Genomic DNA, 280,018 nt, shown 5'->3' with positions numbered 1-280,018 from the left:
CAGGGCCAAACTTCGGAGCAGCCACATGGGCCTAGGCACTGAGGTAGCCAGAAATCAAACTTGATGCTGGCCATCACGATCTCTTGGCAGCCCTTTCTCACCCCACCAACACCGGCGCTCTGTGTCTGTTCTCCTGCCTAACCTCACCTTAGCCCTGACCCACATCAGGGCCAAACTTCGGAGCAGCCACATGGGCCTGGGCACTGAGGTAGCCAGGAATCAAGGCTGATGCTGGCCATCACGATCTCTTGGCAGCCCCTTCTCAGCCCCACCAACATCGGGGCTCTGTGTCTAATCTTCCATCTAACCGCGGCCTATCGCTTACCCGCTTCAGAGCCAAGCTCCAGAGGCCGCCCTCCACATGCAGCTTGGCACTGAGCTAGACAGGAATCAAGCTTGATGCTGGTCTTCACGTTCCCTTGACTTCTCCTTACAGCCCCACCAACACTGGGAATCTGTGTCTCTGCTCGCACCTCACCTCAACCTATCCCTTACACTCCTCAGAGCCAAGCATCGCAGCGGCCCTCCACCTCATGGGGATTGGCACGGAGGTAGCCAGGAATTTAAGGCTGATGCTGGCCCTCACCTTCCCTTCTCAGCCCCACCAACACCGGGGCTCTGTGTCTGTTCTCCCACCTAACCTCAACCTAGTCCTGACCCTCATCAGGGGAAAGCCCCGAAGCGGCCAACCTCCATGTGGGCCTTGTCACGGAGGTAGCCAGGAATCAAAGTTGATGCTGGCCTTCACGTTCCCTTGTCATATCCTTACAGCCCCACCAACACCGGAAATCTGTGTCTCTGCTCGCACCTAACCTCAACCTATCCCTTACCCTCCTCAGAGACAAGCACTGCAGCGGCCCCCCACCTCATGGGGCTTGGCACGAAAGTAGCCAAGAATCAAGGCTGATGCTGGCCCTCACCTTCCCTTGGCAGCCCCACCAACACCGGGGCTCTCTATCTGTTCTCCCACCCTACCTCAGCCTAGCCCTGACTGTCATCCGAGCCAAGCTCCGAAGCGGTCACCCTCCACATGGGGCTTGGCCCTGAGGTAGACAGGAATCAAGGTTGATGTTGGTCCTCACCTTCGTTTGGCAGCCCCACCAACACTTGGGCTCTGTGTCTCTACTCACACCTAACAGTAACCCTCACCCTCATCGGAGCCAAGCTCCGAAGCGGCCACACTCCACATGGGCCTAGGCACTGAGGTAGCCAGGAATCAAAGTTGATGCTGGCCCTCACGATCTCTTGGCAGCCCTTTCTCAGCCCCACCAACACCGGGGCTCTGTGTCTGTTCTCCTGCCTAACCTCACCTTAGCCCTGACCCTCATCAGGGCCAAACTTCGGAGCAGCCACATGGGCCTGGGCACTGAGGTAGCCAGGAATCAAGGCTGATGCTGGCCATCACGATCTCTTGGCAGCCCCTTCTCAGCCCCACCAACATCGGGGCTCTGTGTCTAATCTTCCATCTAACCGCGGCCTATCGCTTACCCGCTTCAGAGCCAAGCTCCAGCGGCCGCCCTCCACATGCAGCTTGGCACTGAGCTAGACAGGAATCAAGCTTGATGCTGGTCTTCACGTTCCCTTGACTTCTCCTTACAGCCCCACCAACACTGGGAATCTGTGTCTCTGCTCGCACCTCACCTCAACCTATCCCTTACACTCCTCAGAGCCAAGCATCGCAGCGGCCCTCCACCTCATGGGGATTGGCACGGAGGTAGCCAGGAATTTAAGGCTGATGCTGGCCCTCACCTTCCCTTCTCAGCCCCACCAACACCGGGGCTCTGTGTCTGTTCTCCCACCTAACCTCAACCTAGTCCTGACCCTCATCAGGGGAAAGCCCCGAAGCGGCCAACCTCCATGTGGGCCTTGTCACGGAGGTAGCCAGGAATCAAAGTTGATGCTGGCCTTCACGTTCCCTTGTCATATCCTTACAGCCCCACCAACACCGGAAATCTGTGTCTCTGCTCGCACCTAACCTCAACCTATCCCTTACCCTCCTCAGAGACAAGCACTGCAGCGGCCCCCCACCTCATGGGGCTTGGCACGAAAGTAGCCAAGAATCAAGGCTGATGCTGGCCCTCACCTTCCCTTGGCAGCCCCACCAACACCGGGGCTCTGTATCTGTTCTCCCACCCTACCTCAGCCTAGCCCTGACTGTCATCCGAGCAAAGCTCCGAAGGGGTCACCTTCCATATAGAGCTTGGCACTGAGGTAGCCAGGAATAAACGTTGAGGCTGGCCGTTACCTTCCTTTCGGAACCCCACCAACACAGTGGCTCTGTGTCTCTGCTCGCATCTAACCGCAACCTATCCCTTACCCTCCTCAGAGCCAAGCTCCGAAGCGGCCAACCTCCACGTGGGCCTTGGCACTGAGGTAGCCAGAAATCAAAGTTGATGCTGGCCATCACGATCTCTTGGCAGCCCCTTCTCACCCCACCAACACCGGGGCTCTGTGTCTGTTCTCCTGCCTAACCTCACCTTAGCCCTGACCCTCATCAGGGCCAAACTTCGGAGCAGCCACTCGCCACATGGGCCTGGGCACTGATGTAGCCAGGAATCAAGGCTGATGCTAGCCCTCACCTTCCCTTGGCAGCCCCTTACAGCCCCACTAACACCAGGGACCTGTCTCTGTTCTCCCACCTAACCCAGCCTATCTCTCACCCTCTTCAGAGCCAAGCTCGGAAGCGGCGAACCTCCACGTGGGCCTTGGCACAGAGGTAGCCAGGAGTCAAAGTTGATGCTGGCCTTCACGATCCCTTGACATCTCCTTACAGTCCCACGAACACCGGGAATCTGTGTCTGTTCTCCCACCTAACCTCACCTTAGTCCTGAACCTCATCAGGGCCAAACTTCGGAGCAGCCACATGGGCCTGGGCACTGAGGTAGCCAGGAATCAAGGCTGATGCTGGCCCTCACGATCTCTTGGCAGCCCCTTCTCAGCCCCACCAACATCGGGGCTCTGAGTCTAATCTTCCACCTAACCTCGGCCTATCACTTACCCGCTTCAGAGCCAAGCTCCTGCGACCACCCTCCACATGGGCCTAGGCACTGAGGAAGCCAGGAATCAAGGCTGATGCTGGCCCTCACCTTCCCATGGCAGCCCCACCGCCACCGGGGCTCTGTGTCTGTTCTCCCACCCTTCCTCAGCCTAGCCCTGACTGTCATCCGAGCCAAGCTCCGAAGCGGTCACCCTCCACATGGGGCTTGGCCCTGAGGTAGACAGGAATCAAGGTTGATGTTGGTCCTCACCTTCGTTTGGCAGCCCCACCAACACTTGGGCTCTGTGTCTCTACTTGCACCTAACAGTATCCCTCACCCTCATCGGAGTCAAGCTCCGAAGCGGCCACACTCCACATGGGCCTAGGCACTGAGGTAGCCAGGAATCAAAGTTGATGCTGGCCCTCACGATCTTTTGGCAGCCCCTTCTCAGCCCCAAGAACACTGGGGCTCTATGTCTGTTCTCCTGCCTAACCTCACCTTAGCCCTGACCCTCATCAGGGCCAAACTTCGGAGCAGCCACTCGCCACATGGGCCTAGGCACTGAGGTAGCCACGAATCAAGGTTGATGCTGGCCATCACCTTCCCTTGGCAGCCCCACCAACACCGAGCCTCTGTGTATGTTCTCCCATCTAACCTCAACCTCGATTACTTATCCTCATCAGGGCCAAACTTCGGAGCAGCCACATGGGCCTAGGCACTGACGTAGCCAAGAATCAAGGTTGATGCTGGCCCTCACCTTCCCTTCTCAGCCCCACCAACATCGGAGCTCTGTGTCTAATCTTCCACCTAACCTCGGCCTATCACTTACCCGCCTCAGAGCCAAGCTCCAGCGGTCACCCTGCACATTGGACTTGGCCCTGAGGTACCCAGGAATCAAGGTTGATGCTGGCCCTCAACTTCCTTGGCAGCTCCACCAACACCGGCGCTCTGTTTCTGTTCTCCCATCTAACCTCAACCTAGCCCTGACCCTCATCAGGGGAAAGCTCTGAAGCAGCCACCTTCCACATGGCGCTTGGCACGGAGGTAGCCAGGAATCAAGGATGATGCTAGCCCACTCTTCCCTTGGCAGCCACACCAATACCTTGGCTCTGTGTCTGTTCTCCCACTCTACCTCAGCCTAGCCCTGACTGTCATCCGAGCAAAGCTCCGAAGGGGTCACCCTCCATATAGAGCTTGGCACTGAGGTAGCCAGGAATAAACGTTGAGGCTGGCCGTTACCTTCCTTTCGGAACCCCACCAACACAGTGGCTCTGTGTCTCTGCTCGCATCTAACCGCAACCTATCCCTTACCCTCCTCAGAGCCAAGCTCCGAAGCGGCCAACCTCCACGTGGGCCTTGGCACTGAGGTAGCCAGGAATCAATGTTGATGGGGGCCATCACGATCTCTTGGCAGCCCCTTCTCACCCCACCAACATCCGGGCTGTGTGTCTAATCTTCCATCTAACCGCGGCCTATCGCTTACCCGCTTCAGAGCCAAGCTCCAGCGGCCGCCCTCCACATGCAGCTTGGCACTGAGCTAGACAGGAATCAAGCTTGATGCTGGTCTTCACGTTCCCTTGACTTCTCCTTACAAGCCCCACCAACACTAGGAATCTGTGTCTCTGCTCGCACCTAACCTCAACCTATCCCTTACCCTCCTCAGAGCCAAGCATCGCAGCGGCCCTCCAACTCATGGGGATTGGCACGGAGGTAGCCAGGAATTTAAGGCTGATGCTGGCCCTCACCTTCCCTTCTCAGCCCCACCAACACCGGGGCTCTGTGTCTGTTCTCCCACCTAACCTCAACCTAGTCCTGACCCTCATCAGGGGAAAGCCCCGAAGCGGCCAACCTCCATGTGGGCCTTGTCACGGAGGTAGCCAGGAATCAAAGTTGATGCTGGCCTTCACGTTCCCTTGTCATATCCTTACAGCCCCACCAACACCGGAAATCTGTGTCTCTGCTCGCACCTAACCTCAACCTATCCCTTACCCTCCTCAGAGACAAGCACTGCAGCGGCCCTCCACCTCATGGGGCTTGGCACGAAAGTAGCCACGAATCAAGGCTGATGCTGGCCCTCACCTTCCCTTGGCAGCCCCACCAACACCGGGCCGCTGTGTATGTTCTCCCATCTAACCTCGACCTCGATTACTTACCCTCCTCAGAGCCAAACTTCGAAGCATCAACCCACCTCATGGGGCTCAGGCACAGAAGTTGGCAGGACTCGGGATTGATGGTGGCCTACACGATATCTTGGCAGCCCTTTCTTAGCCTCACCAACATTGGGGCTCTGTGTCTCTTCTCCCACCTAACATCAACCTATGCCTTACCCGCCTCAGAGCCAAGCTCCGAACCGGCCAACCTCCACATGGGCTTGGCTAGGAGGTAACCAGGAATCAAGGTTGATGCTAGCCCTCACCTTCCCTTGGCAGCCCCAGCACCACCAGGGCTCTGTGGCTGTTCTTCCACCTAACCTCAACCTAGCCCTGACGCTCATCAGAGCTCAGCTCCGAAGCGGCCACCCTCCACATGGGGCTCAGGCACAGAGGTGGACAGGAATGAAACGTGATGCTGGACCGCACCTTCCCTTGGCAGCCTCTCCTCAGCCCCACCAACACCTGCCCCCTTCTCTTTGGTCTCCCACCTAAACATCAACCTACATCTTACCTTCATCACAGCCAAGCCCCCAAACGTCTACCCACCAGATGGCGCTCCAACACAGAAGGAACCAGATTGACTGCTGTTCGTTGCACTCGCCTGCCCTGGTAGCCCTTTGAGGTCCCCACCAACACCGGGGCTATGCGCTTGCTGTAGCCCTCAACCGTCAACCTCGCCGGAGCCCAACTGCAAAGCAGTCAAGCGCCCCGTCGAGCAGGTCTGGGTGGTGGATGCTGGCTACAGGCAGTGCTGGTCATTGGGGGTACTGGGTTCTAGGCACTGGGCGTGCGGGGTGCTGGTCATCTCTGGGTGCTGAGCATGTCCAAGTGATGGGTCCGGGGCACTGGGACTGCTGGGCAGTGGGGGTGCTGGGGACTATGCATATCAGGGTGCTGGGCATGTCCTCGTCCTTAGCCTGAATTTTGCTGGGCACCAGGGGTGCTGGCTGCTGGGAGCTAGGGGTGCTGGCTGTGGGCATTTCAGTTGCTGGACATGACCAGGTGCTGGGCGTGTCCAGGTGCTGGGCATGTGCGGATGCTGTGTGCTCGGCGCTTGGGGTTCTGGGTGGTGGGCAGTGAGGGTGCTGGCCGCTGGGGATGCTGGCTGTTGTGGTGCTGGGTGCTGGGCACTGGGGCTGCTGAGTGGTGGCCATGTCCAGGTGCTGTCTGTTGGCAGTTGGGGTGCTGGGTTGTGCGCCTGTCTGGGTTTAGTGCTGGGCCCTGAGGGTGCCGGGTGCTGTGTATGTTCGAGTGCTGGGCATGTCTGGATGCTGGGTAAAGGGGTTCTTGGGCTGTGGGGGTGTTGGGTATGCTGGTTTCTGGGCACCGGGGGGGTGCTGGCTGCGAGACCTGTATGGTGGTGGGTGTTTGGTGTACTGGGTGCAGGGCACTGGGGGTGCTGGCTGCTGAGCACTGCGGGTGCTGGGCATGTCCGGGTGCTATGTGCTGATCACTGGGGATGTTGGGGGCTGGTTTGCGGTGTTCTGGTGTGTAGAGTGCTGGGCATGTCCAGGTGCTGGGTACTGGGGGCTGGTCCCTGGGGGTGCTGTGTGCTGGGCATGTCTGGGGGGTGGGTGTTGGGCAGTGCGTTGCTGGGGGCTGGGCCCTGAGGTTGCTGGGCACTCGGGTTGCTGGGTGCTGGCCGGTGCGGTTGCTGGTTGCTAGGCCCTGGGAATGCTGGGTACTATGCATAAGCAGGTGCAGGGTATGTCTTGCTCCGGGGTGCTAGGGTTACTCGGAGCTGGGCGTGTTGGGTGCTGGGCATGTCCAGGTGCTTGGCATGACCGTGTGCTGGGCACTGGGGGTGCTGGCTGCTGAGAACTAGGGTTACTGGCTGTGGGCATTTCAGTTGCTGGTCATGACGGCGTGCTGGGTTTTGTGGCTGCTGGGCATGTCCAGATGCTGGGCATGTGTGGATGCTGTGTGCTTGGCACTTGGGGTTCTGGGTGGTGGGCAGTGAGGGTGCTTGTTTCTTGGCATGTGCGTGTGCTGTGTGCTGGGCCCTGGTTGGGCTGGGTATGTGTGGGTGCTGGGTGTTGGGCAGTATGGGTGCTGAGTGGTGGGCGCTGGGCATGTCCGGGTGCTGTGTGAGGGGCACTGGAGGTCCTGGGCGATGGGGAGCAGGGAAGCTGCCTGCTAGGAATGTCTGAGTGCTGGGCATGTCCGGGTGCTAGGCAATGGGGTGCTGGGTGCTTGGCGCTGGGGGAGATGGTCTTTGGGTTTGCTGGGTGCTGGGCATGTCCCTGTGCTCGGTGGTGGGGGTGCTGGGCATGTGCGGGTGTTGGTTGCTGGGCCCTGGGTGTACTGGGTGCTGGACGCTGCAGTGGTTGGTTTCTGGGTGCTGGGGGTGCTGGGTTCTGTGCCCCTGTGTTGCTGGGTGCTGAGCATGTCCAGGTGCTGGCCATGTCTAAGTGCGGCGTGCTGGGCACTGGGTGCTGGGGGTGGGGGTGCTGGGGGGTGCGGGTGCTGGATGCTGGGTGTTGGGTATGCTGGTTTCCGGACACCGGACATGCTGGGTGTGAGACCTGTGGGGGTGCTGGATGGTGGGTGTTTGGGTTGCTGAGCGCTGCGGGTGCTGGGCACGTCCAGGTGCTATGTGCTGATCACTCGGGTTATTGGGGGCTGGTTTGCTGCGTTCCTGTGTGTTGGGCGCTGGGCATGTTTGGGTGCTGGGCATGTCTGGGTGCCGGGCATGTCTGGGTGCTGGGTACTGAGAAATGGCAGTGTGGGGCAGTGCAGGTGCTGTGTGCTGGGCATGTCTGGGTGCTGGGTACTGGGCAGTGGGAGTGCTGGGTGCTAGGGACTGGGGCTGCTGGACCCTGGCATTGCTGGGTAATATGCATAACTGAGTGCAGGGTATGTCTTGGTGGTGGAGGTACCGGGTGCTGGGCATATCCAGTGCTGGGAATATCCGGTGCTGGGTGGCTGTGCTGGGGTTGCTGGGTGCTGTGCTGTGAGGGTGCTGGATTCCCGGCATGTGCGTGTGCTGGGCCCTGGTTGTGGTGGGTATGTGTTGGTGCTGGGTGTTGGGCAGTGTTGGTGCTGCGTGGTGGGCACTGGGCATGTCCGGGTGCTGGGCGGTTGGGATGCTGGGTGGTGGGCAGCAGGGAATCTGCCTGCTGGGCACGTCTGGGTGCTGGGCATGTCTGGGTGCTGGGTGCTGGGCATGTCTGGGTGCTGGGTACTGGGCACTGGGGATGGTGGGCGGGGGTGGTGCTAGGTGCTGGGCATGTCCGGGTGCTGAGCAATGGCGGTGCTGGGTGCTTGGCGCTGGGGGTGGTGGTCCCTGGGGCTGCTGCGTGCTGGGCATGTCGGGGTGCTGGGTTTTGGGCGGTGGGGGTGCTGGGCGTGTGTGTGTGTTGATTGCTGCGCCCTGGGGTGCTGGGCGCTGGGGGTATTGGTTACTGGGTGCTGGGGGTGCTAGGTTCAATGCAGCATATGCAGGACCTGGGCGGTGGGGGTGCTGGATGCTGGGTGTTGGGTATGCTGGTTCCTGCCACTGCGGGTGCTGGGTGTGAGACTTGTGGGCGTGCTGGATGGTGGGTGTTTGGTGTGCACCCTCACTGCCCACTACCCAGAACCTCAAGTGCCGAGCACACAGCATCCTGACGTGCCCAGAACCTGGACACACCCAGCACCCACAAGACCCAGCACTCAGCACCAGGTCATGACCAGCAACTGGAAATGCCCACAGCCAGCACCTCTAGCTCCCCACACCCAGCACTCCCAGGGCCCAGCACCAATTCCCGGACATGCGCACAACCCAGCACACCCACCGCCAACACACAGCATCGAGACATGCTCAGCACCCAGCAGCCCCAGTGCCCAGCACCCAATACCCCCGGCACCCAGCATCCCCAGCACCCAGCATCCAGCAGCAAGACATACCCTGCACCCCATTATGCATGGTACCCAGCACTCCCAGGGCCTAGCAACCAGCACCCCCAGTACCTAAGCGCGCTTCTGTAATTCTAAACGATCAAGACTTATGGCTTAGAAGTTAGGTAACTAGCAGGTGTGGTGTTTGCAGGTGTGTAGAATTGTAACCAGTCTAAATCGTGTCTCCTGGAAGCATTGTTAGACTCTAGTGAAGAGTAACCTTGGAAACGAGAACCATAAACAAACCTGGTCCAGATGTGGCTTGGAGACAAACCTCGACAGACAGAAACAGGTTCATGAAGAGTTCACTCCCCTGCCGACCACCCGAGACCCTAAAGGCTTTAGTGCGCATGTGACTAGGATGATGTAATATTAGAATTAGTTCCCGGAAATTTAAGGAATATGTAAAAGAGAAACTGAAAATATGTATGAGAAGCATGGATATAAACGGAAAGGTGATTAGACCTGGTGTGCTTCATTTGTGGCAAGTCCACCGAGCACCCAGGCCTGAATAAAACAATCTCTCTCCTGAGTGTGTGGAATTGGTTAACTGCACGCCGGGCACGAATCCGCTTTTCGGACTACAGTTTTTGGCGATCCAGGTGGGAGTGCTGTGAAGCCTTGCCCGCATCGACTTGCCGCCTCTCGGTGGGGGGACACTGCTCTCCGGACTCCAGCGCGCAGCGACCTTTTGATCGGGGACTCTGTGAGTATTCTTCCCGACCAGAGCAGGTGAGCGACTCAACAGTGCAACGCTAAGGTAAAAGAGATATTGTCCTGGGGTATAAAATTGTGCATGCATTTGGTAAGGAATTGTGGCCAAAGGTAAAAAGGGTATATTGATACGCGGTTGACAGTGACGACTGGAGTATATGAAATCATGGTTAAGAACGTGCTTTTTGGGTAAAAATATGGGAACTCAATAGTCTAAAGTAACACCTTGCTCTCCCCTTGGATGCATCATAAAATATTGGGGAAAATTTGGAGGAGATCCTTTGAGAAAGGAGAAATTAATTGAGTCTCGTACTAAATGTATAAATTAGAAGATGAGGAAAAACAGCCAGAATTGGCAACTCTGCAATATACTACTACCTTGCAACTGATGTTATTTTGTAGACAACAGGGCAAATGGGATGAGGTCCCTTCTGTGGACTTGTTCTTTCCCTTGAGAAATGATCATGAAATTCGGAAGAAATGTAAACTTTTAGACTCAGATTCTAATGTGATGATGATGACGACAGAGGACAAGGAACCAAAACCACATTGTTCTTCTGCTTGTAGTCTAGGAAAACGGTGTTTAAAACTAGGAGAAGAGGAAGAAGATACACAGGTGTTGGTGGCACCGAGTAAAAATGAAAGTTTTGAAACTGAAGCAAGGGGAAGTAATCCATTTAGTCCAATAGCTGGCAGAACTAGGACCCAACAGGGGTCTGTTTTATTAGCACCCCTTCCTCAGGCCGTGGGCCTAAGGGAGGGACCAGTGTTTGTGAAAATACCTTTTACTACTTCTGATTTAATGAATTGGAAAGAATTGGCAGGATCATACAGGGAAAATCCTGAAAAGGTGTATAGATCTTTAAAGAGAATGATTAAAAATCATAATCCCGATTGGCAAGATATTCCAATCCTTTTAAATAATTTGTTAACTCCTGAAGAAAGAGGGTCGTATTGGAAAAATCTAATATGGAAAATGAAAGGAAAAAAGGGGAAACAGAACGCTGCAACTCTTGCGGCTGCTTTTGTGAATGCCCAAGGATCTGCTGGAGGTAGGGGCAGAGGATACTGGAGAGGTAAAAGCAAAGGGTACTTAAGGGGTAGAGGTAGAGGATGTGGAAATATATATTTGAACAGTCTACTCCGTTGGGGATCAATCAATGTGCTGTATGTAAGAAGCAAGGACACTGGAAAAATGAGTGTGCAGAGAATAAGAAAGTTGCTGTGATTCGGCCACAGCAAATTCCACCTGAAGCTGATCTCTTATGATGGGAGAGGATTCTGAAGGATGGGGACTGGGGGCAGAAAATTATATTCTCCCAGCTGAGCCCCTGGTTCCAGTAAAGCTGGGAAATAAAAGAGTTGATTTTTTAGTGGACACTGGTGCAAAATACTCTGTTATAAATACTTGTAAAGGACCAATGAGTAAATTTAATGTATCTATTGTTGGGGTCAGGAGAAAGAAAGAGGTAAGGTCTTTTTTGAAAACTTTAAACTGTAAAATCGGCGGAAAAACTTTGATGCATGAATTTTTATATATACCGGAGTGCACCATGCCTCTCTTAGGACGGGCATATTGAATAAATTGGGAGCACAAATTAACTTGGAAAAAGGAAAAATCCATTTTTCTTGGATCCAAACAAAAGGAAAAGTTCATTTTCCTGAAGCTAATGCCTGGCAAGCCCAAGTTTGTTTATTACAGACAAACACAGCAGAATCTGAAGAAATCAGTTTACCCTTCTGTTTGGGCGACAGACAAACCAGGAAGAGCAAAAAATGTGGAACCGGTAAAAGTTGAATTGAAAACAGGAGTTCGACCGCTCTGGAAGAAAACAGTCAAAAGATTTTTGCCTTTGAATGGGAAGATCCGTCGACTGGGAGAACTCAGCTCTGCTGGACTGTGCTGCCACGAGGGTTTAAAAATAGCCCAACCATCTTTGGAGCAGCCTTGACCAAGGAACTGGAACACTGGTCCGGTAAGGAAGATCTAATCACCCTCCTTCAGTGTGTTGATGACATCCTATTGGAAGCAGACACTGTCGAGATCTGCAAAGAAAAGACTGTTAGCCTCCTAAACTTTTGGGGAATGGCTGGGTACAGGCTGTCAGAAAAGAAAGCACCAATTGCAAAACAAACTGTAATTTAGTTGGGATTTGGGACTTCCCAAGGACAACGAAGATTGGGAAATGATAGGAAAAAAAGGCCATTTGCAAGATGGCACCCCCTCAATCTACAATATCAAGCTCCGTTAGTGGAACAAGATGGCATCAGTTTGAAGTAAGTGCCATTTTAAATCCTGCTTCTTCAATGCCAAGTGAAAAAGAGAGTGATCCTAACCATGATTGTTTACAAGTTATCAAACAGGTATATGCCAGCAGGCCAGACCTGAGAGATGTCCCTCTGCAGACTCCGGATGAAGAATTATTTACTGATGGAAGCAGCTTTGTTGTGAAACGAGAAAGGAGGGCTGGCTATGCCGCGGTAACTTTAACTGAAGACCAAGAAGTAAAAGCATTACCTCCAAATACATCTGCCCAGAAGGCAAAGATAATAACTTTGACAAGAGCTTTAGATCTGGCTAAAGGTAAGAGAGTTAGTATTTAGACAGACTCTAAATAGGCTTTGGGAGTTGTTCACGCCCATGGAGCGATACGGAAAGAGCGAGAACTTTTGTCTGCCAGTGGCTCACCTATAAAGTATGGAACAGAGATTTAAAATTTATTGGAAGCAGTACAAAAAACAAAACAAAACAAAAAACCCAAAGAAGTTGCTGTGCATCAAAAGAAATTCAAATAGAATCCCCAAATTATAACGAAAAAGAAAATAAGTTGGCTAAGCTATTACAGTGCAAAAAGAATGATCAAGGATGATGGATTACTTCACATGGACAATGTATAGTAACTCCCGAAATCATGAAGAAATTGATGGTCACAACCCATGCTGAGACACATATGGGAGCAGAAGCAATGGTCGAGTCGGTAAAACGATATGCAATAGGGACTAAAATGTAATTGATTGCCAAAAGTGTGCGTGAGTGTGCTAAATGTGAGATTTGTCTTAGGAACAATTTGAAAATACAAATCCGACCCCCTCCTGGAGAGGTAAGGAAAGGCATAACTCCCGGTGAGTATTGGCAAATAGATTTTTCAGAGTTACCAAGGTGCAACTAATCCCGATATTTATTGGTATTGGTAAATACCTTCTCTGGATGGCCAAAAGCTTTCCCGTGGCAAACCAGCAAGGCAAAAGAGGTAACAAAACACTTCTTAAAAGAAATTATTTCAAGATTTGGAGTCCCTTTAGAGACGTCTTCTGCTAGAGGCCCACATTTTGTAGCGGAGGTTATCAAGAATGCGAGTAAGACACTAAGAGGACCACAATTTAGCAGACAAGTAGAGAGAATGAACCAAATATTCAAGAGACAAATTTCTAAAATATGTCAGGAAGCTCAGTTGAAATGGATTGAAGCTTTACCACTTGCCTTGTTAAGAACGAGGGTAACCCCAAGAGCTAAAGAAAAAGTAAGTCCATTTGAAATTCTGTATGGCAAACCTTATAATGTCGATCTAACAGGAAGGTTTGAACAAATGCACATAATAGGAGAAAAAGTGTTAACTGAATCTCTCTTGTCCTTGAGTAAAATGGCGAGTTCTTTACACAAATATGTTCTTTTGAGGACACTTTTACCCCTTGAATTTCTGGTACATTCATTCAGTCCAGGAGACCAAGTCTAGCTGCAAAGGTGGAAGGACGACCCCTTTGGAGAAAAGTGGAAAGGCCCCTTCCAAGTGTTACTAACAACAACCACTGCTGTAAAATTAGAAGAAATAGACTCTTGGACTCATTACACCAGAATAAACAAAATACCTCCTAGACCGTGGACATCTACACCTAAGGAACCATTGCAATTAATTTGAAGGCGTACTTGATGGCTTACCAGAGATGTTGCTGAATTATTTGTGATATTGTGATATTGTGATATCTGGTCCAGACGTGGCTCGGAGACAAACCTCGACCTTATAAGGAAAGAAAAGAACAGGTTCATGAAGAGTTCACTCCCCTGCCGACCACCAGAGGCCACCCGAGACCCTCGAGGAGACCCTAAAGGCTTTAGTGCTCATGTGTCTAGGATATTTAAGGAATATGTAAAAGAGAAACTGAAAATATGTATGAGAAGCACGGATATAAACAGAAAGGTGATTAGACCCAGTGTGCTTCATTTGTGGCAAGTCCGCCGAGCACCCAGGCCTGAATAAAACAATCTCTCTCCTGAGCGGGTGGAATTGGTTAACTGCACGCTAGGCACGAATCTGCTTTTCGGACGCCACCTAGCCCCCCGCACCCGCACCAGCAGCACCCAGCCAGCCTAGTGCCCAGCACGCATCAACTTCAGGGCCCAGCACCCAGCCATGCCCACCACCTGGACATGCCCAGCACCCAGCAACCCCAGTGCACAGCACCCAGAAACCAACACACGCACACACCCAGCACGCCCACCGCCCAAAATCCAACACCCCAGCACACAGCAGCCGCCGGGACAACCACCTCCAGCGCCAAGCACCCAGCACAACCATTGCTCAGCACCCAGACATAGCCAGCACTCAGACATGCCCAGTAGGCAGCTTCTCTGCTGTCCACCACCCAGCTTCCTGACTGCCCAGCATCCGGACATGCCCAGCGCCCGCCACACAGCACTAACACTGCCCAACACCCAGCACCCACACATACCCAGCACAGCCAGGGCCCAACACACAGCACACGCACATGCCAAGAATCAAACACCCTCACAGCACAGCACCCTGCAACTCCAGAGCACGCACCCAGCACCGGATATGCCCAGCACCGGCTATGCCCAACACCCAGCACCCAGCACCTCCAGCACCCAGCATGCAGCACCAAGACGTACCTTGCACTCAGTTATGCATAGTACACAGCAATACCAGGGCCCACCACCCCCAGTACCTAGAACCCAACACTCCCACCACCCAACGCCCACTACCCCGACATGCCCAGCACACAGCACCCCCACCGCACCACACCACCAGCGCCCAGCACCCAGCACCCAGAAATGCTCAGCACCCAAACATGCCCAGCGCCCAACACACCAGAACGCAACAAACCGGCAACCAACATCCCCACTGATCAGCACATAGCCCCCACAATGCCCAGCACCCGCATGGCCCTGCACCCACCACACCAAATACCCACCATCTAGCACCCCTAGACATCTCACACCCAGCAACCCAGTGCCCAGAAACCAGCATACCTAACACCCACCATCCATCACCCCCGCTGCCTAGCACCCTGTACCCAGACATACCCAGCACCCGGACATACGCAGCACACAGCACCCCAAGGACCCAGCAACCAACCAAGGTACCCGCACACGTCCAGCACCCAGCACTCCCACCACCTAACACTCAACACCCGGACATGCCCAGCAACCAGAGCACCCAGCACCCCCAGGGCCCAGCAGCCAGCACCGCAGCAACCAGCATCCCCAGCGCCCAGCATCGCCAGCGCCCAGCACCCAGCAGCCGGTCATGCCAAGCACCTGGACATGCCCAGCACCAAGCACGCCAGTGCCCAGCACACAATATCCCCGGCACCCAGTAGCCCCAGCACCCAACATCCAGCAGCAAGAGATACCCTGCACCAGCTTATGCATAGTACCCAGCACTCCCAGGGCACAGCAACCAGCACCCCTAGTGCTTAGCGCCCAGCACCCACACCAGCCAGCACCCAGCAAGGCCGGTGCCCAGCACCCAGCAACCTCAGGGCCCAGAACCCAGCAGCCAGCCATTGCCCAGCACCCAGACATGCCCAGCACCAAGCAACCCCAGTGCACAGAACCCAGAAGCCCCAGCGCCCAGAAATCAACAGCCCCAGCGCCCAGCACCCCCAGGGCTCAGCAACCAACACCGCATGCACTCAACACTCCAACCACCCAACACCCGGACATGCCCAGCACGCAGCACCCCCACCACCCACCACCCCCACTGCCCAGCACTCAACATACCTAGCACCCAGATATGCCAAGCAGGCAGCTTCCCTGCTGCCCACCACCCAGCATCCCGACCGCCCAGCACCCGGACATGCCCAGCGCCCACCACGCAGCACCCATACTGCCCAAAAACCAGCACCCACACATACCCAGCACAACCAGGGCCCAGCAAACAGCACATGCACATGCCAAGAATCCAGCACCCCCACAGCACAGCACCCAGCAACCCCAGAGCACGCAGCCAGCACCAGATATGCCCCAGTGCCCAGCACCGGATATGGCCAGCACCCAGCATCCCCAGCACCCAGCATCCAGCAGCAAGACATACCCTGCACACCATTATGCATGGTACCCAGCACTCCCAGGACACAGCAACCAGCACCCCCACTACCTGTGCTCGCTTCTGTAATTCTAAACAACGAAGACCTGTGGCTTAGAAGATAGGTAACTAGCAGGTGTGGTGTTTGCAGGTGTGTAGAATTGTAGTCTAAATCGTGTCTCCTGGAAGCATTGTTAGACTCTAGTGAAGAGTAACCTTGGAAACGAGAACCACAAACAAACCTGGTCCGGACGTGGCTCGGAGACAAACCTCGACCTTATAAGGAAAGAAAGGAACAGGTTCATGAAGAGTTCACTCCCCTGCCGACCACCCGAGACCCTAAAGGCTTTAGTGCACATGTGACTAGGATGATGTAATATTAGAATTAGTTCCCGGAAATTTAAGGAATATGTAAAGGAGAAACTGAAAATATGTATGAGAAGCATGGATATAAACAGAAAGGTGATTAGACCCGGTGTGCTTCATTTGTGGCAAGTCCAGCGAGCACCCAGGCCTGAATAAAACAATCTCTCTCCTGAGCGGGTGGAATTGGTTACTTGCACGCCTGGCACGAATCTGCCTGTTGGACACCACCTAGCCCCCAGCACCCGCACCAGCAGCACCCAGCAAGCCCAGTGCCCGGCACGCAGCAACCCCAGCGCACAGCACCCAGCCATGCCCACCACCCGGACATGCCCAGCACCCAGCAACCCCAGCACACAGCACCCAGAAACCAACACACACCCCCAGCACCCAGCATGCCCACCGCCCAAAACCCAGCACCGGACATGCCCAGCACCCCCAGTGCTCTGCACCCAGCACACCAAACACCCACCATCCAGCACGTCCACACGTCTCACACCCAGCACGCCCAGGGCCCAGCATCCAGCACCGAGCATCCCCAGCAACCGGTCATGCCAAGCACCTGGACATGCCCAGCACCAAGCACGCCAGTGCCCAGCACACAATACCCCCAGCACCCAACATCCAGCAGCAAGAGATACCCTGCACCAACTTATGCATACTACCCAGCACTCCCAGGGCCCAGCAACCAGCACCCCCAGTACTTAGCCCCCAGCACCCGTACCCGCCAGCATCCAGCACCAAGACATACCCTGCACTCACTTATGCATACTACCCAGCAATGCCAGGGCCCAGCACCCCCAGTACTGGGCAGCCAGCACCCCCACCGCCCAACACTCATCACCCGGATATGCCCAGCACAGAGCACCGCCCCACACCACCATTGCCCAGCACCCAGCACCACCAGTGCACAATACCCAGCACCCAGATATGCCCAGCACTCAGACATTCCTAGAAGGCAGCTTCCCTGCTCCCCGTCGCCCAGGACCTCCAGTGCCCCTCACCCAGCACCCAGACATGCCCAGCGCCCACACTGCCCAACAACCAGCACCCACACATACCCAGCACAACCAGGGCCCAGCACACAGCACACGCACATGCCAAAAATCCAGCAGCCCCACAGCACAGCACTCAGCAAACCCAGAGCACGCAGTCAGCACCGGATATGCCCAGCACCAACACATACCCTCCACTCAGTTATGCATAGTACCGAGCAATGCCAGGGCTCAGTACCTAGCACCCAGTACTCCCACCGCCCAACACCCACCACCCGGACATGTCCAGCACCCTCACTGCCCGTGCCCAGCACCCACACACGCCCAGCACCCAGACGTGCCCAGCGCCCAACACACCAGAACGCAGCAAACCAGCCCCCAACACCCCCAGTGATCAGCACATAGCACCCGCACATGCCTAGCACCCAGCACTCGCAGCGCTCAGCACCCACCACCCCCAGTGCCCAGAAACCAGCATACCCAACACCCAGCATAGAGTACCACCACCACCCAGCACCCCAACTGCCCAGTACCCGCACTCGGACATGCCCAGCACCCGGACATACACAGTACCCCTAGGACCCAGCACTCAGACGGCCAGTGTGCTGCACTGTCCTGCTTCCGGCTGGGACAGAGTTACCTTTCTTCCCAGTAGCTTGGGGGGTGTGCTGTCTTTTGGGTTTGGTGTGAGAGGAGCCTTGATGGCCCGTTGATGGCCCACTAATGCTTTGGCCGTTGCTGGGCGGTGCTTGCAGCGGGGAGACTTTTGTTTTCTCCTGTCGGCCTCCCCTGCCCTGCCACGTGCAGGGGAAGCTCGGGCTCGGGTGGGGAGCACAGCCGTGGTGGTTGACCCAGCTGGCCATTGGGGTATTCTATAGCATGTGACATCATGCTCAGTATAAAAAAACAGGGGGGGACCTCCCCCCCAGCTCGTGACACGCGGTCTGCAGCGGTGAGCGGTTGCATTGTGCATTGCCTACTTTGTATAGTCTGTTGTTGTTCTCATTGTTCTTATTAATGTTCTACTTCGGTTTATTTCAATCATTAAACTGTTTTGAGCTCAACCCGGGAGTTTTCCTACTTGTGCCCTCCCGATTCTCTCCCCCATCCCACGGGGTGGGGTGGGGGGAGTGAGTGAGTGGCTGCATGGGGTTTATTTGCTGGCTGGGGTTAAACCACGACGTGCACCCATCATACCCTCCACCCAGCACCCCCATGGCCCAGCACTGATTCCCGGCCATGCACACAACCCAGCACACCCACCGCCAACACACAGCCCCTGGACATGCCCAGCACCCAGAAGCCCCAGTGCCCAGCACCGCATCACCCCGCATCCCCAGCGCCCAGCACCCAACACCCTCACTGCCCACCACCCAGAACAACAAGTGCCGAGCACACAGCATCCGGACATGCCCAGCACCGGGACACACCCAGCACCCACAAGACCCAGCACCCGGTCATGACCAGCAACTGGAAATGCCCACAGCCAGTACCTCTAGCTCCCAGCAGCCACCAACCCCAGTGCCCAGCACTTAGCACCCAGTCGTGCCAAGCACTCGGACTTGCCCAGCACCCAACACCCCTCTGCCCAGCACCTGGTCGTGTCCAGGGCCCACCACACAGCACCCACACTGCCCAACAACCAGCACCCACACATACCCAGCACAACCAGGGCCCAGCACACAGCACATGCACAGGCCAAGAATCCAGCACCCTCACAGCACAGCACCCTGCAACCCCAGAGCACGCACCCAGCACCGGCTATGCCCAGCACCGGCTATGCCCAACACCCAGCACCCAGTACCTCCAGCACCCAGCATGCAGCACCAAGACGTACCCTGCACTCAGTTATGCATAGTACACAGCAATACCAGGGCCCACCACCCCCAGTACCTAGCACCCAACACTCCCACTGCCCAACACCCACCACCCGGACGTGCCCAGCACACAGCACCCCCACCGCACCACACCACCAGCGCCCAGCACCCAGAAATGCTCAGCACCCAAACATGCCCAGCGCCCCACACACCAGAACGCAGCAAACTGGCAACCAACATCCCCACTGATCAGCACATAGCACCCGGAATGCCCAGCACCCGCAGGGCCCTGCACCCACCACACCAAATACCCACCATCTAGCACGCCCACACATCTCACACCCAGCACCCCCAGTGCCCAGAAACCAGCAGACCCAACACCCACCATCCATCACCCCACCGCCTAGCACCCTGTACCCAGACATGCCCAGCACCCAGACATACACAGCACACAGCACCCCAAGGACCCAGCAACCAACACCCGCACATGCCCAGTACCCCCAGGGCCCAGCAGCCAGCACCGCAGCAACCAGCATCCCCAGTGCCCAGCAACCGGTCATGCCAAGCACCCAGCACACAATATCCCCAGCACCCAGTAGCCCCAGCACCCAACATCCAGCAGCAAGAGATACCCTGCACCCGCTTATGCATAGTACCCAGCACTCCCAGGGCCCAGCAACCAGCACCCCCAGTGCTTAGTGCCCAGCACCCACACCAGCCAGCACCCAGCAAGGCCGGTACCCAGCAACCTCAGGGCCCAGAACCCAGAAGCTCCAGCGCCCAGAAATCAACAGCCCCAGCGCCCAGCACCCCCAGGGCTCAGCCACCAACACTCACATGCACCCAAGTCTCCAACCACCCACCACCCGGACATGACCAGCACCCCCACTGCCCGTGCCCAGCACCCACACATGCCCAGCACCACGACGTGCCCAGCAGGCAGCTTCCCTGCTGCCCACCACCCAGCACCCCAAACGACCAGCACCCAGACATGCCCAGCACCCACACTGCCCAAAAACCAGTACCACACATATCCAGAACAACCAGAGCCCAGCACAGAGCACACGCACATGCCACGAATCCAGCACCCCCACAGAACAGCACCCAGCAACCCCAGAGCATGCAGCCAGCACCGGCTATGCCCAGCACCGGATATGGCCAGCACCCACCACCAAGACATACCCTGCACTCAGTTATGCATAGTACCCAGCAATGCCAGGGCCCAGCACCCCCAGTCCCTAGCACCCAGCACTCCACTGCCAAGTACCCAGCACCCAGACGTGCCAAGCAGGCAGCTTCCCTGCTGCCCACCACCCAGCATCGTGACCGCCCAGCACCCGGACATGCCCAGCGCCGACCACGCAGCACCCATACTGCCCAACAACCAGCACCAACACACACCCAGCACAACCAAGTACCCAGCACTCCCAGGACACAGCAACCAGCACCCCCACTACCTGTGCTCGCTTCTGTAATTCTAAACAACGAAGACCTGTGGCTTAGAAGATAGGTAACTAGCAGATGTGGTGTTTGCAGGTTTGTAGAATTGTAGTCTAAATCGTGTCTCCTGGAAGCATTGTTAGACTCTAGTGAAGAGTAACCTTGGAAACGAGAACCACAAACAAACCTGGTCCGGACGTGGCTCGGAGACAAACCTCGACCTTATAAGGAAAGAAAGGAACAGGTTCATGAAGAGTTCACTCCCCTGCCGACCACCCGAGACCCTAAAGGCTTTAGTACGCATGTGACTAGGATGATGTAATATTAGAATTAGTTCCCGGAAATTTAAGGAATATGTAAAGGAGAAACTGAAAATATGTATGAGAAGCACGGATATAAACAGAAAGGTGATTAGACCCGGTGTGCTTCATTTGTGGCAAGTCCAGCGAGCACCCAGGCCTGAATAAAACAATCTCTCTCCTGAGCGTGTGGAATTGGTTACTTGCACGCCTGGCACGAATCCGCCTGTTGGACACCACCTAGCACCCGCACCAGCAGCACCCAGCAAGCCCAGTGCCCGGCACGCAGCAACCCCAGCGCACAGCACCCAGCCATGCCCACCACCCGGACATGCCCAGCACCCAGCAACCCCAGCACACAGCACCCAGAAACCAACACACGCACCCAGCATGCCCACCGCCCAAAACCCAGCACCGGACATGCCCAGCACCCCCAGTGCTCTGCACCCAGCACACCAAACACCCACCATCCAGCACGTCCACACGTCTCACACCCAGCACGCCCAGGGCCCAGCATCCAGCACCGAGCATCCCCAGCAACCGGTCATGCCAAGCACCTGGACATGCCCAGCACCAAGCACGCCAGTGCCCAGCACACAATACCCCCAGCACCCAACATCCAGCAGCAAGAGATACCCTGCACCAACTTATGCATACTACCCAGCACTCCCAGGGCCCAGCAACCAGCACCCCCAGTACTTAGCCCCCAGCACCCGTACCCGCCAGCATCCAGCACCAAGACATACCCTGCACTCACTTATGCATACTACCCAGCAATGCCAGGGCCCAGCACCCCCAGTACTGGGCAGCCAGCACCCCCACCGCCCAACACTCATCACCCGGATATGCCCAGCACAGAGCACCGCCCCACACCACCATTGCCCAGCACCCAGCACCACCAGTGCACAATACCCAGCACCCAGATATGCCCAGCACTCAGACATTCCTAGAAGGCAGCTTCCCTGCTCCCCGTCGCCCAGGACCTCCAGTGCCCCTCACCCAGCACCCAGACATGCCCAGCGCCCACACTGCCCAACAACCAGCACCCACACATACCCAGCACAACCAGGGCCCAGCACACAGCACACGCACATGCCAAAAATCCAGCAGCCCCACAGCACAGCACTCAGCAAACCCAGAGCACGCAGTCAGCACCGGATATGCCCAGCACCAACACATACCCTCCACTCAGTTATGCATAGTACCGAGCAATGCCAGGGCTCAGTACCTAGCACCCAGTACTCCCACCGCCCAACACCCACCACCCGGACATGTCCAGCACCCTCACTGCCCGTGCCCAGCACCCACACACGCCCAGCACCCAGACGTGCCCAGCGCCCAACACACCAGAACGCAGCAAACCAGCCCCCAACACCCCCAGTGATCAGCACATAGCACCCGCACATGCCTAGCACCCAGCACTCGCAGCGCTCAGCACCCACCACCCCCAGTGCCCAGAAACCAGCATACCCAACACCCAGCATAGAGTACCACCACCACCCAGCACCCCAACTGCCCAGTACCCGCACTCGGACATGCCCAGCACCCGGACATACACAGTACCCCTAGGACCCAGCACTCAGACGGCCAGTGTGCTGCACTGTCCTGCTTCCGGCTGGGACAGAGTTACCTTTCTTCCCAGTAGCTTGGGGGGTGTGCTGTCTTTTGGGTTTGGTGTGAGAGGAGCCTTGATGGCCCGTTGATGGCCCACTAATGCTTTGGCCGTTGCTGGGCGGTGCTTGCAGCGGGGAGACTTTTGTTTTCTCCTGTCGGCCTCCCCTGCCCTGCCACGTGCAGGGGAAGCTCGGGCTCGGGTGGGGAGCACAGCCGTGGTGGTTGACCCAGCTGGCCATTGGGGTATTCTATAGCATGTGACATCATGCTCAGTATAAAAAAACAGGGGGGGACCTCCCCCCCAGCTCGTGACACGCGGTCTGCAGCGGTGAGCGGTTGCATTGTGCATTGCCTACTTTGTATAGTCTGTTGTTGTTCTCATTGTTCTTATTAATGTTCTACTTCGGTTTATTTCAATCATTAAACTGTTTTGAGCTCAACCCGGGAGTTTTCCTACTTGTGCCCTCCCGATTCTCTCCCCCATCCCACGGGGTGGGGTGGGGGGAGTGAGTGAGTGGCTGCATGGGGTTTATTTGCTGGCTGGGGTTAAACCACGACGTGCACCCATCATACCCTCCACCCAGCACCCCCATGGCCCAGCACTGATTCCCGGCCATGCACACAACCCAGCACACCCACCGCCAACACACAGCCCCTGGACATGCCCAGCACCCAGAAGCCCCAGTGCCCAGCACCGCATCACCCCGCATCCCCAGCGCCCAGCACCCAACACCCTCACTGCCCACCACCCAGAACAACAAGTGCCGAGCACACAGCATCCGGACATGCCCAGCACCGGGACACACCCAGCACCCACAAGACCCAGCACCCGGTCATGACCAGCAACTGGAAATGCCCACAGCCAGTACCTCTAGCTCCCAGCAGCCACCAACCCCAGTGCCCAGCACTTAGCACCCAGTCGTGCCAAGCACTCGGACTTGCCCAGCACCCAACACCCCTCTGCCCAGCACCTGGTCGTGTCCAGGGCCCACCACACAGCACCCACACTGCCCAACAACCAGCACCCACACATACCCAGCACAACCAGGGCCCAGCACACAGCACATGCACAGGCCAAGAATCCAGCACCCTCACAGCACAGCACCCTGCAACCCCAGAGCACGCACCCAGCACCGGCTATGCCCAGCACCGGCTATGCCCAACACCCAGCACCCAGTACCTCCAGCACCCAGCATGCAGCACCAAGACGTACCCTGCACTCAGTTATGCATAGTACACAGCAATACCAGGGCCCACCACCCCCAGTACCTAGCACCCAACACTCCCACTGCCCAACACCCACCACCCGGACGTGCCCAGCACACAGCACCCCCACCGCACCACACCACCAGCGCCCAGCACCCAGAAATGCTCAGCACCCAAACATGCCCAGCGCCCCACACACCAGAACGCAGCAAACTGGCAACCAACATCCCCACTGATCAGCACATAGCACCCGGAATGCCCAGCACCCGCAGGGCCCTGCACCCACCACACCAAATACCCACCATCTAGCACGCCCACACATCTCACACCCAGCACCCCCAGTGCCCAGAAACCAGCAGACCCAACACCCACCATCCATCACCCCACCGCCTAGCACCCTGTACCCAGACATGCCCAGCACCCAGACATACACAGCACACAGCACCCCAAGGACCCAGCAACCAACACCCGCACATGCCCAGTACCCCCAGGGCCCAGCAGCCAGCACCGCAGCAACCAGCATCCCCAGTGCCCAGCAACCGGTCATGCCAAGCACCCAGCACACAATATCCCCAGCACCCAGTAGCCCCAGCACCCAACATCCAGCAGCAAGAGATACCCTGCACCCGCTTATGCATAGTACCCAGCACTCCCAGGGCCCAGCAACCAGCACCCCCAGTGCTTAGTGCCCAGCACCCACACCAGCCAGCACCCAGCAAGGCCGGTACCCAGCAACCTCAGGGCCCAGAACCCAGAAGCTCCAGCGCCCAGAAATCAACAGCCCCAGCGCCCAGCACCCCCAGGGCTCAGCCACCAACACTCACATGCACCCAAGTCTCCAACCACCCACCACCCGGACATGACCAGCACCCCCACTGCCCGTGCCCAGCACCCACACATGCCCAGCACCACGACGTGCCCAGCAGGCAGCTTCCCTGCTGCCCACCACCCAGCACCCCAAACGACCAGCACCCAGACATGCCCAGCACCCACACTGCCCAAAAACCAGTACCACACATATCCAGAACAACCAGAGCCCAGCACAGAGCACACGCACATGCCACGAATCCAGCACCCCCACAGAACAGCACCCAGCAACCCCAGAGCATGCAGCCAGCACCGGCTATGCCCAGCACCGGATATGGCCAGCACCCACCACCAAGACATACCCTGCACTCAGTTATGCATAGTACCCAGCAATGCCAGGGCCCAGCACCCCCAGTCCCTAGCACCCAGCACTCCACTGCCAAGTACCCAGCACCCAGACGTGCCAAGCAGGCAGCTTCCCTGCTGCCCACCACCCAGCATCGTGACCGCCCAGCACCCGGACATGCCCAGCGCCGACCACGCAGCACCCATACTGCCCAACAACCAGCACCAACACACACCCAGCACAACCAAGTACCCAGCACTCCCAGGACACAGCAACCAGCACCCCCACTACCTGTGCTCGCTTCTGTAATTCTAAACAACGAAGACCTGTGGCTTAGAAGATAGGTAACTAGCAGATGTGGTGTTTGCAGGTTTGTAGAATTGTAGTCTAAATCGTGTCTCCTGGAAGCATTGTTAGACTCTAGTGAAGAGTAACCTTGGAAACGAGAACCACAAACAAACCTGGTCCGGACGTGGCTCGGAGACAAACCTCGACCTTATAAGGAAAGAAAGGAACAGGTTCATGAAGAGTTCACTCCCCTGCCGACCACCCGAGACCCTAAAGGCTTTAGTACGCATGTGACTAGGATGATGTAATATTAGAATTAGTTCCCGGAAATTTAAGGAATATGTAAAGGAGAAACTGAAAATATGTATGAGAAGCACGGATATAAACAGAAAGGTGATTAGACCCGGTGTGCTTCATTTGTGGCAAGTCCAGCGAGCACCCAGGCCTGAATAAAACAATCTCTCTCCTGAGCGTGTGGAATTGGTTACTTGCACGCCTGGCACGAATCCGCCTGTTGGACACCACCTAGCACCCGCACCAGCAGCACCCAGCAAGCCCAGTGCCCGGCACGCAGCAACCCCAGCGCACAGCACCCAGCCATGCCCACCACCCGGACATGCCCAGCACCCAGCAACCCCAGCACACAGCACCCAGAAACCAACACACGCACCCAGCATGCCCACCGCCCAAAACCCAGCACCGGACATGCCCAGCACCCCCAGTGCTCTGCACCCAGCACACCAAACACCCACCATCCAGCACGTCCACACGTCTCACACCCAGCACGCCCAGGGCCCAGCATCCAGCACCGAGCATCCCCAGCAACCGGTCATGCCAAGCACCTGGACATGCCCAGCACCAAGCACGCCAGTGCCCAGCACACAATACCCCCAGCACCCAACATCCAGCAGCAAGAGATACCCTGCACCAACTTATGCATACTACCCAGCACTCCCAGGGCCCAGCAACCAGCACCCCCAGTACTTAGCCCCCAGCACCCGTACCCGCCAGCATCCAGCACCAAGACATACCCTGCACTCACTTATGCATACTACCCAGCAATGCCAGGGCCCAGCACCCCCAGTACTGGGCAGCCAGCACCCCCACCGCCCAACACTCATCACCCGGATATGCCCAGCACAGAGCACCGCCCCACACCACCATTGCCCAGCACCCAGCACCACCAGTGCACAATACCCAGCACCCAGATATGCCCAGCACTCAGACATTCCTAGAAGGCAGCTTCCCTGCTCCCCGTCGCCCAGGACCTCCAGTGCCCCTCACCCAGCACCCAGACATGCCCAGCGCCCACACTGCCCAACAACCAGCACCCACACATACCCAGCACAACCAGGGCCCAGCACACAGCACACGCACATGCCAAAAATCCAGCAGCCCCACAGCACAGCACTCAGCAAACCCAGAGCACGCAGTCAGCACCGGATATGCCCAGCACCAACACATACCCTCCACTCAGTTATGCATAGTACCGAGCAATGCCAGGGCTCAGTACCTAGCACCCAGTACTCCCACCGCCCAACACCCACCACCCGGACATGTCCAGCACCCTCACTGCCCGTGCCCAGCACCCACACACGCCCAGCACCCAGACGTGCCCAGCGCCCAACACACCAGAACGCAGCAAACCAGCCCCCAACACCCCCAGTGATCAGCACATAGCACCCGCACATGCCTAGCACCCAGCACTCGCAGCGCTCAGCACCCACCACCCCCAGTGCCCAGAAACCAGCATACCCAACACCCAGCATAGAGTACCACCACCACCCAGCACCCCAACTGCCCAGTACCCGCACTCGGACATGCCCAGCACCCGGACATACACAGTACCCCTAGGACCCAGCACTCAGACGGCCAGTGTGCTGCACTGTCCTGCTTCCGGCTGGGACAGAGTTACCTTTCTTCCCAGTAGCTTGGGGGGTGTGCTGTCTTTTGGGTTTGGTGTGAGAGGAGCCTTGATGGCCCGTTGATGGCCCACTAATGCTTTGGCCGTTGCTGGGCGGTGCTTGCAGCGGGGAGACTTTTGTTTTCTCCTGTCGGCCTCCCCTGCCCTGCCACGTGCAGGGGAAGCTCGGGCTCGGGTGGGGAGCACAGCCGTGGTGGTTGACCCAGCTGGCCATTGGGGTATTCTATAGCATGTGACATCATGCTCAGTATAAAAAAACAGGGGGGGACCTCCCCCCCAGCTCGTGACACGCGGTCTGCAGCGGTGAGCGGTTGCATTGTGCATTGCCTACTTTGTATAGTCTGTTGTTGTTCTCATTGTTCTTATTAATGTTCTACTTCGGTTTATTTCAATCATTAAACTGTTTTGAGCTCAACCCGGGAGTTTTCCTACTTGTGCCCTCCCGATTCTCTCCCCCATCCCACGGGGTGGGGTGGGGGGAGTGAGTGAGTGGCTGCATGGGGTTTATTTGCTGGCTGGGGTTAAACCACGACGTGCACCCATCATACCCTCCACCCAGCACCCCCATGGCCCAGCACTGATTCCCGGCCATGCACACAACCCAGCACACCCACCGCCAACACACAGCCCCTGGACATGCCCAGCACCCAGAAGCCCCAGTGCCCAGCACCGCATCACCCCGCATCCCCAGCGCCCAGCACCCAACACCCTCACTGCCCACCACCCAGAACAACAAGTGCCGAGCACACAGCATCCGGACATGCCCAGCACCGGGACACACCCAGCACCCACAAGACCCAGCACCCGGTCATGACCAGCAACTGGAAATGCCCACAGCCAGTACCTCTAGCTCCCAGCAGCCACCAACCCCAGTGCCCAGCACTTAGCACCCAGTCGTGCCAAGCACTCGGACTTGCCCAGCACCCAACACCCCTCTGCCCAGCACCTGGTCGTGTCCAGGGCCCACCACACAGCACCCACACTGCCCAACAACCAGCACCCACACATACCCAGCACAACCAGGGCCCAGCACACAGCACATGCACAGGCCAAGAATCCAGCACCCTCACAGCACAGCACCCTGCAACCCCAGAGCACGCACCCAGCACCGGCTATGCCCAGCACCGGCTATGCCCAACACCCAGCACCCAGTACCTCCAGCACCCAGCATGCAGCACCAAGACGTACCCTGCACTCAGTTATGCATAGTACACAGCAATACCAGGGCCCACCACCCCCAGTACCTAGCACCCAACACTCCCACTGCCCAACACCCACCACCCGGACGTGCCCAGCACACAGCACCCCCACCGCACCACACCACCAGCGCCCAGCACCCAGAAATGCTCAGCACCCAAACATGCCCAGCGCCCCACACACCAGAACGCAGCAAACTGGCAACCAACATCCCCACTGATCAGCACATAGCACCCGGAATGCCCAGCACCCGCAGGGCCCTGCACCCACCACACCAAATACCCACCATCTAGCACGCCCACACATCTCACACCCAGCACCCCCAGTGCCCAGAAACCAGCAGACCCAACACCCACCATCCATCACCCCACCGCCTAGCACCCTGTACCCAGACATGCCCAGCACCCAGACATACACAGCACACAGCACCCCAAGGACCCAGCAACCAACACCCGCACATGCCCAGTACCCCCAGGGCCCAGCAGCCAGCACCGCAGCAACCAGCATCCCCAGTGCCCAGCAACCGGTCATGCCAAGCACCCAGCACACAATATCCCCAGCACCCAGTAGCCCCAGCACCCAACATCCAGCAGCAAGAGATACCCTGCACCCGCTTATGCATAGTACCCAGCACTCCCAGGGCCCAGCAACCAGCACCCCCAGTGCTTAGTGCCCAGCACCCACACCAGCCAGCACCCAGCAAGGCCGGTACCCAGCAACCTCAGGGCCCAGAACCCAGAAGCTCCAGCGCCCAGAAATCAACAGCCCCAGCGCCCAGCACCCCCAGGGCTCAGCCACCAACACTCACATGCACCCAAGTCTCCAACCACCCACCACCCGGACATGACCAGCACCCCCACTGCCCGTGCCCAGCACCCACACATGCCCAGCACCACGACGTGCCCAGCAGGCAGCTTCCCTGCTGCCCACCACCCAGCACCCCAAACGACCAGCACCCAGACATGCCCAGCACCCACACTGCCCAAAAACCAGTACCACACATATCCAGAACAACCAGAGCCCAGCACAGAGCACACGCACATGCCACGAATCCAGCACCCCCACAGAACAGCACCCAGCAACCCCAGAGCATGCAGCCAGCACCGGCTATGCCCAGCACCGGATATGGCCAGCACCCACCACCAAGACATACCCTGCACTCAGTTATGCATAGTACCCAGCAATGCCAGGGCCCAGCACCCCCAGTCCCTAGCACCCAGCACTCCACTGCCAAGTACCCAGCACCCAGACGTGCCAAGCAGGCAGCTTCCCTGCTGCCCACCACCCAGCATCGTGACCGCCCAGCACCCGGACATGCCCAGCGCCGACCACGCAGCACCCATACTGCCCAACAACCAGCACCAACACACACCCAGCACAACCAAGTACCCAGCACTCCCAGGACACAGCAACCAGCACCCCCACTACCTGTGCTCGCTTCTGTAATTCTAAACAACGAAGACCTGTGGCTTAGAAGATAGGTAACTAGCAGATGTGGTGTTTGCAGGTTTGTAGAATTGTAGTCTAAATCGTGTCTCCTGGAAGCATTGTTAGACTCTAGTGAAGAGTAACCTTGGAAACGAGAACCACAAACAAACCTGGTCCGGACGTGGCTCGGAGACAAACCTCGACCTTATAAGGAAAGAAAGGAACAGGTTCATGAAGAGTTCACTCCCCTGCCGACCACCCGAGACCCTAAAGGCTTTAGTACGCATGTGACTAGGATGATGTAATATTAGAATTAGTTCCCGGAAATTTAAGGAATATGTAAAGGAGAAACTGAAAATATGTATGAGAAGCACGGATATAAACAGAAAGGTGATTAGACCCGGTGTGCTTCATTTGTGGCAAGTCCAGCGAGCACCCAGGCCTGAATAAAACAATCTCTCTCCTGAGCGTGTGGAATTGGTTACTTGCACGCCTGGCACGAATCCGCCTGTTGGACACCACCTAGCACCCGCACCAGCAGCACCCAGCAAGCCCAGTGCCCGGCACGCAGCAACCCCAGCGCACAGCACCCAGCCATGCCCACCACCCGGACATGCCCAGCACCCAGCAACCCCAGCACACAGCACCCAGAAACCAACACACGCACCCAGCATGCCCACCGCCCAAAACCCAGCACCGGACATGCCCAGCACCCCCAGTGCTCTGCACCCAGCACACCAAACACCCACCATCCAGCACGTCCACACGTCTCACACCCAGCACGCCCAGGGCCCAGCATCCAGCACCGAGCATCCCCAGCAACCGGTCATGCCAAGCACCTGGACATGCCCAGCACCAAGCACGCCAGTGCCCAGCACACAATACCCCCAGCACCCAACATCCAGCAGCAAGAGATACCCTGCACCAACTTATGCATACTACCCAGCACTCCCAGGGCCCAGCAACCAGCACCCCCAGTACTTAGCCCCCAGCACCCGTACCCGCCAGCATCCAGCACCAAGACATACCCTGCACTCACTTATGCATACTACCCAGCAATGCCAGGGCCCAGCACCCCCAGTACTGGGCAGCCAGCACCCCCACCGCCCAACACTCATCACCCGGATATGCCCAGCACAGAGCACCGCCCCACACCACCATTGCCCAGCACCCAGCACCACCAGTGCACAATACCCAGCACCCAGATATGCCCAGCACTCAGACATTCCTAGAAGGCAGCTTCCCTGCTCCCCGTCGCCCAGGACCTCCAGTGCCCCTCACCCAGCACCCAGACATGCCCAGCGCCCACACTGCCCAACAACCAGCACCCACACATACCCAGCACAACCAGGGCCCAGCACACAGCACACGCACATGCCAAAAATCCAGCAGCCCCACAGCACAGCACTCAGCAAACCCAGAGCACGCAGTCAGCACCGGATATGCCCAGCACCAACACATACCCTCCACTCAGTTATGCATAGTACCGAGCAATGCCAGGGCTCAGTACCTAGCACCCAGTACTCCCACCGCCCAACACCCACCACCCGGACATGTCCAGCACCCTCACTGCCCGTGCCCAGCACCCACACACGCCCAGCACCCAGACGTGCCCAGCGCCCAACACACCAGAACGCAGCAAACCAGCCCCCAACACCCCCAGTGATCAGCACATAGCACCCGCACATGCCTAGCACCCAGCACTCGCAGCGCTCAGCACCCACCACCCCCAGTGCCCAGAAACCAGCATACCCAACACCCAGCATAGAGTACCACCACCACCCAGCACCCCAACTGCCCAGTACCCGCACTCGGACATGCCCAGCACCCGGACATACACAGTACCCCTAGGACCCAGCACTCAGACGGCCAGTGTGCTGCACTGTCCTGCTTCCGGCTGGGACAGAGTTACCTTTCTTCCCAGTAGCTTGGGGGGTGTGCTGTCTTTTGGGTTTGGTGTGAGAGGAGCCTTGATGGCCCGTTGATGGCCCACTAATGCTTTGGCCGTTGCTGGGCGGTGCTTGCAGCGGGGAGACTTTTGTTTTCTCCTGTCGGCCTCCCCTGCCCTGCCACGTGCAGGGGAAGCTCGGGCTCGGGTGGGGAGCACAGCCGTGGTGGTTGACCCAGCTGGCCATTGGGGTATTCTATAGCATGTGACATCATGCTCAGTATAAAAAAACAGGGGGGGACCTCCCCCCCAGCTCGTGACACGCGGTCTGCAGCGGTGAGCGGTTGCATTGTGCATTGCCTACTTTGTATAGTCTGTTGTTGTTCTCATTGTTCTTATTAATGTTCTACTTCGGTTTATTTCAATCATTAAACTGTTTTGAGCTCAACCCGGGAGTTTTCCTACTTGTGCCCTCCCGATTCTCTCCCCCATCCCACGGGGTGGGGTGGGGGGAGTGAGTGAGTGGCTGCATGGGGTTTATTTGCTGGCTGGGGTTAAACCACGACGTGCACCCATCATACCCTCCACCCAGCACCCCCATGGCCCAGCACTGATTCCCGGCCATGCACACAACCCAGCACACCCACCGCCAACACACAGCCCCTGGACATGCCCAGCACCCAGAAGCCCCAGTGCCCAGCACCGCATCACCCCGCATCCCCAGCGCCCAGCACCCAACACCCTCACTGCCCACCACCCAGAACAACAAGTGCCGAGCACACAGCATCCGGACATGCCCAGCACCGGGACACACCCAGCACCCACAAGACCCAGCACCCGGTCATGACCAGCAACTGGAAATGCCCACAGCCAGTACCTCTAGCTCCCAGCAGCCACCAACCCCAGTGCCCAGCACTTAGCACCCAGTCGTGCCAAGCACTCGGACTTGCCCAGCACCCAACACCCCTCTGCCCAGCACCTGGTCGTGTCCAGGGCCCACCACACAGCACCCACACTGCCCAACAACCAGCACCCACACATACCCAGCACAACCAGGGCCCAGCACACAGCACATGCACAGGCCAAGAATCCAGCACCCTCACAGCACAGCACCCTGCAACCCCAGAGCACGCACCCAGCACCGGCTATGCCCAGCACCGGCTATGCCCAACACCCAGCACCCAGTACCTCCAGCACCCAGCATGCAGCACCAAGACGTACCCTGCACTCAGTTATGCATAGTACACAGCAATACCAGGGCCCACCACCCCCAGTACCTAGCACCCAACACTCCCACTGCCCAACACCCACCACCCGGACGTGCCCAGCACACAGCACCCCCACCGCACCACACCACCAGCGCCCAGCACCCAGAAATGCTCAGCACCCAAACATGCCCAGCGCCCCACACACCAGAACGCAGCAAACTGGCAACCAACATCCCCACTGATCAGCACATAGCACCCGGAATGCCCAGCACCCGCAGGGCCCTGCACCCACCACACCAAATACCCACCATCTAGCACGCCCACACATCTCACACCCAGCACCCCCAGTGCCCAGAAACCAGCAGACCCAACACCCACCATCCATCACCCCACCGCCTAGCACCCTGTACCCAGACATGCCCAGCACCCAGACATACACAGCACACAGCACCCCAAGGACCCAGCAACCAACACCCGCACATGCCCAGTACCCCCAGGGCCCAGCAGCCAGCACCGCAGCAACCAGCATCCCCAGTGCCCAGCAACCGGTCATGCCAAGCACCCAGCACACAATATCCCCAGCACCCAGTAGCCCCAGCACCCAACATCCAGCAGCAAGAGATACCCTGCACCCGCTTATGCATAGTACCCAGCACTCCCAGGGCCCAGCAACCAGCACCCCCAGTGCTTAGTGCCCAGCACCCACACCAGCCAGCACCCAGCAAGGCCGGTACCCAGCAACCTCAGGGCCCAGAACCCAGAAGCTCCAGCGCCCAGAAATCAACAGCCCCAGCGCCCAGCACCCCCAGGGCTCAGCCACCAACACTCACATGCACCCAAGTCTCCAACCACCCACCACCCGGACATGACCAGCACCCCCACTGCCCGTGCCCAGCACCCACACATGCCCAGCACCACGACGTGCCCAGCAGGCAGCTTCCCTGCTGCCCACCACCCAGCACCCCAAACGACCAGCACCCAGACATGCCCAGCACCCACACTGCCCAAAAACCAGTACCACACATATCCAGAACAACCAGAGCCCAGCACAGAGCACACGCACATGCCACGAATCCAGCACCCCCACAGAACAGCACCCAGCAACCCCAGAGCATGCAGCCAGCACCGGCTATGCCCAGCACCGGATATGGCCAGCACCCACCACCAAGACATACCCTGCACTCAGTTATGCATAGTACCCAGCAATGCCAGGGCCCAGCACCCCCAGTCCCTAGCACCCAGCACTCCACTGCCAAGTACCCAGCACCCAGACGTGCCAAGCAGGCAGCTTCCCTGCTGCCCACCACCCAGCATCGTGACCGCCCAGCACCCGGACATGCCCAGCGCCGACCACGCAGCACCCATACTGCCCAACAACCAGCACCAACACACACCCAGCACAACCAAGTACCCAGCACTCCCAGGACACAGCAACCAGCACCCCCACTACCTGTGCTCGCTTCTGTAATTCTAAACAACGAAGACCTGTGGCTTAGAAGATAGGTAACTAGCAGATGTGGTGTTTGCAGGTTTGTAGAATTGTAGTCTAAATCGTGTCTCCTGGAAGCATTGTTAGACTCTAGTGAAGAGTAACCTTGGAAACGAGAACCACAAACAAACCTGGTCCGGACGTGGCTCGGAGACAAACCTCGACCTTATAAGGAAAGAAAGGAACAGGTTCATGAAGAGTTCACTCCCCTGCCGACCACCCGAGACCCTAAAGGCTTTAGTACGCATGTGACTAGGATGATGTAATATTAGAATTAGTTCCCGGAAATTTAAGGAATATGTAAAGGAGAAACTGAAAATATGTATGAGAAGCACGGATATAAACAGAAAGGTGATTAGACCCGGTGTGCTTCATTTGTGGCAAGTCCAGCGAGCACCCAGGCCTGAATAAAACAATCTCTCTCCTGAGCGTGTGGAATTGGTTACTTGCACGCCTGGCACGAATCCGCCTGTTGGACACCACCTAGCACCCGCACCAGCAGCACCCAGCAAGCCCAGTGCCCGGCACGCAGCAACCCCAGCGCACAGCACCCAGCCATGCCCACCACCCGGACATGCCCAGCACCCAGCAACCCCAGCACACAGCACCCAGAAACCAACACACGCACCCAGCATGCCCACCGCCCAAAACCCAGCACCGGACATGCCCAGCACCCCCAGTGCTCTGCACCCAGCACACCAAACACCCACCATCCAGCACGTCCACACGTCTCACACCCAGCACGCCCAGGGCCCAGCATCCAGCACCGAGCATCCCCAGCAACCGGTCATGCCAAGCACCTGGACATGCCCAGCACCAAGCACGCCAGTGCCCAGCACACAATACCCCCAGCACCCAACATCCAGCAGCAAGAGATACCCTGCACCAACTTATGCATACTACCCAGCACTCCCAGGGCCCAGCAACCAGCACCCCCAGTACTTAGCCCCCAGCACCCGTACCCGCCAGCATCCAGCACCAAGACATACCCTGCACTCACTTATGCATACTACCCAGCAATGCCAGGGCCCAGCACCCCCAGTACTGGGCAGCCAGCACCCCCACCGCCCAACACTCATCACCCGGATATGCCCAGCACAGAGCACCGCCCCACACCACCATTGCCCAGCACCCAGCACCACCAGTGCACAATACCCAGCACCCAGATATGCCCAGCACTCAGACATTCCTAGAAGGCAGCTTCCCTGCTCCCCGTCGCCCAGGACCTCCAGTGCCCCTCACCCAGCACCCAGACATGCCCAGCGCCCACACTGCCCAACAACCAGCACCCACACATACCCAGCACAACCAGGGCCCAGCACACAGCACACGCACATGCCAAAAATCCAGCAGCCCCACAGCACAGCACTCAGCAAACCCAGAGCACGCAGTCAGCACCGGATATGCCCAGCACCAACACATACCCTCCACTCAGTTATGCATAGTACCGAGCAATGCCAGGGCTCAGTACCTAGCACCCAGTACTCCCACCGCCCAACACCCACCACCCGGACATGTCCAGCACCCTCACTGCCCGTGCCCAGCACCCACACACGCCCAGCACCCAGACGTGCCCAGCGCCCAACACACCAGAACGCAGCAAACCAGCCCCCAACACCCCCAGTGATCAGCACATAGCACCCGCACATGCCTAGCACCCAGCACTCGCAGCGCTCAGCACCCACCACCCCCAGTGCCCAGAAACCAGCATACCCAACACCCAGCATAGAGTACCACCACCACCCAGCACCCCAACTGCCCAGTACCCGCACTCGGACATGCCCAGCACCCGGACATACACAGTACCCCTAGGACCCAGCACTCAGACGGCCAGTGTGCTGCACTGTCCTGCTTCCGGCTGGGACAGAGTTACCTTTCTTCCCAGTAGCTTGGGGGGTGTGCTGTCTTTTGGGTTTGGTGTGAGAGGAGCCTTGATGGCCCGTTGATGGCCCACTAATGCTTTGGCCGTTGCTGGGCGGTGCTTGCAGCGGGGAGACTTTTGTTTTCTCCTGTCGGCCTCCCCTGCCCTGCCACGTGCAGGGGAAGCTCGGGCTCGGGTGGGGAGCACAGCCGTGGTGGTTGACCCAGCTGGCCATTGGGGTATTCTATAGCATGTGACATCATGCTCAGTATAAAAAAACAGGGGGGGACCTCCCCCCCAGCTCGTGACACGCGGTCTGCAGCGGTGAGCGGTTGCATTGTGCATTGCCTACTTTGTATAGTCTGTTGTTGTTCTCATTGTTCTTATTAATGTTCTACTTCGGTTTATTTCAATCATTAAACTGTTTTGAGCTCAACCCGGGAGTTTTCCTACTTGTGCCCTCCCGATTCTCTCCCCCATCCCACGGGGTGGGGTGGGGGGAGTGAGTGAGTGGCTGCATGGGGTTTATTTGCTGGCTGGGGTTAAACCACGACGTGCACCCATCATACCCTCCACCCAGCACCCCCATGGCCCAGCACTGATTCCCGGCCATGCACACAACCCAGCACACCCACCGCCAACACACAGCCCCTGGACATGCCCAGCACCCAGAAGCCCAGCACGCCGCAAACATCTTTCAGCCTGTGTGTATATGGGAGCCCGAAGTGGTGCTTGACTGCTTTGCAGTTAGGCTGTGGCAAGGTTGTTGGCTGGGTGAAAGAGCAAGAGCAGCTCCCTCTGAAAGGGCTGCCACGAAAGGCAAGAGCAAGAAACAGCTTTCAATCCTGGTTTCTTCTGTGTTGCAGCGCCATCTGGTGGGAAGCCTTTTAGGAAAAGGGCTCTGGTGATGGAAAGGCAAAAGTTGGTATTTAGGTTTGCGAATAAGGGAGGGCCGATGTTACGGGAAGAGGGAAGAGGCTATTCTTCTTTTGGAGCTCCATGTGGTGGGTGGCGTTATTTAATGCAGAAGGGTCTCGTTATCTACGCAGAACCTCAAACTATCCCTTACCATCATCAGACCCAAGCTCCGAAAGGGCCACCCACCTCATCCGGCTCACACAGAAATAGCGAGGACTCAAGGATGATGCTGGCCCTCACCTTGCCTTGGCAGCCCCTTCTCAGCCCCACCAACACCGGGGCTCTGTGTCTGTTCTCCCACCTAACCTCAACCTAGTCCTGACCCTCATCAGGGGAAAGCCCCAAAGCGGCCAACCTCCATGTGGGCCTTGTCACGGAGGTAGCCAGGAATCAAAGTTGATGCTGGCCCTCTCGATCTCTTGGCAGCCCCTTCTCAGCCCCACCAACACTGGGGCTCTATGTCTGTTCTCCCACCTAACCTCAACCTAGTCCTGACCCTCATCAGGGGAAAGCCCCAAAGCGGCCAACCTCCATGTGGGCCTTGTCACGGAGGTAGCCAGGAATCAAAGTTGATGCTGGCCTTCACGTTCCCTTGTCATATCCTTACAGCCCCACCAACACCGGAAATCTGTGTCTCTGCTCGCACCTAACCTCAACCTATCCCTTACCCTCCTCAGAGCCAAGCTTTGCAGTGGCCCTCCACCTCATGGGGCTTGGCACGAAAGTAGCCACGAATCAAGGTTGATGCTGGCCCTCACCTTCCCTTGGCAGCCCTACCAACACCGAGCCTCTGTGTATGTTCTCCCATCTAACCTCGACCTCGATTACTTATCCTCATCAGGGCCAAACTTCGGAGCAGCCACATGGGCCTAGGCACTGAGGTAGCCAGGAATCAACGTTGATGCTGGCCCTCACCTTCCCTTCTCAGCCCCACCAACACCGGGGCTCTGTGTCTAATCTTCCACCTAACCTCGGCCTATCACTTACCCGCCTCAGAGCCAGGCTCTAGCGGTCACCCTCCACATTGGACTTGGCCCTGAGGTACCCAGGAATCAAGGTTGATGCTGGCCCTCAACTTCCTTGGCAGCTCCACCAACACCGGCGCTCTGTTTCTGTTCTCCCATCTAACCTCAACCTAGCCCTGACCCTCATCAGGGGAAAGCTCTGAAGCAGCCGCCTTCCACATGGCGCTTGGCACAGAGGTAGCCAGGAATCAAGGATGATGCTAGCCCACTCTTCCCTTGGCAGCCACACCAATACCTTGGCTCTGTGTCTGTTCTCCCACTCTACCTCAGCCTAGCCCTGACTGTCATCCGAGCAAAGCTCCGAAGGGGTCACCCTCCATATAGAGCTTGGCACTGAGGTAGCCAGGAATAAACGTTGAGGCTGGCCGTTACCTTCCTTTCGGAACCCCACCAACACAGTGGCTCTGTGTCTCTGCTCGCATCTAACCGCAACCTATCCCTTACCCTCCTCAGAGCCAAGCTCCGAAGCGGCCAACCTCCACGTGGGCCTTGGCACAGAGGTAGCCAGAAATCAAAGTTCATGCTGGCTATCACGATCTCTTGGCAGCCCCTTCTCACCCCACCAGCACCGGGGCTCTGTGTCTGTTCTCCTGCCTAACCTCACCTTAGCCCTGAACCTCATCAGGGCCAAACTTCGGAGCAGCCACTCGCCACATGGGCCTAGGCACTGAGGTAGCCACGAATCAAGGTTGATGCTGGCCCTCACCTTCCCTTGGCAGCCCTACCAACACCGAGCCTCTGTGTATGTTCTCCCATCTAACCTCGACCTCGATTACTTATCCTCATCAGGGCCAAACTTCGGAGCAGCCACATGGGCCTAGGCACTGAGGTAGCCAGGAATCAACGTTGATGCTGCCCTCACCTTCCCTTCTCAGCCCCACCAACACCGGGGCTCTGTGTCTAATCTTCCACCTAACCTCAGCCTATCACTTACCCGCATCAGAGCCAGGCTCTAGCGGTCACCCTCCACATTGGACTTGGCCCTGAGGTACCCAGGAATCAAGGTTGATGCTGGCCCTCAACTTCCTTGGCAGCTCCACCAACACCGGCGCTCTGTTTCTGTTCTCCCATCTAACCTCAACCTAGCCCTGACCCTCATCAGGGGAAAGCTCTGAAGCAGCCGCCTTCCACATGGCGCTTGGCACAGAGGTAGCCAGGAATCAAGGATGATGCTAGCCCACTCTTCCCTTGGCAGCCACACCAATACCTTGGCTCTGTGTCTGTTCTCCCACTCTACCTCAGCCTAGCCCTGACTGTCATCCGAGCAAAGCTCCGAAGGGGTCACCCTCCATATAGAGCTTGGCACTGAGGTAGCCAGGAATAAACGTTGAGGCTGGCCGTTACCTTCCTTTCGGAATCCCACCAACACAGTGGCTCTGTGTCTCTGCTCGCATCTAACCGCAACCTATCCCTTACCCTCCTCAGAGCCAAGCTCCGAAGCGGCCAACCTCCACGTGGGCCTTGGCACTGAGGTAGCCAGAAATCAAAGTTGATGCTGGCCATCACGATCTCTTGCCAGCCCCTTCTCACCCCACCAACACCGGGGCTCTGTGTCTGTTCTCCTGCCTAACCTCACCTTAGCCCTGACCCTCATCAGGGCCAAACTTCGGAGCAGCCACTCGCCACATGGGCCTAGGCACTGAGGTAGCCAGGAATCAAGGCTGATGCTGGCCATCACGATCTCTTGGCAGCCCCTTCTCAGCGCCAATAACACTGGGGCTCTGTGGCTGTTCTCCCGTCCAACCTCACCTTAGCCCTGACCCTCATCAGGGCCAAACTTCGGAGCAGCCACTCGCCACATGGGCCTAGGCACTGAGGTAGCCAGGAATCAAGGTTGATGCTGGCCCTCACCTTCCCTTGGCAGCCCCTTCTCAGCCCCACCAACATCGGGGCTCTGTGTCTAATCTTCCATCTAACCGCGGCCTATCGCTTACCCGCTTCAGAGCCAAGCTCCAGCGGCCGCCCTCCACATGCAGCTTGGCACTGAGCTAGACAGGAATCAAGCTTGATGCTGGTCTTCACGTTCCCTTGACTTCTCCTTACAGCCCCACCAACACTGGGAATCTGTGTCTCTGCTCGCACCTCACCTCAACCTATCCCTTACACTCCTCAGAGCCAAGCATCGCAGCGGCCCTCCACCTCATGGGGATTGGCACGGAGGTAGCCAGGAATTTAAGGCTGATGCTGGCCCTCACCTTCCCTTCTCAGCCCCACCAACACCGGGGCTCTGTGTCTGTTCTCCCACCTAACCTCAACCTAGTCCTGACCCTCATCAGGGGAAAGCCCCGAAGCGGCCAACCTCCATGTGGGCCTTGTCACGGAGGTAGCCAGGAATCAAAGTTGATGCTGGCCTTCACGTTCCCTTGTCATATCCTTACAGCCCCACCAACACCGGAAATCTGTGTCTCTGCTCGCACCTAACCTCAACCTATCCCTTACCCTCCTCAGAGACAAGCACTGCAGCGGCCCTCCAGATCATGGGGCTTGGCACGAAAGTAGCCAGGAATCAAGGCTGATGCTGGCCCTCACCTTCCCTTGGCAGCCCCACCAACACCGGGGCTCTCTATCTGTTCTCCCACCCTACCTCAGCCTAGCCCTGACTGTCATCCGAGCCAAGCTCCGAAGCGGTCACCCTCCATATGGGGCTTGGCCCTGAGGTAGACAGGAATCAAGGTTGATGTTGGTCCTCACCTTCGTTTGGCAGCCCCACCAACACTTGGGCTCTGTGTCTCTACTCGCACCTAACAGTAACCCTCACCCTCATCGGAGCCAAGCTCCGAAGCGGCCACACTCCACATGGGCCTAGGCACGGAGGTACCCAGGAATCAAGGTTGATGCTGGCCCTCAACTTCCTTGGCAGCTCCACCAACACCGGGGCTCTGTTTCTGTTCTCCCATCTAACCTCAACCTAGCCCTGACCCTCATCAGGGGAAAGCTCTTAAGCAGCCGCCTTCCACATGGCGCTTGGCACAGAGGTAGCCAGGAATCAAGGATGATGCTAGCCCACTCTTCCCTTGGCAGCCACACCAATACCTTGGCTCTGTGTCTGTTCTCCCACTCTACCTCAGCCTAGCCCTGACTGTCATCCGAGCAAAGCTCCGAAGGGGTCACCCTCCATATAGAGCTTGGCACTGAGGTAGCCAGGAATAAACGTTGAGGCTGGCCGTTACCTTCCTTTCGGAACCCCACCAACACAGTGGCTCTGTGTCTCTGCTCGCATCTAACCGCAACCTATCCCTTACCCTCCTCAGAGCCAAGCTCCGAAGCGGCCAACCTCCACGTGGGCCTTGGCACAGAGGTAGCCAGAAATCAAAGTTGATGCTGGCTATCACGATCTCTTGGCAGCCCCTTCTCACCCCACCAGCACCGGGCCTCTGTGTCTGTTCTCCTGCCTAACCTCACCTTAGCCCTGAACCTCATCAGGGCCAAACTTCGGAGCAGCCACTCGCCACATGGGCCTAGGCACTGAGGTAGCCACGAATCAAGGTTGATGCTGGCCCTCACCTTCCCTTGGCAGCCCTACCAACACCGAGCCTCTGTGTATGTTCTCCCATCTAACCTCGACCTCGATTACTTACCCTCATCAGGGCCAAACTTCGGAGCAGCCACATGGGCCTAGGCACTGAGGTAGCCAGGAATCAACGTTGATGCTGCCCTCACCTTCCCTTCTCAGCCCCACCAACACCGGGGCTCTGTGTCTAATCTTCCACCTAACCTCAGCCTATCACTTACCCGCCTCAGAGCCAGGCTCTAGCGGTCACCCTCCACATTGGACTTGGCCCTGAGGTACCCAGGAATCAAGGTTGATGCTGGCCCTCAACTTCCTTGGCAGCTCCACCAACACCGGCGCTCTGTTTCTGTTCTCCCATCTAACCTCAACCTAGCCCTGACCCTCATCAGGGGAAAGCTCTGAAGCAGCCGCCTTCCACATGGCGCTTGGCACAGAGGTAGCCAGGAATCAAGGATGATGCTAGCCCACTCTTCCCTTGGCAGCCACACCAATACCTTGGCTCTGTGTCTGTTCTCCCACTCTACCTCAGCCTAGCCCTGACTGTCATCCGAGCAAAGCTCCGAAGGGGTCACCCTCCATATAGAGCTTGGCACTGAGGTAGCCAGGAATAAACGTTGAGGCTGGCCGTTACCTTCCTTTCGGAACCCCACCAACACAGTGGCTCTGTGTCTCTGCTCGCATCTAACCGCAACCTATCCCTTACCCTCCTCAGAGCCAAGCTCCGAAGCGGCCAACCTCCACGTGGGCCTTGGCACTGAGGTAGCCAGAAATCAAAGTTGATGCTGGCCATCACGATCTCTTGGCAGCCCCTTCTCACCCCACCAACACCGGGGCTCTGTGTCTGTTCTCCTGCCTAACCTCACCTTAGCCCTGACCCTCATCAGGGCCAAACTTCGGAGCAGCCACTCGCCACATGGGCCTAGGCACTGAGGTAGCCAGGAATCAAGGCTGATGCTGGCTATCACGATCTCTTGGCAGCCCCTTCTCACCCCACCAACACCGGGGCTCTGTGTCTGTTCTCCCGTCCAACCTCACCTTAGCCCTGACCCTCATCAGGGCCAAACTTCGGAGCAGCCACTCGCCACATGGGCCTAGGCACTGAGTTAGCCACGAATCAAGGTTGATGCTGGCCCTCACCTTCCCTTGGCAGCCCCACCAACACCGAGCCTCTGTGTATGTTCTCCCATCTAACGTCGACCTCGATTACTTATCCTCATCAGGGCCAAACTTCGGAGCAGCCACATGGGCCTAGGCACTGAGGTAGCCAGGAATCAACGTTGATGCTGGCCCTCACCTTCCCTTCTCAGCCCCACCAACACCGGGGCTCTGTGTCTAATCTTCCACCTAACCTCGGCCTATCACTTACCCGCCTCAGAGCCAGGCTCTAGCGGTCACCCTCCACATTGGACTTGGCCCTGAGGTACCCAGGAATCAAGGTTGATGCTGGCCCTCAACTTCCTTGGCAGCTCCACCAACACCGGCGCTCTGTTTCTGTTCTCCCATCTAACCTCAACCTAGCCCTGACCCTCATCAGGGGAAAGCTCTGAAGCAGCCGCCTTCCACATGGCGCTTGGCACAGAGGTAGCCAGGAATCAAGGATGATGCTAGCCCACTCTTCCCTTGGCAGCCACACCAATACCTTGGCTCTGTGTCTGTTCTCCCACTCTACCTCAGCCTAGCCCTGACTGTCATCCGAGCAAAGCTCCGAAGGGGTCACCCTCCATATAGAGCTTGGCACTGAGGTAGCCAGGAATAAACGTTGAGGCTGGCCGTTACCTTCCTTTCGGAACCCCACCAACACAGTGGCTCTGTGTCTCTGCTCGCATCTAACCGCAACCTATCCCTTACCCTCCTCAGAGCCAAGCTCCGAAGCGGCCAACCTCCACGTGGGCCTTGGCACAGAGGTAGCCAGAAATCAAAGTTGATGCTGGCTATCACGATCTCTTGGCAGCCCCTTCTCACCCCACCAGCACCGGGCCTCTGTGTCTGTTCTCCTGCCTAACCTCACCTTAGCCCTGAACCTCATCAGGGCCAAACTTCGGAGCAGCCACTCGCCACATGGGCCTAGGCACTGAGGTAGCCACGAATCAAGGTTGATGCTGGCCCTCACCTTCCCTTGGCAGCCCCTTCTCAGCCCCACCAACATCGGGGCTCTGTGTCTAATCTTCCATCTAACCGCAGCCTATCGCTTACCCGCTTCAGAGCCAAGCTCCAGCGGCCGCCCTCCACATGCAGCTTGGCACTGAGCTAGACAGGAATCAAGCTTGATGCTGGTCTTCACGTTCCCTTGACTTCTCCTTACAGCCCCACCAACACTGGGAATCTGTGTCTCTGCTCGCACCTAACCTCAACCTATCCCTTACACTCCTCAGAGCCAAGCATCGCAGCGGCCCTCCACCTCATGGGGATTGGCACGGAGGTAGCCAGGAATTTAAGGCTGATGCTGGCCCTCACCTTCCCTTCTCAGCCCCACCAACACCGGGGCTCTGTGTCTGTTCTCCCACCTAACCTCAACCTAGTCCTGACCCTCATCAGGGGAAAGCCCCGAAGCGGCCAACCTCCATGTGGGCCTTGTCACGGAGGTAGCCAGGAATCAAAGTTGATGCTGGCCTTCACGTTCCCTTGTCATATCCTTACAGCCCCACCAACACCGGAAATCTGTGTCTCTGCTCGCACCTAACCTCAACCTATCCCTTACCCTCCTCAGAGACAAGCACTGCAGCGGCCCTCCAGATCATGGGGCTTGGCACGAAAGTAGCCAGGAATCAAGGCTGATGCTGGCCCTCACCTTCCCTTGGCAGCCCCACCAACACCGGGGCTCTGTGTCTGTTCTCCCACCCTACCTCAGCCTAGCCCTGACTGTCATCCGAGCCAAGCTCCGAAGCGGTCACCCTCCACATGGGGCTTGGCCCTGAGGTAGACAGGAATCAAGGTTGATGTTGGTCCTCACCTTTGTTTGGCAGCCCCACCAACACTTGGGCTCTGTGTCTCTACTCGCACCTAACAGTAACCCTCACCCTCATCGGAGCCAAGCTCCGAAGCGGCCACACTCCACATGGGCCTAGGCACTGAGGTAGCCAGGAATCAAAGTTGATGCTGGCCCTCACGATCTCTTGGCAGCCCCTTCTCAGCCCCACCAACACTGGGGCTCTGTGTCTGTTCTCCCGTCCAACCTCACCTTAGCCCTGACCCTCATCAGGGCCAAACTTCGGAGCAGCCACTCGCCACATGGGCCTAGGCACTGAGGTAGCCACGAATCAAGGTTGATGCTGGCCCTCACCTTCCCTTGGCAGCCCCTTCTCAGCCCCACCAACATCGGGGCTCTGTGTCTAATCTTCCACCTAACCTCGGCCTATCACTTACCCGCCTCAGAGCCAAGCTCCCGCGGTCACCCTCCACATTGGACTTGGCCCTGAGGTACCCAGGAATCAAGGTTGATGCTGGCCCTCAACTTCCTTGGCAGCTCCACCAACACCGGCGCTCTGTTTCTGTTCTCCCATCTAACCTCAACCTAGCCCTGACCCTCATCAGGGGAAAGCTCTGAAGCAGCCGCCTTCCACATGGCGCTTGGCACAGAGGTAGCCAGGAATCAAGGATGATGCTAGCCCACTCTTCCCTTGGCAGCCACACCAATACCTTGGCTCTGTGTCTGTTCTCCCACTCTACCTCAGCCTAGCCCTGACTGTCATCCGAGCAAAGCTCCGAAGGGGTCACCCTCCATATAGAGCTTGGCACTGAGGTAGCCAGGAATAAACGTTGAGGCTGGCCGTTACCTTCCTTTCGGAACCCCACCAACACAGTGGCTCTGTGTCTCTGCTCGCATCTAACCGCAACCTATCCCTTACCCTCCTCAGAGCCAAGCTCCGAAGCGGCCAACCTCCACGTGGGCCTTGGCACTGAGGTAGCCAGAAATCAAAGTTGATGCTGGCTATCACGATCTCTTGGCAGCCCCTTCTCACCCCACCAACACCGGGGCTCTGTGTCTGTTCTCCTGCCTAACCTCACCTTAGCCCTGACCCTCATCAGGGCCAAACTTCGGAGCAGCCACTCGCCACATGGGCCTAGGCACTGAGGTAGCCACGAATCAAGGTTGATGCTGGCCCTCACCTTCCCTTGGCAGCCCCACCAACACCGAGCCTCTGTGTATGTTCTCCCATCTAACGTCGACCTCGATTACTTATCCTCATCAGGGCCAAACTTCGGAGCAGCCACATGGGCCTAGGCACTGAGGTAGCCAGGAATCAACGTTGATGCTGGCCCTCACCTTCCCTTCTCAGCCCCACCAACATCGGGGCTCTGTGTCTAATCTTCCACCTAACCTCGGCCTATCACTTACCCGCCTCAGAGCCAAGCTCCCGCGGTCACCCTCCACATTGGACTTGGCCCTGAGGTACCCAGGAATCAAGGTTGATGCTGGCCCTCAACTTCCTTGGCAGCTCCACCAACACCGGGGCTCTGTTTCTGTTCTCCCATCTAACCTCAACCTAGCCCTGACCCTCATCAGGGGAAAGCTCTGAAGCAGCCGCCTTCCACATGGCGCTTGGCACAGAGGTAGCCAGGAATCAAGGATGATGCTAGCCCACTCTTCCCTTGGCAGCCACACCAATACCTTGGCTCTGTGTCTGTTCTCCCACTCTACCTCAGCCTAGCCCTGACTGTCATCCGAGCAAAGCTCCGAAGGGGTCACCCTCCATATAGAGCTTGGCACTGAGGTAGCCAGGAATAAACGTTGAGGCTGGCCGTTACCTTCCTTTCGGAACCCCACCAACACAGTGGCTCTGTGTCTCTGCTCGCATCTAACCGCAACCTATCCCTTACCCTCCTCAGAGCCAAGCTCCGAAGCGGCCAACCTCCATGTGGGCCTTGGCACTGAGGTAGCCAGAAATCAAAGTTGATGCTGGCCATCACGATCTCTTGGCAGCCCCTTCTCACCCCACCAACACCGGGGCTCTGTGTCTGTTCTCCTGCCTAACCTCACCTTAGCCCTGACCCTCATCAGGGCCAAACTTCGGAGCAGCCACTCGCCACATGGGCCTAGGCACTGAGGTAGCCAGGAATCAAGGCTGATGCTGGCCATCACGATCTCTTGGCAGCCCCTTCTCAGCTCCAATAACACTGGGGCTCTGTGTCTGTTCTCCCGTCCAACCTCACCTTAGCCCTGACCCTCATCAGGGCCAAACTTCGGAGCAGCCACTCGCCACATGGGCCTAGGCACTGAGGTAGCCAGGAATCAAGGTTGATGCTGGCCCTCACCTTCCCTTGGCAGCCCCTTCTCAGCCCCACCAACATCGGGGCTCTGTGTCTAATCTTCCATCTAACCGCGGCCTATCGCTTACCCGCTTCAGAGCCAAGCTCCAGCGGCCGCCCTCCACATGCAGCTTGGCACTGAGCTAGACAGGAATCAAGCTTGATGCTGGTCTTCACGTTCCCTTGACTTCTCCTTACAGCCCCACCAACACTGGGAATCTGTGTCTCTGCTCGCACCTAACCTCAACCTATCCCTTACCCTCCTCAGAGCCAAGCATCGCAGCGGCCCTCCACCTCATGGGGATTGGCACGGAGGTAGCCAGGAATTTAAGGCTGATGCTGGCCCTCACCTTCCCTTCTCAGCCCCACCAACACCGGGGCTCTGTGTCTGTTCTCCCACCTAACCTCAACCTAGTCCTGACCCTCATCAGGGGAAAGCCCCGAAGCGGCCAACCTCCATGTGGGCCTTGTCACGGAGGTAGCCAGGAATCAAAGTTGATGCTGGCCTTCACGTTCCGTTGTCATATCCTTACAGCCCCACCAACACCGGAAATCTGTGTCTCTGCTCGCACCTAACCTCAACCTATCCCTTACCCTCCTCAGAGACAAGCACTGCAGCGGCCCTCCAGATCATGGGGCTTGGCACGAAAGTAGCCAGGAATCAAGGCTGATGCTGGCCCTCACCTTCCCTTGGCAGCCCCACCAACACCGGGGCTCTGTGTCTGTTCTCCCACCCTACCTCAGCCTAGCCCTGACTGTCATCCGAGCCAAGCTCCGAAACGGTCACCCTCCACATGGGGCTTGGCCCTGAGGTAGACAGGAATCAAGGTTGATGTTGGTCCTCACCTTTGTTTGGCAGCCCCACCAACACTTGGGCTCTGTGTCTCTACTCGCACCTAACAGTAACCCTCACCCTCATCGGAGCCAAGCTCCGAAGCGGCCACACTCCACATGGGCCTAGGCACTGAGGTAGCCAGGAATCAAAGTTGATGCTGGCCCTCACGATCTCTTGGCAGCCCCTTCTCAGCCCCACCAACACTGGGGCTCTGTGTCTGTTCTCCCGTCCAACCTCACCTTAGCCCTGACCCTCATCAGGGCCAAACTTCGGAGCAGCCACTCGCCACATGGGCCTAGGCACTGAGGTAGCCACGAATCAAGGTTGATGCTGGCCCTCACCTTCCCTTGGCAGCCCCTTCTCAGCCCCACCAACATCGGGGCTCTGTGTCTAATCTTCCACCTAACCTCGGCCTATCACTTACCCGCCTCAGAGCCAAGCTCCCGCGGTCACCCTCCACATTGGACTTGGCCCTGAGGTACCCAGGAATCAAGGTTGATGCTGGCCCTCAACTTCCTTGGCAGCTCCACCAACACCGGCGCTCTGTTTCTGTTCTCCCATCTAACCTCAACCTAGCCCTGACCCTCATCAGGGGAAAGCTCTGAAGCAGCCGACTTCCACATGGCGCTTGGCACAGAGGTAGCCAGGAATCAAGGATGATGCTAGCCCACTCTTCCCTTGGCAGCCACACCAATACCTTGGCTCTGTGTCTGTTCTCCCACTCTACCTCAGCCTAGCCCTGACTGTCATCCGAGCAAAGCTCCGAAGGGGTCACCCTCCATATAGAGCTTGGCACTGAGGTAGCCAGGAATAAACGTTGAGGCTGGCCGTTACCTTCCTTTCGGAACCCCACCAACACAGTGGCTCTGTGTCTCTGCTCGCATCTAACCGCAACCTATCCCTTACCCTCCTCAGAGCCAAGCTCCGAAGCGGCCAACCTCCACGTGGGCCTTGGCACTGAGGTAGCCAGAAATCAAAGTTGATGCTGGCTATCACGATCTCTTGGCAGCCCCTTCTCACCCCACCAACACCGGGGCTCTGTGTCTGTTCTCCTGCCTAACCTCACCTTAGCCCTGACCCTCATCAGGGCCAAACTTCGGAGCAGCCACTCGCCACATGGGCCTAGGCACTGAGGTAGCCACGAATCAAGGTTGATGCTGGCCCTCACCTTCCCTTGGCAGCCCCACCAACACCGAGCCTCTGTGTATGTTCTCCCATCTAACGTCGACCTCGATTACTTATCCTCATCAGGGCCAAACTTCGGAGCAGCCACATGGGCCTAGGCACTGAGGTAGCCAGGAATCAACGTTGATGCTGGCCCTCACCTTCCCTTCTCAGCCCCACCAACATCGGGGCTCTGTGTCTAATCTTCCACCTAACCTCGGCCTATCACTTACCCGCCTCAGAGCCAAGCTCCCGCGGTCACCCTCCACATTGGACTTGGCCCTGAGGTACCCAGGAATCAAGGTTGATGCTGGCCCTCAACTTCCTTGGCAGCTCCACCAACACCGGGGCTCTGTTTCTGTTCTCCCATCTAACCTCAACCTAGCCCTGACCCTCATCAGGGGAAAGCTCTGAAGCAGCCGCCTTCCACATGGCGCTTGGCACAGAGGTAGCCAGGAATCAAGGATGATGCTAGCCCACTCTTCCCTTGGCAGCCACACCAATACCTTGGCTCTGTGTCTGTTCTCCCACTCTACCTCAGCCTAGCCCTGACTGTCATCCGAGCAAAGCTCCGAAGGGGTCACCCTCCATATAGAGCTTGGCACTGAGGTAGCCAGGAATAAACGTTGAGGCTGGCCGTTACCTTCCTTTCGGAACCCCACCAACACAGTGGCTCTGTGTCTCTGCTCGCATCTAACCGCAACCTATCCCTTACCCTCCTCAGAGCCAAGCTCCGAAGCGGCCAACCTCCATGTGGGCCTTGGCACTGAGGTAGCCAGAAATCAAAGTTGATGCTGGCCATCACGATCTCTTGGCAGCCCCTTCTCACCCCACCAACACCGGGGCTCTGTGTCTGTTCTCCTGCCTAACCTCACCTTAGCCCTGACCCTCATCAGGGCCAAACTTCGGAGCAGCCACTCGCCACATGGGCCTAGGCACTGAGGTAGCCAGGAATCAAGGCTGATGCTGGCCATCACGATCTCTTGGCAGCCCCTTCTCAGCTCCAATAACACTGGGGCTCTGTGTCTGTTCTCCCGTCCAACCTCACCTTAGCCCTGACCCTCATCAGGGCCAAACTTCGGAGCAGCCACTCGCCACATGGGCCTAGGCACTGAGGTAGCCAGGAATCAAGGTTGATGCTGGCCCTCACCTTCCCTTGGCAGCCCCTTCTCAGCCCCACCAACATCGGGGCTCTGTGTCTAATCTTCCATCTAACCGCGGCCTATCGCTTACCCGCTTCAGAGCCAAGCTCCAGCGGCCGCCCTCCACATGCAGCTTGGCACTGAGCTAGACAGGAATCAAGCTTGATGCTGGTCTTCACGTTCCCTTGACTTCTCCTTACAGCCCCACCAACACTGGGAATCTGTGTCTCTGCTCGCACCTAACCTCAACCTATCCCTTACCCTCCTCAGAGCCAAGCATCGCAGCGGCCCTCCACCTCATGGGGATTGGCACGGAGGTAGCCAGGAATTTAAGGCTGATGCTGGCCCTCACCTTCCCTTCTCAGCCCCACCAACACCGGGGCTCTGTGTCTGTTCTCCCACCTAACCTCAACCTAGTCCTGACCCTCATCAGGGGAAAGCCCCGAAGCGGCCAACCTCCATGTGGGCCTTGTCACGGAGGTAGCCAGGAATCAAAGTTGATGCTGGCCTTCACGTTCCGTTGTCATATCCTTACAGCCCCACCAACACCGGAAATCTGTGTCTCTGCTCGCACCTAACCTCAACCTATCCCTTACCCTCCTCAGAGACAAGCACTGCAGCGGCCCTCCAGATCATGGGGCTTGGCACGAAAGTAGCCAGGAATCAAGGCTGATGCTGGCCCTCACCTTCCCTTGGCAGCCCCACCAACACCGGGGCTCTGTGTCTGTTCTCCCACCCTACCTCAGCCTAGCCCTGACTGTCATCCGAGCCAAGCTCCGAAGCGGTCACCCTCCACATGGGGCTTGGCCCTGAGGTAGACAGGAATCAAGGTTGATGTTGGTCCTCACCTTTGTTTGGCAGCCCCACCAACACTTGGGCTCTGTGTCTCTACTCGCACCTAACAGTAACCCTCACCCTCATCGGAGCCAAGCTCCGAAGCGGCCACACTCCACATGGGCCTAGGCACTGAGGTAGCCAGGAATCAAAGTTGATGCTGGCCCTCACGATCTCTTGGCAGCCCCTTCTCAGCCCCACCAACACTGGGGCTCTGTGTCTGTTCTCCCGTCCAACCTCACCTTAGCCCTGACCCTCATCAGGGCCAAACTTCGGAGCAGCCACTCGCCACATGGGCCTAGGCACTGAGGTAGCCACGAATCAAGGTTGATGCTGGCCCTCACCTTCCCTTGGCAGCCCCTTCTCAGCCCCAACAACATCGGGGCTCTGTGTCTAATCTTCCACCTAACCTCGGCCTATCACTTACCCGCCTCAGAGCCAAGCTCCCGCGGTCACCCTCCACATTGGACTTGGCCCTGAGGTACCCAGGAATCAAGGTTGATGCTGGCCCTCAACTTCCTTGGCAGCTCCACCAACACCGGGGCTCTGTTTCTGTTCTCCCATCTAACCTCAACCTAGCCCTGACCCTCATCAGGGGAAAGCTCTGAAGCAGCCGCCTTCCACATGGCGCTTGGCACAGAGGTAGCCAGGAATCAAGGATGATGCTAGCCCACTCTTCCCTTGGCAGCCACACCAATACCTTGGCTCTGTGTCTGTTCTCCCACTCTACTTCAGCCTAGCCCTGACTGTCATCCGAGCAAAGCTCCGAAGGGGTCACCCTCCATATAGAGCTTGGCACTGAGGTAGCCAGGAATAAACGTTGAGGCTGGCCGTTACCTTCCTTTCGGAACCCCACCAACACAGTGGCTCTGTGTCTCTGCTCGCATCTAACCGCAACCTATCCCTTACCCTCCTCAGAGCCAAGCTCCGAAGCGGCCAACCTCCATGTGGACCTTGGCACTGAGGTAGCCAGAAATCAAAGTTGATGCTGGCCATCACGATCTCTTGGCAGCCCCTTCTCACCCCACCAACACCGGGGCTCTGTGTCTGTTCTCCTGCCTAACCTCACCTTAGCCCTGACCCTCATCAGGGCCAAACTTCGGAGCAGCCACTCGCCACATGGGCCTAGGCACTGAGGTAGCCAGGAATCAAGGCTGATGCTGGCCATCACGATCTCTTGGCAGCCCCTTCTCAGCGCCAATAACACTGGGGCTCTGTGTCTGTTCTCCCGTCCAACCTCACCTTAGCCCTGACCCTCATCAGGGCCAAACTTCGGAGCAGCCACTCGCCACATGGGCCTAGGCACTGAGGTAGCCAGGAATCAAGGTTGATGCTGGCCCTCACCTTCCCTTGGCAGCCCCTTCTCAGCCCCACCAACATCGGGGCTCTGTGTCTAATCTTCCATCTAACCGCAGCCTATCGCTTACCCGCTTCAGAGCCAAGCTCCAGCGGCCGCCCTCCACATGCAGCTTGGCACTGAGCTAGACAGGAATCAAGCTTGATGCTGGTCTTCACGTTCCCTTGACTTCTCCTTACAGCCCCACCAACACTGGGAATCTGTGTCTCTGCTCGCACCTAACCTCAACCTATCCCTTACCCTCCTCAGAGCCAAGCATCGCAGCGGCCCTCCACCTCATGGGGATTGGCACGGAGGTAGCCAGGAATTTAAGGCTGATGCTGGCCCTCACCTTCCCTTCTCAGCCCCACCAACACCGGGGCTCTGTGTCTGTTCTCCCACCTAACCTCAACCTAGTCCTGACCCTCATCAGGGGAAAGCCCCGAAGCGGCCAACCTCCATGTGGGCCTTGTCACGGAGGTAGCCAGGAATCAAAGTTGATGCTGGCCTTCACGTTCCGTTGTCATATCCTTACAGCCCCACCAACACCGGAAATCTGTGTCTCTGCTCGCACCTAACCTCAACCTATCCCTTACCCTCCTCAGAGACAAGCACTGCAGCGGCCCTCCAGATCATGGGGCTTGGCACGAAAGTAGCCAGGAATCAAGGCTGATGCTGGCCCTCACCTTCCCTTGGCAGCCCCACCAACACCGGGGCTCTGTGTCTGTTCTCCCACCCTACCTCAGCCTAGCCCTGACTGTCATCCGAGCCAAGCTCCGAAACGGTCACCCTCCACATGGGGCTTGGCCCTGAGGTAGACAGGAATCAAGGTTGATGTTGGTCCTCACCTTTGTTTGGCAGCCCCACCAACACTTGGGCTCTGTGTCTCTACTCGCACCTAACAGTAACCCTCACCCTCATCGGAGCCAAGCTCCGAAGCGGCCACACTCCACATGGGCCTAGGCACTGAGGTAGCCAGGAATCAAAGTTGATGCTGGCCCTCACGATCTCTTGGCAGCCCCTTCTCAGCCCCACCAACACTGGGGCTCTGTGTCTGTTCTCCCGTCCAACCTCACCTTAGCCCTGACCCTCATCAGGGCCAAACTTCGGAGCAGCCACTCGCCACATGGGCCTAGGCACTGAGGTAGCCACGAATCAAGGTTGATGCTGGCCCTCACCTTCCCTTGGCAGCCCCTTCTCAGCCCCACCAACATCGGGGCTCTGTGTCTAATCTTCCACCTAACCTCGGCCTATCACTTACCCGCCTCAGAGCCAAGCTCCCGCGGTCACCCTCCACATTGGACTTGGCCCTGAGGTACCCAGGAATCAAGGTTGATGCTGGCCCTCAACTTCCTTGGCAGCTCCACCAACACCGGGGCTCTGTTTCTGTTCTCCCATCTAACCTCAACCTAGCCCTGACCCTCATCAGGGGAAAGCTCTGAAGCAGCCGCCTTCCACATGGCGCTTGGCACAGAGGTAGCCAGGAATCAAGGATGATGCTAGCCCACTCTTCCCTTGGCAGCCACACCAATACCTTGGCTCTGTGTCTGTTCTCCCACTCTACCTCAGCCTAGCCCTGACTGTCATCCGAGCAAAGCTCCGAAGGGGTCACCCTCCATATAGAGCTTGGCACTGAGGTAGCCAGGAATAAACGTTGAGGCTGGCCGTTACCTTCCTTTCGGAACCCCACCAACACAGTGGCTCTGTGTCTCTGCTCGCATCTAACCGCAACCTATCCCTTACCCTCCTCAGAGCCAAGCTCCGAAGCGGCCAACCTCCACGTGGGCCTTGGCACTGAGGTAGCCAGAAATCAAAGTTGATGCTGGCTATCACGATCTCTTGGCAGCCCCTTCTCACCCCACCAACACCGGGGCTCTGTGTCTGTTCTCCTGCCTAACCTCACCTTAGCCCTGACCCTCATCAGGGCCAAACTTCGGAGCAGCCACTCGCCACATGGGCCTAGGCACTGAGGTAGCCACGAATCAAGGTTGATGCTGGCCCTCACCTTCCCTTGGCAGCCCCACCAACACCGAGCCTCTGTGTATGTTCTCCCATCTAACGTCGACCTCGATTACTTATCCTCATCAGGGCCAAACTTCGGAGCAGCCACATGGGCCTAGGCACTGAGGTAGCCAGGAATCAACGTTGATGCTGGCCCTCACCTTCCCTTCTCAGCCCCACCAACATCGGGGCTCTGTGTCTAATCTTCCACCTAACCTCGGCCTATCACTTACCCGCCTCAGAGCCAAGCTCCCGCGGTCACCCTCCACATTGGACTTGGCCCTGAGGTACCCAGGAATCAAGGTTGATGCTGGCCCTCAACTTCCTTGGCAGCTCCACCAACACCGGGGCTCTGTTTCTGTTCTCCCATCTAACCTCAACCTAGCCCTGACCCTCATCAGGGGAAAGCTCTGAAGCAGCCGCCTTCCACATGGCGCTTGGCACAGAGGTAGCCAGGAATCAAGGATGATGCTAGCCCACTCTTCCCTTGGCAGCCACACCAATACCTTGGCTCTGTGTCTGTTCTCCCACTCTACCTCAGCCTAGCCCTGACTGTCATCCGAGCAAAGCTCCGAAGGGGTCACCCTCCATATAGAGCTTGGCACTGAGGTAGCCAGGAATAAACGTTGAGGCTGGCCGTTACCTTCCTTTCGGAACCCCACCAACACAGTGGCTCTGTGTCTCTGCTCGCATCTAACCGCAACCTATCCCTTACCCTCCTCAGAGCCAAGCTCCGAAGCGGCCAACCTCCATGTGGGCCTTGGCACTGAGGTAGCCAGAAATCAAAGTTGATGCTGGCCATCACGATCTCTTGGCAGCCCCTTCTCACCCCACCAACACCGGGGCTCTGTGTCTGTTCTCCTGCCTAACCTCACCTTAGCCCTGACCCTCATCAGGGCCAAACTTCGGAGCAGCCACTCGCCACATGGGCCTAGGCACTGAGGTAGCCAGGAATCAAGGCTGATGCTGGCCATCACGATCTCTTGGCAGCCCCTTCTCAGCGCCAATAACACTGGGGCTCTGTGTCTGTTCTCCCGTCCAACCTCACCTTAGCCCTGACCCTCATCAGGGCCAAACTTCGGAGCAGCCACTCGCCACATGGGCCTAGGCACTGAGGTAGCCAGGAATCAAGGTTGATGCTGGCCCTCACCTTCCCTTCTCAGCCCCACCAACATCGGGGCTCTGTGTCTAATCTTCCATCTAACCGCAGCCTATCGCTTACCCGCTTCAGAGCCAAGCTCCAGCGGCCGCCCTCCACATGCAGCTTGGCACTGAGCTAGACAGGAATCAAGCTTGATGCTGGTCTTCACGTTCCCTTGACTTCTCCTTACAGCCCCACCAACACTGGGAATCTGTGTCTCTGCTCGCACCTAACCTCAACCTATCCCTTACCCTCCTCAGAGCCAAGCATCGCAGCGGCCCTCCACCTCATGGGGATTGGCACGGAGGTAGCCAGGAATTTAAGGCTGATGCTGGCCCTCACCTTCCCTTCTCAGCCCCACCAACACCGGGGCTCTGTGTCTGTTCTCCCACCTAACCTCAACCTAGTCCTGACCCTCATCAGGGGAAAGCCCCGAAGCGGCCAACCTCCATGTGGGCCTTGTCACGGAGGTAGCCAGGAATCAAAGTTGATGCTGGCCTTCACGTTCCCTTGTCATATCCTTACAGCCCCACCAACACCGGAAATCTGTGTCTCTGCTCGCACCTAACCTCAACCTATCCCTTACCCTCCTCAGAGACAAGCACTGCAGCGGCCCTCCAGATCATGGGGCTTGGCACGAAAGTAGCCAGGAATCAAGGCTGATGCTGGCCCTCACCTTCCCTTGGCAGCCCCACCAACACCGGGGCTCTGTGTCTGTTCTCCCACCCTACCTCAGCCTAGCCCTGACTGTCATCCGAGCCAAGCTCCGAAGCGGTCACCCTCCACATGGGGCTTGGCCCTGAGGTAGACAGGAATCAAGGTTGATGTTGGTCCTCACCTTTGTTTGGCAGCCCCACCAACACTTGGGCTCTGTGTCTCTACTCGCACCTAACAGTAACCCTCACCCTCATCGGAGCCAAGCTCCGAAGCGGCCACACTCCACATGGGCCTAGGCACTGAGGTAGCCAGGAATCAAAGTTGATGCTGGCCCTCACGATCTCTTGGCAGCCCCTTCTCAGCCCCACCAACACTGGGGCTCTGTGTCTGTTCTCCCGTCCAACCTCACCTTAGCCCTGACCCTCATCAGGGCCAAACTTCGGAGCAGCCACTCGCCACATGGGCCTAGGCACTGAGGTAGCCACGAATCAAGGTTGATGCTGGCCCTCACCTTCCCTTGGCAGCCCCACCAACACCGAGCCTCTGTGTATGTTCTCCCATCTAACGTCGACCTCGATTACTTATCCTCATCAGGGCCAAACTTCGGAGCAGCCACATGGGCCTAGGCACTGAGGTAGCCAGGAATCAACGTTGATGCTGGCCCTCACCTTCCCTTCTCAGCCCCACCAACACCGGGGCTCTGTGTCTAATCTTCCACCTAACCTCGGCCTATCACTTACCCGCCTCAGAGCCAAGCTCCCGCGGTCACCCTCCACATTGGACTTGGCCCTGAGGTACCCAGGAATCAAGGTTGATGCTGGCCCTCAACTTCCTTGGCAGCTCCACCAACACCGGGGCTCTGTTTCTGTTCTCCCATCTAACCTCAACCTAGCCCTGACCCTCATCAGGGGAAAGCTCTGAAGCAGCCGCCTTCCACATGGCGCTTGGCACAGAGGTAGCCAGGAATCAAGGATGATGCTAGCCCACTCTTCCCTTGGCAGCCACACCAATACCTTGGCTCTGTGTCTGTTCTCCCACTCTACCTCAGCCTAGCCCTGACTGTCATCCGAGCAAAGCTCCGAAGGGGTCACCTTCCATATAGAGCTTGGCACTGAGGTAGCCAGGAATAAACGTTGAGGCTGGCCGTTACCTTCCTTTCGGAACCCCACCAACACAGTGGCTCTGTGTCTCTGCTCGCATCTAACCGCAACCTATCCCTTACCCTCCTCAGAGCCAAGCTCCGAAGCGGCCAACCTCCATGTGGGCCTTGGCACTGAGGTAGCCAGAAATCAAAGTTGATGCTGGCCATCACGATCTCTTGGCAGCCCCTTCTCACCCCACCAACACCGGGGCTCTGTGTCTGTTCTCCTGCCTAACCTCACCTTAGCCCTGACCCTCATCAGGGCCAAACTTCGGAGCAGCCACTCGCCACATGGGCCTAGGCACTGAGGTAGCCAGGAATCAAGGCTGATGCTGGCCATCACGATCTCTTGGCAGCCCCTTCTCAGCGCCAATAACACTGGGGCTCTGTGTCTGTTCTCCCGTCCAACCTCACCTTAGCCCTGACCCTCATCAGGGCCAAACTTCGGAGCAGCCACTCGCCACATGGGCCTAGGCACTGAGGTAGCCAGGAATCAAGGTTGATGCTGGCCCTCACCTTCCCTTGGCAGCCCCTTCTCAGCCCCACCAACATCGGGGCTCTGTGTCTAATCTTCCATCTAACCGCAGCCTATCGCTTACCCGCTTCAGAGCCAAGCTCCAGCGGCCGCCCTCCACATGCAGCTTGGCACTGAGCTAGACAGGAATCAAGCTTGATGCTGGTCTTCACGTTCCCTTGACTTCTCCTTACAGCCCCACCAACACTGGGAATCTGTGTCTCTGCTCGCACCTAACCTCAACCTATCCCTTACCCTCCTCAGAGCCAAGCATCGCAGCGGCCCTCCACCTCATGGGGATTGGCACGGAGGTAGCCAGGAATTTAAGGCTGATGCTGGCCCTCACCTTCCCTTCTCAGCCCCACCAACACCGGGGCTCTGTGTCTGTTCTCCCACCTAACCTCAACCTAGTCCTGACCCTCATCAGGGGAAAGCCCCGAAGCGGCCAACCTCCATGTGGGCCTTGTCACGGAGGTAGCCAGGAATCAAAGTTGATGCTGGCCTTCACGTTCCCTTGTCATATCCTTACAGCCCCACCAACACCGGAAATCTGTGTCTCTGCTCGCACCTAACCTCAACCTATCCCTTACCCTCCTCAGAGACAAGCACTGCAGCGGCCCTCCAGATCATGGGGCTTGGCACGAAAGTAGCCAGGAATCAAGGCTGATGCTGGCCCTCACCTTCCCTTGGCAGCCCCACCAACACCGGGGCTCTGTGTCTGTTCTCCCACCCTACCTCAGCCTAGCCCTGACTGTCATCCGAGCCAAGCTCCGAAGCGGTCACCCTCCACATGGGGCTTGGCCCTGAGGTAGACAGGAATCAAGGTTGATGTTGGTCCTCACCTTTGTTTGGCAGCCCCACCAACACTTGGGCTCTGTGTCTCTACTCGCACCTAACAGTAACCCTCACCCTCATCGGAGCCAAGCTCCGAAGCGGCCACACTCCACATGGGCCTAGGCACTGAGGTAGCCAGGAATCAAAGTTGATGCTGGCCCTCACGATCTCTTGGCAGCCCCTTCTCAGCCCCACCAACACTGGGGCTCTGTGTCTGTTCTCCCGTCCAACCTCACCTTAGCCCTGACCCTCATCAGGGCCAAACTTCGGAGCAGCCACTCGCCACATGGGCCTAGGCACTGAGGTAGCCACGAATCAAGGTTGATGCTGGCCCTCACCTTCCCTTCTCAGCCCCTTCTCAGCCCCACCAACATCGGGGCTCTGTGTCTAATCTTCCACCTAACCTCGGCCTATCACTTACCCGCCTCAGAGCCAAGCTCCCGCGGTCACCCTCCACATTGGACTTGGCCCTGAGGTACCCAGGAATCAAGGTTGATGCTGGCCCTCAACTTCCTTGGCAGCTCCACCAACACCGGGGCTCTGTTTCTGTTCTCCCATCTAACCTCAACCTAGCCCTGACCCTCATCAGGGGAAAGCTCTGAAGCAGCCGCCTTCCACATGGCGCTTGGCACAGAGGTAGCCAGGAATCAAGGATGATGCTAGCCCACTCTTCCCTTGGCAGCCACACCAATACCTTGGCTCTGTGTCTGTTCTCCCACTCTACCTCAGCCTAGCCCTGACTGTCATCCGAGCAAAGCTCCGAAGGGGTCACCCTCCATATAGAGCTTGGCACTGAGGTAGCCAGGAATAAACGTTGAGGCTGGCCGTTACCTTCCTTTCGGAACCCCACCAACACAGTGGCTCTGTGTCTCTGCTCGCATCTAACCGCAACCTATCCCTTACCCTCCTCAGAGCCAAGCTCCGAAGCGGCCAACCTCCACGTGGGCCTTGGCACTGAGGTAGCCAGAAATCAAAGTTGATGCTGGCTATCACGATCTCTTGGCAGCCCCTTCTCACCCCACCAACACCGGGGCTCTGTGTCTGTTCTCCTGCCTAACCTCACCTTAGCCCTGACCCTCATCAGGGCCAAACTTCGGAGCAGCCACTCGCCACATGGGCCTAGGCACTGAGGTAGCCACGAATCAAGGTTGATGCTGGCCCTCACCTTCCCTTGGCAGCCCCACCAACACCGAGCCTCTGTGTATGTTCTCCCATCTAACGTCGACCTCGATTACTTATCCTCATCAGGGCCAAACTTCGGAGCAGCCACATGGGCCTAGGCACTGAGGTAGCCAGGAATCAACGTTGATGCTGGCCCTCACCTTCCCTTCTCAGCCCCACCAACACCGGGGCTCTGTGTCTAATCTTCCACCTAACCTCGGCCTATCACTTACCCGCCTCAGAGCCAAGCTCCCGCGGTCACCCTCCACATTGGACTTGGCCCTGAGGTACCCAGGAATCAAGGTTGATGCTGGCCCTCAACTTCCTTGGCAGCTCCACCAACACCGGCGCTCTGTTTCTGTTCTCCCATCTAACCTCAACCTAGCCCTGACCCTCATCAGGGGAAAGCTCTGAAGCAGCCGCCTTCCACATGGCGCTTGGCACAGAGGTAGCCAGGAATCAAGGATGATGCTAGCCCACTCTTCCCTTGGCAGCCACACCAATACCTTGGCTCTGTGTCTGTTCTCCCACTCTACTTCAGCCTAGCCCTGACTGTCATCCGAGCAAAGCTCCGAAGGGGTCACCTTCCATATAGAGCTTGGCACTGAGGTAGCCAGGAATAAACGTTGAGGCTGGCCGTCACCTTCCTTTCGGAACCCCACCAACACAGTGGCTCTGTGTCTCTGCTCGCATCTAACCGCAACCTATCCCTTACCCTCCTCAGAGCCAAGCTCCGAAGCGGCCAACCTCCATGTGGACCTTGGCACTGAGGTAGCCAGAAATCAAAGTTGATGCTGGCCATCACGATCTCTTGGCAGCCCCTTCTCACCCCACCAACACCGGGGCTCTGTGTCTGTTCTCCTGCCTAACCTCACCTTAGCCCTGACCCTCATCAGGGCCAAACTTCGGAGTAGCCACTCGCCACATGGGCCTAGGCACTGAGGTAGCCAGGAATCAAGGCTGATGCTGGCCATCACGATCTCTTGGCAGCCCCTTCTCAGCGCCAATAACACTGGGGCTCTGTGTCTGTTCTCCCGTCCAACCTCACCTTAGCCCTGACCCTCATCAGGGCCAAACTTCGGAGCAGCCACTCGCCACATGGGCCTAGGCACTGAGGTAGCCAGGAATCAAGGTTGATGCTGGCCCTCACCTTCCCTTGGCAGCCCCTTCTCAGCCCCACCAACATCGGGGCTCTGTGTCTAATCTTCCATCTAACCGCAGCCTATCGCTTACCCGCTTCAGAGCCAAGCTCCAGCGGCCGCCCTCCACATGCAGCTTGGCACTGAGCTAGACAGGAATCAAGCTTGATGCTGGTCTTCACGTTCCCTTGACTTCTCCTTACAGCCCCACCAACACTGGGAATCTGTGTCTCTGCTCGCACCTAACCTCAACCTATCCCTTACCCTCCTCAGAGCCAAGCATCGCAGCGGCCCTCCACCTCATGGGGATTGGCACGGAGGTAGCCAGGAATTTAAGGCTGATGCTGGCCCTCACCTTCCCTTCTCAGCCCCACCAACACCGGGGCTCTGTGTCTGTTCTCCCACCTAACCTCAACCTAGTCCTGACCCTCATCAGGGGAAAGCCCCGAAGCGGCCAACCTCCATGTGGGCCTTGTCACGGAGGTAGCCAGGAATCAAAGTTGATGCTGGCCTTCACGTTCCCTTGTCATATCCTTACAGCCCCACCAACACCGGAAATCTGTGTCTCTGCTCGCACCTAACCTCAACCTATCCCTTACCCTCCTCAGAGACAAGCACTGCAGCGGCCCTCCAGATCATGGGGCTTGGCACGAAAGTAGCCAGGAATCAAGGCTGATGCTGGCCCTCACCTTCCCTTGGCAGCCCCACCAACACCGGGGCTCTGTGTCTGTTCTCCCACCCTACCTCAGCCTAGCCCTGACTGTCATCCGAGCCAAGCTCCGAAGCGGTCACCCTCCACATGGGGCTTGGCCCTGAGGTAGACAGGAATCAAGGTTGATGTTGGTCCTCACCTTTGTTTGGCAGCCCCACCAACACTTGGGCTCTGTGTCTCTACTCGCACCTAACAGTAACCCTCACCCTCATCGGAGCCAAGCTCCGAAGCGGCCACACTCCACATGGGCCTAGGCACTGAGGTAGCCAGGAATCAAAGTTGATGCTGGCCCTCACGATCTCTTGGCAGCCCCTTCTCAGCCCCACCAACACTGGGGCTCTGTGTCTGTTCTCCCGTCCAACCTCACCTTAGCCCTGACCCTCATCAGGGCCAAACTTCGGAGCAGCCACTCGCCACATGGGCCTAGGCACTGAGGTAGCCACGAATCAAGGTTGATGCTGGCCCTCACCTTCCCTTGGCAGCCCCTTCTCAGCCCCACCAACATCGGGGCTCTGTGTCTAATCTTCCACCTAACCTCGGCCTATCACTTACCCGCCTCAGAGCCAAGCTCCCGCGGTCACCCTCCACATTGGACTTGGCCCTGAGGTACCCAGGAATCAAGGTTGATGCTGGCCCTCAACTTCCTTGGCAGCTCCACCAACACCGGGGCTCTGTTTCTGTTCTCCCATCTAACCTCAACCTAGCCCTGACCCTCATCAGGGGAAAGCTCTGAAGCAGCCGCCTTCCACATGGCGCTTGGCACAGAGGTAGCCAGGAATCAAGGATGATGCTAGCCCACTCTTCCCTTGGCAGCCACACCAATACCTTGGCTCTGTGTCTGTTCTCCCACTCTACCTCAGCCTAGCCCTGACTGTCATCCGAGCAAAGCTCCGAAGGGGTCACCCTCCATATAGAGCTTGGCACTGAGGTAGCCAGGAATAAACGTTGAGGCTGGCCGTTACCTTCCTTTCGGAACCCCACCAACACAGTGGCTCTGTGGCTCTGCTCGCATCTAACCGCAACCTATCCCTTACCCTCCTCAGAGCCAAGCTCCGAAGCGGCCAACCTCCACGTGGGCCTTGGCACTGAGGTAGCCAGAAATCAAAGTTGATGCTGGCTATCACGATCTCTTGGCAGCCCCTTCTCACCCCACCAACACCGGGGCTCTGTGTCTGTTCTCCTGCCTAACCTCACCTTAGCCCTGACCCTCATCAGGGCCAAACTTCGGAGCAGCCACTCGCCACATGGGCCTAGGCACTGAGGTAGCCACGAATCAAGGTTGATGCTGGCCCTCACCTTCCCTTGGCAGCCCCACCAACACCGAGCCTCTGTGTATGTTCTCCCATCTAACGTCGACCTCGATTACTTATCCTCATCAGGGCCAAACTTCGGAGCAGCCACATGGGCCTAGGCACTGAGGTAGCCAGGAATCAACGTTGATGCTGGCCCTCACCTTCCCTTCTCAGCCCCACCAACACCGGGGCTCTGTGTCTAATCTTCCACCTAACCTCGGCCTATCACTTACCCGCCTCAGAGCCAAGCTCCCGCGGTCACCCTCCACATTGGACTTGGCCCTGAGGTACCCAGGAATCAAGGTTGATGCTGGCCCTCAACTTCCTTGGCAGCTCCACCAACACCGGCGCTCTGTTTCTGTTCTCCCATCTAACCTCAACCTAGCCCTGACCCTCATCAGGGGAAAGCTCTGAAGCAGCCGCCTTCCACATGGCGCTTGGCACAGAGGTAGCCAGGAATCAAGGATGATGCTAGCCCACTCTTCCCTTGGCAGCCACACCAATACCTTGGCTCTGTGTCTGTTCTCCCACTCTACCTCAGCCTAGCCCTGACTGTCATCCGAGCAAAGCTCCGAAGGGGTCACCTTCCATATAGAGCTTGGCACTGAGGTAGCCAGGAATAAACGTTGAGGCTGGCCGTTACCTTCCTTTCGGAACCCCACCAACACAGTGGCTCTGTGTCTCTGCTCGCATCTAACCGCAACCTATCCCTTACCCTCCTCAGAGCCAAGCTCCGAAGCGGCCAACCTCCCTGTGGGCCTTGGCACTGAGGTAGCCAGAAATCAAAGTTGATGCTGGCCATCACGATCTCTTGGCAGCCCCTTCTCACCCCACCAACACCGGGGCTCTGTGTCTGTTCTCCTGCCTAACCTCACCTTAGCCCTGACCCTCATCAGGGCCAAACTTCGGAGCAGCCACTCGCCACATGGGCCTAGGCACTGAGGTAGCCAGGAATCAAGGCTGATGCTGGCCATCACGATCTCTTGGCAGCCCCTTCTCAGCGCCAATAACACTGGGGCTCTGTGTCTGTTCTCCCGTCCAACCTCACCTTAGCCCTGACCCTCATCAGGGCCAAACTTCGGAGCAGCCACTCGCCACATGGGCCTAGGCACTGAGGTAGCCAGGAATCAAGGTTGATGCTGGCCCTCACCTTCCCTTGGCAGCCCCTTCTCAGCCCCACCAACATCGGGGCTCTGTGTCTAATCTTCCATCTAACCGCAGCCTATCGCTTACCCGCTTCAGAGCCAAGCTCCAGCGGCCGCCCTCCACATGCAGCTTGGCACTGAGCTAGACAGGAATCAAGCTTGATGCTGGTCTTCACGTTCCCTTGACTTCTCCTTACAGCCCCACCAACACTGGGAATCTGTGTCTCTGCTCGCACCTAACCTCAACCTATCCCTTACCCTCCTCAGAGCCAAGCATCGCAGCGGCCCTCCACCTCATGGGGATTGGCACGGAGGTAGCCAGGAATTTAAGGCTGATGCTGGCCCTCACCTTCCCTTCTCAGCCCCACCAACACCGGGGCTCTGTGTCTGTTCTCCCACCTAACCTCAACCTAGTCCTGACCCTCATCAGGGGAAAGCCCCGAAGCGGCCAACCTCCATGTGGGCCTTGTCACGGAGGTAGCCAGGAATCAAAGTTGATGCTGGCCTTCACGTTCCCTTGTCATATCCTTACAGCCCCACCAACACCGGAAATCTGTGTCTCTGCTCGCACCTAACCTCAACCTATCCCTTACCCTCCTCAGAGACAAGCACTGCAGCGGCCCTCCAGATCATGGGGCTTGGCACGAAAGTAGCCAGGAATCAAGGCTGATGCTGGCCCTCACCTTCCCTTGGCAGCCCCACCAACACCGGGGCTCTGTGTCTGTTCTCCCACCCTACCTCAGCCTAGCCCTGACTGTCATCCGAGCCAAGCTCCGAAGCGGTCACCCTCCACATGGGGCTTGGCCCTGAGGTAGACAGGAATCAAGGTTGATGTTGGTCCTCACCTTTGTTTGGCAGCCCCACCAACACTTGGGCTCTGTGTCTCTACTCGCACCTAACAGTAACCCTCACCCTCATCGGAGCCAAGCTCCGAAGCGGCCACACTCCACATGGGCCTAGGCACTGAGGTAGCCAGGAATCAAAGTTGATGCTGGCCCTCACGATCTCTTGGCAGCCCCTTCTCAGCCCCACCAACACTGGGGCTCTGTGTCTGTTCTCCCGTCCAACCTCACCTTAGCCCTGACCCTCATCAGGGCCAAACTTCGGAGCAGCCACTCGCCACATGGGCCTAGGCACTGAGGTAGCCACGAATCAAGGTTGATGCTGGCCCTCACCTTCCCTTGGCAGCCCCTTCTCAGCCCCACCAACATCGGGGCTCTGTGTCTAATCTTCCACCTAACCTCGGCCTATCACTTACCCGCCTCAGAGCCAAGCTCCCGCGGTCACCCTCCACATTGGACTTGGCCCTGAGGTACCCAGGAATCAAGGTTGATGCTGGCCCTCAACTTCCTTGGCAGCTCCACCAACACCGGGGCTCTGTTTCTGTTCTCCCATCTAACCTCAACCTAGCCCTGACCCTCATCAGGGGAAAGCTCTGAAGCAGCCGCCTTCCACATGGCGCTTGGCACAGAGGTAGCCAGGAATCAAGGATGATGCTAGCCCACTCTTCCCTTGGCAGCCACACCAATACCTTGGCTCTGTGTCTGTTCTCCCACTCTACCTCAGCCTAGCCCTGACTGTCATCCGAGCAAAGCTCCGAAGGGGTCACCTTCCATATAGAGCTTGGCACTGAGGTAGCCAGGAATAAACGTTGAGGCTGGCCGTTACCTTCCTTTCGGAACCCCACCAACACAGTGGCTCTGTGTCTCTGCTCGCATCTAACCGCAACCTATCCCTTACCCTCCTCAGAGCCAAGCTCCGAAGCGGCCAACCTCCACGTGGGCCTTGGCACTGAGGTAGCCAGAAATCAAAGTTGATGCTGGCTATCACGATCTCTTGGCAGCCCCTTCTCACCCCACCAACACCGGGGCTCTGTGTCTGTTCTCCTGCCTAACCTCACCTTAGCCCTGACCCTCATCAGGGCCAAACTTCGGAGCAGCCACTCGCCACATGGGCCTAGGCACTGAGGTAGCCACGAATCAAGGTTGATGCTGGCCCTCACCTTCCCTTGGCAGCCCCACCAACACCGAGCCTCTGTGTATGTTCTCCCATCTAACGTCGACCTCGATTACTTATCCTCATCAGGGCCAAACTTCGGAGCAGCCACATGGGCCTAGGCACTGAGGTAGCCAGGAATCAACGTTGATGCTGGCCCTCACCTTCCCTTCTCAGCCCCACCAACATCGGGGCTCTGTGTCTAATCTTCCACCTAACCTCGGCCTATCACTTACCCGCCTCAGAGCCAAGCTCCCGCGGTCACCCTCCACATTGGACTTGGCCCTGAGGTACCCAGGAATCAAGGTTGATGCTGGCCCTCAACTTCCTTGGCAGCTCCACCAACACCGGGGCTCTGTTTCTGTTCTCCCATCTAACCTCAACCTAGCCCTGACCCTCATCAGGGGAAAGCTCTGAAGCAGCCGCCTTCCACATGGCGCTTGGCACAGAGGTAGCCAGGAATCAAGGATGATGCTAGCCCACTCTTCCCTTGGCAGCCACACCAATACCTTGGCTCTGTGTCTGTTCTCCCACTCTACCTCAGCCTAGCCCTGACTGTCATCCGAGCAAAGCTCCGAAGGGGTCACCCTCCATATAGAGCTTGGCACTGAGGTAGCCAGGAATAAACGTTGAGGCTGGCCGTTACCTTCCTTTCGGAACCCCACCAACACAGTGGCTCTGTGTCTCTGCTCGCATCTAACCGCAACCTATCCCTTACCCTCCTCAGAGCCAAGCTCCGAAGCGGCCAACCTCCATGTGGGCCTTGGCACTGAGGTAGCCAGAAATCAAAGTTCATGCTGGCCATCACGATCTCTTGGCAGCCCCTTCTCACCCCACCAACACCGGGGCTCTGTGTCTGTTCTCCTGCCTAACCTCACCTTAGCCCTGACCCTCATCAGGGCCAAACTTCGGAGCAGCCACTCGCCACATGGGCCTAGGCACTGAGGTAGCCAGGAATCAAGGCTGATGCTGGCCATCACGATCTCTTGGCAGCCCCTTCTCAGCGCCAATAACACTGGGGCTCTGTGTCTGTTCTCCCGTCCAACCTCACCTTAGCCCTGACCCTCATCAGGGCCAAACTTCGGAGCAGCCACTCGCCACATGGGCCTAGGCACTGAGGTAGCCAGGAATCAAGGTTGATGCTGGCCCTCACCTTCCCTTGGCAGCCCCTTCTCAGCCCCACCAACATCGGGGCTCTGTGTCTAATCTTCCATCTAACCGCAGCCTATCGCTTACCCGCTTCAGAGCCAAGCTCCAGCGGCCGCCCTCCACATGCAGCTTGGCACTGAGCTAGACAGGAATCAAGCTTGATGCTGGTCTTCACGTTCCCTTGACTTCTCCTTACAGCCCCACCAACACTGGGAATCTGTGTCTCTGCTCGCACCTAACCTCAACCTATCCCTTACCCTCCTCAGAGCCAAGCATCGCAGCGGCCCTCCACCTCATGGGGATTGGCACGGAGGTAGCCAGGAATTTAAGGCTGATGCTGGCCCTCACCTTCCCTTCTCAGCCCCACCAACACCGGGGCTCTGTGTCTGTTCTCCCACCTAACCTCAACCTAGTCCTGACCCTCATCAGGGGAAAGCCCCGAAGCGGCCAACCTCCATGTGGGCCTTGTCACGGAGGTAGCCAGGAATCAAAGTTGATGCTGGCCTTCACGTTCCCTTGTCATATCCTTACAGCCCCACCAACACCGGAAATCTGTGTCTCTGCTCGCACCTAACCTCAACCTATCCCTTACCCTCCTCAGAGACAAGCACTGCAGCGGCCCTCCAGATCATGGGGCTTGGCACGAAAGTAGCCAGGAATCAAGGCTGATGCTGGCCCTCACCTTCCCTTGGCAGCCCCACCAACACCGGGGCTCTGTGTCTGTTCTCCCACCCTACCTCAGCCTAGCCCTGACTGTCATCCGAGCCAAGCTTCGAAGCGGTCACCCTCCACATGGGGCTTGGCCCTGAGGTAGACAGGAATCAAGGTTGATGTTGGTCCTCACCTTTGTTTGGCAGCCCCACCAACACTTGGGCTCTGTGTCTCTACTCGCACCTAACAGTAACCCTCACCCTCATCGGAGCCAAGCTCCGAAGCGGCCACACTCCACATGGGCCTAGGCACTGAGGTAGCCAGGAATCAAAGTTGATGCTGGCCCTCACGATCTCTTGGCAGCCCCTTCTCAGCCCCACCAACACTGGGGCTCTGTGTCTGTTCTCCCGTCCAACCTCACCTTAGCCCTGACCCTCATCAGGGCCAAACTTCGGAGCAGCCACTCGCCACATGGGCCTAGGCACTGAGGTAGCCACGAATCAAGGTTGATGCTGGCCCTCACCTTCCCTTGGCAGCCCCTTCTCAGCCCCAACAACATCGGGGCTCTGTGTCTAATCTTCCACCTAACCTCGGCCTATCACTTACCCGCCTCAGAGCCAAGCTCCCGCGGTCACCCTCCACATTGGACTTGGCCCTGAGGTACCCAGGAATCAAGGTTGATGCTGGCCCTCAACTTCCTTGGCAGCTCCACCAACACCGGGGCTCTGTTTCTGTTCTCCCATCTAACCTCAACCTAGCCCTGACCCTCATCAGGGGAAAGCTCTGAAGCAGCCGCCTTCCACATGGCGCTTGGCACAGAGGTAGCCAGGAATCAAGGATGATGCTAGCCCACTCTTCCCTTGGCAGCCACACCAATACCTTGGCTCTGTGTCTGTTCTCCCACTCTACCTCAGCCTAGCCCTGACTGTCATCCGAGCAAAGCTCCGAAGGGGTCACCCTCCATATAGAGCTTGGCACTGAGGTAGCCAGGAATAAACGTTGAGGCTGGCCGTTACCTTCCTTTCGGAACCCCACCAACACAGTGGCTCTGTGTCTCTGCTCGCATCTAACCGCAACCTATCCCTTACCCTCCTCAGAGCCAAGCTCCGAAGCGGCCAACCTCCACGTGGGCCTTGGCACTGAGGTAGCCAGAAATCAAAGTTGATGCTGGCTATCACGATCTCTTGGCAGCCCCTTCTCACCCCACCAACACCGGGGCTCTGTGTCTGTTCTCCTGCCTAACCTCACCTTAGCCCTGACCCTCATCAGGGCCAAACTTCGGAGCAGCCACTCGCCACATGGGCCTAGGCACTGAGGTAGCCACGAATCAAGGTTGATGCTGGCCCTCACCTTCCCTTGGCAGCCCCACCAACACCGAGCCTCTGTGTATGTTCTCCCATCTAACGTCGACCTCGATTACTTATCCTCATCAGGGCCAAACTTCGGAGCAGCCACATGGGCCTAGGCACTGAGGTAGCCAGGAATCAACGTTGATGCTGGCCCTCACCTTCCCTTCTCAGCCCCACCAACACCGGGGCTCTGTGTCTAATCTTCCACCTAACCTCGGCCTATCACTTACCCGCCTCAGAGCCAAGCTCCCGCGGTCACCCTCCACATTGGACTTGGCCCTGAGGTACCCAGGAATCAAGGTTGATGCTGGCCCTCAACTTCCTTGGCAGCTCCACCAACACCGGCGCTCTGTTTCTGTTCTCCCATCTAACCTCAACCTAGCCCTGACCCTCATCAGGGGAAAGCTCTGAAGCAGCCGCCTTCCACATGGCGCTTGGCACAGAGGTAGCCAGGAATCAAGGATGATGCTAGCCCACTCTTCCCTTGGCAGCCACACCAATACCTTGGCTCTGTGTCTGTTCTCCCACTCTACCTCAGCCTAGCCCTGACTGTCATCCGAGCAAAGCTCCGAAGGGGTCACCTTCCATATAGAGCTTGGCACTGAGGTAGCCAGGAATAAACGTTGAGGCTGGCCGTTACCTTCCTTTCGGAACCCCACCAACACAGTGGCTCTGTGTCTCTGCTCGCATCTAACCGCAACCTATCCCTTACCCTCCTCAGAGCCAAGCTCCGAAGCGGCCAACCTCCATGTGGGCCTTGGCACTGAGGTAGCCAGAAATCAAAGTTGATGCTGGCCATCACGATCTCTTGGCAGCCCCTTCTCACCCCACCAACACCGGGGCTCTGTGTCTGTTCTCCTGCCTAACCTCACCTTAGCCCTGACCCTCATCAGGGCCAAACTTCGGAGCAGCCACTCGCCACATGGGCCTAGGCACTGAGGTAGCCAGGAATCAAGGCTGATGCTGGCCATCACGATCTCTTGGCAGCCCCTTCTCAGCGCCAATAACACTGGGGCTCTGTGTCTATTCTCCCGTCCAACCTCACCTTAGCCCTGACCCTCATCAGGGCCAAACTTCGGAGCAGCCACTCGCCACATGGGCCTAGGCACTGAGGTAGCCAGGAATCGAGGTTGATGCTGGCCCTCACCTTCCCTTGGCAGCCCCTTCTCAGCCCCACCAACATCGGGGCTCTGTGTCTAATCTTCCATCTAACCGCAGCCTATCGCTTACCCGCTTCAGAGCCAAGCTCCAGCGGCCGCCCTCCACATGCAGCTTGGCACTGAGCTAGACAGGAATCAAGCTTGATGCTGGTCTTCACGTTCCCTTGACTTCTCCTTACAGCCCCACCAACACTGGGAATCTGTGTCTCTGCTCGCACCTAACCTCAACCTATCCCTTACCCTCCTCAGAGCCAAGCATCGCAGCGGCCCTCCACCTCATGGGGATTGGCACGGAGGTAGCCAGGAATTTAAGGCTGATGCTGGCCCTCACCTTCCCTTCTCAGCCCCACCAACACCGGGGCTCTGTGTCTGTTCTCCCACCTAACCTCAACCTAGTCCTGACCCTCATCAGGGGAAAGCCCCGAAGCGGCCAACCTCCATGTGGGCCTTGTCACGGAGGTAGCCAGGAATCAAAGTTGATGCTGGCCTTCACGTTCCCTTGTCATATCCTTACAGCCCCACCAACACCGGAAATCTGTGTCTCTGCTCGCACCTAACCTCAACCTATCCCTTACCCTCCTCAGAGACAAGCACTGCAGCGGCCCTCCAGATCATGGGGCTTGGCACGAAAGTAGCCAGGAATCAAGGCTGATGCTGGCCCTCACCTTCCCTTGGCAGCCCCACCAACACCGGGGCTCTGTGTCTGTTCTCCCACCCTACCTCAGCCTAGCCCTGACTGTCATCCGAGCCAAGCTCCGAAGCGGTCACCCTCCACATGGGGCTTGGCCCTGAGGTAGACAGGAATCAAGGTTGATGTTGGTCCTCACCTTTGTTTGGCAGCCCCACCAACACTTGGGCTCTGTGTCTCTACTCGCACCTAACAGTAACCCTCACCCTCATCGGAGCCAAGCTCCGAAGCGGCCACACTCCACATGGGCCTAGGCACTGAGGTAGCCAGGAATCAAAGTTGATGCTGGCCCTCACGATCTCTTGGCAGCCCCTTCTCAGCCCCACCAACACTGGGGCTCTGTGTCTGTTCTCCCGTCCAACCTCACCTTAGCCCTGACCCTCATCAGGGCCAAACTTCGGAGCAGCCACTCGCCACATGGGCCTAGGCACTGAGGTAGCCACGAATCAAGGTTGATGCTGGCCCTCACCTTCCCTTGGCAGCCCCTTCTCAGCCCCACCAACATCGGGGCTCTGTGTCTAATCTTCCACCTAACCTCGGCCTATCACTTACCCGCCTCAGAGCCAAGCTCCCGCGGTCACCCTCCACATTGGACTTGGCCCTGAGGTACCCAGGAATCAAGGTTGATGCTGGCCCTCAACTTCCTTGGCAGCTCCACCAACACCGGGGCTCTGTTTCTGTTCTCCCATCTAACCTCAACCTAGCCCTGACCCTCATCAGGGGAAAGCTCTGAAGCAGCCGCCTTCCACATGGCGCTTGGCACAGAGGTAGCCAGGAATCAAGGATGATGCTAGCCCACTCTTCCCTTGGCAGCCACACCAATACCTTGGCTCTGTGTCTGTTCTCCCACTCTACCTCAGCCTAGCCCTGACTGTCATCCGAGCAAAGCTCCGAAGGGGTCACCCTCCATATAGAGCTTGGCACTGAGGTAGCCAGGAATAAACGTTGAGGCTGGCCGTTACCTTCCTTTCGGAACCCCACCAACACAGTGGCTCTGTGTCTCTGCTCGCATCTAACCGCAACCTATCCCTTACCCTCCTCAGAGCCAAGCTCCGAAGCGGCCAACCTCCACGTGGGCCTTGGCACTGAGGTAGCCAGAAATCAAAGTTGATGCTGGCTATCACGATCTCTTGGCAGCCCCTTCTCACCCCACCAACACCGGGGCTCTGTGTCTGTTCTCCTGCCTAACCTCACCTTAGCCCTGACCCTCATCAGGGCCAAACTTCGGAGCAGCCACTCGCCACATGGGCCTAGGCACTGAGGTAGCCACGAATCAAGGTTGATGCTGGCCCTCACCTTCCCTTGGCAGCCCCACCAACACCGAGCCTCTGTGTATGTTCTCCCATCTAACGTCGACCTCGATTACTTATCCTCATCAGGGCCAAACTTCGGAGCAGCCACATGGGCCTAGGCACTGAGGTAGCCAGGAATCAACGTTGATGCTGGCCCTCACCTTCCCTTCTCAGCCCCACCAACACCGGGGCTCTGTGTCTAATCTTCCACCTAACCTCGGCCTATCACTTACCCGCCTCAGAGCCAAGCTCCCGCGGTCACCCTCCACATTGGACTTGGCCCTGAGGTACCCAGGAATCAAGGTTGATGCTGGCCCTCAACTTCCTTGGCAGCTCCACCAACACCGGCGCTCTGTTTCTGTTCTCCCATCTAACCTCAACCTAGCCCTGACCCTCATCAGGGGAAAGCTCTGAAGCAGCCGCCTTCCACATGGCGCTTGGCACAGAGGTAGCCAGGAATCAAGGATGATGCTAGCCCACTCTTCCCTTGGCAGCCACACCAATACCTTGGCTCTGTGTCTGTTCTCCCACTCTACTTCAGCCTAGCCCTGACTGTCATCCGAGCAAAGCTCCGAAGGGGTCACCTTCCATATAGAGCTTGGCACTGAGGTAGCCAGGAATAAACGTTGAGGCTGGCCGTCACCTTCCTTTCGGAACCCCACCAACACAGTGGCTCTGTGTCTCTGCTCGCATCTAACCGCAACCTATCCCTTACCCTCCTCAGAGCCAAGCTCCGAAGCGGCCAACCTCCATGTGGACCTTGGCACTGAGGTAGCCAGAAATCAAAGTTGATGCTGGCCATCACGATCTCTTGGCAGCCCCTTCTCACCCCACCAACACCGGGGCTCTGTGTCTGTTCTCCTGCCTAACCTCACCTTAGCCCTGACCCTCATCAGGGCCAAACTTCGGAGCAGCCACTCGCCACATGGGCCTAGGCACTGAGGTAGCCAGGAATCAAGGCTGATGCTGGCCATCACGATCTCTTGGCAGCCCCTTCTCAGCCCCACCAACACTGGGGCTCTGTGTCTGTTCTCCCGTCCAACCTCACCTTAGCCCTGACCCTCATCAGGGCCAAACTTCGGAGCAGCCACTCGCCACATGGGCCTAGGCACTGAGGTAGCCAGGAATCAAGGTTGATGCTGGCCCTCACCTTCCCTTGGCAGCCCCTTCTCAGCCCCACCAACATCGGGGCTCTGTGTCTAATCTTCCATCTAACCGCAGCCTATCTCTTACCCGCTTCAGAGCCAAGCTCCAGCGGCCGCCCTCCACATGCAGCTTGGCACTGAGCTAGACAGGAATCAAGCTTGATGCTGGTCTTCACGTTCCCTTGACTTCTCCTTACAGCCCCACCAACACTGGGAATCTGTGTCTCTGCTCGCACCTAACCTCAACCTATCCCTTACCCTCCTCAGAGCCAAGCATCGCAGCGGCCCTCCACCTCATGGGGATTGGCACGGAGGTAGCCAGGAATTTAAGGCTGATGCTGGCCCTCACCTTCCCTTCTCAGCCCCACCAACACCGGGGCTCTGTGTCTGTTCTCCCACCCTACCTCAGCCTAGCCCTGACTGTCATCCGAGCCAAGCTCCGAAGCGGTCACCCTCCACATGGGGCTTGGCCCTGAGGTAGACAGGAATCAAGGTTGATGTTGGTCCTCACCTTTGTTTGGCAGCCCCACCAACACTTGGGCTCTGTGTCTCTACTCACACCTAACAGTAACCCTCACCCTCATCGGAGCCAAGCTCCGAAGCGGCCACACTCCACATGGGCCTAGGCACTGAGGTAGCCAGGAATCAAAGTTGATGCTGGCCCTCACGATCTCTTGGCAGCCCCTTCTCAGCCCCACCAACACTGGGGCTCTGTGTCTGTTCTCCCGTCCAACCTCACCTTAGCCCTGACCCTCATCAGGGCCAAACTTCGGAGCAGCCACTCGCCACATGGGCCTAGGCACTGAGGTAGCCACGAATCAAGGTTGATGCTGGCCCTCACCTTCCCTTGGCAGCCCCTTCTCAGCCCCACCAACATCGGGGCTCTGTGTCTAATCTTCCACCTAACCTCGGCCTATCACTTACCCGCCTCAGAGCCAAGCTCCCGCGGTCACCCTCCACATTGGACTTGGCCCTGAGGTACCCAGGAATCAAGGTTGATGCTGGCCCTCAACTTCCTTGGCAGCTCCACCAACACCGGGGCTCTGTTTCTGTTCTCCCATCTAACCTCAACCTAGCCCTGACCCTCATCAGGGGAAAGCTCTGAAGCAGCCGCCTTCCACATGGCGCTTGGCACAGAGGTAGCCAGGAATCAAGGATGATGCTAGCCCACTCTTCCCTTGGCAGCCACACCAATACCTTGGCTCTGTGTCTGTTCTCCCACTCTACCTCAGCCTAGCCCTGACTGTCATCCGAGCAAAGCTCCGAAGGGGTCACCCTCCATATAGAGCTTGGCACTGAGGTAGCCAGGAATAAACGTTGAGGCTGGCCGTTACCTTCCTTTCGGAACCCCACCAACACAGTGGCTCTGTGTCTCTGCTCGCATCTAACCGCAACCTATCCCTTACCCTCCTCAGAGCCAAGCTCCGAAGCGGCCAACCTCCACGTGGGCCTTGGCACTGAGGTAGCCAGAAATCAAAGTTGATGCTGGCTATCACGATCTCTTGGCAGCCCCTTCTCACCCCACCAACACCGGGGCTCTGTGTCTGTTCTCCTGCCTAACCTCACCTTAGCCCTGACCCTCATCAGGGCCAAACTTCGGAGCAGCCACTCGCCACATGGGCCTAGGCACTGAGGTAGCCACGAATCAAGGTTGATGCTGGCCCTCACCTTCCCTTGGCAGCCCCACCAACACCGAGCCTCTGTGTATGTTCTCCCATCTAACGTCGACCTCGATTACTTATCCTCATCAGGGCCAAACTTCGGAGCAGCCACATGGGCCTAGGCACTGAGGTAGCCAGGAATCAACGTTGATGCTGGCCCTCACCTTCCCTTCTCAGCCCCACCAACACCGGGGCTCTGTGTCTAATCTTCCACCTAACCTCGGCCTATCACTTACCCGCCTCAGAGCCAAGCTCCCGCGGTCACCCTCCACATTGGACTTGGCCCTGAGGTACCCAGGAATCAAGGTTGATGCTGGCCCTCAACTTCCTTGGCAGCTCCACCAACACCGGCGCTCTGTTTCTGTTCTCCCATCTAACCTCAACCTAGCCCTGACCCTCATCAGGGGAAAGCTCTGAAGCAGCCGCCTTCCACATGGCGCTTGGCACAGAGGTAGCCAGGAATCAAGGATGATGCTAGCCCACTCTTCCCTTGGCAGCCACACCAATACCTTGGCTCTGTGTCTGTTCTCCCACTCTACCTCAGCCTAGCCCTGACTGTCATCCGAGCAAAGCTCCGAAGGGGTCACCTTCCATATAGAGCTTGGCACTGAGGTAGCCAGGAATAAACGTTGAGGCTGGCCGTTACCTTCCTTTCGGAACCCCACCAACACAGTGGCTCTGTGTCTCTGCTCGCATCTAACCGCAACCTATCCCTTACCCTCCTCAGAGCCAAGCTCCGAAGCGGCCAACCTCCATGTGGGCCTTGGCACTGAGGTAGCCAGAAATCAAAGTTGATGCTGGCCATCACGATCTCTTGGCAGCCCCTTCTCACCCCACCAACACCGGGGCTCTGTGTCTGTTCTCCTGCCTAACCTCACCTTAGCCCTGACCCTCATCAGGGCCAAACTTCGGAGCAGCCACTCGCCACATGGGCCTAGGCACTGAGGTAGCCAGGAATCAAGGCTGATGCTGGCCATCACGATCTCTTGGCAGCCCCTTCTCAGCGCCAATAACACTGGGGCTCTGTGTCTGTTCTCCCGTCCAACCTCACCTTAGCCCTGACCCTCATCAGGGCCAAACTTCGGAGCAGCCACTCGCCACATGGGCCTAGGCACTGAGGTAGCCAGGAATCAAGGTTGATGCTGGCCCTCACCTTCCCTTGGCAGCCCCTTCTCAGCCCCACCAACATCGGGGCTCTGTGTCTAATCTTCCATCTAACCGCAGCCTATCGCTTACCCGCTTCAGAGCCAAGCTCCAGCGGCCGCCCTCCACATGCAGCTTGGCACTGAGCTAGACAGGAATCAAGCTTGATGCTGGTCTTCACGTTCCCTTGACTTCTCCTTACAGCCCCACCAACACTGGGAATCTGTGTCTCTGCTCGCACCTAACCTCAACCTATCCCTTACCCTCCTCAGAGCCAAGCATCGCAGCGGCCCTCCACCTCATGGGGATTGGCACGGAGGTAGCCAGGAATTTAAGGCTGATGCTGGCCCTCACCTTCCCTTCTCAGCCCCACCAACACCGGGGCTCTGTGTCTGTTCTCCCACCTAACCTCAACCTAGTCCTGACCCTCATCAGGGGAAAGCCCCGAAGCGGCCAACCTCCATGTGGGCCTTGTCACGGAGGTAGCCAGGAATCAAAGTTGATGCTGGCCTTCACGTTCCGTTGTCATATCCTTACAGCCCCACCAACACCGGAAATCTGTGTCTCTGCTCGCACCTAACCTCAACCTATCCCTTACCCTCCTCAGAGACAAGCACTGCAGCGGCCCTCCAGATCATGGGGCTTGGCACGAAAGTAGCCAGGAATCAAGGCTGATGCTGGCCCTCACCTTCCCTTGGCAGCCCCACCAACACCGGGGCTCTGTGTCTGTTCTCCCACCCTACCTCAGCCTAGCCCTGACTGTCATCCGAGCGAAGCTCCGAAGCGGTCACCCTCCACATGGGGCTTGGCCCTGAGGTAGACAGGAATCAAGGTTGATGTTGGTCCTCACCTTTGTTTGGCAGCCCCACCAACACTTGGGCTCTGTGTCTCTACTCGCACCTAACAGTAACCCTCACCCTCATCGGAGCCAAGCTCCGAAGCGGCCACACTCCACATGGGCCTAGGCACTGAGGTAGCCAGGAATCAAAGTTGATGCTGGCCCTCACGATCTCTTGGCAGCCCCTTCTCAGCCCCACCAACACTGGGGCTCTGTGTCTGTTCTCCCGTCCAACCTCACCTTAGCCCTGACCCTCATCAGGGCCAAACTTCGGAGCAGCCACTCGCCACATGGGCCTAGGCACTGAGGTAGCCACGAATCAAGGTTGATGCTGGCCCTCACCTTCCCTTCTCAGCCCCTTCTCAGCCCCACCAACATCGGGGCTCTGTGTCTAATCTTCCACCTAACCTCGGCCTATCACTTACCCGCCTCAGAGCCAAGCTCCCGCGGTCACCCTCCACATTGGACTTGGCCCTGAGGTACCCAGGAATCAAGGTTGATGCTGGCCCTCAACTTCCTTGGCAGCTCCACCAACACCGGCGCTCTGTTTCTGTTCTCCCATCTAACCTCAACCTAGCCCTGACCCTCATCAGGGGAAAGCTCTGAAGCAGCCGCCTTCCACATGGCGCTTGGCACAGAGGTAGCCAGGAATCAAGGATGATGCTAGCCCACTCTTCCCTTGGCAGCCACACCAATACCTTGGCTCTGTGTCTGTTCTCCCACTCTACCTCAGCCTAGCCCTGACTGTCATCCGAGCAAAGCTCCGAAGGGGTCACCCTCCATATAGAGCTTGGCACTGAGGTAGCCAGGAATAAACGTTGAGGCTGGCCGTTACCTTCCTTTCGGAACCCCACCAACACAGTGGCTCTGTGTCTCTGCTCGCATCTAACCGCAACCTATCCCTTACCCTCCTCAGAGCCAAGCTCCGAAGCGGCCAACCTCCACGTGGGCCTTGGCACTGAGGTAGCCAGAAATCAAAGTTGATGCTGGCTATCACGATCTCTTGGCAGCCCCTTCTCACCCCACCAACACCGGGGCTCTGTGTCTGTTCTCCTGCCTAACCTCACCTTAGCCCTGACCCTCATCAGGGCCAAACTTCGGAGCAGCCACTCGCCACATGGGCCTAGGCACTGAGGTAGCCACGAATCAAGGTTGATGCTGGCCCTCACCTTCCCTTGGCAGCCCCACCAACACCGAGCCTCTGTGTATGTTCTCCCATCTAACGTCGACCTCGATTACTTATCCTCATCAGGGCCAAACTTCGGAGCAGCCACATGGGCCTAGGCACTGAGGTAGCCAGGAATCAACGTTGATGCTGGCCCTCACCTTCCCTTCTCAGCCCCACCAACACCGGGGCTCTGTGTCTAATCTTCCACCTAACCTCGGCCTATCACTTACCCGCCTCAGAGCCAAGCTCCCGCGGTCACCCTCCACATTGGACTTGGCCCTGAGGTACCCAGGAATCAAGGTTGATGCTGGCCCTCAACTTCCTTGGCAGCTCCACCAACACCGGCGCTCTGTTTCTGTTCTCCCATCTAACCTCAACCTAGCCCTGACCCTCATCAGGGGAAAGCTCTGAAGCAGCCGCCTTCCACATGGCGCTTGGCACAGAGGTAGCCAGGAATCAAGGATGATGCTAGCCCACTCTTCCCTTGGCAGCCACACCAATACCTTGGCTCTGTGTCTGTTCTCCCACTCTACTTCAGCCTAGCCCTGACTGTCATCCGAGCAAAGCTCCGAAGGGGTCACCTTCCATATAGAGCTTGGCACTGAGGTAGCCAGGAATAAACGTTGAGGCTGGCCGTTACCTTCCTTTCGGAACCCCACCAACACAGTGGCTCTGTGTCTCTGCTCGCATCTAACCGCAACCTATCCCTTACCCTCCTCAGAGCCAAGCTCCGAAGCGGCCAACCTCCATGTGGACCTTGGCACTGAGGTAGCCAGAAATCAAAGTTGATGCTGGCCATCACGATCTCTTGGCAGCCCCTTCTCACCCCACCAACACCGGGGCTCTGTGTCTGTTCTCCTGCCTAACCTCACCTTAGCCCTGACCCTCATCAGGGCCAAACTTCGGAGTAGCCACTCGCCACATGGGCCTAGGCACTGAGGTAGCCAGGAATCAAGGCTGATGCTGGCCATCACGATCTCTTGGCAGCCCCTTCTCAGCGCCAATAACACTGGGGCTCTGTGTCTGTTCTCCCGTCCAACCTCACCTTAGCCCTGACCCTCATCAGGGCCAAACTTCGGAGCAGCCACTCGCCACATGGGCCTAGGCACTGAGGTAGCCAGGAATCAAGGTTGATGCTGGCCCTCACCTTCCCTTGGCAGCCCCTTCTCAGCCCCACCAACATCGGGGCTCTGTGTCTAATCTTCCATCTAACCGCAGCCTATCGCTTACCCGCTTCAGAGCCAAGCTCCAGCGGCCGCCCTCCACATGCAGCTTGGCACTGAGCTAGACAGGAATCAAGCTTGATGCTGGTCTTCACGTTCCCTTGACTTCTCCTTACAGCCCCACCAACACTGGGAATCTGTGTCTCTGCTCGCACCTAACCTCAACCTATCCCTTACCCTCCTCAGAGCCAAGCATCGCAGCGGCCCTCCACCTCATGGGGATTGGCACGGAGGTAGCCAGGAATTTAAGGCTGATGCTGGCCCTCACCTTCCCTTCTCAGCCCCACCAACACCGGGGCTCTGTGTCTGTTCTCCCACCTAACCTCAACCTAGTCCTGACCCTCATCAGGGGAAAGCCCCGAAGCGGCCAACCTCCATGTGGGCCTTGTCACGGAGGTAGCCAGGAATCAAAGTTGATGCTGGCCTTCACGTTCCCTTGTCATATCCTTACAGCCCCACCAACACCGGAAATCTGTGTCTCTGCTCGCACCTAACCTCAACCTATCCCTTACCCTCCTCAGAGACAAGCACTGCAGCGGCCCTCCAGATCATGGGGCTTGGCACGAAAGTAGCCAGGAATCAAGGCTGATGCTGGCCCTCACCTTCCCTTGGCAGCCCCACCAACACCGGGGCTCTGTGTCTGTTCTCCCACCCTACCTCAGCCTAGCCCTGACTGTCATCCGAGCCAAGCTCCGAAGCGGTCACCCTCCACATGGGGCTTGGCCCTGAGGTAGACAGGAATCAAGGTTGATGTTGGTCCTCACCTTTGTTTGGCAGCCCCACCAACACTTGGGCTCTGTGTCTCTACTCGCACCTAACAGTAACCCTCACCCTCATCGGAGCCAAGCTCCGAAGCGGCCACACTCCACATGGGCCTAGGCACTGAGGTAGCCAGGAATCAAAGTTGATGCTGGCCCTCACGATCTCTTGGCAGCCCCTTCTCAGCCCCACCAACACTGGGGCTCTGTGTCTGTTCTCCCGTCCAACCTCACCTTAGCCCTGACCCTCATCAGGGCCAAACTTCGGAGCAGCCACTCGCCACATGGGCCTAGGCACTGAGGTAGCCACGAATCAAGGTTGATGCTGGCCCTCACCTTCCCTTGGCAGCCCCTTCTCAGCCCCACCAACATCGGGGCTCTGTGTCTAATCTTCCACCTAACCTCGGCCTATCACTTACCCGCCTCAGAGCCAAGCTCCCGCGGTCACCCTCCACATTGGACTTGGCCCTGAGGTACCCAGGAATCAAGGTTGATGCTGGCCCTCAACTTCCTTGGCAGCTCCACCAACACCGGCGCTCTGTTTCTGTTCTCCCATCTAACCTCAACCTAGCCCTGACCCTCATCAGGGGAAAGCTCTGAAGCAGCCGCCTTCCACATGGCGCTTGGCACAGAGGTAGCCAGGAATCAAGGATGATGCTAGCCCACTCTTCCCTTGGCAGCCACACCAATACCTTGGCTCTGTGTCTGTTCTCCCACTCTACCTCAGCCTAGCCCTGACTGTCATCCGAGCAAAGCTCCGAAGGGGTCACCCTCCATATAGAGCTTGGCACTGAGGTAGCCAGGAATAAACGTTGAGGCTGGCCGTTACCTTCCTTTCGGAACCCCACCAACACAGTGGCTCTGTGTCTCTGCTCGCATCTAACCGCAACCTATCCCTTACCCTCCTCAGAGCCAAGCTCCGAAGCGGCCAACCTCCACGTGGGCCTTGGCACTGAGGTAGCCAGAAATCAAAGTTGATGCTGGCTATCACGATCTCTTGGCAGCCCCTTCTCACCCCACCAACACCGGGGCTCTGTGTCTGTTCTCCTGCCTAACCTCACCTTAGCCCTGACCCTCATCAGGGCCAAACTTCGGAGCAGCCACTCGCCACATGGGCCTAGGCACTGAGGTAGCCACGAATCAAGGTTGATGCTGGCCCTCACCTTCCCTTGGCAGCCCCACCAACACCGAGCCTCTGTGTATGTTCTCCCATCTAACGTCGACCTCGATTACTTATCCTCATCAGGGCCAAACTTCGGAGCAGCCACATGGGCCTAGGCACTGAGGTAGCCAGGAATCAACGTTGATGCTGGCCCTCACCTTCCCTTCTCAGCCCCACCAACACCGGGGCTCTGTGTCTAATCTTCCACCTAACCTCGGCCTATCACTTACCCGCCTCAGAGCCAAGCTCCCGCGGTCACCCTCCACATTGGACTTGGCCCTGAGGTACCCAGGAATCAAGGTTGATGCTGGCCCTCAACTTCCTTGGCAGCTCCACCAACACCGGGGCTCTGTTTCTGTTCTCCCATCTAACCTCAACCTAGCCCTGACCCTCATCAGGGGAAAGCTCTGAAGCAGCCGCCTTCCACATGGCGCTTGGCACAGAGGTAGCCAGGAATCAAGGATGATGCTAGCCCACTCTTCCCTTGGCAGCCACACCAATACCTTGGCTCTGTGTCTGTTCTCCCACTCTACCTCAGCCTAGCCCTGACTGTCATCCGAGCAAAGCTCCGAAGGGGTCACCCTCCATATAGAGCTTGGCACTGAGGTAGCCAGGAATAAACGTTGAGGCTGGCCGTTACCTTCCTTTCGGAACCCCACCAACACAGTGGCTCTGTGTCTCTGCTCGCATCTAACCGCAACCTATCCCTTACCCTCCTCAGAGCCAAGCTCCGAAGCGGCCAACCTCCATGTGGGCCTTGGCACTGAGGTAGCCAGAAATCAAAGTTGATGCTGGCCATCACGATCTCTTGGCAGCCCCTTCTCACCCCACCAACACCGGGGCTCTGTGTCTGTTCTCCTGCCTAACCTCACCTTAGCCCTGACCCTCATCAGGGCCAAACTTCGGAGCAGCCACTCGCCACATGGGCCTAGGCACTGAGGTAGCCAGGAATCAAGGCTGATGCTGGCCATCACGATCTCTTGGCAGCCCCTTCTCAGCGCCAATAACACTGGGGCTCTGTGTCTGTTCTCCCGTCCAACCTCACCTTAGCCCTGACCCTCATCAGGGCCAAACTTCGGAGCAGCCACTCGCCACATGGGCCTAGGCACTGAGGTAGCCAGGAATCAAGGTTGATGCTGGCCCTCACCTTCCCTTGGCAGCCCCTTCTCAGCCCCACCAACATCGGGGCTCTGTGGCTAATCTTCCATCTAACCGCAGCCTATCGCTTACCCGCTTCAGAGCCAAGCTCCAGCGGCCGCCCTCCACATGCAGCTTGGCACTGAGCTAGACAGGAATCAAGCTTGATGCTGGTCTTCACGTTCCCTTGACTTCTCCTTACAGCCCCACCAACACTGGGAATCTGTGTCTCTGCTCGCACCTAACCTCAACCTATCCCTTACCCTCCTCAGAGCCAAGCATCGCAGCGGCCCTCCACCTCATGGGGATTGGCACGGAGGTAGCCAGGAATTTAAGGCTGATGCTGGCCCTCACCTTCCCTTCTCAGCCCCACCAACACCGGGGCTCTGTGTCTGTTCTCCCACCTAACCTCAACCTAGTCCTGACCCTCATCAGGGGAAAGCCCCGAAGCGGCCAACCTCCATGTGGGCCTTGTCACGGAGGTAGCCAGGAATCAAAGTTGATGCTGGCCTTCACGTTCCCTTGTCATATCCTTACAGCCCCACCAACACCGGAAATCTGTGTCTCTGCTCGCACCTAACCTCAACCTATCCCTTACCCTCCTCAGAGACAAGCACTGCAGCGGCCCTCCAGATCATGGGGCTTGGCACGAAAGTAGCCAGGAATCAAGGCTGATGCTGGCCCTCACCTTCCCTTGGCAGCCCCACCAACACCGGGGCTCTGTGTCTGTTCTCCCACCCTACCTCAGCCTAGCCCTGACTGTCATCCGAGCCAAGCTCCGAAGCGGTCACCCTCCACATGGGGCTTGGCCCTGAGGTAGACAGGAATCAAGGTTGATGTTGGTCCTCACCTTTGTTTGGCAGCCCCACCAACACTTGGGCTCTGTGTCTCTACTCGCACCTAACAGTAACCCTCACCCTCATCGGAGCCAAGCTCCGAAGCGGCCACACTCCACATGGGCCTAGGCACTGAGGTAGCCAGGAATCAAAGTTGATGCTGGCCCTCACGATCTCTTGGCAGCCCCTTCTCAGCCCCACCAACACCGGGGCTCTGTGTCTGTTCTCCTGCCTAACCTCACCTTAGCCCTGACCCTCATCAGGGCCAAACTTCGGAGTAGCCACTCGCCACATGGGCCTAGGCACTGAGGTAGCCAGGAATCAAGGCTGATGCTGGCCATCACGATCTCTTGGCAGCCCCTTCTCAGCGCCAATAACACTGGGGCTCTGTGTCTGTTCTCCCGTCCAACCTCACCTTAGCCCTGACCCTCATCAGGGCCAAACTTCGGAGCAGCCACTCGCCACATGGGCCTAGGCACTGAGGTAGCCAGGAATCAAGGTTGATGCTGGCCCTCACCTTCCCTTGGCAGCCCCTTCTCAGCCCCACCAACATCGGGGCTCTGTGTCTAATCTTCCATCTAACCGCAGCCTATCGCTTACCCGCTTCAGAGCCAAGCTCCAGCGGCCGCCCTCCACATGCAGCTTGGCACTGAGCTAGACAGGAATCAAGCTTGATGCTGGTCTTCACGTTCCCTTGACTTCTCCTTACAGCCCCACCAACACTGGGAATCTGTGTCTCTGCTCGCACCTAACCTCAACCTATCCCTTACCCTCCTCAGAGCCAAGCATCGCAGCGGCCCTCCACCTCATGGGGATTGGCACGGAGGTAGCCAGGAATTTAAGGCTGATGCTGGCCCTCACCTTCCCTTCTCAGCCCCACCAACACCGGGGCTCTGTGTCTGTTCTCCCACCTAACCTCAACCTAGTCCTGACCCTCATCAGGGGAAAGCCCCGAAGCGGCCAACCTCCATGTGGGCCTTGTCACGGAGGTAGCCAGGAATCAAAGTTGATGCTGGCCTTCACGTTCCCTTGTCATATCCTTACAGCCCCACCAACACCGGAAATCTGTGTCTCTGCTCGCACCTAACCTCAACCTATCCCTTACCCTCCTCAGAGACAAGCACTGCAGCGGCCCTCCAGATCATGGGGCTTGGCACGAAAGTAGCCAGGAATCAAGGCTGATGCTGGCCCTCACCTTCCCTTGGCAGCCCCACCAACACCGGGGCTCTGTGTCTGTTCTCCCACCCTACCTCAGCCTAGCCCTGACTGTCATCCGAGCCAAGCTCCGAAGCGGTCACCCTCCACATGGGGCTTGGCCCTGAGGTAGACAGGAATCAAGGTTGATGTTGGTCCTCACCTTTGTTTGGCAGCCCCACCAACACTTGGGCTCTGTGTCTCTACTCGCACCTAACAGTAACCCTCACCCTCATCGGAGCCAAGCTCCGAAGCGGCCACACTCCACATGGGCCTAGGCACTGAGGTAGCCAGGAATCAAAGTTGATGCTGGCCCTCACGATCTCTTGGCAGCCCCTTCTCAGCCCCACCAACACTGGGGCTCTGTGTCTGTTCTCCCGTCCAACCTCACCTTAGCCCTGACCCTCATCAGGGCCAAACTTCGGAGCAGCCACTCGCCACATGGGCCTAGGCACTGAGGTAGCCACGAATCAAGGTTGATGCTGGCCCTCACCTTCCCTTGGCAGCCCCTTCTCAGCCCCACCAACATCGGGGCTCTGTGTCTAATCTTCCACCTAACCTCGGCCTATCACTTACCCGCCTCAGAGCCAAGCTCCCGCGGTCACCCTCCACATTGGACTTGGCCCTGAGGTACCCAGGAATCAAGGTTGATGCTGGCCCTCAACTTCCTTGGCAGCTCCACCAACACCGGCGCTCTGTTTCTGTTCTCCCATCTAACCTCAACCTAGCCCTGACCCTCATCAGGGGAAAGCTCTGAAGCAGCCGCCTTCCACATGGCGCTTGGCACAGAGGTAGCCAGGAATCAAGGATGATGCTAGCCCACTCTTCCCTTGGCAGCCACACCAATACCTTGGCTCTGTGTCTGTTCTCCCACTCTACCTCAGCCTAGCCCTGACTGTCATCCGAGCAAAGCTCCGAAGGGGTCACCCTCCATATAGAGCTTGGCACTGAGGTAGCCAGGAATAAACGTTGAGGCTGGCCGTTACCTTCCTTTCGGAACCCCACCAACACAGTGGCTCTGTGTCTCTGCTCGCATCTAACCGCAACCTATCCCTTACCCTCCTCAGAGCCAAGCTCCGAAGCGGCCAACCTCCACGTGGGCCTTGGCACTGAGGTAGCCAGAAATCAAAGTTGATGCTGGCTATCACGATCTCTTGGCAGCCCCTTCTCACCCCACCAACACCGGGGCTCTGTGTCTGTTCTCCTGCCTAACCTCACCTTAGCCCTGACCCTCATCAGGGCCAAACTTCGGAGCAGCCACTCGCCACATGGGCCTAGGCACTGAGGTAGCCACGAATCAAGGTTGATGCTGGCCCTCACCTTCCCTTGGCAGCCCCACCAACACCGAGCCTCTGTGTATGTTCTCCCATCTAACGTCGACCTCGATTACTTATCCTCATCAGGGCCAAACTTCGGAGCAGCCACATGGGCCTAGGCACTGAGGTAGCCAGGAATCAACGTTGATGCTGGCCCTCACCTTCCCTTCTCAGCCCCACCAACACCGGGGCTCTGTGTCTAATCTTCCACCTAACCTCGGCCTATCACTTACCCGCCTCAGAGCCAAGCTCCCGCGGTCACCCTCCACATTGGACTTGGCCCTGAGGTACCCAGGAATCAAGGTTGATGCTGGCCCTCAACTTCCTTGGCAGCTCCACCAACACCGGGGCTCTGTTTCTGTTCTCCCATCTAACCTCAACCTAGCCCTGACCCTCATCAGGGGAAAGCTCTGAAGCAGCCGCCTTCCACATGGCGCTTGGCACAGAGGTAGCCAGGAATCAAGGATGATGCTAGCCCACTCTTCCCTTGGCAGCCACACCAATACCTTGGCTCTGTGTCTGTTCTCCCACTCTACCTCAGCCTAGCCCTGACTGTCATCCGAGCAAAGCTCCGAAGGGGTCACCCTCCATATAGAGCTTGGCACTGAGGTAGCCAGGAATAAACGTTGAGGCTGGCCGTTACCTTCCTTTCGGAACCCCACCAACACAGTGGCTCTGTGTCTCTGCTCGCATCTAACCGCAACCTATCCCTTACCCTCCTCAGAGCCAAGCTCCGAAGCGGCCAACCTCCATGTGGGCCTTGGCACTGAGGTAGCCAGAAATCAAAGTTGATGCTGGCCATCACGATCTCTTGGCAGCCCCTTCTCACCCCACCAACACCGGGGCTCTGTGTCTGTTCTCCTGCCTAACCTCACCTTAGCCCTGACCCTCATCAGGGCCAAACTTCGGAGCAGCCACTCGCCACATGGGCCTAGGCACTGAGGTAGCCAGGAATCAAGGCTGATGCTGGCCATCACGATCTCTTGGCAGCCCCTTCTCAGCGCCAATAACACTGGGGCTCTGTGTCTGTTCTCCCGTCCAACCTCACCTTAGCCCTGACCCTCATCAGGGCCAAACTTCGGAGCAGCCACTCGCCACATGGGCCTAGGCACTGAGGTAGCCAGGAATCAAGGTTGATGCTGGCCCTCACCTTCCCTTGGCAGCCCCTTCTCAGCCCCACCAACATCGGGGCTCTGTGGCTAATCTTCCATCTAACCGCAGCCTATCGCTTACCCGCTTCAGAGCCAAGCTCCAGCGGCCGCCCTCCACATGCAGCTTGGCACTGAGCTAGACAGGAATCAAGCTTGATGCTGGTCTTCACGTTCCCTTGACTTCTCCTTACAGCCCCACCAACACTGGGAATCTGTGTCTCTGCTCGCACCTAACCTCAACCTATCCCTTACCCTCCTCAGAGCCAAGCATCGCAGCGGCCCTCCACCTCATGGGGATTGGCACGGAGGTAGCCAGGAATTTAAGGCTGATGCTGGCCCTCACCTTCCCTTCTCAGCCCCACCAACACCGGGGCTCTGTGTCTGTTCTCCCACCTAACCTCAACCTAGTCCTGACCCTCATCAGGGGAAAGCCCCGAAGCGGCCAACCTCCATGTGGGCCTTGTCACGGAGGTAGCCAGGAATCAAAGTTGATGCTGGCCTTCACGTTCCCTTGTCATATCCTTACAGCCCCACCAACACCGGAAATCTGTGTCTCTGCTCGCACCTAACCTCAACCTATCCCTTACCCTCCTCAGAGACAAGCACTGCAGCGGCCCTCCAGATCATGGGGCTTGGCACGAAAGTAGCCAGGAATCAAGGCTGATGCTGGCCCTCACCTTCCCTTGGCAGCCCCACCAACACCGGGGCTCTGTGTCTGTTCTCCCACCCTACCTCAGCCTAGCCCTGACTGTCATCCGAGCCAAGCTCCGAAGCGGTCACCCTCCACATGGGGCTTGGCCCTGAGGTAGACAGGAATCAAGGTTGATGTTGGTCCTCACCTTTGTTTGGCAGCCCCACCAACACTTGGGCTCTGTGTCTCTACTCGCACCTAACAGTAACCCTCACCCTCATCGGAGCCAAGCTCCGAAGCGGCCACACTCCACATGGGCCTAGGCACTGAGGTAGCCAGGAATCAAAGTTGATGCTGGCCCTCACGATCTCTTGGCAGCCCCTTCTCAGCCCCACCAACACTGGGGCTCTGTGTCTGTTCTCCCGTCCAACCTCACCTTAGCCCTGACCCTCATCAGGGCCAAACTTCGGAGCAGCCACTCGCCACATGGGCCTAGGCACTGAGGTAGCCACGAATCAAGGTTGATGCTGGCCCTCACCTTCCCTTCTCAGCCCCTTCTCAGCCCCACCAACATCGGGGCTCTGTGTCTAATCTTCCACCTAACCTCGGCCTATCACTTACCCGCCTCAGAGCCAAGCTCCCGCGGTCACCCTCCACATTGGACTTGGCCCTGAGGTACCCAGGAATCAAGGTTGATGCTGGCCCTCAACTTCCTTGGCAGCTCCACCAACACCGGGGCTCTGTTTCTGTTCTCCCATCTAACCTCAACCTAGCCCTGACCCTCATCAGGGGAAAGCTCTGAAGCAGCCGCCTTCCACATGGCGCTTGGCACAGAGGTAGCCAGGAATCAAGGATGATGCTAGCCCACTCTTCCCTTGGCAGCCACACCAATACCTTGGCTCTGTGTCTGTTCTCCCACTCTACCTCAGCCTAGCCCTGACTGTCATCCGAGCAAAGCTCCGAAGGGGTCACCCTCCATATAGAGCTTGGCACTGAGGTAGCCAGGAATAAACGTTGAGGCTGGCCGTTACCTTCCTTTCGGAACCCCACCAACACAGTGGCTCTGTGTCTCTGCTCGCATCTAACCGCAACCTATCCCTTACCCTCCTCAGAGCCAAGCTCCGAAGCGGCCAACCTCCACGTGGGCCTTGGCACTGAGGTAGCCAGAAATCAAAGTTGATGCTGGCTATCACGATCTCTTGGCAGCCCCTTCTCACCCCACCAACACCGGGGCTCTGTGTCTGTTCTCCTGCCTAACCTCACCTTAGCCCTGACCCTCATCAGGGCCAAACTTCGGAGCAGCCACTCGCCACATGGGCCTAGGCACTGAGGTAGCCACGAATCAAGGTTGATGCTGGCCCTCACCTTCCCTTGGCAGCCCCACCAACACCGAGCCTCTGTGTATGTTCTCCCATCTAACGTCGACCTCGATTACTTATCCTCATCAGGGCCAAACTTCGGAGCAGCCACATGGGCCTAGGCACTGAGGTAGCCAGGAATCAACGTTGATGCTGGCCCTCACCTTCCCTTCTCAGCCCCACCAACACCGGGGCTCTGTGTCTAATCTTCCACCTAACCTCGGCCTATCACTTACCCGCCTCAGAGCCAAGCTCCCGCGGTCACCCTCCACATTGGACTTGGCCCTGAGGTACCCAGGAATCAAGGTTGATGCTGGCCCTCAACTTCCTTGGCAGCTCCACCAACACCGGCGCTCTGTTTCTGTTCTCCCATCTAACCTCAACCTAGCCCTGACCCTCATCAGGGGAAAGCTCTGAAGCAGCCGCCTTCCACATGGCGCTTGGCACAGAGGTAGCCAGGAATCAAGGATGATGCTAGCCCACTCTTCCCTTGGCAGCCACACCAATACCTTGGCTCTGTGTCTGTTCTCCCACTCTACCTCAGCCTAGCCCTGACTGTCATCCGAGCAAAGCTCCGAAGGGGTCACCTTCCATATAGAGCTTGGCACTGAGGTAGCCAGGAATAAACGTTGAGGCTGGCCGTTACCTTCCTTTCGGAACCCCACCAACACAGTGGCTCTGTGTCTCTGCTCGCATCTAACCGCAACCTATCCCTTACCCTCCTCAGAGCCAAGCTCCGAAGCGGCCAACCTCCATGTGGGCCTTGGCACTGAGGTAGCCAGAAATCAAAGTTGATGCTGGCCATCACGATCTCTTGGCAGCCCCTTCTCACCCCACCAACACCGGGGCTCTGTGTCTGTTCTCCTGCCTAACCTCACCTTAGCCCTGACCCTCATCAGGGCCAAACTTCGGAGCAGCCACTCGCCACATGGGCCTAGGCACTGAGGTAGCCAGGAATCAAGGCTGATGCTGGCCATCACGATCTCTTGGCAGCCCCTTCTCAGCGCCAATAACACTGGGGCTCTGTGTCTATTCTCCCGTCCAACCTCACCTTAGCCCTGACCCTCATCAGGGCCAAACTTCGGAGCAGCCACTCGCCACATGGGCCTAGGCACTGAGGTAGCCAGGAATCGAGGTTGATGCTGGCCCTCACCTTCCCTTGGCAGCCCCTTCTCAGCCCCACCAACATCGGGGCTCTGTGTCTAATCTTCCATCTAACCGCAGCCTATCGCTTACCCGCTTCAGAGCCAAGCTCCAGCGGCCGCCCTCCACATGCAGCTTGGCACTGAGCTAGACAGGAATCAAGCTTGATGCTGGTCTTCACGTTCCCTTGACTTCTCCTTACAGCCCCACCAACACTGGGAATCTGTGTCTCTGCTCGCACCTAACCTCAACCTATCCCTTACCCTCCTCAGAGCCAAGCATCGCAGCGGCCCTCCACCTCATGGGGATTGGCACGGAGGTAGCCAGGAATTTAAGGCTGATGCTGGCCCTCACCTTCCCTTCTCAGCCCCACCAACACCGGGGCTCTGTGTCTGTTCTCCCACCTAACCTCAACCTAGTCCTGACCCTCATCAGGGGAAAGCCCCGAAGCGGCCAACCTCCATGTGGGCCTTGTCACGGAGGTAGCCAGGAATCAAAGTTGATGCTGGCCTTCACGTTCCGTTGTCATATCCTTACAGCCCCACCAACACCGGAAATCTGTGTCTCTGCTCGCACCTAACCTCAACCTATCCCTTACCCTCCTCAGAGACAAGCACTGCAGCGGCCCTCCAGATCATGGGGCTTGGCACGAAAGTAGCCAGGAATCAAGGCTGATGCTGGCCCTCACCTTCCCTTGGCAGCCCCACCAACACCGGGGCTCTGTGTCTGTTCTCCCACCCTACCTCAGCCTAGCCCTGACTGTCATCCGAGCCAAGCTCCGAAGCGGTCACCCTCCACATGGGGCTTGGCCCTGAGGTAGACAGGAATCAAGGTTGATGTTGGTCCTCACCTTTGTTTGGCAGCCCCACCAACACTTGGGCTCTGTGTCTCTACTCGCACCTAACAGTAACCCTCACCCTCATCGGAGCCAAGCTCCGAAGCGGCCACACTCCACATGGGCCTAGGCACTGAGGTAGCCAGGAATCAAAGTTGATGCTGGCCCTCACGATCTCTTGGCAGCCCCTTCTCAGCCCCACCAACACTGGGGCTCTGTGTCTGTTCTCCCGTCCAACCTCACCTTAGCCCTGACCCTCATCAGGGCCAAACTTCGGAGCAGCCACTCGCCACATGGGCCTAGGCACTGAGGTAGCCAGGAATCAAGGTTGATGCTGGCCCTCACCTTCCCTTGGCAGCCCCTTCTCAGCCCCACCAACATCGGGGCTCTGTGTCTAATCTTCCACCTAACCTCGGCCTATCACTTACCCGCCTCAGAGCCAAGCTCCCGCGGTCACCCTCCACATTGGACTTGGCCCTGAGGTACCCAGGAATCAAGGTTGATGCTGGCCCTCAACTTCCTTGGCAGCTCCACCAACACCGGGGCTCTGTTTCTGTTCTCCCATCTAACCTCAACCTAGCCCTGACCCTCATCAGGGGAAAGCTCTGAAGCAGCCGCCTTCCACATGGCGCTTGGCACAGAGGTAGCCAGGAATCAAGGATGATGCTAGCCCACTCTTCCCTTGGCAGCCACACCAATACCTTGGCTCTGTGTCTGTTCTCCCACTCTACCTCAGCCTAGCCCTGACTGTCATCCGAGCAAAGCTCCGAAGGGGTCACCCTCCATATAGAGCTTGGCACTGAGGTAGCCAGGAATAAACGTTGAGGCTGGCCGTTACCTTCCTTTCGGAACCCCACCAACACAGTGGCTCTGTGTCTCTGCTCGCATCTAACCGCAACCTATCCCTTACCCTCCTCAGAGCCAAGCTCCGAAGCGGCCAACCTCCACGTGGGCCTTGGCACTGAGGTAGCCAGAAATCAAAGTTGATGCTGGCTATCACGATCTCTTGGCAGCCCCTTCTCACCCCACCAACACCGGGGCTCTGTGTCTGTTCTCCTGCCTAACCTCACCTTAGCCCTGACCCTCATCAGGGCCAAACTTCGGAGCAGCCACTCGCCACATGGGCCTAGGCACTGAGGTAGCCACGAATCAAGGTTGACGCTGGCCCTCACCTTCCCTTGGCAGCCCCACCAACACCGAGCCTCTGTGTATGTTCTCCCATCTAACGTCGACCTCGATTACTTATCCTCATCAGGGCCAAACTTCGGAGCAGCCACATGGGCCTAGGCACTGAGGTAGCCAGGAATCAACGTTGATGCTGGCCCTCACCTTCCCTTCTCAGCCCCACCAACACCGGGGCTCTGTGTCTAATCTTCCACCTAACCTCGGCCTATCACTTACCCGCCTCAGAGCCAGGCTGCCGCGGTCACCCTCCACATTGGACTTGGCCCTGAGGTACCCAGGAATCAAGGTTGATGCTGGCCCTCAACTTCCTTGGCAGCTCCACCAACACCGGCGCTCTGTTTCTGTTCTCCCATCTAACCTCAACCTAGCCCTGACCCTCATCAGGGGAAAGCTCTGAAGCAGCCGCCTTCCACATGGCGCTTGGCACAGAGGTAGCCAGGAATCAAGGATGATGCTAGCCCACTCTTCCCTTGGCAGCCACACCAATACCTTGGCTCTGTGTCTGTTCTCCCACTCTACTTCAGCCTAGCCCTGACTGTCATCCGAGCAAAGCTCCGAAGGGGTCACCTTCCATATAGAGCTTGGCACTGAGGTAGCCAGGAATAAACGTTGAGGCTGGCCGTTACCTTCCTTTCGGAACCCCACCAACACAGTGGCTCTGTGTCTCTGCTCGCATCTAACCGCAACCTATCCCTTACCCTCCTCAGAGCCAAGCTCCGAAGCGGCCAACCTCCATGTGGACCTTGGCAATGAGGTAGCCAGAAATCAAAGTTGATGCTGGCCATCACGATCTCTTGGCAGCCCCTTCTCACCCCACCAACACCGGGGCTCTGTGTCTGTTCTCCCGTCCAACCTCACCTTAGCCCTGACCCTCATCAGGGCCAAACTTCGGAGCAGCCACTCGCCACATGGGCCTAGGCACTGAGGTAGCCAGGAATCAAGGTTGATGCTGGCCCTCACCTTCCCTTGGCAGCCCCTTCTCAGCCCCACCAACATCGGGGCTCTGTGTCTAATCTTCCATCTAACCGCGGCCTATCGCTTACCCGCTTCAGAGCCAAGCTCCAGCGGCCGCCCTCCACATGCAGCTTGGCACTGAGCTAGACAGGAATCAAGCTTGATGCTGGTCTTCACGTTCCCTTGACTTCTCCTTACAGCCCCACCAACACTGGGAATCTGTGTCTCTGCTCGCACCTCACCTCAACCTATCCCTTACACTCCTCAGAGCCAAGCATCGCAGCGGCCCTCCACCTCATGGGGATTGGCACGGAGGTAGCCAGGAATTTAAGGCTGATGCTGGCCCTCACCTTCCCTTCTCAGCCCCACCAACACCGGGGCTCTGTGTCTGTTCTCCCACCTAACCTCAACCTAGTCCTGACCCTCATCAGGGGAAAGCCCCGAAGCGGCCAACCTCCATGTGGGCCTTGTCACGGAGGTAGCCAGGAATCAAAGTTGATGCTGGCCTTCACGTTCCCTTGTCATATCCTTACAGCCCCACCAACACCGGAAATCTGTGTCTCTGCTCGCACCTAACCTCAACCTATCCCTTACCCTCCTCAGAGACAAGCACTGCAGCGGCCCTCCAGATCATGGGGCTTGGCACGAAAGTAGCCAGGAATCAAGGCTGATGCTGGCCCTCACCTTCCCTTGGCAGCCCCACCAACACCGGGGCTCTGTATCTGTTCTCCCACCCTACCTCAGCCTAGCCCTGACTGTCATCCGAGCCAAGCTCCGAAGCGGTCACCCTCCACATGGGGCTTGGCCCTGAGGTAGACAGGAATCAAGGTTGATGTTGGTCCTCACCTTTGTTTGGCAGCCCCACCAACACTTGGGCTCTGTGTCTCTACTCACACCTAACAGTAACCCTCACCCTCATCGGAGCCAAGCTCCGAAGCGGCCACACTCCACATGGGCCTAGGCACTGAGGTAGCCAGGAATCAAAGTTGATGCTGGCCCTCACGATCTCTTGGCAGCCCCTTCTCAGCCCCACCAACACTGGGGCTCTGTGTCTGTTCTCCCGTCCAACCTCACCTTAGCCCTGACCCTCATCAGGGCCAAACTTCGGAGCAGCCACTCGCCACATGGGCCTAGGCACTGAGGTAGCCACGAATCAAGGTTGATGCTGGCCCTCACCTTCCCTTGGCAGCCCCTTCTCAGCCCCACCAACATCGGGGCTCTGTGTCTAATCTTCCACCTAACCTCGGCCTATCACTTACCCGCCTCAGAGCCAAGCTCCCGCGGTCACCCTCCACATTGGACTTGGCCCTGAGGTACCCAGGAATCAAGGTTGATGCTGGCCCTCAACTTCCTTGGCAGCTCCACCAACACCGGGGCTCTGTTTCTGTTCTCCCATCTAACCTCAACCTAGCCCTGACCCTCATCAGGGGAAAGCTCTGAAGCAGCCGCCTTCCACATGGCGCTTGGCACAGAGGTAGCCAGGAATCAAGGATGATGCTAGCCCACTCTTCCCTTGGCAGCCACACCAATACCTTGGCTCTGTGTCTGTTCTCCCACTCTACCTCAGCCTAGCCCTGACTGTCATCCGAGCAAAGCTCCGAAGGGGTCACCCTCCATATAGAGCTTGGCACTGAGGTAGCCAGGAATAAACGTTGAGGCTGGCCGTTACCTTCCTTTCGGAACCCCACCAACACAGTGGCTCTGTGTCTCTGCTCGCATCTAACCGCAACCTATCCCTTACCCTCCTCAGAGCCAAGCTCCGAAGCGGCCAACCTCCACGTGGGCCTTGGCACTGAGGTAGCCAGGAATCAAAGTTGATGCTGGCTATCACGATCTCTTGGCAGCCCCTTCTCACCCCACCAACACCGGGCCTCTGTGTCTGTTCTCCTGCCTAACCTCACCTTAGCCCTGACCCTCATCAGGGCCAAACTTCGGAGCAGCCACTCGCCACATGGGCCTAGGCACTGAGGTAGCCACGAATCAAGGTTGACGCTGGCCCTCACCTTCCCTTGGCAGCCCCACCAACACCGAGCCTCTGTGTATGTTCTCCCATCTAACGTCGACCTCGATTACTTAACCTCATCAGGGCCAAACTTCGTAGCAGCCACATGGGCCTAGGCACTGAGGTAGCCAGGAATCAACGTTGATGCTGGCCCTCACCTTCCCTTCTCAGCCCCACCAACACCGGGGCTCTGTGTCTAATCTTCCACCTAACCTCGGCCTATCACTTACCCGCCTCAGAGCCAGGCTCCCGCGGTCACCCTCCACATTGGACTTGGCCCTGAGGTACCCAGGAATCAAGGTTGATGCTGGCCCTCAACTTCCTTGGCAGCTCCACCAACACCGGGGCTCTGTTTCTGTTCTCCCATCTAACCTCAACCTAGCCCTGACCCTCATCAGGGGAAAGCTCTGAAGCAGCCGCCTTCCACATGGCGCTTGGCACAGAGGTAGCCAGGAATCAAGGATGATGCTAGCCCACTCTTCCCTTGGCAGCCACACCAATACCTTGGCTCTGTGTCTGTTCTCCCACTCTACCTCAGCCTAGCCCTGACTGTCATCCGAGCAAAGCTCCGAAGGGGTCACCTTCCATATAGAGCTTGGCACTGAGGTAGCCAGGAATAAACGTTGAGGCTGGCCGTTACCTTCCTTTCGGAACCCCACCAACACAGTGGCTCTGTGTCTCTGCTCGCATCTAACCGCAACCTATCCCTTACCCTCCTCAGAGCCAAGCTCCGAAGCGGCCAACCTCCATGTGGGCCTTGGCACTGAGGTAGCCAGAAATCAAAGTTGATGCTGGCCATCACGATCTCTTGGCAGCCCCTTCTCACCCCACCAACACCGGGGCTCTGTGTCTGTTCTCCTGCCTAACCTCACCTTAGCCCTGACCCTCATCAGGGCCAAACTTCGGAGCAGCCACTCGCCACATGGGCCTAGGCACTGAGGTAGCCAGGAATCAAGGCTGATGCTGGCCATCACGATCTCTTGGCAGCCCCTTCTCAGCGCCAATAACACTGGGGCTCTGTGTCTGTTCTCCCGTCCAACCTCACCTTAGCCCTGACCCTCATCAGGGCCAAACTTCGGAGCAGCCACTCGCCACATGGGCCTAGGCACTGAGGTAGCCACGAATCAAGGTTGATGCTGGCCCTCACCTTCCCTTGGCAGCCCCTTCTCAGCCCCACCAACATCGGGGCTCTGTGTCTAATCTTCCATCTAACCGCGGCCTATCGCTTACCCGCTTCAGAGCCAAGCTCCAGCGGCCGCCCTCCACATGCAGCTTGGCACTGAGCTAGACAGGAATCAAGCTTGATGCTGGTCTTCACGTTCCCTTGACTTCTCCTTACAGCCCCACCAACACTGGGAATCTGTGTCTCTGCTCGCACCTCACCTCAACCTATCCCTTACACTCCTCAGAGCCAAGCATCGCAGCGGCCCTCCACCTCATGGGGATTGGCACGGAGGTAGCCAGGAATTTAAGGCTGATGCTGGCCCTCACCTTCCCTTCTCAGCCCCACCAACACCGGGGCTCTGTGTCTGTTCTCCCACCTAACCTCAACCTAGTCCTGACCCTCATCAGGGGAAAGCCCCGAAGCGGCCAACCTCCATGTGGGCCTTGTCACGGAGGTAGCCAGGAATCAAAGTTGATGCTGGCCTTCACGTTCCCTTGTCATATCCTTACAGCCCCACCAACACCGGAAATCTGTGTCTCTGCTCGCACCTAACCTCAACCTATCCCTTACCCTCCTCAGAGACAAGCACTGCAGCGGCCCTCCAGATCATGGGGCTTGGCACGAAAGTAGCCAGGAATCAAGGCTGATGCTGGCCCTCACCTTCCCTTGGCAGCCCCACCAACACCGGGGCTCTGTATCTGTTCTCCCACCCTACCTCAGCCTAGCCCTGACTGTCATCCGAGCCAAGCTCCGAAGCGGTCACCCTCCACATGGGGCTTGGCCCTGAGGTAGACAGGAATCAAGGTTGATGTTGGTCCTCACCTTTGTTTGGCAGCCCCACCAACACTTGGGCTCTGTGTCTCTACTCGCACCTAACAGTAACCCTCACCCTCATCGGAGCCAAGCTCCGAAGCGGCCACACTCCACATGGGCCTAGGCACTGAGGTAGCCAGGAATCAAAGTTGATGCTGGCCCTCACGATCTCTTGGCAGCCCCTTCTCAGCGCCAATAACACTGGGGCTCTGTGTCTGTTCTCCCGTCCAACCTCACCTTAGCCCTGACCCTCATCAGGGCCAAACTTCGGAGCAGCCACTCGCCACATGGGCCTAGGCACTGAGGTAGCCACGAATCAAGGTTGATGCTGGCCCTCACCTTCCCTTGGCAGCCCCTTCTCAGCCCCACCAACATCGGGGCTCTGTGTCTAATCTTCCACCTAACCTCGGCCTATCACTTACCCGCCTCAGAGCCAAGCTCCCGCGGTCACCCTCCACATTGGACTTGGCCCTGAGGTACCCAGGAATCAAGGTTGATGCTGGCCCTCAACTTCCTTGGCAGCTCCACCAACACCGGGGCTCTGTTTCTGTTCTCCCATCTAACCTCAACCTAGCCCTGACCCTCATCAGGGGAAAGCTCTGAAGCAGCCGCCTTCCACATGGCGCTTGGCACAGAGGTAGCCAGGAATCAAGGATGATGCTAGCCCACTCTTCCCTTGGCAGCCACACCAATACCTTGGCTCTGTGTCTGTTCTCCCACTCTACCTCAGCCTAGCCCTGACTGTCATCCGAGCAAAGCTCCGAAGGGGTCACCCTCCATATAGAGCTTGGCACTGAGGTAGCCAGGAATAAACGTTGAGGCTGGCCGTTACCTTCCTTTCGGAACCCCACCAACACAGTGGCTCTGTGTCTCTGCTCGCATCTAACCGCAACCTATCCCTTACCCTCCTCAGAGCCAAGCTCCGAAGCGGCCAACCTCCACGTGGGCCTTGGCACTGAGGTAGCCAGAAATCAAAGTTGATGCTGGCTATCACGATCTCTTGGCAGCCCCTTCTCACCCCACCAACACCGGGGCTCTGTGTCTGTTCTCCTGCCTAACCTCACCTTAGCCCTGACCCTCATCAGGGCCAAACTTCGGAGCAGCCACTCGCCACATGGGCCTAGGCACTGAGGTAGCCACGAATCAAGGTTGACGCTGGCCCTCACCTTCCCTTGGCAGCCCCACCAACACCGAGCCTCTGTGTATGTTCTCCCATCTAACGTCGACCTCGATTACTTATCCTCATCAGGGCCAAACTTCGGAGCAGCCACATGGGCCTAGGCACTGAGGTAGCCAGGAATCAACGTTGATGCTGGCCCTCACCTTCCCTTCTCAGCCCCACCAACACCGGGGCTCTGTGTCTAATCTTCCACCTAACCTCGGCCTATCACTTACCCGCCTCAGAGCCAGGCTCCCGCGGTCACCCTCCACATTGGACTTGGCCCTGAGGTACCCAGGAATCAAGGTTGATGCTGGCCCTCAACTTCCTTGGCAGCTCCACCAACACCGGCGCTCTGTTTCTGTTCTCCCATCTAACCTCAACCTAGCCCTGACCCTCATCAGGGGAAAGCTCTGAAGCAGCCGCCTTCCACATGGCGCTTGGCACAGAGGTAGCCAGGAATCAAGGATGATGCTAGCCCACTCTTCCCTTGGCAGCCACACCAATACCTTGGCTCTGTGTCTGTTCTCCCACTCTACTTCAGCCTAGCCCTGACTGTCATCCGAGCAAAGCTCCGAAGGGGTCACCTTCCATATAGAGCTTGGCACTGAGGTAGCCAGGAATAAACGTTGAGGCTGGCCGTTACCTTCCTTTCGGAACCCCACCAACACAGTGGCTCTGTGTCTCTGCTCGCATCTAACCGCAACCTATCCCTTACCCTCCTCAGAGCCAAGCTCCGAAGCGGCCAACCTCCACGTGGGCCTTGGCACTGAGGTAGCCAGAAATCAAAGTTGATGCTGGCCATCACGATCTCTTGGCAGCCCCTTCTCACCCCACCAACACCGGGGCTCTGTGTCTGTTCTCCTGCCTAACCTCACCTTAGCCCTGACCCTCATCAGGGCCAAACTTCGGAGCAGCCACTCGCCACATGGGCCTAGGCACTGAGGTAGCCAGGAATCAAGGCTGATGCTGGCCATCACGATCTCTTGGCAGCCCCTTCTCAGCGCCAATAACACTGGGGCTCTGTGTCTGTTCTCCCGTCCAACCTCACCTTAGCCCTGACCCTCATCAGGGCCAAACTTCGGAGCAGCCACTCGCCACATGGGCCTAGGCACTGAGGTAGCCAGGAATCAAGGTTGATGCTGGCCCTCACCTTCCCTTGGCAGCCCCTTCTCAGCCCCACCAACATCGGGGCTCTGTGTCTAATCTTCCATCTAACCGCGGCCTATCGCTTACCCGCTTCAGAGCCAAGCTCCAGCGGCCGCCCTCCACATGCAGCTTGGCACTGAGCTAGACAGGAATCAAGCTTGATGCTGGTCTTCACGTTCCCTTGACTTCTCCTTACAGCCCCACCAACACTGGGAATCTGTGTCTCTGCTCGCACCTCACCTCAACCTATCCCTTACACTCCTCAGAGCCAAGCATCGCAGCGGCCCTCCACCTCATGGGGATTGGCACGGAGGTAGCCAGGAATTTAAGGCTGATGCTGGCCCTCACCTTCCCTTCTCAGCCCCACCAACACCGGGGCTCTGTGTCTGTTCTCCCACCTAACCTCAACCTAGTCCTGACCCTCATCAGGGGAAAGCCCCGAAGCGGCCATCCATGTGGGCCTTGTCACGGAGGTAGCCAGGAATCAAAGTTGATGCTGGCCTTCACGTTCCCTTGTCATATCCTTACAGCCCCACCAACACCGGAAATCTGTGTCTCTGCTCGCACCTAACCTCAACCTATCCCTTACCCTCCTCAGAGACAAGCACTGCAGCGGCCCTCCAGATCATGGGGCTTGGCACGAAAGTAGCCAGGAATCAAGGCTGATGCTGGCCCTCACCTTCCCTTGGCAGCCCCACCAACACCGGGGCTCTGTATCTGTTCTCCCACCCTACCTCAGCCTAGCCCTGACTGTCATCCGAGCCAAGCTCCGAAGCGGTCACCCTCCACATGGGGCTTGGCCCTGAGGTAGACAGGAATCAAGGTTGATGTTGGTCCTCACCTTTGTTTGGCAGCCCCACCAACACTTGGGCTCTGTGTCTCTACTCGCACCTAACAGTAACCCTCACCCTCATCGGAGCCAAGCTCCGAAGCGGCCACACTCCACATGGGCCTAGGCACTGAGGTAGCCAGGAATCAAAGTTGATGCTGGCCCTCACGATCTCTTGGCAGCCCCTTCTCAGCGCCAATAACACTGGGGCTCTGTGTCTGTTCTCCCGTCCAACCTCACCTTAGCCCTGACCCTCATCAGGGCCAAACTTCGGAGCAGCCACTCGCCACATGGGCCTAGGCACTGAGGTAGCCACGAATCAAGGTGGATGCTGGCCCTCACCTTCCCTTGGCAGCCCCTTCTCAGCCCCACCAACATCGGGGCTCTGTGTCTAATCTTCCACCTAACCTCGGCCTATCACTTACCCGCCTCAGAGCCAAGCTCCCGCGGTCACCCTCCACATTGGACTTGGCCCTGAGGTACCCAGGAATCAAGGTTGATGCTGGCCCTCAACTTCCTTGGCAGCTCCACCAACACCGGCGCTCTGTTTCTGTTCTCCCATCTAACCTCAACCTAGCCCTGACCCTCATCAGGGGAAAGCTCTGAAGCAGCCGCCTTCCACATGGCGCTTGGCACAGAGGTAGCCAGGAATCAAGGATGATGCTAGCCCACTCTTCCCTTGGCAGCCACACCAATACCTTGGCTCTGTGTCTGTTCTCCCACTCTACCTCAGCCTAGCCCTGACTGTCATCCGAGCAAAGCTCCGAAGGGGTCACCCTCCATATAGAGCTTGGCACTGAGGTAGCCAGGAATAAACGTTGAGGCTGGCCGTTACCTTCCTTTCGGAACCCCACCAACACAGTGGCTCTGTGTCTCTGCTCGCATCTAACCGCAACCTATCCCTTACCCTCCTCAGAGCCAAGCTCCGAAGCGGCCAACCTCCACGTGGGCCTTGGCACTGAGGTAGCCAGAAATCAAAGTTGATGCTGGCTATCACGATCTCTTGGCAGCCCCTTCTCACCCCACCAACACCGGGCCTCTGTGTCTGTTCTCCTGCCTAACCTCACCTTAGCCCTGAACCTCATCAGGGCCAAACTTCGGAGCAGCCACTCGCCACATGGGCCTAGGCACTGAGGTAGCCAGGAATCAAGGCTGATGCTGGCCATCACGATCTCTTGGCAGCCCCTTCTCAGCGCCAATAACACTGGGGCTCTGTGTCTGTTCTCCCGTCCAACCTCACCTTAGCCCTGACCCTCATCAGGGCCAAACTTCGGAGCAGCCACTCGCCACATGGGCCTAGGCACTGAGGTAGCCAGGAATCAAGGTTGATGCTGGCCCTCACCTTCCCTTGGCAGCCCCTTCTCAGCCCCACCAACATCGGGGCTCTGTGTCTAATCTTCCATCTAACCGCGGCCTATCGCTTACCCGCTTCAGAGCCAAGCTCCAGCGGCCGCCCTCCACATGCAGCTTGGCACTGAGCTAGACAGGAATCAAGCTTGATGCTGGTCTTCACGTTCCCTTGACTTCTCCTTACAGCCCCACCAACACTGGGAATCTGTGTCTCTGCTCGCACCTCACCTCAACCTATCCCTTACACTCCTCAGAGCCAAGCATCGCAGCGGCCCTCCACCTCATGGGGATTGGCACGGAGGTAGCCAGGAATTTAAGGCTGATGCTGGCCCTCACCTTCCCTTCTCAGCCCCACCAACACCGGGGCTCTGTGTCTGTTCTCCCACCTAACCTCAACCTAGTCCTGACCCTCATCAGGGGAAAGCCCCGAAGCGGCCAACCTCCATGTGGGCCTTGTCACGGAGGTAGCCAGGAATCAAAGTTGATGCTGGCCTTCACGTTCCCTTGTCATATCCTTACAGCCCCACCAACACCGGAAATCTGTGTCTCTGCTCGCACCTAACCTCAACCTATCCCTTACCCTCCTCAGAGACAAGCACTGCAGCGGCCCTCCAGATCATGGGGCTTGGCACGAAAGTAGCCAGGAATCAAGGCTGATGCTGGCCCTCACCTTCCCTTGGCAGCCCCACCAACACCGGGGCTCTGTATCTGTTCTCCCACCCTACCTCAGCCTAGTCCTGACTGTCATCCGAGCCAAGCTCCGAAGCGGTCACCCTCCACATGGGGCTTGGCCCTGAGGTAGACAGGAATCAAGGTTGATGTTGGTCCTCACGATCTCTTGGCAGCCCCTTCTCAGCCCCACCAACACTGGGGCTCTGTGTCTGTTCTCCCGTCCAACCTCACCTTAGCCCTGACCCTCATCAGGGCCAAACTTCGGAGCAGCCAATCGCCACATGGGCCTAGGCACTGAGGTAGCCACGAATCAAGGTGGATGCTGGCCCTCACCTTCCCTTGGCAGCCCCTTCTCAGCCCCACCAACATCGGGGCTCTGTGTCTAATCTTCCACCTAACCTCGGCCTATCACTTACCCGCCTCAGAGCCAAGCTCCCGCGGTCACCCTCCACATTGGACTTGGCCCTGAGGTACCCAGGAATCAAGGTTGATGCTGGCCCTCAACTTCCTTGGCAGCTCCACCAACACCGGGGCTCTGTTTCTGTTCTCCCATCTAACCTCAACCTAGCCCTGACCCTCATCAGGGGAAAGCTCTGAAGCAGCCGCCTTCCACATGGCGCTTGGCACAGAGGTAGCCAGGAATCAAGGATGATGCTAGCCCACTCTTCCCTTGGCAGCCACACCAATACCTTGGCTCTGTGTCTGTTCTCCCACTATACCTCAGCCTAGCCCTGACTGTCATCCGAGCAAAGCTCCGAAGGGGTCACCCTCCATATAGAGCTTGGCACTGAGGTAGCCAGGAATAAACGTTGAGGCTGGCCGTTACCTTCCTTTCGGAACCCCACCAACACAGTGGCTCTGTGTCTCTGCTCGCATCTAACCGCAACCTATCCCTTACCCTCCTCAGAGCCAAGCTCCGAAGCGGCCAACCTCCACGTGGGCCTTGGCACTGAGGTAGCCAGAAATCAAAGTTGATGCTGGCTATCACGATCTCTTGGCAGCCCCTTCTCACCCCACCAACACCGGGGCTCTGTGTCTGTTCTCCTGCCTAACCTCACCTTAGCCCTGACCCTCATCAGGGCCAAACTTCGGAGCAGCCACTCGCCACATGGGCCTAGGCACTGAGGTAGCCACGAATCAAGGTTGACGCTGGCCCTCACCTTCCCTTGGCAGCCCCACCAACACCGAGCCTCTGTGTATGTTCTCCCATCTAACGTCGACCTCGATTACTTATCCTCATCAGGGCCAAACTTCGGAGCAGCCACATGGGCCTAGGCACTGAGGTAGCCAGGAATCAACGTTGATGCTGGCCCTCACCTTCCCTTCTCAGCCCCACCAACACCGGGGCTCTGTGTCTAATCTTCCACCTAACCTCGGCCTATCACTTACCCGCCTCAGAGCCAGGCTCCCGCGGTCACCCTCCACATTGGACTTGGCCCTGAGGTACCCAGGAATCAAGGTTGATGCTGGCCCTCAACTTCCTTGGCAGCTCCACCAACACCGGCGCTCTGTTTCTGTTCTCCCATCTAACCTCAACCTAGCCCTGACCCTCATCAGGGGAAAGCTCTGAAGCAGCCGCCTTCCACATGGCGCTTGGCACAGAGGTAGCCAGGAATCAAGGATGATGCTAGCCCATTCTTCCCTTGGCAGCCACACCAATACCTTGGCTCTGTGTCTGTTCTCCCACTCTACTTCAGCCTAGCCCTGACTGTCATCCGAGCAAAGCTCCGAAGGGGTCACCTTCCATATAGAGCTTGGCACTGAGGTAGCCAGGAATAAACGTTGAGGCTGGCCGTTACCTTCCTTTCGGAACCCCACCAACACAGTGGCTCTGTGTCTCTGCTCGCATCTAACCGCAACCTATCCCTTACCCTCCTCAGAGCCAAGCTCCGAAGCGGCCAACCTCCACGTGGGCCTTGGCACTGAGGTAGCCAGAAATCAAAGTTGATGCTGGCCATCACGATCTCTTGGCAGCCCCTTCTCACCCCACCAACACCGGGGCTCTGTGTCTGTTCTCCTGCCTAACCTCACCTTAGCCCTGACCCTCATCAGGGCCAAACTTCGGAGCAGCCACTCGCCACATGGGCCTAGGCACTGAGGTAGCCAGGAATCAAGGCTGATGCTGGCCATCACGATCTCTTGGCAGCCCCTTCTCAGCGCCAATAACACTGGGGCTCTGTGTCTGTTCTCCCGTCCAACCTCACCTTAGCCCTGACCCTCATCAGGGCCAAACTTCGGAGCAGCCACTCGCCACATGGGCCTAGGCACTGAGGTAGCCAGGAATCAAGGTTGATGCTGGCCCTCACCTTCCCTTGGCAGCCCCTTCTCAGCCCCACCAACATCGGGGCTCTGTGTCTAATCTTCCATCTAACCGCGGCCTATCGCTTACCCGCTTCAGAGCCAAGCTCCAGCGGCCGCCCTCCACATGCAGCTTGGCACTGAGCTAGACAGGAATCAAGCTTGATGCTGGTCTTCACGTTCCCTTGACTTCTCCTTACAGCCCCACCAACACTGGGAATCTGTGTCTCTGCTCGCACCTCACCTCAACCTATCCCTTACACTCCTCAGAGCCAAGCATCGCAGCGGCCCTCCACCTCATGGGGATTGGCACGGAGGTAGCCAGGAATTTAAGGCTGATGCTGGCCCTCACCTTCCCTTCTCAGCCCCACCAACACCGGGGCTCTGTGTCTGTTCTCCCACCTAACCTCAACCTAGTCCTGACCCTCATCAGGGGAAAGCCCCGAAGCGGCCAACCTCCATGTGGGCCTTGTCACGGAGGTAGCCAGGAATCAAAGTTGATGCTGGCCTTCACGTTCCCTTGTCATATCCTTACAGCCCCACCAACACCGGAAATCTGTGTCTCTGCTCGCACCTAACCTCAACCTATCCCTTACCCTCCTCAGAGACAAGCACTGCAGCGGCCCTCCAGATCATGGGGCTTGGCACGAAAGTAGCCAGGAATCAAGGCTGATGCTGGCCCTCACCTTCCCTTGGCAGCCCCACCAACACCGGGGCTCTGTATCTGTTCTCCCACCCTACCTCAGCCTAGCCCTGACTGTCATCCGAGCCAAGCTCCGAAGCGGTCACCCTCCACATGGGGCTTGGCCCTGAGGTAGACAGGAATCAAGGTTGATGTTGGTCCTCACCTTTGTTTGGCAGCCCCACCAACACTTGGGCTCTGTGTCTCTACTCGCACCTAACAGTAACCCTCACCCTCATCGGAGCCAAGCTCCGAAGCGGCCACACTCCACATGGGCCTAGGCACTGAGGTAGCCAGGAATCAAAGTTGATGCTGGCCCTCACGATCTCTTGGCAGCCCCTTCTCAGCCCCACCAACACTGGGGCTCTGTGTCTGTTCTCCCGTCCAACCTCACCTTAGCCCTGACCCTCATCAGGGCCAAACTTCGGAGCAGCCACTCGCCACATGGGCCTAGGCACTGAGGTAGCCACGAATCAAGGTTGATGCTGGCCCTCACCTTCCCTTGGCAGCCCCTTCTCAGCCCCACCAACATCGGGGCTCTGTGTCTAATCTTCCACCTAACCTCGGCCTATCACTTACCCGCCTCAGAGCCAAGCTCCCGCGGTCACCCTCCACATTGGACTTGGCCCTGAGGTACCCAGGAATCAAGGTTGATGCTGGCCCTCAACTTCCTTGGCAGCTCCACCAACACCGGGGCTCTGTTTCTGTTCTCCCATCTAACCTCAACCTAGCCCTGACCCTCATCAGGGGAAAGCTCTGAAGCAGCCGCCTTCCACATGGCGCTTGGCACAGAGGTAGCCAGGAATCAAGGATGATGCTAGCCCACTCTTCCCTTGGCAGCCACACCAATACCTTGGCTCTGTGTCTGTTCTCCCACTATACCTCAGCCTAGCCCTGACTGTCATCCGAGCAAAGCTCCGAAGGGGTCACCCTCCATATAGAGCTTGGCACTGAGGTAGCCAGGAATAAACGTTGAGGCTGGCCGTTACCTTCCTTTCGGAACCCCACCAACACAGTGGCTCTGTGTCTCTGCTCGCATCTAACCGCAACCTATCCCTTACCCTCCTCAGAGCCAAGCTCCGAAGCGGCCAACCTCCACGTGGGCCTTGGCACTGAGGTAGCCAGAAATCAAAGTTGATGCTGGCTATCACGATCTCTTGGCAGCCCCTTCTCACCCCACCAACACCGGGGCTCTGTGTCTGTTCTCCTGCCTAACCTCACCTTAGCCCTGACCCTCATCAGGGCCAAACTTCGGAGCAGCCACTCGCCACATGGGCCTAGGCACTGAGGTAGCCACGAATCAAGGTTGACGCTGGCCCTCACCTTCCCTTGGCAGCCCCACCAACACCGAGCCTCTGTGTATGTTCTCCCATCTAACGTCGACCTCGATTACTTATCCTCATCAGGGCCAAACTTCGGAGCAGCCACATGGGCCTAGGCACTGAGGTAGCCAGGAATCAACGTTGATGCTGGCCCTCACCTTCCCTTCTCAGCCCCACCAACACCGGGGCTCTGTGTCTAATCTTCCACCTAACCTCGGCCTATCACTTACCCGCCTCAGAGCCAGGCTCCCGCGGTCACCCTCCACATTGGACTTGGCCCTGAGGTACCCAGGAATCAAGGTTGATGCTGGCCCTCAACTTCCTTGGCAGCTCCACCAACACCGGCGCTCTGTTTCTGTTCTCCCATCTAACCTCAACCTAGCCCTGACCCTCATCAGGGGAAAGCTCTGAAGCAGCCGCCTTCCACATGGCGCTTGGCACAGAGGTAGCCAGGAATCAAGGATGATGCTAGCCCATTCTTCCCTTGGCAGCCACACCAATACCTTGGCTCTGTGTCTGTTCTCCCACTCTACTTCAGCCTAGCCCTGACTGTCATCCGAGCAAAGCTCCGAAGGGGTCACCTTCCATATAGAGCTTGGCACTGAGGTAGCCAGGAATAAACGTTGAGGCTGGCCGTTACCTTCCTTTCGGAACCCCACCAACACAGTGGCTCTGTGTCTCTGCTCGCATCTAACCGCAACCTATCCCTTACCCTCCTCAGAGCCAAGCTCCGAAGCGGCCAACCTCCACGTGGGCCTTGGCACTGAGGTAGCCAGAAATCAAAGTTGATGCTGGCCATCACGATCTCTTGGCAGCCCCTTCTCACCCCACCAACACCGGGGCTCTGTGTCTGTTCTCCTGCCTAACCTCACCTTAGCCCTGACCCTCATCAGGGCCAAACTTCGGAGCAGCCACTCGCCACATGGGCCTAGGCACTGAGGTAGCCAGGAATCAAGGCTGATGCTGGCCATCACGATCTCTTGGCAGCCCCTTCTCAGCGCCAATAACACTGGGGCTCTGTGTCTGTTCTCCCGTCCAACCTCACCTTAGCCCTGACCCTCATCAGGGCCAAACTTCGGAGCAGCCACTCGCCACATGGGCCTAGGCACTGAGGTAGCCAGGAATCAAGGTTGATGCTGGCCCTCACCTTCCCTTGGCAGCCCCTTCTCAGCCCCACCAACATCGGGGCTCTGTGTCTAATCTTCCATCTAACCGCGGCCTATCGCTTACCCGCTTCAGAGCCAAGCTCCAGCGGCCGCCCTCCACATGCAGCTTGGCACTGAGCTAGACAGGAATCAAGCTTGATGCTGGTCTTCACGTTCCCTTGACTTCTCCTTACAGCCCCACCAACACTGGGAATCTGTGTCTCTGCTCGCACCTCACCTCAACCTATCCCTTACACTCCTCAGAGCCAAGCATCGCAGCGGCCCTCCACCTCATGGGGATTGGCACGGAGGTAGCCAGGAATTTAAGGCTGATGCTGGCCCTCACCTTCCCTTCTCAGCCCCACCAACACCGGGGCTCTGTGTCTGTTCTCCCACCTAACCTCAACCTAGTCCTGACCCTCATCAGGGGAAAGCCCCGAAGCGGCCAACCTCCATGTGGGCCTTGTCACGGAGGTAGCCAGGAATCAAAGTTGATGCTGGCCTTCACGTTCCCTTGTCATATCCTTACAGCCCCACCAACACCGGAAATCTGTGTCTCTGCTCGCACCTAACCTCAACCTATCCCTTACCCTCCTCAGAGACAAGCACTGCAGCGGCCCTCCAGATCATGGGGCTTGGCACGAAAGTAGCCAGGAATCAAGGCTGATGCTGGCCCTCACCTTCCCTTGGCAGCCCCACCAACACCGGGGCTCTGTATCTGTTCTCCCACCCTACCTCAGCCTAGCCCTGACTGTCATCCGAGCCAAGCTCCGAAGCGGTCACCCTCCACATGGGGCTTGGCCCTGAGGTAGACAGGAATCAAGGTTGATGTTGGTCCTCACCTTTGTTTGGCAGCCCCACCAACACTTGGGCTCTGTGTCTCTACTCGCACCTAACAGTAACCCTCACCCTCATCGGAGCCAAGCTCCGAAGCGGCCACACTCCACATGGGCCTAGGCACTGAGGTAGCCAGGAATCAAAGTTGATGCTGGCCCTCACGATCTCTTGGCAGCCCCTTCTCAGCCCCACCAACACTGGGGCTCTGTGTCTGTTCTCCCGTCCAACCTCACCTTAGCCCTGACCCTCATCAGGGCCAAACTTCGGAGCAGCCACTCGCCACATGGGCCTAGGCACTGAGGTAGCCACGAATCAAGGTTGATGCTGGCCCTCACCTTCCCTTGGCAGCCCCTTCTCAGCCCCACCAACATCGGGGCTCTGTGTCTAATCTTCCACCTAACCTCGGCCTATCACTTACCCGCCTCAGAGCCAAGCTCCCGCGGTCACCCTCCACATTGGACTTGGCCCTGAGGTACCCAGGAATCAAGGTTGATGCTGGCCCTCAACTTCCTTGGCAGCTCCACCAACACCGGGGCTCTGTTTCTGTTCTCCCATCTAACCTCAACCTAGCCCTGACCCTCATCAGGGGAAAGCTCTGAAGCAGCCGCCTTCCACATGGCGCTTGGCACAGAGGTAGCCAGGAATCAAGGATGATGCTAGCCCACTCTTCCCTTGGCAGCCACACCAATACCTTGGCTCTGTGTCTGTTCTCCCACTATACCTCAGCCTAGCCCTGACTGTCATCCGAGCAAAGCTCCGAAGGGGTCACCCTCCATATAGAGCTTGGCACTGAGGTAGCCAGGAATAAACGTTGAGGCTGGCCGTTACCTTCCTTTCGGAACCCCACCAACACAGTGGCTCTGTGTCTCTGCTCGCATCTAACCGCAACCTATCCCTTACCCTCCTCAGAGCCAAGCTCCGAAGCGGCCAACCTCCACGTGGGCCTTGGCACTGAGGTAGCCAGAAATCAAAGTTGATGCTGGCTATCACGATCTCTTGGCAGCCCCTTCTCACCCCACCAACACCGGGCCTCTGTGTCTGTTCTCCTGCCTAACCTCACCTCTAGCCCTGACCCTCATCAGGGCCAAACTTCGGAGCAGCCACTCGCCACATGGGCCTAGGCACTGAGGTAGCCAGGAATCAAGGTTGATGCTGGCCCTCACCTTCCCTTGGCAGCCCCACCAACACCGAGCCTCTGTGTATGTTCTCCCATCTAACGTCGACCTCGATTACTTATCCTCATCAGGGCCAAACTTCGGAGCAGCCACATGGGCCTAGGCACTGAGGTAGCCAGGAATCAACGTTGATGCTGGCCCTCACCTTCCCTTCTCAGCCCCACCAACACCGGGGCTCTGTGTCTAATCTTCCACCTAACCTCGGCCTATCACTTACCCGCCTCAGAGCCAGGCTCTAGCGGTCACCCTCCACATTGGACTTGGCCCTGAGGTACCCAGGAATCAAGGTTGATGCTGGCCCTCAACTTCCTTGGCAGCTCCACCAACACCGGGGCTCTGTTTCTGTTCTCCCATCTAACCTCAACCTAGCCCTGACCCTCATCAGGGGAAAGCTCTGAAGCAGCCGCCTTCCACATGGCGCTTGGCACAGAGGTAGCCAGGAATCAAGGATGATGCTAGCCCACTCTTCCCTTGGCAGCCACACCAATACCTTGGCTCTGTGTCTGTTCTCCCACTCTACTTCAGCCTAGCCCTGACTGTCATCCGAGCAAAGCTCCGAAGGGGTCACCTTCCATATAGAGCTTGGCACTGAGGTAGCCAGGAATAAACGTTGAGGCTGGCCGTTACCTTCCTTTCGGAACCCCACCAACACAGTGGCTCTGTGTCTCTGCTCGCATCTAACCGCAACCTATCCCTTACCCTCCTCAGAGCCAAGCTCCGAAGCGGCCAACCTCCACGTGGGCCTTGGCACTGAGGTAGCCAGAAATCAAAGTTGATGCTGGCCATCACGATCTCTTGGCAGCCCCTTCTCACCCCACCAACACCGGGGCTCTGTGTCTGTTCTCCTGCCTAACCTCACCTTAGCCCTGACCCTCATCAGGGCCAAACTTCGGAGCAGCCACTCGCCACATGGGCCTAGGCACTGAGGTAGCCAGGAATCAAGGCTGATGCTGGCCATCACGATCTCTTGGCAGCCCCTTCTCAGCGCCAATAACACTGGGGCTCTGTGTCTGTTCTCCCGTCCAACCTCACCTTAGCCCTGACCCTCATCAGGGCCAAACTTCGGAGCAGCCACTCGCCACATGGGCCTAGGCACTGAGGTAGCCAGGAATCAAGGTTGATGCTGGCCCTCACCTTCCCTTGGCAGCCCCTTCTCAGCCCCACCAACATCGGGGCTCTGTGTCTAATCTTCCATCTAACCGCGGCCTATCGCTTACCCGCTTCAGAGCCAAGCTCCAGCGGCCGCCCTCCACATGCAGCTTGGCACTGAGCTAGACAGGAATCAAGCTTGATGCTGGTCTTCACGTTCCCTTGACTTCTCCTTACAGCCCCACCAACACTGGGAATCTGTGTCTCTGCTCGCACCTCACCTCAACCTATCCCTTACACTCCTCAGAGCCAAGCATCGCAGCGGCCCTCCACCTCATGGGGATTGGCACGGAGGTAGCCAGGAATTTAAGGCTGATGCTGGCCCTCACCTTCCCTTCTCAGCCCCACCAACACCGGGGCTCTGTGTCTGTTCTCCCACCTAACCTCAACCTAGTCCTGACCCTCATCAGGGGAAAGCCCCGAAGCGGCCAACCTCCATGTGGGCCTTGTCACGGAGGTAGCCAGGAATCAAAGTTGATGCTGGCCTTCACGTTCCCTTGTCATATCCTTACAGCCCCACCAACACCGGAAATCTGTGTCTCTGCTCGCACCTAACCTCAACCTATCCCTTACCCTCCTCAGAGACAAGCACTGCAGCGGCCCTCCAGATCATGGGGCTTGGCACGAAAGTAGCCAGGAATCAAGGCTGATGCTGGCCCTCACCTTCCCTTGGCAGCCCCACCAACACCGGGGCTCTGTATCTGTTCTCCCACCCTACCTCAGCCTAGCCCTGACTGTCATCCGAGCCAAGCTCCGAAGCGGTCACCCTCCACATGGGGCTTGGCCCTGAGGTAGACAGGAATCAAGGTTGATGTTGGTCCTCACCTTTGTTTGGCAGCCCCACCAACACTTGGGCTCTGTGTCTCTACTCGCACCTAACAGTAACCCTCACCCTCATCGGAGCCAAGCTCCGAAGCGGCCACACTCCACATGGGCCTAGGCACTGAGGTAGCCAGGAATCAAAGTTGATGCTGGCCCTCACGATCTCTTGGCAGCCCCTTCTCAGCCCCACCAACACTGGGGCTCTGTGTCTGTTCTCCCGTCCAACCTCACCTTAGCCCTGACCCTCATCAGGGCCAAACTTCGGAGCAGCCACTCGCCACATGGGCCTAGGCACTGAGGTAGCCACGAATCAAGGTGGATGCTGGCCCTCACCTTCCCTTGGCAGCCCCTTCTCAGCCCCAACAACATCGGGGCTCTGTGTCTAATCTTCCACCTAACCTCGGCCTATCACTTACCCGCCTCAGAGCCAAGCTCCAGCGGTCACCCTCCACATTGGACTTGGCCCTGAGGTACCCAGGAATCAAGGTTGATGCTGGCCCTCAACTTCCTTGGCAGCTCCACCAACACCGGCGCTCTGTTTCTGTTCTCCCATCTAACCTCAACCTAGCCCTGACCCTCATCAGGGGAAAGCTCTGAAGCAGCCGCCTTCCACATGGCGCTTGGCACAGAGGTAGCCAGGAATCAAGGATGATGCTAGCCCACTCTTCCCTTGGCAGCCACACCAATACCTTGGCTCTGTGTCTGTTCTCCCACTCTACTTCAGCCTAGCCCTGACTGTCATCCGAGCAAAGCTCCGAAGGGGTCACCTTCCATATAGAGCTTGGCACTGAGGTAGCCAGGAATAAACGTTGAGGCTGGCCGTTACCTTCCTTTCGGAACCCCACCAACACAGTGGCTCTGTGTCTCTGCTCGCATCTAACCGCAACCTATCCCTTACCCTCCTCAGAGCCAAGCTCCGAAGCGGCCAACCTCCATGTGGGCCTTGGCACTGAGGTAGCCAGAAATCAAAGTTGATGCTGGCCATCACGATCTCTTGGCAGCCCCTTCTCACCCCACCAACACCGGGGCTCTGTGTCTGTTCTCCTGCCTAACCTCACCTTAGCCCTGACCCTCATCAGGGCCAAACTTCGGAGCAGCCACTCGCCACATGGGCCTAGGCACTGAGGTAGCCAGGAATCAAGGTTGATGCTGGCCCTCACCTTCCCTTGGCAGCCCCACCAACACCGAGCCTCTGTGTATGTTCTCCCATCTAACGACCTCGATTACTTATCCTCATCAGGGCCAAACTTCGGAGCAGCCACATGGGCCTAGGCACTGAGGTAGCCAGGAATCAACGTTGATGCTGGCCCTCACCTTCCCTTCTCAGCCCCACCAACACCGGGGCTCTGTGTCTAATCTTCCACCTAACCTCGGCCTATCACTTACCCGTCTCAGAGCCAGGCTCTAGCGGTCACCCTCCACATTGGACATGGCCCTGAGGTACCCAGGAATCAAGGTTGATGCTGGCCCTCAACTTCCTTGGCAGCTCCACCAACACCGGCGCTCTGTTTCTGTTCTCCCATCTAACCTCAACCTAGCCCTGACCCTCATCAGGGGAAAGCTCTGAAGCAGCCGCCTTCCACATGGCGCTTGGCACAGAGGTAGCCAGGAATCAAGGATGATGCTAGCCCACTCTTCCCTTGGCAGCCACACCAATACCTTGGCTCTGTGTCTGTTCTCCCACTCTACCTCAGCCTAGCCCTGACTGTCATCCGAGCAAAGCTCCGAAGGGGTCACCCTCCATATAGAGCTTGGCACTGAGGTAGCCAGGAATAAACGTTGAGGCTGGCCGTTACCTTCCTTTCGGAACCCCACCAACACAGTGGCTCTGTGTCTCTGCTCGCATCTAACCGCAACCTATCCCTTACCCTCCTCAGAGCCAAGCTCCGAAGCGGCCAACCTCCACGTGGGCCTTGGCACTGAGGTAGCCAGAAATCAAAGTTGATGCTGGCTATCACGATCTCTTGGCAGCCCCTTCTCACCCCACCAACACCGGGCCTCTGTGTCTGTTCTCCTGCCTAACCTCACCTTAGCCCTGAACCTCATCAGGGCCAAACTTCGGAGCAGCCACTCGCCACATGGGCCTAGGCACTGAGGTAGCCAGGAATCAAGGCTGATGCTGGCCATCACGATCTCTTGGCAGCCCCTTCTCAGCGCCAATAACACTGGGGCTCTGTGTCTGTTCTCCCGTCCAACCTCACCTTAGCCCTGACCCTCATCAGGGCCAAACTTCGGAGCAGCCACTCGCCACATGGGCCTAGGCACTGAGGTAGCCAGGAATCAAGGTTGATGCTGGCCCTCACCTTCCCTTGGCAGCCCCTTCTCAGCCCCACCAACATCGGGGCTCTGTGTCTAATCTTCCATCTAACCGCGGCCTATCGCTTACCCGCTTCAGAGCCAAGCTCCAGCGGCCGCCCTCCACATGCAGCTTGGCACTGAGCTAGACAGGAATCAAGCTTGATGCTGGTCTTCACGTTCCCTTGACTTCTCCTTACAGCCCCACCAACACTGGGAATCTGTGTCTCTGCTCGCACCTCACCTCAACCTATCCCTTACACTCCTCAGAGCCAAGCATCGCAGCGGCCCTCCACCTCATGGGGATTGGCACGGAGGTAGCCAGGAATTTAAGGCTGATGCTGGCCCTCACCTTCCCTTCTCAGCCCCACCAACACCGGGGCTCTGTGTCTGTTCTCCCACCTAACCTCAACCTAGTCCTGACCCTCATCAGGGGAAAGCCCCGAAGCGGCCAACCTCCATGTGGGCCTTGTCACGGAGGTAGCCAGGAATCAAAGTTGATGCTGGCCTTCACGTTCCCTTGTCATATCCTTACAGCCCCACCAACACCGGAAATCTGTGTCTCTGCTCGCACCTAACCTCAACCTATCCCTTACCCTCCTCAGAGACAAGCACTGCAGCGGCCCTCCAGATCATGGGGCTTGGCACGAAAGTAGCCAGGAATCAAGGCTGATGCTGGCCCTCACCTTCCCTTGGCAGCCCCACCAACACCGGGGCTCTGTATCTGTTCTCCCACCCTACCTCAGCCTAGTCCTGACTGTCATCCGAGCCAAGCTCCGAAGCGGTCACCCTCCACATGGGGCTTGGCCCTGAGGTAGACAGGAATCAAGGTTGATGTTGGTCCTCACGATCTCTTGGCAGCCCCTTCTCAGCCCCACCAACACTGGGGCTCTGTGTCTGTTCTCCCGTCCAACCTCACCTTAGCCCTGACCCTCATCAGGGCCAAACTTCGGAGCAGCCAATCGCCACATGGGCCTAGGCACTGAGGTAGCCACGAATCAAGGTGGATGCTGGCCCTCACCTTCCCTTGGCAGCCCCTTCTCAGCCCCACCAACATCGGGGCTCTGTGTCTAATCTTCCACCTAACCTCGGCCTATCACTTACCCGCCTCAGAGCCAAGCTCCCGCGGTCACCCTCCACATTGGACTTGGCCCTGAGGTACCCAGGAATCAAGGTTGATGCTGGCCCTCAACTTCCTTGGCAGCTCCACCAACACCGGGGCTCTGTTTCTGTTCTCCCATCTAACCTCAACCTAGCCCTGACCCTCATCAGGGGAAAGCTCTGAAGCAGCCGCCTTCCACATGGCGCTTGGCACAGAGGTAGCCAGGAATCAAGGATGATGCTAGCCCACTCTTCCCTTGGCAGCCACACCAATACCTTGGCTCTGTGTCTGTTCTCCCACTATACCTCAGCCTAGCCCTGACTGTCATCCGAGCAAAGCTCCGAAGGGGTCACCCTCCATATAGAGCTTGGCACTGAGGTAGCCAGGAATAAACGTTGAGGCTGGCCGTTACCTTCCTTTCGGAACCCCACCAACACAGTGGCTCTGTGTCTCTGCTCGCATCTAACCGCAACCTATCCCTTACCCTCCTCAGAGCCAAGCTCCGAAGCGGCCAACCTCCACGTGGGCCTTGGCACTGAGGTAGCCAGAAATCAAAGTTGATGCTGGCTATCACGATCTCTTGGCAGCCCCTTCTCACCCCACCAACACCGGGGCTCTGTGTCTGTTCTCCTGCCTAACCTCACCTTAGCCCTGACCCTCATCAGGGCCAAACTTCGGAGCAGCCACTCGCCACATGGGCCTAGGCACTGAGGTAGCCACGAATCAAGGTTGACGCTGGCCCTCACCTTCCCTTGGCAGCCCCACCAACACCGAGCCTCTGTGTATGTTCTCCCATCTAACGTCGACCTCGATTACTTATCCTCATCAGGGCCAAACTTCGGAGCAGCCACATGGGCCTAGGCACTGAGGTAGCCAGGAATCAACGTTGATGCTGGCCCTCACCTTCCCTTCTCAGCCCCACCAACACCGGGGCTCTGTGTCTAATCTTCCACCTAACCTCGGCCTATCACTTACCCGCCTCAGAGCCAGGCTCCCGCGGTCACCCTCCACATTGGACTTGGCCCTGAGGTACCCAGGAATCAAGGTTGATGCTGGCCCTCAACTTCCTTGGCAGCTCCACCAACACCGGCGCTCTGTTTCTGTTCTCCCATCTAACCTCAACCTAGCCCTGACCCTCATCAGGGGAAAGCTCTGAAGCAGCCGCCTTCCACATGGCGCTTGGCACAGAGGTAGCCAGGAATCAAGGATGATGCTAGCCCATTCTTCCCTTGGCAGCCACACCAATACCTTGGCTCTGTGTCTGTTCTCCCACTCTACTTCAGCCTAGCCCTGACTGTCATCCGAGCAAAGCTCCGAAGGGGTCACCTTCCATATAGAGCTTGGCACTGAGGTAGCCAGGAATAAACGTTGAGGCTGGCCGTTACCTTCCTTTCGGAACCCCACCAACACAGTGGCTCTGTGTCTCTGCTCGCATCTAACCGCAACCTATCCCTTACCCTCCTCAGAGCCAAGCTCCGAAGCGGCCAACCTCCACGTGGGCCTTGGCACTGAGGTAGCCAGAAATCAAAGTTGATGCTGGCCATCACGATCTCTTGGCAGCCCCTTCTCACCCCACCAACACCGGGGCTCTGTGTCTGTTCTCCTGCCTAACCTCACCTTAGCCCTGACCCTCATCAGGGCCAAACTTCGGAGCAGCCACTCGCCACATGGGCCTAGGCACTGAGGTAGCCAGGAATCAAGGCTGATGCTGGCCATCACGATCTCTTGGCAGCCCCTTCTCAGCGCCAATAACACTGGGGCTCTGTGTCTGTTCTCCCGTCCAACCTCACCTTAGCCCTGACCCTCATCAGGGCCAAACTTCGGAGCAGCCACTCGCCACATGGGCCTAGGCACTGAGGTAGCCAGGAATCAAGGTTGATGCTGGCCCTCACCTTCCCTTGGCAGCCCCTTCTCAGCCCCACCAACATCGGGGCTCTGTGTCTAATCTTCCATCTAACCGCGGCCTATCGCTTACCCGCTTCAGAGCCAAGCTCCAGCGGCCGCCCTCCACATGCAGCTTGGCACTGAGCTAGACAGGAATCAAGCTTGATGCTGGTCTTCACGTTCCCTTGACTTCTCCTTACAGCCCCACCAACACTGGGAATCTGTGTCTCTGCTCGCACCTCACCTCAACCTATCCCTTACACTCCTCAGAGCCAAGCATCGCAGCGGCCCTCCACCTCATGGGGATTGGCACGGAGGTAGCCAGGAATTTAAGGCTGATGCTGGCCCTCACCTTCCCTTCTCAGCCCCACCAACACCGGGGCTCTGTGTCTGTTCTCCCACCTAACCTCAACCTAGTCCTGACCCTCATCAGGGGAAAGCCCCGAAGCGGCCAACCTCCATGTGGGCCTTGTCACGGAGGTAGCCAGGAATCAAAGTTGATGCTGGCCTTCACGTTCCCTTGTCATATCCTTACAGCCCCACCAACACCGGAAATCTGTGTCTCTGCTCGCACCTAACCTCAACCTATCCCTTACCCTCCTCAGAGACAAGCACTGCAGCGGCCCTCCAGATCATGGGGCTTGGCACGAAAGTAGCCAGGAATCAAGGCTGATGCTGGCCCTCACCTTCCCTTGGCAGCCCCACCAACACCGGGGCTCTGTATCTGTTCTCCCACCCTACCTCAGCCTAGCCCTGACTGTCATCCGAGCCAAGCTCCGAAGCGGTCACCCTCCACATGGGGCTTGGCCCTGAGGTAGACAGGAATCAAGGTTGATGTTGGTCCTCACCTTTGTTTGGCAGCCCCACCAACACTTGGGCTCTGTGTCTCTACTCGCACCTAACAGTAACCCTCACCCTCATCGGAGCCAAGCTCCGAAGCGGCCACACTCCACATGGGCCTAGGCACTGAGGTAGCCAGGAATCAAAGTTGATGCTGGCCCTCACGATCTCTTGGCAGCCCCTTCTCAGCCCCACCAACACTGGGGCTCTGTGTCTGTTCTCCCGTCCAACCTCACCTTAGCCCTGACCCTCATCAGGGCCAAACTTCGGAGCAGCCACTCGCCACATGGGCCTAGGCACTGAGGTAGCCACGAATCAAGGTTGATGCTGGCCCTCACCTTCCCTTGGCAGCCCCTTCTCAGCCCCACCAACATCGGGGCTCTGTGTCTAATCTTCCACCTAACCTCGGCCTATCACTTACCCGCCTCAGAGCCAAGCTCCCGCGGTCACCCTCCACATTGGACTTGGCCCTGAGGTACCCAGGAATCAAGGTTGATGCTGGCCCTCAACTTCCTTGGCAGCTCCACCAACACCGGGGCTCTGTTTCTGTTCTCCCATCTAACCTCAACCTAGCCCTGACCCTCATCAGGGGAAAGCTCTGAAGCAGCCGCCTTCCACATGGCGCTTGGCACAGAGGTAGCCAGGAATCAAGGATGATGCTAGCCCACTCTTCCCTTGGCAGCCACACCAATACCTTGGCTCTGTGTCTGTTCTCCCACTATACCTCAGCCTAGCCCTGACTGTCATCCGAGCAAAGCTCCGAAGGGGTCACCCTCCATATAGAGCTTGGCACTGAGGTAGCCAGGAATAAACGTTGAGGCTGGCCGTTACCTTCCTTTCGGAACCCCACCAACACAGTGGCTCTGTGTCTCTGCTCGCATCTAACCGCAACCTATCCCTTACCCTCCTCAGAGCCAAGCTCCGAAGCGGCCAACCTCCACGTGGGCCTTGGCACTGAGGTAGCCAGAAATCAAAGTTGATGCTGGCTATCACGATCTCTTGGCAGCCCCTTCTCACCCCACCAACACCGGGGCTCTGTGTCTGTTCTCCTGCCTAACCTCACCTTAGCCCTGACCCTCATCAGGGCCAAACTTCGGAGCAGCCACTCGCCACATGGGCCTAGGCACTGAGGTAGCCACGAATCAAGGTTGACGCTGGCCCTCACCTTCCCTTGGCAGCCCCACCAACACCGAGCCTCTGTGTATGTTCTCCCATCTAACGTCGACCTCGATTACTTATCCTCATCAGGGCCAAACTTCGGAGCAGCCACATGGGCCTAGGCACTGAGGTAGCCAGGAATCAACGTTGATGCTGGCCCTCACCTTCCCTTCTCAGCCCCACCAACACCGGGGCTCTGTGTCTAATCTTCCACCTAACCTCGGCCTATCACTTACCCGCCTCAGAGCCAGGCTCCCGCGGTCACCCTCCACATTGGACTTGGCCCTGAGGTACCCAGGAATCAAGGTTGATGCTGGCCCTCAACTTCCTTGGCAGCTCCACCAACACCGGCGCTCTGTTTCTGTTCTCCCATCTAACCTCAACCTAGCCCTGACCCTCATCAGGGGAAAGCTCTGAAGCAGCCGCCTTCCACATGGCGCTTGGCACAGAGGTAGCCAGGAATCAAGGATGATGCTAGCCCATTCTTCCCTTGGCAGCCACACCAATACCTTGGCTCTGTGTCTGTTCTCCCACTCTACTTCAGCCTAGCCCTGACTGTCATCCGAGCAAAGCTCCGAAGGGGTCACCTTCCATATAGAGCTTGGCACTGAGGTAGCCAGGAATAAACGTTGAGGCTGGCCGTTACCTTCCTTTCGGAACCCCACCAACACAGTGGCTCTGTGTCTCTGCTCGCATCTAACCGCAACCTATCCCTTACCCTCCTCAGAGCCAAGCTCCGAAGCGGCCAACCTCCACGTGGGCCTTGGCACTGAGGTAGCCAGAAATCAAAGTTGATGCTGGCCATCACGATCTCTTGGCAGCCCCTTCTCACCCCACCAACACCGGGGCTCTGTGTCTGTTCTCCTGCCTAACCTCACCTTAGCCCTGACCCTCATCAGGGCCAAACTTCGGAGCAGCCACTCGCCACATGGGCCTAGGCACTGAGGTAGCCAGGAATCAAGGCTGATGCTGGCCATCACGATCTCTTGGCAGCCCCTTCTCAGCGCCAATAACACTGGGGCTCTGTGTCTGTTCTCCCGTCCAACCTCACCTTAGCCCTGACCCTCATCAGGGCCAAACTTCGGAGCAGCCACTCGCCACATGGGCCTAGGCACTGAGGTAGCCAGGAATCAAGGTTGATGCTGGCCCTCACCTTCCCTTGGCAGCCCCTTCTCAGCCCCACCAACATCGGGGCTCTGTGTCTAATCTTCCATCTAACCGCGGCCTATCGCTTACCCGCTTCAGAGCCAAGCTCCAGCGGCCGCCCTCCACATGCAGCTTGGCACTGAGCTAGACAGGAATCAAGCTTGATGCTGGTCTTCACGTTCCCTTGACTTCTCCTTACAGCCCCACCAACACTGGGAATCTGTGTCTCTGCTCGCACCTCACCTCAACCTATCCCTTACACTCCTCAGAGCCAAGCATCGCAGCGGCCCTCCACCTCATGGGGATTGGCACGGAGGTAGCCAGGAATTTAAGGCTGATGCTGGCCCTCACCTTCCCTTCTCAGCCCCACCAACACCGGGGCTCTGTGTCTGTTCTCCCACCTAACCTCAACCTAGTCCTGACCCTCATCAGGGGAAAGCCCCGAAGCGGCCAACCTCCATGTGGGCCTTGTCACGGAGGTAGCCAGGAATCAAAGTTGATGCTGGCCTTCACGTTCCCTTGTCATATCCTTACAGCCCCACCAACACCGGAAATCTGTGTCTCTGCTCGCACCTAACCTCAACCTATCCCTTACCCTCCTCAGAGACAAGCACTGCAGCGGCCCTCCAGATCATGGGGCTTGGCACGAAAGTAGCCAGGAATCAAGGCTGATGCTGGCCCTCACCTTCCCTTGGCAGCCCCACCAACACCGGGGCTCTGTATCTGTTCTCCCACCCTACCTCAGCCTAGCCCTGACTGTCATCCGAGCCAAGCTCCGAAGCGGTCACCCTCCACATGGGGCTTGGCCCTGAGGTAGACAGGAATCAAGGTTGATGTTGGTCCTCACCTTTGTTTGGCAGCCCCACCAACACTTGGGCTCTGTGTCTCTACTCGCACCTAACAGTAACCCTCACCCTCATCGGAGCCAAGCTCCGAAGCGGCCACACTCCACATGGGCCTAGGCACTGAGGTAGCCAGGAATCAAAGTTGATGCTGGCCCTCACGATCTCTTGGCAGCCCCTTCTCAGCCCCACCAACACTGGGGCTCTGTGTCTGTTCTCCCGTCCAACCTCACCTTAGCCCTGACCCTCATCAGGGCCAAACTTCGGAGCAGCCACTCGCCACATGGGCCTAGGCACTGAGGTAGCCACGAATCAAGGTTGATGCTGGCCCTCACCTTCCCTTGGCAGCCCCTTCTCAGCCCCACCAACATCGGGGCTCTGTGTCTAATCTTCCACCTAACCTCGGCCTATCACTTACCCGCCTCAGAGCCAAGCTCCCGCGGTCACCCTCCACATTGGACTTGGCCCTGAGGTACCCAGGAATCAAGGTTGATGCTGGCCCTCAACTTCCTTGGCAGCTCCACCAACACCGGGGCTCTGTTTCTGTTCTCCCATCTAACCTCAACCTAGCCCTGACCCTCATCAGGGGAAAGCTCTGAAGCAGCCGCCTTCCACATGGCGCTTGGCACAGAGGTAGCCAGGAATCAAGGATGATGCTAGCCCACTCTTCCCTTGGCAGCCACACCAATACCTTGGCTCTGTGTCTGTTCTCCCACTATACCTCAGCCTAGCCCTGACTGTCATCCGAGCAAAGCTCCGAAGGGGTCACCCTCCATATAGAGCTTGGCACTGAGGTAGCCAGGAATAAACGTTGAGGCTGGCCGTTACCTTCCTTTCGGAACCCCACCAACACAGTGGCTCTGTGTCTCTGCTCGCATCTAACCGCAACCTATCCCTTACCCTCCTCAGAGCCAAGCTCCGAAGCGGCCAACCTCCACGTGGGCCTTGGCACTGAGGTAGCCAGAAATCAAAGTTGATGCTGGCTATCACGATCTCTTGGCAGCCCCTTCTCACCCCACCAACACCGGGCCTCTGTGTCTGTTCTCCTGCCTAACCTCACCTCTAGCCCTGACCCTCATCAGGGCCAAACTTCGGAGCAGCCACTCGCCACATGGGCCTAGGCACTGAGGTAGCCAGGAATCAAGGTTGATGCTGGCCCTCACCTTCCCTTGGCAGCCCCACCAACACCGAGCCTCTGTGTATGTTCTCCCATCTAACGTCGACCTCGATTACTTATCCTCATCAGGGCCAAACTTCGGAGCAGCCACATGGGCCTAGGCACTGAGGTAGCCAGGAATCAACGTTGATGCTGGCCCTCACCTTCCCTTCTCAGCCCCACCAACACCGGGGCTCTGTGTCTAATCTTCCACCTAACCTCGGCCTATCACTTACCCGCCTCAGAGCCAGGCTCTAGCGGTCACCCTCCACATTGGACTTGGCCCTGAGGTACCCAGGAATCAAGGTTGATGCTGGCCCTCAACTTCCTTGGCAGCTCCACCAACACCGGGGCTCTGTTTCTGTTCTCCCATCTAACCTCAACCTAGCCCTGACCCTCATCAGGGGAAAGCTCTGAAGCAGCCGCCTTCCACATGGCGCTTGGCACAGAGGTAGCCAGGAATCAAGGATGATGCTAGCCCACTCTTCCCTTGGCAGCCACACCAATACCTTGGCTCTGTGTCTGTTCTCCCACTCTACTTCAGCCTAGCCCTGACTGTCATCCGAGCAAAGCTCCGAAGGGGTCACCTTCCATATAGAGCTTGGCACTGAGGTAGCCAGGAATAAACGTTGAGGCTGGCCGTTACCTTCCTTTCGGAACCCCACCAACACAGTGGCTCTGTGTCTCTGCTCGCATCTAACCGCAACCTATCCCTTACCCTCCTCAGAGCCAAGCTCCGAAGCGGCCAACCTCCACGTGGGCCTTGGCACTGAGGTAGCCAGAAATCAAAGTTGATGCTGGCCATCACGATCTCTTGGCAGCCCCTTCTCACCCCACCAACACCGGGGCTCTGTGTCTGTTCTCCTGCCTAACCTCACCTTAGCCCTGACCCTCATCAGGGCCAAACTTCGGAGCAGCCACTCGCCACATGGGCCTAGGCACTGAGGTAGCCAGGAATCAAGGCTGATGCTGGCCATCACGATCTCTTGGCAGCCCCTTCTCAGCGCCAATAACACTGGGGCTCTGTGTCTGTTCTCCCGTCCAACCTCACCTTAGCCCTGACCCTCATCAGGGCCAAACTTCGGAGCAGCCACTCGCCACATGGGCCTAGGCACTGAGGTAGCCAGGAATCAAGGTTGATGCTGGCCCTCACCTTCCCTTGGCAGCCCCTTCTCAGCCCCACCAACATCGGGGCTCTGTGTCTAATCTTCCATCTAACCGCGGCCTATCGCTTACCCGCTTCAGAGCCAAGCTCCAGCGGCCGCCCTCCACATGCAGCTTGGCACTGAGCTAGACAGGAATCAAGCTTGATGCTGGTCTTCACGTTCCCTTGACTTCTCCTTACAGCCCCACCAACACTGGGAATCTGTGTCTCTGCTCGCACCTCACCTCAACCTATCCCTTACACTCCTCAGAGCCAAGCATCGCAGCGGCCCTCCACCTCATGGGGATTGGCACGGAGGTAGCCAGGAATTTAAGGCTGATGCTGGCCCTCACCTTCCCTTCTCAGCCCCACCAACACCGGGGCTCTGTGTCTGTTCTCCCACCTAACCTCAACCTAGTCCTGACCCTCATCAGGGGAAAGCCCCGAAGCGGCCAACCTCCATGTGGGCCTTGTCACGGAGGTAGCCAGGAATCAAAGTTGATGCTGGCCTTCACGTTCCCTTGTCATATCCTTACAGCCCCACCAACACCGGAAATCTGTGTCTCTGCTCGCACCTAACCTCAACCTATCCCTTACCCTCCTCAGAGACAAGCACTGCAGCGGCCCTCCAGATCATGGGGCTTGGCACGAAAGTAGCCAGGAATCAAGGCTGATGCTGGCCCTCACCTTCCCTTGGCAGCCCCACCAACACCGGGGCTCTGTATCTGTTCTCCCACCCTACCTCAGCCTAGCCCTGACTGTCATCCGAGCCAAGCTCCGAAGCGGTCACCCTCCACATGGGGCTTGGCCCTGAGGTAGACAGGAATCAAGGTTGATGTTGGTCCTCACCTTTGTTTGGCAGCCCCACCAACACTTGGGCTCTGTGTCTCTACTCGCACCTAACAGTAACCCTCACCCTCATCGGAGCCAAGCTCCGAAGCGGCCACACTCCACATGGGCCTAGGCACTGAGGTAGCCAGGAATCAAAGTTGATGCTGGCCCTCACGATCTCTTGGCAGCCCCTTCTCAGCCCCACCAACACTGGGGCTCTGTGTCTGTTCTCCCGTCCAACCTCACCTTAGCCCTGACCCTCATCAGGGCCAAACTTCGGAGCAGCCACTCGCCACATGGGCCTAGGCACTGAGGTAGCCACGAATCAAGGTGGATGCTGGCCCTCACCTTCCCTTGGCAGCCCCTTCTCAGCCCCAACAACATCGGGGCTCTGTGTCTAATCTTCCACCTAACCTCGGCCTATCACTTACCCGCCTCAGAGCCAAGCTCCAGCGGTCACCCTCCACATTGGACTTGGCCCTGAGGTACCCAGGAATCAAGGTTGATGCTGGCCCTCAACTTCCTTGGCAGCTCCACCAACACCGGCGCTCTGTTTCTGTTCTCCCATCTAACCTCAACCTAGCCCTGACCCTCATCAGGGGAAAGCTCTGAAGCAGCCGCCTTCCACATGGCGCTTGGCACAGAGGTAGCCAGGAATCAAGGATGATGCTAGCCCACTCTTCCCTTGGCAGCCACACCAATACCTTGGCTCTGTGTCTGTTCTCCCACTCTACTTCAGCCTAGCCCTGACTGTCATCCGAGCAAAGCTCCGAAGGGGTCACCTTCCATATAGAGCTTGGCACTGAGGTAGCCAGGAATAAACGTTGAGGCTGGCCGTTACCTTCCTTTCGGAACCCCACCAACACAGTGGCTCTGTGTCTCTGCTCGCATCTAACCGCAACCTATCCCTTACCCTCCTCAGAGCCAAGCTCCGAAGCGGCCAACCTCCATGTGGGCCTTGGCACTGAGGTAGCCAGAAATCAAAGTTGATGCTGGCCATCACGATCTCTTGGCAGCCCCTTCTCACCCCACCAACACCGGGGCTCTGTGTCTGTTCTCCTGCCTAACCTCACCTTAGCCCTGACCCTCATCAGGGCCAAACTTCGGAGCAGCCACTCGCCACATGGGCCTAGGCACTGAGGTAGCCAGGAATCAAGGTTGATGCTGGCCCTCACCTTCCCTTGGCAGCCCCACCAACACCGAGCCTCTGTGTATGTTCTCCCATCTAACGACCTCGATTACTTATCCTCATCAGGGCCAAACTTCGGAGCAGCCACATGGGCCTAGGCACTGAGGTAGCCAGGAATCAACGTTGATGCTGGCCCTCACCTTCCCTTCTCAGCCCCACCAACACCGGGGCTCTGTGTCTAATCTTCCACCTAACCTCGGCCTATCACTTACCCGTCTCAGAGCCAGGCTCTAGCGGTCACCCTCCACATTGGACATGGCCCTGAGGTACCCAGGAATCAAGGTTGATGCTGGCCCTCAACTTCCTTGGCAGCTCCACCAACACCGGCGCTCTGTTTCTGTTCTCCCATCTAACCTCAACCTAGCCCTGACCCTCATCAGGGGAAAGCTCTGAAGCAGCCGCCTTCCACATGGCGCTTGGCACAGAGGTAGCCAGGAATCAAGGATGATGCTAGCCCACTCTTCCCTTGGCAGCCACACCAATACCTTGGCTCTGTGTCTGTTCTCCCACTCTACTTCAGCCTAGCCCTGACTGTCATCCGAGCAAAGCTCCGAAGGGGTCACCTTCCATATAGAGCTTGGCACTGAGGTAGCCAGGAATAAACGTTGAGGCTGGCCGTTACCTTCCTTTCGGAACCCCACCAACACAGTGGCTCTGTGTCTCTGCTCGCATCTAACCGCAACCTATCCCTTACCCTCCTCAGAGCCAAGCTCCGAAGCGGCCAACCTCCATGTGGGCCTTGGCACTGAGGTAGCCAGAAATCAAAGTTGATGCTGGCCATCACGATCTCTTGGCAGCCCCTTCTCACCCCACCAACACCGGGGCTCTGTGTCTGTTCTCCTGCCTATCCTCACCTTAGCCCTGACCCCCATCAGGGCCAAACTTCGGAGCAGCCACTCGCCACATGGGCCTAGGCACTGAGGTAGCCAGGAATCAAGGTTGATGCTGGCCCTCACCTTCCCTTGGCAGCCCCACCAACACCGAGCCTCTGTGTATGTTCTCCCATCTAACGTCGACCTCGATTACTTATCCTCATCAGGGCCAAACTTCGGAGCAGCCACATGGGCCTAGGCACTGAGGTAGCCAGGAATCAACGTTGATGCTGGCCCTCACCTTCCCTTCTCAGCCCCACCAACACCGGGGCTCTGTGTCTAATCTTCCACCTAACCTCGGCCTATCACTTACCCGCCTCAGAGCCAGGCTCTAGCGGTCACCCTCCACATTGGACTTGGCCCTGAGGTACCCAGGAATCAAGGTTGATGCTGGCCCTCAACTTCCTTGGCAGCTCCACCAACACCGGCGCTCTGTTTCTGTTCTCCCATCTAACCTCAACCTAGCCCTGACCCTCATCAGGGGAAAGCTCTGAAGCAGCCGCCTTCCACATGGCGCTTGGCACGGAGGTAGCCAGGAATCAAGGCTGATGCTGGCCATCACGATGTCTTGGCAGCCCCTTCTCAGCCCCACCAACATCGGGGCTCTGTGTCTAATCTTCCATCTAACCTCGGCCTATCGCTTACCCGCTTCAGAGCCAAACTCCAGCGGCCGCCCTCCACATGCAGCTTGGCACTGAGCTAGACAGGAATCAAGCTTGATGCTGGTCTTCACGTTCCCTTGACTTCTCCTTACAGCCCCACCAACACTGGGAATCTGTGTCTCTGCTCACACCTAACCTCAACCTATCCCTTACACTCCTCAGAGCCAAGCATCGCAGCGGCCCTCCACCTCATGGGGATTGGCACGGAGGTAGCCAGGAATTTAAGGCTGATGCTGGCCCTCACCTTCCCTTCTCAGCCCCACCAACACCGGGGCTCTGTGTCTGTTCTCCCACCTAACCTCAACCTAGTCCTTACCCTCATCAGGGGAAAGCCCCGAAGCGGCCAACCTCCATGTGGGCCTTGTCACGGAGGTAGCCAGGAATCAAAGTTGATGCTGGCCTTCACGTTCCCTTGTCATATCCTTACAGCCCCACCAACACCGGAAATCTGTGTCTCTGCTCGCACCTAACCTCAACCTATTCCTTACCCTCCTCAGAGACAAGCACTGCAGCGGCCCTCCAGATCATGGGGCTTGGCACGAAAGTAGCCAGGAATCAAGGCTGATGCTGGCCCTCACCTTCCCTTGGCAGCTCCACCAACACCGGGGCTCTGTGTCTGTTCTCCCACCCTACCTCAGCCTAGCCCTGACTGTCATCCGAGCCAAGCTCCGAAGCGGTCACCCTCTTCATGGGGCTTGGTCCTGAGGTAGACAGGAATCAAGGTTGATATCGGTCCTCACCTTCGTTTGGCAGCCCCACCAACACTTGGGCTCTGTGTCTGTTCTCCTGCCTAACCTCACCTTAGCCCTGACCCTCATCAGGGCCAAACTTCGGAGCAGCCACTCGCCACATGGGCCTGGGCACTGAGGTAGCCACGAATCAAGGTTGATGCTGGCCCTCACCTTCCCTTGGCAGCCCCACCAACACCGAGCCTCTGTGTATGTTCTCCCATCTAACCTCGACCTCGATTACTTATCCTCATCAGGGCCAAACTTCGGAGCAGCCACATAGGCCTAGGCACTGAGGTAGCCAGGAATCAAGGTTGATGCTGGCCCTCACCTTCCCTTCTCAGCCCCACCAACACCGGGGCTCTGTGTCTAATCTTCCACCTAACCTCGGCCTATCACTTACCCGCCTCAGAGCCAAGCTCCAGCGGTCACCCTCCACATTGGACTTGGCCCTGAGGTACCCAGGAATCAAGGTTGATGCTGGCCCTCAACTTCCTTGGCAGCTCCACCAACACCGGCGCTCTGTTTCTGTTCTCCCATCTAACCTCAACCTAGCCCTGACCCTCATCAGGGGAAAGCTCTGAAGCAGCCGCATTCCACATGGCACTTGGCACGGAGGTAGCCAGGAATCAAGGATGATGCTAGCCCACTCTTCCCTTGGCAGCCACACCAATACCTTGGCTCTGTGTCTGTTCTCCCACCCTACCTCAGCCTAGCCCTGACTGTCATCCGAGCAAAGCTCCGAAGGGGTCAACCTCCATATAGAGCTTGGCACTGAGGTAGGCAGGAATAAACGTTGAGGCTGGCCGTTACCTTCCTTTCGGAACCCCACCAACACAGTGGCTCTGTGTCTCTGCTCGCATCTAACCGCAACCTATCCCTTACCCTCCTCAGAGCCAAGCTCCGAAGCGGCCAACCTCCATGTGGGCCTTGGCACTGAGGTAGCCAGAAATCAAAGTTGATGCTGGCCATCACGATCTCTTGCCAGCCCCTTCTCACCCGACCAACACTGGGGCTCTGTGTCTGTTCTCTCGCCTAACCTCACCTTAGCCCTGACCCTCATCAGGGCCAAACTTCGGAGCAGCCACTCGCCACATGGGCCTAGGCACTGAGGTAGCCAGGAATCAAGGTTGATGCTGGTCATCACGATCTCTTGGCAGCCCCTTCTCAGCGCCTATAACACTGGGGCTCTGTGTCTGTTCTCCCGTCCAACCTCACCTTAGCCCTGACCCTCATCAGGGCCAAACTTCGGAGCAGCCACTCGCCACATGGGCCTGGGCACTGAGGTAGCCAGGAATCAAGGCTGATGCTGGCCATCACGATGTCTTGGCAGCCCCTTCTCAGCCCCACCAACATCGGGGCTCTATGTCTAATCTTCCATCTAACCGCGGCCTATCGCTTACCCGCTTCAGAGCCAAGCTCCAGCGGCCGCCCTCCACATGCAGCTTGGCACTGAGCTAGACAGGAATCAAGCTTGATGCTGGTCTTCACGTTCCCTTGACTTCTCCTTACAGCCCCACCAACACTGGGAATCTGTGTCTCTGCTCGCACCTCACCTCAACCTATCCCTTACACTCCTCAGAGCCAAGCATCGCAGCGGCCCTCCACCTCATGGGGATTGGCACGGAGGTAGCCAGGAATTTAAGGCTGATGCTGGCCCTCACCTTCCCTTCTCAGCCCCACCAACACCGGGGCTCTGTGTCTGTTCTCCCACCTAACCTCAACCTAGTCCTGACCCTCATCAGGGGAAAGCCCCGAAGCGGCCAACCTCCATGTGGGCCTTGTCACGGAGGTAGCCAGGAATCAAAGTTGATGCTGGCCTTCACGTTCCCTTGTCATATCCTTACAGCCCCACCAACACCGGAAATCTGTGTCTCTGCTCGCACCTAACCTCAACCTATCCCTTACCCTCCTCAGAGACAAGCACTGCAGCGGCCCTCCACCTCATGGGGCTTGGCACGAAAGTAGCCACGAATCAAGGCTGATGCTGGCCCTCACCTTCCCTTGGCAGCCCCACCAACACCGGGCCGCTGTGTATGTTCTCCCATCTAACCTCGACCTCGATTACTTACCCTCCTCAGAGCCAAACTTCGAAGCATCAACCCACCTCATGGGGCTCAGGCACAGAAGTTGGCAGGACTCGGGATTGATGGTGGCCTACACGATATCTTGGCAGCCCTTTCTCAGCCTCACCAACACTGGGGCTCTGTGTCTCTTCTCCCAACTAACATCAACCTATGCCTTACCCGCCTCAGAGCCAAGCTCCGAACCGGCCAACCTCCACATGGGCTTGGCTAGGAGGTAACCAGGAATCAAGGTTGATGCTAGCCCTCACCTTCCCTTGGCAGCCCCAGCACCACCAGGGCTCTGTGGCTGTTCTTCCACCTAACCTCAACCTAGCCCTGACGCTCATCAGAGCTCAGCTCCGAAGCGGCCACCCTCCACATGGGGCTCAGGCACAGAGGTGGACAGGAATGAAACGTGATGCTGGACCGCACCTTCCCTTGGCAGCCTCTCCTCAGCCCCACCAACACCTGCCCCCTTCTTTTTGGTCTCCCACCTAAACATCAACCTACATCTTCCCTTCATCACAGCCAAGCCCCCAAACGTCTACCCACCAGATGGCGCTCCAACACAGAAGGAACCAGATTGACTGCTGTTCGTTGTACACGCCTTCCCTGGCAGCCCTTTGAGGTCCCCACCAACACCGGGGCTATGCGCTTGCTGTAGCACTCAACCGTCAACCTCGCCGGAGCCCAACTGCAAAGCAGTCAAGCGCCCCGTCGAGCAGGTCTGGGTGGTGGATGCTGGCTACAGGCAGTGCTGGTCATTGGGGGTACTGGGTTCTAGGCACTGGGCGTGCGGGGTGCTGGTCATCTCTGGGTGCTGAGCATGTCCAAGTGATGGGTCCGGGGCACTGGGATTGCTGGGCAGTGGGGGTGCTGGCGACTATGCATATCAGGGTGCTGGGCATGCCTGTGTACTGAGTGCTTGGTGCTGGATGCTAGCTGGTGGATATTGTCTGTGTGCTGGTTATCGGGCACTGGCAGTGGTAGGCATGGGAGTGCTTGTTGCTGGGCATTTCCTGATCCTGGTTGTTGGGTAGGGGGGTTGCGGAGCACTGGGCATGTCTGGGTGCTGGGTGCTGGATGGAGGGCGCTTGGGGTGCTGGGCACTAGGGGTGCTGGCTGGTGAGAATGTCCGTGTGCTAGGCATGTCCATATGCCGGGTGCTGTGCGCTGGGAGTGCTGGGCAATGGGGTTACTGGGTGCTGTGCACTGGGGTTACTGGGTGCTGGGCGGTGCTGGTGCTGGGGGCTAAGTCCTGTGGGTGCTGGTTGCTGGGCCTGGGAGTGCTGGGTACCATGGATAAGCGGGTGCAGGGTACATCTTGCTGCTGGGTGCTGGGGGTGCTGGGGGTATTGGGTGCTGGGCATGTCCTCGTCCTTAGCCTGAATTTTGCTGGGCACCGGGGGTGCTGGCTGCTGGGAGCTAGGGGTGCTGGCTGTGGGCATTTCAGTTGCTGGACATGACCAGGCGCTGGGCGTGTCCAGGTGCTGGGCATGTGCGGATGCTGTGTGCTCAGCGCTTGGGGTTCTGGGTGGTGGGCAGTGAGGGTGCTGGCCGCTGGGGATGCTGGCTGTTGTGGTGCTGGGTGCTGGGCACTGGGGCTGCTGAGTGGTGGCCATGTCCAGGTGCTGTCTGTTGGCAGTTGGGGTGCTGGGTTGTGCGCCTGTCTGGGTTTAGTGCTGGGCCCTGAGGGTGCCGGGTGCTGTGTATGTTCGAGTGCTGGGCATGTCTGGATGCTGGGTAAAGGGGTTCTTGGGCTGTGGGGGTGTTGGGTATGCTGGTTTCTGGGCACCGGGGGGGTGCTGGCTGCGAGACCTGTATGGTGGTGGGTGTTTGGTGTACTGGGTGCAGGGCACTGGGGGTGCTGGCTGCTGAGCACTGCGGGTGCTGGGCATGTCCGGGTGCTATGTGCTGATCACTGGGGATGTTGGGGGCTGGTTTGCGGTGTTCTGGTGTGTAGAGTGCTGGGCATGTCCAGGTGCTGGGTACTGGGGGCTGGTCCCTGGGGGTGCTGTGTGCTGGGCATGTCTGGGGGGTGGGTGTTGGGCAGTGCGTTGCTGGGGGCTGGGCCCTGAGGTTGCTGGGCACTCGGGTTGCTGGGTGCTGGCCGGTGCGGTTGCTGGTTGCTAGGCCCTGGGAATGCTGGGTACTATGCATAAGCAGGTGCAGGGTATGTCTTGCTCCGGGGTGCTAGGGTTACTCGGAGCTGGGCGTGTTGGGTGCTGGGCATGTCCAGGTGCTTGGCATGACCGTGTGCTGGGCACTGGGGGTGCTGGCTGCTGAGAACTAGGGTTACTGGCTGTGGGCATTTCAGTTGCTGGTCATGACGGCGTGCTGGGTTTTGTGGCTGCTGGGCATGTCCAGATGCTGGGCATGTGTGGATGCTGTGTGCTTGGCACTTGGGGTTCTGGGTGGTGGGCAGTGAGGGTGCTTGTTTCTTGGCATGTGCGTGTGCTGTGTGCTGGGCCCTGGTTGGGCTGGGTATGTGTGGGTGCTGGGTGTTGGGCAGTATGGGTGCTGAGTGGTGGGCGCTGGGCATGTCCGGGTGCTGTGTGAGGGGCACTGGAGGTCCTGGGCGATGGGGAGCAGGGAAGCTGCCTGCTAGGAATGTCTGAGTGCTGGGCATGTCCGGGTGCTAGGCAATGGCGGTGCTGGGTGCTTGGCGCTGGGGGAGATGGTCTTTGGGTGTGCTGGGTGCTGGGCATGTCCCTGTGCTCGGTGGTGGGGGTGCTGGGCATGTGCGGGTGTTGGTTGCTGGGCCCTGGGTGTACTGGGTGGTGGAGGCTGGGGTGGTTGGTTTCTGGGTGCTGGGGGTGCTGGATTCTGTGCCCCTGTGTTGCTGGATGCTGAGCATGTCCAGGTGCTGGCCATGTCTAAGTGTGGCATGCTGGGCACTGGGTGCTGGGGGGTGGGGGTGCTGGACGCTGGGTGTTGGGTATGCTGGTTTCCGGGCACTGGGCATGCTGGGTGTGAGACCTGTGGGGTGCTGGATGGTGGGTGTTTGGGGTGCTGATCACTGGGGATATTGGGGGCTGGTTTGCTGTGTGGGTGCTGGGTACTGGGCACTGGCAGTGTGGGGCGGTGGGGGTGTTGTGTGCTGCTCATGTCCAGGTGATGAGTGTTGGGCAGTGGGGGTGCTGGGTGCTAGGTACTGGGTCTGCTGGGCCCTGGCATTGCTGGGTACTATGCATAACTGAGTGCATGGTATGTCTTGGTGCTGGTGCTGGGGGCTAAGTAGTGGGGGTGCTGGTTGCTGTGCTCTGGGAGTGCTGGGTACCATGCGTAAGCAGGTGCAGGGTATCTCTTGCTGAAGATGTTGGCTGCTGGGGCTACTGGGTGTATTGTGTGCTGGGCACTGGCATGCGTGGTGCTGGGCATGTCCAGGTGCTTGGCATGACCGGGTGCTGGGCGCTGGGGATGCTGGTTGCTGCGGTGCCGGCTGCTGGGCCCTGGGCATGCTGGGTGCTGTGCGCTGTGGGTGCTGGGCATGTCCGGGTGCTATGTGCTGATCACTGGGGATGTTGGGGGCTGGTTTGCTGTGTTCTGGTGTGTTGGGCGCTGGGCATGTTGGGTGCTGGGGCTGCTGAGTGCTGGTGCAGGGCATGTCCGGGTGCTGAGTGTTAGGTGGTGGGAGTGCTGGGTACTGGGCGTGTACGGGTGTTGGTTGCTGGGTCCTTGGGGTGCTGCGTATGTCCAGGTGCTGGGCATGTGTGGGTATAGGGTGCTAGGCAGTGGGGCTGATGGATGGTGGGTGTTGGGTATGCTGGTTTCTAGGCGCTGGGGGTGCTGGGTGTGAGATGTGTGGGGGTGCTGGATGGTGGGTGTTTGGTGTGCTGGGTGTAGGGCACTGGGGGTGCTGGGTGCTGAGTGCCACGGGTGCTGGGCATTCCGGGTGCTATGTGCTGATCACACTGGGGATGTTGGGGGCCGGTTTGCTGCTATCTGGTTTGTTGGGCGCTGGGCATGTTTGGGTGCTGAGCATTTCTGGGTGCTGTGTACTGGGGGTGCTGGGCCCTGGTATGGCTGGGTACTATGCATAACTGAGTGCAGGATATATCTTGGTGCTGGATGCTTGGTGGTGGAGGTACTAGGTATTGGGTACTGGGGGTGCTGGGCCCTGGTATGGCTGGGTACTATGCATAACTGAGTGCAGGGTATATCTTGGTGCTGGATGCTTGGTGGTGGAGGTACTAGGTGCTGGGTGTTGGGCATATGCGGTTCTGGGTGCTGGGTACTGGGGGTGCTGGGCCCTGGTATAGCTGGGTACTATGCATAACTGAGTGCAGGGTATGTCTTGGTGCTGGGTGCTTGGTGGTGGAGGTAGTGGGTGCTGGGTGTTGGGCATATGCGGTTCTGGGTGCTGGGCATATCCGGTGCTGGGTGGCTGTGCTGGGGTTGCTGGGTGCTTTGCTCTGGGGGTGCTGGATTCCTGGCATGTGTGTGTGCTGGGCCCTGGTTGTGCTGGGTACTGACCACAGGCAGGATCTCTCCCAGTGCATATGTCAGGTGGGTGTAAGTCTCCTCAGACAGCACATGCAACAGCAGGCGGTAGAAGAGCTCGGGGTCGTACCAGGAGGCGTAGAGCACCGCAGCAGCCAGAGCGAAGCCGACGGCCATCTGCAGGCCCACCAAGAGCAGGCAGAGTGTCCTGTGGGACAGAAGAGGGATGGGAGACAGGGCAGGGTGGATGCACCCCTGACCCCATCTTGCCTTTGGGATGGAGGAGGTCGTTCTGGGAGCCCCACGGGCTGCCTCCGCAGATGTTTCTCATTGCTCCCTTGGACAGGGTGAGACATGAGAGTCCACAAGCCTGGGAAAACACCCCGGCCCAGGGAAAACCGCCATTGAGTGCTTCTAAGCTGCAAAGCCCACAGCCGGCCAGTGGCTCCCCAGCAGCCTGGACCTGTGAGCTTTGCTGGCTGGAGCAGGTGTCCGGCCCATTCCACCTGCCGTGCGGGAGCAGGGCGCAGGAGACCCAGTGGGGACACTCACTGCAGCCAGTAAATGAAGTCGCGTCTCCTCGCCAGCATGTCTCTCTCCTGCAGGTCAACACAGAGCAAGGACACTTGTCAAGAACTGCCGCAGGGTCGGGACAGCTGGAGTTGCACAGTGCCCCTGGCCTCCGCCTTGCATAGGAGTATAGCCCATGCGTGACTGTGACCTCCTGCATATACATAATACGCCTATACATATGCATAACCTATCCCCGCTTTGTATTAAAATAAGCTTCAAGATGTTATTTTCATGAGCCCCTCCTATCTATGCTTGCGCATTGCCTCCTGGTGGTGGTCGTCGGGAGTCGTGGGGATGAAGGTTAGTGGTTCCTCTTCGTCACCGCTATAACCCCCGTCTTTGCACAGACTCAGTTGTTCCTTGGCCTTTACCCAAATCACAGGGTTGGTTTCAACTGGCTTCGAACAAACTCCTGGTTCTTATCAGGAACTGTTGTTGCGATTCCTCCGCTGAGCCTTACAAAAATGTTGCAACTAATGTACTAAGTCATTTCGCCCATAGTTTCAATTCTTTAATCACTCATCCCTTCTTGTTCACCCTTTCATTCCCCCCTTTTCTGAAGAGTTAGTAAATTCTTTTACTATGTTCGGTTTAACATAATGTTTCTTTATCTAGTGTCTTTTCGAAATATTTATTGGACTCAAGTCTACGTCGCAGTTGATTTTTCTTCCATTCACTGTAAGAGTCTCCTGTGTTTTTGAAACACCATAGACTACATCGAACCGTAATACAGAGAGCTCTAAACATAACAATAATAATTATTATTATAATAAACAGTTGTCTAAGCCATGTTAAATTCGGTAACCAGGAGGTAAGTTTCTCCCATAGTTCCTGAAGGCCCCAAGATGTATCATCTCTAGTTACTTCATGGAAAAGTTTAGCTTGCTTCCAAATTTGAGATAGGTCCTTTTCCACTTGTCGCTCATGATTGATATATGTACGATATCGCTCTCCTATAACCGTACACAACCCTCCTTGCTGAGCGAACAACATATCCAAACCCAACCTATTTTGGAGAGTTACCTTACTCAGGGAGGAAACCTCTTCCTGGAGGGCTTTGATAGCTTCAGCGGTGCTATTACTTAAAATTTCTAGAGCGGCCAACATATTTACTAAAGCCTTCTCTAATTCACTTACTCCTAACCAGGGGAGAAACCACCTAGCAAAACTATGGAATCCAGTATTTCTTTCTATTAATGGATTAGCATTCCGTTTTCCTCTAAATTGTTTCATATAGGTTCGTAACAGTCCATTTGATCCCACCCAATCTGTAAGGTGTCGTTTAGTTTCAATATCTGGTATTATAGTTCCCATAGTACATTTACCTGCCCATCCCAGAGGCAATACTTTATATCCCTTGGATCCACAAATCCAATACCACCCTCGTCCAACTGGGGTGGGCCAGCCTTTGGGAGTAGTATTATTTCTTCGTCTAGTTTGTTTGCTAGTCCACATATTTGCACTTCCATAACTAATATACGAGGTGCAATTGGGATAATCTCCTACAAATTTCAAATTTTCACACCCTTTACTCGTGAGATTTCCCCCTATATTGCTCTCCATTCCTCTAATATTCTCTATTCGGCACCTCTGAACACAAGGCACTCCTTGGGTATCGTTCCACAATGAGCTTAAATCAATCATCCAATTTAGATTCTCTTGTCCAACATCTATGTATTCTTTAAGGGACATGTTCTGAAATGCCTTGGTTATTCTAGAATCATTTGAGAAAATTGTGGCAATTACGGGATGACCACTACCTAGACTCTTTGGCAGGTGTGAACACATCCAGCAATTAGTCCAATTCATAACTCCAGCGATTTTATTATGGAGCTGTAAAAAGGTATTACTTTCCCACGTATACACTGTTCTTGCCCATAGTCCTATTATACCTACGATGAATACCCATGAATACCCATTTTTCGTTGAAAGCGTAATTTTAGGGGCCCAGTTGGCGTTGATTTCCATAGTGACCGAGGGACCTTTTTCACTCTGGTATGATGGATCCAGGCGCTCTGTTGTTGCTTTCGTAAGGCGTGGTGACCTGGTTCAGGAACAGCACGGCGACCCCCCTCCCCCGGGGCGCTCGGGCCATCGGCTCACAGACACCAATGTGGTGGACGGCAAATGGCGTTTATTGGTAGGTAACACAGCATTATATACCTTGGGTTTACGACGTCACTTCCGTCTGCTTACTTCACAACCTAAATGCTACTGGCTATCAGGGGAGGGGTCCTATCTTTCCGTACAGCGCGATATCTTCCGGCCACCTGATCCTAACTACCCACATTTCCCCCCTCCCTATGCATAATGAAACTAGCTAAATGTAAAAATCTTAAAAAGATATATATCATAATCTTGGGTAAAAAACATTAAAATATATACTATAAACTTGAATAGAAAATATAAGGCACGCTAATGCAAGAGATAGGGTGTAACAGAGAGTAACAGGGTAACAGGGTAGAACTAGAGGTAGGTAAAAAATTCTAAGCAAGAACATTCTTAGAGCAATTGTCGACGTTCTATCATCATGATGTTAACTTGTTCTAGCTGGCTCTTGGCAAACGACACGAGCTTATTCAATATACAGGGTCCAAAGATCAATGCTATTACGATTGTTACAATTGGCCCTATCAGGGTAGATATCAGGGTGGCAAGCCACGGTGAATGGTTAAACCATGATGCAAACCAATTTTGCTGCGCCTCTCGCTCCCTTTTTCGTTTTTCTAGTCCTTCTCGCAATTTGGCCATGGTGTCTCTCACTATTCCAGTGTGGTCGGCATATACACAGCATTCTTCTCTCAGTGCAGTGCATACCCCTCCTTGTTGTAGGAACACTAGGTCCAACCCTTTTCGATTTTGTAGCATTACTTCTGATAGTGATCTAAGTGAACTTTCTAATGCACTTATGGATTGTTCAATTCTAGCTAAGTCCTCATCTACTGCCATTCTCAAGGCACTAAATTCTTTATTTTGTCGCACTAAGGATGCTACTCCTGTAACCACTCCTGTCCCTGCTATGATCATTAGAGTGGCTACTGTTAGTGCTGTAAAGAGTTCCCGTTTTGACAGATGGTGTTCTGGGGTAATCTGTGAGTCATAGACAAAGTCTTCGGAATGGTAAAAGATTTTAGGGATTATAGCTACTTGGACACAATATTCTAAGGCTTCATTAAATTTGTCCAACGACAAACAAGGTGTAACTCCCATAATAGAACAAACCCACTTGGTATTGTTGGCCGGTATTAACCACTTTGCAGGGGTTTTATCCTGTGTCTCATTAACACATAGTTGTTTATTATGGTTTGGGACTTTACCCACGCACACGCCGCTTCCTACAACTTCTGCTAATGTAATCCCTTGTTTTTCTATGTCCCATGTGCACTGGGCCGGATTTGAACCATTTACTCGCATGGGCTTGTTATCTACTCCTACAGCCTCGTAAAAGGGCGGCCGTATTCCGTAACACAACCAACAATGCTCCGTAAGATTTGGGTTAGTTTTGTTCAGCAGTTGATAGCTAGCTTGCATCATTTTCCAGAGAGAATTTTGGTCAGAAATTTTGGCGGTGTGTGCAATAACTGTGGTATTATTTACAATACTATACGGTAATGGTGTAGGTGTCGTTGGGTCAGGTGGCTTTTGGTGAAGAACCGGGGTAGGCCCAATTACTCGGTTGGGGCCTGCTAGCAGTGGATCTTTCAGAACAATCTCCTTCTTTATGAGGATAAAACCACCTCTGTCTGACCCTGATTCTAGGTACCTTACTCCTCACATTTTCCCAAGAAGCCAAGCGTCTTCTCGGGGGTTGGTAACATTTAAAAAGAGGAATGAGCAAGGTTGGTGATGCGCTCATTTTGGCCCTTGTGCCGGGGCACTTCCCCGGCGAGCGATCTGCCATTTTGGACGGTTTGCCTCTGCTAGCTGTTTGGAACACTTATACGGACCCCACCAGACTTTTAGGTGTTTATCCTTACCGTCACCCGGTATCCAAGTAGGGGCTATGGTCTCACATCCCCAATAACCGCAAAAATATTGATCAGGGTAGTTACAATAACCTTTCCCAGGATTAGAGCTGGGGCACATATAAAATTCTGAGTATTCCCAGCATGGGTTTATCGGGACAAGCTGACACGGAGTGGCAGTGAAGCTCGGCGCACCTGATGTAATCCGAGTAGCGATAACGTGCTGATCTTCAACTCGAATGAGGGACCATTTAAATGGATGATGGGGATGGTGTTCTGATACTGCTTGTCCCATAGCAACGAGCTCTAAAATGAAGATTACACATTGTGGGTGTAAACATTGTAGCCTCTGCTTATGGGGGTTGTGTCGCCGTTGTCCGGATTCTGCTGGTGCGGAACTCTCAGGTGTGGGCAGGATGTTTGCTGACTTGTCGTCTTCTCTTGCTACCGGAGCATACGGATTACGAGGGCGTCCGATAATCCGGTTCTGTGGAGAAAAACTCACAATTTTTATTAGTTTTATTCTGGAGGTCTGGTTTGATGGACTTAAGCGGACACCACTTAACTGTTCCATCTCTTTTGACCGCAGCATACCCTCGCCCTGTAAGGACTAGCCTCCACCCTTGTTCCCATTCTCCTAGCTCACTTCTGATTATGACCAACGGGCCTTCTTCTAGTGCCCGAGTGGCCCAATGTTTTTGGGTGGGGCTATTTCTCTCTTCCCCCCTGGGAAATTGGTTTAGTGCTAAAAGAGCGGTTGCTAACAGACGTGCTTGGTCTCCCGGGGGAATGGCGCTGGTGAAACCTTCTGTTTTTGCCAGCACCTCTAATTTAGATTTTAGAGTTTGATTCGCTCGTTCGACTATGGCTTGTCCTGTGCTATTATACGGAATGCCGTGTGTCAGGGTAATACCCCATTTCAGAGCAAATGCCTGAACTGATTTGGAGACAAAATTCGGACCGTTGTCTGTTTTGATCTGATTAGGAATGCCAAGCCACGCCATAACCGTTAACCAATGTTGGATGGTTGCTTTGGAGTTGGTTTTAAGGTGTTGTGTGGCTACGATCACTCCGCTATATGTATCTACAGTTACTGCTAGCCACGCTTGGGGTTTTAGCAACTGACAGAGCGTAAAGTCTGTTTGCCACACTTCGGAGGCTTTAAGACCTCTGGGGTTGACTCCACTGGACCACAGTGGTGTTTTCTGACAGTGGGGACATGTGGCTACTACGTGCTTTGCGTCAGTGACCGAGATTCCGCATTTCTTCGCTAGCGCTTTAGCTCCGACGTGGAGAGACTCGTGTAGCTGACGGGCATCCCTTAGCGTCCACAACCTTTTCGCTGCGGCGTCTGCTTTGTCGTTACCGGTTTGGAAAAACCCTTTGATTGGGTTGTGACTGTTAACGTGGATGACCGATATGGTGCCCTTTCGAGAAAAAAGTGCTTCTTCCAGCATCAGGGCTGTTGTGGATGTTGACACGCCGGGCCCCGCCATGGCCAAGCAAAGCTTGGCCACGAACATCGAATCGGTCACGATATTGAGATGTTCCTCTGGGAACAGTCCGCACGCCAGTACTACGGCCATCGCTTCTAGCTGCTGGACTGAAAGCGCACAGTCGGTCATTTTAATGCAGTGCCATTTTTCTCCAGATTGCCATACTGCCGCCGTGGTTGAGGTCGTTGAGGATGCGTCTGTAAAGGCTGTTGGTCCCTGTTGGGGCCGGTCCATGATCTTCTGTGGGAGGTCGATGTCGACAATGGTCAGCATTTGAGTCCAGGGGGGCTTTGTAGCATACTGGACTTCTCCGCCAAACCCAGCAAGAGCTATAGCTAGATACTCCGACATCGTCACTGATTGCTTTGGGAGCTGCTTGCGGAAGGGTAGGTATATCTTGGCGGGTTCGATGCCTAGGTGTCTTAGGGCAAGTTTTCTGCCTTTCATGATGAGATTACCAAGGCACTCGACTCCTGGAGAGAATGCACGTGATGGTTTTCCCAGGACTATCCATTGTATTGGTTGAGCTTTTTCAGGGGGCCCCTGGGCTAGTGCCCTACTCCCCCGCCTTCCGTGAAATGTACATACAGATCAAGCGGTACACCAGGGTTCCACCTGGCGAGCGTGCTCGACGATACCTGTTGCTCGATAAAGTCAAGAGAGTTCAATGCTTCCGTCATCAGAGTTTTTTGTTCCCAGGGGCTCTTTCCTTTCAGAAGATCGTATAGGGGGGCCATGATTTCGGGAGGGATCAGGACAATGTTACGGAGCCATTGCAAGGATCCCACTAATTGTTGCATATCATGGAGTGTTTTGATGTTCCGACGGATTTTTATTTGGGGGGGGGGTTACATAAGAACTGGTGATCCCCACCCCCAGGAAAGTTACACATGATCCCCTTTTAACTTTCGTGCCCGCGATTTCGAACCCGTTTGTTGTTAAAGTTTCCGAAACCGCTGATACTAGCTGGTTCACCTGATTTTCTGTCGGCGCGGCGATTAGAATATTGTCCATGTATTGAATGATAGTCGCAGTCGGATCAGCGCGCCAAACCGGTGCTACCGTGCGATCCACTATAATTTGGCAGATAGTAGGCGAGTTAATCATTCCTTGAGGCAGCACTTTCCACTGGAAACGTAGGTTGGGGCGTGAGCTGTTTGGGAACACTACAGAAAAAGCAAACCGCTCTTTGTCCTCCTCATGCAGTGATATTGAAAAGAAACAGTCTTTAATATCAAGGACAGCACACGGTTGTCCTTCTGGTATCATAGAGTTCATGGGCAGCAGCGTTTGGACGGGACCCATTGGTTGAATTTTCTTATTTACTTCGCGCAGGTCATGGAGGGTATTACAAAAACTGGGGTGTTCCATGGGCTAGTGGAAGGCTCTATATGACCTCGTTGTAACTCGCGGTCGACTAGCTTAAGAAGAGCGTCCATTCAAGGCTTTGACAGGGGCCACTGCTCGACCCACACTGGGTCGGACGATTTCCATGTCAGTCTAATAGGTGGAAGTGGGTGTGCGGCAGTGGTCCTCACAATAAATTTGTCACCCTGGCTTTCAAAAGGGCTAGAGCGTCCCTTCCCAGCAGGGGTGGGACTCCTGACATAACATATGGGAAGAAGGTAATGGTTTTCTCTGGCCCTTTTTCAGTGTGAAGCGTGATTGCTGCTAATTGAGCACTTTTCCGAGCCCGGGTTAATCCCCCGACTCCACCCACCATGGGGGCGTTTTCTAATTTCCAATGCGGGGGCCAGTTTGTCTCAGGAATAACTGTAACATCTGCTCCGGTGTCAATCAAAAAGGGGACACTAATGGTGGTGTCATCTAGGGTATTATAGAGGGAACAGATTCCCCACACCACTGGCGGGCTATCGCATTTTACTGTCAGGGCCACCCTGGGGTCTCGCCCCCAGGAGATGGTTGTTGCTGCCCTTGAGGTGGGGACTGGTTCGGATGGATCGTCGGTTGAGCCATAAAGTTGGTCATTTCTCGAGGGGGCAGCGGGTTCGGGAGTGTTGTGCCCCATCCGGGGTTGGCATAACTGGGCCGCCTTATGTCCCAAGTGGGAGAGGGCTGTGCGCGGCCCGAGTGCCCTCTCCCCTTCCCGTTTCCCTGGTTTTTAGATCTGCATTCTTTGGCGAAATGTCCTTTCTTTCCACAGGCCCAACACGGTCCTCTCGGTCGATTTTGGCACGGGGGGAGCACTATGGGCGGGTCCCCCAACCGAGGGCAGTTTGCCACCACGTGGCCCGCCTGACCACATTTAAAACATGCCATCATATTAGCTATTGCAGTGCGAACAGCTACCTGAATTGGGGCTAGATGCTCTTCCTTTGCGACATGCTTGATCATGTCTGCGATACTTGACCCCGCTGGCAGTGATCATAGGATCTCTTTGGTTGCCGAATTACACTGCTGACGTAAGCAATCTGCAACAACCGGGCCTTTCGCTTCCGCGGGCAGGGTCGAGGAGTCGACCGCTGCCTGAAGGCGATCCACAAACTGCGTAAAGCTCTCACTTTCATTTTGCTTAATTGTGGACCATGGCGACGGCTTGGCAATAACTCTAGAAGCGGTGCGAATAGCTTCTCTAGCCGTGCGGGTAGTTGTCATAATTTCATGGGCCCGCAGGCCCTGGGCCTGTGCCTGGGGGGTAATCATGGTGGGGTCTGTACCCATCAGGCGCTGCAGGCTGGAACCATGCAGCGGGTGATCCGCCCCGGCCACTTGGGCTAATTGTCTCGCACAGTTGTCCGCCCATTCTTGCTTAAAAACGATCATCCCTGCCCCACCAAAAATCAATCTACAAGTTTGTTTTATATCGAACGGGAGCATATCGTCTCCCCCAAAGACACCATCTATGAGGGTGGAGACCACGGCAGAATTAAGGCCTTTATCTGCAATCGACTTAACGATCGCTTGTATATCTTTAGGGTTTACTGGCGAGTAAACCCTCTGTCCCCCGTCTGTCACCCGGACCTGGAACGCTAGCTTGGCCGATGGGACCCAATCGGCACACGCAGTCTTTATTTTCCTCCAGTCGGTGAGGGGGATTTTTTCTCTTCGCGGTCCCTTTTTATTTTGGGTGGGAATGTTTTGGCTTTTGACTGTATCTACTCCTGTTTCCTCCTCCTCTGAGCTCGGATCAGTTATGAGCCACTCGTCCCAGCTAGTGTCTGATCCGGAGCCGGAACTCGACTGATTGGTTACTTCCGGTTTCTGATACCTTTTTACCGGGCTCTGGCCCCGCCCACTTCTCCTGCGGGCGGGCCAGTCCCTCCCTCTTGACCCGCCCCTCCTTTCTGATTCGCCCCGCCCTTTGCTCGGCGGGGTGTCTGCCCTTTGAGGGCATTTTTTCAGCTGGCCACTCTGATTGGCTTTCCGCCTTTCACTCATGCTCCCCTCCTCCTCCCGGCCGCCCCCACCACCTTTCTTCTTCTCGTTCTCCTCCCCCTCCCGTTCGTGTGCGCTTGTTAATGTGAGCGCTTCCTCCCTGTTCCCGCCACGGGCATCTTCGGCCCGCCCTTCCCCTTTCTGCTCGGCGCCACCTTGGGGTGCGTAGGGCGGTGGTTTAGCCCAGGCTTCCTCAGACTCTAGTTCCTCCGTAACACCCCTGGCCTCCTCCGCTAACCCACCCCAGAGGGATTTAGCTCGTTCCTGTCCCTCTGTAAGCGGGTCAGGGTTCGGGAATTGAGGGGACATGTCGCCCTCTTGCAGATCTTTAGGCTTGGCAGAATCATCATCATCCGGGGGGTGCAAAGTCTGCGTGGCCGCCCCGACTCCCAATTTCGGGGTGGCCAACAAACAGTTCTTTGCCGCACTCCAGGTCTCCTGTTCTTGTGCTGCCTTCCGCAGGGCCTGTACGACTTTCCCCCACGACTTAAGGTTTTTCCCGCAGCCCGAGGACATCGTCTCCTCGGCCAACACTTTGGTACATTTATCCCACACTTCAGGGTGGAGAACGTCCACTGGCTGATCAATGACCCCAATTTGCAAAAGCCTCGCAACGGCGAGAGTAAAATCTTTGGGTTTGCAATCGATACCCCACTGCTTATGTAATTGCGATACGACCTTCACAAGGGCTTCCATCTTCCTTGTTGGTCTGGGAGCGTCCTCCCTGCCGGGCTGGTCCTGCCGCTCCGGCTGCTGTTCACCCGATTCCAGGTGGGCTCTCCCGGGTTTCGGCACCACTTGTTGCCTTCGTAAGGCGTGGCGACCTGGTTCAGGAACAGCACGGTGACCCCCCTCCCCTGGGGCGCTCGGGCCATCGGCTCACAGACACCAATGTGGTGGACGGCAAATGGCGTTTATTGGTAGGTAACACAGCATTATATACCTTGGGTTTACGACGTCACTTCCATCTGCTTACTTCACAACCTAAATGCTACTGGCTATCGGGGGAGGGGTCCTATCTTTCCGTACAGCGCGATATCTTCCGGCTGCCTGATCCTAACTACCCACACTCTGTTCTTCAATCTTGATTGCTGTGAAGGAGGTAAGGAGTACCTGGAATGGTCCTTCCCACTGCGGCTCCAAAGTCTTTTCTGTAAGAGACTTTATATACACATAGTCTCCAGGTTGTATGTTATATACAGGCCCATCCAAACCCCTACTTCGAGTCCCAACCACATGCTTCTCAATTTTGCTGAGTTGTTTGCCTAATGCCACAATATAGGAGGTCATGATTTCATCCCCAACTTGTGTTGACATCCCTTTCTGTATTCTATAGGGTCGCCCATACAAGATTTCAAAAGGGCTCAGTCCTTCTCTTGCTCTTGGCCTAGTTCGTATGCGCAAAAGAGCCAAAGGAAGAGACTGAGGCCAGGCCAGGTTAGTTTCCTGTCCCAATTTCACGATCTGCTGTTTGATTAAGTGGTTCATTTTTTCTACTTGGCCACTTGACTGAGGGCGATATGGGGTATGAAGCTGCCAATCTATGCCCAAATAACGGCTAATTTGTTTTACTACTTTTGAGATGAAATGTGGTCCTCTGTCAGAAGATATGGTTACTGGAACCCCAAAATGTGGTATTATTTCTTGTATTAATGTTCTAGTTACCTCCCGAGCCTTGGCTGTTCTGGTAGGGAATGCCTCTGGCCAACCTGAAAAGGTATCAGTCAACACCAATAAATATCGATACCCCCCTTTTCTTGGGAATTCTGAAAAGTCGATCTGCCATTGTTGTCCAGGCCCGTTGCTTTTCCCAATTTGGCCCATTTCTGGTTTGGGGGTATTCTTGGGATTAATCTGGAGGCAAAGATCGCACTGTTGAGTTACTTGTCTCACAGTGGTGTATAGATTTCTGGCTACGATCTCTCTAATTAGGTGTTTATATCAGGCTTCTGCCCCCCAATGTCTCTTCTTATGTTCCTCCCTTATCAGAGACCATGTTAGATAGGAGGGAATGATTAGTTTCCCTTGTGGGGTGAGAGCCCACCCCTCTTTATTATATGTAGTTTTTCTATATCTGCTGATCTATTTGGGTCCCTATTTGGGTCCCATTTTGGATCCTGGAGGGGGAAAAATTCCTTTACATCCTCTCTTGTGATTTTGTAGTGATCCTCAGCCAAATCTCCTGCTGTTTTTAAAATCAACTGCTTCTCTGTTTCCGTCATATATTCTAATAGCAGTTGTATGTCCCTCCAATCAGGGTTGTGCTGTTTTATTATAAACTGAAAATGCTTGGTTACCCCTATCGGATCACTCCTATAATCCTTTGCAACTTTTTTCCATTCCCCTAAGTCAGTAGTGGAAAAAGGTACCTTGATTAGCATTGACCCACCCTCGGGTCCTACTGCTTCTCGCAGGGGTGCCTGCAAGGCTGTCGGGACAGATTTCTTTCTGGTGCGGGAAGATACTGGGCTATCCGGGGGAGTGGAAGTTTCGTCCGAGTCCGCACCCCGTTCCTGTGGTCGAGGGGGAGGCTTAAACAGGTCAGTTAAGTCTGGCTCCGGTGCCTGATGGATTTTGTTTACTTTAATACACCGATGCCCAATACTGCATGCCGAACAGCATCGTCTCAATTTACTTTCAGATTTTTTGTTATTTTCTCGCTCAAGTGCAAGTACCATAGGGTCCTGCGGCAGCACCATCCCGCAGTCCCTTTGCCACTCCGGATGATTTCAGAGGGTGAAAAACATATCTGTGTATGAAACTTCATCCCACTTCCCTTCCCTTCTTAAAAACAGCATCAATTGTAAGAGAGTATTGTAATCTATAGATCCATTGAATGGCCATTTAGTCTCACTTTCCAATTTATACAACGGCCACCATTGGTTACAATACTTAATGAGAGTCTTTTTACTTTCTGTCCCTCCAGTTCCAACAATATCCTTCCAATGGGCAAGCACACAGCCTAAGGGGCTTTTCTTCAAGATTTCCCTTTGAGTGTTACCCATTTCGTAACTCCCTCTATTATTGAGCTTTATTTTTGCCTTTCTTGAGTTTCCACCCAAATCGCCTCTTACAGTTTTTTACGGTTTTCTCCCAGTCCCTTTCCGATACTTCCCAGATTTCCGGATTTCCCTTTCCCACACAAATTTCACTATTTCAGGCTCTTGCTGGACTTCTTCCCTATCACGAAATTGTGAAGTCTTGAGACGGCACTTGGGACACTCCGCTCTCCGTTTACTGGAAATACAATACCATCTTTCCCTACAGAATTTACACCTTAACAAAACCCAAGCCTGGTGCCAAATGTCGTATTGTTTACGAACAAGTCCGCATACAAAGCAGGGAATCACTCCGCTCAGTCCACCAACACAAGGGTTCCTAAAAATGTCTACAGGCTGTTCCCAATCTAGGGTTACTGTTTTTCCCGCAGGAGTTACATATACTCCTCCCAGATACAATCGCTCATTCCCCCTCCTTATCCAATTCCCTCCTTCGTTTAAATATTCCCAGGGTTCGAGCCAAAACCACCGAAGAAGCGATCCCCTCCGTCTTGCTCCTTCATTAACATATAGAGACATTTACAATCTTTCAATCTTTCCATACATTACGCACACATAAAGACAAAGACATAATTGCCAGCCGCTCTCCTCGCGAAGATCACAAAACAAAACTCTGCACTCACTCCGCAGCTGCGCTGTGTCCCAAACACACAAATGGTTCTAACATAAAATACCCGGGCGTTTCATAGATAAAGTATACAATTCATATTCTGGCTGTTACCCCTCCAGCAGCTGCAAATATAAAAATAGCCCAACCGCAATTGTGGGGAGGTCCGCTTACCCTTCTCCTGCTTCTTATATACCAGTCATTAGCAGGTCCGTCCTGGTTCCCAACACTGGGATGCAGCGAAAACCTCGGATCCACTCGATCTACTCCCAAGATCGCTAGCAGCCGCTCTATCGGTCAGCGGATCCCCCTATTACCGTGCAGGGTACCCTCCTACCATACGGGGACTATGCTGCACGCCAGACGTCTCTGCGCGATTTACCAGCAGCCCCGGCCACGCGTACGACTTACAGGCCCCTCTCCTAAAACATACCTTTTCCTTTCCGCGGGCTCAGGAGGTTCTTATCTACTCCCAGGGTGAGCGGCTGGTAGTGGAGTCCCCTCCGAGGAAAGTGCTCGGGGCGCGCCCAGGGGCGTCCGCTCCTCAGCCGATCCTGCAGTGAAGCAAAGAAATCTCCTGGCTGGCTCGCCAAAACTGACTTGCGGAAAACAGACTCCACAATCTGTGAGATTGTAAAGTAGGTATGTTTATTCAGCGCTGGGCGGCACGGGGGGTAACCCCACCAAAGTCGTGCGCGCCTCAACACGGTACTTGCCAGAAATATATACAGCAAAATGTTGCATATACATAATACGCCTATACATATGCATGACCTATCCCCGCTTTGTATTAAAATAAGCTTCAAGACGTTATTTCCATGAGTCCCTCCTATCTATGCTTGCGCATTGCCTCCTGGTGGTGGTCGTCGGGGGTCGTGGGGATGAAGGTTAGTGGTTCCTCTTCGTCACCGCTAATAACCCCCGTCTTTGCACAGACTCAGTTGTTCCTTGGCCTTTACCCAAATCACAGGGTTGGTTTCAACTGGCTTCGAACAAACTCCTGGTTCTTATCAGGAACTGTTGTTGCGATTCCTCCGCTGAGCCTTACAAAAATGTTGCAACTAATGTACTAAGTTATTTCGCCCATAGTTTCAATTCTTTAATCACTCATACCTTCTCGCTCACCCTTTCAGTCTGTGTGCTCAAATGCTGCAGATGGGAGCGTGGGGGAGGGCAGCCAGGAGAGGGCGAGGCCGGTGTGACTGCCGCCATTTCGGGGTCAGGGAGCACTCCCGATGGGGCGGGGCCGCCTGTGAGGAGCCATAATGTGTCGGGCGAGCAGGCACGTAGCCCGGGGAGCTCCCACCGGGCCCCACCCCCTTGCAACAGAAACGGCTTGCTCATTGGTAGAGCAGAAGGGCAGGGCCCCTTGATTGGTTGCTGCACTGCATATGGGTTCGTTGAGTGGCTGGGGGTTGGTGGTGCTGGTTGGAGGTGTTGGGTGGAGAGTGTGTGCAGAGTTGGGCCGTGTGCAGAGTTGGGCCATGTGCAGAGTTGGGCGTGGGGGGCCCTCTGCCTCCCTCTGGTGCCTGCAGGGCTGGGTAAGAGGGGGGAGGTGAGGGCAAAGGCAGTGCCTGAGGGGGGCCGGGAGGGGATAATGTGGAGGGGAGTGTGCTCATGGGAGCGCCCGGGTGCCTTGGTGGCTGCTCCTCCTCCCCTCCTGTCCCACAGGTGCACTTTCAGATGACCGAAAGGGAGGCAGGGGTGTTACTGGGGTGGGAGGGGCAGGGCAGGGGGAGGAGGGGAGCACATAACATTTACCCAGGGGTCTGGGTCCACAATGGAGGGATTGGGCCATTGCAGAAGCATTTGGTGGTGGCTGTGCTGCAGAAGGGTCCCTGATGTGAGTCTGCAGGCACAGTAGTATGGCTTTGGTGAAGGGGGCAGGATGAATGACCCTCACTTGTGTGTCAGGGCATGCGGTGTGTAACAGGAAGCCAGGCGTGGGCTGGAGGGGGGGTGCTGGGTAGTCTGGGATTGCAGCCTGGCCAGTGTGAATGAGGGTCCTCCTCCCCACCCTGCCCCTCTCGGAGACGTTCCTGTTCCCTCTTCTCTGCCAGGCAGACCTCTTTCAGGGAAAGGCAGAGGGAGGTAGAGCAGTGCGGGAGCAGATCGAAGTCTGCGACCCGCATCCAGAAATCCCTCGGGGAGTGGCCAGAGCTGCCGGGCAATGGCACTAGCCCCAGGACACCTGGGTGCCTGTCGCCCTGGCCGTGGCCTTTCCTCCCCGTGCCCTGGGGACTGACTGGGGATGCCCTTTCCCACCATGGCTCCCTGCAATTTGTCCCGCTTGCTTTGAGCAGCAGCAGTGGTCAGAGCTGGCAGAAGCTGTTCAGGAGCAGGTTGAGGTCAAGAAGGTGGAAGGGGGACAGGAGGGACGGGGGCTCAACATGTTTGTGGGGGCAAGCCCCCTCAGAGCAGGCATGGCATGGACTTTTGGCTGGGCCTGCTTCTCTCCCAGGCAGACCTCTTTCAGGGCAATACAGAGGGAGGCGCAGCAGTGTCCTGTGCTGGAGAGCGCCTGGGTGCCCCTCTGCTTGGGAGCGCAAGGCAGCGCGTGACTGTGCCTGCGGGTCTACGGCTGTTCCTGTGTCAGCAGCTGTGGTGCTGGACACAGCTGCAGGTGAGCAGGGTGGCATGCCTGTGCACAGACGTGCGGGGGGTGCATTCCCCTGAGCACGTCGGTGTGCGATTGTGTGCGAGGATAGGGCAGCATCCCCGTGACCGTCCGTGCCTGACAGAGCCTGTGGCTGTGCCCCTCACACCCTGCTGGCTCCTGACGCACAGGCGCAGCCATGCAAACAGAAGCGGTGAAGCAAGACCTCTACATGCTCCAGGAGCGCCTGGCTCAGTGTTCAAGTCACAAAGGCACAAGGAGCTGCTGCGGTGTCTGGTAGGCGTGGAGTGTTCCCCTTGTCCCCGGGAGCTGGGGCTGCGAGACCTGAGCCCCTGACCCCTCGTTTCCCCACGCAGGGGAAGAAGCCGCAGGAGCTGCAGAAAACCATGGAGCAGCGCAGCATGGAGGTCAGTGCCCCTCCTCTGCCAATGTCCCCCAGTTGCGGCGCCTGGGGCTCTGTCAGGGGCTTAGTGCCTGTGTGCGGCTCCTCTTCCCAGAACTGTGTCGTGGCGTGGTGTTTGGAAAAGAACCATCAGGAGCTCCAGCAGCTGGAGGGGCTGGTGGCCCACACCAAGGTGAGTTCACAGAATCACAGGCTGGTTGAGGTTGGAAGGGACCTCTGGAGATCATCTTGTCTTGTCCAGTGCCTCTGCTCAAGCAGGGTCACCGAGAGCCAGTTGCTCAGGACCATGTCCAGATGCGGACCGCGTCCAGAGTTGGGCCTGGGGGTCCCTCTACCTACCTGCAGGGCTGGGAAGGAGAGGGGACAAATGGGCAAAGGCAGTGCCCGAGGGAAGCTGAGAGGGGATAATGCCGAGAGGAGTGCACTCGTGGGAGTGTGCTGGTGCCTGATGGCTGCCCCTCTTCCCCTTGTCTCCCGCAGGAGCGCTAGCAGGTGGCAAGTAGGGAGGCAGCCGCGACCCTGGAGGAGGCACAGAAGGTTCAGTGGAGGAGGCCTGTCCTGACAGGGTCAGGGAGGGGGGTGCCAGTGCTGGGTCCATGCACCCCAGCAGCCGCAGGCAGTGGTGTGGCAGGGGAGGACACCTACTCTGGGATATGGCATCCGTGATGGAGGGATTGGGCCCCTGGAGATCCCCCAGGCTGTTGGCTGTGCTGCAGAGGGGACCCTGATGTGAGTCTGCAGGCACAGCAATATGGCTTTGGGGAAGGGGGCAGGATGAATGACCCTTACTGGTGTGTCAGGGGATGCAGTGTGTAACAGGAAGCCAGGCGTGGGCTGGAGGGGGGGTGCTGGGTGGTCTGGGATTGCAGCCTGGCCAGTGTGAATGAGGGTCCTCCTCCCCACCCTGCCCCTCTCGGAGACGTTCCTGTTCCCTCTTCTCTGCCAGGCAGACCTCTTTCAGGGAAAGGCAGAGGGAGGCACAGCAGTGCGGGAGCAGGTCGAAGTCTGCGACCCGCATCCAGAAATCCCTCGGGGAGTGGCCAGAGCTGCCGGGCAATGGCACTAGCCCCAGGACACCTGGGTGCCTGTCGCCCTGGCCGTGGCCTTTCCTCCCCGTGCCCTGGGGACTGACTGGGGATGCCCTTTCCCACCATGGCTCCCTGCAATTTGTCCCGCTTGCTTTGAGCAGCAGCAGTGGTCAGAGCTGGCAGAAGCTGTTCAGGAGCAGGTTGAGGTCAAGAAGGTAGAAGGGGGACAGGAGGGACGGGGGCTCAACATGTTTGTGGGGGCAAGCCCCCTCAGAGCAGGCATGGCGTGGACTCTTGACTGGGCCCTCTGCTTGTCCAGCTGCTCAGGAACAAGCTCCAGTGCCTCCTGGAGAGACGGGAACGCCTCCGAGAGTCAACAGCTTTGTGAGTGGTGATGGAACCTGATTGGAACCTGGGGCAGAGGAGTGGGGAAGTGATGAGCAGCTTTGGGCAGACCTCTGCCACTCATAGACATTTTCTGGCTCCTGCCAGCTTCTCCAGCCTGCTCTGGAGAGCCCTTTGCCTTCTCTTAAGCAGCTCAAAAGACCTCTGAACAACTCGGGACTTCTGGAAGCAGCTCTGCACAACTCTGAGCAGCTCTCAGGCTCTCCTCCATGCCCCCCTCAGGCCTGGGGTAGGTCTGTGCAGTGCTGGGATGCTGGAGGTGCCTGGTGCCAACCCCAGCAGAGGCTGGGCAGCACCCTGGCTCCCTGTTGGCCACCCGGGGGGTCGCCATGCCGGCCGAGGTCTCTTCTCACAGCCTAGAATCCCATGGTGTCCGTAGCACGGAGAAGGTGGTGCCGGCAGACGAGACAGAGAAGTCACTGGTGCAGGAGATGGTGGCTGTGCGGCTGGTAGGACAGACAAACCGCGCTGTGGGCCTTGGGGAGGGAAGGGTCTGCACTGTGCCCGGGGGACATGGGGGCACTGATCTCAGCAGGGACAGGGGAGGGGGTCTGAGCCCCATACCTCGGCTTCCTCGCACACCCCAACACGTGTCCCTGCAGTGCCTTGGCCTGCAGGAGGAGGAGCTGGCGTCAAGGAGGCGTAAGAGCACTTCTTGGCTGAGGTGAGTTGCCCCGGGGGCTCGGGGTGCTGGGGCTGTGCCAGTGGTCCAAGGGCATTAGGCAGCTTTGGACTTCTCTGGGATGAAACGTTTCAGTATTTCTTTTCTTCCTAGCTTGGTGGGGTGCGTAGCGGGGGATTTTGGGGCCCACTGGGGAGACCTACAGTAGAGCTGAAAGAGATGCCTGGGCCCCTCACTCCAGTTCTGAGCGGGGAGTGTTGTACCCAGCACGGTGCAAGGTGCCACGGTGGCGTTCAAAGAGGGTGGCTGGAAAGAGCTGAGACAAACGTGCCCCCTGCTCTGCCTGACCCCACTTCTGTGCCCGATAAGATCATGGAGCACATCCTCCTGGAAGACATGTCAAAACATATTGAAGACAGGAAGGTGATTACAGACAGCCAACACGGCTTCACAAGGGCAAATTGGACATGACCCAAAATGAATTGAGAGCGGCCCTGCAGAGAAGGACTTGGGGATCCTGGTAGACGAAAAATGAGACATGAGCCGGCCGTGTGCGCTCGCAGCCCAGAAAGCCAACTGTGTGCTGGGCTGCATCCAAAGAAGCGTGGCCAGCAGGTGAAGAGAGGGGATTTTCCCGTTCTGCTCTGCTCTGGTGGGACCCCACGTGGAGTAGTGCATGCAGCTCTGGGGTCCTCGGCACAGGAAAGACAGGGACCCATTGGAGCGGGTCCAGAGGAGGGCCACAAAAATGATCTGAGGGCTGGAACACCTCTGCTATGAAGAAAGGCTGAGAGAGTTGGGGTTGTTCAACCTGGAGAAGAGAAGGGTCTGGGTAGATCTTCCTGGGGCCTTTCAATATATAAAGAGGACTTAGAAGAAAGAGGGAGGGAGACTTTTTACCAGGTTAGGTTGGATGGGTCTTTGAGCAACTTCTCTAGTGAAAGACGTCCCTATCCATGGCAAGGGGGGTGGACCAGATGATCTTTAAAAGCTCCCTTCCAACCCAAACCATTCTATGATTCTATGACCTGGAGCAGCCCCCACCCAGCTGCTCGCCAGGAGCAGCACATTCCCTCAGCGCCCAGATGGCCGTGGGCTGAGGAACATCCCTGGGCTCGCCGGGGAGTGCTGTGGGTGCTTGCAGCAGCTCTTCCTGGCCGGGGGACAGCGGCTGGCCCCAGCACAGGGAGGAGGGAGGCAGGGAGGCAGGGAGGGAGGCCAGGACAGCAGCACAACTCAAGAGAGAGAGACAGCCTCGCTGCTGAGCATTTCCACAATGCGCAGAGTCATCGCTGTTAGCACCGTGTGAAAACGCACAGGCCTGAGCAGCCCTGGGTGTATGTAGAGGTGGGAGACTGCATCGGGTGGTCCTCCAGCCTGAAGGGACCTGCACACCAGGCTGCTTGATCCCAGCCCTGGGAGCCTGGGCAGCAGTGGGGTGCCCGCTCCCCTAGGTGAGTCCCACAGGGGTCTGTGCAGTACCCACATGCCCAGCTCCTTGATAGTCGCCCCGGGGGGCTGTGCCCAGCACTCTCACAGCTCAATACTGCAGGCTGCCGCACGCCCGGGAGGTGGCTGAGGAGCCTGATGAGGGGCCGAGGGACAAGCCCGGGTCTCGGGGCTTGTCCACAGCACCTGCACACGGGGTTTCAGTGGGGAGCGCTTAAACCGACACTGCGTCTGGACTAACCCACGTGGAACTACAGCCTGTTCTGAAGCACCGCAGTTCACTGCCATCAGCAGCTGGCAATGCCTGAGTGCAAAAAAGCAATTCCCTGATCTAATTCAGTGCTAAAACTCTCCAAATTCTCACAAAACTACCCTCCTGCCCACAGCCCAGGGCATGCCACTGCCTGGCACAGGAGGAGGTGTGTAACGGCACAGCAGCTTGCTGGGGCAGCTGAAGGAGACGCTGCTCTCTGTGCTCCCAGGTGCTTCTGGGCCCCTTGTCTCTCAGAGCTGCAGGTGTGGGCAGGGGCTAAGACACAGGGTTTCTCCCTCACAGGTGGCACAGCAACCCCCTCGTGGGTAGCCCCTCTGAAGTCATCATGGGCATCACCAGTCGGCTCTTGTGAGGTCATAACCTGCTGCCCTCCATAAAACTCCATGCTGGAGAGGTGTGCGGCAGTGCGAAGCAGAGCGCTTTCAGCAGCTAGCGGATGCTTAGAGAAGAGGTGCTTGGGTCTCGAGAGGAGAGCAGGCTTTTCCCTCCGCCTGGCCAGGGTGCTGGGGTTGTGGAGATGCCAGCCAGGTTGGGCAGGTGGGTGCAAGAGGGCCCAGAAAGCCAGGAGGGATCAGCCCAGAAGCCGTGTGTGCTGTCTGCCTTCCCTCCCAGCAGGAGCAGGCAGCCCCAGAGCATGGGGGCTGTCTGCACTACTGCACTCCAGCCGGGGGCACGGCCCTGGCCTTTCTCTGGGGAGAGCCGAGCGGGGCCAGGATGCTGCCCCTGTGTCAGGCCAGAGGTCTTTGTGTCCCAGGGCTGGTGTGCAATGGGCCAGACCTTCCCAAAGGCCCCTGGGCCCTCGGGCTTGCAGGTGTGCTGAGCACAGGAACCTGGTAGCAAGCAAGCTCCTAAACGGATCCCTGGCAAATATGTGTCCCAACCTTGGGCTTTGGTAACAACAGTGTTCCCTCTCTTTTAGACGACGCAACACCCACCAGAAGGGCAGGAGCATCCTGAGGCTCCTTTTCCTGCTGCTTCCCGTCCTGTCGGGTGAGTATCCCTGACCAAAAATGGTCTTCTCAGAGGGGGACCAGCTCCTGAGAAAAATAACCATCTCTTGACAATGTGACCCACAGCTGTTGTCTACTGCTCGGGCTCAACGATCGGGGGAAAGGGAGCATTACGGGTAAGTGTCTCTTGCTGTGGGAAAGCCAATGCCTGCAAAGGCCGTGGCTCTGCCCTCCTGCCTCTCCTGGGAACATGGGGTGCCTGGTCAAAAATGCCCACCACCGCTGAGGCAGAGGTTGGGCGGGGCACTTCTGTTCATCCTTCAATCTCCTTCGCGCCTGGGTGGGGTTCAACACAGAAACGGGTCTTCCCAAGTGACCTCTGCAGGGTGGCAGGCTGAAGAGTGGAGCACTTTGGCAGAAGGTGCTTTTGCTGCCTGCATACCTCTCGGAGAGCCTGGGGGGGGTCAGGTGGAGACCCGAAAGATGCTCTGCTGGACGTGGCTGGTTAAAGAGTCCAACCTTCGGGTCGGGGTCTCTCCAAAGTGACTCGAAGCAGCTGGAAATTCTGCCAGCTCTGCCTAGGGGAGTGTCCTTTGGGAAGCCCTGGCAGTGCTCCTCATGCTTGCTCCAGTGGAGTGTCTCTCCAAAGCGTCAATTTTGGCAGTAAACAAGCTACTTAAGGAGTCCATCCCGCACCCTCTTTATCTTGCAGGAGGCATCACAGCTTCCTGAAGCAGAGCCGCAGTCTCTGGGGTAAGAGCGCTTTCTTGCCAAGGAACGAACTCTGTGGAGCCATCTCAGCTGGCTTCGTGCTACCTGCACTCGCTCACCTCGCGAACAGGGCCCCTGACCTTCCCCGTCTGCCACCCGCAGTAGTGGAAGGGAGCCATTTGTAAACCAGAGGAAGGAAAGGGGCCAGGGGCCGGGGGGTGACACAAGCCCACGGGGACCCTTCTCTGCACAGCGTTGGGAGCCTGCCTGCAGGGGCTGGGCAGCTGCTGGACAAGACCTGCTTTCTCTCTGCCTCCAGGAACTCACAGGCTTGGCTGGAGCAGAAGAAGCGGGAGCTCAAGGAGACGGTGGCTCAGGTGTCTGCTGCGAGGGGAAACATACTTCAGGCAGTGAGAGAGGTCCTCGAAGCCCACGGTGTCCAAGAGGAGAAGAGAGAGGTAAGGGTGCTGGGGGTAGACCAGAGACCTCGCTGCCTTTCCGGGCACCCTCCTGCTGCTTCCTCTTGGCACTCTCAAAGTCGGCACCTTTTCCGACAGGTCTTGCCTTGGGTTTTCTGACACAGAGGCGCTCCTTGGCTCTGTGCTAGGACTCGGTGTTCATGCAGAATGGCCCATGCATGTGTTTGTGTTCACTGCCATCTCTCCATCCCCAATTTTTTCCCAGGAAGTTCTGCGGTTGACAGAGGCAGCAGTTCAGAAGGTGCTTGAAAACTACCTTCAGATGCCTGACTGGGCTCTGGAAGCCATAGGTATGCAGACGGGAAGTCTCGCCCTTGGTTTGTGTATGGCACTCCCCCAAAGCCTGCCAAGCTCTGCTTGAAGCCTGAGAAATACATCCTAATGCACTGCTTCAACTCCTAATCTCTGGCCACCTTCATGTCAGGTGCCGCCATTGATGAGGAGAGGACATCCAAGAGTTACGGTGGGCAAGGCAAGATGACCTGGTGGCCTTCTCCATTCGGCTTCTCTTCTGCAAATCCTCCAGAGACAATCTTGCAGGTATCACAAGGGAACTCCTGACTTGTGAGTCACCTCCTTGCTTTCGGGTTGGCAGACCAAGTGCGCAGCACTTCCCTTCAGCCCGGTCGTATCGCTCAGCCCTGCAGTCTGCATTGCATTCCTGATCCCTGCGACCCCTGACAGCACTGCCCTCCCATCAGGAGGGGGACCGAGCTGCCCCCAGCTGCTGTGAACTTTGGCTGTCTTGCCACTGATGGTTATGGCTTTCTGGTTTCAGCCACGTATTGCCCCTGGCAACTGCTGGGCTTTCCAAGGATCTCGGGGTCACGTGGTCATCCGGCTGCCTGAGCAAATCTGGCCAAGGGCTTTCACCATTTGGCATATCTCCGAGGCAGTCTCTCCTTCTGGGGAAGTCAGCAGCGCCCCCAAAGACTTTGCTGTCTCCGTAAGTCTTTGCCTTGCGCTTATCGGGTGGGGCCCAGCCCCAGGGAAAAGCTGTACCAGAGACGTGCTTCTCACGGCGGCTTCTCTCAGACATCTGTCTGGGGCTGGCTGCTGCAGAGCACCTCATCCCCTGGGGGGCCACTGGGGGCATGTGGGGTTCTGTGCCTCTGGGGGCTGCTTGTCTGCTTCACGGCCAAGGATCCTGGAGCACGTGCTCGAAGCACCCTGACCCAGAGCCTCCCTAACCTGTGCTAGACTACCGCTAGAGCTGAGGGAGGCGGGGAAGGGTTCCCGGGTTCGGCCTTGGCGTGCCCTTTTTCTGACACCCTGCTGGAGCCTGACCTGCTCCCTTTGTCTCTCGTCTTTCAGGGAGTGGATGAGGCAACGGCAGAAACTCTCCTGGGGACATTCACCTACGAGGTGCACAAGGAGATTGCTCAGACTTTCCATGTGCAGGTACTGCAAGAGCTGTGGCAGGATGCCCGGGAAGAAGGCAGGGTTGTCTGCAAGTCCTTGGAGAAAAGAGTGTGGAGGATCATCCCAGACACCCTCTGCTCTCCCACGCTCTGTGCTCCTGCGGGGAAGACGGCAAGAGGAGAGCAAACGGGGCTTTGCTCTGCTGGCCGAGGCAGCTGCCCCACCTTTGCAAGGGCTTTCCTTTTCCTTCGGGTAGCGCAGAGAAAGCAGCAGTGGGAAGGGGTCCAGGAAGGGAAACGGTCCCCCTCAGGGGAGACGGCGGGAGGGAGGACGGCAGACATCTTCCCCCCTCAGCGGGACTCTCCCTGCAACCCGCGTCAGCCCGGGCAGCAAAGCGCCTCCGGTTTCCACAGCTCCCCTCAGCAAGGCTCTGAGGCCAGGCCTTTGCCTTCTAGGCACAGAGGGCTCCTCTGTGGCCCTGGCAAAGGAGGGTCTGGTCGCCCTGGCTTCCTCCTTCGTCAGGGCTGCTGCTTGGTCCTCAGCAGAGGGAATGCGGGCAGAGGGGACTCTGGCGATATGCCGTGGCTCTTGCCACCTGCGTAATGATGGCTCCCCCCATTTCTTTACAGAAGGAGCTTCCCAGGACATTTCGCTACATCAAATTCCAGGTGCAGAGCAACTGGGGAAACCCAGAGTACACCTGTATGTACCGAGTACAGGTTCACGGGAAGGCGGCAAGCCACAACGACCACCCGCAAGCCCAAGAGCTCCTTTAGGAAGCATAATAAACCAAAGAAGATGTGTGGCAGCTCGACTTGTGTATGCCGCGTGCCCCCACCCCTTCCTCCTGGTGTCCCCCCACGTGCCGACAGCCCCAGCTCTCTGAGCAAGTGAGAGTGTCTGCCCAGGCTAGAGCAGAGGACTAGTCTTTATTTTTCCCCTTCCCGGGCTGTAGTTCGGGGGCTAGATGCTGGATCCAGACGGGGGCTGGATGCTTGAGGCCTGTGCTGGAGCCCACGCAGTGTGTCTGTCCGTGCACGTGCGCACAGCCGTGGTGCACGTGTGTGTGTGTGAGTGTTTTGAAACAAAGAAGTTCCTAACAAATTCTCTAAGACTCAATTTGGAGTTTTAGAAAGCAGGTATTCTTTATTGCAGCGCTGGACGCACAGAGTGCCAAATCACTTACCCATAGGGGCTCCCTTCCCCACTAGTTCCCTTTCCCTTTCCCAGTTCCCTTTCTAGGTTCTTTTCCTGTGCTACCACTCCCTTTTTTTGGGGGGAAAATACCACCCCCATGGCCCTCCTGCATTTTTTCTGGGGGGGAGGAGGGGGAAATAATTCCCCCCAGTATCCTCCTGTATTATTTTTGGGGGGGAACTCAGCCCCATGCCATGGCCCTCCTCTATTTTGGGGTGAGAAATAACTCATGTTCATCTTATTTTCCAGCACAAAATGTCCTCGGCTGCTCCCAGCGTAGCCCGGCCCTTGGCCATCGTGTTGCGTGGGGCTGTTGGGGTTATGATCCACAGGAAACACAAAGACAGGTGCAAAATCCCACTCCAGGGGTTGATTTGTCTCTGTGTTGCAATTTTTTTTAAAAATTTGAATAGCAAAATTTGATAAAAGAATATTAAACCTCAAACATGTTTGTGCCAGATGGGTTTCGTGGATGTGCTGATCTCTTCTGGATGCACAACCCTCCCCACCACGTAATGAAGCCCACATGACTCAGACGGGGCAATACTGCCACCTTCCCGACAATGTCAAACCAAAATCATTTCAGGATTTTTCTCCTGGCAATTCTTCCAGTCCAAGAATTCCTGTAGGGACACCCCCTGCCCACAGGCTGTAGTATGGCCTTTCTGTAAAGAGGGTGATTGCTGGGGAGGAGCAGGGCAGCAGCAGGGCCCCGGCTTGTGCATCTCCCATCAGCCAGATCCCTCAGCCCTCGCGGGTGCGTCCCATCTGTGCCCGTATACTTCTGTACGGCCAGTTTCCTTAAGTATTCCCTGACCTGATTCTCTTCCACCAAGGGTACGTCTGCCTTGCTCCAGCCTTTTCCCAGGCCTCTGTGACCTGGGATTCCTGAAGGCAGGTCGGGCTGGTAGAGACGGCAAAGGCAGCTTTCAGTGCCTCAGCCTTTCCCACCGCCTGTGTGACCAGCTCCTCCACCTCATTCAGCAGCAGGACCCCATTTCTCCTCGCCGTCCTTCTATCATCTGTGTACCTATAGGCAGCGTTGGGGCTGTGATGGGGTTGTTTGGAGGAGTTGTATGCATGATTAAAAATGCATGTAAAACCCTGCGGTCAGGGCCCTGATGGTGCCCTACAGTCCTAAGGGAATGCTGACATGAACACACTTCAAGCCAGGTCCTTTAGTAGCGTTAATCCAGGTATGGGGGGGACACAGAAACCTCCCGGGCGGGAATGGGGGATGAGAAGGGTGCCTCCACCCCCCCACGCGCAGAAGGGGCAGAGCCAGGATATATATAAGCAGGGGCTGGTACCTGGTGGGGGGGAAAGGGATTCGCAGGGGATTGTGGGGCCCAGGGTGGGGCAGGGATGCCTGGGGGAGGGTTTTATGGTGCTGTCATGGCACCTTTGCGGGGATGCGGCACTGCAGGGGCACCTGTGGGGTGAGGAGCCATTTCCCTGCCAGGCTGCCAGGCCCTTGATCCCCTCTGTTACCCCCTCAGTGACCCCAATCCCCTCAGTTAGCCCCAGAAACCTCAGCCCCAAAGATGCCTCTGCTTCCTCCCAGACAGCCCTGATACCCTGCTACCCTTCCAGGCATCCCAGATCTCCCACTCAGATGTCTTCTCAATCTTCTCAAACGCCTCCTCAATACCACTGATCCCCTCACTTCCAACCAGAAGTCCCCGATCCCCTCAGTTCCCCCGTTCAGACACCCCCAATCCTTTGAGTTCCTCTCAGACTCCCTCCATCTCCTCAGTTCCCCCCTGCACACTCTTCATTGCCTTCACTTCTCCCCAGACACCCCCATCACCTCCAGTTCTCTCCAGACACCCCCAACCCCCTTGACCCTCCTGATCCCATCAGTTCCCCCCAGACATCCCTCTCCTTTCAGGTACCCCAGGCATCTGCTCCTCCCAAGGTCCTTCCCCCCTCCACAGTCTGGGAGGAGGATGGCCATGGCAGGGAGCTATTTCCCCCCAAAAAGGGGGAGGCTGAGGGTGGGAGTTGGTTCCTTCCCAAAAGGGTGAGGTGACACAGAAGAAGAACATAGAAAGGGAACTGGGGATGATTCACAGGGAAAACTAAATCCAGTCAGTGGCACCGAACACAGGAAACCCTCCCAGGAAGAGTTTGCCCACTTCCTTTCTTTCTCTGGCTTGCTCTTTCCAGTGGTGCCTGCTGGAGATTTTTCCCAGTTCCGGCACAATATTGGTGCTGTAGCAGAGGTTCGTTCTCATGGGAGGGCACAAAGCCAGAAGCGAGTGCAGGAGAGTCTGTGTGCTCAAATGCTGCAGATGGGAGCGTGGGGGAGGGCAGCCAGGAGAGGGCGAGGCCGGTGTGACTGCCGCCATTTCGGGGGCAGGGAGCACTCGCGACGGGGCGGGGCCGCCTGTGAGGAGCCATAATGTGTTGGACGAGCAGGCACGTAGCCCGGGGAGCTCCCACCGGGCCCCACCCCCTTGCACCAGAAACGGCTTGCTCATTGGTAGAGCAGAAGGGCAGGGCCCCCTGATTGGTTGCTGCACTACATATGGGTTCGTTGAGTGGCTGGGGGTTGGTGGTGCTGGTTGGAGGTGTTGGGTGGAGAGTGTGTGCAGAGTTGGGCCGTGTGCAGAGTTGGGCCGTGTGCAGAGTTGGGCCATGTGCAGAGTTGGGCGTGGGGGTCCCTTTGCCTGCCACCGGTGCCTGCAGGGCTGGGTAAGAGGGGGGAGGTGAGGGCAAAGGCAGTGCCTGAGGGGGGCCGGGAGGGGATAATGTGGAGGGGAGTGTGCTCATGGGAGCGCCCGGGTGCCCTGGTGGCTGCTCCTCCTCCCCTCCTGTCCCACAGGTGCACTTTCAGATGACCGAAAGGGAGGCAGGGGTGTTACTGGGGTGGGAGGGGCAGGGCAGGGGGAGGAGGGGAGCACATAACATTTACCCAGGGGTCTGGGTCCACAATGGAGGGATTGGGCCATTGCAGATTGCAGAAGCATTTGGTGGTGGCTGTGCTGCAGAAGGGTCCCTGATGTGAGTCTGCAGGCACAGTAGTATGGCTTTGGTGAAGGGGGTGGGATGAGTGACCCTCACTTGTGTGTCAGGGCATGCGGTGTGTAACAGGAAGCCAGGCGTGGGCTGGAGGGGGGGTGCTGGGTAGTCTGGGATTGCAGCCTGGCCAGTGTGAATGAGGGTCCTCCTCCCCACCCTGCCCCTCTCGGAGACGTTCCTGTTCCCTCTTCTCTGCCAGGCAGACCTCTTTCAGGGAAAGGCAGAGGGAGGTAGAGCAGTGCGGGAGCAGATCGAAGTCTGCGACCCGCATCCAGAAATCCCTCGGGGAGTGGCCAGAGCTGCCGGGCAATGGCACTAGCCCCAGGACACCTGGGTGCCTGTCGCCCTGGCCGTGGCCTTTCCTCCCCGTGCCCTGGGGACTGACTGGGGATGCCCTTTCCCACCATGGCTCCCTGCAATTTGTCCCGCTTGCTTTGAGCAGCAGCAGTGGTCAGAGCTGGCAGAAGCTGTTCAGGAGCAGGTTGAGGTCAAGAAGGTGGAAGGGGGACAGGAGGGACGGGGGCTCAACATGTTTGTGGGGGCAAGCCCCCTCAGAGCAGGCATGGCGTGGACTTTTGGCTGGGCCTGCTTCTCTCCCAGGCAGACCTCTTTCAGGGCAATACAGAGGGAGGCGCAGCAGTGTCCTGTGCTGGAGAGCGCCTGGGTGCCCCTCTGCTTGGGAGCGCAAGGCAGCGCGTGGCTGTGCCTGCGGGTCTACGGCTGTTCCTGTGTCAGCAGCTGTGGTGCTGGACACAGCTGCAGGTGAGCAGGGTGGCATGCCTGTGCACAGATGTGCGGGGGGTGCATTCCCCTGAGCACGTCGGTGTGCGATTGTGTGCGAGGATAGGGCAGCATCCCCGTGACCGTCCGTGCCTGACAGAGCCTGTGGCTGTGCCCCTCACACCCTGCTGGCTCCTGACGCACAGGTGCAGCCATGCAAACAGAAGCGGTGAAGCAAGACCTCCACATGCTCCAGGAGCGCCTGGCTCAGTGTTCAAGTCACAAAGGCACAAGGAGCTGCTGCGGTGTCTGGTAGGCGTGGAGTGTTCCCCTTGTCCCCGGGAGCTGGGGCTGCGAGACCTGAGCCCCTGACCCCTCGTTTCCCCACGCAGGGGAAGAAGCCACAGGAGCTGCAGAAAACCATGGAGCAGCGCAGCATGGAGATCAGTGCCCCTCCTCTGCCAATGTCCCCCAGTTGCGGCGCCTGGGGCTCTGTCAGGGGCTTAGTGCCTGTGTGCGGCTCCTCTTCCCAGAACTGTGTCGTCGTGCGGTGTTTGGAAAAGAACCGCCACGAGCTCCAGCAGCTGGAGGGGCTGGTGGCCCACACCAAGGTGAGTTCACAGAATCACAGGCTGGTTGAGGTTGGAAGGGACCTCTGGAGATCATCTTGTCTTGTCCAATGCCTCTGCTCAAGCAGGGTCACCGAGAGCCAGTTGCTCAGGACCATGTCCAGATGCGGACCGCGTCCAGAGTTGGGCCTGGGGGTCCCTCTACCTACCTGCAGGGCTGGGAAGGAGAGGGGACAAGTGGGCAAAGGCAGTGCCCGAGGGAAGCTGAGAGGGGATAATGCCGAGAGGAGTGCACTCGTGGGAGTGTGCCGGTGCCTGATGGCTGCCCCTCTTCCCCTTGTCTCCCGCAGGAGCGCTAGCAGGTGGCAAGTAGGGAGGCAGCCGCGACCCTGGAGGAGGCACAGAAGGTTCAGTGGAGGAGGCCTGTCCTGACAGGGTCAGGGAGGGGGGTGCCAGTGCTGGGTCCATGCACCCAAGCAGCCGCAGGCAGTGGTGTGGCAGGGGAGGACACCTACTCTGGGATATGGCATCCGTGATGGAGGGATTGGGCCCCTGGAGATCCCCCAGGCTGTTGGCTGTGCTGCAGAGGGGACCCTGATGTGAGTCTGCAGGCACAGTAGTATGGCTTTGGTGAAGGGGGCAGGATGAATGACCCTCACTTGTGTGTCAGGGGATGCAGTGTGTAACAGGAAGCCAGGCGTGGGCTGGAGGGTGGGTGCTGGGTGGTCTGGGATTGCAGCCTGGCCAGTGTGAATGAGGGTCCTCCTCCCCACCCTGCCCCTCTCGGAGACGTTCCTGTTCCCTCTTCTCTGCCAGGCAGACCTCTTTCAGGGAAAGGCAGAGGGAGGTAGAGCAGCGCGGGAGCAGGTCGAAGTCTGCGACCCGCATCCAGAAATCCCTCGGGGAGTGGCCAGAGCTGCCGGGCAATGGCACTAGCCCCAGGACACCTGGGTGCCTGTCGCCCTGGCCGTGGCCTTTCCTCCCCGTGCCCTGGGGACTGACTGGGGATGCCCTTTCCCACCATGGCTCCCTGCAATTTGTCCCGCTTGCTTTGAGCAGCAGCAGTGGTCAGAGCTGGCAGAAGCTGTTCAGGAGCAGGTTGAGGTCAAGAAGGTGGAAGGGGGACAGGAGGGACGGGGGCTCAACATGTTTGTGGGGGCAAGCCCCCTCAGAGCAGGCATGGCGTGGACTCTTGACTGGGCCCTCTGCTTGTCCAGCTACTCAGGAACAAGCTCCAGTGCCTCCTGGAGAGACGGGAACGCCTCCGAGAGTCAACAGCTTTGTGAGTGGTGATGGAACCTGATTGGAACCTGGGGCAGAGGGGTGGGGAAGTGATGAGCAGCTTTGGGCAGACCTCTGCAGCTCATAGACATTTTCTGGCTCCTGTCAGCTCCTCCAGCCTGCTCTGGAAAGCCCTTTGCCTTCTCTTAAGCAGCTCAAAAGACCTCTGAACAACTCGGGACTTCTGGAAGCAGCTCTGCACAACTCTGAGCAGCTCTCAGGCTCTCCTCCATGCCCCCCTCAGGCCTGGGGTAGGTCTGTGCAGTGCTGGGATGCTGGAGGTGCCTGGTGCCAACCCCAGCAGAGGCTGGGCAGCACCCTGGCTCCCTGTTGGCCACCCGGGGGATCGCCATGCCGGCCGAGGTCTCTTCTCACAGCCTAGAATCCCATGGTGTCCATAGCACGGAGAAGGTGGTGCCGGCAGATGAGACAGAGAAGTCACTGGTGCAGGAGATGGTGGCTGTGCGGCTGGTAGGACAGACAAACCGCGCTGTGGGCCTTGGGGAGGGAAGGGTCTGCACTGTGCCCGGGGGACATGGGGGCACTGATCTCAGCAGGGACAGGGGAGGGGGTCTGAGCCCCATACCTCGGCTTCCTCGCACACCCCAACACGTGTCCCTGCAGTGCCTTGGCCTGCAGGAGGAGGAGCTGGCGTCAAGGAGGCGTAAGAGCACTTCTTGGCTGAGGTGAGTTGCCCTGGGGGCTCGGGGTGCCGGGGCTGTGCAAGTGGTCCAAGGGCATTAGGCAGCTTTGGACTTCTCTGGGATGAAACGTTTCAGTATTTCTTTTCTTCCTAGCTTGGTGGGGTGCGTAGCGGGGGATTTTGGGGCCCACTGGGGAGACCTACAGTAGAGCTGAAAGAGATGCCTGGGCCCCTCACTCCAGTTCTGAGCGGGGAGTGTTGTACTCAGCACGGTGCAAGGTGCCACGGTGGCGTTCGAAGAGGGTGGCTGGAAAGAGCTGAGACAAACGTGCCCCCTGCTCTGCCTGACCCCACTTCTGTGCCCGATAAGATCATGGAGCACATCCTCCTGGAAGACATGTCAAAACATATTGAAGACAGGAAGGTGATTACAGACAGCCAACATGGCTTCACAAGGGCAAATTGGACATGACCCAAAATGAATTGAGAGCGGCCCTGCAGAGAAGGACTTGGGGATCCTGGTAGACGAAAAATGAGACATGAGCCGGCCGTGTGCGCTCGCAGCCCAGAAAGCCAACTGTGTGCTGGGCTGCATCCAAAGAAGCGTGGCCAGCAGGTGAAGAGAGGGGATTCTCCCATTCTGCTCTGCTCTGGTGGGACCCCACGTGGAGTAGTGCATGCAGCTCTGGGGTCCTCGGCACAGGAAAGACAGGGACCCATTGGAGCAGGTCCAGAGGAGGGCCACAAAAATGATCTGAGGGCTGGAACACCTCTGCTATGAAGAAAGGCTGAGAGAGTTGGGGTTGTTCAACCTGGAGAAGAGAAGGGTCTGGGTAGATCTTCCTAGGGCCTTTCAATATATAAAGAGGGCTTAGAAGAAAGAGGGAGGGAGACTTTTTACCAGGTTAGGTTGGATGGGTCTTTGAGCAACTTCTCTAGTGAAAGACGTCCCTATCCATGGCAAGGGGGGTGGACCAGATGATCTTTAAAGGTCCCTTCCAACCCAAACCATTCTATGATTCTATGACCTGGAGCAGCCCCCACCCAGCTGCTCGCCAGTAACAGCACATTCCCTCAGCGCCCAGATGGCCGTGGGCTGAGGAACATCCCTGGGCTTGCCGGGGAGTGCTGTGGGTGCTTGCAGCAGCTCTTCCTGGCCGGGGGACAGCGGCTGGCCCCAGCACAGGGAGGAGGGAGGCAGGGAGGCAGGGAGGGAGGCCAGGACAGCAGCACAACTCAAGAGAGAGAGACAGCCTCGCTGCTGAGCATTTCCACAATGCGCAGAGTCATCACTGTTAGCACCGTGTGAAAACGCACAGGCCTGAGCAGCCCTGGGTGTATGTAGAGGTGGGAGACTGCATCGGGTGGTCCTCCAGCCTGAAGGGACCTGCACACCAGGCTGCTTGATCCCAGCCCTGGGAGCCTGAGCAGCAGTGGGGTGCCCGCTCCCCTAGGTGAGTCCCACAGGGGTCTGTGCAGTACCCACATGCCCAGCTCCTTGATAGTCGCCCCGGGGGGCTGTGCCCAGCACTCTCACAGCTCAATCCTGCAGGCTGCCGCACGCCCGGGAGGTGGCTGAGGAGCCTGATGAGGGGCCGAGGGACAAGCCCGGGTCTCGGGGCTTGTCCACAGCACCTGCACACGGGGTTTCAGTGGGGAGCGCTTAAACCGACACTGCGTCTGGACTAACCCACGTGGAACTACAGCCTGTTCTGAAGCACCGCAGTTCACTGCCATCAGCAGCTGGCAATGCCTGAGTGCAAAAAAGCAATTCCCTGATCTAATTCAGTGCTAAAACTCTCCAAATTCTCACAAAACTACCCTCCTGCCCACAGCCCAGGGCATGCCACTGCCTGGCACAGGAGGAGGTGTGTAACGGCACAGCAGCTTGCTGGGGCAGCTGAAGGAGACGCTGCTCTCTGTGCTCCCAGGTGCTTCTGGGCCCCTTGTCTCTCGGAGCTGCAGGTGTGGGCAGGGGCTAAGACACAGGGTTTCTCCCTCACAGGTGGCACAGCAACCCCCCTCGTGGGTAGCCCCTCTGAAGTCATCATGGGCATCACCAGTCGGCTCTTGTGAGGTCATAACCTGCTGCCCTCCATAAAACTCCATGCTGGAGAGGTGTGCGGCAGCGCGAAGCAGAGCGCTTTCAGCAGCTAGCGGATGCTTAGAGAAGAGGTGCTTGGGTCTCGAGAGGAGAGCAGGCTTTTCCCTCCGCCTGGCCAGGGTGCTGGGGTTGTGGAGATGCCAGCCAGGTTGGGCAGGTGGGTGCAAGAGGGCCCAGAAAGCCAGGAGGGATCAGCCCAGAAGCCGTGTGTGCTGTCTGCCTTCCCTCCCAGCAGGAGCAGGCAGCCCCAGAGCATGGGGGCTGTCTGCACTACTGCACTCCAGCCGGGGGCACGGCCCTGGCCTTTCTCTGGGGAGAGCCGAGCGGGGCCAGGATGCTGCCCCTGTGTCAGGCCAGAGGTCTTTGTGTCCCAGGGCTGGTGTGCAATGGGCCAGACCTTCCCAAAGGCCCCTGGGCCCTCGGGCTTGCAGGTGTGCTGAGCACAGGAACCTGGTAGCAAGCAAGCTCCTAAACGGATCCCTGGCAAATATGTGTCCCAACCTTGGGCTTTGGTAACAACAGTGTTCCCTCTCTTTTAGACGACGCAACACCCACCAGAAGGGCAGGAGCATCCTGAGGCTCCTTTTCCTGCTGCTTCCCGTCCTGTCGGGTGAGTATCCCTGACCAAAAATGGTCCTCTCAGTCCTGCGGAGGGGGACCAGCTCCTGAGGAAAATAACCATCTCTTGACAATGTGACCCACAGCTGTTGTCTACTGCTCGGGCTCAACGATCTGGGGAAAGGGAGCATTACGGGTAAGTGTCTCTTGCTGTGGGAAAGCCAATGCCTGCAAAGGCCGTGGCTCTGCCCTCCTGCCTCTCCTGGGAACATGGGGTGCCTGGTCAAAAATGCCCACCACCGCTGAGGCAGAGGTTGGGCGGGGCACTTCTGTTCATCCTTCAATCTCCTTCGCGCCTGGGTGGGGTTCAACACAGAAACGGGTCTTCCCAAGTGACCTCTGCAGGGTGGCAGGCTGAAGAGTGGAGCACTTTGGCAGAAGGTGCTTTTGCTGCCTGCATACCTCTCGGAGAGCCTGGGGGGGGTCAGGTGGAGACCCGAAAGATGCTCTGCTGGACGTGGCTGGTTAAAGAGTCCAACCTTCGGGTCGGGGTCTCTCCAAAGTGACTCGAAGCAGCTGGAAATTCTGCCAGCTCTGCCTAGGGGAGTGTCCTTTGGGAAGCCCTGGCAGTGCTCCTCATGCTTGCTCCAGTGGAGTGTCTCTCCAAAGCGTCAATTTTGGCAGTAAACAAGCTACTTAAGGAGTCCATCCCGCACCCTCTTTATCTTGCAGGAGGCATCACAGCTTCCTGAAGCAGAGCCGCAGTCTCTGGGGTAAGAGCGCTTTCTTGCCAAGGAACGAACTCTGTGGAGCCATCTCAGCTGGCTTCGTGCTACCTGCACTCGCTCACCTCGCGAACAGGGCCCCTGACCTTCCCCGTCTGCCACCCGCGGTAGTGGAAGGGAGCCATTTGTAAACCAGAGGAAGGAAAGGGGCCAGGGGCCGGGGGGTGACACAAGCCCACGGGGACCCTTCTCTGCACAGCGTTGGGAGCCTGCCTGCAGGGGCTGGGCAGCTGCTGGACAAGACCTGCTTTCTCTCTGCCTCCAGGAACTCACAGGCTTGGCTGGAGCAGAAGAAGCGGGAGCTCAAGGAGACGGTGGCTCAGGTGTCTGCTGCGAGGGGAAACATACTTCAGGCAGTGAGAGAGGTCCTCGAAGCCCACGGTGTCCAAGAGGAGAAGAGAGAGGTAAGGGTGCTGGGGGTAGACCAGAGACCTCGCTGCCTTTCCGGGCACCCTCCTGCTGCTTCCTCTTGGCACTCTCAAAGTGGGCACCTTTTCCGACAGGTCTTGCCTTGGGTTTTCTGACACAGAGGCGCTCCTTGGCTCTGTGCTAGGACTCGGTGTTCATGCAGAATGGCCCATGCATGTGTTTGTGTTCACTGCCATCTCTCCATCCCCAATTTTTTCCCAGGAAGTTCTGCGGTTGACAGAGGCAGCAGTTCAGAAGGTGCTTGAAAACTACCTTCAGATGCCTGACTGGGCTCTGGAAGCCATAGGTATGCAGACGGGAAGTCTCGCCCTTGGTTTGTGTATGGCACTCCCCCAAAGCCTGCCAAGCTCTGCTTGAAGCCTGAGAAATACATCCTAATGCACTGCTTCAACTCCTAATCTCTGGCCACCTTCATGTCAGGTGCCGCCATTGATGAGGAGAGGACATCCAAGAGTTACGGTGGGCAAGGCAAGATGACCTGGTGGCCTTCTCCATTCGGCTTCTCTTCTGCAAATCCTCCAGAGACAATCTTGCAGGTATCACAAGGGAACTCCTGACTTGTGAGTCACCTCCTTGCTTTCGGGTTGGCAGACCAAGTGCGCAGCACTTCCCTTCAGCCCGGTCGTATCGCTCAGCCCTGCAGTCTGCATTGCATTCCTGATCCCTGCGACCCCTGACAGCACTGCCCTCCCATCAGGAGGGGGACCGAGCTGCCCCCAGCTGCTGTGAACTTTGGCTGTCTTGCCACTGATGGTTATGGCTTTCTGGTTTCAGCCGCGTATTGCCCCTGGCAACTGCTGGGCTTTCCAAGGATCTCGGGGTCACGTGGTCATCCGGCTGCCTGAGCAAATCTGGCCAAGGGCTTTCACCATTTGGCATATCTCCGAGGCAGTCTCTCCTTCTGGGGAAGTCAGCAGCGCCCCCAAAGACTTTGCTGTCTCCGTAAGTCTTTGCCTTGCGCTTATCGGGTGGGGCCCAGCCCCAGGGAAAAGCTGTACCAGAGACGTGCTTCTCGCGGCGGCTTCTCTCAGACATCTGTCTGGGGCTGGCTGCTGCAGAGCACCTCATCCCCTGGGGGGCCACTGGGGGCATGTGGGGTTCTGTGCCTCTGGGGGCTGCTTGTCTGCTTCACGGCCAAGGATCCTGGAGCACGTGCTCGAAGCACCCTGACCCAGAGCCTCCCTAACCTGTGCTAGACTACCGCTAGAGCTGAGGGAGGCGGGGAAGGGTTCCCGGGTTCGGCCTTGGCGTGCCCTTTTTCTGACACCCTGCTGGAGCCTGACCTGCTCCCTTTGTCTCTCGTCTTTCAGGGAGTGGATGAGTGCCGCGATGGAGAGACGGAGACCCAGCCAGGTGGAAATCAGATCTCACTTTATTGCTCTACACGAACTTCTTATATACGGTTTCAGAACGACCATGTACAAAACTCATTGGCTACATCTTAATTACCTAATGCATATTGCAAAACCTGAGCTCTCTATTCGCTGCTCCTCCTCACGCTGTTCCCAAGGGTCGCAAGTTCTGCTTTTGTATCTTTCTGCTGCACACCCCAGCCCCGCACCTGCTGACAGCGTCGGTCACAGCCGGGTCCACACCCTGCCATCGTGTAACCACAGATCCCAAGGTCGCAATGCCCTTGTGGCCTAAGCCTCCACTAATCGTATCATATTATGTTCTTTCTTCTGCGGCCCATTCTTCATGCGCTCCCACAGATCTCTTTCAATTATCTTATCTTCACTGGAGTTTCCCCCAGGATTGGACAAACTATTCCCCTCATCTCCCCCTTCTTGTTGCACCATAAGCACTCGCTTTACAGAGTTAGTTATCAGTCTTTGTAAACATTGCATAACACATGGCAAAAGCAAAATCAACAACAATACTACTATAATTATAACAACTATTTTTTCTAAAATTGTAGTCCACCATCCGGACAACCCTAATGAAGATAACCAATCTGTAAAAGGATCACTACTTTCTCGAAGCTTTCTCATGTTATCCCTCAAAATTGAAAGTTGCTTATGTATTGACTGGGAATGATCAGAGATGTTCATACAGCACATCCCCTCAAATTCTTCACACCCATGCCCTTGTGCTAAAAGCAAAAAATCAATCGCGGCACGATTCTGTAACATGGCATGTCTTATCCCTTGAACGTCACTGGCTAATTCCGACAAGACATTTGTTGTCACATTAATTTGTTTTCCAGTCCAGCACGCCAACTTTCTTAATTGTGTTAACGCTTGTGCCGTAGCTATCCCAGGGGCAAATATGCTGGCTATAATGACTTCAGGAGGATTCCAAAGTGTTACCTCATCTTTACAATCATCGCCTAATTCTGCAAGAGCTCTTTTACGGCGACGGGATTTAGTATGGTTAGCTTGAAAGATGTTAGTGACACTTGGCGTAAATAGCGTTAAATGACCGACATAACACGGTCCTCCTTTAGCACTTCGAGGGATTCCTTGCCAAGCCCGATCACCACAGATTAAAAACATTCCCTCTGGCAATCGCCCTGCCTTAGAAGTAATTGCCGTAATTTCAGTGGTATTTTGACAATATGCTGTCTTGTTATATGGTCTATACGACGTAACATTAATGGAATCATCCTGATCCGCATGTGATGAAAACTGAAAACATAAATCAGAAGGGGCAGAACCTAAAAGGTTAAATTCTTGTATTTCTCTATCTGAGGTACACATAGAGCTATTACATTTCATAAAGGGAGAAGAAGCGTTAAAGGTGATATTGTTTTTATCACACTGTGACTGAGAACGCATAGAACCACATGTTATCACAGTGGGTTCAAGGATCAAGGTGGAATTGTTTACCAGGCTCATATTAATAGGGACTCCCAATAGACACGTCCTAAAAGGGTCAGAAGGGGTGGCCATCGAAAGACAGAAGCTACTCTGATTGATTTTCTCGGCCCAAGTGACCCATAGGTTTTTTCTATTTTCTATGTGTTTAAGAGTTTCCCAAGATTCTGTGCCGCTGACCAGGATGGAAATAGTAATTCCTGTCACTAGGCACTTTACGCCAAGGTTGCCTTTAGTTACTTTCATTTTTTCGGCAGCCTGCTTTTCTTTTCCCAAGCGAACCATTTTTCACACTCTCGTTTTGTGCGTTCCCGGTCCTTTCCCAAGACCGTCCAGATAGCAGGTATTAGATTAGTTTTGCTGCATTCCAAGCCACAAATCTGTATAATTTTAGCTCTCTCAATTACCCCTCTTTTTCAATCAGCACAGCAATCAAAAAGACGGCTGCTTCCTAGGGACTCATGCCCTGTTATGAGTAAAAGTCTTACTGTGACGAATTCTTTCCTCAGACAAAGATTACACCAATGCTCAGAACGCGTCCAGCGACACCTACGCATATAGCGATTATTCATTTAAGATACTTGAGTCTTCAGGCTCTGTTTCTTTTGCGAAAGGCTCTTCCGACCGCTGTTCGGGATCTTCGAGCGAGGTTTGGGGCAAGGGTTCACGGAACGGTCGCACATTCTTCGCTGGGATCCATCGGGGGCCTTTTTCTGTAGAGACACAAGCATAACCTCTGCCCCATGTGACAAGGGGGTAGGGCCCCATTATCTTACCTGTTTCTGGGTCACGAACCAGCACAGGAGCTTTGATTCGCATCTCAAATGAAGTATTTATGTTAAAATGTCGGATTATTGGGGGGTTACTGTCTAATAGAGAACAATTCAAAAAGTTAAAAACATATAAGGCTTTCTGTAATCGTTCCTCAGGAGTAACGGCTCCTATTCCCCCTTTTTGTTGTTGTAGCAGGCGTTTGAGCGACTGATGGGAACGTTCAATGAGAGATTGACCTGTAGGAGAATGAGGAATGCCAGTGATGTGAGTTATACCCCAAGAGTCAAAAAATGTTTTCATTGCTTTAGAGACATAGGCAGAACCGTTATCTGTCTTAATTTGTGCAGGTGTGCCCAATGTAGCAAAAGCTCGCATAAGATGCTTACGAACATCACGCGCCTTTTCCCCAGTATGACAAGAAGCAAATAAAGCACCTGAAAAGGTGTCAATAGAAGAGTGAATATATCTCAAATTGCCAAACTCTGAATAGTGGGTGACATCCGTTTGCCATAGTTGCAGACTTTGCAATCCTCGAGGGTTGACTCCACCTGCAATTGATGGAAAGGAATGCCTCTGGCAGTCAGGGCATGTAGCAATGATACTAGATGCTTGCTGAGAGGTAAGGCCGAATTGTCTTTTAAGGCCTCCAGCATTTTGGTGGAAAAAAGAATGGCTGAGTCTAGCTTGGGCTAGACGATCCGGCAGCACGTGTACTGGTAAGGTTAATAAATCAGCCCGTCGATTTCCTTCTGCAATAAAACCAGGTAAGAAAGTGTGAGACCTAACATGCATGACAAAATAGGGGTGAGGGCGAGAGTCTAAAAGAAAGACGAGTTCCTGTAATAAGGCAAATAAGTCAAAATGTAAAATACTACGTAATACAGACGCTTCAGCTCGTTCCACAATCCCTGTAACATAAGCGGAATCAGTGATGATATTGACCGGCGTTGGCCATTTCCGAAAAACTCGAACCACTGCAGCTAACTCGACTATCTGGGGAGAACCAGGGACTGTTTCTATGTCTGAGTTCCAACGTTCACGTTGGTTGTCCCACCATAATATGACTGATTTGTGCGACTTTCCAGATCCATCTGTGAACACAGTAAGGGCTTGCAGCGGTTGGTCGCTCCGTTTTGGTTTAGATGTTATGCTAAAATTCGCATTAAGCAGTTTATGCGAAGGCGGGTGAGATGTAAGCTGGCCCACATAACCCGCTAGTGCCAGTATAAAAGTGTCTGATTGCTGATAAAGCCACTGCAGATATATGGCTGTTACAGGTAAGCAAATAGAAGTGAAATCAGTTCCTGATAACGTCAGCAGTCGCTGTCTAGCTTTAATTATCAGGTGGGCAAACATTTCATATTGTGTTGAAATAGTTTTTGCAGACTGATTGGGTAAAAAAACCCACTCAATGATCAACAACGGGTCTGATTTTTGTGGATCCCATTGGAATATTAATGCATGGGGTTGTCGAGCCGGGTTTAAGATGATTAGATGAAAAGAGAGATCAGGATCACATCGGTGTGCTTGCCTGAGAGTAATGGCCGTAGCCACCTTTTGCAGCGAGGCAACAGCCTCAGGACTAAGACAGCGTTGAGAACGCAAATCTGGGTCTCCCTTGAGCAACTCAAACAGCGGGCTCAAGTCTGAATTGGAAATCCCCAACAGAGGTCGGACCCAATTAATGGTTCCTAACAATTTTTGTGCATCATGCAGGTTTTTTATATCAGTCTGAATCTGCAAAGGCTGAGGAACTACAGTTTGAGCTCTTATGCGCCAGCCCAAATATTTCCATGGAGGTGTTTTTTGAATTTTTTCCGGCGCAATACAGAGGCCCGCCGAATTTACGGCAGCCGTGACAAGGGCTACAGCTTTCTCCATGACCGCGTGATGTTGTGCAGCCACCAGGATATCATCCATGTAGTGGTACACTAAGACATTAGACATTGTAGTACGGACAGGACTAAGTACTTTGGCTACATACCATTGGCATATCGTCGGGCTATTTTTCATTCCTTGTGGCAGCACAACCCACTGATATCTTTGCAATGGAGCTTGCATATTGACGCTAGGAACTGAAAAGGCGAATTTAGGAGCATCATCCGGATGCAAGGGAATATTGAAAAAGCAATCTTTAAGATCAATAACAGTTAAATACCAATCTCGAGGAATCATCGTAGGGGATGGGAGCCCAGGTTGCAAGGCCCCCATAGTTTCCATGGCGTCATTAATTTTTCTGAGGTCATGGAGCAAGCGCCATTTGCCAGTTTGTTTTCTGATAACAAAAACAGGAGAATTCCATGGGCTAAGAGAAGGCACGATGTGTCCCTTTTGGAGTTGCTCTGTGATCAGTTCTTGAAGAGCGCGAAGCTTTTCTAAAGGTAGGGGCCATTGATCTACCCAAATAGGAACATCAGTTTTCCAGGTCAATTTTAGGGTGTCGCGCGTTTCAATGGCCCCACCTAAAAAGGAGTACGAATTGTCATTCCCCACTGTGACAGCACATCCCGCCCCCATAAAACCATAGGAATAGGCAATACAAAAGGTTTAACAGAGGCAATGTGCCCTTCGGGACCTTGAACTTGGATAAGTTCCAGGCTCTGGTGACTCTTACCAGTCCCGCCAATCCCAGCTAGCGCCTGGGAAACATTGGCTAGCGGCCACAGTGGCGGCCATTTAGCTTGAGATATTACTGTGACATCAGCTCCAGTATCAATAATCCCATTCAAGACCACTTTTTGTTCTCCACGAATTAGGGTACATTGGCACATAGGTCGTTTTTGAGAAAGAGATTGTACCCATAAGATTTGTGGGCTCCTTGTTGAACCAAATCCACCCTGTCTTTGTTGGAGCTGATCCAAATTTGGACAATTTGTGCCTATGGGCATAAATATTAATTGCGCTATGCGGCTGCCTTCCGGCACCGTACAAGGAGGAAACGGAGTCCATGCCATGATCTTAATACTTTCGGTACTATCAGGGTCAATAACACCCGGTAATACAAAGAGTCCGGATAATGTCGTGGAGGACCTTCCTATTAGTAAGGCTTGTGTTTTAGAGGGTAAAGGTCCCGAGACATCTGTTAACAATAAGTGAACCGAGGAATCAAGCAACGTTACTGTGTGGGCGGTTGCCAGGTCCAGTCCGGCGCTGCCTGTTGTTGCTGGGCGAAGACTTGAGGCACTGCTGCCCCTCTCTGGGGATTTTTGAAAGGTGACGGCGTCATTTGTGTCCGCACGCGTCGCTGTCCCGCGCTCCGAGATCGGTTTCCCTGGATCGGTTGTCCCTGTAAATCATACTTGGATCGACATTGATTAGCGTAATGGCGACCCTTCTTACACCTAGGACAGATTCCCGGAGCTCGGGGTCCATTATTACTACTAGAAAGTAGACAATTCTTTTTCAAATGGCCAGGTTTACCACATCCATAGCAGACGCCTGGTGCTAAGGGACCGCGCATGGCTGCGAAAGCAGCAGCCATGACTTCATATTTATACTCTGTAGTACCGAATCTATTACATGCCTCAATCATTTCGACCAAAGTAGGGTTCTGATTCGGGAGAGATTTTAAAAGCTTCCTGCAATCTGCATTAGCGTTTTCTACAGCCAATTTCAACAGCAGGATCTCTCGCGCCTCCGCATTGTCTACTTGACGCTCCAGAGCTTGCTTTAATTTATCAATAAATTGCATATAAGGCTCTCGAGAGTCTTGTGTAATGGTGGTAAAAGCCTTTTGCGGTTTTTGAGAATCAGGAACCTTAAAGAAGGCCTTTTTTGCTTCTTCGCGGGTCGCCTCAAGGGCTTCTCGTGGAATTCGGGCTTGATCTACCAGGTTAGTATGGCGACCCGTGCCCGTGAGGTGTTCTATGGTCAATGCAGCAATTGCATTGTTATTATGACCTGCGTAAGTCGAGAGGAGCGCTTGAAGCCCCCCCTTCCAGTGGGATTCCCACAAAGTATACTGAGTCGGTGTCAGGAGTAATCGCGCTAAAGATTTCAAATCATGCGGAGTCATAACAAATGTATCGAGGACAGAGGATAACAGGCTCGCAAAATATGGTGAAGAAAGTCCATGTTCAGTAACAGTACGGCGCAGCTCCTTAACCACCGGAAAAGATAGAGCTTCCCACTGGGCTCCTCCGCTTCTCTGATAGACTACAGGAGCCACTATCATTCTAGCAATCTCTAGTTCCCCCTCCTTTAACGCTTGGCGCCTAATGTTGGCCCACACATCGTGTGGGTCGGGGGGGTAGAGATCTGGCTCCTTTTCAGGGTCCACGGGTCCCGGATCGAAGGGATCCTCCTCAGGGGGATACCCTGCGGTACATATCGTCAATGGAGCCGAGGGCTTCTTTACCTCCGATAACAATGCAGACACCGGGGGAGTGTCTTTCTTTTTATCTGGGTCATCTTTATTACTTTCCTCCTGGGCCTTTAAAACTTCAAAGATATTTCTCCACCACGGGAGCATACGCTGCGCTTCAACACTTCCCGTAGTCGCTGCATCCCATAACTTTACTCCCACATCGTCCCAAAGTTCCCGTGTGAAAATAGTGGATGCAGTTACAGCCGGTAATTTAACCTGCACCCATTTAAGAATTGTCTTAAGATCATGGCCAGAGATATTCTTCCCATGTTTTTTAAGAAGAGCTTTCATAAGCTCATACACGTCTCTCTCAGGGGACGACGCTTGATTCCCCATGTTTCCCACAGCTCACCTCTCTAATCCGGAGGGATTGGTTGCCGGCCGGCTCCTGCTTCCTTTCAGCAGCTCATTCAATGTTCTGTGGGACTCGCAGCCTGCCACGCAGTTAGGTGGTTCACGACCCCAAATCACGTCGGGGTCACCAATTTGCCGCGATGGAGAGACGGAGACCCAGCCAGGTGGAAATCAGATCTCACTTTATTGCTCTACACGAACTTCTTATATACGGTTTCAGAACGACCATGTACAAAACTCATTGGCTACATCTTAATTACCTAATGCATATTGCAAAACCTGAGCTCTCTATTCGCTGCTCCTCCTCACGCTGTTCCCAAGGGTCGCAAGTTCTGCTTTTGTATCTTTCTGCTGCACACCCCAGCCCCGCACCTGCTGACAGCGTCGGTCACAGCCGGGTCCACACCCTGCCATCGTGTAACCACAGATCCCAAGGTCGCAATGCCCTTGTGGCCTAAGCCTCCACTAATCGTATCATATTATGTTCTTTCTTCTGCGGCCCATTCTTCATGCGCTCCCACAGATCTCTTTCAATTATCTTATCTTCACTGGAGTTTCCCCCAGGATTGGACAAACTATTCCCCTCAGATGAGGCAACGGCAGAAACTCTCCTGGGGACATTCACCTACGAGGTGCACAAGGAGATTGCTCAGACTTTCCATGTGCAGGTACTGCAAGAGCTGTGGCAGGATGCCCGGGAAGAAGGCAGGGTTGTCTGCAAGTCCTTGGAGAAAAGAGTGTGGAGGATCATCCCAGACACCCTCTGCTCTCCCACGCTCTGTGCTCCTGCGGGGAAGACGGCAAGAGGAGAGCAAACGGGGCTTTGCTCTGCTGGCCGAGGCAGCTGCCCCACCTTTGCAAGGGCTTTCCTTTTCCTTCGGGTAGCGCAGAGAAAGCAGCAGTGGGAAGGGGTCCAGGAAGGGAAACGGTCCCCCTCAGGGGAGACGGCGGGAGGGAGGACGGCAGACATCTTCCCCCCTCAGCGGGACTCTCCCTGCAACCCGCGTCAGCCCGGGCAGCAAAGCGCCTCCGGTTTCCACAGCTCCCCTCAGCAAGGCTCTGAGGCCAGGCCTTTGCCTTCTAGGCACAGAGGGCTCCTCTGTGGCCCTGGCAAAGGAGGGTCTGGTCGCCCTGGCTTCCTCCTTCGTCAGGGCTGCTGCTTGGTCCTCAGCAGAGGGAATGCGGGCAGAGGGGACTCTGGCGATATGCCGTGGCTCTTGCCACCTGCGTAATGATGGCTCCCCCCATTTCTTTACAGAAGGAGCTTCCCAGGACATTTCGCTACATCAAATTCCAGGTGCAGAGCAACTGGGGAAACCCAGAGTACACCTGTATGTACCGAGTACAGGTTCACGGGAAGGCGGCAAGCCACAACGACCACCCGCAAGCCCAAGAGCTCCTTTAGGAAGCATAATAAACCAAAGAAGATGTGTGGCAGCTCGACTTGTGTATGCCGCGTGCCCCCACCCCTTCCTCCTGGTGTCCCCCCACGTGCCGACAGCCCCAGCTCTCTGAGCAAGTGAGAGTGTCTGCCCAGGCTAGAGCAGAGGACTAGTCTTTATTTTTCCCCTTCCCGGGCTGTAGTTCGGGGGCTAGATGCTGGATCCAGACGGGGGCTGGATGCTTGAGGCCTGTGCTGGAGCCCACGCAGTGTGTCTGTCCGTGCACGTGCGCACAGCCGTGGTGCACGTGTGTGTGTGTGAGTGTTTTGAAACAAAGAAGTTCCTAACAAATTCTCTAAGACTCAATTTGGAGTTTTAGAAAGCAGGTATTCTTTATTGCAGCGCTGGACGCACAGAGTGCCAAATCACTTACCCATAGGGGCTCCCTTCCCCACTAGTTCCCTTTCCCTTTCCCAGTTCCCTTTCTAGGTTCTTTTCCTGTGCTACCACTCCCTTTTTTTGGGGGGAAAATACCACCCCCATGGCCCTCCTGCATTTTTTCTGGGGGGGAGGAGGGGGAAATAATTCCCCCCAGTATCCTCCTGTATTATTTTTGGGGGGGAACTCAGCCCCATGCCATGGCCCTCCTCTATTTTGGGGTGAGAAATAACTCATGTTCATCTTATTTTCCAGCACAAAATGTCCTCGGCTGCTCCCAGCGTAGCCCGGCCCTTGGCCATCGTGTTGCGTGGGGCTGTTGGGGTTATGATCCACAGGAAACACAAAGACAGGTGCAAAATCCCACTCCAGGGGTTGATTTGTCTCTGTGTTGCAATTTTTTTTAAAAATTTGAATAGCAAAATTTGATAAAAGAATATTAAACCTCAAACATGTTTGTGCCAGATGGGTTTCGTGGATGTGCTGATCTCTTCTGGATGCACAACCCTCCCCACCACGTAATGAAGCCCACATGACTCAGACGGGGCAATACTGCCACCTTCCCGACAATGTCAAACCAAAATCATTTCAGGATTTTTCTCCTGGCAATTCTTCCAGTCCAAGAATTCCTGTAGGGACACGCCCTGCCCACAGGCTGTAGTATGGCCTTTCTGTAAAGAGGGTGATTGCTGGGGAGGAGCAGGGCAGCAGCAGGGCCCCGGCTTGTGCATCTCCCATCAGCCAGATCCCTCAGCTCTCGCGGGTGCGTCCCATCTGTGCCCGTATACTTCTGTACGGCCAGTTTCCTTAAGTATTCCCTGACCTGATTCTCTTCCACCAAGGGTATGTCTGCCTTGCTCCAGCCTTTTCCCAGGCCTCTGTGACCTGGGATTCCTGAAGGCAGGTCGGGCTGGTAGAGACGGCAAAGGCAGCTTTCAGTGCCTCAGCCTTTCCCACCGCCTGTGTGACCAGCTCCTCCACCTCATTCAGCAGCAGGACCCCATTTCTCCTCGCCGTCCTTCTATCATCTGTGTACCTATAGGCAGCGTTGGGGCTGTGATGGGGTTGTTTGGAGGAGTTGTATGCATGATTAAAAATGCATGTAAAACCCTGCGGTCAGGGCCCTGATGGTGCCCTACAGTCCTAAGGGAATGCTGACATGAACACACTTCAAGCCAGGTCCTTTAGTAGCGTTAATCCAGGTATGGGGGGGACACAGAAACCTCCCGGGCGGGAATGGGGGATGAGAAGGGTGCCTCCACCCCCCCACGCGCAGAAGGGGCAGAGCCAGGATATATATAAGCAGGGGCTGGTACCTGGTGGGGGGGAAAGGGATTCGCAGGGGATTGTGGGGCCCAGGGTGGGGCAGGGATGCCTGGGGGAGGGTTTTATGGTGCTGTCATGGCACCTTTGCGGGGATGCGGCACTGCAGGGGCACCTGTGGGGTGAGGAGCCATTTCCCTGCCAGGCTGCCAGGCCCTTGATCCCCTCTGTTACCCCCTCAGTGACCCCAATCCCCTCAGTTAGCCCCAGAAACCTCAGCCCCAAAGATGCCTCTGCTTCCTCCCAGACAGCCCTGATACCCTGTTACCCTTCCAGGCATCCCAGATCTCCCACTCAGATGTCTTCTCAATCTTCTCAAACGCCTCCTCAATACCACTGATCCCCTCACTTCCAACCAGAAGTCCCCGATCCCCTCAGTTCCCCCGTTCAGACACCCCCAATCCTTTGAGTTCCTCTCAGACTCCCTCCATCTCCTCAGTTCCCCCCTGCACACTCTTCATTGCCTTCACTTCTCCCCAGACACCCCCATCACCTCCAGTTCTCTCCAGACACCCCCAACCCCCTTGACCCTCCTGATCCCATCAGTTCCCCCCAGACATCCCTCTCCTTTCAGGTACCCCAGGCATCTGCTCCTCCCAAGGTCCTTCCCCCCTCCACAGTCTGGGAGGAGGATGGCCATGGCAGGGAGCTATTTCCTCCCAAAAAGGGGGAGGCTGAGGGTGGGAGTTGGTTCCTTCCCAAAAGGGTGAGGTGGCACAGAAGAAGAACATAGAAAGGGAACTGGGGATGATTCACAGGGAAAACTAAATCCAGTCAGTGGCACCGAACACAGGAAACCCTCCCAGGAAGAGTTTGCCCACTTCCTTTCTTTCTCTGGCTTGCTCTTTCCAGTGGTGCCTGCTGGAGATTTTTCCCAGTTCCGGCACAATATTGGTGCTGTAGCAGAGGTTCGTTCTCATGGGAGGGCACAAAGCCAGAAGCGAGTGCAGGAGAGTCTGTGTGCTCAAATGCTGCAGATGGGAGCGTGGGGGAGGGCAGCCAGGAGAGGGCGAGGCCGGTGTGACTGCCGCCATTTCGGGGGCAGGGAGCACTCGCGACGGGGCGGGGCCGCCTGTGAGGAGCCATAATGTGTCGGACGAGCAGGCACGTAGCCCGGGGAGCTCCCACCGGGCCCCACCCCCTTGCAACAGAAACGGCTTGCTCATTGGTAGAGCAGAAGGGCAGGGCCCCCTGATTGGTTGCTGCACTGCATATGGGTTCGTTGAGTGGCTGGGGGTTGGTGGTGCTGGTTGGAGGTGTTGGGTGGAGAGTGTGTGCAGAGTTGGGCCGTGTGCAGAGTTGGGCCATGTGCAGAGTTGGGCGTGGGGGTCCCTCTGCCTGCCACCGGTGCCTGCAGGGCTGGGTAAGAGGGGGGAGGTGAGGGCAAAGGCAGTGCCTGAGGGGGGCCGGGAGGGGATAATGTGGAGGGGAGTGTGCTCATGGGAGCGCCCGGGTGCCCTGGTGGCTGCTCCTCCTCCCCTCCTGTCCCACAGGTGCACTTTCAGATGACCGAAAGGGAGGCAGGGGTGTTACTGGGGTGGGAGGGGCAGGGCAGGGGGAGGAGGGGAGCACATAACATTTACCCAGGGGTCTGGGTCCACAATGGAGGGATTGGGCCATTGCAGAAGCATTTGGTGGTGGCTGTGCTGCAGAAGGGTCCCTGATGTGAGTCTGCAGGCACAGTAGTATGGCTTTGGGGAAGGGGGCAGGATGAATGACCCTTACTGGTGTGTCAGGGGATGCAGTGTGTAACAGGAAGCCAGGCGTGGGCTGGAGGGTGGGTTCTGGGTGGTCTGGGATTGCAGCCTGGCCAGTGTGAATGAGGGTCCTCCTCCCCACCCTGCCCCTCTCGGAGACGTTCCTGTTCCCTCTTCTCTGCCAGGCAGACCTCTTTCAGGGAAAGGCAGAGGGAGGTAGAGCAGTGCGGGAGCAGATCGAAGTCTGCGACCCGCATCCAGAAATCCCTCGGGGAGTGGCCAGAGCTGCCGGGCAATGCCACTAGCTCCAGGACACCTGGGTGCCTGTCGCCCTGGCCGTGGCCTTTCCTCCCCGTGCCCTGGGGACTGACTGGGGATGCCCTTTCCCACCATGGCTCCCTGCAATTTGTCCCACTTGCTTTGAGCAGCAGCAGTGGTCAGAGCTGGCAGAAGCTGTTCAGGAGCAGGTTGAGGTCAAGAAGGTGGAAGGGGGACAGGAGGGACGGGGGCTCAACATGTTTGTGGGGGCAAGCCCCCTCAGAGCAGGCATGGCATGGACTTTTGGCTGGGCCTGCTTCTCTCCAAGGCAGACCTCTTTCAGGGCAATACAGAGGGAGGCGCAGCAGTGTCCTGTGCTGGAGAGCGCCTGGGTGCCCCTCTGCTTGGGAGCGCAAGGCAGCGCGTGGCTGTGCCTGCGGGTCTACGGCTGTTCCTGTGTCAGCAGCTGTGGTGCTGGACACAGCTGCAGGTGAGCAGGGTGGCATGCCTGTGCACAGACGTGCGGGGGGTGCATTCCCCTGAGCACGTCGGTGTGCGATTGTGTGCGAGGATAGGGCAGCATCCCCGTGACCGTCCGTGCCTGACAGAGCCTGTGGCTGTGCCCCTCACACCCTGCTGGCTCCTGACGCACAGGTGCAGCCATGCAAACAGAAGCGGTGAAGCAAGACCTCCACATGCTCCAGGAGCGCCTGGCTCAGTGTTCAAGTCACAAAGGCACAAGGAGCTGCTGCGGTGTCTGGTAGGCGTGGAGTGTTCCCCTTGTCCCCGGGAGCTGGGGCTGCGAGACCTGAGCCCCTGACCCCTCGTTTCCCCACGCAGGGGAAGAAGCCGCAGGAGCTGCAGAAAACCATGGAGCAGCGCAGCATGGAGGTCAGTGCCCCTCCTCTGCCAATGTCCCCCAGTTGCGGCGCCTGGGGCTCTGTCAGGGGCTTAGTGCCTGTGTGCGGCTCCTCTTCCCAGAACTGTGTCGTGGCGTGGTGTTTGGAAAAGAACCATCAGGAGCTCCAGCAGCTGGAGGGGCTGGTGGCCCACACCAAGGTGAGTTCACAGAATCACAGGCTGGTTGAGGTTGGAAGGGACCTCTGGAGATCATCTTGTCTTGTCCAGTGCCTCTGCTCAAGCAGGGTCACCGAGAGCCAGTTGCTCAGGACCATGTCCAGATGCGGACCGCGTCCAGAGTTGGGCCTGGGGGTCCCTCTACCTACCTGCAGGGCTGGGAAGGCGAGGGGACAAATGGGCAAAAGCAGTGCCGGAGGGAAGCTGAGAGGGGATAATGCCGAGAGGAGTGCACTCGTGGGAGTGTGCCGGTGCCTGATGGCTGCCCCTCTTCCCCTTGTCTCCCGCAGGAGCGCTTGCAGGTGGCAAGTAGGGTGGCAGCCGCGACCCTGGAGGAGGCACAGAAGGTTCAGTGGAGGAGGCCTGTCCTGACAGGGTCAGGGAGGGGGGTGCCAGTGCTGGGTCCATGCACCCCAGCAGCTGCAGGCAGTGGTGTGGCAGGGGAGGACACCTACTCTGGGATATGGCATCCGTGATGGAGGGATTGGGCCCCTGGAGATCCCCCAGGCTGTTGGCTGTGCTGCAGAGGGGACCCTGATGTGAGTCTGCAGGCACAGTAGTATGGCTTTGGTGAAGGGGGCAGGATGAATGACCCTTACTGGTGTGTCAGGGGATGCAGTGTGTAACAGGAAGCCAGGCGTGGGCTGGAGGGGGGGTTCTGGGTGGTCTGGGATTGCAGCCTGGCCAGTGTGAATGAGGGTCCTCCTCCCCACCCTGCCCCTCTCGGAGACGTTCCTGTTCCCTCTTCTCTGCCAGGCAGACCTCTTTCAGGGAAAGGCAGAGGGAGGTAGAGCAGTGCGGGAGCAGATCGAAGTCTGCGACCCGCATCCAGAAATCCCTCGGGGAGTGGCCAGAGCTGCCGGGCAATGGCACTAGCCCCAGGACACCTGGGTGCCTGTCGCCCTGGCCGTGGCCTTTCCTCCCCGTGCCCTGGGGACTGACTGGGGATGCCCTTTCCCACCATGGCTCCCTGCAATTTGTCCCACTTGCTTTGAGCAGCAGCAGTGGTCAGAGCTGGCAGAAGCTGTTCAGGAGCAGGTTGAGGTCAAGAAGGTGGAAGGGGGACAGGAGGGACGGGGGCTCAACATGTTTGTGGGGGCAAGCCCCCTCAGAGCAGGCATGGCATGGACTTTTGGCTGGGCCTGCTTCTCTCCAAGGCAGACCTCTTTCAGGGCAATACAGAGGGAGGCGCAGCAGTGTCCTGTGCTGGAGAGCGCCTGGGTGCCCCTCTGCTTGGGAGCGCAAGGCAGCGCGTGGCTGTGCCTGCGGGTCTACGGCTGTTCCTGTGTCAGCAGCTGTGGTGCTGGACACAGCTGCAGGTGAGCAGGGTGGCATGCCTGTGCACAGACGTGCGAGGGGTGCATTCCCCTGAGCACGTCGGTGTGCGATTGTGTGCGAGGATAGGGCAGCATCCCCGTGACCGTCCGTGCCTGACAGAGCCTGTGGCTGTGCCCCTCACACCCTGCTGGCTCCTGACGCACAGGTGCAGCCATGCAAACAGAAGCGGTGAAGCAAGACCTCCACATGCTCCAGGAGCGCCTGGCTCAGTGTTCAAGTCACAAAGGCACAAGGAGCTGCTGCGGTGTCTGGTAGGCGTGGAGTGTTCCCCTTGTCCCCGGGAGCTGGGGCTGCGAGACCTGAGCCCCTGACCCCTCGTTTCCCCACGCAGGGGAAGAAGCCGCAGGAGCTGCAGAAAACCATGGAGCAGCGCAGCATGGAGGTCAGTGCCCCTCCTCTGCCAATGTCCCCCAGTTGCGGCGCCTGGGGCTCTGTCAGGGGCTTAGTGCCTGTGTGCGGCTCCTCTTCCCAGAACTGTGTCGTGGCGTGGTGTTTGGAAAAGAACCATCAGGAGCTCCAGCAGCTGGAGGGGCTGGTGGCCCACACCAAGGTGAGTTCACAGAATCACAGGCTGGTTGAGGTTGGAAGGGACCTCTGGAGATCATCTTGTCTTGTCCAGTGCCTCTGCTCAAGCAGGGTCACCGAGAGCCAGTTGCTCAGGACCATGTCCAGATGCGGACCGCGTCCAGAGTTGGGCCTGGGGGTCCCTCTACCTACCTGCAGGGCTGGGAAGGCGAGGGGACAAATGGGCAAAAGCAGTGCCGGAGGGAAGCTGAGAGGGGATAATGCCGAGAGGAGTGCACTCGTGGGAGTGTGCCGGTGCCTGATGGCTGCCCCTCTTCCCCTTGTCTCCCGCAGGAGCGCTTGCAGGTGGCAAGTAGGGAGGCAGCCGCGACCCTGGAGGAGGCACAGAAGGTTCAGTGGAGGAGGCCTGTCCTGACAGGGTCAGGGAGGGGGGTGCCAGTGCTGGGTCCATGCACCCCAGCAGCTGCAGGCAGTGGTGTGGCAGGGGAGGACACCTACTCTGGGATATGGCATCCGTGATGGAGGGATTGGGCCCCTGGAGATCCCCCAGGCTGTTGGCTGTGCTGCAGAGGGGACCCTGATGTGAGTCTGCAGGCACAGTAGTATGGCTTTGGTGAAGGGGGCAGGATGAATGACCCTTACTGGTGTGTCAGGGGATGCAGTGTGTAACAGGAAGCCAGGCGTGGGCTGGAGGGGGGGTGCTGGGTGGTCTGGGATTGCAGCCTGGCCAGTGTGAATGAGGGTCCTCCTCCCCACCCTGCCCCTCTCGGAGACGTTCCTGTTCCCTCTTCTCTGCCAGGCAGACCTCTTTCAGGGAAAGGCAGAGGGAGGTAGAGCAGTGCGGGAGCAGGTCGAAGTCTGCGACCCGCATCCAGAAATCCCTCGGGGAGTGGCCAGAGCTGCCGGGCAATGGCACTAGCCCCAGGACACCTGGGTGCCTGTCGCCCTGGCCGTGGCCTTTCCTCCCCGTGCCCTGGGGACTGACTGGGGATGCCCTTTCCCACCATGGCTCCCTGCAATTTGTCCCGCTTGCTTTGAGCAGCAGCAGTGGTCAGAGCTGGCAGAAGCTGTTCAGGAGCAGGTTGAGGTCAAGAAGGTGGAAGGGGGACAGGAGGGACGGGGGCTCAACATGTTTGTGGGGGCAAGCCCCCTCAGAGCAGGCATGGCGTGGACTCTTGACTGGGCCCTCTGCTTGTCCAGCTACTCAGGAACAAGCTCCAGTGCCTCCTGGAGAGACGGGAACGCCTCCGAGAGTCAACAGCTTTGTGAGTGGTGATGGAACCTGATTGGAACCTGGGGCAGAGGGGTGGGGAAGTGATGAGCAGCTTTGGGCAGACCTCTGCAGCTCATAGACATTTTCTGGCTCCTGTCAGCTCCTCCAGCCTGCTCTGGAAAGCCCTTTGCCTTCTCTTAAGCAGCTCAAAAGACCTCTGAACAACTCGGGACTTCTGGAAGCAGCTCTGCACAACTCTGAGCAGCTCTCAGGCTCTCCTCCATGCCCCCCTCAGGCCTGGGGTAGGTCTGTGCAGTGCTGGGATGCTGGAGGTGCCTGGTGCCAACCCCAGCAGAGGCTGGGCAGCACCCTGGCTCCCTGTTGGCCACCCGGGGGATCGCCATGCCGGCCGAGGTCTCTTCTCACAGCCTAGAATCCCATGGTGTCCATAGCACGGAGAAGGTGGTGCCGGCAGACGAGACAGAGAAGTCACTGGTGCAGGAGATGGTGGCTGTGCGGCTGGTAGGACAGACAAACCGCGCTGTGGGCCTTGGGGAGGGAAGGGTCTGCACTGTGCCCGGGGGACATGGGGGCACTGATCTCAGCAGGGACAGGGGAGGGGGTCTGAGCCCCATACCTCGGCTTCCTCGCACACGCCAACACGTGTCCCTGCAGTGCCTTGGCCTGCAGGAGGAGGAGCTGGCGTCAAGGAGGCGTAAGAGCACTTCTTGGCTGAGGTGAGTTGCCCTGGGGGCTCGGGGTGCCGGGGCTGTGCAAGTGGTCCAAGGGCATTAGGCAGCTTTGGACTTCTCTGGGATGAAACGTTTCAGTATTTCTTTTCTTCCTAGCTTGGTGGGGTGCGTAGCGGGGGATTTTGGGGCCCACTGGGGAGACCTACAGTAGAGCTGAAAGAGATGCCTGGGCCCCTCACTCCAGTTCTGAGCGGGGAGTGTTGTACCCAGCACGGTGCAAGGTGCCACGGTGGCGTTCGAAGAGGGTGGCTGGAAAGAGCTGAGACAAACGTGCCCCCTGCTCTGCCTGACCCCACTTCTGTGCCCGATAAGATCATGGAGCACATCCTCCTGGAAGACATGTCAAAACATATTGAAGACAGGAAGGTGATTACAGACAGCCAACATGGCTTCACAAGGGCAAATTGGACATGACCCAAAATGAATTGAGAGCGGCCCTGCAGAGAAGGACTTGGGGATCCTGGTAGACGAAAAATGAGACATGAGCCGGCCGTGTGCGCTCGCAGCCCAGAAAGCCAACTGTGTGCTGGGCTGCATCCAAAGAAGCGTGGCCAGCAGGTGAAGAGAGGGGATTCTCCCATTCTGCTCTGCTCTGGTGGGACCCCACGTGGAGTAGTGCATGCAGCTCTGGGGTCCTCGGCACAGGAAAGACAGGGACCCATTGGAGCAGGTCCAGAGGAGGGCCACAAAAATGATCTGAGGGCTGGAACACCTCTGCTATGAAGAAAGGCTGAGAGAGTTGGGGTTGTTCAACCTGGAGAAGAGAAGGGTCTGGGTAGATCTTCCTAGGGCCTTTCAATATATAAAGAGGGCTTAGAAGAAAGAGGGAGGGAGACTTTTTACCAGGTTAGGTTGGATGGGTCTTTGAGCAACTTCTCTAGTGAAAGACGTCCCTATCCATGGCAAGGGGGCTGGACCAGATGATCTTTAAAGGTCCCTTCCAACCCAAACTATTCTATGATTCTATGACCTGGAGCAGCCCCCACCCAGCTGCTCGCCAGGAACAGCACATTCCCTCAGCGCCCAGATGGCCGTGGGCTGAGGAACATCCCTGGGCTTGCCGGGGAGTGCTGTGGGTGCTTGCAGCAGCTCTTCCTGGCCGGGGGACAGCGGCTGGCCCCAGCACAGGGAGGAGGGAGGCAGGGAGGCAGGGAGGGAGGCCAGGACAGCAGCACAACTCAAGAGAGAGAGACAGCCTCGCTGCTGAGCATTTCCACAATGCGCAGAGTCATCACTGTTAGCACCGTGTGAAAACGCACAGGCCTGAGCAGCCCTGGGTGTATGTAGAGGTGGGAGACTGCATCGGGTGGTCCTCCAGCCTGAAGGGACCTGCACACCAGGCTGCTTGATCCCAGCCCTGGGAGCCTGGGCAGCAGTGGGGTGCCCGCTCCCCTAGGTGAGTCCCACAGGGGTCTGTGCAGTACCCACATGCCCAGCTCCTTGATAGTCGCCCCGGGGGGCTGTGCCCAGCACTCTCACAGCTCAATCCTGCAGGCTGCCGCACGCCCGGGAGGTGGCTGAGGAGCCTGATGAGGGGCCGAGGGACAAGCCCGGGTCTCGGGGCTTGTCCACAGCACCTGCACACGGGGTTTCAGTGGGGAGCGCTTAAACCGACACTGCGTCTGGACTAACCCACGTAGAACTACAGCCTGTTCTGAAGCACCGCAGTTCACTGCCATCAGCAGCTGGCAATGCCTGAGTGCAAAAAAGCAATTCCCTGATCTAATTCAGTGCTAAAACTCTCCAAATTCTCACAAAACTACCCTCCTGCCCACAGCCCAGGGCATGCCACTGCCTGGCACAGGAGGAGGTGTGTAACGGCACAGCAGCTTGCTGGGGCAGCTGAAGGAGACGCTGCTCTCTGTGCTCCCAGGTGCTTCTGGGCCCCTTGTCTCTCGGAGCTGCAGGTGTGGGCAGGGGCTAAGACACAGGGTTTCTCCCTCACAGGTGGCACAGCAACCCCCCTCGTGGGTAGCCCCTCTGAAGTCATCATGGGCATCACCAGTCGGCTCTTGTGAGGTCATAATCTGCTGCCCTCCATAAAACTCCATGCTGGAGAGGTGTGCGGCAGCGCGAAGCAGAGCGCTTTCAGCAGCTAGCGGATGCTTAGAGAAGAGGTGCTTGGGTCTCGAGAGGAGAGCAGGCTTTTCCCTCCGCCTGGCCAGGGTGCTGGGGTTGTGGAGATGCCAGCCAGGTTGGGCAGGTGGGTGCAAGAGGGCCCAGAAAGCCAGGAGGGATCAGCCCAGAAGCCGTGTGTGCTGTCTGCCTTCCCTCCCAGCAGGAGCAGGCAGCCCCAGAGCATGGGGGCTGTCTGCACTACCGCACTCCAGCCGGGGGCACGGCCCTGGCCTTTCTCTGGGGAGAGCCGAGCGGGGCCAGGATGCTGCCCCTGTGTCAGGCCAGAGGTCTTTGTGTCCCAGGGCTGGTGTGCAATGGGCCAGACCTTCCCAAAGGCCCCTGGGCCCTCGGGCTTGCAGGTGTGCTGAGCACAGGAACCTGGTAGCAAGCAAGCTCCTAAACGGATCCCTGGCAAATATGTGTCCCAACCTTGGGCTTTGGTAACAACAGTGTTCCCTCTCTTTTAGACGACGCAACACCCACCAGAAGGGCAGGAGCATCCTGAGGCTCCTTTTCCTGCTGCTTCCCGTCCTGTCGGGTGAGTATCCCTGACCAAAAATGGTCCTCTCAGTCCTGCGGAGGGGGACCAGCTCCTGAGGAAAATAACCATCTCTTGACAATGTGACCCACAGCTGTTGTCTACTGCTCGGGCTCAACGATCTGGGGAAAGGGAGCATTACGGGTAAGTGTCTCTTGCTGTGGGAAAGCCAATGCCTGCAAAGGCCGTGGCTCTGCCCTCCTGCCTCTCCTGGGAACATGGGGTGCCTGGTCAAAAATGCCCACCACCGCTGAGGCAGAGGTTGGGCGGGGCACTTCTGTTCATCCTTCAATCTCCTTCGCGCCTGGGTGGGGTTCAACACAGAAACGGGTCTTCCCAAGTGACCTCTGCAGGGTGGCAGGCTGAAGAGTGGAGCACTTTGGCAGAAGGTGCTTTTGCTGCCTGCATACCTCTCGGAGAGCCTGGGGGGGGTCAGGTGGAGACCCGAAAGATGCTCTGCTGGACGTGGCTGGTTAAAGAGTCCAACCTTCGGGTCGGGGTCTCTCCAAAGTGACTCGAAGCAGCTGGAAATTCTGCCAGCTCTGCCTAGGGGAGTGTCCTTTGGGAAGCCCTGGCAGTGCTCCTCATGCTTGCTCCAGTGGAGTGTCTCTCCAAAGCGTCAATTTTGGCAGTAAACAAGCTACTTAAGGAGTCCATCCCGCACCCTCTTTATCTTGCAGGAGGCATCACAGCTTCCTGAAGCAGAGCCGCAGTCTCTGGGGTAAGAGCGCTTTCTTGCCAAGGAACGAACTCTGTGGAGCCATCTCAGCTGGCTTCGTGCTACCTGCACTCGCTCACCTCGCGAACAGGGCCCCTGACCTTCCCCGTCTGCCACCCGCGGTAGTGGAAGGGAGCCATTTGTAAACCAGAGGAAGGAAAGGGGCCAGGGGCCGGGGGGTGACACAAGCCCACGGGGACCCTTCTCTGCACAGCGTTGGGAGCCTGCCTGCAGGGGCTGGGCAGCTGCTGGACAAGACCTGCTTTCTCTCTGCCTCCAGGAACTCACAGGCTTGGCTGGAGCAGAAGAAGCGGGAGCTCAAGGAGACGGTGGCTCAGGTGTCTGCTGCGAGGGGAAACATACTTCAGGCAGTGAGAGAGGTCCTCGAAGCCCACGGTGTCCAAGAGGAGAAGAGAGAGGTAAGGGTGCTGGGGGTAGACCAGAGACCTCGCTGCCTTTCCGGGCACCCTCCTGCTGCTTCCTCTTGGCACTCTCAAAGTGGGCACCTTTTCCGACAGGTCTTGCCTTGGGTTTTCTGACACAGAGGCGCTCCTTGGCTCTGTGCTAGGACTCGGTGTTCATGCAGAATGGCCCATGCATGTGTTTGTGTTCACTGCCATCTCTCCATCCCCAATTTTTTCCCAGGAAGTTCTGCGGTTGACAGAGGCAGCAGTTCAGAAGGTGCTTGAAAACTACCTTCAGATGCCTGACTGGGCTCTGGAAGCCATAGGTATGCAGACGGGAAGTCTCGCCCTTGGTTTGTGTATGGCACTCCCCCAAAGCCTGCCAAGCTCTGCTTGAAGCCTGAGAAATACATCCTAATGCACTGCTTCAACTCCTAATCTCTGGCCACCTTCATGTCAGGTGCCGCCATTGATGAGGAGAGGACATCCAAGAGTTACGGTGGGCAAGGCAAGATGACCTGGTGGCCTTCTCCATTCGGCTTCTCTTCTGCAAATCCTCCAGAGACAATCTTGCAGGTATCACAAGGGAACTCCTGACTTGTGAGTCACCTCCTTGCTTTCGGGTTGGCAGACCAAGTGCGCAGCACTTCCCTTCAGCCCGATCGTATCGCTCAGCCCTGCAGTCTGCATTGCATTCCTGATCCCTGCGACCCCTGACAGCACTGCCCTCCCATCAGGAGGGGGACCGAGCTGCCCCCAGCTGCTGTGAACTTTGGCTGTCTTGCCACTGATGGTTATGGCTTTCTGGTTTCAGCCGCGTATTGCCCCTGGCAACTGCTGGGCTTTCCAAGGATCTCGGGGTCACGTGGTCATCCGGCTGCCTGAGCAAATCTGGCCAAGGGCTTTCACCATTTGGCATATCTCCGAGGCAGTCTCTCCTTCTGGGGAAGTCAGCAGCGCCCCCAAAGACTTTGCTGTCTCCGTAAGTCTTTGCCTTGCGCTTATCGGGTGGGGCCCAGCCCCAGGGAAAAGCTGTACCAGAGACGTGCTTCTCGCGGCGGCTTCTCTCAGACATCTGTCTGGGGCTGGCTGCTGCAGAGCACCTCATCCCCTGGGGGGCCACTGGGGGCATGTGGGGTTCTGTACCTCTGGGGGCTGCTTCTCTGCTTCACGGCCAAGGATCCTGGAGCACGTGCTCGAAGCACCCTGACCCAGAGCCTCCCTAACCTGTGCTAGACTACCGCTAGAGCTGAGGGAGGCGGGGAAGGGTTCCCGGGTTCGGCCTTGGCGTGCCCTTTTTCTGACACCCTGCTGGAGCCTGACCTGCTCCCTTTGTCTCTCGTCTTTCAGGGAGTGGATGAGGCAACGGCAGAAACTCTCCTGGGGACATTCACCTACGAGGTGCACAAGGAGATTGCTCAGACTTTCCATGTGCAGGTACTGCAAGAGCTGTGGCAGGATGCCCGGGAAGAAGGCAGGGTTGTCTGCAAGTCCTTGGAGAAAAGAGTGTGGAGGATCATCCCAGACACCCTCTGCTCTCCCACGCTCTGTGCTCCTGCGGGGAAGACGGCAAGAGGAGAGCAAACGGGGCTTTGCTCTGCTGGCCGAGGCAGCTGCCCCACCTTTGCAAGGGCTTTCCTTTTCCTTCGGGTAGCGCAGAGAAAGCAGCAGTGGGAAGGGGTCCAGGAAGGGAAACGGTCCCCCTCAGGGGAGACGGCGGGAGGGAGGACGGCAGACATCTTCCCCCCTCAGCGGGACTCTCCCTGCAACCCGCGTCAGCCCGGGCAGCAAAGCGCCTCCGGTTTCCACAGCTCCCCTCAGCAAGGCTCTGAGGCCAGGCCTTTGCCTTCTAGGCACAGAGGGCTCCTCTGTGGCCCTGGCAAAGGAGGGTCTGGTCGCCCTGGCTTCCTCCTTCGTCAGGGCTGCTGCTTGGTCCTCAGCAGAGGGAATGCGGGCAGAGGGGACTCTGGCGATATGCCGTGGCTCTTGCCACCTGCGTAATGATGGCTCCCCCCATTTCTTTACAGAAGGAGCTTCCCAGGACATTTCGCTACATCAAATTCCAGGTGCAGAGCAACTGGGGAAACCCAGAGTACACCTGTATGTACCGAGTACAGGTTCACGGGAAGGCGGCAAGCCACAACGACCACCCGCAAGCCCAAGAGCTCCTTTAGGAAGCATAATAAACCAAAGAAGATGTGTGGCAGCTCGACTTGTGTATGCCGCGTGCCCCCACCCCTTCCTCCTGGTGTCCCCCCACGTGCCGACAGCCCCAGCTCTCTGAGCAAGTGAGAGTGTCTGCCCAGGCTAGAGCAGAGGACTAGTCTTTATTTTTCCCCTTCCCGGGCTGTAGTTCGGGGGCTAGATGCTGGATCCAGACGGGGGCTGGATGCTTGAGGCCTGTGCTGGAGCCCACGCAGTGTGTCTGTCCGTGCACGTGCGCACAGCCGTGGTGCACGTGTGTGTGTGTGAGTGTTTTGAAACAAAGAAGTTCCTAACAAATTCTCTAAGACTCAATTTGGAGTTTTAGAAAGCAGGTATTCTTTATTGCAGCGCTGGACGCACAGAGTGCCAAATCACTTACCCATAGGGGCTCCCTTCCCCACTAGTTCCCTTTCCCTTTCCCAGTTCCCTTTCTAGGTTCTTTTCCTGTGCTACCACTCCCTTTTTTTGGGGGGAAAATACCACCCCCATGGCCCTCCTGCATTTTTTCTGGGGGGGAGGAGGGGGAAATAATTCCCCCCAGTATCCTCCTGTATTATTTTTGGGGGGGAACTCAGCCCCATGCCATGGCCCTCCTCTATTTTGGGGTGAGAAATAACTCATGTTCATCTTATTTTCCAGCACAAAATGTCCTCGGCTGCTCCCAGCGTAGCCCGGCCCTTGGCCATCGTGTTGCGTGGGGCTGTTGGGGTTATGATCCACAGGAAACACAAAGACAGGTGCAAAATCCCACTCCAGGGGTTGATTTGTCTCTGTGTTGCAATTTTTTTTAAAAATTTGAATAGCAAAATTTGATAAAAGAATATTAAACCTCAAACATGTTTGTGCCAGATGGGTTTCGTGGATGTGCTGATCTCTTCTGGATGCACAACCCTCCCCACCACGTAATGAAGCCCACATGACTCAGACGGGGCAATACTGCCACCTTCCCGACAATGTCAAACCAAAATCATTTCAGGATTTTTCTCCTGGCAATTCTTCCAGTCCAAGAATTCCTGTAGGGACACCCCCTGCCCACAGGCTGTAGTATGGCCTTTCTGTAAAGAGGGTGATTGCTGGGGAGGAGCAGGGCAGCAGCAGGGCCCCGGCTTGTGCATCTCCCATCAGCCAGATCCCTCAGCCCTCGCGGGTGCGTCCCATCTGTGCCCGTATACTTCTGTACGGCCAGTTTCCTTAAGTATTCCCTGACCTGATTCTCTTCCGCCAAGGGTATGTCTGCCTTGCTCCAGCCTTTTCCCAGGCCTCTGTGACCTGGGATTCCTGAAGGCAGGTCGGGCTGGTAGAGACGGCAAAGGCAGCTTTCAGTGCCTCAGCCTTTCCCACCGCCTGTGTGACCAGCTCCTCCACCTCATTCAGCAGCAGGACCCCATTTCTCCTCGCCGTCCTTCTATCACCTGTGTACCTATAGGCAGCGTTGGGGCTGTGATGGGGTTGTTTGGAGGAGTTGTATGCATGATTAAAAATGCATGTAAAACCCTGCGGCCAGGGCCCTGATGGTGCCCTACAGTCCTAAGGGAATGCTGACATGAACACACTTCAAGCCAGGTCTTTTAGTAGCGTTAATCCAGGTATGGGGGGGACACAGAAACCTCCCGGGCGGGAATGGGGGATGAGAAGGGTGCCTCCACCCCCCCACGCGCAGAAGGGGCAGAGCCAGGATATATATAAGCAGGGGCTGGTACCTGGTGGGGGGGAAAGGGATTCGCAGGGGATTGTGGGGCCCAGGGTGGGGCAGGGATGCCTGGGGGAGGGTTTTATGGTGCTGTCATGGCACCTTTGCGGGGATGCGGCACTGCAGGGGCACCTGTGGGGTGAGGAGCCATTTCCCTGCCAGGCTGCCAGGCCCTTGATCCCCTCTGTTACCCCCTCAGTGACCCCAATCCCCTCAGTTAGCCCCAGAAACCTCAGCCCCAAAGATGCCTCTGCTTCCTCCCAGACAGCCCTGATACCCTGCTACCCTTCCAGGCATCCCAGATCTCCCACTCAGATGTCTTCTCAATCTTCTCAAACGCCTCCTCAATACCACTGATCCCCTCACTTCCAACCAGAAGTCCCCGATCCCCTCAGTTCCCCCGTTCAGACACCCCCAATCCTTTGAGTTCCTCTCAGACTCCCTCCATCTCCTCAGTTCCCCCCTGCACACTCTTCATTGCCTTCACTTCTCCCCAGACACCCCCATCACCTCCAGTTCTCTCCAGACACCCCCAACCCCCTTGACCCTCCTGATCCCATCAGTTCCCCCCAGACATCCCTCTCCTTTCAGGTACCCCAGGCATCTGCTCCTCCCAAGGTCCTTCCCCCCTCCACAGTCTGGGAGGAGGATGGCCATGGCAGGGAGCTATTTCCCCCCAAAAAGGGGGAGGCTGAGGGTGGGAGTTGGTTCCTTCCCAAAAGGGTGAGGTGACACAGAAGAAGAACATAGAAAGGGAACTGGGGATGATTCACAGGGAAAACTAAATCCAGTCAGTGGCACCGAACACAGGAAACCCTCCCAGGAAGAGTTTGCCCACTTCCTTTCTTTCTCTGGCTTGCTCTTTCCAGTGGTGCCTGCTGGAGATTTTTCCCAGTTCCGGCACAATATTGGTGCTGTAGCAGAGGTTCGTTCTCATGGGAGGGCACAAAGCCAGAAGCGAGTGCAGGAGAGTCTGTGTGCTCAAATGCTGCAGATGGGAGCGTGGGGGAGGGCAGCCAGGAGAGGGCGAGGCCGGTGTGACTGCCGCCATTTCGGGGGCAGGGAGCACTCGCGACGGGGCGGGGCCGCCTGTGAGGAGCCATAATGTGTCGGACGAGCAGGCACGTAGCCCGGGGAGCTCCCACCGGGCCCCACCCCCTTGCAACAGAAACGGCTTGCTCATTGGTAGAGCAGAAGGGCAGGGCCCCCTGATTGGTTGCTGCACTGCATATGGGTTCGTTGAGTGGCTGGGGGTTGGTGGTGCTGGTTGGAGGTGTTGGGTGGAGAGTGTGTGCAGAGTTGGGCCGTGTGCAGAGTTGGGCCATGTGCAGAGTTGGGCGTGGGGGTCCCTCTGCCTGCCACCGGTGCCTGCAGGGCTGGGTAAGAGGGGGGAGGTGAGGGCAAAGGCAGTGCCTGAGGGGGGCCGGGAGGGGATAATGTGGAGGGGAGTGTGCTCATGGGAGCGCCCGGGTGCCCTGGTGGCTGCTCCTCCTCCCCTCCTGTCCCACAGGTGCACTTTCAGATGACCGAAAGGGAGGCAGGGGTGTTACTGGGGTGGGAGGGGCAGGGCAGGGGGAGGAGGGGAGCACATAACATTTACCCAGGGGTCTGGGTCCACAATGGAGGGATTGGGCCATTGCAGAAGCATTTGGTGGTGGCTGTGCTGCAGAAGGGTCCCTGATGTGAGTCTGCAGGCACAGTAGTATGGCTTTGGTGAAGGGGGCAGGATGAATGACCCTCACTTGTGTGTCAGGGGATGCAGTGTGTAACAGGAAGCCAGGCGTGGGCTGGAGGGTGGGTGCTGGGTGGTCTGGGATTGCAGCCTGGCCAGTGTGAATGAGGGTCCTCCTCCCCACCCTGCCCCTCTCGGAGACGTTCCTGTTCCCTCTTCTCTGCCAGGCAGACCTCTTTCAGGGAAAGGCAGAGGGAGGTAGAGCAGTGCGGGAGCAGATCGAAGTCTGCGACCCGCATCCAGAAATCCCTCGGGGAGTGGCCAGAGCTGCCGGGCAATGGCACTAGCCCCAGGACACCTGGGTGCCTGTCGCCCTGGCCGTGGCCTTTCCTCCCCGTGCCCTGGGGACTGACTGGGGATGCCCTTTCCCACCATGGCTCCCTGCACTTTGTCCCGCTTGCTTTGAGCAGCAGCAGTGGTCAGAGCTGGCAGAAGCTGTTCAGGAGCAGGTTGAGGTCAAGAAGGTGGAAGGGGGACAGGAGGGACGGGGGCTCAACATGTTTGTGGGGGCAAGCCCCCTCAGAGCAGGCATGGCATGGACTTTTGGCTGGGCCTGCTTCTCTCCAAGGCAGACCTCTTTCAGGGCAATACAGAGGGAGGCGCAGCAGTGTCCTGTGCTGGAGAGCGCCTGGGTGCCCCTCTGCTTGGGAGCGCAAGGCAGCGCGTGGCTGTGCCTGCGGGTCTACGGCTGTTCCTGTGTCAGCAGCTGTGGTGCTGGACACAGCTGCAGGTGAGCAGGGTGGCATGCCTGTGCACAGACGTGCGGGGGGTGCATTCCCCTGAGCACGTCGGTGTGCGATTGTGTGCGAGGATAGGGCAGCATCCCCGTGACCGTCCGTGCCTGACAGAGCCTGTGGCTGTGCCCCTCACACCCTGCTGGCTCCTGACGCACAGGTGCAGCCATGCAAACAGAAGCGGTGAAGCAAGACCTCCACATGCTCCAGGAGCGCCTGGCTCAGTGTTCAAGTCACAAAGGCACAAGGAGCTGCTGCGGTGTCTGGTAGGCGTGGAGTGTTCCCCTTGTCCCCGGGAGCTGGGGCTGCGAGACCTGAGCCCCTGACCCCTCGTTTCCCCACGCAGGGGAAGAAGCCGCAGGAGCTGCAGAAAACCATGGAGCAGCGCAGCATGGAGGTCAGTGCCCCTCCTCTGCCAATGTCCCCCAGTTGCGGCGCCTGGGGCTCTGTCAGGGGCTTAGTGCCTGTGTGCGGCTCCTCTTCCCAGAACTGTGTCGTGGCGTGGTGTTTGGAAAAGAACCATCAGGAGCTCCAGCAGCTGGAGGGGCTGGTGGCCCACACCAAGGTGAGTTCACAGAATCACAGGCTGGTTGAGGTTGGAAGGGACCTCTGGAGATCATCTTGTCTTGTCCAGTGCCTCTGCTCAAGCAGGGTCACCGAGAGCCAGTTGCTCAGGACCATGTCCAGATGCGGACCGCGTCCAGAGTTGGGCCTGGGGGTCCCTCTACCTACCTGCAGGGCTGGGAAGGCGAGGGGACAAATGGGCAAAAGCAGTGCCGGAGGGAAGCTGAGAGGGGATAATGCCGAGAGGAGTGCACTCGTGGGAGTGTGCCGGTGCCTGATGGCTGCCCCTCTTCCCCTTGTCTCCCGCAGGAGCGCTTGCAGGTGGCAAGTAGGGAGGCAGCCGCGACCCTGGAGGAGGCACAGAAGGTTCAGTGGAGGAGGCCTGTCCTGACAGGGTCAGGGAGGGGGGTGCCAGTGCTGGGTCCATGCACCCCAGCAGCTGCAGGCAGTGGTGTGGCAGGGGAGGACACCTACTCTGGGATATGGCATCCGTGATGGAGGGATTGGGCCCCTGGAGATCCCCCAGGCTGTTGGCTGTGCTGCAGAGGGGACCCTGATGTGAGTCTGCAGGCACAGTAGTATGGCTTTGGTGAAGGGGGCAGGATGAATGACCCTTACTGGTGTGTCAGGGGATGCAGTGTGTAACAGGAAGCCAGGCGTGGGCTGGAGGGGGGGTTCTGGGTGGTCTGGGATTGCAGCCTGGCCAGTGTGAATGAGGGTCCTCCTCCCCACCCTGCCCCTCTCGGAGACGTTCCTGTTCCCTCTTCTCTGCCAGGCAGACCTCTTTCAGGGAAAGGCAGAGGGAGGTAGAGCAGTGCGGGAGCAGGTCGAAGTCTGCGACCCGCATCCAGAAATCCCTCGGGGAGTGGCCAGAGCTGCCGGGCAATGGCACTAGCCCCAGGACACCTGGGTGCCTGTCGCCCTGGCCGTGGCCTTTCCTCCCCGTGCCCTGGGGACTGACTGGGGATGCCCTTTCCCACCATGGCTCCCTGCAATTTGTCCCGCTTGCTTTGAGCAGCAGCAGTGGTCAGAGCTGGCAGAAGCTGTTCAGGAGCAGGTTGAGGTCAAGAAGGTGGAAGGGGGACAGGAGGGACGGGGGCTCAACATGTTTGTGGGGGCAAGCCCCCTCAGAGCAGGCATGGCATGGACTTTTGGCTGGGCCTGCTTCTCTCCAAGGCAGACCTCTTTCAGGGCAATACAGAGGGAGGCGCAGCAGTGTCCTGTGCTGGAGAGCGCCTGGGTGCCCCTCTGCTTGGGAGCGCAAGGCAGCGCGTGGCTGTGCCTGCGGGTCTACGGCTGTTCCTGTGTCAGCAGCTGTGGTGCTGGACACAGCTGCAGGTGAGCAGGGTGGCATGCCTGTGCACAGACGTGCGGGGGGTGCATTCCCCTGAGCACGTCGGTGTGCGATTGTGTGCGAGGATAGGGCAGCATCCCCGTGACCGTCCGTGCCTGACAGAGCCTGTGGCTGTGCCCCTCACACCCTGCTGGCTCCTGACGCACAGGTGCAGCCATGCAAACAGAAGCGGTGAAGCAAGACCTCCACATGCTCCAGGAGCGCCTGGCTCAGTGTTCAAGTCACAAAGGCACAAGGAGCTGCTGCGGTGTCTGGTAGGCGTGGAGTGTTCCCCTTGTCCCCGGGAGCTGGGGCTGCGAGACCTGAGCCCCTGACCCCTCGTTTCCCCACGCAGGGGAAGAAGCCACAGGAGCTGCAGAAAACCATGGAGCAGCGCAGCATGGAGGTCAGTGCCCCTCCTCTGCCAATGTCCCCCAGTTGCGGCGCCTGGGGCTCTGTCAGGGGCTTAGTGCCTGTGTGCGGCTCCTCTTCCCAGAACTGTGTCGTGGCGTGGTGTTTGGAAAAGAACCATCAGGAGCTCCAGCAGCTGGAGGGGCTGGTGGCCCACACCAAGGTGAGTTCACAGAATCACAGGCTGGTTGAGGTTGGAAGGGACCTCTGGAGATCATCTTGTCTTGTCCAGTGCCTCTGCTCAAGCAGGGTCACCGAGAGCCAGTTGCTCAGGACCATGTCCAGATGCGGACCGCGTCCAGAGTTGGGCCTGGGGGTCCCTCTACCTACCTGCAGGGCTGGGAAGGCGAGGGGACAAATGGGCAAAAGCAGTGCCGGAGGGAAGCTGAGAGGGGATAATGCCGAGAGGAGTGCACTCGTGGGAGTGTGCCGGTGCCTGATGGCTGCCCCTCTTCCCCTTGTCTCCCGCAGGAGCGCTTGCAGGTGGCAAGTAGGGAGGCAGCCGCGACCCTGGAGGAGGCACAGAAGGTTCAGTGGAGGAGGCCTGTCCTGACAGGGTCAGGGAGGGGGGTGCCAGTGCTGGGTCCATGCACCCCAGCAGCTGCAGGCAGTGGTGTGGCAGGGGAGGACACCTACTCTGGGATATGGCATCCGTGATGGAGGGATTGGGCCCCTGGAGATCCCCCAGGCTGTTGGCTGTGCTGCAGAGGGGACCCTGATGTGAGTCTGCAGGCACAGTAGTATGGCTTTGGTGAAGGGGGCAGGATGAATGACCCTTACTGGTGTGTCAGGGGATGCAGTGTGTAACAGGAAGCCAGGCGTGGGCTGGAGGGGGGGTGCTGGGTGGTCTGGGATTGCAGCCTGGCCAGTGTGAATGAGGGTCCTCCTCCCCACCCTGCCCCTCTCGGAGACGTTCCTGTTCCCTCTTCTCTGCCAGGCAGACCTCTTTCAGGGAAAGGCAGAGGGAGGTAGAGCAGTGCGGGAGCAGGTCGAAGTCTGCGACCCGCATCCAGAAATCCCTCGGGGAGTGGCCAGAGCTGCCGGGCAATGGCACTAGCCCCAGGACACCTGGGTGCCTGTCGCCCTGGCCGTGGCCTTTCCTCCCCGTGCCCTGGGGACTGACTGGGGATGCCCTTTCCCACCATGGCTCCCTGCAATTTGTCCCGCTTGCTTTGAGCAGCAGCAGTGGTCAGAGCTGGCAGAAGCTGTTCAGGAGCAGGTTGAGGTCAAGAAGGTGGAAGGGGGACAGGAGGGACGGGGGCTCAACATGTTTGTGGGGGCAAGCCCCCTCAGAGCAGGCATGGCATGGACTTTTGGCTGGGCCTGCTTCTCTCCAAGGCAGACCTCTTTCAGGGCAATACAGAGGGAGGCGCAGCAGTGTCCTGTGCTGGAGAGCGCCTGGGTGCCCCTCTGCTTGGGAGCGCAAGGCAGCGCGTGGCTGTGCCTGCGGGTCTACGGCTGTTCCTGTGTCAGCAGCTGTGGTGCTGGACACAGCTGCAGGTGAGCAGGGTGGCATGCCTGTGCACAGACGTGCGGGGGGTGCATTCCCCTGAGCACGTCGGTGTGCGATTGTGTGCGAGGATAGGGCAGCATCCCCGTGACCGTCCGTGCCTGACAGAGCCTGTGGCTGTGCCCCTCACACCCTGCTGGCTCCTGACGCACAGGTGCAGCCATGCAAACAGAAGCGGTGAAGCAAGACCTCCACATGCTCCAGGAGCGCCTGGCTCAGTGTTCAAGTCACAAAGGCACAAGGAGCTGCTGCGGTGTCTGGTAGGCGTGGAGTGTTCCCCTTGTCCCCGGGAGCTGGGGCTGCGAGACCTGAGCCCCTGACCCCTCGTTTCCCCACGCAGGGGAAGAAGCCACAGGAGCTGCAGAAAACCATGGAGCAGCGCAGCATGGAGGTCAGTGCCCCTCCTCTGCCAATGTCCCCCAGTTGCGGCGCCTGGGGCTCTGTCAGGGGCTTAGTGCCTGTGTGCGGCTCCTCTTCCCAGAACTGTGTCGTGGCGTGGTGTTTGGAAAAGAACCATCAGGAGCTCCAGCAGCTGGAGGGGCTGGTGGCCCACACCAAGGTGAGTTCACAGAATCACAGGCTGGTTGAGGTTGGAAGGGACCTCTGGAGATCATCTTGTCTTGTCCAGTGCCTCTGCTCAAGCAGGGTCACCGAGAGCCAGTTGCTCAGGACCATGTCCAGATGCGGACCGCGTCCAGAGTTGGGCCTGGGGGTCCCTCTACCTACCTGCAGGGCTGGGAAGGCGAGGGGACAAATGGGCAAAAGCAGTGCCGGAGGGAAGCTGAGAGGGGATAATGCCGAGAGGAGTGCACTCGTGGGAGTGTGCCGGTGCCTGATGGCTGCCCCTCTTCCCCTTGTCTCCCGCAGGAGCGCTTGCAGGTGGCAAGTAGGGAGGCAGCCGCGACCCTGGAGGAGGCACAGAAGGTTCAGTGGAGGAGGCCTGTCCTGACAGGGTCGGGGAGGGGGGTGCCAGTGCTGGGTCCATGCACCCCAGCAGCTGCAGGCAGTGGTGTGGCAGGGGAGGACACCTACTCTGGGATATGGCATCCGTGATGGAGGGATTGGGCCCCTGGAGATCCCCCAGGCTGTTGGCTGTGCTGCAGAGGGGACCCTGATGTGAGTCTGCAGGCACAGTAGTATGGCTTTGGTGAAGGGGGCAGGATGAATGACCCTTACTGGTGTGTCAGGGGATGCAGTGTGTAACAGGAAGCCAGGCGTGGGCTGGAGGGGGGGTGCTGGGTGGTCTGGGATTGCAGCCTGGCCAGTGTGAATGAGGGTCCTCCTCCCCACCCTGCCCCTCTCGGAGACGTTCCTGTTCCCTCTTCTCTGCCAGGCAGACCTCTTTCAGGGAAAGGCAGAGGGAGGTAGAGCAGTGCGGGAGCAGGTCGAAGTCTGCGACCCGCATCCAGAAATCCCTCGGGGAGTGGCCAGAGCTGCCGGGCAATGGCACTAGCCCCAGGACACCTGGGTGCCTGTCGCCCTGGCCGTGGCCTTTCCTCCCCGTGCCCTGGGGACTGACTGGGGATGCCCTTTCCCACCATGGCTCCCTGCAATTTGTCCCGCTTGCTTTGAGCAGCAGCAGTGGTCAGAGCTGGCAGAAGCTGTTCAGGAGCAGGTTGAGGTCAAGAAGGTGGAAGGGGGACAGGAGGGACGGGGGCTCAACATGTTTGTGGGGGCAAGCCCCCTCAGAGCAGGCATGGCGTGGACTCTTGACTGGGCCCTCTGCTTGTCCAGCTACTCAGGAACAAGCTCCAGTGCCTCCTGGAGAGACGGGAACGCCTCCGAGAGTCAACAGCTTTGTGAGTGGTGATGGAACCTGATTGGAACCTGGGGCAGAGGGGTGGGGAAGTGATGAGCAGCTTTGGGCAGACCTCTGCAGCTCATAGACATTTTCTGGCTCCTGTCAGCTCCTCCAGCCTGCTCTGGAAAGCCCTTTGCCTTCTCTTAAGCAGCTCAAAAGACCTCTGAACAACTCGGGACTTCTGGAAGCAGCTCTGCACAACTCTGAGCAGCTCTCAGGCTCTCCTCCATGCCCCCCTCAGGCCTGGGGTAGGTCTGTGCAGTGCTGGGATGCTGGAGGTGCCTGGTGCCAACCCCAGCAGAGGCTGGGCAGCACCCTGGCTCCCTGTTGGCCACCCGGGGGATCGCCATGCCGGCCGAGGTCTCTTCTCACAGCCTAGAATCCCATGGTGTCCATAGCACGGAGAAGGTGGTGCCGGCAGACGAGACAGAGAAGTCACTGGTGCAGGAGATGGTGGCTGTGCGGCTGGTAGGACAGACAAACCGCGCTGTGGGCCTTGGGGAGGGAAGGGTCTGCACTGTGCCCGGGGGACATGGGGGCACTGATCTCAGCAGGGACAGGGGAGGGGGTCTGAGCCCCATACCTCGGCTTCCTCGCACACGCCAACACGTGTCCCTGCAGTGCCTTGGCCTGCAGGAGGAGGAGCTGGCGTCAAGGAGGCGTAAGAGCACTTCTTGGCTGAGGTGAGTTGCCCTGGGGGCTCGGGGTGCCGGGGCTGTGCAAGTGGTCCAAGGGCATTAGGCAGCTTTGGACTTCTCTGGGATGAAACGTTTCAGTATTTCTTTTCTTCCTAGCTTGGTGGGGTGCGTAGCGGGGGATTTTGGGGCCCACTGGGGAGACCTACAGTAGAGCTGAAAGAGATGCCTGGGCCCCTCACTCCAGTTCTGAGCGGGGAGTGTTGTACCCAGCACGGTGCAAGGTGCCACGGTGGCGTTCGAAGAGGGTGGCTGGAAAGAGCTGAGACAAACGTGCCCCCTGCTCTGCCTGACCCCACTTCTGTGCCCGATAAGATCATGGAGCACATCCTCCTGGAAGACATGTCAAAACATATTGAAGACAGGAAGGTGATTACAGACAGCCAACATGGCTTCACAAGGGCAAATTGGACATGACCCAAAATGAATTGAGAGCGGCCCTGCAGAGAAGGACTTGGGGATCCTGGTAGACGAAAAATGAGACATGAGCCGGCCGTGTGCGCTCGCAGCCCAGAAAGCCAACTGTGTGCTGGGCTGCATCCAAAGAAGCGTGGCCAGCAGGTGAAGAGAGGGGATTCTCCCATTCTGCTCTGCTCTGGTGGGACCCCACGTGGAGTAGTGCATGCAGCTCTGGGGTCCTCGGCACAGGAAAGACAGGGACCCATTGGAGCAGGTCCAGAGGAGGGCCACAAAAATGATCTGAGGGCTGGAACACCTCTGCTGTGAAGAAAGGCTGAGAGAGTTGGGGTTGTTCAACCTGGAGAAGAGAAGGGTCTGGGTAGATCTTCCTAGGGCCTTTCAATATATAAAGAGGGCTTAGAAGAAAGAGGGAGGGAGACTTTTTACCAGGTTAGGTTGGATGGGTCTTTGAGCAACTTCTCTAGTGAAAGACGTCCCTATCCATGGCAAGGGGGCTGGACCAGATGATCTTTAAAGGTCCCTTCCAACCCAAACTATTCTATGATTCTATGACCTGGAGCAGCCCCCACCCAGCTGCTCGCCAGGAACAGCACATTCCCTCAGCGCCCAGATGGCCGTGGGCTGAGGAACATCCCTGGGCTTGCCGGGGAGTGCTGTGGGTGCTTGCAGCAGCTCTTCCTGGCCGGGGGACAGCGGCTGGCCCCAGCACAGGGAGGAGGGAGGCAGGGAGGCAGGGAGGGAGGCCAGGACAGCAGCACAACTCAAGAGAGAGAGACAGCCTCGCTGCTGAGCATTTCCACAATGCGCAGAGTCATCACTGTTAGCACCGTGTGAAAACGCACAGGCCTGAGCAGCCCTGGGTGTATGTAGAGGTGGGAGACTGCATCGGGTGGTCCTCCAGCCTGAAGGGACCTGCACACCAGGCTGCTTGATCCCAGCCCTGGGAGCCTGGGCAGCAGTGGGGTGCCCGCTCCCCTAGGTGAGTCCCACAGGGGTCTGTGCAGTACCCACATGCCCAGCTCCTTGATAGTCGCCCCGGGGGGCTGTGCCCAGCACTCTCACAGCTCAATCCTGCAGGCTGCCGCACGCCCGGGAGGTGGCTGAGGAGCCTGATGAGGGGCCGAGGGACAAGCCCGGGTCTCGGGGCTTGTCCACAGCACCTGCACACGGGGTTTCAGTGGGGAGCGCTTAAACCGACACTGCGTCTGGACTAACCCACGTGGAACTACAGCCTGTTCTGAAGCACCGCAGTTCACTGCCATCAGCAGCTGGCAATGCCTGAGTGCAAAAAAGCAATTCCCTGATCTAATTCAGTGCTAAAACTCTCCAAATTCTCACAAAACTACCCTCCTGCCCACAGCCCAGGGCATGCCACTGCCTGGCACAGGAGGAGGTGTGTAACGGCACAGCAGCTTGCTGGGGCAGCTGAAGGAGACGCTGCTCTCTGTGCTCCCAGGTGCTTCTGGGCCCCTTGTCTCTCGGAGCTGCAGGTGTGGGCAGGGGCTAAGACACAGGGTTTCTCCCTCACAGGTGGCACAGCAACCCCCCTCGTGGGTAGCCCCTCTGAAGTCATCATGGGCATCACCAGTCGGCTCTTGTGAGGTCATAATCTGCTGCCCTCCATAAAACTCCATGCTGGAGAGGTGTGCGGCAGCGCGAAGCAGAGCGCTTTCAGCAGCTAGCGGATGCTTAGAGAAGAGGTGCTTGGGTCTCGAGAGGAGAGCAGGCTTTTCCCTCCGCCTGGCCAGGGTGCTGGGGTTGTGGAGATGCCAGCCAGGTTGGGCAGGTGGGTGCAAGAGGGCCCAGAAAGCCAGGAGGGATCAGCCCAGAAGCCGTGTGTGCTGTCTGCCTTCCCTCCCAGCAGGAGCAGGCAGCCCCAGAGCATGGGGGCTGTCTGCACTACCGCACTCCAGCCGGGGGCACGGCCCTGGCCTTTCTCTGGGGAGAGCCGAGCGGGGCCAGGATGCTGCCCCTGTGTCAGGCCAGAGGTCTTTGTGTCCCAGGGCTGGTGTGCAATGGGCCAGACCTTCCCAAAGGCCCCTGGGCCCTCGGGCTTGCAGGTGTGCTGAGCACAGGAACCTGGTAGCAAGCAAGCTCCTAAACGGATCCCTGGCAAATATGTGTCCCAACCTTGGGCTTTGGTAACAACAGTGTTCCCTCTCTTTTAGACGACGCAACACCCACCAGAAGGGCAGGAGCATCCTGAGGCTCCTTTTCCTGCTGCTTCCCGTCCTGTCGGGTGAGTATCCCTGACCAAAAATGGTCCTCTCAGTCCTGCGGAGGGGGACCAGCTCCTGAGGAAAATAACCATCTCTTGACAATGTGACCCACAGCTGTTGTCTACTGCTCGGGCTCAACGATCTGGGGAAAGGGAGCATTACGGGTAAGTGTCTCTTGCTGTGGGAAAGCCAATGCCTGCAAAGGCCGTGGCTCTGCCCTCCTGCCTCTCCTGGGAACATGGGGTGCCTGGTCAAAAATGCCCACCACCGCTGAGGCAGAGGTTGGGCGGGGCACTTCTGTTCATCCTTCAATCTCCTTCGCGCCTGGGTGGGGTTCAACACAGAAACGGGTCTTCCCAAGTGACCTCTGCAGGGTGGCAGACTGAAGAGTGGAGCACTTTGGCAGAAGGTGCTTTTGCTGCCTGCATACCTCTCGGAGAGCCTGGGGGGGGTCAGGTGGAGACCCGAAAGATGCTCTGCTGGACGTGGCTGGTTAAAGAGTCCAACCTTCGGGTCGGGGTCTCTCCAAAGTGACTCGAAGCAGCTGGAAATTCTGCCAGCTCTGCCTAGGGGAGTGTCCTTTGGGAAGCCCTGGCAGTGCTCCTCATGCTTGCTCCAGTGGAGTGTCTCTCCAAAGCGTCAATTTTGGCAGTAAACAAGCTACTTAAGGAGTCCATCCCACACCCTCTTTATCTTGCAGGAGGCATCACAGCTTCCTGAAGCAGAGCCGCAGTCTCTGGGGTAAGAGCGCTTTCTTGCCAAGGAACGAACTCTGTGGAGCCATCTCAGCTGGCTTCGTGCTACCTGCACTCGCTCACCTCGCGAACAGGGCCCCTGACCTTCCCCGTCTGCCACCCGCGGTAGTGGAAGGGAGCCATTTGTAAACCAGAGGAAGGAAAGGGGCCAGGGGCCGGGGGGTGACACAAGCCCACGGGGACCCTTCTCTGCACAGCGTTGGGAGCCTGCCTGCAGGGGCTGGGCAGCTGCTGGACAAGACCTGCTTTCTCTCTGCCTCCAGGAACTCACAGGCTTGGCTGGAGCAGAAGAAGCGGGAGCTCAAGGAGACGGTGGCTCAGGTGTCTGCTGCGAGGGGAAACATACTTCAGGCAGTGAGAGAGGTCCTCGAAGCCCACGGTGTCCAAGAGGAGAAGAGAGAGGTAAGGGTGCTGGGGGTAGACCAGAGACCTCGCTGCCTTTCCGGGCACCCTCCTGCTGCTTCCTCTTGGCACTCTCAAAGTGGGCACCTTTTCCGACAGGTCTTGCCTTGGGTTTTCTGACACAGAGGCGCTCCTTGGCTCTGTGCTAGGACTCGGTGTTCATGCAGAATGGCCCATGCATGTGTTTGTGTTCACTGCCATCTCTCCATCCCCAATTTTTTCCCAGGAAGTTCTGCGGTTGACAGAGGCAGCAGTTCAGAAGGTGCTTGAAAACTACCTTCAGATGCCTGACTGGGCTCTGGAAGCCATAGGTATGCAGACGGGAAGTCTCGCCCTTGGTTTGTGTATGGCACTCCCCCAAAGCCTGCCAAGCTCTGCTTGAAGCCTGAGAAATACATCCTAATGCACTGCTTCAACTCCTAATCTCTGGCCACCTTCATGTCAGGTGCCGCCATTGATGAGGAGAGGACATCCAAGAGTTACGGTGGGCAAGGCAAGATGACCTGGTGGCCTTCTCCATTCGGCTTCTCTTCTGCAAATCCTCCAGAGACAATCTTGCAGGTATCACAAGGGAACTCCTGACTTGTGAGTCACCTCCTTGCTTTCGGGTTGGCAGACCAAGTGCGCAGCACTTCCCTTCAGCCCGATCGTATCGCTCAGCCCTGCAGTCTGCATTGCATTCCTGATCCCTGCGACCCCTGACAGCACTGCCCTCCCATCAGGAGGGGGACCGAGCTGCCCCCAGCTGCTGTGAACTTTGGCTGTCTTGCCACTGATGGTTATGGCTTTCTGGTTTCAGCCACGTATTGCCCCTGGCAACTGCTGGGCTTTCCAAGGATCTCGGGGTCACGTGGTCATCCGGCTGCCTGAGCAAATCTGGCCAAGGGCTTTCACCATTTGGCATATCTCCGAGGCAGTCTCTCCTTCTGGGGAAGTCAGCAGCGCCCCCAAAGACTTTGCTGTCTCCGTAAGTCTTTGCCTTGCGCTTATCGGGTGGGGCCCAGCCCCAGGGAAAAGCTGTACCAGAGACGTGCTTCTCGCGGCGGCTTCTCTCAGACATCTGTCTGGGGCTGGCTGCTGCAGAGCACCTCATCCCCTGGGGGGCCACTGGGGGCATGTGGGGTTCTGTGCCTCTGGGGGCTGCTTCTCTGCTTCACGGCCAAGGATCCTGGAGCACGTGCTCGAAGCACCCTGACCCAGAGCCTCCCTAACCTGTGCTAGACTACCGCTAGAGCTGAGGGAGGCGGGGAAGGGTTCCCGGGTTCGGCCTTGGCGTGCCCTTTTTCTGACACCCTGCTGGAGCCTGACCTGCTCCCTTTGTCTCTCGTCTTTCAGGGAGTGGATGAGGCAACGGCAGAAACTCTCCTGGGGACATTCACCTACGAGGTGCACAAGGAGATTGCTCAGACTTTCCATGTGCAGGTACTGCAAGAGCTGTGGCAGGATGCCCGGGAAGAAGGCAGGGTTGTCTGCAAGTCCTTGGAGAAAAGAGTGTGGAGGATCATCCCAGACACCCTCTGCTCTCCCACGCTCTGTGCTCCTGCGGGGAAGACGGCAAGAGGAGAGCAAACGGGGCTTTGCTCTGCTGGCCGAGGCAGCTGCCCCACCTTTGCAAGGGCTTTCCTTTTCCTTCGGGTAGCGCAGAGAAAGCAGCAGTGGGAAGGGGTCCAGGAAGGGAAACGGTCCCCCTCAGGGGAGACGGCGGGAGGGAGGACGGCAGACATCTTCCCCCCTCAGCGGGACTCTCCCTGCAACCCGCGTCAGCCCGGGCAGCAAAGCGCCTCCGGTTTCCACAGCTCCCCTCAGCAAGGCTCTGAGGCCAGGCCTTTGCCTTCTAGGCACAGAGGGCTCCTCTGTGGCCCTGGCAAAGGAGGGTCTGGTCGCCCTGGCTTCCTCCTTCGTCAGGGCTGCTGCTTGGTCCTCAGCAGAGGGAATGCGGGCAGAGGGGACTCTGGCGATATGCCGTGGCTCTTGCCACCTGCGTAATGATGGCTCCCCCCATTTCTTTACAGAAGGAGCTTCCCAGGACATTTCGCTACATCAAATTCCAGGTGCAGAGCAACTGGGGAAACCCAGAGTACACCTGTATGTACCGAGTACAGGTTCACGGGAAGGCGGCAAGCCACAACGACCACCCGCAAGCCCAAGAGCTCCTTTAGGAAGCATAATAAACCAAAGAAGATGTGTGGCAGCTCGACTTGTGTATGCCGCGTGCCCCCACCCCTTCCTCCTGGTGTCCCCCCACGTGCCGACAGCCCCAGCTCTCTGAGCAAGTGAGAGTGTCTGCCCAGGCTAGAGCAGAGGACTAGTCTTTATTTTTCCCCTTCCCGGGCTGTAGTTCGGGGGCTAGATGCTGGATCCAGACGGGGGCTGGATGCTTGAGGCCTGTGCTGGAGCCCACGCAGTGTGTCTGTCCGTGCACGTGCGCACAGCCGTGGTGCACGTGTGTGTGTGTGAGTGTTTTGAAACAAAGAAGTTCCTAACAAACTCTCTAAGACTCAATTTGGAGTTTTAGAAAGCAGGTATTCTTTATTGCAGCGCTGGACGCACAGGGTGCCAAATCACTTACCCATAGGGGCTCCCTTCCCCACTAGTTCCCTTTCCCTTTCCCAGTTCCCTTTCTAGGTTCTTTTCCTGTGCTACCACTCCCTTTTTTTGGGGGGAAAATACCACCCCCATGGCCCTCCTGCATTTTTTCTGGGGGGGAGGAGGGGGAAATAATTCCCCCCAGTATCCTCCTGTATTATTTTTGGGGGGGAACTCAGCCCCATGCCATGGCCCTCCTCTATTTTGGGGTGAGAAATAACTCATGTTCATCTTATTTTCCAGCACAAAATGTCCTCGGCTGCTCCCAGCGTAGCCCGGCCCTTGGCCATCGTGTTGCGTGGGGCTGTTGGGGTTATGATCCACAGGAAACACAAAGACAGGTGCAAAATCCCACTCCAGGGGTTGATTTGTCTCTGTGTTGCAATTTTTTTTAAAAATTTGAATAGCAAAATTTGATAAAAGAATATTAAACCTCAAACATGTTTGTGCCAGATGGGTTTCGTGGATGTGCTGATCTCTTCTGGATGCACAACCCTCCCCACCACGTAATGAAGCCCACATGACTCAGACGGGGCAATACTGCCACCTTCCCGACAATGTCAAACCAAAATCATTTCAGGATTTTTCTCCTGGCAATTCTTCCAGTCCAAGAATTCCTGTAGGGACACCCCCTGCCCACAGGCTGTAGTATGGCCTTTCTGTAAAGAGGGTGATTGCTGGGGAGGAGCAGGGCAGCAGCAGGGCCCCGGCTTGTGCATCTCCCATCAGCCAGATCCCTCAGCCCTCGCGGGTGCGTCCCATCTGTGCCCGTATACTTCTGTACGGCCAGTTTCCTTAAGTATTCCCTGACCTGATTCTCTTCCGCCAAGGGTACGTCTGCCTTGCTCCAGCCTTTTCCCAGGCCTCTGTGACCTGGGATTCCTGAAGGCAGGTCGGGCTGGTAGAGACGGCAAAGGCAGCTTTCAGTGCCTCAGCCTTTCCCACCGCCTGTGTGACCAGCTCCTCCACCTCATTCAGCAGCAGGACCCCATTTCTCCTCGCCGTCCTTCTATCACCTGTGTACCTATAGGCAGCGTTGGGGCTGTGATGGGGTTGTTTGGAGGAGTTGTATGCATGATTAAAAATGCATGTAAAACCCTGCGGCCAGGGCCCTGATGGTGCCCTACAGTCCTAAGGGAATGCTGACATGAACACACTTCAAGCCAGGTCTTTTAGTAGCGTTAATCCAGGTATGGGGGGGACACAGAAACCTCCCGGGCGGGAATGGGGGATGAGAAGGGTGCCTCCACCCCCCCACGCGCAGAAGGGGCAGAGCCAGGATATATATAAGCAGGGGCTGGTACCTGGTGGGGGGGAAAGGGATTCGCAGGGGATTGTGGGGCCCAGGGTGGGGCAGGGATGCCTGGGGGAGGGTTTTATGGTGCTGTCATGGCACCTTTGCGGGGATGCGGCACTGCAGGGGCACCTGTGGGGTGAGGAGCCATTTCCCTGCCAGGCTGCCAGGCCCTTGATCCCCTCTGTTACCCCCTCAGTGACCCCAATCCCCTCAGTTAGCCCCAGAAACCTCAGCCCCAAAGATGCCTCTGCTTCCTCCCAGACAGCCCTGATACCCTGCTACCCTTCCAGGCATCCCAGATCTCCCACTCAGATGTCTTCTCAATCTTCTCAAACGCCTCCTCAATACCACTGATCCCCTCACTTCCAACCAGAAGTCCCCGATCCCCTCAGTTCCCCCGTTCAGACACCCCCAATCCTTTGAGTTCCTCTCAGACTCCCTCCATCTCCTCAGTTCCCCCCTGCACACTCTTCATTGCCTTCACTTCTCCCCAGACACCCCCATCACCTCCAGTTCTCTCCAGACACCCCCAACCCCCTTGACCCTCCTGATCCCATCAGTTCCCCCCAGACATCCCTCTCCTTTCAGGTACCCCAGGCATCTGCTCCTCCCAAGGTCCTTCCCCCCTCCACAGTCTGGGAGGAGGATGGCCATGGCAGGGAGCTATTTCCCCCCAAAAAGGGGGAGGCTGAGGGTGGGAGTTGGTTCCTTCCCAAAAGGGTGAGGTGACACAGAAGAAGAACATAGAAAGGGAACTGGGGATGATTCACAGGGAAAACTAAATCCAGTCAGTGGCACCGAACACAGGAAACCCTCCCAGGAAGAGTTTGCCCACTTCCTTTCTTTCTCTGGCTTGCTCTTTCCAGTGGTGCCTGCTGGAGATTTTTCCCAGTTCCGGCACAATATTGGTGCTGTAGCAGAGGTTCGTTCTCATGGGAGGGCACAAAGCCAGAAGCGAGTGCAGGAGAGTCTGTGTGCTCAAATGCTGCAGATGGGAGCGTGGGGGAGGGCAGCCAGGAGAGGGCGAGGCCGGTGTGACTGCCGCCATTTCGGGGGCAGGGAGCACTCGCGACGGGGCGGGGCCGCCTGTGAGGAGCCATAATGTGTCGGACGAGCAGGCACGTAGCCCGGGGAGCTCCCACTGGGCCCCACCCCCTTGCAACAGAAACGGCTTGCTCATTGGTAGAGCAGAAGGGCAGGGCCCCCTGATTGGTTGCTGCACTGCATATGGGTTCGTTGAGTGGCTGGGGGTTGGTGGTGCTGGTTGGAGGTGTTGGGTGGAGAGTGTGTGCAGAGTTGGGCCGTGTGCAGAGTTGGGCCATGTGCAGAGTTGGGCGTGGGGGTCCCTCTGCCTGCCACCGGTGCCTGCAGGGCTGGGTAAGAGGGGGGAGGTGAGGGCAAAGGCAGTGCCTGAGGGGGGCCGGGAGGGGATAATGTGGAGGGGAGTGTGCTCATGGGAGCGCCCGGGTGCCCTGGTGGCTGCTCCTCCTCCCCTCCTGTCCCACAGGTGCACTTTCAGATGACCGAAAGGGAGGCAGGGGTGTTACTGGGGTGGGAGGGGCAGGGCAGGGGGAGGAGGGGAGCACATAACATTTACCCAGGGGTCTGGGTCCACAATGGAGGGATTGGGCCATTGCAGAAGCATTTGGTGGTGGCTGTGCTGCAGAAGGGTCCCTGATGTGAGTCTGCAGGCACAGTAGTATGGCTTTGGTGAAGGGGGCAGGATGAATGACCCTCACTTGTGTGTCAGGGGATGCAGTGTGTAACAGGAAGCCAGGCGTGGGCTGGAGGGTGGGTGCTGGGTGGTCTGGGATTGCAGCCTGGCCAGTGTGAATGAGGGTCCTCCTCCCCACCCTGCCCCTCTCGGAGACGTTCCTGTTCCCTCTTCTCTGCCAGGCAGACCTCTTTCAGGGAAAGGCAGAGGGAGGTAGAGCAGTGCGGGAGCAGATCGAAGTCTGCGACCCGCATCCAGAAATCCCTCGGGGAGTGGCCAGAGCTGCCGGGCAATGGCACTAGCCCCAGGACACCTGGGTGCCTGTCGCCCTGGCCGTGGCCTTTCCTCCCCGTGCCCTGGGGACTGACTGGGGATGCCCTTTCCCACCATGGCTCCCTGCACTTTGTCCCGCTTGCTTTGAGCAGCAGCAGTGGTCAGAGCTGGCAGAAGCTGTTCAGGAGCAGGTTGAGGTCAAGAAGGTGGAAGGGGGACAGGAGGGACGGGGGCTCAACATGTTTGTGGGGGCAAGCCCCCTCAGAGCAGGCATGGCATGGACTTTTGGCTGGGCCTGCTTCTCTCCAAGGCAGACCTCTTTCAGGGCAATACAGAGGGAGGCGCAGCAGTGTCCTGTGCTGGAGAGCGCCTGGGTGCCCCTCTGCTTGGGAGCGCAAGGCAGCGCGTGGCTGTGCCTGCGGGTCTACGGCTGTTCCTGTGTCAGCAGCTGTGGTGCTGGACACAGCTGCAGGTGAGCAGGGTGGCATGCCTGTGCACAGACGTGCGGGGGGTGCATTCCCCTGAGCACGTCGGTGTGCGATTGTGTGCGAGGATAGGGCAGCATCCCCGTGACCGTCCGTGCCTGACAGAGCCTGTGGCTGTGCCCCTCACACCCTGCTGGCTCCTGACGCACAGGTGCAGCCATGCAAACAGAAGCGGTGAAGCAAGACCTCCACATGCTCCAGGAGCGCCTGGCTCAGTGTTCAAGTCACAAAGGCACAAGGAGCTGCTGCGGTGTCTGGTAGGCGTGGAGTGTTCCCCTTGTCCCCGGGAGCTGGGGCTGCGAGACCTGAGCCCCTGACCCCTCGTTTCCCCACGCAGGGGAAGAAGCCGCAGGAGCTGCAGAAAACCATGGAGCAGCGCAGCATGGAGGTCAGTGCCCCTCCTCTGCCAATGTCCCCCAGTTGCGGCGCCTGGGGCTCTGTCAGGGGCTTAGTGCCTGTGTGCGGCTCCTCTTCCCAGAACTGTGTCGTGGCGTGGTGTTTGGAAAAGAACCATCAGGAGCTCCAGCAGCTGGAGGGGCTGGTGGCCCACACCAAGGTGAGTTCACAGAATCACAGGCTGGTTGAGGTTGGAAGGGACCTCTGGAGATCATCTTGTCTTGTCCAGTGCCTCTGCTCAAGCAGGGTCACCGAGAGCCAGTTGCTCAGGACCATGTCCAGATGCGGACCGCGTCCAGAGTTGGGCCTGGGGGTCCCTCTACCTACCTGCAGGGCTGGGAAGGAGAGGGGACAAATGGGCAAAAGCAGTGCCGGAGGGAAGCTGAGAGGGGATAATGCCGAGAGGAGTGCACTCGTGGGAGTGTGCCGGTGCCTGATGGCTGCCCCTCTTCCCCTTGTCTCCCGCAGGAGCGCTTGCAGGTGGCAAGTAGGGAGGCAGCCGCGACCCTGGAGGAGGCACAGAAGGTTCAGTGGAGGAGGCCTGTCCTGACAGGGTCAGGGAGGGGGGTGCCAGTGCTGGGTCCATGCACCCCAGCAGCTGCAGGCAGTGGTGTGGCAGGGGAGGACACCTACTCTGGGATATGGCATCCGTGATGGAGGGATTGGGCCCCTGGAGATCCCCCAGGCTGTTGGCTGTGCTGCAGAGGGGACCCTGATGTGAGTCTGCAGGCACAGTAGTATGGCTTTGGTGAAGGGGGCAGGATGAATGACCCTTACTGGTGTGTCAGGGGATGCAGTGTGTAACAGGAAGCCAGGCGTGGGCTGGAGGGGGGGTTCTGGGTGGTCTGGGATTGCAGCCTGGCCAGTGTGAATGAGGGTCCTCCTCCCCACCCTGCCCCTCTCGGAGACGTTCCTGTTCCCTCTTCTCTGCCAGGCAGACCTCTTTCAGGGAAAGGCAGAGGGAGGTAGAGCAGTGCGGGAGCAGGTCGAAGTCTGCGACCCGCATCCAGAAATCCCTCGGGGAGTGGCCAGAGCTGCCGGGCAATGGCACTAGCCCCAGGACACCTGGGTGCCTGTCGCCCTGGCCGTGGCCTTTCCTCCCCGTGCCCTGGGGACTGACTGGGGATGCCCTTTCCCACCATGGCTCCCTGCAATTTGTCCCGCTTGCTTTGAGCAGCAGCAGTGGTCAGAGCTGGCAGAAGCTGTTCAGGAGCAGGTTGAGGTCAAGAAGGTGGAAGGGGGACAGGAGGGACGGGGGCTCAACATGTTTGTGGGGGCAAGCCCCCTCAGAGCAGGCATGGCATGGACTTTTGGCTGGGCCTGCTTCTCTCCAAGGCAGACCTCTTTCAGGGCAATACAGAGGGAGGCGCAGCAGTGTCCTGTGCTGGAGAGCGCCTGGGTGCCCCTCTGCTTGGGAGCGCAAGGCAGCGCGTGGCTGTGCCTGCGGGTCTACGGCTGTTCCTGTGTCAGCAGCTGTGGTGCTGGACACAGCTGCAGGTGAGCAGGGTGGCATGCCTGTGCACAGACGTGCGGGGGGTGCATTCCCCTGAGCACGTCGGTGTGCGATTGTGTGCGAGGATAGGGCAGCATCCCCGTGACCGTCCGTGCCTGACAGAGCCTGTGGCTGTGCCCCTCACACCCTGCTGGCTCCTGACGCACAGGTGCAGCCATGCAAACAGAAGCGGTGAAGCAAGACCTCCACATGCTCCAGGAGCGCCTGGCTCAGTGTTCAAGTCACAAAGGCACAAGGAGCTGCTGCGGTGTCTGGTAGGCGTGGAGTGTTCCCCTTGTCCCCGGGAGCTGGGGCTGCGAGACCTGAGCCCCTGACCCCTCGTTTCCCCACGCAGGGGAAGAAGCCGCAGGAGCTGCAGAAAACCATGGAGCAGCGCAGCATGGAGGTCAGTGCCCCTCTGCCAATGTCCCCCAGTTGCGGCGCCTGGGGCTCTGTCAGGGGCTTAGTGCCTGTGTGCGGCTCCTCTTCCCAGAACTGTGTCGTGGCGTGGTGTTTGGAAAAGAACCATCAGGAGCTCCAGCAGCTGGAGGGGCTGGTGGCCCACACCAAGGTGAGTTCACAGAATCACAGGCTGGTTGAGGTTGGAAGGGACCTCTGGAGATCATCTTGTCTTGTCCAGTGCCTCTGCTCAAGCAGGGTCACCGAGAGCCAGTTGCTCAGGACCATGTCCAGATGCGGACCGCGTCCAGAGTTGGGCCTGGGGGTCCCTCTACCTACCTGCAGGGCTGGGAAGGCGAGGGGACAAATGGGCAAAAGCAGTGCCGGAGGGAAGCTGAGAGGGGATAATGCCGAGAGGAGTGCACTCGTGGGAGTGTGCCGGTGCCTGATGGCTGCCCCTCTTCCCCTTGTCTCCCGCAGGAGCGCTTGCAGGTGGCAAGTAGGGAGGCAGCCGCGACCCTGGAGGAGGCACAGAAGGTTCAGTGGAGGAGGCCTGTCCTGACAGGGTCAGGGAGGGGGGTGCCAGTGCTGGGTCCATGCACCCCAGCAGCTGCAGGCAGTGGTGTGGCAGGGGAGGACACCTACTCTGGGATATGGCATCCGTGATGGAGGGATTGGGCCCCTGGAGATCCCCCAGGCTGTTGGCTGTGCTGCAGAGGGGACCCTGATGTGAGTCTGCAGGCACAGTAGTATGGCTTTGGTGAAGGGGGCAGGATGAATGACCCTTACTGGTGTGTCAGGGGATGCAGTGTGTAACAGGAAGCCAGGCGTGGGCTGGAGGGGGGGTGCTGGGTGGTCTGGGATTGCAGCCTGGCCAGTGTGAATGAGGGTCCTCCTCCCCACCCTGCCCCTCTCGGAGACGTTCCTGTTCCCTCTTCTCTGCCAGGCAGACCTCTTTCAGGGAAAGGCAGAGGGAGGTAGAGCAGTGCGGGAGCAGGTCGAAGTCTGCGACCCGCATCCAGAAATCCCTCGGGGAGTGGCCAGAGCTGCCGGGCAATGGCACTAGCCCCAGGACACCTGGGTGCCTGTCGCCCTGGCCGTGGCCTTTCCTCCCCGTGCCCTGGGGACTGACTGGGGATGCCCTTTCCCACCATGGCTCCCTGCAATTTGTCCCGCTTGCTTTGAGCAGCAGCAGTGGTCAGAGCTGGCAGAAGCTGTTCAGGAGCAGGTTGAGGTCAAGAAGGTGGAAGGGGGACAGGAGGGACGGGGGCTCAACATGTTTGTGGGGGCAAGCCCCCTCAGAGCAGGCATGGCGTGGACTCTTGACTGGGCCCTCTGCTTGTCCAGCTACTCAGGAACAAGCTCCAGTGCCTCCTGGAGAGACGGGAACGCCTCCGAGAGTCAACAGCTTTGTGAGTGGTGATGGAACCTGATTGGAACCTGGGGCAGAGGGGTGGGGAAGTGATGAGCAGCTTTGGGCAGACCTCTGCAGCTCATAGACATTTTCTGGCTCCTGTCAGCTCCTCCAGCCTGCTCTGGAAAGCCCTTTGCCTTCTCTTAAGCAGCTCAAAAGACCTCTGAACAACTCGGGACTTCTGGAAGCAGCTCTGCACAACTCTGAGCAGCTCTCAGGCTCTCCTCCATGCCCCCCTCAGGCCTGGGGTAGGTCTGTGCAGTGCTGGGATGCTGGAGGTGCCTGGTGCCAACCCCAGCAGAGGCTGGGCAGCACCCTGGCTCCCTGTTGGCCACCCGGGGGATCGCCATGCCGGCCGAGGTCTCTTCTCACAGCCTAGAATCCCATGGTGTCCATAGCACGGAGAAGGTGGTGCCGGCAGACGAGACAGAGAAGTCACTGGTGCAGGAGATGGTGGCTGTGCGGCTGGTAGGACAGACAAACCGCGCTGTGGGCCTTGGGGAGGGAAGGGTCTGCACTGTGCCCGGGGGACATGGGGGCACTGATCTCAGCAGGGACAGGGGAGGGGGTCTGAGCCCCATACCTCGGCTTCCTCGCACACGCCAACACGTGTCCCTGCAGTGCCTTGGCCTGCAGGAGGAGGAGCTGGCGTCAAGGAGGCGTAAGAGCACTTCTTGGCTGAGGTGAGTTGCCCTGGGGGCTCGGGGTGCCGGGGCTGTGCAAGTGGTCCAAGGGCATTAGGCAGCTTTGGACTTCTCTGGGATGAAACGTTTCAGTATTTCTTTTCTTCCTAGCTTGGTGGGGTGCGTAGCGGGGGATTTTGGGGCCCACTGGGGAGACCTACAGTAGAGCTGAAAGAGATGCCTGGGCCCCTCACTCCAGTTCTGAGCGGGGAGTGTTGTACCCAGCACGGTGCAAGGTGCCACGGTGGCGTTCGAAGAGGGTGGCTGGAAAGAGCTGAGACAAACGTGCCCCCTGCTCTGCCTGACCCCACTTCTGTGCCCGATAAGATCATGGAGCACATCCTCCTGGAAGACATGTCAAAACATATTGAAGACAGGAAGGTGATTACAGACAGCCAACATGGCTTCACAAGGGCAAATTGGACATGACCCAAAATGAATTGAGAGCGGCCCTGCAGAGAAGGACTTGGGGATCCTGGTAGACGAAAAATGAGACATGAGCCGGCCGTGTGCGCTCGCAGCCCAGAAAGCCAACTGTGTGCTGGGCTGCATCCAAAGAAGCGTGGCCAGCAGGTGAAGAGAGGGGATTCTCCCATTCTGCTCTGCTCTGGTGGGACCCCACGTGGAGTAGTGCATGCAGCTCTGGGGTCCTCGGCACAGGAAAGACAGGGACCCATTGGAGCAGGTCCAGAGGAGGGCCACAAAAATGATCTGAGGGCTGGAACACCTCTGCTATGAAGAAAGGCTGAGAGAGTTGGGGTTGTTCAACCTGGAGAAGAGAAGGGTCTGGGTAGATCTTCCTAGGGCCTTTCAATATATAAAGAGGGCTTAGAAGAAAGAGGGAGGGAGGCTTTTTACCAGGTTAGGTTGGATGGGTCTTTGAGCAACTTCTCTAGTGAAAGACGTCCCTATCCATGGCAAGGGGGCTGGACCAGATGATCTTTAAAGGTCCCTTCCAACCCAAACTATTCTATGATTCTATGACCTGGAGCAGCCCCCACCCAGCTGCTCGCCAGGAACAGCACATTCCCTCAGCGCCCAGATGGCCGTGGGCTGAGGAACATCCCTGGGCTTGCCGGGGAGTGCTGTGGGTGCTTGCAGCAGCTCTTCCTGGCCGGGGGACAGCGGCTGGCCCCAGCACAGGGAGGAGGGAGGCAGGGAGGCAGGGAGGGAGGCCAGGACAGCAGCACAACTCAAGAGAGAGAGACAGCCTCGCTGCTGAGCATTTCCACAATGCGCAGAGTCATCACTGTTAGCACCGTGTGAAAACGCACAGGCCTGAGCAGCCCTGGGTGTATGTAGAGGTGGGAGACTGCATCGGGTGGTCCTCCAGCCTGAAGGGACCTGCACACCAGGCTGCTTGATCCCAGCCCTGGGAGCCTGGGCAGCAGTGGGGTGCCCGCTCCCCTAGGTGAGTCCCACAGGGGTCTGTGCAGTACCCACATGCCCAGCTCCTTGATAGTCGCCCCGGGGGGCTGTGCCCAGCACTCTCACAGCTCAATCCTGCAGGCTGCCGCACGCCCGGGAGGTGGCTGAGGAGCCTGATGAGGGGCCGAGGGACAAGCCCGGGTCTCGGGGCTTGTCCACAGCACCTGCACACGGGGTTTCAGTGGGGAGCGCTTAAACCGACACTGCGTCTGGACTAACCCACGTGGAACTACAGCCTGTTCTGAAGCACCGCAGTTCACTGCCATCAGCAGCTGGCAATGCCTGAGTGCAAAAAAGCAATTCCCTGATCTAATTCAGTGCTAAAACTCTCCAAATTCTCACAAAACTACCCTCCTGCCCACAGCCCAGGGCATGCCACTGCCTGGCACAGGAGGAGGTGTGTAACGGCACAGCAGCTTGCTGGGGCAGCTGAAGGAGACGCTGCTCTCTGTGCTCCCAGGTGCTTCTGGGCCCCTTGTCTCTCGGAGCTGCAGGTGTGGGCAGGGGCTAAGACACAGGGTTTCTCCCTCACAGGTGGCACAGCAACCCCCCTCGTGGGTAGCCCCTCTGAAGTCATCATGGGCATCACCAGTCGGCTCTTGTGAGGTCATAATCTGCTGCCCTCCATAAAACTCCATGCTGGAGAGGTGTGCGGCAGCGCGAAGCAGAGCGCTTTCAGCAGCTAGCGGATGCTTAGAGAAGAGGTGCTTGGGTCTCGAGAGGAGAGCAGGCTTTTCCCTCCGCCTGGCCAGGGTGCTGGGGTTGTGGAGATGCCAGCCAGGTTGGGCAGGTGGGTGCAAGAGGGCCCAGAAAGCCAGGAGGGATCAGCCCAGAAGCCGTGTGTGCTGTCTGCCTTCCCTCCCAGCAGGAGCAGGCAGCCCCAGAGCATGGGGGCTGTCTGCACTACCGCACTCCAGCCGGGGGCACGGCCCTGGCCTTTCTCTGGGGAGAGCCGAGCGGGGCCAGGATGCTGCCCCTGTGTCAGGCCAGAGGTCTTTGTGTCCCAGGGCTGGTGTGCAATGGGCCAGACCTTCCCAAAGGCCCCTGGGCCCTCGGGCTTGCAGGTGTGCTGAGCACAGGAACCTGGTAGCAAGCAAGCTCCTAAACGGATCCCTGGCAAATATGTGTCCCAACCTTGGGCTTTGGTAACAACAGTGTTCCCTCTCTTTTAGACGACGCAACACCCACCAGAAGGGCAGGAGCATCCTGAGGCTCCTTTTCCTGCTGCTTCCCGTCCTGTCGGGTGAGTATCCCTGACCAAAAATGGTCCTCTCAGTCCTGCGGAGGGGGACCAGCTCCTGAGGAAAATAACCATCTCTTGACAATGTGACCCACAGCTGTTGTCTACTGCTCGGGCTCAACGATCTGGGGAAAGGGAGCATTACGGGTAAGTGTCTCTTGCTGTGGGAAAGCCAATGCCTGCAAAGGCCGTGGCTCTGCCCTCCTGCCTCTCCTGGGAACATGGGGTGCCTGGTCAAAAATGCCCACCACTGCTGAGGCAGAGGTTGGGCGGGGCACTTCTGTTCATCCTTCAATCTCCTTCGCGCCTGGGTGGGGTTCAACACAGAAACGGGTCTTCCCAAGTGACCTCTGCAGGGTGGCAGGCTGAAGAGTGGAGCACTTTGGCAGAAGGTGCTTTTGCTGCCTGCATACCTCTCGGAGAGCCTGGGGGGGGTCAGGTGGAGACCCGAAAGATGCTCTGCTGGACGTGGCTGGTTAAAGAGTCCAACCTTCGGGTCGGGGTCTCTCCAAAGTGACTCGAAGCAGCTGGAAATTCTGCCAGCTCTGCCTAGGGGAGTGTCCTTTGGGAAGCCCTGGCAGTGCTCCTCATGCTTGCTCCAGTGGAGTGTCTCTCCAAAGCGTCAATTTTGGCAGTAAACAAGCTACTTAAGGAGTCCATCCCGCACCCTCTTTATCTTGCAGGAGGCATCACAGCTTCCTGAAGCAGAGCCGCAGTCTCTGGGGTAAGAGCGCTTTCTTGCCAAGGAACGAACTCTGTGGAGCCATCTCAGCTGGCTTCGTGCTACCTGCACTCGCTCACCTCGCGAACAGGGCCCCTGACCTTCCCCGTCTGCCACCCGCGGTAGTGGAAGGGAGCCATTTGTAAACCAGAGGAAGGAAAGGGGCCAGGGGCCGGGGGGTGACACAAGCCCACGGGGACCCTTCTCTGCACAGCGTTGGGAGCCTGCCTGCAGGGGCTGGGCAGCTGCTGGACAAGACCTGCTTTCTCTCTGCCTCCAGGAACTCACAGGCTTGGCTGGAGCAGAAGAAGCGGGAGCTCAAGGAGACGGTGGCTCAGGTGTCTGCTGCGAGGGGAAACATACTTCAGGCAGTGAGAGAGGTCCTCGAAGCCCACGGTGTCCAAGAGGAGAAGAGAGAGGTAAGGGTGCTGGGGGTAGACCAGAGACCTCGCTGCCTTTCCGGGCACCCTCCTGCTGCTTCCTCTTGGCACTCTCAAAGTGGGCACCTTTTCCGACAGGTCTTGCCTTGGGTTTTCTGACACAGAGGCGCTCCTTGGCTCTGTGCTAGGACTCGGTGTTCATGCAGAATGGCCCATGCATGTGTTTGTGTTCACTGCCATCTCTCCATCCCCAATTTTTTCCCAGGAAGTTCTGCGGTTGACAGAGGCAGCAGTTCAGAAGGTGCTTGAAAACTACCTTCAGATGCCTGACTGGGCTCTGGAAGCCATAGGTATGCAGACGGGAAGTCTCGCCCTTGGTTTGTGTATGGCACTCCCCCAAAGCCTGCCAAGCTCTGCTTGAAGCCTGAGAAATACATCCTAATGCACTGCTTCAACTCCTAATCTCTGGCCACCTTCATGTCAGGTGCCGCCATTGATGAGGAGAGGACATCCAAGAGTTACGGTGGGCAAGGCAAGATGACCTGGTGGCCTTCTCCATTCGGCTTCTCTTCTGCAAATCCTCCAGAGACAATCTTGCAGGTATCACAAGGGAACTCCTGACTTGTGAGTCACCTCCTTGCTTTCGGGTTGGCAGACCAAGTGCGCAGCACTTCCCTTCAGCCCGATCGTATCGCTCAGCCCTGCAGTCTGCATTGCATTCCTGATCCCTGCGACCCCTGACAGCACTGCCCTCCCATCAGGAGGGGGACCGAGCTGCCCCCAGCTGCTGTGAACTTTGGCTGTCTTGCCACTGATGGTTATGGCTTTCTGGTTTCAGCCGCGTATTGCCCCTGGCAACTGCTGGGCTTTCCAAGGATCTCGGGGTCACGTGGTCATCCGGCTGCCTGAGCAAATCTGGCCAAGGGCTTTCACCATTTGGCATATCTCCGAGGCAGTCTCTCCTTCTGGGGAAGTCAGCAGCGCCCCCAAAGACTTTGCTGTCTCCGTAAGTCTTTGCCTTGCGCTTATCGGGTGGGGCCCAGCCCCAGGGAAAAGCTGTACCAGAGACGTGCTTCTCGCGGCGGCTTCTCTCAGACATCTGTCTGGGGCTGGCTGCTGCAGAGCACCTCATCCCCTGGGGGGCCACTGGGGGCATGTGGGGTTCTGTGCCTCTGGGGGCTGCTTCTCTGCTTCACGGCCAAGGATCCTGGAGCACGTGCTCGAAGCACCCTGACCCAGAGCCTCCCTAACCTGTGCTAGACTACCGCTAGAGCTGAGGGAGGCGGGGAAGGGTTCCCGGGTTCGGCCTTGGCGTGCCCTTTTTCTGACACCCTGCTGGAGCCTGACCTGCTCCCTTTGTCTCTCGTCTTTCAGGGAGTGGATGAGGCAACGGCAGAAACTCTCCTGGGGACATTCACCTACGAGGTGCACAAGGAGATTGCTCAGACTTTCCATGTGCAGGTACTGCAAGAGCTGTGGCAGGATGCCCGGGAAGAAGGCAGGGTTGTCTGCAAGTCCTTGGAGAAAAGAGTGTGGAGGATCATCCCAGACACCCTCTGCTCTCCCACGCTCTGTGCTCCTGCGGGGAAGACGGCAAGAGGAGAGCAAACGGGGCTTTGCTCTGCTGGCCGAGGCAGCTGCCCCACCTTTGCAAGGGCTTTCCTTTTCCTTCGGGTAGCGCAGAGAAAGCAGCAGTGGGAAGGGGTCCAGGAAGGGAAACGGTCCCCCTCAGGGGAGACGGCGGGAGGGAGGACGGCAGACATCTTCCCCCCTCAGCGGGACTCTCCCTGCAACCCGCGTCAGCCCGGGCAGCAAAGCGCCTCCGGTTTCCACAGCTCCCCTCAGCAAGGCTCTGAGGCCAGGCCTTTGCCTTCTAGGCACAGAGGGCTCCTCTGTGGCCCTGGCAAAGGAGGGTCTGGTCGCCCTGGCTTCCTCCTTCGTCAGGGCTGCTGCTTGGTCCTCAGCAGAGGGAATGCGGGCAGAGGGGACTCTGGCGATATGCCGTGGCTCTTGCCACCTGCGTAATGATGGCTCCCCCCATTTCTTTACAGAAGGAGCTTCCCAGGACATTTCGCTACATCAAATTCCAGGTGCAGAGCAACTGGGGAAACCCAGAGTACACCTGTATGTACCGAGTACAGGTTCACGGGAAGGCGGCAAGCCACAACGACCACCCGCAAGCCCAAGAGCTCCTTTAGGAAGCATAATAAACCAAAGAAGATGTGTGGCAGCTCGACTTGTGTATGCCGCGTGCCCCCACCCCTTCCTCCTGGTGTCCCCCCACGTGCCGACAGCCCCAGCTCTCTGAGCAAGTGAGAGTGTCTGCCCAGGCTAGAGCAGAGGACTAGTCTTTATTTTTCCCCTTCCCGGGCTGTAGTTCGGGGGCTAGATGCTGGATCCAGACGGGGGCTGGATGCTTGAGGCCTGTGCTGGAGCCCACGCAGTGTGTCTGTCCGTGCACGTGCGCACAGCCGTGGTGCACGTGTGTGTGTGTGAGTGTTTTGAAACAAAGAAGTTCCTAACAAACTCTCTAAGACTCAATTTGGAGTTTTAGAAAGCAGGTATTCTTTATTGCAGCGCTGGACGCACAGGGTGCCAAATCACTTACCCATAGGGGCTCCCTTCCCCACTAGTTCCCTTTCCCTTTCCCAGTTCCCTTTCTAGGTTCTTTTCCTGTGCTACCACTCCCTTTTTTTGGGGGGAAAATACCACCCCCATGGCCCTCCTGCATTTTTTCTGGGGGGGAGGAGGGGGAAATAATTCCCCCCAGTATCCTCCTGTATTATTTTTGGGGGGGAACTCAGCCCCATGCCATGGCCCTCCTCTATTTTGGGGTGAGAAATAACTCATGTTCATCTTATTTTCCAGCACAAAATGTCCTCGGCTGCTCCCAGCGTAGCCCGGCCCTTGGCCATCGTGTTGCGTGGGGCTGTTGGGGTTATGATCCACAGGAAACACAAAGACAGGTGCAAAATCCCACTCCAGGGGTTGATTTGTCTCTGTGTTGCAATTTTTTTTAAAAATTTGAATAGCAAAATTTGATAAAAGAATATTAAACCTCAAACATGTTTGTGCCAGATGGGTTTCGTGGATGTGCTGATCTCTTCTGGATGCACAACCCTCCCCACCACGTAATGAAGCCCACATGACTCAGACGGGGCAATACTGCCACCTTCCCGACAATGTCAAACCAAAATCATTTCAGGATTTTTCTCCTGGCAATTCTTCCAGTCCAAGAATTCCTGTAGGGACACCCCCTGCCCACAGGCTGTAGTATGGCCTTTCTGTAAAGAGGGTGATTGCTGGGGAGGAGCAGGGCAGCAGCAGGGCCCCGGCTTGTGCATCTCCCATCAGCCAGATCCCTCAGCCCTCGCGGGTGCGTCCCATCTGTGCCCGTATACTTCTGTACGGCCAGTTTCCTTAAGTATTCCCTGACCTGATTCTCTTCCGCCAAGGGTACGTCTGCCTTGCTCCAGCCTTTTCCCAGGCCTCTGTGACCTGGGATTCCTGAAGGCAGGTCGGGCTGGTAGAGACGGCAAAGGCAGCTTTCAGTGCCTCAGCCTTTCCCACCGCCTGTGTGACCAGCTCCTCCACCTCATTCAGCAGCAGGACCCCATTTCTCCTCGCCGTCCTTCTATCACCTGTGTACCTATAGGCAGCGTTGGGGCTGTGATGGGGTTGTTTGGAGGAGTTGTATGCATGATTAAAAATGCATGTAAAACCCTGCGGCCAGGGCCCTGATGGTGCCCTACAGTCCTAAGGGAATGCTGACATGAACACACTTCAAGCCAGGTCTTTTAGTAGCGTTAATCCAGGTATGGGGGGGACACAGAAACCTCCCGGGCGGGAATGGGGGATGAGAAGGGTGCCTCCACCCCCCCACGCGCAGAAGGGGCAGAGCCAGGATATATATAAGCAGGGGCTGGTACCTGGTGGGGGGGAAAGGGATTCGCAGGGGATTGTGGGGCCCAGGGTGGGGCAGGGATGCCTGGGGGAGGGTTTTATGGTGCTGTCATGGCACCTTTGCGGGGATGCGGCACTGCAGGGGCACCTGTGGGGTGAGGAGCCATTTCCCTGCCAGGCTGCCAGGCCCTTGATCCCCTCTGTTACCCCCTCAGTGACCCCAATCCCCTCAGTTAGCCCCAGAAACCTCAGCCCCAAAGATGCCTCTGCTTCCTCCCAGACAGCCCTGATACCCTGCTACCCTTCCAGGCATCCCAGATCTCCCACTCAGATGTCTTCTCAATCTTCTCAAACGCCTCCTCAATACCACTGATCCCCTCACTTCCAACCAGAAGTCCCCGATCCCCTCAGTTCCCCCGTTCAGACACCCCCAATCCTTTGAGTTCCTCTCAGACTCCCTCCATCTCCTCAGTTCCCCCCTGCACACTCTTCATTGCCTTCACTTCTCCCCAGACACCCCCATCACCTCCAGTTCTCTCCAGACACCCCCAACCCCCTTGACCCTCCTGATCCCATCAGTTCCCCCCAGACATCCCTCTCCTTTCAGGTACCCCAGGCATCTGCTCCTCCCAAGGTCCTTCCCCCCTCCACAGTCTGGGAGGAGGATGGCCATGGCAGGGAGCTATTTCCCCCCAAAAAGGGGGAGGCTGAGGGTGGGAGTTGGTTCCTTCCCAAAAGGGTGAGGTGACACAGAAGAAGAACATAGAAAGGGAACTGGGGATGATTCACAGGGAAAACTAAATCCAGTCAGTGGCACCGAACACAGGAAACCCTCCCAGGAAGAGTTTGCCCACTTCCTTTCTTTCTCTGGCTTGCTCTTTCCAGTGGTGCCTGCTGGAGATTTTTCCCAGTTCCGGCACAATATTGGTGCTGTAGCAGAGGTTCGTTCTCATGGGAGGGCACAAAGCCAGAAGCGAGTGCAGGAGAGTCTGTGTGCTCAAATGCTGCAGATGGGAGCGTGGGGGAGGGCAGCCAGGAGAGGGCGAGGCCGGTGTGACTGCCGCCATTTCGGGGGCAGGGAGCACTCGCGACGGGGCGGGGCCGCCTGTGAGGAGCCATAATGTGTCAGACGAGCAGGCACGTAGCCCGGGGAGCTCCCACCGGGCCCCACCCCCTTGCAACAGAAACGGCTTGCTCATTGGTAGAGCAGAAGGGCAGGGCCCCCTGATTGGTTGCTGCACTGCATATGGGTTCGTTGAGTGGCTGGGGGTTGGTGGTGCTGGTTGGAGGTGTTGGGTGGAGAGTGTGTGCAGAGTTGGGCCGTGTGCAGAGTTGGGCCATGTGCAGAGTTGGGCGTGGGGGTCCCTCTGCCTGCCACCGGTGCCTGCAGGGCTGGGTAAGAGGGGGGAGGTGAGGGCAAAGGCAGTGCCTGAGGGGGGCCGGGAGGGGATAATGTGGAGGGGAGTGTGCTCATGGGAGCGCCCGGGTGCCCTGGTGGCTGCTCCTCCTCCCCTCCTGTCCCACAGGTGCACTTTCAGATGACCGAAAGGGAGGCAGGGGTGTTACTGGGGTGGGAGGGGCAGGGCAGGGGGAGGAGGGGAGCACATAACATTTACCCAGGGGTCTGGGTCCACAATGGAGGGATTGGGCCATTGCAGAAGCATTTGGTGGTGGCTGTGCTGCAGAAGGGTCCCTGATGTGAGTCTGCAGGCACAGTAGTATGGCTTTGGTGAAGGGGGCAGGATGAATGACCCTCACTTGTGTGTCAGGGGATGCAGTGTGTAACAGGAAGCCAGGCGTGGGCTGGAGGGTGGGTGCTGGGTGGTCTGGGATTGCAGCCTGGCCAGTGTGAATGAGGGTCCTCCTCCCCACCCTGCCCCTCTCGGAGACGTTCCTGTTCCCTCTTCTCTGCCAGGCAGACCTCTTTCAGGGAAAGGCAGAGGGAGGTAGAGCAGTGCGGGAGCAGATCGAAGTCTGCGACCCGCATCCAGAAATCCCTCGGGGAGTGGCCAGAGCTGCCGGGCAATGGCACTAGCCCCAGGACACCTGGGTGCCTGTCGCCCTGGCCGTGGCCTTTCCTCCCCGTGCCCTGGGGACTGACTGGGGATGCCCTTTCCCACCATGGCTCCCTGCAATTTGTCCCGCTTGCTTTGAGCAGCAGCAGTGGTCAGAGCTGGCAGAAGCTGTTCAGGAGCAGGTTGAGGTCAAGAAGGTGGAAGGGGGACAGGAGGGACGGGGGCTCAACATGTTTGTGGGGGCAAGCCCCCTCAGAGCAGGCATGGCATGGACTTTTGGCTGGGCCTGCTTCTCTCCAAGGCAGACCTCTTTCAGGGCAATACAGAGGGAGGCGCAGCAGTGTCCTGTGCTGGAGAGCGCCTGGGTGCCCCTCTGCTTGGGAGCGCAAGGCAGCGCGTGGCTGTGCCTGCGGGTCTACGGCTGTTCCTGTGTCAGCAGCTGTGGTGCTGGACACAGCTGCAGGTGAGCAGGGTGGCATGCCTGTGCACAGACGTGCGGGGGGTGCATTCCCCTGAGCACGTCGGTGTGCGATTGTGTGCGAGGATAGGGCAGCATCCCCGTGACCGTCCGTGCCTGACAGAGCCTGTGGCTGTGCCCCTCACACCCTGCTGGCTCCTGACGCACAGGTGCAGCCATGCAAACAGAAGCGGTGAAGCAAGACCTCCACATGCTCCAGGAGCGCCTGGCTCAGTGTTCAAGTCACAAAGGCACAAGGAGCTGCTGCGGTGTCTGGTAGGCGTGGAGTGTTCCCCTTGTCCCCGGGAGCTGGGGCTGCGAGACCTGAGCCCCTGACCCCTCGTTTCCCCACGCAGGGGAAGAAGCCGCAGGAGCTGCAGAAAACCATGGAGCAGCGCAGCATGGAGGTCAGTGCCCCTCCTCTGCCAATGTCCCCCAGTTGCGGCGCCTGGGGCTCTGTCAGGGGCTTAGTGCCTGTGTGCGGCTCCTCTTCCCAGAACTGTGTCGTGGCGTGGTGTTTGGAAAAGAACCATCAGGAGCTCCAGCAGCTGGAGGGGCTGGTGGCCCACACCAAGGTGAGTTCACAGAATCACAGGCTGGTTGAGGTTGGAAGGGACCTCTGGAGATCATCTTGTCTTGTCCAGTGCCTCTGCTCAAGCAGGGTCACCGAGAGCCAGTTGCTCAGGACCATGTCCAGATGCGGACCGCGTCCAGAGTTGGGCCTGGGGGTCCCTCTACCTACCTGCAGGGCTGGGAAGGAGAGGGGACAAATGGGCAAAAGCAGTGCCGGAGGGAAGCTGAGAGGGGATAATGCCGAGAGGAGTGCACTCGTGGGAGTGTGCCGGTGCCTGATGGCTGCCCCTCTTCCCCTTGTCTCCCGCAGGAGCGCTTGCAGGTGGCAAGTAGGGAGGCAGCCGCGACCCTGGAGGAGGCACAGAAGGTTCAGTGGAGGAGGCCTGTCCTGACAGGGTCAGGGAGGGGGGTGCCAGTGCTGGGTCCATGCACCCCAGCAGCTGCAGGCAGTGGTGTGGCAGGGGAGGACACCTACTCTGGGATATGGCATCCGTGATGGAGGGATTGGGCCCCTGGAGATCCCCCAGGCTGTTGGCTGTGCTGCAGAGGGGACCCTGATGTGAGTCTGCAGGCACAGTAGTATGGCTTTGGTGAAGGGGGCAGGATGAATGACCCTTACTGGTGTGTCAGGGGATGCAGTGTGTAACAGGAAGCCAGGCGTGGGCTGGAGGGGGGGTTCTGGGTGGTCTGGGATTGCAGCCTGGCCAGTGTGAATGAGGGTCCTCCTCCCCACCCTGCCCCTCTCGGAGACGTTCCTGTTCCCTCTTCTCTGCCAGGCAGACCTCTTTCAGGGAAAGGCAGAGGGAGGTAGAGCAGTGCGGGAGCAGGTCGAAGTCTGCGACCCGCATCCAGAAATCCCTCGGGGAGTGGCCAGAGCTGCCGGGCAATGGCACTAGCCCCAGGACACCTGGGTGCCTGTCGCCCTGGCCGTGGCCTTTCCTCCCCGTGCCCTGGGGACTGACTGGGGATGCCCTTTCCCACCATGGCTCCCTGCAATTTGTCCCGCTTGCTTTGAGCAGCAGCAGTGGTCAGAGCTGGCAGAAGCTGTTCAGGAGCAGGTTGAGGTCAAGAAGGTGGAAGGGGGACAGGAGGGACGGGGGCTCAACATGTTTGTGGGGGCAAGCCCCCTCAGAGCAGGCATGGCATGGACTTTTGGCTGGGCCTGCTTCTCTCCAAGGCAGACCTCTTTCAGGGCAATACAGAGGGAGGCGCAGCAGTGTCCTGTGCTGGAGAGCGCCTGGGTGCCCCTCTGCTTGGGAGCGCAAGGCAGCGCGTGGCTGTGCCTGCGGGTCTACGGCTGTTCCTGTGTCAGCAGCTGTGGTGCTGGACACAGCTGCAGGTGAGCAGGGTGGCATGCCTGTGCACAGACGTGCGGGGGGTGCATTCCCCTGAGCACGTCGGTGTGCGATTGTGTGCGAGGATAGGGCAGCATCCCCATGACCGTCCGTGCCTGACAGAGCCTGTGGCTGTGCCCCTCACACCCTGCTGGCTCCTGACGCACAGGTGCAGCCATGCAAACAGAAGCGGTGAAGCAAGACCTCCACATGCTCCAGGAGCGCCTGGCTCAGTGTTCAAGTCACAAAGGCACAAGGAGCTGCTGCGGTGTCTGGTAGGCGTGGAGTGTTCCCCTTGTCCCCGGGAGCTGGGGCTGCGAGACCTGAGCCCCTGACCCCTCGTTTCCCCACGCAGGGGAAGAAGCCGCAGGAGCTGCAGAAAACCATGGAGCAGCGCAGCATGGAGGTCAGTGCCCCTCCTCTGCCAATGTCCCCCAGTTGCGGCGCCTGGGGCTCTGTCAGGGGCTTAGTGCCTGTGTGCGGCTCCTCTTCCCAGAACTGTGTCGTGGCGTGGTGTTTGGAAAAGAACCATCAGGAGCTCCAGCAGCTGGAGGGGCTGGTGGCCCACACCAAGGTGAGTTCACAGAATCACAGGCTGGTTGAGGTTGGAAGGGACCTCTGGAGATCATCTTGTCTTGTCCAGTGCCTCTGCTCAAGCAGGGTCACCGAGAGCCAGTTGCTCAGGACCATGTCCAGATGCGGACCGCGTCCAGAGTTGGGCCTGGGGGTCCCTCTACCTACCTGCAGGGCTGGGAAGGCGAGGGGACAAATGGGCAAAAGCAGTGCCGGAGGGAAGCTGAGAGGGGATAATGCCGAGAGGAGTGCACTCGTGGGAGTGTGCCGGTGCCTGATGGCTGCCCCTCTTCCCCTTGTCTCCCGCAGGAGCGCTTGCAGGTGGCAAGTAGGGAGGCAGCTGCGACCCTGGAGGAGGCACAGAAGGTTCAGTGGAGGAGGCCTGTCCTGACAGGGTCAGGGAGGGGGGTGCCAGTGCTGGGTCCATGCACCCCAGCAGCTGCAGGCAGTGGTGTGGCAGGGGAGGACACCTACTCTGGGATATGGCATCCGTGATGGAGGGATTGGGCCCCTGGAGATCCCCCAGGCTGTTGGCTGTGCTGCAGAGGGGACCCTGATGTGAGTCTGCAGGCACAGTAGTATGGCTTTGGTGAAGGGGGCAGGATGAATGACCCTTACTGGTGTGTCAGGGGATGCAGTGTGTAACAGGAAGCCAGGCGTGGGCTGGAGGGGGGGTGCTGGGTGGTCTGGGATTGCAGCCTGGCCAGTGTGAATGAGGGTCCTCCTCCCCACCCTGCCCCTCTCGGAGACGTTCCTGTTCCCTCTTCTCTGCCAGGCAGACCTCTTTCAGGGAAAGGCAGAGGGAGGTAGAGCAGTGCGGGAGCAGGTCGAAGTCTGCGACCCGCATCCAGAAATCCCTCGGGGAGTGGCCAGAGCTGCCGGGCAATGGCACTAGCCCCAGGACACCTGGGTGCCTGTCGCCCTGGCCGTGGCCTTTCCTCCCCGTGCCCTGGGGACTGACTGGGGATGCCCTTTCCCACCATGGCTCCCTGCAATTTGTCCCGCTTGCTTTGAGCAGCAGCAGTGGTCAGAGCTGGCAGAAGCTGTTCAGGAGCAGGTTGAGGTCAAGAAGGTGGAAGGGGGACAGGAGGGACGGGGGCTCAACATGTTTGTGGGGGCAAGCCCCCTCAGAGCAGGCATGGCGTGGACTCTTGACTGGGCCCTCTGCTTGTCCAGCTACTCAGGAACAAGCTCCAGTGCCTCCTGGAGAGACGGGAACGCCTCCGAGAGTCAACAGCTTTGTGAGTGGTGATGGAACCTGATTGGAACCTGGGGCAGAGGGGTGGGGAAGTGATGAGCAGCTTTGGGCAGACCTCTGCAGCTCATAGACATTTTCTGGCTCCTGTCAGCTCCTCCAGCCTGCTCTGGAAAGCCCTTTGCCTTCTCTTAAGCAGCTCAAAAGACCTCTGAACAACTCGGGACTTCTGGAAGCAGCTCTGCACAACTCTGAGCAGCTCTCAGGCTCTCCTCCATGCCCCCCTCAGGCCTGGGGTAGGTCTGTGCAGTGCTGGGATGCTGGAGGTGCCTGGTGCCAACCCCAGCAGAGGCTGGGCAGCACCCTGGCTCCCTGTTGACCACCCGGGGGATCGCCATGCCGGCCGAGGTCTCTTCTCACAGCCTAGAATCCCATGGTGTCCATAGCACGGAGAAGGTGGTGCCGGCAGACGAGACAGAGAAGTCACTGGTGCAGGAGATGGTGGCTGTGCGGCTGGTAGGACAGACAAACCGCGCTGTGGGCCTTGGGGAGGGAAGGGTCTGCACTGTGCCCGGGGGACATGGGGGCACTGATCTCAGCAGGGACAGGGGAGGGGGTCTGAGCCCCATACCTCGGCTTCCTCGCACACGCCAACACGTGTCCCTGCAGTGCCTTGGCCTGCAGGAGGAGGAGCTGGCGTCAAGGAGGCGTAAGAGCACTTCTTGGCTGAGGTGAGTTGCCCTGGGGGCTCGGGGTGCCGGGGCTGTGCAAGTGGTCCAAGGGCATTAGGCAGCTTTGGACTTCTCTGGGATGAAACGTTTCAGTATTTCTTTTCTTCCTAGCTTGGTGGGGTGCGTAGCGGGGGATTTTGGGGCCCACTGGGGAGACCTACAGTAGAGCTGAAAGAGATGCCTGGGCCCCTCACTCCAGTTCTGAGCGGGGAGTGTTGTACCCAGCACGGTGCAAGGTGCCACGGTGGCGTTCGAAGAGGGTGGCTGGAAAGAGCTGAGACAAACGTGCCCCCTGCTCTGCCTGACCCCACTTCTGTGCCCGATAAGATCATGGAGCACATCCTCCTGGAAGACATGTCAAAACATATTGAAGACAGGAAGGTGATTACAGACAGCCAACATGGCTTCACAAGGGCAAATTGGACATGACCCAAAATGAATTGAGAGCGGCCCTGCAGAGAAGGACTTGGGGATCCTGGTAGACGAAAAATGAGACATGAGCCGGCCATGTGCGCTCGCAGCCCAGAAAGCCAACTGTGTGCTGGGCTGCATCCAAAGAAGCGTGGCCAGCAGGTGAAGAGAGGGGATTCTCCCATTCTGCTCTGCTCTGGTGGGACCCCACGTGGAGTAGTGCATGCAGCTCTGGGGTCCTCGGCACAGGAAAGACAGGGACCCATTGGAGCAGGTCCAGAGGAGGGCCACAAAAATGATCTGAGGGCTGGAACACCTCTGCTATGAAGAAAGGCTGAGAGAGTTGGGGTTGTTCAACCTGGAGAAGAGAAGGGTCTGGGTAGATCTTCCTAGGGCCTTTCAATATATAAAGAGGGCTTAGAAGAAAGAGGGAGGGAGACTTTTTACCAGGTTAGGTTGGATGGGTCTTTGAGCAACTTCTCTAGTGAAAGACGTCCCTATCCATGGCAAGGGGGCTGGACCAGATGATCTTTAAAGGTCCCTTCCAACCCAAACTATTCTATGATTCTATGACCTGGAGCAGCCCCCACCCAGCTGCTCGCCAGGAACAGCACATTCCCTCAGCGCCCAGATGGCCGTGGGCTGAGGAACATCCCTGGGCTTGCCGGGGAGTGCTGTGGGTGCTTGCAGCAGCTCTTCCTGGCCGGGGGACAGCGGCTGGCCCCAGCACAGGGAGGAGGGAGGCAGGGAGGCAGGGAGGGAGGCCAGGACAGCAGCACAACTCAAGAGAGAGAGACAGCCTCGCTGCTGAGCATTTCCACAATGCGCAGAGTCATCACTGTTAGCACCGTGTGAAAACGCACAGGCCTGAGCAGCCCTGGGTGTATGTAGAGGTGGGAGACTGCATCGGGTGGTCCTCCAGCCTGAAGGGACCTGCACACCAGGCTGCTTGATCCCAGCCCTGGGAGCCTGGGCAGCAGTGGGGTGCCCGCTCCCCTAGGTGAGTCCCACAGGGGTCTGTGCAGTACCCACATGCCCAGCTCCTTGATAGTCGCCCCGGGGGGCTGTGCCCAGCACTCTCACAGCTCAATCCTGCAGGCTGCCGCACGCCCGGGAGGTGGCTGAGGAGCCTGATGAGGGGCCGAGGGACAAGCCCGGGTCTCGGGGCTTGTCCACAGCACCTGCACACGGGGTTTCAGTGGGGAGCGCTTAAACCGACACTGCGTCTGGACTAACCCACGTGGAACTACAGCCTGTTCTGAAGCACCGCAGTTCACTGCCATCAGCAGCTGGCAATGCCTGAGTGCAAAAAAGCAATTCCCTGATCTAATTCAGTGCTAAAACTCTCCAAATTCTCACAAAACTACCCTCCTGCCCACAGCCCAGGGCATGCCACTGCCTGGCACAGGAGGAGGTGTGTAACGGCACAGCAGCTTGCTGGGGCAGCTGAAGGAGACGCTGCTCTCTGTGCTCCCAGGTGCTTCTGGGCCCCTTGTCTCTCGGAGCTGCAGGTGTGGGCAGGGGCTAAGACACAGGGTTTCTCCCTCACAGGTGGCACAGCAACCCCCCTCGTGGGTAGCCCCTCTGAAGTCATCATGGGCATCACCAGTCGGCTCTTGTGAGGTCATAATCTGCTGCCCTCCATAAAACTCCATGCTGGAGAGGTGTGCGGCAGCGCGAAGCAGAGCGCTTTCAGCAGCTAGCGGATGCTTAGAGAAGAGGTGCTTGGGTCTCGAGAGGAGAGCAGGCTTTTCCCTCCGCCTGGCCAGGGTGCTGGGGTTGTGGAGATGCCAGCCAGGTTGGGCAGGTGGGTGCAAGAGGGCCCAGAAAGCCAGGAGGGATCAGCCCAGAAGCCGTGTGTGCTGTCTGCCTTCCCTCCCAGCAGGAGCAGGCAGCCCCAGAGCATGGGGGCTGTCTGCACTACCGCACTCCAGCCGGGGGCACGGCCCTGGCCTTTCTCTGGGGAGAGCCGAGCGGGGCCAGGATGCTGCCCCTGTGTCAGGCCAGAGGTCTTTGTGTCCCAGGGCTGGTGTGCAATGGGCCAGACCTTCCCAAAGGCCCCTGGGCCCTCGGGCTTGCAGGTGTGCTGAGCACAGGAACCTGGTAGCAAGCAAGCTCCTAAACGGATCCCTGGCAAATATGTGTCCCAACCTTGGGCTTTGGTAACAACAGTGTTCCCTCTCTTTTAGACGACGCAACACCCACCAGAAGGGCAGGAGCATCCTGAGGCTCCTTTTCCTGCTGCTTCCCGTCCTGTCGGGTGAGTATCCCTGACCAAAAATGGTCCTCTCAGTCCTGCGGAGGGGGACCAGCTCCTGAGGAAAATAACCATCTCTTGACAATGTGACCCACAGCTGTTGTCTACTGCTCGGGCTCAACGATCTGGGGAAAGGGAGCATTACGGGTAAGTGTCTCTTGCTGTGGGAAAGCCAATGCCTGCAAAGGCCGTGGCTCTGCCCTCCTGCCTCTCCTGGGAACATGGGGTGCCTGGTCAAAAATGCCCACCACCGCTGAGGCAGAGGTTGGGCGGGGCACTTCTGTTCATCCTTCAATCTCCTTCGCGCCTGGGTGGGGTTCAACACAGAAACGGGTCTTCCCAAGTGACCTCTGCAGGGTGGCAGGCTGAAGAGTGGAGCACTTTGGCAGAAGGTGCTTTTGCTGCCTGCATACCTCTCGGAGAGCCTGGGGGGGGTCAGGTGGAGACCCGAAAGATGCTCTGCTGGACGTGGCTGGTTAAAGAGTCCAACCTTCGGGTCGGGGTCTCTCCAAAGTGACTCGAAGCAGCTGGAAATTCTGCCAGCTCTGCCTAGGGGAGTGTCCTTTGGGAAGCCCTGGCAGTGCTCCTCATGCTTGCTCCAGTGGAGTGTCTCTCCAAAGCGTCAATTTTGGCAGTAAACAAGCTACTTAAGGAGTCCATCCCGCACCCTCTTTATCTTGCAGGAGGCATCACAGCTTCCTGAAGCAGAGCCGCAGTCTCTGGGGTAAGAGCGCTTTCTTGCCAAGGAACGAACTCTGTGGAGCCATCTCAGCTGGCTTCGTGCTACCTGCACTCGCTCACCTCGCGAACAGGGCCCCTGACCTTCCCCGTCTGCCACCCGCGGTAGTGGAAGGGAGCCATTTGTAAACCAGAGGAAGGAAAGGGGCCAGGGGCCGGGGGGTGACACAAGCCCACGGGGACCCTTCTCTGCACAGCGTTGGGAGCCTGCCTGCAGGGGCTGGGCAGCTGCTGGACAAGACCTGCTTTCTCTCTGCCTCCAGGAACTCACAGGCTTGGCTGGAGCAGAAGAAGCGGGAGCTCAAGGAGACGGTGGCTCAGGTGTCTGCTGCGAGGGGAAACATACTTCAGGCAGTGAGAGAGGTCCTCGAAGCCCACGGTGTCCAAGAGGAGAAGAGAGAGGTAAGGGTGCTGGGGGTAGACCAGAGACCTCGCTGCCTTTCCGGGCACCCTCCTGCTGCTTCCTCTTGGCACTCTCAAAGTGGGCACCTTTTCCGACAGGTCTTGCCTTGGGTTTTCTGACACAGAGGCGCTCCTTGGCTCTGTGCTAGGACTCGGTGTTCATGCAGAATGGCCCATGCATGTGTTTGTGTTCACTGCCATCTCTCCATCCCCAATTTTTTCCCAGGAAGTTCTGCGGTTGACAGAGGCAGCAGTTCAGAAGGTGCTTGAAAACTACCTTCAGATGCCTGACTGGGCTCTGGAAGCCATAGGTATGCAGACGGGAAGTCTCGCCCTTGGTTTGTGTATGGCACTCCCCCAAAGCCTGCCAAGCTCTGCTTGAAGCCTGAGAAATACATCCTAATGCACTGCTTCAACTCCTAATCTCTGGCCACCTTCATGTCAGGTGCCGCCATTGATGAGGAGAGGACATCCAAGAGTTACGGTGGGCAAGGCAAGATGACCTGGTGGCCTTCTCCATTCGGCTTCTCTTCTGCAAATCCTCCAGAGACAATCTTGCAGGTATCACAAGGGAACTCCTGACTTGTGAGTCACCTCCTTGCTTTCGGGTTGGCAGACCAAGTGCGCAGCACTTCCCTTCAGCCCGATCGTATCGCTCAGCCCTGCAGTCTGCATTGCATTCCTGATCCCTGCGACCCCTGACAGCACTGCCCTCCCATCAGGAGGGGGACCGAGCTGCCCCCAGCTGCTGTGAACTTTGGCTGTCTTGCCACTGATGGTTATGGCTTTCTGGTTTCAGCCGCGTATTGCCCCTGGCAACTGCTGGGCTTTCCAAGGATCTCGGGGTCACGTGGTCATCCGGCTGCCTGAGCAAATCTGGCCAAGGGCTTTCACCATTTGGCATATCTCCGAGGCAGTCTCTCCTTCTGGGGAAGTCAGCAGCGCCCCCAAAGACTTTGCTGTCTCCGTAAGTCTTTGCCTTGCGCTTATCGGGTGGGGCCCAGCCCCAGGGAAAAGCTGTACCAGAGACGTGCTTCTCGCGGCGGCTTCTCTCAGACATCTGTCTGGGGCTGGCTGCTGCAGAGCACCTCATCCCCTGGGGGGCCACTGGGGGCATGTGGGGTTCTGTGCCTCTGGGGGCTGCTTCTCTGCTTCACGGCCAAGGATCCTGGAGCACGTGCTCGAAGCACCCTGACCCAGAGCCTCCCTAACCTGTGCTAGACTACCGCTAGAGCTGAGGGAGGCGGGGAAGGGTTCCCGGGTTCGGCCTTGGCGTGCCCTTTTTCTGACACCCTGCTGGAGCCTGACCTGCTCCCTTTGTCTCTCGTCTTTCAGGGAGTGGATGAGGCAACGGCAGAAACTCTCCTGGGGACATTCACCTACGAGGTGCACAAGGAGATTGCTCAGACTTTCCATGTGCAGGTACTGCAAGAGCTGTGGCAGGATGCCCGGGAAGAAGGCAGGGTTGTCTGCAAGTCCTTGGAGAAAAGAGTGTGGAGGATCATCCCAGACACCCTCTGCTCTCCCACGCTCTGTGCTCCTGCGGGGAAGACGGCAAGAGGAGAGCAAACGGGGCTTTGCTCTGCTGGCCGAGGCAGCTGCCCCACCTTTGCAAGGGCTTTCCTTTTCCTTCGGGTAGCGCAGAGAAAGCAGCAGTGGGAAGGGGTCCAGGAAGGGAAACGGTCCCCCTCAGGGGAGACGGCGGGAGGGAGGACGGCAGACATCTTCCCCCCTCAGCGGGACTCTCCCTGCAACCCGCGTCAGCCCGGGCAGCAAAGCGCCTCCGGTTTCCACAGCTCCCCTCAGCAAGGCTCTGAGGCCAGGCCTTTGCCTTCTAGGCACAGAGGGCTCCTCTGTGGCCCTGGCAAAGGAGGGTCTGGTCGCCCTGGCTTCCTCCTTCGTCAGGGCTGCTGCTTGGTCCTCAGCAGAGGGAATGCGGGCAGAGGGGACTCTGGCGATATGCCGTGGCTCTTGCCACCTGCGTAATGATGGCTCCCCCCATTTCTTTACAGAAGGAGCTTCCCAGGACATTTCGCTACATCAAATTCCAGGTGCAGAGCAACTGGGGAAACCCAGAGTACACCTGTATGTACCGAGTACAGGTTCACGGGAAGGCGGCAAGCCACAACGACCACCCGCAAGCCCAAGAGCTCCTTTAGGAAGCATAATAAACCAAAGAAGATGTGTGGCAGCTCGACTTGTGTATGCCGCGTGCCCCCACCCCTTCCTCCTGGTGTCCCCCCACGTGCCGACAGCCCCAGCTCTCTGAGCAAGTGAGAGTGTCTGCCCAGGCTAGAGCAGAGGACTAGTCTTTATTTTTCCCCTTCCCGGGCTGTAGTTCGGGGGCTAGATGCTGGATCCAGACGGGGGCTGGATGCTTGAGGCCTGTGCTGGAGCCCACGCAGTGTGTCTGTCCGTGCACGTGCGCACAGCCGTGGTGCACGTGTGTGTGTGTGAGTGTTTTGAAACAAAGAAGTTCCTAACAAATTCTCTAAGACTCAATTTGGAGTTTTAGAAAGCAGGTATTCTTTATTGCAGCGCTGGACGCACAGAGTGCCAAATCACTTACCCATAGGGGCTCCCTTCCCCACTAGTTCCCTTTCCCTTTCCCAGTTCCCTTTCTAGGTTCTTTTCCTGTGCTACCACTCCCTTTTTTTGGGGGGAAAATACCACCCCCATGGCCCTCCTGCATTTTTTCTGGGGGGGAGGAGGGGGAAATAATTCCCCCCAGTATCCTCCTGTATTATTTTTGGGGGGGAACTCAGCCCCATGCCATGGCCCTCCTCTATTTTGGGGTGAGAAATAACTCATGTTCATCTTATTTTCCAGCACAAAATGTCCTCGGCTGCTCCCAGCGTAGCCCGGCCCTTGGCCATCGTGTTGCGTGGGGCTGTTGGGGTTATGATCCACAGGAAACACAAAGACAGGTGCAAAATCCCACTCCAGGGGTTGATTTGTCTCTGTGTTGCAATTTTTTTTAAAAATTTGAATAGCAAAATTTGATAAAAGAATATTAAACCTCAAACATGTTTGTGCCAGATGGGTTTCGTGGATGTGCTGATCTCTTCTGGATGCACAACCCTCCCCACCACGTAATGAAGCCCACATGACTCAGACGGGGCAATACTGCCACCTTCCCGACAATGTCAAACCAAAATCATTTCAGGATTTTTCTCCTGGCAATTCTTCCAGTCCAAGAATTCCTGTAGGGACACGCCCTGCCCACAGGCTGTAGTATGGCCTTTCTGTAAAGAGGGTGATTGCTGGGGAGGAGCAGGGCAGCAGCAGGGCCCCGGCTTGTGCATCTCCCATCAGCCAGATCCCTCAGCTCTCGCGGGTGCGTCCCATCTGTGCCCGTATACTTCTGTACGGCCAGTTTCCTTAAGTATTCCCTGACCTGATTCTCTTCCACCAAGGGTATGTCTGCCTTGCTCCAGCCTTTTCCCAGGCCTCTGTGACCTGGGATTCCTGAAGGCAGGTCGGGCTGGTAGAGACGGCAAAGGCAGCTTTCAGTGCCTCAGCCTTTCCCACCGCCTGTGTGACCAGCTCCTCCACCTCATTCAGCAGCAGGACCCCATTTCTCCTCGCCGTCCTTCTATCATCTGTGTACCTATAGGCAGCGTTGGGGCTGTGATGGGGTTGTTTGGAGGAGTTGTATGCATGATTAAAAATGCATGTAAAACCCTGCGGTCAGGGCCCTGATGGTGCCCTACAGTCCTAAGGGAATGCTGACATGAACACACTTCAAGCCAGGTCCTTTAGTAGCGTTAATCCAGGTATGGGGGGGACACAGAAACCTCCCGGGCGGGAATGGGGGATGAGAAGGGTGCCTCCACCCCCCCACGCGCAGAAGGGGCAGAGCCAGGATATATATAAGCAGGGGCTGGTACCTGGTGGGGGGGAAAGGGATTCGCAGGGGATTGTGGGGCCCAGGGTGGGGCAGGGATGCCTGGGGGAGGGTTTTATGGTGCTGTCATGGCACCTTTGCGGGGATGCGGCACTGCAGGGGCACCTGTGGGGTGAGGAGCCATTTCCCTGCCAGGCTGCCAGGCCCTTGATCCCCTCTGTTACCCCCTCAGTGACCCCAATCCCCTCAGTTAGCCCCAGAAACCTCAGCCCCAAAGATGCCTCTGCTTCCTCCCAGACAGCCCTGATACCCTGTTACCCTTCCAGGCATCCCAGATCTCCCACTCAGATGTCTTCTCAATCTTCTCAAACGCCTCCTCAATACCACTGATCCCCTCACTTCCAACCAGAAGTCCCCGATCCCCTCAGTTCCCCCGTTCAGACACCCCCAATCCTTTGAGTTCCTCTCAGACTCCCTCCATCTCCTCAGTTCCCCCCTGCACACTCTTCATTGCCTTCACTTCTCCCCAGACACCCCCATCACCTCCAGTTCTCTCCAGACACCCCCAACCCCCTTGACCCTCCTGATCCCATCAGTTCCCCCCAGACATCCCTCTCCTTTCAGGTACCCCAGGCATCTGCTCCTCCCAAGGTCCTTCCCCCCTCCACAGTCTGGGAGGAGGATGGCCATGGCAGGGAGCTATTTCCTCCCAAAAAGGGGGAGGCTGAGGGTGGGAGTTGGTTCCTTCCCAAAAGGGTGAGGTGGCACAGAAGAAGAACATAGAAAGGGAACTGGGGATGATTCACAGGGAAAACTAAATCCAGTCAGTGGCACCGAACACAGGAAACCCTCCCAGGAAGAGTTTGCCCACTTCCTTTCTTTCTCTGGCTTGCTCTTTCCAGTGGTGCCTGCTGGAGATTTTTCCCAGTTCCGGCACAATATTGGTGCTGTAGCAGAGGTTCGTTCTCATGGGAGGGCACAAAGCCAGAAGCGAGTGCAGGAGAGTCTGTGTGCTCAAATGCTGCAGATGGGAGCGTGGGGGAGGGCAGCCAGGAGAGGGCGAGGCCGGTGTGACTGCCGCCATTTCGGGGGCAGGGAGCACTCGCGACGGGGCGGGGCCGCCTGTGAGGAGCCATAATGTGTCGGACGAGCAGGCACGTAGCCCGGGGAGCTCCCACCGGGCCCCACCCCCTTGCAACAGAAACGGCTTGCTCATTGGTAGAGCAGAAGGGCAGGGCCCCCTGATTGGTTGCTGCACTGCATATGGGTTCGTTGAGTGGCTGGGGGTTGGTGGTGCTGGTTGGAGGTGTTGGGTGGAGAGTGTGTGCAGAGTTGGGCCGTGTGCAGAGTTGGGCCATGTGCAGAGTTGGGCGTGGGGGTCCCTCTGCCTGCCACCGGTGCCTGCAGGGCTGGGTAAGAGGGGGGAGGTGAGGGCAAAGGCAGTGCCTGAGGGGGGCCGGGAGGGGATAATGTGGAGGGGAGTGTGCTCATGGGAGCGCCCGGGTGCCCTGGTGGCTGCTCCTCCTCCCCTCCTGTCCCACAGGTGCACTTTCAGATGACCGAAAGGGAGGCAGGGGTGTTACTGGGGTGGGAGGGGCAGGGCAGGGGGAGGAGGGGAGCACATAACATTTACCCAGGGGTCTGGGTCCACAATGGAGGGATTGGGCCATTGCAGAAGCATTTGGTGGTGGCTGTGCTGCAGAAGGGTCCCTGATGTGAGTCTGCAGGCACAGTAGTATGGCTTTGGGGAAGGGGGCAGGATGAATGACCCTTACTGGTGTGTCAGGGGATGCAGTGTGTAACAGGAAGCCAGGCGTGGGCTGGAGGGTGGGTTCTGGGTGGTCTGGGATTGCAGCCTGGCCAGTGTGAATGAGGGTCCTCCTCCCCACCCTGCCCCTCTCGGAGACGTTCCTGTTCCCTCTTCTCTGCCAGGCAGACCTCTTTCAGGGAAAGGCAGAGGGAGGTAGAGCAGTGCGGGAGCAGATCGAAGTCTGCGACCCGCATCCAGAAATCCCTCGGGGAGTGGCCAGAGCTGCCGGGCAATGCCACTAGCTCCAGGACACCTGGGTGCCTGTCGCCCTGGCCGTGGCCTTTCCTCCCCGTGCCCTGGGGACTGACTGGGGATGCCCTTTCCCACCATGGCTCCCTGCAATTTGTCCCACTTGCTTTGAGCAGCAGCAGTGGTCAGAGCTGGCAGAAGCTGTTCAGGAGCAGGTTGAGGTCAAGAAGGTGGAAGGGGGACAGGAGGGACGGGGGCTCAACATGTTTGTGGGGGCAAGCCCCCTCAGAGCAGGCATGGCATGGACTTTTGGCTGGGCCTGCTTCTCTCCAAGGCAGACCTCTTTCAGGGCAATACAGAGGGAGGCGCAGCAGTGTCCTGTGCTGGAGAGCGCCTGGGTGCCCCTCTGCTTGGGAGCGCAAGGCAGCGCGTGGCTGTGCCTGCGGGTCTACGGCTGTTCCTGTGTCAGCAGCTGTGGTGCTGGACACAGCTGCAGGTGAGCAGGGTGGCATGCCTGTGCACAGACGTGCGGGGGGTGCATTCCCCTGAGCACGTCGGTGTGCGATTGTGTGCGAGGATAGGGCAGCATCCCCGTGACCGTCCGTGCCTGACAGAGCCTGTGGCTGTGCCCCTCACACCCTGCTGGCTCCTGACGCACAGGTGCAGCCATGCAAACAGAAGCGGTGAAGCAAGACCTCCACATGCTCCAGGAGCGCCTGGCTCAGTGTTCAAGTCACAAAGGCACAAGGAGCTGCTGCGGTGTCTGGTAGGCGTGGAGTGTTCCCCTTGTCCCCGGGAGCTGGGGCTGCGAGACCTGAGCCCCTGACCCCTCGTTTCCCCACGCAGGGGAAGAAGCCGCAGGAGCTGCAGAAAACCATGGAGCAGCGCAGCATGGAGGTCAGTGCCCCTCCTCTGCCAATGTCCCCCAGTTGCGGCGCCTGGGGCTCTGTCAGGGGCTTAGTGCCTGTGTGCGGCTCCTCTTCCCAGAACTGTGTCGTGGCGTGGTGTTTGGAAAAGAACCATCAGGAGCTCCAGCAGCTGGAGGGGCTGGTGGCCCACACCAAGGTGAGTTCACAGAATCACAGGCTGGTTGAGGTTGGAAGGGACCTCTGGAGATCATCTTGTCTTGTCCAGTGCCTCTGCTCAAGCAGGGTCACCGAGAGCCAGTTGCTCAGGACCATGTCCAGATGCGGACCGCGTCCAGAGTTGGGCCTGGGGGTCCCTCTACCTACCTGCAGGGCTGGGAAGGCGAGGGGACAAATGGGCAAAAGCAGTGCCGGAGGGAAGCTGAGAGGGGATAATGCCGAGAGGAGTGCACTCGTGGGAGTGTGCCGGTGCCTGATGGCTGCCCCTCTTCCCCTTGTCTCCCGCAGGAGCGCTTGCAGGTGGCAAGTAGGGAGGCAGCCGCGACCCTGGAGGAGGCACAGAAGGTTCAGTGGAGGAGGCCTGTCCTGACAGGGTCAGGGAGGGGGGTGCCAGTGCTGGGTCCATGCACCCCAGCAGCTGCAGGCAGTGGTGTGGCAGGGGAGGACACCTACTCTGGGATATGGCATCCGTGATGGAGGGATTGGGCCCCTGGAGATCCCCCAGGCTGTTGGCTGTGCTGCAGAGGGGACCCTGATGTGAGTCTGCAGGCACAGTAGTATGGCTTTGGTGAAGGGGGCAGGATGAATGACCCTTACTGGTGTGTCAGGGGATGCAGTGTGTAACAGGAAGCCAGGCGTGGGCTGGAGGGGGGGTTCTGGGTGGTCTGGGATTGCAGCCTGGCCAGTGTGAATGAGGGTCCTCCTCCCCACCCTGCCCCTCTCGGAGACGTTCCTGTTCCCTCTTCTCTGCCAGGCAGACCTCTTTCAGGGAAAGGCAGAGGGAGGTAGAGCAGTGCGGGAGCAGATCGAAGTCTGCGACCCGCATCCAGAAATCCCTCGGGGAGTGGCCAGAGCTGCCGGGCAATGGCACTAGCCCCAGGACACCTGGGTGCCTGTCGCCCTGGCCGTGGCCTTTCCTCCCCGTGCCCTGGGGACTGACTGGGGATGCCCTTTCCCACCATGGCTCCCTGCAATTTGTCCCGCTTGCTTTGAGCAGCAGCAGTGGTCAGAGCTGGCAGAAGCTGTTCAGGAGCAGGTTGAGGTCAAGAAGGTGGAAGGGGGACAGGAGGGACGGGGGCTCAACATGTTTGTGGGGGCAAGCCCCCTCAGAGCAGGCATGGCATGGACTTTTGGCTGGGCCTGCTTCTCTCCAAGGCAGACCTCTTTCAGGGCAATACAGAGGGAGGCGCAGCAGTGTCCTGTGCTGGAGAGCGCCTGGGTGCCCCTCTGCTTGGGAGCGCAAGGCAGCGCGTGGCTGTGCCTGCGGGTCTACGGCTGTTCCTGTGTCAGCAGCTGTGGTGCTGGACACAGCTGCAGGTGAGCAGGGTGGCATGCCTGTGCACAGACGTGCGAGGGGTGCATTCCCCTGAGCACGTCGGTGTGCGATTGTGTGCGAGGATAGGGCAGCATCCCCGTGACCGTCCGTGCCTGACAGAGCCTGTGGCTGTGCCCCTCACACCCTGCTGGCTCCTGACGCACAGGTGCAGCCATGCAAACAGAAGCGGTGAAGCAAGACCTCCACATGCTCCAGGAGCGCCTGGCTCAGTGTTCAAGTCACAAAGGCACAAGGAGCTGCTGCGGTGTCTGGTAGGCGTGGAGTGTTCCCCTTGTCCCCGGGAGCTGGGGCTGCGAGACCTGAGCCCCTGACCCCTCGTTTCCCCACGCAGGGGAAGAAGCCGCAGGAGCTGCAGAAAACCATGGAGCAGCGCAGCATGGAGGTCAGTGCCCCTCCTCTGCCAATGTCCCCCAGTTGCGGCGCCTGGGGCTCTGTCAGGGGCTTAGTGCCTGTGTGCGGCTCCTCTTCCCAGAACTGTGTCGTGGCGTGGTGTTTGGAAAAGAACCATCAGGAGCTCCAGCAGCTGGAGGGGCTGGTGGCCCACACCAAGGTGAGTTCACAGAATCACAGGCTGGTTGAGGTTGGAAGGGACCTCTGGAGATCATCTTGTCTTGTCCAGTGCCTCTGCTCAAGCAGGGTCACCGAGAGCCAGTTGCTCAGGACCATGTCCAGATGCGGACCGCGTCCAGAGTTGGGCCTGGGGGTCCCTCTACCTACCTGCAGGGCTGGGAAGGCGAGGGGACAAATGGGCAAAAGCAGTGCCGGAGGGAAGCTGAGAGGGGATAATGCCGAGAGGAGTGCACTCGTGGGAGTGTGCCGGTGCCTGATGGCTGCCCCTCTTCCCCTTGTCTCCCGCAGGAGCGCTTGCAGGTGGCAAGTAGGGAGGCAGCCGCGACCCTGGAGGAGGCACAGAAGGTTCAGTGGAGGAGGCCTGTCCTGACAGGGTCAGGGAGGGGGGTGCCAGTGCTGGGTCCATGCACCCCAGCAGCTGCAGGCAGTGGTGTGGCAGGGGAGGACACCTACTCTGGGATATGGCATCCGTGATGGAGGGATTGGGCCCCTGGAGATCCCCCAGGCTGTTGGCTGTGCTGCAGAGGGGACCCTGATGTGAGTCTGCAGGCACAGTAGTATGGCTTTGGTGAAGGGGGCAGGATGAATGACCCTTACTGGTGTGTCAGGGGATGCAGTGTGTAACAGGAAGCCAGGCGTGGGCTGGAGGGGGGGTGCTGGGTGGTCTGGGATTGCAGCCTGGCCAGTGTGAATGAGGGTCCTCCTCCCCACCCTGCCCCTCTCGGAGACGTTCCTGTTCCCTCTTCTCTGCCAGGCAGACCTCTTTCAGGGAAAGGCAGAGGGAGGTAGAGCAGTGCGGGAGCAGGTCGAAGTCTGCGACCCGCATCCAGAAATCCCTCGGGGAGTGGCCAGAGCTGCCGGGCAATGGCACTAGCCCCAGGACACCTGGGTGCCTGTCGCCCTGGCCGTGGCCTTTCCTCCCCGTGCCCTGGGGACTGACTGGGGATGCCCTTTCCCACCATGGCTCCCTGCAATTTGTCCCGCTTGCTTTGAGCAGCAGCAGTGGTCAGAGCTGGCAGAAGCTGTTCAGGAGCAGGTTGAGGTCAAGAAGGTGGAAGGGGGACAGGAGGGACGGGGGCTCAACATGTTTGTGGGGGCAAGCCCCCTCAGAGCAGGCATGGCGTGGACTCTTGACTGGGCCCTCTGCTTGTCCAGCTACTCAGGAACAAGCTCCAGTGCCTCCTGGAGAGACGGGAACACCTCCGAGAGTCAACAGCTTTGTGAGTGGTGATGGAACCTGATTGGAACCTGGGGCAGAGGGGTGGGGAAGTGATGAGCAGCTTTGGGCAGACCTCTGCAGCTCATAGACATTTTCTGGCTCCTGTCAGCTCCTCCAGCCTGCTCTGGAAAGCCCTTTGCCTTCTCTTAAGCAGCTCAAAAGACCTCTGAACAACTCGGGACTTCTGGAAGCAGCTCTGCACAACTCTGAGCAGCTCTCAGGCTCTCCTCCATGCCCCCCTCAGGCCTGGGGTAGGTCTGTGCAGTGCTGGGATGCTGGAGGTGCCTGGTGCCAACCCCAGCAGAGGCTGGGCAGCACCCTGGCTCCCTGTTGGCCACCCGGGGGATCGCCATGCCGGCCGAGGTCTCTTCTCACAGCCTAGAATCCCATGGTGTCCATAGCACGGAGAAGGTGGTGCCGGCAGACGAGACAGAGAAGTCACTGGTGCAGGAGATGGTGGCTGTGCGGCTGGTAGGACAGACAAACCGCGCTGTGGGCCTTGGGGAGGGAAGGGTCTGCACTGTGCCCGGGGGACATGGGGGCACTGATCTCAGCAGGGACAGGGGAGGGGGTCTGAGCCCCATACCTCGGCTTCCTCGCACACGCCAACACGTGTCCCTGCAGTGCCTTGGCCTGCAGGAGGAGGAGCTGGCGTCAAGGAGGCGTAAGAGCACTTCTTGGCTGAGGTGAGTTGCCCTGGGGGCTCGGGGTGCCGGGGCTGTGCAAGTGGTCCAAGGGCATTAGGCAGCTTTGGACTTCTCTGGGATGAAACGTTTCAGTATTTCTTTTCTTCCTAGCTTGGTGGGGTGCGTAGCGGGGGATTTTGGGGCCCACTGGGGAGACCTACAGTAGAGCTGAAAGAGATGCCTGGGCCCCTCACTCCAGTTCTGAGCGGGGAGTGTTGTACCCAGCACGGTGCAAGGTGCCACGGTGGCGTTCGAAGAGGGTGGCTGGAAAGAGCTGAGACAAACGTGCCCCCTGCTCTGCCTGACCCCACTTCTGTGCCCGATAAGATCATGGAGCACATCCTCCTGGAAGACATGTCAAAACATATTGAAGACAGGAAGGTGATTACAGACAGCCAACATGGCTTCACAAGGGCAAATTGGACATGACCCAAAATGAATTGAGAGCGGCCCTGCAGAGAAGGACTTGGGGATCCTGGTAGACGAAAAATGAGACATGAGCCGGCCGTGTGCGCTCGCAGCCCAGAAAGCCAACTGTGTGCTGGGCTGCATCCAAAGAAGCGTGGCCAGCAGGTGAAGAGAGGGGATTCTCCCATTCTGCTCTGCTCTGGTGGGACCCCACGTGGAGTAGTGCATGCAGCTCTGGGGTCCTCGGCACAGGAAAGACAGGGACCCATTGGAGCAGGTCCAGAGGAGGGCCACAAAAATGATCTGAGGGCTGGAACACCTCTGCTATGAAGAAAGGCTGAGAGAGTTGGGGTTGTTCAACCTGGAGAAGAGAAGGGTCTGGGTAGATCTTCCTAGGGCCTTTCAATATATAAAGAGGGCTTAGAAGAAAGAGGGAGGGAGACTTTTTACCAGGTTAGGTTGGATGGGTCTTTGAGCAACTTCTCTAGTGAAAGACGTCCCTATCCATGGCAAGGGGGCTGGACCAGATGATCTTTAAAGGTCCCTTCCAACCCAAACTATTCTATGATTCTATGACCTGGAGCAGCCCCCACCCAGCTGCTCGCCAGGAACAGCACATTCCCTCAGCGCCCAGATGGCCGTGGGCTGAGGAACATCCCTGGGCTTGCCGGGGAGTGCTGTGGGTGCTTGCAGCAGCTCTTCCTGGCCGGGGGACAGCGGCTGGCCCCAGCACAGGGAGGAGGGAGGCAGGGAGGCAGGGAGGGAGGCCAGGACAGCAGCACAACTCAAGAGAGAGAGACAGCCTCGCTGCTGAGCATTTCCACAATGCGCAGAGTCATCACTGTTAGCACCGTGTGAAAACGCACAGGCCTGAGCAGCCCTGGGTGTATGTAGAGGTGGGAGACTGCATCGGGTGGTCCTCCAGCCTGAAGGGACCTGCACACCAGGCTGCTTGATCCCAGCCCTGGGAGCCTGGGCAGCAGTGGGGTGCCCGCTCCCCTAGGTGAGTCCCACAGGGGTCTGTGCAGTACCCACATGCCCAGCTCCTTGATAGTCGCCCCGGGGGGCTGTGCCCAGCACTCTCACAGCTCAATCCTGCAGGCTGCCGCACGCCCGGGAGGTGGCTGAGGAGCCTGATGAGGGGCCGAGGGACAAGCCCGGGTCTCGGGGCTTGTCCACAGCACCTGCACACGGGGTTTCAGTGGGGAGCGCTTAAACCGACACTGCGTCTGGACTAACCCACGTAGAACTACAGCCTGTTCTGAAGCACCGCAGTTCACTGCCATCAGCAGCTGGCAATGCCTGAGTGCAAAAAAGCAATTCCCTGATCTAATTCAGTGCTAAAACTCTCCAAATTCTCACAAAACTACCCTCCTGCCCACAGCCCAGGGCATGCCACTGCCTGGCACAGGAGGAGGTGTGTAACGGCACAGCAGCTTGCTGGGGCAGCTGAAGGAGACGCTGCTCTCTGTGCTCCCAGGTGCTTCTGGGCCCCTTGTCTCTCGGAGCTGCAGGTGTGGGCAGGGGCTAAGACACAGGGTTTCTCCCTCACAGGTGGCACAGCAACCCCCCTCGTGGGTAGCCCCTCTGAAGTCATCATGGGCATCACCAGTCGGCTCTTGTGAGGTCATAATCTGCTGCCCTCCATAAAACTCCATGCTGGAGAGGTGTGCGGCAGCGCGAAGCAGAGCGCTTTCAGCAGCTAGCGGATGCTTAGAGAAGAGGTGCTTGGGTCTCGAGAGGAGAGCAGGCTTTTCCCTCCGCCTGGCCAGGGTGCTGGGGTTGTGGAGATGCCAGCCAGGTTGGGCAGGTGGGTGCAAGAGGGCCCAGAAAGCCAGGAGGGATCAGCCCAGAAGCCGTGTGTGCTGTCTGCCTTCCCTCCCAGCAGGAGCAGGCAGCCCCAGAGCATGGGGGCTGTCTGCACTACCGCACTCCAGCCGGGGGCACGGCCCTGGCCTTTCTCTGGGGAGAGCCGAGCGGGGCCAGGATGCTGCCCCTGTGTCAGGCCAGAGGTCTTTGTGTCCCAGGGCTGGTGTGCAATGGGCCAGACCTTCCCAAAGGCCCCTGGGCCCTCGGGCTTGCAGGTGTGCTGAGCACAGGAACCTGGTAGCAAGCAAGCTCCTAAACGGATCCCTGGCAAATATGTGTCCCAACCTTGGGCTTTGGTAACAACAGTGTTCCCTCTCTTTTAGACGACGCAACACCCACCAGAAGGGCAGGAGCATCCTGAGGCTCCTTTTCCTGCTGCTTCCCGTCCTGTCGGGTGAGTATCCCTGACCAAAAATGGTCCTCTCAGTCCTGCGGAGGGGGACCAGCTCCTGAGGAAAATAACCATCTCTTGACAATGTGACCCACAGCTGTTGTCTACTGCTCGGGCTCAACGATCTGGGGAAAGGGAGCATTACGGGTAAGTGTCTCTTGCTGTGGGAAAGCCAATGCCTGCAAAGGCCGTGGCTCTGCCCTCCTGCCTCTCCTGGGAACATGGGGTGCCTGGTCAAAAATGCCCACCACCGCTGAGGCAGAGGTTGGGCGGGGCACTTCTGTTCATCCTTCAATCTCCTTCGCGCCTGGGTGGGGTTCAACACAGAAACGGGTCTTCCCAAGTGACCTCTGCAGGGTGGCAGGCTGAAGAGTGGAGCACTTTGGCAGAAGGTGCTTTTGCTGCCTGCATACCTCTCGGAGAGCCTGGGGGGGGTCAGGTGGAGACCCGAAAGATGCTCTGCTGGACGTGGCTGGTTAAAGAGTCCAACCTTCGGGTCGGGGTCTCTCCAAAGTGACTCGAAGCAGCTGGAAATTCTGCCAGCTCTGCCTAGGGGAGTGTCCTTTGGGAAGCCCTGGCAGTGCTCCTCATGCTTGCTCCAGTGGAGTGTCTCTCCAAAGCGTCAATTTTGGCAGTAAACAAGCTACTTAAGGAGTCCATCCCGCACCCTCTTTATCTTGCAGGAGGCATCACAGCTTCCTGAAGCAGAGCCGCAGTCTCTGGGGTAAGAGCGCTTTCTTGCCAAGGAACGAACTCTGTGGAGCCATCTCAGCTGGCTTCGTGCTACCTGCACTCGCTCACCTCGCGAACAGGGCCCCTGACCTTCCCCGTCTGCCACCCGCGGTAGTGGAAGGGAGCCATTTGTAAACCAGAGGAAGGAAAGGGGCCAGGGGCCGGGGGGTGACACAAGCCCACGGGGACCCTTCTCTGCACAGCGTTGGGAGCCTGCCTGCAGGGGCTGGGCAGCTGCTGGACAAGACCTGCTTTCTCTCTGCCTCCAGGAACTCACAGGCTTGGCTGGAGCAGAAGAAGCGGGAGCTCAAGGAGACGGTGGCTCAGGTGTCTGCTGCGAGGGGAAACATACTTCAGGCAGTGAGAGAGGTCCTCGAAGCCCACGGTGTCCAAGAGGAGAAGAGAGAGGTAAGGGTGCTGGGGGTAGACCAGAGACCTCGCTGCCTTTCCGGGCACCCTCCTGCTGCTTCCTCTTGGCACTCTCAAAGTGGGCACCTTTTCCGACAGGTCTTGCCTTGGGTTTTCTGACACAGAGGCGCTCCTTGGCTCTGTGCTAGGACTCGGTGTTCATGCAGAATGGCCCATGCATGTGTTTGTGTTCACTGCCATCTCTCCATCCCCAATTTTTTCCCAGGAAGTTCTGCGGTTGACAGAGGCAGCAGTTCAGAAGGTGCTTGAAAACTACCTTCAGATGCCTGACTGGGCTCTGGAAGCCATAGGTATGCAGACGGGAAGTCTCGCCCTTGGTTTGTGTATGGCACTCCCCCAAAGCCTGCCAAGCTCTGCTTGAAGCCTGAGAAATACATCCTAATGCACTGCTTCAACTCCTAATCTCTGGCCACCTTCATGTCAGGTGCCGCCATTGATGAGGAGAGGACATCCAAGAGTTACGGTGGGCAAGGCAAGATGACCTGGTGGCCTTCTCCATTCGGCTTCTCTTCTGCAAATCCTCCAGAGACAATCTTGCAGGTATCACAAGGGAACTCCTGACTTGTGAGTCACCTCCTTGCTTTCGGGTTGGCAGACCAAGTGCGCAGCACTTCCCTTCAGCCCGATCGTATCGCTCAGCCCTGCAGTCTGCATTGCATTCCTGATCCCTGCGACCCCTGACAGCACTGCCCTCCCATCAGGAGGGGGACCGAGCTGCCCCCAGCTGCTGTGAACTTTGGCTGTCTTGCCACTGATGGTTATGGCTTTCTGGTTTCAGCCGCGTATTGCCCCTGGCAACTGCTGGGCTTTCCAAGGATCTCGGGGTCACGTGGTCATCCGGCTGCCTGAGCAAATCTGGCCAAGGGCTTTCACCATTTGGCATATCTCCGAGGCAGTCTCTCCTTCTGGGGAAGTCAGCAGCGCCCCCAAAGACTTTGCTGTCTCCGTAAGTCTTTGCCTTGCGCTTATCGGGTGGGGCCCAGCCCCAGGGAAAAGCTGTACCAGAGACGTGCTTCTCGCGGCGGCTTCTCTCAGACATCTGTCTGGGGCTGGCTGCTGCAGAGCACCTCATCCCCTGGGGGGCCACTGGGGGCATGTGGGGTTCTGTACCTCTGGGGGCTGCTTCTCTGCTTCACGGCCAAGGATCCTGGAGCACGTGCTCGAAGCACCCTGACCCAGAGCCTCCCTAACCTGTGCTAGACTACCGCTAGAGCTGAGGGAGGCGGGGAAGGGTTCCCGGGTTCGGCCTTGGCGTGCCCTTTTTCTGACACCCTGCTGGAGCCTGACCTGCTCCCTTTGTCTCTCGTCTTTCAGGGAGTGGATGAGGCAACGGCAGAAACTCTCCTGGGGACATTCACCTACGAGGTGCACAAGGAGATTGCTCAGACTTTCCATGTGCAGGTACTGCAAGAGCTGTGGCAGGATGCCCGGGAAGAAGGCAGGGTTGTCTGCAAGTCCTTGGAGAAAAGAGTGTGGAGGATCATCCCAGACACCCTCTGCTCTCCCACGCTCTGTGCTCCTGCGGGGAAGACGGCAAGAGGAGAGCAAACGGGGCTTTGCTCTGCTGGCCGAGGCAGCTGCCCCACCTTTGCAAGGGCTTTCCTTTTCCTTCGGGTAGCGCAGAGAAAGCAGCAGTGGGAAGGGGTCCAGGAAGGGAAACGGTCCCCCTCAGGGGAGACGGCGGGAGGGAGGACGGCAGACATCTTCCCCCCTCAGCGGGACTCTCCCTGCAACCCGCGTCAGCCCGGGCAGCAAAGCGCCTCCGGTTTCCACAGCTCCCCTCAGCAAGGCTCTGAGGCCAGGCCTTTGCCTTCTAGGCACAGAGGGCTCCTCTGTGGCCCTGGCAAAGGAGGGTCTGGTCGCCCTGGCTTCCTCCTTCGTCAGGGCTGCTGCTTGGTCCTCAGCAGAGGGAATGCGGGCAGAGGGGACTCTGGCGATATGCCGTGGCTCTTGCCACCTGCGTAATGATGGCTCCCCCCATTTCTTTACAGAAGGAGCTTCCCAGGACATTTCGCTACATCAAATTCCAGGTGCAGAGCAACTGGGGAAACCCAGAGTACACCTGTATGTACCGAGTACAGGTTCACGGGAAGGCGGCAAGCCACAACGACCACCCGCAAGCCCAAGAGCTCCTTTAGGAAGCATAATAAACCAAAGAAGATGTGTGGCAGCTCGACTTGTGTATGCCGCGTGCCCCCACCCCTTCCTCCTGGTGTCCCCCCACGTGCCGACAGCCCCAGCTCTCTGAGCAAGTGAGAGTGTCTGCCCAGGCTAGAGCAGAGGACTAGTCTTTATTTTTCCCCTTCCCGGGCTGTAGTTCGGGGGCTAGATGCTGGATCCAGACGGGGGCTGGATGCTTGAGGCCTGTGCTGGAGCCCACGCAGTGTGTCTGTCCGTGCACGTGCGCACAGCCGTGGTGCACGTGTGTGTGTGTGAGTGTTTTGAAACAAAGAAGTTCCTAACAAACTCTCTAAGACTCAATTTGGAGTTTTAGAAAGCAGGTATTCTTTATTGCAGCGCTGGACGCACAGGGTGCCAAATCACTTAACCATAGGGGCTAAATACAATTAGAATATACATGTTCATTACATTTCTAAGAAATAATCTAAATATTCATGTCATTTCCCGGAATTCATTAACATATGCAAAAGACTCTGATGCATGCACCCTTGTGCTCTTGGGTGGTCTTTCAGGTCCTCTGGTGGTTGTCGATAGTCTTCACCACAGTGCCCTCTGGTTGAACTAAGTCTTTACGCATGCTCCATTTATCCCTTGGCTTGGTGTTTACATGTTTTTCACTTGTAACAAGCTAGCTTATTCCAGTATACCTTCCCTATCTACCCTACAAGGTTAACTTCTCTATCTAATTTACTTAGAGTACAAAGTTTCAAGGTTCTTTTGTTTACTGAATGTCCGGCCTATCTATTCATAAAGCATTCCTAACCCATGTACATCATTTCAACCAAAGAGTCTCATGTCTCTTCAGTGTTCCTTTCTTAACAATGCTTCCAAGATACATAATTTATCTGCATACCTGCATACACAACACCTGCTAGTTACCTAACTTCTAAGCAACAAATCTTAACAAACTGTATCCGCTACATCAATTCCCCCCTTTGAGACTTATGATGTTAAGCATCATGAGTCTCACATAATTCACCTATAGACATTTGGTCTACAAAAAGACATACATTGTATCATACAACAAGTGATTATAACTAGGATGGCGATCAGTATTGCAAATATGAACAACTGTCTGAGCCAATCAAAATTGGGAAGCCACGAGAACAGCCAAGAAAGATCTAATCCTTCTCATTCCTTAATTCCTCAATTCCTTAGTTCTTCAATTGTTGAATTTTTTCTCAGTTAACTGTGAATTAATCACTCAGGTTAAAACAACACATACCCTTGAATTCCTCACAACCATGATTATGTCTTAGAAGTAAATAATCGATTGCGGCCCTGTTCTCAAGAGTGGCTTCTCTCTCAAGAGTGGCTTCTCTTATTTGAGTCATTTCCATGCTAATAGCTGAAAGTGCCTGGGAGGTATAATTTATATCTTTAACTAAGGCACAGGTGATCCTTTTTATGATACGGTAATTCATAGCTACCCCAACTCCAGGCACTAGAATAGCTGCAGCTGACATTTCACTTGGGCTGTATAAGGTGACTTGTGAGTCACAATCTTCTGATACCTGGTGTGCACTACTTTTAACCTGTTCACTAGGTTCTAAGTCTTTCTTATTTATCAGCAATGGAGCCATCCTCCCAATTGAACATGGACCTCCTGTTATATTTGCTTAATTCTTAACATCCCTCTCTCCTTAGATTTTGTTGCTTGTCCCAGACTATAAATACTATTATAGGATAACTGGATGCCAAAACTTTGAAACATAGGGTAGTTTTTTATCAATTCCAAAGGAATTGGTATTCCTACGAGACAAGAACTGTACATTCCTCCCACTGAATTCTCTGCTGCAATACAAAAAGAAGACATGTTGGTTACTTCTTGGGCTAAAAGTTCCCAGATATTTTGATTGTTATCCCATTTTGGCAGTAAAAATTGGGGTTCAGCTTTACTGATCATCATAGCTAATATCAACAGGCTCCACATTTTCTGCCCTTGAATTTACAATTTCCCAGCTAATTTGATTTCCCTTTTAAAATGAAATTTCAAATGTTACAAATAATTCAGCAGCTTCTCCAGTGACTCATCAGGTACGCCTTAAAGTTAATTTCAATGGTCCCTTAGGTATAGATATCCAAATTTTAGGAAGCACTTTCTTTATTCTAGTGTAATGAATCTATTCCTTACTCAAAAGCTAATATCAGTGTATAATATATGAAAGTCCCAAGTGTAATTTACTACATCGGAGGGAGTTTCAACTTTAATGGTCCTGTCCTCTCAGAAGTCCATTCTCCAGGTGGAGCTTTCTTCACATGAATATGGTGTATTCAGGGTGTCTGCTCCTTGATCTTGATTGCAGTAAAGGTCAGCAGCAGCACGTGGAACGGTCCCTTCCACTTTTCTTCCAACAGTTGACCTGCAAAAACTTTGACATAAACCCAGTCCCCTGGCTTAAAAGGGTGAACCGGTTGGTCTGGGCCCCTAGCTCTGGTTCCTAAGACAACTTTTGCTATTTGGCCCAATTGTTTTCCTAGAGCAATCATATACTGTTGCAAATATCCTTCTCCTAACTAACTGATTCAAATCTTCTCCTCTATATTGCAATTGGTATGGCCTTCCAAACAGAATTTCAAAAGGACTTATGCTTTCCTTAGTTCTCAGTTGTGTTCTGATCCTAAGCAACGCAAGTGGAGGCCCTTGATACCAATATAGATTAGTTTCTTGGCAAATTGTAGCTAGTTGTTGTTTTATCAAATGATTCCTCTTCTCAACCTGCCCACTTGCTTGGGGTCAAAGTGGCGTGTGTAAGTACGACTCAGTCCCTAGCATTTTGCTAAGTTGTTGAACTATGTGTGTGCAAAAGTGAGTACCTCTATATGATTATATTACTGCTGGTATTCCAAATCGAGGTATAATTTCATTCAGTAATACTCAGATGACTTCTCGAGCTTTGTTTGTTCTGCAAGGGAAGGCTTCTGGCCAACCTCAGAATGTGTCTGTTAACACTAGCAAGTACCGCCACCCTCCTTTTCTTGGGAGTTCAGAAAATGTCTATTTGCCATTGTTGCCCTGCGACGTTACCCTTTCCAATTGTCCCTACCTGTACCCTATTGGTTGTATTAGGATTGGTTTTCAGACAAATTTCACATTGCTGCGTTACTTGTCTCACCACAGTATACAAATTGCGACCTACTGTTCTTTTGTTTAGATCCTTGTATAAAGCATCTGCTCCTCAATGAGTTTTACAGTGCTCATCTAAAACTAATTTCCATAATATTCTAGAGGGTATTATAATACGTCCATCATCTGGTGTATATACCCATCGTCTTTTTCTTTCCCTTCTAAATCGTCGAAAATATTTAATTAAAGTATACAATAATTCAGCAGCATGGTTTCAATAGCAGCATGGTTTCAATATTCAATATAGCAGCATGGTTTCAATCCCCCCCTTTTCTATGCCCTTTGCAAATTCTTTTGCAAAAGTTCATACTCCTCATACCGATACCGATTTGAGTTAGACTAGCCCACATCCGTTGCATTATGGACATTATAACATTTTTTAAACAGGCAAGCATCGTACAAACTATTCCAATTACTATAAGAATTACAATGACATTCCGTAACATAGATGCCAACCATCCGGAGAGAGAAAACCCTAATTTACCCAAAATTGTATTTATCCAGTTTCCTTCCAAATCCTCCTTAATGCCTCTACTCTGCTGGGCAACTTGCCTAATCTTGTTTATTTGCTTATTTAGGTGCCAGGTTACATTGGGTATGTGGATACAACAGGTATCACTACTAAGGTCAAGGTATCCACATAATCCATGTTCTTTTGCGAGCATAAAGTCTAACGCTAGCCTATGCTGTAAAACCACTTTTGAGGTAGCTTGTAGTTGTGTATTCAGACCTCGTAAACCCTTTTGAGCGGCATTTGCGAAACTTTCTGTCTGGTAAGTCAGATTGTAAATAGCTATTTTGTTTTCTAGCGTGGATATACCTGGTAAAAAGATGGATTCCAGAGTCCATCCTAATTGTACACCAGAGCTAGGCCTCTTCCATTCACTATCTCTCTTCATTCGTAGCCATGGATGTGGATGTAAAGGTTCTTGTCTCTATAAAGGGCATAAAGTGAGCATTCCCAAAGTCCATTCTCTAATTGGCCCCGTAAGGGGAGCGTGAGCGTGCCATTCACCACTACTGCTAACACACACGGTTTGACCCAAGCTTTCTACCCTATCCTTTAAGCAATCAATATTTGACCAAGTATCATTATTAGTTAGGTAACTCCAAGTATCATTTAGGTATGTAGTTAAATTTCTGCAGGCACATCCTAATCTTAACAGTTTCGCTACTGGGTATATTCTTTGTACTTCCGCGTCTTTGGTAGAACAATTGTAAACTTTTGTGCAATTCCACTTACTATTTTTCTTATCGGCGGTAGCTTTATCGCTCTCAATATTTCCATATTCTGTTGATACTTGTAAGGGATCCTCTGGTCTGCCCTCTGTTCCTTTAAAGATCAGACACCACTTCACTTGTTCAGTGTGATTCCATTCTCCAGATTGAGCGTTTTCCCAAATTTTGGGAAGTTGGCAGCCCCCAGGAGTGTTAGTTCACTCATTCCCTGAGGGCCTATAAATAATCTCTTTCGCCCATGGAGTTGGAGGTTTAGTTATATTACACTTTGTGATCACACGATTCTTTTTTTCAAAATTGAAAGAGTAATTCCCTTCTACACTTGTCCAATTCAAAGGAGAGGTTAGATTCGTGCTATTCCCCATCTTTTCCCATATCGGGTAAGGTCAGTAGTGAGTACTCCCCATGGAACTGGATTTTGGGCTGAGCTAGGAAAGGGTAGCCAAGCGGTGACTGATGATACATTCTGGATTTTTCCAAATCCTTGAACTAATTTTAAGATCAAATTGTTTTCAATTGCCCCTGTCTTGTTCACATAGAACACCAATAGTGTCACAATTATCGTTTTAACCTTAGCTTCGTCGGTCCCAGTTCTTCCACAATCCATTTTGGGGGCGACCTTTTCACTCATGTGTAGTGTATCCACGCAGGTTGCTCCTTGATCTTGATTGCAGTGAACGTTGTCAGAAGTACTTGAAATGGTCCATTCCACTTCTCTTCCAACGGTTGATGTCATTTGGGGCACCGCAACATCACCGGCGGGCTGATGATGCCGTGGAGGAGCAGGTGAGTGGGGAATGGGGGGTCATGGGGGGTCGTCCCCCCCCCCCCAAAAAGGGGGTCACAGCCCAAAAATGCCTGATAATTCCTGGGGGGGTTCAAAAATTTTTAAAAACTGTAAATCTATCTGTGAGGCCTCGAAATAGAGAAAAATCTCTCCTTGTTCTATATATTGAAAAATAATATTCCTTTATATGTATACAAGGATTTCAAAATAGGAACCTATATCTGCCCTATTATATAAAGGATTTTAGAGTAGAAAAAAATTCAGAAGACGTATATAGGGTTTTAAAATACAAAAAGAACTCACGTCTATATAAATTAAAAAAGAAAGCACTTCCAAATGCAAAAAGGATGATATATTTTATGTATGAAGGAATTGAAAATAGAAAAAAGTCTGAATAGATACCGCTGTCTACACTTACTACGTGTTACGTAGAGAGCCTAAATAGGCATTATACGTAATCTAAGAGATGATCTACAAGTGTAAATAGATATCTAAGTCTAAAATCTAAGTCTATAAAGAGATAAGTGTAAATATATGTAAGTGTAAATAGAGAAGTCTATAAAGACATTTAAGTGTCAAAATATGTAAGTCGACAGATATATAGTCTGAGCAGGTATTATATATAATGAGTGGGAAATAGGGGGGTATAAGTGAAACATAAATATATTCACTAAATATATAGAGAGAGGTACGTGTAAATACGTTAAGCGTAAACGTCTATGATAGATAAGGTTTTTAAAATGCAAAGAACCCCTGTTTATAGAAAGGATATAAAAACTCTTCACCCCACCCCCCACCCCCCCCCCCGAAACACCTCTCTATTGAAGATACAAAAGCGCTTTCAAAAGCTGCCTCTTCCCTGTTCTCCTTTTCCGCCTTTTCCCATCCTGATCGGGGGCCAGTTCCCCCAACAGGGACTTTCCCCTGCAGGGCCGTGCACACAGAGCGGGACCTGCCGCCGTGGCCTAAAAACACCACAAAACCCCTGATTCGGGGCCTGCAAGGGGTGGGGAAAAAGAAAACCCGCAATTTGGGGGGAAAAATACCCAACTTGGAGCTCCCGGGAAAGCCAAATCCACCAGGATTTGGGCAGCCGGAAAGCAAAAAAACCCCCATTTTCATGCACAAAACGAAAAAACAAAAATCGCCAATTTTTGTTGTGAAAAAGTGTTGAAAAACCTCCAAGTGGAATATTTTGGAAAAGGAAAAAACCCCGGTTTTGATATTATAGAAAAGCAAAAAACCCCCCGATTTGGGGAAGCTTTGGGGTGAAACACCAGCCATTTGAGGGGCCCGGACCCCTGGGGTGCTGCCTGCCCCGCCAACCTGCCCGTTGCCCCCCGCCCAAACTCTGGCACCCCCCTCCCGCTCCCCCGCCCCCCACTCCCACCCCACTCTCCCTCCTCCTGCGTTTTGGGTTTGTGCTGAAAACGGCGTCGGTGACGTGGGGCTGCGTGAGTTCCCGCTGAGCAGCGCTTGCACGGCGCCGGGGGCTGTTCTGCTCCTCGCCCCGCCCTGCCGGCGAGCGGGCTGGGGGTGCGCGAGGGCCTGGGAGGGGGCACCGCTGGGAGAGCTGACCCCGGCGGACCCAGGGGATGTTCCAGACCCTATGACGTCAGGAAATAAAACTCGGGGGGCGGTTGGCGGGGGGGCCGCTGCGGGGCTGCGGCTGGCTGGGCATCGGGCGGTTGGCGGCGAGCCGTTGTTTTCGTTTGTACCGCTTGTCTGTCTGGGGTTTTTCTCTCTGTTGTTTGGGGTTTTTTTCCCCCCTTTTCCTCACAAGTGGAGTTTTTTCACTTTTGCCCTTCCAATTCTCTCCCCCCTCCCACTGAGGGGGGAGCGAGGGAGCGGTTGTGTGGTGCTGAGTTGCCGGCTGGGATTCAACCACGGCACAAGGTGAGTGGCAAGCCCTGCCTGGCTAAACGCTTTAGGCTCCCCGCGTTATTCCTGCCATCTTGCGAGGCCCTCCTTGTTCTTTCCTGCTGCTTTCAAGTGCCTTGTGCTCCAGCAGCAGGCTGGGAAGGAGGGTTGTGGCAGGAGCGGCGGCTCCCTGTGACTCCTTCTCGGGCTGTGAGCTTCGCCCCGCGTGTGGGCTGCCGAGGATCGTCGGCTCTGCTGGGGACACAGGCAGCCCGCAGAGCTTGAGGCCGAGCCGTTCCTTTCCCCCTGTGAGCATCTGGGGAGGGGGACTGGGGGGGCTGCGGACCCCCGAGGGGGCCGAGGAGTGGGGCTGTGCATCCCGGGGGGGCCGGGGAGTGGGGCTGGGGGGGGCTGCGAGCCCTAGGGGGTCGGGGAGAGGGGCTGGAGGACTTTCGGACCATAGAGACCAGACCAGAGAGTATAGCTGGAGGACTCCCGGACCATAGAGATGGCGGACTCCCGGACCAGAGAGTACACCTGGAGGACTTCCGGACCATAGAGACGGAGGTCCAGATGCATAGAATGTACCCGGGGGACTTCCGCACCATAGAGGAAAATGTCCGGCCTAGAGAGTACAGCTGGAGGACTTCTGGACCATCGAGACGGTCGTCCGGACCGGAGAGTGCACCTGGGGAACTTCCGGGCCATAGAGAGCAAAGTCCGGCCTAGAGAGTACCCCTGGAGGACTCCCGGACCATAGAGCGCAAAGTCCGGCCTAGAGAGTACTCCTGGAGGACTCCCGGACCATCGAGATCAAGGTCCCCCAAGGAGCTGGGAAGTGGGGCTGTGGGTCCTGGTGGGACTTGAGAGTGGGGCTCCCAGGGGGCTGGAAAATGGTGTGGTCGAGTGCTGTGAGCTCCGGGGCTCCTGGGGCTGCGAAGTGCTTGCAAACGCTGCGGAGGGGCTGCGAGCCGTGCGCATGCGCGGTCCCGGGGCGCCGTGCGCATGCCCGGTCCCGGAGCGGGGACTACAACTCCCGGCGTGCCTCGCGCGGGCGGTCCGGCGGAGCCGCGCGCTGATTGGCTGCGGACCGTATTTCAACGGGGCGCGCGGCGGGGTGTGCACCGAGGCGGCGGCGCAGCGTGAGTGTGAGGAGCCGCGGGCCCGGGGAGCCGAGGAGTGGGGCTGTGGCGGGGCGGGCGGTTCTGCAGGGGACGGGGGCTGGGGGGGGGCTCCAGGCGGAGGAGGGGCTGTGAGCATGTGGGGAGTTGGGGTGGGGGGGGGGCTGCGTGCCCTAGAGGGGCCGCGCAGTGGGGCCGGGGAGGGGGGGCGGGCGGGAGGGAGGAGGGGGCGCTGTGTGCAAACAGACCCTCCCTGCGAGTCCCTGCTGTCGCCCCGTGGGGCCGGGGACCCCCCGGCCCTCCTTGCAGGCAGACTGGGGGCTTCGCGGGCCGAGTCGAGGGAGGAGCTGCTGCAGAGAGGGATTAGAAACGGCCTTCTGCCCCCGAAACTCCTGCAGCATTTGAAGGGGAGGGACAGGTCCACCCCGGGGCCCCAGGGGGAAGACCTCGGAGCAGGGACTTGGGGTTGTTCCAGGAGCAAAAGCTGGTCCCAGCCAGCTCGCCTCTGCTCCCCCGGCACCGGGATCAGACCTTTCAGCCCCGTTTCTGCCCGAAACATCACACAAGCGCTTGCCCTCCCCGGGGCACCTTTGGGACTTGAGAAGAGGCGCAGCAGCTGGGTTTTTGGGCTCAGAAATGGGCGCTAAGTGAGCTGGTTTGGGGGCCCAAAGCAGAAGCCGGTTTGGCCGTTTGTGCGGGGGGTGGGCGGGCATTGGGGGCTGCAGGGGAAAGCAGGGGGTGGGCAGGGTGCGTGGACCCTCCCCGGGGGTGGGGGTCTGGTCCTGCTGGACCCCGAAGTGCGGGAGGCCGGCACGCATCAGGCCCAACTCAACGTCTGCGGTGGTCTCTGGGGGGAAGAGGTGGTCTCTGCTTTTCAGACCCCGCACGCCCTCTTTGAGTCCAGCTCTTGCTTGTCGACTGCTTCGAATAGTTATTAACTGATTAGTCGTACAAACTAATTAATGTTTGTACAATGTCCAACTATGATATTTAATCCTAACGGTCGAGTTTTGACGGCGATTGGTTTATGACCTTGTCAAAAGCCCAGGCTGTTGCAAATAGCTGGAGCTTGTGAGGAGAAGGAGCTGAAATCAATGGTGCGGAGCTGGAGCTTCAATTAGCCAGAACCGTAGCAAGCAGGAGCTGGAACGAGACGGGGTGTCCGCTGTCTGGGGCATGCCTTAGCCAGAGGCAAAATTACCAGCAGCTGTAACGAGCAGGAGCTGCGATTCGCTGCAGTGTCTGTTTGCCGGAGCATCCGTCGGCCAGACTGCACTCCCAGCACGGCTGAAGAGCAGCCAGGCGCAGGCAGGGCTGTCCCCGGCAAGGCGCTCCGAGCGGCAGGGAGGCGAGTTGTCCTTCTGCCAGCGGGTAGCCCGGCCTCTTCCCTCGGGGATTAAATCCACGCCACGCGTGGATCCGCTCTCTTTGCGTGGAGGGTCTCTCCCGGACCCGTTCCCGAGGGCTGAAGTGTCGCCTTCGCGAGGCGTGGCGACCTGGTTCAGGAACGGCACGGCGACCCCCCTCCCCGGAGCGCTCGGGCCATCGACTCGCAGACACCAATGTGGTGGACGGCAAATGGCGTTTTTTGGTAGATAACACGGTGTTATATACCTTGGGTTTACGACGTCACTTCCGTCTGCTTACTTCACACCTAAATGCTACTGGCTATTAGGGGAGGGGATCCTATCTTTCCGTACAGCGCGATATCTTCCGGCCGCCTGATCCTAACTACCCACATTTCCCCCCTCCCTATGCATAATGAAACTAGCTAAATGTAAAAAGCTTAAAAGATATATATCATAATCTTGGGTAAAAAACGTTAAAATATATACGATAAACTTGAATAGAAAATATATGGCACGCTAATGCAAGGGATAACTAGGGTGTAACAGGGAATAACAGGGTAATTAGAGGTAGAACTAGAGGTAGGTAAAAAATTCTAAGCAAGAATATTCTTAGAGCAATTGCCGGCGTTCTATCATCATGATGTTAACTTGTTCTAGCTGGCTCTTGGCAAACGACATGAGCTTATTCAATATACAGGGTCCGAAGATCAATTCTATTATGATTGTTACTATTGGCCCTATCAGGGTAGATATCAGGGTGGCAAGCCACGGTGAATGGTAAAACCATGATGCAAACCAATTTTGCTGCGCCTCTCGCTCCCTTTTTCGTTTTTCCAATCCTTCTTGCAATTTGGCCATGGTGTCTCTCACTATTCCAGTGTGGTCGGCATATACACAGCATTCTTCTCTCAGCGCGGCGCATACTCCTCCTTGTTGTAAGAACACTAGGTCTAACCCTCTCCGATTTTGTAGCACTACTTCTGATAGTGATCTAATTGAACTTTCTAACGCACTTATTGATTGTTCGATTCTAGCTAAGTCCTCATCTACTGCTATTCTCAAGTCACTGAATTCTTTATTTTGTTGCACTAAGGATGCTACTCCTGTACCCACTCCCGTCCCTGCTATGATCATTAGAGTGGCTACTGTTAGTGCTGTAAAGAGTTCCCGTTTTGACAGATGGTGTGCTGGGGTAATCTGTGAGTCATAGACAAAGTCTTTGGAATGGTAAAAGATTTTAGGGATTATAACTACCTGGACACAATATTCCGAGGATTCATCAAATTTGTCCAACGACAAACAGGGTGTGAAACCCACTTGGTATTGTTGGCCGGTATTAACCACTTTGCAGGAGTTTTATCCTGTGTCTCATTAACACATAGTTGTTTTTTATGGTTTGGGACTTTACCCATGCACACGCCGCTTCCTACAACTTCTGCTAATGTAATCCCTTGTTTTTCTATGTCCCATGTGCACTGGGCCGGATTTGAACCATTTACTCGCATGGGCTTGTTATTTACTCCTACAGCCTCGTAAAAGGGTGGCCGTATTCCGTAACACAACCAACAATGCTCCGTAAGATTTGGGTTAGTTTTGTTCAGCAGCTGATAGCTAGCTTGCATCATTTTCCAGAGAGAATGTTGGTCAGAAATTATGGCGGTCTGTGCAGTAAGTCTGGTGGTGTGTACAATAAGTTCGGTACTACTTACAGTACTATGTGGCAATGGTGCAGGTATTGTCGGGTCAGGTATTTTTGGGTGAGGAACCGGGTTAGGCCCAATTACTCGGTTAGGGCCTGCTGGCAGTGGATCTTTCGGAACAATCTCCTTTTTTATGAGGATAAAACCGCCTCTGTCTGACCCTGATTCTAGATACCTTACTCCCCACATTTTCCCAAGAAGCCAAGCGTCTTCTCGGGGGTTGGTAACATTTAGAAAGAGGAATGAGCAAGCTCCCTTTCTTTGTGATGTCGCTCGTCCTGGCCCTTGTGCTGGGGCACGCCCCCATTTTGCACGTCCTGACGCTGCTCGCGGTGGAGAACACTTATGCGGACCCCACTGGACTTTTAGGTATTTATCCTTACCGTCACCCGGTATCCAAGTAGGGGCTATGGTCTCACATCCCCAATGACTGCAAAAATATTGATCAGGGTAGTTACAATAACCTTTCCCAGGATTAGAGCTGGGGCACATATAAAATTCTGAGTATTCCCAGCATGGGTTTATCGGGACAAGCTGACACAGAATGGTAGTGAAGCTCGGTGCACTTGATGTAATCTGAGTAGCGATAACGTGCTGATCTTCAACTCGAATGAGGGACCATTTAAATGGACGATGAGGATGGTGTTCTGATGCTGCTTGTCCTATAGTGACGAGCCCTAAAATGAAGATTACACATTGTGGGTGTAAACATTGTAGCCTCTGCTTATAGGGGTTGTGTCGCCGTTGTCCGGATTCTGCTGGTGCGGAACTCTCAGGTGTGGGCAGGACGTTTGCTGATTTGTCGTCTTCTCCTGCTACCGGAGCATACGGATTACGAGGGCGTCCGATAATCCGGTTCTGTGGAGAAAAACTCACAATTTTTATTAGTTTTATTCTGGAGGTCTGGTTTGATGGATTTAAGCGGACACCACTTAACTATTCCATCTCTTTTGACCGCGGCATACCCTCGCCCTGTAAGGACTAGCCTCCACCCTTGTTCCCATTCTCCTAGCTCATTTCTGATTATGACCAACGGGCCTTCTTCTAGCGCCCGAGTGGCCCAATGTTTTTGGGTGGGGCTATTTCTCTCTTCCCCTCTAGGAAATTGATTTAGTGCTAAAAGAGCGGTTGCTAACAGGCGTGCTTGGTCTCCCGGGGGAATGGCGCTGGTGAAACCTTCTGTTTTTGCCAGCACCTCTAATTTAGACTTTACAGTGTGATTCGCTCGTTCGACTATGGCTTGTCCTGTGCTATTATACGGAATGCCGTGTGTCAGGGTAATACCCCATTTCAGAGCAAATGCCTGAACTGATTTAGAGACAAAATTCGGACCGTTGTCTGTTTTGATCTGATTAGGAATGCCAAGCCACGCCATAACCGTTAACCAATGTTGGATGGTTACTTTGGAGTTGGTTCTAAGGTGTTGTGTGGCTACGATCATTCCGCTATATGTGTCTACAGTTACTGCTAGCCACGCTCGGGGTTTTAGCAACTGACAGAGCGTAAAGTCTGTTTGCCACAATTCGGAGGCTTTGAGACCTCTGGGGTTGACTCCACTGGACCACAGTGGTGTTTTCTGACAGTGGGGACATGTGGCTACTACGTGTTTTGCGTCAGTGACCGAGATTCCGCATCTCTTCGCTAGCGCTTTAGCTCCGACGTGGAGGGACTCGTGTAGCTGACGGGCATCCCTTAGCGTCCACAACCCTTTCGCTGCGGCGTCTGCTTTGTCGTTACCGGTTTGGAAAAACCCTTTGATTGGGTCGTGGCTGTTAACGTGGATGACCGATATGGTGCCCTTTCGAGAAAAAAGTGCTTCTTCCAGCATCAGGGCTGTTGTGGATGTTGACACGCCGGGCCCCGCCATGGCCAAGCAAAGTTTGGCCACGAACATCGAATCGGTCACGATATTGAGATGTTCCTCTGGGAACAGTCCGCACGCCAGTACTACGGCCATCGCTTCTAGCTGCTGGACTGAAAGCGCACAGTCGGTCATTTTAATGCAGTGCCATTTTTCTCCAGATTGCCATACTGCCGCCGCGGTTGAGGTTGTTGAGGATGCGTCTGTAAAGGCCGTTGGTCCCTGTTGGGGTCAGTCCATGATCTTCTGTGGGAGGTCGATGTCGACAATGGTCAGCATTTGAGTCCAGGGGGGCTTTGTAGCATACTGGACTTCTCCGCCAAACCCAACAAGAGCTATAGCTAGATACTCCGACATCGCCACTGATTGCTTTGGGAGCTGCTTGCGGAAGGGTAGGTATATCTTGGCGGGTTCGATGCCTAGGTGTCTTAGGGCGAGTTTTCTGCCTTTCATGATGAGATTACCAAGGCACTCGACTCCTGGAGAGAATGCACGTGATGGTTTTCCCAGGACTATCCATTGTATTGGTCGAGCCTTTTCAGGGGGCCCCTGGGCTAGTGCCCCTACTCCCCCGCCCTCCGTGAAATGTACATACAGATCAAGCGGTACACCAGGGTTCCACCTGGCGAGCGTGCTCGACGATACCTGTTGGTCGATAAAGTCGAGAGAGTTCATTGCTTCCGTCGTCAGAGTTTTTTGTTCCCAGGGTTTTTTTCCTTTCAGAAGATTGTATAGGGGGGCCATGATTTCGGGAGGGATCAGGACAATGTTACGGAGCCACTGCAAGGATCCCACCAATTGCTGCATGTCATGGAGTGTTTTGATGTTCCGGCGGATTTTTATTTGGGGGGGGGGGGTTACGTAAGAACTGGTGATCCCCACCCCCAGGAAAGTTACACATGGTCCCCTTTTAACTTTCGCGCCTGCGATTTCGAACCCGTTTGTTTTTAAAGTTTCCGAAACCGCTGTTACTAGCTGGTTCACCTGATTTTCTGTCGGCGCGGCGATTAGAATATCGTCCATGTATTGAATGATAGTCGCAGTCGGATCATCGCGCCGAACCGGTGCTACCGCGCGATCCACTATAATTTGGCAGATAGTAGGCGAGTTGATCATTCCTTGAGGCAGCACTTTCCACTGGAAACGTAGGTTGGGGCGTGAGCTGTTTGGGAACACTACAGAAAAAGCAAACCGCTCTTTGTCCTCCTCATGCAGTGGTATTGAAAAGAAACAGTCTTTAATATCAAGGACGGCACACGGTTGTCCTTCTGGTATCATAGAGTTCATGGGCAGCAGCGTTTGGACGGGACCCATTGGTTGAATTTTCTTGTTTACTTCGCGCAGGTCATGGAGGAGACGAAACCCCTCGCCGGTTCGTTTGGGTATTACAAAAACTGGGGTGTTCCATGGGCTAGTGGAAGGCTCTATATGACCTCGTTGTAACTCGCGGTCGACTAGCTTAAGAAGAGCGTCCATTCGAGGCTTTGACAGGGGCCACTGCTCGACCCACACTGGGTTGGACGATTTCCACGTCAGTCTAATAGGTGGAAGTGGGTGTGCGGCAGTGGCCCTCACAATAAATTTGTCACCCTGGCTTTCAAAAGGGCTAGAGCGTCCCTTCCCAGCAGGGGTGGGACTCCTGACATAACATATGGGAAGAGGGTAATGGTTTTCTCCGGCCCTTTTTCAGTGTGAAGCGTGATTGCTGTTAGTTGAGCACTTTTCCGAGCCCGGGTTAACCCCCCGACTCCACCCACCATGGGGGCGTTTTCTAATTTCCAACGCGGGGGCCAGTTTGTCTCAGGAATAACTGTAACATCTGCTCCGGTGTCAATCAAAAAAGGGACACTAATGGTGGTGTCATCTAGGGTATTATAGAGGGAACAGATGCCCCACACCACTGGCGGGCTATCGCATTTTACTGCCAGGGCCAGCCTGGGGTCTCGCCCCCAGGAGGTGGTTGTTGCTGCCCTTGAGGTAGGGACTGGTTCGGATGGATCGTCGGTTGAGCCATAAAGTTGGTCGTTTCTCGAGGGGGCAGCGGGTTCGGGGGTGTTGTGCCCCATCCGGGGTTGGCATAACTGGGCCGCCTTATGTCCCAAGTGGGAGAGGGCTGTGCGCGGCCCGAGTGCCCTCTCCGCTTCCCGTTTCCCTGGTGTTTAGATCTGCAGTCTTTGGCGAAATGCCCTTTCTTTCCACAGGCCCAACATGGTCCTCTCGGTCGATTTTGGCGCGGGGGGAGCGCTGTGGGCGGGTTCGCCAACCGAGGGCAGTTTGCTGCCACGTGGCCCGCCTGACCACAATTAAAACATGCCATCACATTAGCTATCGCAGTGCGAACAGCTACCTGAATTGGGGCTAGATGCTCTTTCTTTGCGACATGCTTGATCATGTCTGCGATACTTGACCCCGCTGGTAGTGATCGTAGGATCTCTTTGGTTGCCGAATTACACTGCTGACGTAAGCACTCTGCAACAACCGGGCCTTTCGCTTCCGCGGGCAGGGTCGAGGAGTCGACCGCTGCCTGAAGGCGATCCACAAACTGCGTAAAGCTCTCACTTTCATTTTGCTTAATTGTGGACCATGGCGACGGCTTGGCAATAACTCTAGAAGCGGTGCGAATAGCTTCTCTAGCCGTGCGGGTAGTTGTCATAATTTCATGGGCCCGCAGGCCCTGGGCCTGCGCCTGGGGGGTAATCATGGTGGGGTCTGTACCCATCAGCCGCTGCAGGCTGGAACCATGCAGCGGGTGATCCGCCCCGGCCACTTGGGCTAATTGTCTCGCACAGTTGTCCTCCCATTCTTGTTTAAAAACGATCATCCCTGCCCCATCAAAAATCAATCTACAAGTTTGTTTTATATCGAACGGGAGCATATCGTCTCCCCCAAAGACACCATCTATGAGGGTGGAGACCACGGCAGAATTAAGGCCTTTATCTGCAATCGACTTAACGATCGCTTGTATATCTTTAGGGTTTACTGGCGAGTAAACCCTCTGTCCCCCGTCCGTCACTCGGACCGGGAACGCTAGTCTGGCTGATGGAACCCACTCGGCACACACAGTCTTTATTTTCCTCCAGTCGGTGAGGGGGAGGTTTTTGTTTTTATTTTGGATGAAAGTGTTTTGGCTTTTGACTGTGTGTACTCCCATTTCCTCCTCCTCTGAGCTTGGATCGGTCACGAGCCACTCGTCCCAGCTAGTGTCTGATCCGGAGCCGGAACTCGACTGACCGGCTGCTTCCGGTTTCTGATACCTTTTTGTCGGGCTCCGGCCCTGCCCGCTTCTCCTGCGGGCGAGCCATTCCCTCCCTCTTGGCCCGCCCCTCCTTTCTGGTTCGCCCCGCCCGTTGCTCGGGGGGGGGGGGGGGGGAGGGGGGGAGCCTGCCCTCTGAGGGCATTTTTTCAGATGGTCGCTCTGATTGGCTTTCCGCCCTTCGCTCATGCTCCCCTCCTCCTCCTGGCCACTCCCGCCGCCTTTCTTCTCGTTCTCCTCCCCTTTTTGTTCATGTGCGCTTGTTAATGCTAGCGCCTCCTCCCAGTTCCCGCCACGGGCATCTTCGGCCCGCCCATCCCCTTTGTGCTCGGCGCCATCTTGGGGCATATAGGGCGGTGGTTTAGCCCGGGCTTCCTCAGACTCTATCCTTTTCGTAATGCCCCTGGCTTCCTCAGCCAACCCTCCCCAGAAGGATTTAGCTCTCTCTTGCGCCTCCGTAAGCGGGTCAGGGTTCGGGGATTGAGGGGACATGGCGCCCTCTTGCAGATCTTTAGGCTCGGCAGAATCATCACCATCTAAGGGGTGCAAAGTCTGCGTGGCTGCCCCGACTCCCAATTTCGGGATGGCCAGCAAACAGTTCTTTGCCGCCCTCCAAGTCTCCTGTTCTTGTATTGCCTTCTGCAGAGCCTGTACGACTTTCCCCCACGACTTAAGGGTTTTCCCAGAACCCGAGGACATCGTCTCCTCGGCTAACGCTTTAGTACATTTATCCCACACTTCAGGGTGAAGGATATCGACCGGCTGGTCAATGGTCCCAATGTGTAAAAGCCTCGCAACGGCGAGGGTAAAATCTTTGGGCTTACAATCAATACCCCAGTGCTTATGTAATTGCGATACGACCTTCACAAGAGCTTCCATCCTCCTTGTTGGTCCGGCAGCGTCCTCCCCGCCGGGCTGGTCCTGCCGCTCCGGCCACCGTTCACCCGATTCCAGGTGGGCTTTCCCGGGTTTCGGCACCACTTGTCGCCTTCGCGAGGCGTGGCGACCTGGTTCAGGAACGGCACGGCGACCCCCCTCCCCGGGGCGCTCGGGCCATCGACTCGCAGACACCAATGTGGTGGACGGCAAATGGCGTTTATTGGTAGATAACACGGTGTTATATACCTTGGGTTTACGACGTCACTTCCGTCTGCTTACTTCACACCTAAATGCTACTGGCTATTAGGGGAGGGGGTCCTATCTTTCCGTACAGCGTGATATCTTCCGGCTGCCTGATCCTAACTACCCACACTGAAGTGAGGTGGGGGTCCCCTGGCTCTCCCCGGGGGGCAGGCGGCAGCACGAGGCGGCGGTGTCTCCCCGGTACCCGGCAAAGGGGAGTGAAACCAGCCGGCTGGAGCTCCGGGGGTGCACAGCCCGGCCCCGCACGGCAGAATCCTTCCCTGGGTTTTCACCTTTGGCTGGATGTGACAAACAGGTTCATTTTGTGCCTCCTCTTTTCCCAGCGTCACCTTCTGCGTCACGTGAAGAAAATCCTGCGTGGCTGACGCCGCTTGCTGCTCAGGTAATGGCACGTGTGGGGCCGGGGGAGCGGGGAGAAACATTGGCGCGTTCAAGGACGCTGCAGGTGCTCCACGTCAAACCCAGGGAAAAGGCAAATTTGCTGCCGGTGCAGAAAAGCTGATGAACAGTTGCCGTTAACAGAGCGTGCGTGCCTCGTTCCCGCATCGGTCCCTGGGTAGTTACGAGTGTTTTCCTTTCAGGGAAAAGAATGAGCTTTCACCTACGATAAATTAAGAGCTGCCTGTGACCTTCTTTAGGGTCAAGTGTTTCTCTTCTGTTTGTTCATACTGATTTTACGGGCAGGTTGGAAAGAGCCTTTTATTTTTACACGCGTAACTCAATTTGTAGTACTACGTGGTGTCAGGATAGTGAATTTTGGAGCACCCAGGTACTACTAGAAACGTAATGAATGAGACACGATGGAAACTGATATTTAAACTTGATTTTTACTTGATTTTTTTTTCATTAGAGTGTTGATGGCATGTTGTCCTGTGGCTCAATCCACATTCTGTTCAGTGGAGTCTTCAATCTAGGACTTTGAAGGAAAAAAGTTGGTCCTTCCAAAAAAGGGCTAGTCATTCATAGGATCGAGGTATAGACTTGGCGAGCCGCTTAAGTACGTGATCAGAATTAAAGCCAAATGCTGCTTCGTGTTGCTGCTGTTGGTCTTCACTTTCATTAGTTTTCCCGCTGCTCTGTCATGGTTGGGAGCTCTGAATCATCCTTTTTTTCACTCCCTAACGCATTTTTCTCCCCAAGGAGAGGCTACGTTTAAAAGCTACTTAGTTTCCTCACAAATGCATCGGTCGATAAAACGGAGTTACGATTATTAAAACCACACAAATGACACCGGTCTTACAGATCTGGACTATTTCTGAACATGTGTTCATCGTGTGCAGATGTCATCGGGATACGGATCATCTGCACCTCGTGCTCTGACGAGACGATCAGCTGAGACAGGGACGAGCTCTAAAAGAAAAAAAAGGTACAACGTCAAAGTTTTATTTTGTTGTTGGTTTTTGTGGTACGCCTGTGCAAAGCTTGCTTCCCTCCGTCTGTTTTCTCTTCCTGCAAGCACGGTCTTCTGTTTCTGTGCGCTTGCTGTGAAAGGGTGCTGTGAAAATAATGTTGGACTAGAAGAGGAAAGGAACCGTTTGTAAGAGTTGGGATGTTCGGGAGAAACAGGCTTTGTTTTCACGATAAAAGCTTTATGCTTTTTCAGTGAGTCAGTGTTTAAAATGCCTTACAGGAGCACTCGAACACCTTAGTGAGATACTAGCATCTGTGCTAAAAGCAATCAAGGTCAAAGAAACGGCGTGGATAACACGGGACAAATTGGCGTCGCTTCGGTGCGTTTTCCAGGCTTTCCCGAGAAGCGGTAGCAGCCTCGTAACTAGCGACAGAGAGTCCTGATGTGGTTTTGGTGAGTTACTGCTTTTATCACGTCCTTTTTCCTTAACCTGCAGTGCGGCGGCGGGTCAGGGCCGAGGTCATCGGTGAGGCGAGCGAGTCCCCTCGGCGGATGGGGCGGTGTCTCCTGCCCGCTGGCCGCTCGGGGGTGGCGGGACGGGAAGCTTCAAACTGCTCGCTGCGGCAGGCTCCCGGTCTGCTGGAGCCCTGTAGCCCCAGGTCACCCCCAAGCCCAGTCGGCAAGCTGGCCTTTGATGCGTCTCCAGAAGCCCCTGCAGAAGGAGAGGATGCGGCCAGGGGCAAGCTATGGTACTATCGGTCACTGCTTTTTCTTTCTCTCTTCCAGAGGCTGCACTGAGGATGCGGTTGTCTGTTCCTGCCTTGGGGATGCCGTTGATGGCACCCGCTTCAGGCTTGCGTGGGTTGTCTCTGCCCGGCCTCGCTTTCCTCGCAGCGTTGGGGCAAAAAGGGTCCGGCGGAGCACTTACTGGATGTGGACAGGGGCTGCCGCGGCTGAAGCTGGAGAGGCCGGAGAAAGGTAAAGAAGATGACATTGAAGGCCACGTGGCCGGCAGCTGCCTCCTGCTGCAGGCGAGAGAGAGCTTGCCTCTCCAGGTGAGGAAGGATCCCTCTTCGTAGTCCGCAGCAGGCCAGGCCGCCAACACGGACCGCAGGGTCTGTGTGCGTCATCAACGGCGTGGTACGGCCACGTAGTGCACGAGCGAGCGAGGCTACTTGTGTAGGAAGCCTCGTCTCGTCAGAGCTGCGAGATACCCACGTATTCTTTTAGGTGGAGGACAGCAAAGCGACCGGAGTTACAGAAGAGGAAGGGAGGAGAGGAGGAGAAAGAAGCGTCTGAACTGTCTAATTCTCCCGGCAGCGCCGAGAGCGAGAGCTGCGGTGAGTCCCAGGCGCTCAGGGCACTGTCTTCCCTCTTATGCATCCTGGGCCCTCCCAGCCTCTCCCCTGGTCCCCTCTGTTTCCCACGCTGCAGTGTTTTTCTTTGTTTTGTTCCCCTGTACCTCTTCCTCTATTCTTGTGTCCTGCTCCGTCTCCCTCTTTTTTTTCATTCTCTGTCTCTGTTCTGTAGCCCATCGCTGTTTTTTCCTTTTCTATCTCTTTTTCCTGATCTGCATTTGTTTCTTTTTTCCCCACAATTTCTCTGGTCTGTTCTCTGGCTTTCTTTTGCTCTCTGCGCCTGTACGTGCAGCGCCGTGTCCCTGCCTTCCTTCCTCTATCTCTCCTTTCCTGCCTCCCTATCTCTTTCTGTCCTTCTGTCTTTTTCTCTCTCCTTCGTCCTGTCCTTCCTTCCCCCTGCCCCCCCGCCTCTGTCCTGCTGTTTGTCACTGTTTTTTCTTTCTGCCACTCTCTGCCTGGGTTTTGTCACTCTCTCTCTCTCTTTCCTTCAACCTGTTTTTTCCTGTCTCTATTCGTCTGCCTCTAATGCTTCTTTCTCTATCTTTTAGTCCTGCTGTGTTCTGCTGCCCATCTCTGTCCAGTTCCCTTTCTGTTTTTTTTTCCTCTCTTGGTTACTCTGCTTTTCTTCCTGTCCCTATTTTTTTTCTCTCTCTATTCCTCTGTCCTGCTCTGTGTTCCCTCCCTCTCACTCCCCCAGTGTCCTGGTAATATGCAGTCCTCCTGTGTGTTACCAGACCTTCTCCCTGTTGATTTTTTCCTCTTGCTCTATTGCTCTGTCCTGCTCCCTAGAAGTATTTTTTTAATTCTCTGTATTTTTGTTCTTCAGCCCATCACTATTTTTTTGTTCTCCATCTCTCTGTCTCCTGCTCCCCATTCTCCTCTTTCTCTCTCTGTCATTTTTTTCTTTTCCCTGTACCTATGCTTTTCTTTATCCTTGCATCCCACTCCTTCCCTTCCTCCGTCTCCCTCTGTCACGCTGTCTCACTCCCTATCCCTCTTTTTTTATTTCTACTCTTGTGACGTGTGTGTCCCCCAACCCTTCCTTTTACGTGTCCCGGTCTTTCTCTCTACATCCTTCTATCATTCTCCTTCTCTTGCTGTTCTTGCTCTTTTTCTTACTTTTTCTCTAACCTGCTGCCCATCACTATTTTTCCTCCTGCATCCCTTTGTCCTGCTCCCTGTACTTGTCAGTCTTTCCCTTTGTTCTGCCTCCAGTCTTTCTCTGTTTTCTCCATCTCTGTCCTTTTCCCTGTACCTTTTTCCGTCTGCTTCTCAGTTCTTCTCTGTCATCTTATTTTTCTCTTTCTGCCATCCCTCTCTTTTTCTCTGTGACCCTCTGTGCTGTTCCCTTTCTTTTCTTTCTCCAATTATCTGCTGCCTTACCTGTCCCCCTCTCTCTGTCTCTCTTCCTCTGTCCTGCTCCCTGGCCCTATTTTTTATTGCTTCACTTCTCTGTCCCGTTCTCTGTCTTTTTTCTCTTATCTCTTTGTCATCCATCCTCCCCCTAACTTTTTGTCTGTATATGTCCATACCACTGCCTGTTTGCATCGTTTCTCGCTATATACCCCTGCCCAGCATGATTCTCCTTTGTCCTGCTTCCTGGCCTTTTTTCTCATCCTGCAGCGCTGGTTTTTCTTTCTCCCTCTCTTTATCCTGATCTGTCTCTCTCTCTTTTCTCAGTCCTTCTGGTGTGTTCACTATGTTTTTTCCTCTCTCTCTCTTTCCTTATTTCTGTAATTCAATTTTTCTCTCAAGCCGTCTGTTCTGCACCCTGCTCATAATTTTCTTCCTGTTTTCCTCTGTCCTACTCCTGCGTGTAGCGCGCGAGCGAGGCTACACGTCTAGGAAGCTTTGTCTCGTAAGACCTGTGAGACACCCATGTATTCTCTTAGGTGGAGGACAGCCAAGCGACCGAAGTTACAGAAAAGGAAAGGAGGAGAGAAGGAGAAAGAAGCGTCTGAACTGTCAAATTCTCCCGGCAGCACCGAGAGCGAGAGCTGCAGTGAGTCCCGGTTCCTCCGTGCCCCTCACCTGGTCCCCTCCCTTTCCCACTGTGCTGCGATTTTTTTTTTTTGCTCCCCTGTACCTCCTTTCTCCATCTCGCTCTAAGCGGCTCCCTGTTCCCATGTTTTAGGTCCTCCCTCTCTCTGCCCTGTAGCCTGTGGCTATTTTTTCCTTCTCCGTCTCTCTCTGTCTGGCTCCCGGCCACTATTTTTGCGTTCTTCCCTATTTATCCTGTAGTTAGTGTGTCGGTATTGTTGCTGTCTCTCTCTCTCTCTGTCCAGCTCCCTGTCCCTCGGGCGCTTCTTTCCTTTCTCCGTCCCTCTCTGTTCGTCTCGCTGTCCCCACTTTTAAACTCTCCTCTCCTTTGCCCGGTAGCCCACTGCCGTTTTTTTTCTTTCTCTGTCTGTCTGTCCCACTCCCTGTCTGTAATTTTTAATGCCTCCTTCTCTCTCTGGAAGTCTGTCAGGAGTTTTCCTTTTCTCAGTCTCTCTGTCCCGTTCCCTCTCCCTGTTTTTTAATTCCCTCCTCTCTGCCCTGTTACCCATCACCATTTTCATTTTCTCTGTCTCTCTCGGTCCGCTCAAGATCCTGATTTTCTAAATTCCTCGCTTTCTGCCCTGTAGCCCGTCACTTTTGAAGTTCCCTTTCTTCGCCTCTTTCCGTCTGGGTCCCGGCCCCTCTTTTGTACTTCCTCCGTCTGTACCCTGTGGCCTGTTGCGTTCTCCCTCTTATTTCTCAGTCTCTCTCTCTGGCTCCCCACCCCTGTTTTTTCATTCCTCCCTCTCTGCCCTAGAGCCCATCGGTCTCTTTTCTTTCTCTGTCTCTCTCTTTCCAGTTCCCAGGACCTGTTTTTCAATTTTGTCCTTCCTGGCTCTGTGCCACGTTGCGATTTCATTTCTTTTGCCGTCTCTCCCTGTCCGGCTCCCGTCCAGGATTTTTTAATTTCTCCCTATCTGTCTTGTAGTCCATCGCTGTTTTTAATTTGTCTGTGTCTCTCTGTCCAGCTCCCTGTCTTTATTTTTTTTTTTAAATTCATCCCTCTCTGTCCTGTACGTGTCGCTTGTTCAATTTTTGTTCCCCAACGTCTCTCTGTACATCGCTTCCGGTCCTGTTTTTTAAAAATTCCTCCCTGTCTGTCCTGTGGCCTATAGCGGTTTGTTCTTACTCTGTCTCTCGTCATTCTGGCTCTCGGTCCCTATTTTTCAGTTTCTCCCTCTCGGCCCTGTAGCACAATGCTATTATTTGCCTTTCCTCATCTCTCTCTGTCTGGCTCCCTGTCCCCGTTTTGTAATTCCTCCCTCTCTGCCCTGCAGCCCGTCACTATTTTTCCGTTCTCTGTCCCGCTCCCTGTCCCGAGTTGTTAATCGCTCCCTGTCTGCCCTATAGCCTGTCGCATTTTTTTTTCCTTTCTCCATCGCTCTCTGTCTGGCTCCCTGTCCCTACTTTTTAGTTCTTCCCTCACTGCCCTGCAGCCCGTCGCTATCTTCTCATTCTCCGTCTCTCTCTGTACGACTCCCGGTCCCTTCTTTTTTGAAATCCATCCCTCTCCGTCTTGGAGCCCATCACGGTATTTCCTTTCTCTGTCTCTCTCTGGTTGGCTCCTGCTCCCTATTTTTCAATTTCTTCTTTCTCCATCTCTCTCTCTGGCTCTGGATCCCAATTTTTTAATTCCTCCTTCTCTTCCCTGTAGCCTGTCTGGTTTTTTTCCCCTCTCTTTATCTCCCCCTCCACCTCTGGCTCTCCGTCCCTATGTTATAATTCCTCCCTCTCTGCCCCCTAGCTATTGCTATACTTCCTGTGTGCATCATGCCGCGTCCGGGTCCTCGTCCCTCTCTTAATTTTTCCCTCTTCTCCCTGTAGCCCTTCGCTATCATTTTCTTTCTGTTTGGCTCCGGATCCCTGTTTTTCCTTTCTACCTTTCTCTGCCCTGTTGGCCCCTGATTATTTTTTTTCCCTCCTTCTTGCTCTGCCCGGCTCCGGCTCCCTATTTTTTCATTCCTCTCTCTCTGTTACGTAGTCCGTTGGTATTTTTTCTTTCTCTGGCTCCCTGTCCCAGTTCTTCGGTTTCTTCTTTCACGGCCCCGTAGCACATTGTGTTTCTATTTCTTTCTCCACCTCTTCTTTCCCAGCTCCCCGTCCCTCACTTTTAATGCCCCGCCGCTTCCTCCATCTCACTCTTTCTTGCTTCCCGTCCCTGTTTTTTAATTCCTCCCTCTCTGCCGCGTACCCTGTCGCTTTTTTCTTTTCTCCATCTCTCTATATCTATCTTGCTGCGCCCCATTTTCAAGTCTTCTTCTCTGCCCTGTACCCTGTCGCTATTTTTGCATTACTCTGTCTCTCTCTGTCTGGCTCCCTGTCCCTATTTATTAATACCTCACTCGTCTTCCTGCACCCACTGCTATTCCCTGCGATCTCCCTCTCTCTCTGTCTGGCTCCCTGTCCCCAGATTTTAATTCCTCCGTCTGCCCCGTCTAGCCTGTCTGGATTTTTTCCTCGGTCCCTCTCTGTGTCCAGCTCCCTCCCTCCGTGTTTTAGTTCCACATTCTCTGTCCCGTAGCCCCATGCTATTTGTCTTTCTCCATCTCTCTCTGTCCAACTCCCTACTGCTAGTTTTTATTTTTTCCCTATCCGTATTGTAGCCATCACTGTTTTTTTTTTTTTCTCTCTCCGTGTCTCTCTGTCCAGCTCCCCGTCCCTGTTCTTTAATTCCTACCTCTTCCCTGTAGCCTGCTGCTGGTTTTTTCTATTCTACATTGTGTTCTGTCTGGTCCCCTGTTTATCAGTTCCTCTCTCTCTCTGCCCTGTGGCCTGTCACTTGTCCCCATTTTATTTCTGCCTCTCTCTCTGTCCAGCTCCCTGTTCATGGTTTTTGAATTCTTCCCTCTGTGCACTGTCAGCCGTCCAATCTTTTGCCTTTCTCCATCTCTCTCTGGCCAGTTTTCTGTCACTATTCATTAATTCTGCCCTCTCTGCCTTGTAGCCTGTCGCTTTTGTCCTCTCTCCTTCTCACTATCTCTGGCTTCCCGATGACCCTATTTTAGAATTTCCCCCCTCTTCTTTCTGTACGTGTTGCTATTCTTCTTGCTCTCCAGCTGTTTTTTTTTTTTTCCAGCTCGCTGTTCCTAATTCTTAATTCTTCCCTCCCTGCTACGTAGCATGTAGCTGTGTGGTTTGTTTTGTGTTGTTCCCCCCATACGGGCCCTTCCCTCCATCATTTGCTGTGCCGGCTCCCTGTCCCTGTTTCATTCCTTCCTCTTTGCCCTGTTCTTGTCGCTTTTTAATCTTTCTCCATGTGTCTCGGTCTGGCTTCCTGCCCATATTCTTTCCCTTCCTTCCTCCCTTTCTGTCGTGCTGCCCATCCCAGGTTTTTCCTGCATCTCCATCCCGCTCCCTGTCCTTCTTTGTCAGTTTCTGTCCTGCTCTGTCTCCCTCTTTTTGCTGCTTCCCTTCCTCTCTTCCTGCTGCTTCTTTCTCCACCTCTGTCAGGCTCCCTGTCCCCATCCTTCTCTCGCTGTCCTGTTCCCTGCCTCACGCTTTCTCGCTACACGCTCCCGGGACTTGTTACGTGCGTGACTAAATAAACACTCGCCGTCTCCTTTGCCCTCACGGCTGCATTTGCACTCCCTTTGCACCAGGAGAGGGGCTGTGACAGAGCCCAGGGGAGGAGGTGACGCTGAGCGGGGGTTGGCCGATGGCCCTCTGTTCCTGCTGGGCTCCAGCTGCGGGCCGGGGCTGGAGGAGCCCCAGGTGCGGGCAGTGAGGCTGATGGCGACGGCCCCTCCCTGTAAAGGGGTGGCTGCCGGGGAGGGGCTGGTGCTCGTGCTGGTGCTGCCCTGCCCCGGCTGGCCGGGGAGGGGCCAGTGTCAATCACGGGAGGAGGAGCGCGGTCGCTGAGCTGCAGCTACACCGGGGGCGAAGGTGGGCGGGGACTGGGCGATCACTCGGCGGTTCCCGGGAAAAACCCCAGGAGGGCGGTGGTGCTTGTGGGGGGCCGGCCGGGCCGGTGGGGTCCATGTCGGAGGCACGGAGCGGCGGCGGCGGCACGGGTGCGAGGGTGCTGCGCCGTGTCGGAGCCAGCGGCGAGGACTGTCGGGAGCCGGGCGGAGGGGTGCGCCGTGTCGGAGTCGGCGGCGGGGGCTGCTCGGGGTTGCGCTGGGGTCTCCGAGTGCGTTGGCGGGGGAGGGAACGGTGTCCCCGCAGGGTCAGAAGGCAGGGAAGGCTGCCTCGCGGCATGCCGGGAGCTGTAGTCCTGGGGTGCGGGGCTTCTGGTCGGACATGTTTGTTCCCCGGAGCATGCCGGAAGGTGTAGTCTTCCGGCACTTGGCTTCCGGGCGGCCATGCTGTGTTTGCCAGTGCATGCCGGGAGGTGTAGTTTTTGCGGACTTGGCTGCCTGGTAGCCGCCTTGCTCTCGAGCGCGTGCGGCGCGGTGTTGTCGTTGCTACCGCTGCGGCCCCCGTGACGCAGCACGGTGTGTAGTTTGTTGCCGGTTTCTTGTGGTTTTCTGCGGGCTTCCAGCTTTGGCCGCCCCCGACAAGCGGTGCAGCCGCCCGTCACGAGCGCATGCGCGGTGGCGCGCGGCTCAGCGTCCGAATAGCGATACTGCCGTTTTTTCCCTTTCCATCTCTTTGTCCTGATCTGCACCTGTCTCTTTTTTCCCGTGCAATTTCTTTGGCCTGTTTCCTGGCTTTCTTTTCCTTTCTGCGCCTGTACGTGCTGCTCTGTGTCCCTGCCT

General features: G+C 56.9%; 7 protein-coding genes and 3 long non-coding RNA genes across 11 annotated transcripts; 8 read left to right on the top strand and 2 right to left on the bottom strand.

Moving 5' to 3' along the window:
• Window positions 1-11,392: 11,392 nt before the first annotated feature.
• Window positions 11,393-16,379, bottom strand: LOC142076741 (uncharacterized). The gene is made up of 3 exons (XR_012671297.1): window positions 16,290-16,379; window positions 13,662-13,740; window positions 11,393-11,770 (listed from the first exon to the last, which is right to left on the bottom strand). It is a non-coding gene; the product is annotated as an uncharacterized LOC142076741 (long non-coding RNA).
• A 122,268-nt stretch (window positions 16,380-138,647) lies between these two features.
• Window positions 138,648-263,052, bottom strand: LOC142076740 (uncharacterized). The gene is made up of 3 exons (XR_012671296.1): window positions 262,763-263,052; window positions 144,124-144,269; window positions 138,648-139,040 (listed from the first exon to the last, which is right to left on the bottom strand). It is a non-coding gene; the product is annotated as an uncharacterized LOC142076740 (long non-coding RNA).
• Window positions 154,254-158,219, top strand: LOC142076739 (SUN domain-containing protein 3-like). The gene is made up of 10 exons (XM_075139131.1): window positions 154,254-154,446; window positions 154,829-154,899; window positions 154,986-155,035; window positions 155,572-155,612; window positions 155,890-156,028; window positions 156,255-156,339; window positions 156,474-156,589; window positions 156,828-156,995; window positions 157,364-157,450; window positions 158,041-158,219. Exons 1-10 carry the CDS (start codon window positions 154,346-154,348, stop codon window positions 158,185-158,187), a joined length of 1,005 nt encoding a protein of 334 aa, XP_074995232.1. The 5' UTR covers window positions 154,254-154,345; the 3' UTR covers window positions 158,188-158,219.
• LOC142076743 (uncharacterized) lies at window positions 165,180-169,891 on the top strand. The gene is made up of 8 exons (XM_075139132.1): window positions 165,180-167,106; window positions 167,489-167,559; window positions 167,654-167,703; window positions 168,240-168,280; window positions 168,558-168,696; window positions 168,923-169,007; window positions 169,142-169,257; window positions 169,496-169,891. Exons 1-8 carry the CDS (start codon window positions 167,006-167,008, stop codon window positions 169,889-169,891), a joined length of 999 nt encoding a protein of 332 aa, XP_074995233.1. The 5' UTR covers window positions 165,180-167,005.
• LOC142076744 (uncharacterized) lies at window positions 177,620-178,807 on the top strand. The gene is made up of 2 exons (XR_012671299.1): window positions 177,620-177,699; window positions 178,290-178,807. It is a non-coding gene; the product is annotated as an uncharacterized LOC142076744 (long non-coding RNA).
• Window positions 188,786-193,357, top strand: LOC142076736 (SUN domain-containing protein 3-like). Its single transcript, XM_075139126.1, has 10 exons — window positions 188,786-189,237; window positions 189,620-189,690; window positions 189,785-189,834; window positions 190,371-190,411; window positions 190,689-190,827; window positions 191,054-191,138; window positions 191,273-191,388; window positions 191,627-191,794; window positions 192,163-192,249; window positions 192,840-193,357. Exons 1-10 carry the CDS (start codon window positions 189,137-189,139, stop codon window positions 192,984-192,986), a joined length of 1,005 nt encoding a protein of 334 aa, XP_074995227.1. The 5' UTR covers window positions 188,786-189,136; the 3' UTR covers window positions 192,987-193,357.
• LOC142076738 (SUN domain-containing protein 3-like) lies at window positions 202,739-209,474 on the top strand. Of its 2 annotated transcripts, XM_075139129.1 has the most exons (11): window positions 202,739-203,260; window positions 205,438-205,693; window positions 206,076-206,146; window positions 206,241-206,290; window positions 206,827-206,867; window positions 207,145-207,283; window positions 207,510-207,594; window positions 207,729-207,844; window positions 208,083-208,250; window positions 208,619-208,705; window positions 209,296-209,474. In XM_075139129.1, exons 2-11 carry the CDS (start codon window positions 205,593-205,595, stop codon window positions 209,440-209,442), a joined length of 1,005 nt encoding a protein of 334 aa, XP_074995230.1. In that variant the 5' UTR covers window positions 202,739-203,260; window positions 205,438-205,592; the 3' UTR covers window positions 209,443-209,474. The 2 variants fall into 2 exon arrangements, with proteins under 2 accessions (XP_074995230.1, XP_074995229.1); XM_075139128.1 differs by lacking the exon at window positions 202,739-203,260 and having other exon boundaries at window positions 204,673-205,693.
• On the top strand, window positions 219,532-224,021 carry LOC142076733 (SUN domain-containing protein 3-like). Its single transcript, XM_075139125.1, has 10 exons — window positions 219,532-220,240; window positions 220,623-220,693; window positions 220,788-220,837; window positions 221,374-221,414; window positions 221,692-221,830; window positions 222,057-222,141; window positions 222,276-222,391; window positions 222,630-222,797; window positions 223,166-223,252; window positions 223,843-224,021. The coding sequence occupies exons 1-10, from the start codon at window positions 220,140-220,142 to the stop codon at window positions 223,987-223,989; spliced, it is 1,005 nt and encodes a 334-aa protein (XP_074995226.1). The 5' UTR covers window positions 219,532-220,139; the 3' UTR covers window positions 223,990-224,021.
• Window positions 234,082-238,910, top strand: LOC142076732 (SUN domain-containing protein 3-like). Its single transcript, XM_075139124.1, has 10 exons — window positions 234,082-234,790; window positions 235,173-235,243; window positions 235,338-235,387; window positions 235,924-235,964; window positions 236,242-236,380; window positions 236,607-236,691; window positions 236,826-236,941; window positions 237,180-237,347; window positions 237,716-237,802; window positions 238,393-238,910. Exons 1-10 carry the CDS (start codon window positions 234,690-234,692, stop codon window positions 238,537-238,539), a joined length of 1,005 nt encoding a protein of 334 aa, XP_074995225.1. The 5' UTR covers window positions 234,082-234,689; the 3' UTR covers window positions 238,540-238,910.
• Window positions 248,888-253,121, top strand: LOC142076737 (SUN domain-containing protein 3-like). The gene is made up of 10 exons (XM_075139127.1): window positions 248,888-249,340; window positions 249,723-249,793; window positions 249,888-249,937; window positions 250,474-250,514; window positions 250,792-250,930; window positions 251,157-251,241; window positions 251,376-251,491; window positions 251,730-251,897; window positions 252,266-252,352; window positions 252,943-253,121. Exons 1-10 carry the CDS (start codon window positions 249,240-249,242, stop codon window positions 253,087-253,089), a joined length of 1,005 nt encoding a protein of 334 aa, XP_074995228.1. The 5' UTR covers window positions 248,888-249,239; the 3' UTR covers window positions 253,090-253,121.
• Window positions 263,053-280,018: the final 16,966 nt, after the last annotated feature.

Source organism: Calonectris borealis, unplaced genomic scaffold (assembly GCF_964195595.1).
Source record: "Calonectris borealis unplaced genomic scaffold, bCalBor7.hap1.2 HAP1_SCAFFOLD_101, whole genome shotgun sequence".
Classification (NCBI taxonomy): domain Eukaryota; kingdom Metazoa; phylum Chordata; class Aves; order Procellariiformes; family Procellariidae; genus Calonectris; species Calonectris borealis.
The sequence above is the reverse complement of the archived record's forward strand: the minus strand, read 5'-3'. Positions and strand labels throughout refer to the sequence as shown.

Excerpts from the sequence above, each read along its gene's own strand:
- LOC142076739 (XM_075139131.1), top strand. The coding sequence starts at position 154,346 with ATGCTTAGAGAAGAGGTGCTTGGGTCTCGAGAGGAGAGCAGGCTTTTC. Across the intron at positions 156,029-156,254 it reads TCCAAGAGGAGAAGAGAGAG|GAAGTTCTGCGGTTGACAGA; the intron begins GTAAGGGTGCTG and ends ATTTTTTCCCAG. Across the intron at positions 156,590-156,827 it reads CTCCAGAGACAATCTTGCAG|CCACGTATTGCCCCTGGCAA; the intron begins GTATCACAAGGG and ends TTCTGGTTTCAG.
- LOC142076743 (XM_075139132.1), top strand. The coding sequence starts at position 167,006 with ATGCTTAGAGAAGAGGTGCTTGGGTCTCGAGAGGAGAGCAGGCTTTTC. Across the intron at positions 167,560-167,653 it reads GCTGCTTCCCGTCCTGTCGG|CTGTTGTCTACTGCTCGGGC; the intron begins GTGAGTATCCCT and ends TGTGACCCACAG. Across the intron at positions 168,281-168,557 it reads GCAGAGCCGCAGTCTCTGGG|GAACTCACAGGCTTGGCTGG; the intron begins GTAAGAGCGCTT and ends CTCTGCCTCCAG.
- LOC142076736 (XM_075139126.1), top strand. The coding sequence starts at position 189,137 with ATGCTTAGAGAAGAGGTGCTTGGGTCTCGAGAGGAGAGCAGGCTTTTC. Across the intron at positions 189,835-190,370 it reads GGGGAAAGGGAGCATTACGG|GAGGCATCACAGCTTCCTGA; the intron begins GTAAGTGTCTCT and ends TTTATCTTGCAG. Across the intron at positions 191,139-191,272 it reads CTGGGCTCTGGAAGCCATAG|GTGCCGCCATTGATGAGGAG; the intron begins GTATGCAGACGG and ends CCTTCATGTCAG.
- LOC142076738 (XM_075139129.1), top strand. The coding sequence starts at position 205,593 with ATGCTTAGAGAAGAGGTGCTTGGGTCTCGAGAGGAGAGCAGGCTTTTC. Across the intron at positions 205,694-206,075 it reads ATGCCAGCCAGGTTGGGCAG|ACGACGCAACACCCACCAGA; the intron begins GTGGGTGCAAGA and ends CCTCTCTTTTAG. Across the intron at positions 207,595-207,728 it reads CTGGGCTCTGGAAGCCATAG|GTGCCGCCATTGATGAGGAG; the intron begins GTATGCAGACGG and ends CCTTCATGTCAG.
- LOC142076733 (XM_075139125.1), top strand. The coding sequence starts at position 220,140 with ATGCTTAGAGAAGAGGTGCTTGGGTCTCGAGAGGAGAGCAGGCTTTTC. Across the intron at positions 222,142-222,275 it reads CTGGGCTCTGGAAGCCATAG|GTGCCGCCATTGATGAGGAG; the intron begins GTATGCAGACGG and ends CCTTCATGTCAG. Across the intron at positions 223,253-223,842 it reads CTCAGACTTTCCATGTGCAG|AAGGAGCTTCCCAGGACATT; the intron begins GTACTGCAAGAG and ends ATTTCTTTACAG.
- LOC142076732 (XM_075139124.1), top strand. The coding sequence starts at position 234,690 with ATGCTTAGAGAAGAGGTGCTTGGGTCTCGAGAGGAGAGCAGGCTTTTC. Across the intron at positions 234,791-235,172 it reads ATGCCAGCCAGGTTGGGCAG|ACGACGCAACACCCACCAGA; the intron begins GTGGGTGCAAGA and ends CCTCTCTTTTAG. Across the intron at positions 236,942-237,179 it reads CTCCAGAGACAATCTTGCAG|CCGCGTATTGCCCCTGGCAA; the intron begins GTATCACAAGGG and ends TTCTGGTTTCAG.
- LOC142076737 (XM_075139127.1), top strand. The coding sequence starts at position 249,240 with ATGCTTAGAGAAGAGGTGCTTGGGTCTCGAGAGGAGAGCAGGCTTTTC. Across the intron at positions 251,492-251,729 it reads CTCCAGAGACAATCTTGCAG|CCGCGTATTGCCCCTGGCAA; the intron begins GTATCACAAGGG and ends TTCTGGTTTCAG. Across the intron at positions 252,353-252,942 it reads CTCAGACTTTCCATGTGCAG|AAGGAGCTTCCCAGGACATT; the intron begins GTACTGCAAGAG and ends ATTTCTTTACAG.